This window comes from Drosophila santomea, chromosome X (assembly GCF_016746245.2).
Source record: "Drosophila santomea strain STO CAGO 1482 chromosome X, Prin_Dsan_1.1, whole genome shotgun sequence".
In the NCBI taxonomy this organism is placed as follows: Eukaryota; Metazoa; Arthropoda; class Insecta; order Diptera; family Drosophilidae; genus Drosophila; species Drosophila santomea.
The window spans coordinates 2,896,869-3,139,177 of record NC_053021.2 but is presented as its reverse complement, the minus strand read 5'-3'; the positions used below and the strand labels follow the sequence as shown (position 1 = coordinate 3,139,177).

The 242,309-nt window shown below is 46.2% G+C and overlaps 37 protein-coding genes and 2 long non-coding RNA genes across 76 annotated transcripts; 18 read left to right on the top strand and 21 right to left on the bottom strand.

Moving 5' to 3' along the window:
- Positions 1–9,656: 9,656 nt before the first annotated feature.
- LOC120455867 lies at positions 9,657–10,794 on the bottom strand. Of its 3 annotated transcripts, none has more exons than XR_005616774.1 (2): positions 10,351–10,794; positions 9,657–10,307 (listed from the first exon to the last, which is right to left on the bottom strand). It is a non-coding gene; the product is annotated as an uncharacterized LOC120455867 (long non-coding RNA). The 3 variants fall into 3 exon arrangements; XR_005616773.1 differs by having other exon boundaries at positions 9,657–10,290; XR_006356528.1 differs by having other exon boundaries at positions 9,657–10,282.
- A 9,704-nt stretch (positions 10,795–20,498) lies between these two features.
- Positions 20,499–38,318, top strand: LOC120455782 (AF4/FMR2 family member lilli). The gene is made up of 3 exons (XM_039642239.1): positions 20,499–21,102; positions 32,032–32,807; positions 36,800–38,318. Exons 1-3 carry the CDS (start codon positions 20,568–20,570, stop codon positions 38,033–38,035), a joined length of 2,547 nt encoding a protein of 848 aa, XP_039498173.1. The 5' UTR covers positions 20,499–20,567; the 3' UTR covers positions 38,036–38,318.
- Positions 38,319–39,285: 967 nt separating this feature from the next.
- Positions 39,286–40,512, bottom strand: LOC120456513. The gene is made up of 2 exons (XM_039643380.1): positions 40,226–40,512; positions 39,286–40,164 (listed from the first exon to the last, which is right to left on the bottom strand). Exons 1-2 carry the CDS (start codon positions 40,392–40,394, stop codon positions 39,434–39,436), a joined length of 900 nt encoding a protein of 299 aa, XP_039499314.1. The 5' UTR covers positions 40,395–40,512; the 3' UTR covers positions 39,286–39,433.
- A 53-nt stretch (positions 40,513–40,565) lies between these two features.
- LOC120456514 lies at positions 40,566–41,789 on the bottom strand. The gene is made up of 2 exons (XM_039643381.2): positions 41,288–41,789; positions 40,566–41,114 (listed from the first exon to the last, which is right to left on the bottom strand). Exons 1-2 carry the CDS (start codon positions 41,536–41,538, stop codon positions 40,664–40,666), a joined length of 702 nt encoding a protein of 233 aa, XP_039499315.1. The 5' UTR covers positions 41,539–41,789; the 3' UTR covers positions 40,566–40,663.
- Positions 41,790–42,025: 236 nt separating this feature from the next.
- Positions 42,026–44,195, bottom strand: LOC120456512 (N-chimaerin). The gene is made up of 5 exons (XM_039643379.1): positions 43,950–44,195; positions 43,268–43,884; positions 42,726–43,203; positions 42,561–42,666; positions 42,026–42,501 (listed from the first exon to the last, which is right to left on the bottom strand). The coding sequence occupies exons 1-5, from the start codon at positions 44,068–44,070 to the stop codon at positions 42,336–42,338; spliced, it is 1,488 nt and encodes a 495-aa protein (XP_039499313.1). The 5' UTR covers positions 44,071–44,195; the 3' UTR covers positions 42,026–42,335.
- Positions 44,196–44,529: 334 nt separating this feature from the next.
- LOC120457104 (myosin-2 essential light chain) lies at positions 44,530–47,870 on the bottom strand. 2 transcript variants are annotated; one of them, XM_039644311.2, is made up of 3 exons: positions 47,738–47,870; positions 47,565–47,592; positions 44,530–45,684 (listed from the first exon to the last, which is right to left on the bottom strand). In XM_039644311.2, the coding sequence occupies exons 1-3, from the start codon at positions 47,738–47,740 to the stop codon at positions 45,272–45,274; spliced, it is 444 nt and encodes a 147-aa protein (XP_039500245.1). In that variant the 5' UTR covers positions 47,741–47,870; the 3' UTR covers positions 44,530–45,271. The 2 variants fall into 2 exon arrangements, with proteins under 2 accessions (XP_039500245.1, XP_039500243.1); XM_039644309.2 differs by lacking the exons at positions 47,565–47,592; positions 47,738–47,870 and adding an exon at positions 45,847–46,073.
- Positions 47,871–47,965: 95 nt separating this feature from the next.
- Positions 47,966–50,807, top strand: LOC120457103 (ribonucleases P/MRP protein subunit POP1). Its single transcript, XM_039644308.2, has 2 exons — positions 47,966–49,748; positions 49,810–50,807. The coding sequence occupies exons 1-2, from the start codon at positions 48,071–48,073 to the stop codon at positions 50,697–50,699; spliced, it is 2,568 nt and encodes an 855-aa protein (XP_039500242.1). The 5' UTR covers positions 47,966–48,070; the 3' UTR covers positions 50,700–50,807.
- A 2,191-nt stretch (positions 50,808–52,998) lies between these two features.
- On the bottom strand, positions 52,999–74,228 carry LOC120457102 (proton channel OtopLc). 15 transcript variants are annotated; one of them, XM_039644294.2, is made up of 14 exons: positions 73,404–74,228; positions 68,827–68,882; positions 68,345–68,763; positions 67,369–67,502; positions 67,000–67,038; positions 60,819–60,929; positions 59,642–59,826; positions 59,271–59,428; positions 59,129–59,149; positions 58,738–58,849; positions 58,489–58,649; positions 55,287–56,761; positions 54,705–55,065; positions 52,999–54,361 (listed from the first exon to the last, which is right to left on the bottom strand). In XM_039644294.2, exons 3-14 carry the CDS (start codon positions 68,492–68,494, stop codon positions 54,221–54,223), a joined length of 3,048 nt encoding a protein of 1,015 aa, XP_039500228.1. In that variant the 5' UTR covers positions 68,495–68,763; positions 68,827–68,882; positions 73,404–74,228; the 3' UTR covers positions 52,999–54,220. The 15 variants fall into 15 exon arrangements, with proteins under 15 accessions (XP_039500228.1, XP_039500226.1, XP_039500227.1 ...); XM_039644292.2 differs by having other exon boundaries at positions 73,408–74,228; XM_039644293.2 differs by having other exon boundaries at positions 68,345–68,550; positions 73,408–74,228.
- On the top strand, positions 63,222–66,172 carry LOC120457105. The gene is made up of 2 exons (XR_005616913.1): positions 63,222–65,420; positions 65,479–66,172. It is a non-coding gene; the product is annotated as an uncharacterized LOC120457105 (long non-coding RNA).
- Positions 74,229–79,022: 4,794 nt separating the features above from the next.
- Positions 79,023–88,653, bottom strand: LOC120456092 (proton channel OtopLc). Its single transcript, XM_039642687.2, has 6 exons — positions 86,259–88,653; positions 81,850–82,653; positions 81,673–81,790; positions 81,505–81,601; positions 81,250–81,438; positions 79,023–81,180 (listed from the first exon to the last, which is right to left on the bottom strand). Exons 1-6 carry the CDS (start codon positions 88,106–88,108, stop codon positions 79,877–79,879), a joined length of 4,362 nt encoding a protein of 1,453 aa, XP_039498621.1. The 5' UTR covers positions 88,109–88,653; the 3' UTR covers positions 79,023–79,876.
- Positions 88,654–90,419: 1,766 nt separating this feature from the next.
- LOC120456834 (NAD-dependent protein deacylase Sirt4) lies at positions 90,420–91,718 on the bottom strand. The gene is made up of 2 exons (XM_039643884.2): positions 91,481–91,718; positions 90,420–91,282 (listed from the first exon to the last, which is right to left on the bottom strand). The coding sequence occupies exons 1-2, from the start codon at positions 91,659–91,661 to the stop codon at positions 90,525–90,527; spliced, it is 939 nt and encodes a 312-aa protein (XP_039499818.1). The 5' UTR covers positions 91,662–91,718; the 3' UTR covers positions 90,420–90,524.
- Positions 91,719–91,988: 270 nt separating this feature from the next.
- On the top strand, positions 91,989–96,336 carry LOC120455511 (RNA-binding protein 25). Of its 2 annotated transcripts, none has more exons than XM_039641778.2 (7): positions 91,989–92,239; positions 92,295–92,394; positions 92,482–92,723; positions 92,915–94,100; positions 94,164–94,992; positions 95,061–95,692; positions 95,797–96,336. In XM_039641778.2, exons 2-7 carry the CDS (start codon positions 92,332–92,334, stop codon positions 95,890–95,892), a joined length of 3,048 nt encoding a protein of 1,015 aa, XP_039497712.1. In that variant the 5' UTR covers positions 91,989–92,239; positions 92,295–92,331; the 3' UTR covers positions 95,893–96,336. The 2 variants fall into 2 exon arrangements, with proteins under 2 accessions (XP_039497712.1, XP_039497713.1); XM_039641779.2 differs by having other exon boundaries at positions 92,022–92,040.
- LOC120455512 (ras-related protein Rab-18) lies at positions 96,328–97,717 on the bottom strand. 3 transcript variants are annotated; one of them, XM_039641783.2, is made up of 4 exons: positions 97,518–97,717; positions 97,001–97,433; positions 96,827–96,939; positions 96,328–96,464 (listed from the first exon to the last, which is right to left on the bottom strand). In XM_039641783.2, the coding sequence occupies exons 1-3, from the start codon at positions 97,574–97,576 to the stop codon at positions 96,838–96,840; spliced, it is 594 nt and encodes a 197-aa protein (XP_039497717.1). In that variant the 5' UTR covers positions 97,577–97,717; the 3' UTR covers positions 96,328–96,464; positions 96,827–96,837. The 3 variants fall into 3 exon arrangements, with proteins under 3 accessions (XP_039497717.1, XP_039497715.1, XP_039497714.1); XM_039641781.2 differs by having other exon boundaries at positions 96,328–96,765; positions 97,518–97,716; XM_039641780.2 differs by lacking the exon at positions 96,328–96,464 and having other exon boundaries at positions 96,749–96,939; positions 97,518–97,716.
- A 471-nt stretch (positions 97,718–98,188) lies between these two features.
- LOC120456294 (60S ribosomal protein L35) lies at positions 98,189–99,343 on the top strand. 2 transcript variants are annotated; one of them, XM_039643041.2, is made up of 3 exons: positions 98,189–98,318; positions 98,797–98,933; positions 99,013–99,343. In XM_039643041.2, the coding sequence occupies exons 1-3, from the start codon at positions 98,316–98,318 to the stop codon at positions 99,242–99,244; spliced, it is 372 nt and encodes a 123-aa protein (XP_039498975.1). In that variant the 5' UTR covers positions 98,189–98,315; the 3' UTR covers positions 99,245–99,343. The 2 variants fall into 2 exon arrangements, with proteins under 2 accessions (XP_039498975.1, XP_039498974.1); XM_039643040.2 differs by lacking the exon at positions 98,189–98,318 and adding an exon at positions 98,509–98,665.
- Positions 99,344–99,641: 298 nt separating this feature from the next.
- LOC120456293 (protein trapped in endoderm-1) lies at positions 99,642–105,924 on the bottom strand. Its single transcript, XM_039643039.2, has 7 exons — positions 105,518–105,924; positions 101,185–101,348; positions 100,984–101,129; positions 100,797–100,897; positions 100,629–100,731; positions 100,041–100,537; positions 99,642–99,971 (listed from the first exon to the last, which is right to left on the bottom strand). The coding sequence occupies exons 2-7, from the start codon at positions 101,345–101,347 to the stop codon at positions 99,785–99,787; spliced, it is 1,197 nt and encodes a 398-aa protein (XP_039498973.2). The 5' UTR covers position 101,348; positions 105,518–105,924; the 3' UTR covers positions 99,642–99,784.
- Positions 105,925–106,700: 776 nt separating this feature from the next.
- LOC120455768 (gustatory receptor 5a for trehalose) lies at positions 106,701–108,416 on the top strand. Its single transcript, XM_039642222.1, has 7 exons — positions 106,701–106,809; positions 106,861–107,121; positions 107,187–107,381; positions 107,445–107,713; positions 107,769–107,923; positions 107,987–108,239; positions 108,291–108,416. The coding sequence occupies exons 1-7, from the start codon at positions 106,701–106,703 to the stop codon at positions 108,381–108,383; spliced, it is 1,335 nt and encodes a 444-aa protein (XP_039498156.1). The 3' UTR covers positions 108,384–108,416.
- A 793-nt stretch (positions 108,417–109,209) lies between these two features.
- On the top strand, positions 109,210–110,278 carry LOC120456825 (translation initiation factor IF-2). Its single transcript, XM_039643874.1, has 2 exons — positions 109,210–110,030; positions 110,105–110,278. Exons 1-2 carry the CDS (start codon positions 109,210–109,212, stop codon positions 110,184–110,186), a joined length of 903 nt encoding a protein of 300 aa, XP_039499808.1. The 3' UTR covers positions 110,187–110,278.
- Positions 110,279–111,264: 986 nt separating this feature from the next.
- On the bottom strand, positions 111,265–115,546 carry LOC120455155 (GPI inositol-deacylase). The gene is made up of 10 exons (XM_039641066.2): positions 115,329–115,546; positions 114,526–115,257; positions 114,280–114,462; positions 113,983–114,227; positions 113,506–113,928; positions 113,319–113,444; positions 113,066–113,259; positions 112,359–113,004; positions 112,196–112,291; positions 111,265–112,137 (listed from the first exon to the last, which is right to left on the bottom strand). The coding sequence occupies exons 1-10, from the start codon at positions 115,467–115,469 to the stop codon at positions 111,969–111,971; spliced, it is 2,955 nt and encodes a 984-aa protein (XP_039497000.1). The 5' UTR covers positions 115,470–115,546; the 3' UTR covers positions 111,265–111,968.
- Positions 115,547–116,305: 759 nt separating this feature from the next.
- LOC120455158 (protein twisted gastrulation) lies at positions 116,306–118,811 on the top strand. 2 transcript variants are annotated; one of them, XM_039641069.2, is made up of 4 exons: positions 116,306–117,028; positions 117,885–118,097; positions 118,161–118,305; positions 118,365–118,811. In XM_039641069.2, exons 1-4 carry the CDS (start codon positions 116,809–116,811, stop codon positions 118,558–118,560), a joined length of 774 nt encoding a protein of 257 aa, XP_039497003.1. In that variant the 5' UTR covers positions 116,306–116,808; the 3' UTR covers positions 118,561–118,811. The 2 variants fall into 2 exon arrangements, with proteins under 2 accessions (XP_039497003.1, XP_043862467.1); XM_044006532.1 differs by lacking the exon at positions 116,306–117,028 and adding an exon at positions 117,514–117,541.
- Positions 118,812–118,904: 93 nt separating this feature from the next.
- LOC120455156 (protein RFT1 homolog) lies at positions 118,905–124,671 on the bottom strand. 2 transcript variants are annotated; one of them, XM_039641068.1, is made up of 4 exons: positions 124,543–124,671; positions 122,640–122,831; positions 119,327–120,584; positions 118,905–119,254 (listed from the first exon to the last, which is right to left on the bottom strand). In XM_039641068.1, exons 2-4 carry the CDS (start codon positions 122,762–122,764, stop codon positions 119,117–119,119), a joined length of 1,521 nt encoding a protein of 506 aa, XP_039497002.1. In that variant the 5' UTR covers positions 122,765–122,831; positions 124,543–124,671; the 3' UTR covers positions 118,905–119,116. The 2 variants fall into 2 exon arrangements, with proteins under 2 accessions (XP_039497002.1, XP_039497001.1); XM_039641067.1 differs by lacking the exons at positions 122,640–122,831; positions 124,543–124,671 and adding exons at positions 120,672–120,886; positions 120,987–121,198.
- Positions 124,672–125,433: 762 nt separating this feature from the next.
- On the top strand, positions 125,434–135,689 carry LOC120457020 (A disintegrin and metalloproteinase with thrombospondin motifs 7). 2 transcript variants are annotated; one of them, XM_039644175.1, is made up of 12 exons: positions 125,434–126,048; positions 129,759–130,372; positions 130,426–130,545; positions 130,598–131,187; positions 131,236–131,334; positions 131,401–131,514; positions 133,332–133,478; positions 133,539–134,104; positions 134,169–134,296; positions 134,354–134,728; positions 134,824–135,001; positions 135,083–135,689. In XM_039644175.1, exons 2-12 carry the CDS (start codon positions 129,872–129,874, stop codon positions 135,382–135,384), a joined length of 3,120 nt encoding a protein of 1,039 aa, XP_039500109.1. In that variant the 5' UTR covers positions 125,434–126,048; positions 129,759–129,871; the 3' UTR covers positions 135,385–135,689. The 2 variants fall into 2 exon arrangements, with proteins under 2 accessions (XP_039500109.1, XP_039500110.1); XM_039644176.2 differs by lacking the exons at positions 134,824–135,001; positions 135,083–135,689 and having other exon boundaries at positions 134,358–134,580.
- LOC120457021 (myogenesis-regulating glycosidase) lies at positions 135,437–145,089 on the bottom strand. 3 transcript variants are annotated; one of them, XM_039644177.2, is made up of 6 exons: positions 144,392–145,089; positions 141,646–141,815; positions 138,499–138,667; positions 138,339–138,434; positions 135,981–137,826; positions 135,437–135,916 (listed from the first exon to the last, which is right to left on the bottom strand). In XM_039644177.2, the coding sequence occupies exons 1-6, from the start codon at positions 144,776–144,778 to the stop codon at positions 135,780–135,782; spliced, it is 2,805 nt and encodes a 934-aa protein (XP_039500111.1). In that variant the 5' UTR covers positions 144,779–145,089; the 3' UTR covers positions 135,437–135,779. The 3 variants fall into 3 exon arrangements, with proteins under 3 accessions (XP_039500111.1, XP_039500112.1, XP_039500114.1); XM_039644178.2 differs by lacking the exon at positions 144,392–145,089 and adding an exon at positions 142,141–142,556; XM_039644180.2 differs by lacking the exons at positions 141,646–141,815; positions 144,392–145,089 and adding an exon at positions 140,355–140,492.
- On the top strand, positions 143,266–157,282 carry LOC120457023. 2 transcript variants are annotated; one of them, XM_039644183.2, is made up of 3 exons: positions 143,266–143,407; positions 154,948–156,136; positions 156,458–157,282. In XM_039644183.2, the coding sequence occupies exons 2-3, from the start codon at positions 155,194–155,196 to the stop codon at positions 156,907–156,909; spliced, it is 1,395 nt and encodes a 464-aa protein (XP_039500117.1). In that variant the 5' UTR covers positions 143,266–143,407; positions 154,948–155,193; the 3' UTR covers positions 156,910–157,282. The 2 variants fall into 2 exon arrangements, with proteins under 2 accessions (XP_039500117.1, XP_039500118.1); XM_039644184.2 differs by lacking the exon at positions 143,266–143,407 and having other exon boundaries at positions 154,965–156,142; positions 156,458–156,557.
- LOC120457022 (sorting nexin-27) lies at positions 148,560–160,497 on the bottom strand. Of its 2 annotated transcripts, none has more exons than XM_039644181.2 (6): positions 159,586–160,497; positions 150,350–150,452; positions 150,210–150,292; positions 149,301–150,136; positions 149,056–149,234; positions 148,560–148,760 (listed from the first exon to the last, which is right to left on the bottom strand). In XM_039644181.2, the coding sequence occupies exons 1-6, from the start codon at positions 159,909–159,911 to the stop codon at positions 148,692–148,694; spliced, it is 1,596 nt and encodes a 531-aa protein (XP_039500115.1). In that variant the 5' UTR covers positions 159,912–160,497; the 3' UTR covers positions 148,560–148,691. The 2 variants fall into 2 exon arrangements, with proteins under 2 accessions (XP_039500115.1, XP_039500116.1); XM_039644182.2 differs by lacking the exon at positions 159,586–160,497 and adding an exon at positions 150,535–150,980.
- Positions 160,498–161,211: 714 nt separating this feature from the next.
- Positions 161,212–169,991, bottom strand: LOC120455304 (integrator complex subunit 6). Of its 6 annotated transcripts, none has more exons than XM_039641346.2 (3): positions 169,384–169,991; positions 167,092–167,446; positions 161,212–166,533 (listed from the first exon to the last, which is right to left on the bottom strand). In XM_039641346.2, exon 3 carries the CDS (start codon positions 166,451–166,453, stop codon positions 162,611–162,613), a length of 3,843 nt encoding a protein of 1,280 aa, XP_039497280.1. In that variant the 5' UTR covers positions 166,454–166,533; positions 167,092–167,446; positions 169,384–169,991; the 3' UTR covers positions 161,212–162,610. The 6 variants fall into 6 exon arrangements, with proteins under 6 accessions (XP_039497280.1, XP_039497279.1, XP_039497283.1 ...); XM_039641345.2 differs by having other exon boundaries at positions 169,473–169,991; XM_039641349.2 differs by having other exon boundaries at positions 169,780–169,991.
- A 996-nt stretch (positions 169,992–170,987) lies between these two features.
- LOC120455776 (regulator of telomere elongation helicase 1 homolog) lies at positions 170,988–174,935 on the top strand. The gene is made up of 7 exons (XM_039642231.2): positions 170,988–172,104; positions 172,164–172,711; positions 172,919–173,582; positions 173,644–173,786; positions 174,026–174,155; positions 174,234–174,443; positions 174,502–174,935. The coding sequence occupies exons 1-7, from the start codon at positions 171,055–171,057 to the stop codon at positions 174,712–174,714; spliced, it is 2,958 nt and encodes a 985-aa protein (XP_039498165.1). The 5' UTR covers positions 170,988–171,054; the 3' UTR covers positions 174,715–174,935.
- Positions 174,936–175,252: 317 nt separating this feature from the next.
- Positions 175,253–176,934, top strand: LOC120455777 (general transcriptional corepressor trfA). Of its 2 annotated transcripts, none has more exons than XM_039642234.2 (2): positions 175,253–175,846; positions 175,946–176,934. In XM_039642234.2, the coding sequence occupies exon 2, from the start codon at positions 175,951–175,953 to the stop codon at positions 176,692–176,694; it is 744 nt and encodes a 247-aa protein (XP_039498168.1). In that variant the 5' UTR covers positions 175,253–175,846; positions 175,946–175,950; the 3' UTR covers positions 176,695–176,934. The 2 variants fall into 2 exon arrangements, with proteins under 2 accessions (XP_039498168.1, XP_039498167.1); XM_039642233.2 differs by having other exon boundaries at positions 175,261–175,770.
- Positions 176,935–177,063: 129 nt separating this feature from the next.
- LOC120455778 (protein lin-52 homolog) lies at positions 177,064–178,021 on the bottom strand. Its single transcript, XM_039642235.1, has 4 exons — positions 177,862–178,021; positions 177,633–177,806; positions 177,454–177,558; positions 177,064–177,389 (listed from the first exon to the last, which is right to left on the bottom strand). The coding sequence occupies exons 1-4, from the start codon at positions 177,899–177,901 to the stop codon at positions 177,235–177,237; spliced, it is 474 nt and encodes a 157-aa protein (XP_039498169.1). The 5' UTR covers positions 177,902–178,021; the 3' UTR covers positions 177,064–177,234.
- Positions 178,022–178,991: 970 nt separating this feature from the next.
- Positions 178,992–183,272, top strand: LOC120455291 (N-acylneuraminate-9-phosphatase). Its single transcript, XM_039641331.2, has 3 exons — positions 178,992–179,568; positions 181,319–181,804; positions 181,862–183,272. The coding sequence occupies exons 1-3, from the start codon at positions 179,419–179,421 to the stop codon at positions 182,276–182,278; spliced, it is 1,053 nt and encodes a 350-aa protein (XP_039497265.1). The 5' UTR covers positions 178,992–179,418; the 3' UTR covers positions 182,279–183,272.
- Positions 183,273–183,454: 182 nt separating this feature from the next.
- LOC120455289 (MAP kinase-activated protein kinase 2) lies at positions 183,455–187,693 on the bottom strand. Its single transcript, XM_039641330.2, has 4 exons — positions 187,555–187,693; positions 185,547–186,127; positions 184,674–185,089; positions 183,455–184,331 (listed from the first exon to the last, which is right to left on the bottom strand). Exons 2-4 carry the CDS (start codon positions 186,103–186,105, stop codon positions 184,227–184,229), a joined length of 1,080 nt encoding a protein of 359 aa, XP_039497264.1. The 5' UTR covers positions 186,106–186,127; positions 187,555–187,693; the 3' UTR covers positions 183,455–184,226.
- Positions 187,694–188,026: 333 nt separating this feature from the next.
- Positions 188,027–213,255, top strand: LOC120456886 (centrosomal protein of 162 kDa). Its single transcript, XM_039643982.1, has 7 exons — positions 188,027–189,072; positions 208,172–208,850; positions 208,921–209,134; positions 209,202–209,863; positions 211,416–211,606; positions 211,674–211,826; positions 211,994–213,255. The coding sequence occupies exons 1-7, from the start codon at positions 188,395–188,397 to the stop codon at positions 212,117–212,119; spliced, it is 2,703 nt and encodes a 900-aa protein (XP_039499916.1). The 5' UTR covers positions 188,027–188,394; the 3' UTR covers positions 212,120–213,255.
- LOC120456889 (carboxypeptidase B) lies at positions 189,238–194,064 on the bottom strand. Its single transcript, XM_039643987.1, has 4 exons — positions 193,696–194,064; positions 190,690–191,127; positions 190,465–190,618; positions 189,238–190,258 (listed from the first exon to the last, which is right to left on the bottom strand). The coding sequence occupies exons 2-4, from the start codon at positions 191,096–191,098 to the stop codon at positions 189,481–189,483; spliced, it is 1,341 nt and encodes a 446-aa protein (XP_039499921.1). The 5' UTR covers positions 191,099–191,127; positions 193,696–194,064; the 3' UTR covers positions 189,238–189,480.
- Positions 196,554–200,441, bottom strand: LOC120456888 (carboxypeptidase B). Of its 2 annotated transcripts, XM_039643985.1 has the most exons (4): positions 199,647–200,441; positions 197,921–198,259; positions 197,403–197,766; positions 196,554–197,349 (listed from the first exon to the last, which is right to left on the bottom strand). In XM_039643985.1, the coding sequence occupies exons 1-4, from the start codon at positions 200,044–200,046 to the stop codon at positions 196,557–196,559; spliced, it is 1,896 nt and encodes a 631-aa protein (XP_039499919.1). In that variant the 5' UTR covers positions 200,047–200,441; the 3' UTR covers positions 196,554–196,556. The 2 variants fall into 2 exon arrangements, with proteins under 2 accessions (XP_039499919.1, XP_039499920.1); XM_039643986.2 differs by lacking the exon at positions 197,921–198,259.
- LOC120456885 (probable serine/threonine-protein kinase kinX) lies at positions 200,631–207,916 on the bottom strand. The gene is made up of 5 exons (XM_039643981.2): positions 202,820–207,916; positions 202,568–202,756; positions 201,715–201,856; positions 201,130–201,655; positions 200,631–201,063 (listed from the first exon to the last, which is right to left on the bottom strand). The coding sequence occupies exons 1-5, from the start codon at positions 205,233–205,235 to the stop codon at positions 200,770–200,772; spliced, it is 3,567 nt and encodes a 1,188-aa protein (XP_039499915.1). The 5' UTR covers positions 205,236–207,916; the 3' UTR covers positions 200,631–200,769.
- Positions 213,256–213,295: 40 nt separating the features above from the next.
- On the top strand, positions 213,296–214,414 carry LOC120456890. Its single transcript, XM_039643988.2, has one exon. The coding sequence runs from the start codon at positions 213,317–213,319 to the stop codon at positions 214,400–214,402; it is 1,086 nt and encodes a 361-aa protein (XP_039499922.1). The 5' UTR covers positions 213,296–213,316; the 3' UTR covers positions 214,403–214,414.
- Positions 214,415–215,907: 1,493 nt separating this feature from the next.
- LOC120456887 (trichohyalin) lies at positions 215,908–218,157 on the top strand. Its single transcript, XM_039643984.2, has 2 exons — positions 215,908–217,775; positions 217,839–218,157. The coding sequence occupies exons 1-2, from the start codon at positions 215,908–215,910 to the stop codon at positions 217,888–217,890; spliced, it is 1,920 nt and encodes a 639-aa protein (XP_039499918.1). The 3' UTR covers positions 217,891–218,157.
- A 5,047-nt stretch (positions 218,158–223,204) lies between these two features.
- On the top strand, positions 223,205–229,640 carry LOC120456894 (larval cuticle protein A2B). Of its 2 annotated transcripts, XM_039643993.2 has the most exons (5): positions 223,205–223,289; positions 223,760–224,070; positions 224,904–227,290; positions 227,360–228,501; positions 228,567–229,640. In XM_039643993.2, exons 4-5 carry the CDS (start codon positions 228,490–228,492, stop codon positions 229,008–229,010), a joined length of 456 nt encoding a protein of 151 aa, XP_039499927.1. In that variant the 5' UTR covers positions 223,205–223,289; positions 223,760–224,070; positions 224,904–227,290; positions 227,360–228,489; the 3' UTR covers positions 229,011–229,640. The 2 variants fall into 2 exon arrangements, with proteins under 2 accessions (XP_039499927.1, XP_039499926.1); XM_039643992.2 differs by having other exon boundaries at positions 224,904–228,501.
- A 318-nt stretch (positions 229,641–229,958) lies between these two features.
- LOC120456891 (proteasome subunit beta type-7) lies at positions 229,959–234,782 on the top strand. Of its 2 annotated transcripts, XM_039643989.1 has the most exons (4): positions 229,959–230,088; positions 233,516–233,680; positions 233,739–233,918; positions 233,971–234,782. In XM_039643989.1, the coding sequence occupies exons 2-4, from the start codon at positions 233,592–233,594 to the stop codon at positions 234,647–234,649; spliced, it is 948 nt and encodes a 315-aa protein (XP_039499923.1). In that variant the 5' UTR covers positions 229,959–230,088; positions 233,516–233,591; the 3' UTR covers positions 234,650–234,782. The 2 variants fall into 2 exon arrangements, with proteins under 2 accessions (XP_039499923.1, XP_039499924.1); XM_039643990.1 differs by lacking the exon at positions 229,959–230,088 and having other exon boundaries at positions 233,512–233,680.
- Positions 234,783–238,768: 3,986 nt separating this feature from the next.
- LOC120456892 (arylalkylamine N-acetyltransferase 1) lies at positions 238,769–239,698 on the bottom strand. The gene has a single exon (XM_039643991.1). It carries the CDS (start codon positions 239,628–239,630, stop codon positions 238,980–238,982), a length of 651 nt encoding a protein of 216 aa, XP_039499925.1. The 5' UTR covers positions 239,631–239,698; the 3' UTR covers positions 238,769–238,979.
- Between the last annotated feature and the right edge of the window lie 2,611 nt (positions 239,699–242,309).

The following is a 242,309-nucleotide window of genomic DNA, read 5'->3' as shown; positions in this document are numbered from 1 at the left end:
AAATCATTTCAGTTGATGCCAAATGCTGTATGTAATGTATTCAATCAATTAGTTGGCAATGACTCAATCGCTTCGAAGACCAAGAGATTTCCTACGTAGTAATATTTCCAATTTTTAGAGTATCTCTCCACTTTAACTATCTTCTACTAACTTGCATCCGCTCCACCTGACCCAACCACGCCCACTTCCGCCCCAAGCTTCAGCTAAAAAAAAAAAACGATACAAAGCACACAATTTCTTTGCATATGAAAGGAAAAGAAATTGCTTAACGGCAATTTTCACCCTTCGACGCACAAATGGAAATTTCTTATTTCGTAAATGAATTAATGCCGGATTACGATGGGAAATGGAAAATGTCTTTGATGGTGATTTTTTTCTTTGGTCTCTCTACGCTTTTGCCATGCAAATGAGAAGCATATTTTCAAGCCACGCATATTTTCACATTTTCGCTGATGGAGCAAAGGCACCTGGAGCACCTAGAAGTGCTCTCTACCTGGTGTATAAATAAAAATGAAATTAAACAATTTGCTATTCCACGAATCGAGGCAGATATTATTATGTTATGCGGAAATGTATCGAATGCAACATCTGTCGTGTGAGCAAATAAATTAAGGGGCAAAAGGAAGCGTATCTGATAGATACCGCGCACAATGGGCCTTTTTATCATTGCTGCCATCGCTGCCATCGCGCTGACAAAAGGATGAAGTGCAAACATTTCACGTCACCGTCGGCAGGACGAAGGACAAACATGTCAACCAATTCTGACAAGTCGCCTCTGAAGTGGGAAAACCCGGGGAAAAACTCCGAATTCGGGGGTAGCGCTGATGTTTGCGGTCTGTCATCATCGGTTCATCGTTATTATTATACAAATTCTAGGGGCATCTGCTTAGTTTTCAAACCTAACGGATGCCAATCTTTAGCTGTAAGTAACTGCATCTATAAAAGCATAATCTATGTATTGTATAGCGTAATAATTTACCTAATTGTATGATATTTTATACATTATTTGCCCCCTTTTTAATTGAGCTTTTGAGTATAAAACAAACCTTATATCGAATGTTATATGTTGATAACGATTTTCGAATGCCATAGACTACTGTACTTCCAAAAAGTCGCCAAGACCAAGTAAGCCGAGTGCAATGCCAACAGTTAAAGTGTCAACATGCCAAATGGAAATAGTAATAGAAATATATATATTCGTTTAGTTGCAATTCGTTTAGCACAAGGACTGTCAGCGGCAGTCGAAGGAGTTGGCTGTTAAATCCGATTGCAATTCCCAATCCGAGCCGGAATCGCAATCGGAATCGAGAATTCGCTTTTGTTATGATGATTGCACAATAAATATGACGCCGGCACCTGCGACTTGATTCGATTTAATAACTTGCGTCACACGCACACAAATGCGCCAGTGTGTAAGTACGTTAGTACGGCTCACTTAAATCGTTTCCTGTTAACTGCTTTTGACACGGCACCGCACAACTACACCCAATGCCACCCGCTTTTGGCCAACTTTTCGCCTTTCACCCTTTGCAGCTAGCTGCCAATATTTGGCATGCAACAAGCCATTGTCGCACGATAATGGAAAATGCGAAATGTGATTTTCCAGGCAGAAATATACCTGTTGTCGTTTAAGCATGTTCATTTTAAACATCTGGAAACATCTTCTAAACAGCAAATTCCTTCTAACTGATGCATCGCTAAGTACTTGCATACCAATAATTGGTTCGAAGCAATCCATTAAATGTGGCCTGCAGAAATGGCGAAATCACAAATTCTATATCATTCAATTTTGCGGAAAAAGGAAGAGGATGGAAAGTCGAGGACAACAGCCAACATAATTCCCCATTGCAATTGTGCGCCATAATGACATCCTGTGCGCAATGCACCGCGTTCAGCCCACAAAAAAAAAAAAAAAGTCCTGCCAGGCAGCCATTAGCGAAATATGAGAAAACATAGAACGATGACAAATATAATAAGAGCACCCAGAGCGAATCGCAACGAGTCAAAGGAAAAATTGCAAAGAAAAAATACATCAAATGCATAGGGTGGATTGTCCGATTGCATGAGGGTTAAGTTACCGAACAGCGAACACCGAACACCGAACACCGAATTAAGCTGAATAATTTACACAACCCCTTGAAAGTGCACTTAAGAGCTACAATATAATAATAAATGGAAGCGTAAAAATGCTGAAATATTATTTTCCCTTCGCCCCTAACCGCTTCCTTCTTAGTCCTTCGTCCTTTGGCATCCTGGCTTCCTGTCACTGACTGCCAATAGAAAATTGCGTTCCCCAATTGACTGACTGATTGACAAATCGACTGACTGTCTGACTGCGGAATTGCGATTCGGCTACACCGAAAAAATATGTGCCATTCAACATGTTATACGTATACTTAATTAGTTACTTAGCTGAAGTAGTAACATAACTATACTCTAACTATTATCATAAAATTATCACCAACTTAGGTCATCTTTACCATAATATTTGATCTGCAAACAAAACTAGTTTCTTCCAGTGAGCTTGCGTTGGGCTGTGCAGTTGTCTGAACGGGCATTGAATGGATCCTGAAAGATGGAATGTATCCTAAAAGGAGGTTGGGCGATGTGCTGGATTCAGTCAAGTGTATTATCAATTGAAAACTCAACGAACTTGCCAGGTAGCAGTGAATTGGATTGGATTGAAATGGATTGATTTGACGTGGTCGGTTAAGTTGTCGGCAGCTGTAGAAATCGCTGTCTAGTGGAGGTGCTATAACTATACCCTACATATACGAAAAGGCATAACAACTGATTGGACAACCGATGCAAGTGAAGTTCTTAGCACTGATAGGGAAAACCGAACTGAAAGAATTACAATGACACATCTAATGAAAAATTTGATATCAGCTCTTGTCTTCAGCATACTCTTTCTACTCCTTTTCAATTGATTAATGAATTAGAATTAGAGGGTCGCCATAGGGCATGCGCCAGTCGACTATATATGCGCACAGTTGCTGGCCCGATTTTTCTTTCCTTCCGCTGCTCCTCGCTAATGACGCTGATGAGTTGACGAGGTAGGTTTTCCAGGATATTAACGACAGCGCCAACGAGGACGCCCGTTAATGAGGACGATTATAATGTTGCTGATTTTGCGTTGAAACTAACAGGCAACTGAAGCGCGCAACATAACCCCAAGCCTTACCCCTTTTTTTTCCCATACCCATATATATATGTATATCCATTGCATTTTTTTTCGCGATTCTAAAGTTTGTTCTATTATTCCGAGTGCTGGGGGGATGTCGAGGACGGTTGGCATATTTCTGCTCCAAATGAGGTTTGGTTTTGAGATCCGTTGGCGCAAACAATGCCGCACCACCCACCCAACCACCTACCCACTCACCCACTCACCCACCCAACCACTGAACCACCCAGTGCCCCCTTATTGGGAAAAACCCCATGAGCAGCCCAAGACTGCGCCCATCTATTCAATTCAAAATTCGCTGCGTGGCCCCACGATAATCACGATGATGACGATGATAATAACGACGATTTTGCTGCTGATGCTGATAACTGATGACTACTTCACTTAATGCAAATTTTCATCCGGACAAGCAAAAAAAAAAAAAAAGATTTCATAAATTGATGAGTTCCACCACACAGGGCAAAAGAAAGAAATATAGATGAAATATAAGCAGAATATATATTAATCATTTCATAACTAAGTCAGTTTCGAATTAAATCAACTTACAATCAATAAGATAAAATAGAATTCTAGTTTCTTAACTGTGATTATGATTTGGTTCTTCTTTCTTACCAAAATATTAACTGAAAGACCATTCGTTGTTCTAGGGGGAAAATGACTGAACCTGATGGCAATCCCCCAAGTTTTTCTCCCAGTACAGCCCCGTAAGAAAAACCCCAAGGGTTGGGGCAGCAAACGAGGCCATAATACTGCAAATCGTTGTATAATGAATGAGATGCTGCAACTCGTTAGGCCATAAAACATAAAGAGTGAGTGTGGGGGGCGAAAAAGGACCCTTGGATGGATGTACACTGCTTTGAAAAGCCTTGCTGGCAAGCGTTCTGAAATTTCACATCTGAAATTAATATGCCATTGTGGAGGTGTGTTTGGGGCCAAATAAAAAGTTGCGAAATTCAATTTCCACCTCGATTTTCCCGCATTCGAGATACGCTAACGATTTGCGCAGGAATGGGACTCAACTAACGAGATTTGCATATGGATGCGAGTGGTTTGCCATCATAAACTCAATTCCCACAGCGACATAATCAACTGACGGCGAAGACGAACTCAGGATTCTTGCTCCGAAATTAAGAACGAAAATTGCATTGAAATATGGGAAAAACTTGGAAATCAGCAAAGCAAATGAAGCGGAACATCCAGTATGGGCTATGTGGCACTGATTGGTGGTGAAATATAGTTGGTAGGAGTTGTGTGAAGGGGGTGTTTAGGCCATGTATCATTACCAAGAGCTTTGGGCGCTGATCAATGTATTAATTACTTTATATATATGAACTTTGTGTACTTTAACTAGACACCTTTAAATTGCTGTTACCTAGAAGCGCAATTGAGAAACTGCACTCATTTATAATAAAAACTGTAGTTTTCAATAATATGTAATAAGTTTTAATAAATGAATAATTATAGTATTATTTAAGCTTGTAATACTTAGGAGTCAACCTCTGCCACCAATCTGCGTTTCCTTGTGTTCTGATGAACTCGTGTGGTTAACCAGGTGCAACTTAATCCCTGTGACTAAGCCTGCCATTAAGTGACTGCCCTTAGCCGCAACCAGTCCAATTGCCGCCAGGCCTCATTAAAAAGGAGTCGTCATGATATGCCTCATTAGGAGCGATCCGGATACGGAAGGGCCGGATTCAGAAGGGTCTGCATAATTGTTGATTCGATGCAATCGAAATTCGAGTTCGTCAAGTGTTTACCGCCCAGATCATCAAGTCATCAGCATCACAATCGGTGATTACGTGGATACGAGATTTCCAATCTAATATCCGGCAAACGCTGGCCCCCCTGAAATGCGGACAGCCGACCAACCAGGACCCAAACTGGCGCCAAGGTCCAAGGGTTCCGGACTCTGAGGGCTGGCTATCTCTGTTTAACCCACGACGACCCACTGGTGGTTGTTTCTTACCTGCTGAACGGGCGGGGCGGCGGGGGGTGGTTGGTTTTGCGTTGGGTGGGCTTATGGATGGGTGGCTTATAGAGTGGCCCAGAGCAACCCTCGATTTTTTTTTTTGCGCCTTGTTCTGACTTTCGCAATCATCCTTGACAGGAGTTCCATGTTCCATGCCCCTCCCAGTTAATTTGTTCGGCCCTCTCTTTTGCTCGCCATGGTGCCCTCTCTGTCGCACGCCCATTTTTCTGTGGCCTCATTTATTCATTTTCATTTTATGAATTGCATTTGCGCTCTCTCCCTCGCGCCCTCTCGCTCGCACTCGTGCGACCTGCGCACACACCACTCGCCCTCACTCTCTCACTCGCCATACAGCCATCTCTCTCCGTTGTGGTAGCCCTCTCTCGTTCCCACCCCTACATAGGTGGCCTCAGTAGAGGAAGCCATTATACATTTTCCTTCGTCGAGGGGTTGGGAAAGGCGTTTATTAAAACGCTGATTACGACTTGGATTCGGCAACCCCTTTTGGTAATCGGTGGTTACTTGTGGCCAACAATCGCCTAACTAACCAGGAAACTAATTTTGGAAATCGCAAATCTTACAAAGCCCCATTGCATAATATAGCCATAGCATCAGAATGAAAACAGAAAGCTCATAAGGGAGGCAGACATTTTTTTGTCGATAATTCAAATTTTTCTGACAAAAAACGAACAAAACGCGACTTTTAACATTCGCCAAGAGCTTTTAGATACAATTTATTAATAAAGAAAATTACCATCTCCAATTTCATTAAAATTTAAAAAAATGGCTAACAAAAAAAATTACTACTTTGCATTTTTGGTAAGGGGTACCATCATCCAAATTTTCAAAAAATGGCTAGAAATAGAATTGCCTTTTTAGCACACCGTTCGATTGGGAATTTAAATACGAACTCAACGAGGTATGCCATTCCAAATCAGACAATTATTTTTTAAGTTTTGGTGAAAAAACTGATTGTTTTATGACGGAAAATGGAAAATACAAACATTGTCAAAACTACGTGCTAGCAACATTAACATGTTTGAAAGTTGTAAAACAAATTACATTTGCCACTATGAATACAAATTGGGACTGTAGTCCTAAGCACAACAAGGTTTGCCATTCCACGTTGGGACAATTATTTTACATACTTTTGACAAATAACTAATTATATTTTGCCGAAAAATGAGAAAAACAGTTTTGGGTAAAGTCAGTGCCATTGCCTGAAAAGAAACTGTTTTGCTTATGCAAATAATTGCATTAATTAATTGCCAGTAATGACTGAGATGGACTTGACTAGGATAAAAAGGACACGACCTGAACTTTACCACATAAAATCGGTGGTCTATGGAGCCTCATCATTCGGATACTCTTTGATTCCGCACAAGTGCACAAAAGCCAAAGCACCACGAAGTTATTCATATTGCGATGGCAGGACTTAAGGATGTGCATGGATATGCGGATATGGGATACTTGAAGCATATTAATGCATATGCAAATTACTGAAGGATGGGCACAAAAGGAAAACTGCAGCCTGCAGGTGATGATGTGGTGCGTTGGTGTGGGATCATGTGGCGCGGTGGGTGGCTCAGTGGTGCCGGCGGTTTCGCTTGGTTGGTTCGTTATTCGGTTACATTGCATTACATTTCATTTCAGAGATACACCGGAAGAACTTATTGCTGAAGCTGCAAATTAAAATTGTTAAGAGCATCTTTAGCTTAGATTTGTTTTGTTAGCTTAAATGGAATTTGCAAAGTATTTTTCTATATGGAAATTGGGTAAACAACAGCATTTGAATACTGTCTTATTTGCAGCTATTTTCGCTACGTGTCGCTGGTAAGTCGGAAATTTAATTCCTTCCAGTTTCATGCATATTCACAAGATGACGACAGCGGCAACGCACACTTTTATAAATTAAGGATAACGACGTCGTCCTCGAGAGGTTGTGCGTGTGTGTGTATGTGTGGGTGCCGTGTGTGTATACATACATACATACATATATCAACCTGATGGCTCTGTAATGAGACGCATTTTTCCATATCCCGCGGATATCCTTGGCTGCTTTGCATAATGCTCCTTATGCCTTGGCTCATAATTGTTATATGCTTGCATTTCTCCGAGATTTCTTTTCGTTCGTGCAAATTGTTAAAAGACCATAAACAATTATTTTGCATTTCGCTTTGAGGTGCGATATCCCTTTGACGGACGGCCGTCCTTCGGGGACACGAAACACGTGTGCCACAAAGGATCTTATTGCACTTTTTGCGTCTGCATTTTTTTTTTTTGCATTTTACCAATGCATTTAATCTGCCCATCGGCGATTCAAAAAGGTGAATGAAAATTGCTAAAAGGGTTTCAGCATACATAACATCCTGCAGTTCAGCAATACAAATGCACATCATAAATGCATATAATATATTTTTCCTTGGGAAATAATTTTTATAACAATGCCATTATAATATAAGAAATATATTCATTGAAGATTCAATTAAATGAATAATGAGTTGCAACCTTTAAACGTGCCTATGCCTATAAATCTATAATATACTGATTTTTTTTATCAAAAAATAATAAAAAAAATGTTGACAAAAATGTGATATTTTCAATCGGCGTATTCGCCATAACATGGCCAAAAAAGGTGTCAAAGATAAAATGAAGACTGTTTTGGGTTGCTAATAAACATAACTAACTATCCCTATCACTACTTTTATGGTTTTGGGATAAAAAAATTTTCACAAATTTTCGCATTTTTTGTCAGGGGTAACATCATCAAAATTTGCAAAAAATGCTAAAAAATAGAATTGCCTTTTATGGACACCGCTCAATTGGGAATTTAAATACGAACTCAACGAGGTATGCCATTCCATATTCAGACAACTATTTTAAATGTTATGGCCAAAAAACGGACTATTTTGTGACTGAAGTTCGGAAAAATGGCTTTTGGCATAAATTAAACAAATTTTTAATGGGCATTTTAACCATAACTTGGCTAAAAATTATCACAAACATAAAAGAATAACTGTTTTAAGCAGTAAATTACCAATACTAACGATTTCTGTCACTTTTTGACGGACTTGGGAAAATTTCATTTTTTTTCAATTTTTTGCATTTTTGGTAAGGGGTACCATCATCTAAATTGGCAAAAAATGGCTAGAAAATAGAATTGCCTTTTTAGCACACCGTTCGATTGGGAATTAAAATACGAACTCAACGAGGTATGCCATTCCATATTCAGAGAATTATTTTTAAAGTTGTGGCAAAAAATTTGTTTTTTTTTTGACCGAAATTCGAAAAACGACTTTTGGCAAAAATGAAACAAATTTTAATGGTCTTTTTAATCATAACTTGGCTAAAAATTGTCATACAGATGTAAGAACAACTGTATTGAGCAGCTAATTACCAATGCTAACGAACCCTATGACGGATTTTTGCGTCAATTTTCGCATTTTTTGTAAGGGGTACCATCATCAAAATTTGCAACAACAAAAAAAAAGGCTTACTTTGAAAGTTTTATTTTTTTCAGAATCTGCCCAACTGGCAAAAGTTTCATTTAGCACCGCACTGGAGCGTGAAACCTTTCAGACCTCTTAAAAAGGCCCTTTATTCGCTGTCTTTATGCCCATTTGTTTTCCAGGGGCGCGACTGCAAGCCAAGCTGCACAATCACAAAAGGGGGAGCTTTCGGTAAATTTCCACATTTCCCCATTTCACATGGGAAGCTCCACTTTGATGTCCGCGAATTGGGCGGATACCAAAGATTTTCAAATGAAAAATACGAAAAATACAAGAAAAAGAGAACCATGATGGCCGACATGGAATGATGGCGAATGCTTTGCTCACTCTTGATTTTAATTTGAGTCTCAATTTGAATTTCAAAGGGCGAGCAAATGCACAAAGAGCGAAATCAAACAATAAACTGCACTCGAGCACGAGGCAGGTGGAACTGGGTGGTTGCAGTGGGTGAATTGGGATGTGAATCGTGGGTGGGTTTTTTTTTTTTGGGTGCACCAGCCTCCGGGGGCAAGTGACAAGTACAAGTTGGCCATATTTGGACGCCATGCTGGGCGTCTTAATTCGATCAAAAGGAGCTCCAGCATCCTAGCCTCCTCGATGCACTCGCGTTCGCACTCGCAGCCGTCAGCCCCCATCTTCCATTTTGGGTTAACGCCCCGCGTCGATGACGACGTCAGCCTCGTTGCCGTCGTCTAACCCTTAAGAAGTCCTGCGTGGCTGGGAACTTTTGAGGACATTGTTGAAATTATACTTGGCGCAAAAAAAGTGTTTCCTAAATGATTTTTAATGAGAAAAAGGGTTACCGTCGCCGCGCTCAAGTGGCAACGCCCCCCGGGTGGCAACGCCGCCACTCCACTTCGTCTCAGTTGCACTTCAAGTTGCAAACTCAGGGAAAAACTTGTTAATTTGTTTAACAAAAATGTGCGCGGCTTAGCAATGCTACAGTTCAAAGTCTCCCTATTTCTTTGCAAACGTTTTTTAAACTCTAACAAAATGGTGACCCTAAAATAAACTTTTATTAGGTTAGCCCCGAAGCAACACTTTCATCAGCTGCAATTTGAGTAGGAAACTCTGCTTCGCAACTTAGAAACTTGGCAATGTTGCAATGTTTTCTTAGGAAAGTATTTTGTACTTTCACAAAATGGTGACCCCGACGACAACTTTAGTGGGAAGGCCATTCGGTGCCCTCCTCAGGTTTCCAATCTCTCTAGACCCAATCAAACAATCGACATCAATCATAATTTTCGCAATTTTCCTCTCGCATTGATTACTGTCTGTTCGGGCTTTTCTTTCGTTTTGCCGCGCACAGATTTTTTGCGCCTTTGTGAATTTTGTCATTTTCTTATTTTCCATGGATGTCCTTAATCCTTGTCAACAGCAGCTAACAATGGTTCGAGGTCCTGGGCTGTTGCTCCTTTTGCTGTCGTTGTCGCCTGTCGGATTTTCATGTTCATTTGTGGTGGGAAAATTGTCATAATCTTTTGACATGCACCCCGCACCTCATTTGTTCGCATTTTTCCAGGACGGTTTTTCTTCGCTTCGTTTTTTTTTATCTTCAGCATTCGGCTGCTCGCCACCTTTTTCTGTTTCAGTGCTCTTGAGTTTTCCCCCGCTTTTCGCCTTTGATACTCAATAAGAAATTGTCCTTTACAGGATTAGTGGAAGGTTGACAAAGCCGAGAAACTCACTTAATTTGCATTTCCCACCATTTCACCATTCCGCCCTCGTTCACAATTTTCTTCTTCTCTCCTCCTTACAAGGCGTATCAACTTACGAATCATTAAAATTTCACGGCTGACTTTCCCCGCTTTTCCGCGGGAGAAACTTTCGCTCGACGGCAAAGAGCAGGCAGCAATTAGTCAGGAAAAAGCGATGGGAGCGGCAGGTGTAATCAAGATGATAATGATATTGGACTCATCCCAGCACTCCAATTGTCCCGTCATGTGAACTGCAATTGAGTTTTCCACACCATTCCGCTTTTCTCGACACCGACAAAAACTAAAGTTTAATGGTATTCAAAACTTAACTCCAATCGAAAAATGCTGAAAACATTGCTTGGCGGAATTTAGAAACTATTTTTAACATTTCATTTTGACTAATTTAGATTTCTATGACTATATGGATTTCTTGACTTTCAAAGAGGATTTACTCGATTCGAAATAGGTAACAAGAAATTGACACATTTATTCATGAATAGAATGTTTAGATTTTCCTGAGTACTTCCTGCGTCCTGTCAACTCAATTTGTCCTCATCCTTCTGGCCAACAAGTGTGAAAATGGCAAGCCAAGTGTATGGGAATAAATGGGCAAATTGAGACACAAATCGAGCAACAAAGAAGCGGAAGGACATATGCGAAAAGGTGCCTCAGCTGTTGGAAAAAATAATGGGAAAATGGTGAGGGCAAAATGCTGTTCATGGCTAAGTGAGTGACAACTCGATTTATTCGCTTATTCACCGGACACTTATTGTCGAAATCGAGGAAATTGTGATTGGTTTTATACATTCGATTGGTTGGACCACTTCAAATACTTAATTCCATTCACTCTAAGATGTATTAGATATTATATCGTAAACGGTTCTATTTGTATTCACTATTCATATGAATTAACGAAATCCTCTGCTCTGAAGAAACGGTAGCTCCATTGTTTTCCTGCACCCATTCCGATTGAGTAGTCAATTCATTCACTTAATCTTAAACCATTCAATCGTAATCGTAATCGGAGACCCACACGCCGCACACTCCATTGACCAAATCACCTGCACAATATTTATGCAAATTTCTGTGTACTTATTTATTCGTTAATAGGCAGAAAAATATAATGATTGCATAATGCGGTTGAGGTGGGAAAAAAAGAAAAAAAAAACACGAGTAGGAGGAGAAACTGCGGCTCAATTCGAGTGAAAAACGAGGATTTCCTTTGTGTCCGCTGGTGTGGGGGTGGAATTTAAATTCGAATTCGAATTGGAAACCGAAAGTGCTGGTTCACTGAAAAAATATTCGCAATTCTCTTAAAAATATTTTCAAAATTAAGTATTTCCTATATCGAATGCAATTTCAAATTGGTTTCTGCTGGATAACCAAATGCTGGACGAAAGGCGCCATTTTGCGGTGGTGTTCCTTAAGAGTTCCCCCTTTTTTACCAATGCCCCAAGGGAAGTGGAAATGTCAATGAGTTTTTTTTTAGCCGCAGGTTGGGGGGTTGGATTTTGATTTCAATTCGGATTCTGATTGTCAAAACACGCGATAAATGTCACCAGAGATGCGGATGCAGGGAAACCTGCAAGATGGCGCATTTAATTTCCATTTTGCTTATTGCGAAACGAAATTTGGCGGGGGTAACAATTCATTCTTCAAGCGAGGTCCCCTTTGGTATCCTTTGTGGAGATCCTTGGACGAATGACATTTGCGCCAGGAAGCGGCATTTTGGCATTTTAAGCAAATACATGTGGAGTGGGGGGCCATTTCCTTTTTGTAATCGAAACCCGATCGTCATGACACGGGCAATCCTTTCTGCTATTATCCTGGCGGTTGTCGTTTAGCTCTTCACGCAATTTAATCAACTTGCCGTGTTTCCTCCAATTTATTTATTTGTGTGCCGAGGTTGAGGACGAAGGTCCTGGTATCAATTACCAAATGTTTTGACAGCGATTGTCCAAATAGGCAGCTTTTGCCCAGCATCCTTTTTTTCTCACCGGCTGCTCATCAGGTATCCTGCAGAGGTTCTGGGAATCCACATTCCCAACTACAACATAACTGCTGTAGGTTCGTCAACAATCAATAGAATCACCAAGCTTAGTAGTTCAGCTGTTTCGACGCACTAGGATAACTACACAAAGTACACAGTACTGATTTGTGTTCTTAGCTGATATGCAATGTTAATTGAAGTCAGAGCCCCATTGGGTAATCATTATCAGTAATCAACTTATATCGAAAAGCATCAACTTTAGCCCAATCTAAGCGCACAAGCCCCCCTTATCCAAATAACAAAGAAAGCCCGTAGGCCAGATTGAATGATTTTTCCAATCAATCAAATGACAAAGCTCCAGCTCCCAGGAAATGAAATGTGGCGCTGATGAAGCAATCAATGGGAAGTCTCTGCCCGCTTCGTTGTTATTGTTATTATTATTATTATTATTTTTATTACATTGCTGCTATTATTGCCAAGTGAAAATGAAAACAATTTGAGGCTCGTTAAAGTTGACACTTTCATTAAGTTGGCGAAATTAGAATCATATTTTTTTCGCGTCCGTTAGGCGTTAATGAGGAATGAAATTTGACGAGACGTGGAAAATTAGTGACAAATTAAAAGTCCAACAGTGAGGGCGGCTTCGGGGGTGTTGGCATTTTCGGGAGGAGGTTTGTTGATGCCGCTGCGAGCCATCCAAATTGTGTCAAATGTCAAAATAGAAGCAACTCCCCCTACTTAATCCTACTCACCCCCCTCATTTGTGCCCATCCTTTTTTCACCACCTGCTGCGCCTGCGACTGCCAACGTCCAATTAAATGCCGAAAGACTGAAAGGCGGAAAAGCGGGAAAATCGGGGGGCGGGCGAAGGGCGGCATAGATGTCAATGATGTCGTCATGCCACCAATTAAACTAATGATAAGCAAAACGAGCAACGGATCGGAACGAAACGGAACGCGTCGAAAGTCAAAACATGAAGCCAAATGTAGAGGAGCAAAAAGCATCTGCACGGTAAAAAAAAAAAACTAATGAGTCACCAAAATTACCAAATGTATACAACAATATCTGCTGCTAGGTTTTCTATTTGCTAATATTTCAATATTTCAATTTATAAGAAATATACGAAAACTGTTTTTCGGTTGCTTTTCATTTGTCTAGATACATACGTATTCAATTATTTTTAGCAGTGTATTCCTGCAGATTGTGATGCCTGCATACGTAACTGTTAGTGTGTGCCCTCATCATCGTTCTGAAAATCAGAAATGGCAACAAAAGCATCGCTGGCAACCAAAAATGGCAACGAGAGACGTGAGAAATTGCTTGTTATCAAGTTTATTTCGGTCGGCACGTTGCACATGCCAAAAAGTATGCTACGGATTCGGTTGAGTTCTGCGTGTGTGTGTGTAAGTTTGTGCATGCAAAGCTGAATCCAACACACAGATACACACGCACACACACACACACACACACACGTCGGGTTGTCCTTAAGTGGCATCATTTTGAAATAAAGTTGATTCAATCAGATACTGGCATGGATGTGGATGTGGATGTGAATGTGAATGTGGCACTGGGTATGGCACTGCGTGTGTGTTTGCGGGTGTTTGTAGTGCTCCAACTGTCACGCATCCATCCAATCCATTCACTGTCGGATGTCTTACATCGGATATCAAGTTCGCACTTCCCACCTCCCTTCGAAAGCCCTCTGAAAATTAACCAATTTAAGTTTCCGGCTGAAGGACGCAAATGCAGTAGTTACTGTATCTCGTTTTTGCCTAATTGGGTTGCCAGTTTAAAGGACTTCAGAAGTCCCACCTCCATTGAATATTATTGAATATCAATGCAATTGTGATTGGCAAAAAAAATTTGATAGCACATTCATGTGAGAAAGGACATGCATTCATAGCAAACAAAACTATTTGAAAAACAAGGAAAATTTGAGACCACAGGAGTTTCGCGATTGCAAAAACATCTCTAAATAAGCAGACATTAGAAAAGAGTGCTAGTTATAATTTAACTGCTAAAAAAACGTGATTATTTTATAAATTATCCAAACATCCAATTCCTGATATAAAGCCTCGCCAAATTGGCAGGCAAGCTTTTTTGGGCTTTCAGCTGAGGCACCAACCGCAAAGTTATTTTAAGCTCGAAAGGACTCTCGTCCTTTTGCGTGGCGCCATCTATCGTGGTCCGATTGCATTTGCCATAAACGTGCTATAAATATGTGAAAGAGGGTTTGAGGAATATTTCGCCAGGAACTCAGAACTTTATATGTTCTTCGTCACTTTGTCATTTACGCTTTTGATTACACTTTTTTTGGGCGGGCAGAAAACTGCACAACTGGTTTTTCCGAGTTTGTTTTTAGACAACCTCAGCTGCGCTAATCCCTGAAAAAAAATAAATTAATTTAATACAGCGCAAAACTCTGTACAAAATGTCAGCAAATGTCTACTACTGCAGACTTGTCTTTCAACTCTTTTAATTGAAAAATTCTGAAATCACATAATTGCGAAGCCATTGGCCGTCAGATGGAGCGACAGCATTTTGAGCTGCGTAATTAAGAAAATAAACCTTTAGATACATTTCAAACACAGACAACCCATTTGAAAGAAGCGTTTACTCTCATTGCTGTGCTTTCCGTGTAGGGGGTACTGCCGACTTAAATGGTCAAAAAGAAAAGGCCACGTCGGCAGAAAGTGAAAGAAAATGCCGCTTTTCACCCCCTAACTCGCTTGCTTTTTAAGTCTGCGATTCAGATTCAGATTCGCATTCATTTAAATCGCCTGTGAAGAGTGAGCTGCTGCTCATTTAGGCGCAATGTCCACAAAGAATCCAAAGACAACCTCCCCCCAAACAAAACGCCCCATGTTGGGATTAATTTTGAATTGTGAGCGTTTTTGAATTCCATTTGAATGTTGTTTCTGCTGATATAATTGAAAAAAGCGGAATTCGCTTAATACGCCGGCGGCTTAATGAGCTCGCAGCAAAACAGATTCATGGGTGGGGTTCAATGGGGGTTTTCCAAGGGGTGAAGGTCCATCACTGACGGTTCCCCATTCTCTTCTGGCAGTATGCAGCTGATTAGACCAGGGGCATGGGGGAAAATGCTTATGATCCAAGAATAAAAGCGAATTCAAATTTATACATTTTCTACCTGAACAGAACGACACAAATTATTCTCCAGCTCTAACAATTTTAGAAATAATATATAGAATATTTAACAAATTAATTGGATTTACAAGCATATCGCGCACTAGAAAATAATACATTACTTCTTAACCCCCTGCTCCTTTTTCTTAACCCCTTCCCACTTTTTTTTTTTTTTTTTGATACCAACCCTTCGAGCCAAGGAAATCTAAAAATGCAAGAGGAGGAAGCCAAGTGGACAAGAAGAAGGGGCTTTTTCGAAAGGAATGGAGCAGAAGTTGACCAATTATGTAAACCACTTACACCACTGTTACATATGTGTACCTCACACACACACATACACACACAGACGCACACGCACACACCCTCGCAGTGTAAAAAAATGAAAAAAAAAAAAAAAAACCGAGAGCGAAAACACGTCAATGCGATAATTATTAATAATTATCCACTCGTCCTTCTTTTGCTTCTTCTGTTGCCGCTGCCCCTGTTTCTGCCTCTTTCTACCACTGCTTCCCTCTCTCTCCCACACTTGCAGCACTGAGAGAAATCAGCATTATCGAACTAGGTTTTAAATACTGTGCTGTATAAAAATCTACTTAAATATGAATGTTAGCAGTACCAAGTGGAAACTGTTATGATTACAGCTATTAAGATCAGTAATTATCTCAAAATAAATTCTGGAGATAAAAGTAAAAGTATAATAAGACTTCTTGGGAAAGTTTTTCGTACATTTCGCTGCGTGTAGCTGGCATGTTGTGGCCGCTCCTTCGAGGCCACTTCGTCCACATCGAGGCGCTCCCTGGCCACCAGTCCACCAGTCCACTAGTCCACCAGTCCAGCTCACTCCATGCGAATCCTGGTGCTGATTTCCCGCTGAGTGGCATTGCAACAAAGGCCACGCCCCCCGCTCCGCCGCCCAGTTCGTGTGGCCTGAACTGCTAATGGACGGGCAAAACTAAATTATGGCCAAAATGGTGTTGGCTTTCTGGCTGGCTGCCACTTATGTGCCACTCACACATCCACAAACGTCCGCAACGAAACAGAGACATATGTAAATAAACGCATATACATATATATGAATATACATATACAGCCCGGACTTCCCCATTTTGGAGTTCGGAGTTCGTAGCGTGTGCATGAAACATGTAATTATGAAATTAACGATTTCCAAGTGGCTCAAAGCGACGTCGCCATTTGGGAGCGTGTCAGCCAGTCAACCAGTCAGCCAGTCAACCAGGATAACGAAATGGAAGTGCAGAACAATGGCCAGGATAATGTGGCGTAAGGATACAGAAGTGTAGGTTTTTGGGGTACAGTCTGTCTCTTGAGCGACATCTCAAATGTTGCAAACCCCTTCCGCTGATTAGCTACAGCTAGTTGCTAATAAATAAATGAGTCGTTTCAGGATTACATATTTCAAGGATAATCAGGCTTTTAAAAGTGTAAAGCTAATGCTTTCAAGAGCTCACATAAGATTAATACATTAAAAAGATAAACATATTAGAGTGTAGGTTTCAATTTCCTAGGCTTAGAAAAACAACACTCATACGAACCTATAATCTGAATGTAAGGAAACCACTCAAAAGCACACTTTTCACAGACTCGACGCAAATACCGCAGCAGGATATCGGTGTTCAAGGATGAAATTTTCTAGCTCGCAACCAATGCCCCCAAAACCCTTTCAACACAGGTCCCATGGAGTGATTGTGGTTTTGTCATTAGTCAAATGGCATCCAAGGTTTCCTATCTGGTTAAGCAACAACAAAAGCGAAAATCGGGGGCATTACGGGGGCTAATATGCGGTTGGATGTGGATAATGCCGAGCGATTCCAGTTTCAGTTTCAGTTCCAGTTCCAATCCAATTCAGTCAAACTCAATCGCAATTCCCCGGGGACCCAGTCAAAGTGAGCAAAAACAAAAAGCCAAAAGCGTTGCAATCGATGGCAGATGTTCCTTTCACCTACTCGCTTAATTAGTTGGGCCAGCGAGGCTTTTAGCCTAATGAGTGGCGGTTCGGGGTGCCGAAGTTTGGTTGCTGTCGTTGCTGATGTCGTTGATGTCGTTGATGTCTCAAGATCGTGGGATCAAAGGATCAATCAACCAATAATCGAATCGATGTGAGTTTCCCATTTGCATTCAACAAAAGCCGAAGAGCTCAAGCAACTGCTGCGCCCACACCCGCGCCGAATATAAGAATATATATGAAAACGACTTATTCCAAATGCATCTCGAGTGGCCGTCGAACATCAAACAAAAAAAGGCGGCGCTGAAAAAATGGGAAATAAAGAGCCGCATACAAAGGCTTTTAGCCCATGAAGTGGACGTTCTGCATATGGAATCTGAAATATATATGTATATACATATTTATAAATATATATATACATATGTAGAAATACATATATCCACAGAATAGTCTCCAAGTCCGTCTCCATTTGTATTCGTGATTTATGCTCCGTCTCTTTGAGGCTCAAGTGCAGATTACATTATAAATATGAAATAATGCTCGGGTCCTCGAGGACAATGCGAAACGGAAACTCCTTTTATCGAACTTTTGTGTCCTGACCACTTCTGTTTCACTGCAAAGTCATGTGAGGATGGCTGCGAACCAATTACGGGGGGATTGGGCCCCAAACAAAAACAAAAAACAACGTTGGGCCTTTTATCCCAAAGGAATCAATTGTTTGCGCATCTGGATTACGCGTGTAAACTAATAAAATGGTGTTTAAAGGCTTTACTTACACATTTGTGTGGTGCATTTGAAAGAAAGTCACTTTAAATATATATTTCAAAACATATTCATATTGTCGTTCGCATTCTTGAATTTGGTAATTCCTTTAATTACGCACTTTTCATCGTTCAATTGGATTTGTTTCATGTGTACTTTTACAATGCCACTTGAGACAGCAAATGCGAAGATTAAAGCGAAAAATTCCATTTAGATGGTATCCAAATTGTCAGTTTTAATGGGTTTTATTAATGGCGATGGGAAATGGTTGATGATAAAGTACTCATCTTATATTGGGTTGGGGTTGGCTAACAAAATAGAACCATTTCAAGGGTCAAGTGAACTTAAAAAGGTAAATCAATAGTAAAATAAAAACGTAATTACGTTGTCACCCATTAACTTTAAATCCGATAACTTTTAGCTGTAGATATTGAAATTGTACGAATATCAAGTACTATCAAATGTAATAATAGAGTACGTATATGAAATAACCATTAAATATTAAATTACCAATTAGTTTTCAATCCAACTTCATTTCCCAATAAACCATTACGTTTTGGAGGATATATGGCTTAAAATTTCCAAAATACCCACTCTAAGTCATCTCCCACAGCTTTTTCACTGTGTAGTTTTAGTTACTGAGTGCTAATTACTCAAAATATCCGGCTGACAGGACCAAAAAACCAGCGAAAAGGAAGGGCGGTTTTGTGGGCTGACTAATTGCTAACCAAGCAGTTAATTGAAATGGCATATTGATTATGCAATTGTTATGTAATGCGACTAATTATTGTTTGCAAGTGCAATCTGGCGCGAAAAAGGTGGGCAGAGGTGGGTAGGAGAGAGGCGGCGGCTGTCGCAGCTAATCGATAGGAGAGAGACGGGTATACCCAGCAGAAAAGAGACGGGGCGAGCGAAGCTTAATTAACATGACCAACTTTGGCCTGAACAATGCTCGCAATTTGAGGAAAAACGTGGAAAACGGAAGCGGAAAAGCGCAGGGGACTTAAAACTTCCAGGAAAAACTTTACATTCAGAGAGAGAACCTAGAGAGAGAGAGAGAGAGAGCGAGAGCGGGAAAAGTGTGAAAAGTTTAAGAGAATGAAGGCATTTTTTGGAGAGGTTCCAATTTGATTTGCAGGCCAACCGATTTTATTTCGTGTTACAAAAATATAACAAAAAAAGGTTTAATTATAAGAACTTGTTTAAAGAGCCCCAAGCTGTTCATTTTATAAGTAATGATAAAATTGTAAATAAGTCAAATTAAAATTAAAAAAAGGGAGATCAAGTTAATATGCTATTGTTATAATTTTATTAAAAAGACCTCATACTTAAATTGGTTATTTAGTTTTAGAACCTTACTAACATTTTGTGAGCCCTATAATTTTTGGCGGGAACTATTCGGTAGAAAATCTTTGAAGGTGCTTTTATATAGTGATTTTTATATAAAATTGCTTGTGGTTTACAAAGGGCAACACTTCCAATCTTTGCCTTGATCCGTGTTTATTTATTAACTAAACAAAAAACAAGAAAAAACGTAGAAAAAGATAATTCCAATTACACACGCACTCGCTCACACTCACACAGATGTAGAAATAGATATATATACATGTACAAATATAAACATATAGATAAGGACATATAGCATCATTGGCGTCGCAAAACAAACTGAACTCGAAGAACCAAAAAACTCGGTGTGAAATGAAATCCCGTGTAATTAACACGCACACAAGCAACCCTCACACGCACAGTGTGTACAGTGTACGTGTGAAGGACTTCCAGGCAAGAAAGAGAGCACGCCATTCGATTTGCTAGCGTGAGAGCGAGAAGGGTGGACGATATCCCCTCTGCATTGGAAGTTCGCTGGTGAGTGAGCGAGACGACTGCAGCGCTGCCGCTCGTGCCATCCCGTTTTCGCTCGCAAAGATGGCGCTGCAAGTTGTTTGTGCCCAGTCAGCCTGTGTGTGTGGGAGCGGGCAGCGACGCCGGCAGCACAGTCGACGCCGGCAGCGGCGTTCAAAGCGACGCTTTTGCTGGCGTGCAGTTCGCTTTTTAATTTCAGTTCGTTTTCGAACGCCGCACCGAACGCTCCAGCGCTCAAAAACACACACAATTAGATAAAAACAATAAAAGCAAATCCAATCCACAATTGCAACCCACACAAGTGCGTGAGTGAACCTATTTTTTCCTGTGTACGTGTGCGTGTGCTTTTCCGCAGCTGCCATGAGAGTGTGCAATAAATAGAAACTTGGGAACTCCAAAACGTTTTTCCGAAAACAAACTGAACTGACAACCTAAAGAGGGTATCGCCCACAAGTGTACCACCAATAATCGAAAGTACCGTCGGCAAACATGCAGGCCACCAAGATGCGTACTCCGTTTGCCATTCAGGAGATCCTGGGACTGGGCGCCTATCAGCAGCAGGGCAGTGCCAGTGCCACGCCCTCGGAGGCGCCGCCCTCGCCGGCAGCCACGCCCCCGCCCACAGCGAGTACGCCGGCAAATGGCTCGCTATCCGCCGGACAGCAGCAACAGCAACAGCAGCAGCAGCAACAGCAACAGCTGCAGCAGCAACAACAGCAGGCGATCGACAGCCTCCGCGAATCCAGATCCATATCGCCGGATGTCTCCAGACTCTCGGCCGCTGCAGCAGCGGCAGCAGCGGCTGCCGCCCACTGCCAACTGCCCGTCTTCAATCCGGCCAACTTCTATGCCGCCGCCGGCTATGCCGCTGCAGCGGATCCGGGCAACGCGGCCGCCGCCCACCACCACCACATGACCACCCTGGCGGCGGCCGCCTATCTCCGGGGATTCCTGCCGCCCGGATTCAGCACGCCCCACGAGTTCCGGGGCCACTTCCAGCAGCACTTCGGCGCTCAGTTTGCAGGTGAGTGGCGTTTCCCGATTGACTGATTGACTGGCCAATTACTATTGCTGGCTTATCATTCACTTCAATGGATGTGCTCAGTGCTTGGAAATTAAACTTATTCCTATATATTCAACGAGGATTCGTGGGCCAGAGTGCTTCTGATGAGCATTGCGTTTCGCTAAAATAGATTATATCTATACAATCATATTATTTCATTTGCCGCAAACTTTCTGATAAGGTTGGCGATATATTTTGGCAATACCTTTCTTAAGCAAAGAACTGCCAATGAATACTTTATAAACAATTCAGTGTTTAGTGAATTCCCTTTGCTGCGATCGATAATCTAGCAAAAAACATATTCCACTTGCACTTTGCCAGTCGGTTACTTCAAATTCAAATTCAACGGGGGTACAGCGGTGAAGTTAGGTGGCTAATTAGGGGGAGTGCGGGGCAAGGAGCTGCGTATGTGGCATGGAACACTCTGTTGCATCTGCTGTACGGGTGCAGCCAAGTGGCAACCGCATCTGTCTCCTGCATTCCGCACTTCGCACTCCGTGCCCCGAATCCGTCGTCCTGCATCCTTTTTGCCCACCCGTAGGCGCAACTAATAAGCTCAAAGGGGTTGGCAATCGAGTTGCGTCCTCATCGGAGTTAAAACAATGAAGCGACACGATTAAGCACAGGACAAAGAACGAGTATGCTGGCGTAGGGGAGGTGGCGGGGGTCCGAGCTTATTAATAACACTCGTGCACTTGCAAAAAAACCAATTGACAATGGAATATGGAGCGCAGAAAAGTTTAAAGATTCATTCATTTCTTAAGCACAAAGAATGGAACTCTGAAGTGAAATCTACGCTATTCTTTCAATCGGATCAGAATACAAATTAATTTACCTATGATGTAATCGTAAAGAAATATTTGCATTGGTATTAAAACATAAAGTGTTATTTGCAGAAAGTAAATATAGATCTAACCATTTCGGCGAGAACCTTATGATTTCCATAATAAAATCACAAATGGTTTTTTCCCAGTGTACGCCAAAGAATGAGGGAGGAATAGACAGGGGGGCGTGGCAGGGGCAAGGGGCGGCGGACAGGGGCGTTTTGTGAGCAGCAGCCGTCCTGTCAGCAAAGTGTGAAATCTCACACACACTTCACTCGAGCCACGATTTCGGTGCCTCTGTGTGTGTAAGAGTGTGTGTGTATCGCTAATTAAGCGAATAATTTTCAGTGAAATTAGCAAACTCCAGTTGGCACGAGCATCCATCAAAATGCGATAGCCAGTGGAGCTTCATTGAATGAAATTAAAGCTCCGGTGAATTCGGTAATGGAACATTGAATTATACGTACATCTACATACATCATTTTAGAACGTACAATTTGGAAAGTATATGCATACATAGTTAGTCCAAATTCAATATTTTATAGTGCCATATTCTGATTACTTTTGAAAACTACTTGAGATATAAACATTATAGTAACTTTAACATTCTTACTAGCTTATGCTCAGTTGCCCTTCCAAAAAGCCACGCCCCCGCACAATTTTCACCTGAATTGCCCATCTCCTTTCCGCACATTTTCCACACATTTTCCACGAGCACACACACATCAACAACACCCACACTCACACTCGCACACATCGCAAACGCAATTGTATCCGAGAGTTACACGCACTTAATTTGTTAAATTTTCACACTTTACATCTGTTTATTTGTCATTCCGCTCCCTTTGTGTGGTTCCTCGGTTCGGTTTCTTCGTTTGTCATTCAGACATTCAGTCATTCCGTCATTGTCATTCCGTCATTGTTGACCTTTCCGGGAGCTGGTGGCAGCCACTTTAAAGTGGTCTTTATCTGGCTCTACTTCTAGTTCTACCTTTGCACTGAGCGAAAAGTTCCAATCATTTACTGAATTACATTTTACTTTTACATTTGAATAATTAGTAATATTATAATCGTATTAGTTACATTTCCACCTAGTTCATGACGAAATCCATTCACTGAAAACCTTTTTATTCACCGCAAGTCAAAGTACTCGATGTACTCGAGTACAAGTACATAGTTTTTTTCGCCTGCATCCTGGGCACATCCTGGCATATCCTGGCACATCCTTTGCGACTTGTTCTCGTTAGTCATGCCCATCGTGGTCTATTTGCCGAAGGTCCGTTCGCACTTTGTTTGCACAACAGCAGAAGTTGAGACCCCGAGGCTCCTTGCGAGCGGTAAAAAAGGCAACGAACGCCGTGTCCTTTCCCGGCCATTGGATACTAGCTGCTGGATCCACTGGATCCGCAGGACACGAGGCGTTAGTTTCGGAGGCAAATTGTGTACAAAATAAATCGACTCGAGTGGTTAACCGCAGCTGTAACATTGGAAAAATGGAGGCGTGAGTGTATGGGTGTGCAGCATCCTTTCAATTTTCCACTCCTCTCCAGGTTTTCTTCCCTCTTTTTTTTTGTTGTCTGGCAAAATTGCTACTTGCACGTTGTTAGCCTTAATTTGAGTGGCCATTGAGGAGCTCTCTTTTCACCTTGGCTTTCTGGTTCTAATAAATATTTACCCGAGAGATCCTTGGCGTATGTTGTGTCCTTTTGTTCGCAGAGCTGGCGAACTATTTTTCTTTCCCTTTTCTTTCCTGATATTTGCCTTGTTGGCCGTGTTTGTCTTGTACCATCTTGTATCTTGTATCTTTATTTTTCCTCACACATTTGGCTGAGTCGTCTGGTAAGCCATTTGGTTGTCAGTGCCTCTTTTTCTCGCCTCTCGCCCATTGTTGTCTTGCCGCCTTAGTCATGGGCAATTTTTCCCTGGATTTTGTCTTAATGACAAATAATTGCAGACAAATTGGTTCCCCCTAATTGTGTTTCCCCTAGGAAAGAAAAAAATTGTACAGCGGATGAACAACTTTGGGAAAGTGTTTTGCCACAGTTTTTCCATTGATCGAATGATTAACAAATTAACTTGAATCGTTTAACGATTGCCACAGTTAGAGAAACATATTTGGTTTAGTTTAGAAACTGTTTACACTTTCCTCAAGTATGGTTTAATCCTCTACATGAACTCCAAAATAAAAAAAAATATATATATATAGTACAAAAAAAAGGTCCTTTGTCGCGCGTGTCCTTGCCGACTGAAAATCAATCGCACCAATTTTGAAAGCCAAAAAATAATTACCACAAAAGAACCGGAATAAAGGACCCCAAAACCCGCTGGAAAATAAAACCTCAAAAAATAGCAGCACGATAAGAATCTTCGCTCTTCAGAAACATAATGTTCGAGGGGTACGAGGTGTCTGAGATATTTTTGCGATATTATTGTGCTCCGCAAGGACGCACTTCCGAGACAAATCCTTGCACATTTCCTGCCCCTGTCGCAAAGGAAATACGATAGTTTTTCGCACCGAGAAGCAGAGGAAAACTGCGGGAAAATTTCTATAAAAATTGTACACAAATTGCTATATCAAGTGTTAATTATGTGACAATGAGTAGGTCGAAAGAAAAAACTATAAGGAAAGGAAAACGAGAATGAGAACAAGAACGAAAACGAAAACGAAAAGAGCAGCTATTATTTTCTTAATAATTTTTTAATTAGAAAACTTCAAGTTTGGGTTTCAACGAAATGAAACGAAAACAAATATGGCTGGATGATACGCGTGGTTTTCACATTTAGGGACAGGCACAGGGACAGGGACTGGTGCGGAGGCAGGTTTTTTCCCAAAATGTTATTTCCATCGAAGTGCAACCGAAATGCACCGAAGTGGCCCCGCTGGATAAACAGATAAACAGAGGGCCACAGCCACAGCCAAAGCCAAAGCCGGAGCCAGAAATTGATGACAACAAGTGGCAGGCATTGAAAGGAGCTCGGTCCGTCCAAAAATTTTAACCAGCTGCATGATCAGCCAAATGCAACCTGGACCACAACCACAACCACTCCACTTCAGGCTGCAGTTGCACTCGTAGTCGCAGTCGTCGTCATTTTCCTAGGAAGCACTCGAGAGCGGCGTGTAAACAACTTGCACAGACACCATTGCATATATAGCTACAGCTACAGCTAGAGATACAGATACAGATACAGATGCAGGTACAGATACAGATACAGATATAGATTTTCCAGCCTTTTGGGTCTCAGGGTCCGAGATGGAGCCGAAGATTGGAGTCCGCCAACTACCAACTTCCAGCCACAAACTATATAAACCTACAAGGCTAGTCAGCGCATCAGTTAAGTGGCTTTGTTCGCCAGTTTAAGCCCAATCCATTCCAGTCCCAATCCCAATCTCAGTACCAATACCAATCCCAATCCCCCCGAGCTCGAGCATTTTCTGCATGATTTTGCAGTTAAGCCCCCAGAGGGCAAACAGCGTTCAGCATTCAGCATTTGGGGCCAAGTGGCATTTGGGAAAATTGCATGGACAGCAGGCGAGCATGATGGACAATTTTTAGCCAGTCAGTGCTGGAGATGCATTTTGCCGAATTCAAAAATCCGTTTGGAAGGAGTAGGGCAATAAGTATAGATAGATGATGCGCTAAGAATGGGAAAACTTATTCACTGGAAATCGGAGCCATGGGAAAGAATCTAAGAAATAAGTAACCACACATTGGACCTACTCAAATCATTTACTTTAAAAAGGAAGGCAAAATATAAAGATATATTTTAATAGCATTAAGTAAAAAGATTAGCTGAGTAGCTATGCCAATTGGCCATTGATAACACCTATTTTAGACCGAGAGGATGTTGTACCTCTAGTCGTCTATAAAATGGGATAATAGCCCGAATTTCCATTTTATTTCCCATCATCATTCGCAATTACCTCGACAAATTTTGGCACTTTAATTGCCGTTAATCGTTAATCGAATCAAATGCCCAAAAGTAAAGGACTCGAGTCCCTGCTCGTGTGCCACTTTCGCACACTCATTGCGGCATTTTCATAGCGTTGCGTGTACGCAAATTGAATATTAAACGTGTTAATCCATTTTATGACCTCGCAGAGAACCCAAAAGTTGGCATAGCTGCTAAGGGTCTTATTTTATTTGCCGATCTTAACACACAAGCACCCATTTGATGCGGGGGGTTGGGGGTGTTGCTTCGCCTTTAAAAGGCGTTTGACTTTTTATTAATTTCCCTGTTGACAGCAATTTGCAACGCTACACGAATTTGTTACCACCGAATAACACACACAAATACACACACACACACACACATATACACATATGTAAAGGGGGTGGTATAAAGTTTTCGGTTGTTATATGTGTTTGTAACGAAACGGCCGGAAAAACTTCCGCATGTGTTGATGGGTTAATAAATATTTGAGCACACACAAACAGGCATTTTAACACCCTGCTGTGTAAGTGTGAGTGCATGTGGGTGTGTGTGTGTTTTTATATTTACCGCTATTTCCGCACAGCATTTACAGTGTTGTAAAACGTTGCCATCCGAAATGGACAGACCACAAAAGGGTTGTTGGTCCTTCGGCTGTTTCGTTTGCCGGTTTCCAGTTAGTTGCCCATTTAAATGGAACAACGTTCCGACCGACCATTTGCAAGGTGGCCCAAATTGAGGGCCGAAAAGTGCTCAATTCCAAACTGTGCCCTGCCCGTTTTATGGCCAAATGAATTTTACAAAAGTGAAACATACACATTTCGGCTTGGCTTCTGATTCGAATCATGTTTTTCCTGGTTTGCTTTTTTTTGTTATGCAAGTAAAGCGGTAAGAATGTGTTGAAATGGTTTAGATTGCCCTGGTATATTTAAATGTATTATCTTCAAGGTGGGATATACTAGCATATCCGAATAACCCACTTTAAAACCGTAAACATAAACTTTAACCCCAGCTTTACGACTCAAGTACGAACAACACAATTTTCCCTCTCAATTTCCCCACACTTCCAGCTCGATATGTGCCATTGCTGGCTGAATTTCATTAGCTAATAGCCACCTATTCGAGCCACGCCCACTTTGCGAACTACAGAAGCCAACTGAACGCGAAATAATGTCTAATTATAAGGTGAAAATGGGGAAGGGGGGAGGGGTCTTTTGGGGAAAACTGTTTGTGCGCAGCAGCGGCAGAGGTAAACGTCGGAGAAAAGCTGAGAAAAGCTCCCGACTCACTCAAGTGTCGGGCGTATAAATAAATTAAAAGCGGAAGAATGCAAAGCGAGACGAGAGCAACAGCAGCAGCAGCAGCAGAAGCAGAAGCGAATTTCAAGGGGCCTGCGAAAGGAAAATCGCACTAACTACCCAATTATTTCATTCAGGCTTCACTGCTTCGCTGCCGAATGGATGGAAAAACAGAAACGGAAAGCTTTCAAACAAACAGAGGAAAATACAAAAAAAGAATATAAAAAGCGGTAGGAGAAAAGACCAGGGAAAACACGGCTAAACAACAACAAGGAAAAAAGGCAGAAAATCAGCTTGAAAATCGAAATACAATACACAGCAACAATGCGTCAAGTGGTTGGGTGTTTTGGGGGGGGGGCGTTGGAAAATCCGTTGGCGGGGGTTTTCAAGGCGAGTAAGCAAATTTAAGCACAGCTCGGAAAATCAATGGCTGCAAGTCTGCAAATAAAAAAAAAAAGTGAGCGAAATTGAAAAATAAGCGTAACACAAAACCAAGAGCGGGAAAAGCCCGCGGCCCCACAACACCCCACTTTTCCACACCTTCCCAGCGATTTTTTTCTGCAATTGTCATTGTCTGATTGTTGCTTTTCCCTTGGCGTTTCTTGCTATTGCTTTTTGTTTGAGTTTCAACAGGGAAGGATTCAGAAATACATTCTAATTAATTGATCGTTGTTTAGGCTATATAAATATATTAAATAAAATTGATTAAACTACTTTTGGGAACTACGTTTTACAGCTAATAACACTTGCCCACACATATTTCACTTCACCTTGCAAATAGTTTTCATTCTATTATTTAAACTTGAAGCGGAAAATCCCGCTATCTCTGGCTGTGTGTGTCCCGCTTCCACACACACACGCACACACACACACAAACACTGATCCGCCATCTTGGAAAAACAAAGCCTTTTCGTATTTATTACAACAGCAAGGGCAATAGGAACGGCAACAAAGCGAAATGCGAGCGCAAATCGAGTTAACAAGCTAACTGCGGGACGTCCAGCCACCCACACTGCTAAAGTCCTCCAAAATAAAACCTCGGAAAAGCAGCCCCCCCACTGTAAAAACCCCGAAAATTTCGTTTCCCCCGCGGCGACAAACAACCACCCGAAAATGTGGGAGACATGCCGAAAAGGCAACCCCAAAACAAAAAGCAAGTCTTCTCGTTGTGCAACAACTAACAAGTTGGGTGGAAGGCAGCCAACCCAGACAACCCAGCCACCCAGCCACCCAGACATCCCAACACCCCACCACCCAACCACCCACTTGCCTTGCCATTTTTCTTTTACCACTTTGCTTCTTCAACTTATTTACGTCTCCATTACAAATAATTGCGCGTCATATTGGCTCAGCTATACTTAGCCCTCGTCTTTCGCCCCAGACGAGAAAAGCCAACCCCCAGAAAAACGCCCGGAAAAACGGGCCACCCACCCGGCAACGCCACCGCCACCACCAGCACCACCCAATGGGGCAATGTTGCCTTGGCGCAAATAAATACGTTTTTCTTATTGGGGTCCAAAAAAAATAAACCAACAAGGAAAATGGAAGAGGAAAAATAGGAGAGCAGGGGAAAAAGGAAAAGCCCACATTTTTCGCCTAGACAACCGCCTCCTTGTAAAAAGTGTGTAAGTAGTAAATACGCTTGAGTATTATTAACGTAAATGCAAAATTGCCAATTTCGAGTGTATTTCCTGTCAACAGAAATTTTCTTCTTTTTTCCCGCTTCCTCCCTTCCTTCCTCTCTCTCTCTCTCTCTCTCATTCTACGTCGAAAATAAAATTAAAAGCGGAAAAATAAAATGTTGGAGAGAAGGGGAAAGTATAAATCGTTTGTAAGGGGGGCAGCGTCGGTTTCGCTGGGTTTTCTGCATTTACTTCTTATATCGCCTGGTGGCACCCATGTGGCCCATCCACTAAATTGTTCAGCTACTACGCAATGATGCACTGCGAAAGAAAACCCAGTGTATGCTAATGCAAAAATGGGCAAAAACGCGAATTTCTAAAGTTGAGTTCTAACTGACTGCTTAAATCAGCAGATAAGTCGTTCATATTACAGTTCCGTTCGAGTGTAGACGATTTCTGCGAGTGTAATCGCGTTAGAAAACGACCCAAGACAGGCATAGATCCACTTCACTCCACTCCACTCCACAACACTCCACTCCATTCCACTCCACTCTACTTTACTCCTGATGCCAAACGGTGGTTGGTGGGCTTTTATTAATATGTCTGGCAATTTCAATTTGACTTTATTGGTAATTTTACATTTGGTCGCTGGAGAATGGCGGGGGGTCCTTTTGGAGGATCTGCTACTTGGACGGCTGCCATTTATCAGGAGGAGTTCCCCGGGGTAGTCGAGTCCATAAATCCCATTCGCCCGATGGGATAGGTTGTTCGAAAACTACAGAAAGAGCTCCAGTTTGCGGGCACAAATTAAAGCAATAAATATGCATAGTACTGCCAAGTGGAAAAGCTAAAGGAACGTTTAAGGGTAAACTTGGGTAAACTAAGGTCAAACTAAACACATACAAATTCCATCGTTAAATCACTAGATTTCCAAGTTAATCAGTCACTTTCAACGGAAAGCAGCAGTTGAACTAAGCGCCGAAACCAATTAAATACGCCAATAAATTGGCATATTATCGTGACCGCTTCACTGGGCAGTTGATGAAATTCATGGAATGCCGCACAGAACAAAAGCCATTCGATCAAAATATTGCTTAATTGAACAATTAATCGCGGCACAAAGGATCCCAAAAGGATCCACGTCCCAAGGAGCAGGACACAAAGGAGATGCTCGTATATATTACACCCCCAGCCACAAACCAAAAGAAAAAAAAAACCAGGAAAAGAACTACCGAGTACATATCAAATTAATTTAGGCGGAAAACGAGCCAGGAAAACCCCTCAAAATGGGAATGAACATGAACATAAAAATGAAAACGAAAATGGATAAGGAAAATGGCAAACGGAAAAGTTCGGACGGTGGACGGTGGAGGGGGGACGAGGGACGAGGGGCACAAAATATCGCATGACAGAAAACAGAAAATCAAGCAACTCATGCCCCGATTGACTTACCCGAGTAGCAAATTAAATTAGTTGACGAACCGAATAGAACTGAACTCAACTCAACGGAATATAAGTGAGCTGGACCAGAGACCAGGCTGTACACTGCGCAAAACTAGGGTCAAATGCAAGGGCAATTAGCAGTAACTTGAAATGATGTTCAGATATACAGGCAATTCACAAATTCGGAAGTTACATATTGGTACACAAACAAGTTTTGTTTCTAGTAAACAATTTCGGTTGAATAAGCCAATCTATTTGCTCGCAGTGTAGGCGACATCGATAGCTGGCCAAAGTGGCTGACCACTCATCGCCCCCTCCTGTTTATACATATATACAGATTTATATATGCATGTATATATTTATATATGTATCATTATGATGGATATTTATAAGTGTGCGAGTGCTTTTTGAAGCACTTCTGCGAGGGTCTGACTTTGGCTTTGTATATATATATATATATAGATAGGGGATGTGGTGGAGGGCTGGTCAGCTGTCGTTCGCTGACCAGCTAATTGCTAATTGATGTGTGTCTAATTGTGCCGCCAAAGTAGCCAGGCAATAAAAGCACCGCTCGAGGTCCGGCTCCATATAATTATAGAGCACAGAACAGCGAACGGGATGTTTGGGTTGTTGGGTGGCAGAATTAGGTCCAAATTGGTTCGTTACCAAGTTCCCCAGTAAGCGTTTAATCATTTCAATTGATATTTCAATAATACAGGTAAAATGCATAGTTTAGAACTGCTTACTGTTTGATATTGGATATTAAAATGCGAGTTACCCCAAAACCCATTAGCCTTTATTAAGCCATCTATAACAGAGTATACCTCAGTCAATGGATTGGTCAAATTAAGTGGCCGGAAGCGCAGCAAAGAAAAGATAGACGACCTCATTCTCATCATCAGCATTATAATCATCAGCATTATCATTATTAAGTATTATCCTTTTGAATCGGCTCTCTCTAGTTATCACAATAGAACGCCCTGTGCAACACGCCTAAGCCGATTCGCGTTTAATTTGAGACCGAAAAAAGGGCTAAACCACTTAACACCCTAACACCCTAATTGTCAAAACAAAGACGGCACACGAAACTGAGGACCCAGTACCCAGGACACAGGACCTTCGTTCTTCGTCCTTTCGTCCTTTCGTCCTTTCGTCCTTTGGTCCTTTTCCGCCAATTTTCGGTTTTCCGCCTTACCGTCATCCTTAAGGAGCCAGAGCAGCCAAGCCAAGCCAAAGAAAATATTTACCATCCAAAGGGTGTGTGTTGCTATTTTGTCGATTTTCTAGGAAGGTGCAAACACACAAACACACGAAACACATTTAACCCTTCGCTGACATTTGAATAAAAATCCAGGCAACTTGTCAAAATCTACGCGACACAATCGAGCTGAATGGGCATGGAGCATGGATTTTCCAGCTGCCGCTTTATCGTGTGCGAAAAATCGACTTCTCGAATATCTGCTCGCCATTGTCTGCCATTTAAGGGAAATAGGATTTGCCACAGGGATTGGGTTTTGCTTTCGGTTTTGCTATTTGGCCAGGGTTTTTGACTGAATTCGGAATCGGGAATAGGGGGCCACATACATCTTACATGTGTTCAGCAAGCGCCAGGAATTCGCATTGGCACATGGAAAGGGGTTGAGGTCTTCCCGGAAACATGATTACAGATATATAGGGAAATATGAACGCAACTACTCTTGGAACAGTAGTTCCTTCTTACATATAATATATAAAAATTGATCACTTACCCCTCATATCCCATTTTCTCCGCAGAACAAGCAGCCGCTCGTGGTCAGGAGTACGCCAGCAGCTTGGCCAACGCCAGTGGAGATGAGCAGTCGCCCAGCAAAAATAGCAGTTCATCGGGAAACGGCGGATCCGGCGGATCGGGATCGGGATCTGGTGGCGGCAATCCGACCTCCAATGGCCTAGGACACCTGAGCTCGCCAACGGCCAGTAATGGTGGATCCGGCGGAGGAGCCGGCGTCGGTGGATTGGGCGGAGGATCGGGCACGTCGGGCAGCAGCTCGTCGACATCTGGAAACGGCGGGAACGGAGGCAGCTCCGGCAGTCGCTCCTCGCCCGCTGGTCCGCATCACTCGGCCGCTCTGGCCGCCCATCAGCATGCAGCGGCTGCTGCGGCCGCCGCTCATCATCATGCCGCTGCCGCTGCCGCCGCCCATCATGCACACCACGCCCACGCTCAGGCGCACGCCCATGCTCATGCCCATGTCCACGCCCATGCCGCTCACGCCGCCCATGCCGCCCACGCCCATGCCCATCATGCCGAGGCGTTTCTGGGAGCAGCGGGCGGAGCTGGTGGCAATCCCAACAGCCTGCTGGCCGCCCACGGTGCAGATGTCCTTGTGGGTCCTGGCGGCACCGGTCCCGGCGGCAAGAAGAAGAACAAGCGGCGCCACGGACGCACGATCTTCACCAGCAGCCAGCTGGAGGAGCTGGAGAAGGCCTTCAAGGAGGCACACTACCCGGACGTGAGTGCGCGGGAGCTGCTGTCCATGAAAACTGGCCTTGCCGAGGATCGCATTCAGGTGAGCCCTCGTCCATGCATATGTATCTGTAATGAAAACAAATAGATCAGGTTAGAGGTGAACACGGATTGATATAGCCATGATTTACCTTTGGGATATTGGGATTGGGATTGGGGGATTGGTTTTGGGATTGGGGGCCATGCGGCTGTCACGTAGCACTGCCGACTGAGGATGCGCGGGCCATTTTACGGCCATTTTTATGGGCTTTTTTTTATAGCAGTTCCGCAAAGATTGCAATCAAAGGCGGCTTCGATTCGAGGGGAGTGTTTTGGCCGCGAATGGTGGATGGTAGATGGTGGAGCTCCGTGTGAGGGAAATGCACAAATGGGGAGTGCGAATGGCACTTGGCAAGTGTTGCCACACGTAATGAGGCCTCGCTGATTACGTAATTACGAGTGCACACAATTGCAATTGCAACGTACAAGTAGCGAAACAAAAACGGAAACGGAATGAAGTAAGAAAACGTGGCGACCGGCACTCGCCGACACTCCAAAATAAAAAAAAAAAAAACAAAAAAAACACACACAAAAATTCGATACAAGAGCGCGAAACGCGAGGTGCGAGCTTCAAAATTGCAAATTACACTGATTCGATAATGCAAACCGAAGGCAAGTGAAGCACAAAGAGCAAACAAGTACAAATTAGAGTCGCGAGAGTATCATTACACATAAGAGGGCTTCAAACGAGAGAAATCAACCAAAAAACAGTTAGAAAAGAGATCGCATCTTGGCACGCGTTTTCTCTTTCTCTCTCTTACAGTTGCAACGGTAACAGTTAAGTAGTCCTCGAAATTGTTTGATTAAAGTGCGCATATCGGACTCAAAATATAAAGAGATTTCTTTTAACTTAGACTACAAGCATGCGAGATCGAGAACGCAAATAGCATTTTACTTTTTTTGGGGACTGCTCGCTAATAAATCAACCCCACTTGTCCCGTTACTCCATTAACCACTTGAAAAGCCGCAAGATGGCGCCACATCAAATGCACTGTGAGTGCGAGCGTGGGTGTGAGTGCATTTCGCTTTTTGCATTTGTGTGCGAAAATCAAATTAACAAGCACAATTGGCTGAAAGGCAACAAAAAAAAACAAGCAAAAAGCGAAACAACAACAACAACGACGACACAAGCCGACAGTCGGGGCAGAATGAAGAAGAGGAAGAGCTGCAGTAAATATAAAACCGAAGCACTCACACACATGCAAATACACTTCAATTAAGTGCAAATATGGCGCACAGCTGGAAGAGAAGAGTGAAGGAGGATGAGAATGAGACGAAGAGGTAATGGGGAGGAGGCGAAGAGGAGAGGCAATCATTAGCAGCACTATAAGAATGGGCGGTGAAAGGGGCGGGCGAAAGAGGAAATGGGCCGAGGAAGAGGAAGAGAAACGGCAGCCATGCAAAAATTCGGAAAAAAACATCCGAACTTTTTTCATCCTCTCCCTTTCTCCCTTTGCGCGTTTTTTGCCTGCCGCTTTTAATTGCATTCCATTTTGCGTGCATTTCGCGTATTATGTGTGTGTTTTTTTCTCGCAATTCTTCCCCTTTTTCGATTTTGCATAAATTTGCCCCTCGACGCAAAGCAAAAGAAACATGGCCAAACACGTTTTTCAGTCCATCTCCCTCACTCTATCTTTCTGTTTCACTGGAAGCGCGTGCTCTCTCACTCACACTTATTGGCTGTTATGCAGCGCTTTTTGGCTCTTGCGAGTTGCCAAAAACGTTGCCATTGCCAAAAGTTAACGAACAGGCGACAAAAGTGTCAGGAAACCAACTTGTATGGCCAGTTTTAAGCTGCAATTTTCTGCCTTAAGACAAGTATTTACTTAGTATTGCTCTTAGTCCCAGATATGTCAAGAACATATTATTACCACCAATTTAGTTAATAAGTGATATATCTGAGCAATAAGACGCTTTTGTCACCTGTTGAAGGTGCGACAAGGACGAAGCTAGGAACTGCATTGTCTGCCAATTTTCCAATTTCCTTGCCGCCCTTTTTTGCTTGCTAATTTCCACACACACACACAAACAGAGAAAGGGGAAAACAAAGAGCAGTCCAGTTGAGAAAACAAAAAACAATCTCGATTTAAAACAATGCATATTGCGATAAATGGAAAGAAAAAAAGTGCAATTGCACTTCACCGCATGCTCAAATTTTTCCAAATTGCCATAAAAATGCCACTTTCAATACGCAATTTTCGAAAGACAAAAGAAACTGCACTTGCACTTCAAAGACAAACAAAAAAGAGCAAAAGAGTTTCACTTTTTTTTCAATTCCTCAAGGGTTCTTTGGTTCAAAAATAAAAAAAAAAATCAAAAGAAACTGGAATTTCAAAACTTTTGAATTGCGCAAGGAGGAGAACCATTAAATAAGTTGATTTCAAATGCTTAATAAGATTTCAAAGGGGGAAATTGCATTTCTGAAAACACACTTGCTGCAGCAAAGACACTTTTATTTTGAATGCAAAAAGCATACAAGCGTGTGAGCCAAATGCATTTTTAAGTAATTTTGCAGAAATGCAAATTAATTGCACACATAAAGTCAAAGCTGCATTTAACACCAATTAAAGTGCACATTTTTAACTGCAATAAAACGTAACAGCCAGCTCACTAACAATTGCAAATTGCAAATTGCGAATTACGAGTTGCACCATCTATATTTAGTATGTTTTTTGTTGTTTTGTAATTTTGCATAATTTCGTTGCTCCTTGCATTAATTACACACTTCTGCCTTTCTTTGCTGCCGCGCTTTTAATGAGCTGTTAATATCAGCGCACAAAAAACGAAATTAAAAATGATTATGCATAATTATGTAATTAACATTTAAACAAAAGAGGTTATGGCTGTGCAGCAAAGGCATTCAACAAATTGCTATTCGCGTGTCCCCGTTTATTTTCTAACTTTTTTCGCTTTGTCCAAAAAGTCTGCATAGTTTTACTTCAGTACTGGGGTTTGAAAAAATCGAAATTGAAATGTTTGCATATTTGCAGAGCTACTTTTAATGGCATAAGCAATTGAGCTGTTTTTTAGGCACTTTTTAAAAGGCCATTCATCATGGCATTAGCCACACCGATTGAGTTTTAGCCAGTCCGCCCAGAAGGGACGCATCCCCCAGATACATGCCTACTCAGATACAGATACAGATACAGATACAGATACAGATACAGATACAGATACATACATATTCTGCTTCAGATACAGATACAGATGCGCATACAGATGCGAGGGGGTGGTGTTAAGTGTTGTCAACTCAAGCAGATTTAATTTGCCATGTTCTCGCTTTGCTTTTTTCGTGTTGCCGCTCAAGTGCAACAATAAACAAGGCGTACAAATGTAAATGCAAATGTTGACATCACACCGACTCGAATAAAATAAAAAATAAAATATAAAAAAATAACAAATGTGCAGGACGAGGCCGCGTGGCGAAATGGTGGGGGAGTTTAAAGCGATTCGTTCCTTGGCTCTTCGTACTTCGTCCTTCGTCCTTGGTCCTTGGTCCCTGGTAAGCGGTCCTTCGTCCTTGGTCCTTGGAGAATTGCGGCACATGTCGCTGCTGCTGCAGCAACCCTGGGAAAACTTGAACTTTTCACAACAGCAGATTAAGTTGTCCCCGGGGAAAGCGGGTGAAAACGGCCGCAAACTTGGCGAAAATTGAAAATTGACCGTTTAATGTCGTCGGCTGGCAGCATTTCTTGTTAATGTTTAATGTTGTTACTAATAAGTACTTGAACAAGTGTTGTTGTTATTGTGACAAAGAGGCAGGGGGAGGCGGGCAAAGGGGGAGGGGCCCTGTTAAATTAATTAGTTTTTCCCAACCCGGATTTTCACATTCTTTGTGCTCGACGATAATTTCTTCATTTAATCTGCGGATTATTGCGTTACTTTGAAACCTTTACGAGCTTAGATCTGATCTAATGTATGTATATTAAGTTAGTGTAGTTATGGTCTACAGTTGGCCCCCACTAATTGGCGCATCCTTTTGTCCCGCATCCGCAGGTGTGGTACCAGAATCGACGGGCCAAGTGGCGCAAGACGGAAAAGTGCTGGGGCCACAGCACCAAAATGGCCGAGTATGGATTGTATGGAGCGATGGTGAGGCACTCGCTGCCGCTGCCGGAGACGATCATCAAGTCGGCCAAGGAGGACGAGTCGGTGGCGCCGTGGCTGCTGGGCATGCACAAGAAGTCGCTGGAGGCCGCCGAGCTGCTCAAGAGCGACGAGAGTGACCGGGAGACGCCCACCTCGGATGACACGAACACCAGCTACTCGGCGGGCAGCACCCACAACTCACCGATCTCCAGTTTCTCGATCTCGCGTCTCCTCTTTGACGCACCACCGCCGGCGGCGGGTTCCGCTGGTGGCAAGGGACACCACCATCATCATCATCATCACCACAAGGGCCACCATCATGCCCACGTTCATGCCCAGGCGCAGGCGCACGCCCACATGCTGCTGCACCATCAGCAGCAACAGCAGCAGCAGCAGCAACAACACCACCACCACCACTTGCACGCGGCAGAGAGCTCCTTGCAGCAGCAGCAGCAGCAAGTTGCAGGTTCGGGCTCAGGCTCGGGTTCAGGATCCGGTTCGGGATCGGGAGCGGGTGCGGGTTCGGGATCGGGATCGGGATCGGCTGGACCGCCGGCACACCACCCGTACAACCAGCAGCAGCACCTGCACCACCTGCAGCAACTGCAGCAGCAGCAGCAGCAACAACAGCAGGCGGCGCAGCAGCAGCACCACCACCACCAGCACCACCATTCGGTGCACCACATGCACCATCACAATGCCGCCGCCGGTTACGCAGAGGCAGCGGTGGCTGCTGCAGCGGCCGCAGCAGCTGTTGCTGCAGCAGCAAACGCGCGGAATGCAGCGGCCGCCGCCGCAGTGGCAGTGGCATCCGCGTCCGCCTCCGCAGCCGTGACCATTGCGGAATCGGAGGCGGAGGAGGAGCAGGACGACATCGAGGACATGGAGCTGGACAAGGACTGTGAGGTGGAGGAGGATGTGGAGCCCGTGGAGAACGATACCAACACCAACAACGAGCACGACAACGACAACGACAACGATGTGGACGCGGACGTGGACGCGGATGTGGATGCGGATGCGGATGGGGAGGGGGACGCCGATCCCGAGATAGACATCTGCGATGACCACGACGAGGAGATGCGTCTGCAGGAGCAGCTGCTGCTGAAAGTGAAGCAGGAGCAGGCGCACCTGGGACCCAGATGAAACATGTACATCGATGTGTTGTTCTAAGGACAACGATAAACCCACAGGATTCGAAACTCACATCCGGCTAAATGCAATGAATGTAATGAATGCTAAATGTAAGCGCAAAACGGGCGCAATTCGAATGCCCGCGATAAACAAAAAAATCGTATAAATTAATAGCATTACGTTTATGGCAGAAAAATAAGCAAAACGATAAAAAAATACGAAAATGAAAATGAAACACAAAAACCTAATCTTAAAACCAAGAAAACATTTTTTTTCATACACCTAAGAAGCACTCGTAATTAATCTATATACAATAACAAATATTCTCTCATTTTTTTTTTAGTGTAAATATTAAATTATTAACAATACACGCATGAATGATAAAAAACAAAAAGAACAGAAAAACACAAGACATTAGCGCGTAAAAAAAGAGCTGCAACGATTTGCGAAATTTTTAAAATATGCTAAATGTGATTTAATTTAGTTGTCCATTCGAAACAAGGCTTTTTATACTTTAAGACCCTTTTTTTTGCGAATTAAATTTAGTGACATTTTTTTTTTTTTTTGCATCCTATGTCTTACGTCCTGTAAAAATGTACATACAAAAATCCATATTCAATCAATCCAATATAAAACTCACGATCGAAAAAGAAAACCAGTCCACTGCCTCTGCTATGATTTTTCTCTTATTTTCTTCGTCTTCAGGTTCAAACTTTTTGGCAGAAGAACAAAAAGATACATAGGTAACTGCAAATTGTGTAATTACTTAGAGAAGAAAAACAAAACAAATCCACATACAATACACATACTTATATACGAAAGTTAGATGAAATAAAATGGATGGTATATAAAATATACACACGATTTCGTTTTATTTCTGGGCAAATTCTGGTTTCAAATTATTAACGATCAGATTTATAAAAACTGAGATTTTAGAAATATATTATTTTCTATGTCAAAAATACACTGCGTGTAAATCACTTGTTTTAACATGATGTCAAATAGTTATCCACACGTAAACTAATTTGCTGTTACATCGTGTAATGCAAACGCACGTCGTGTAAAATGTAGTGTAATACGTGCGTAGGATACTCCATGTATACCACGTTGTAATGTAGATGATTTAAAATGTATTCTGTAGGTTAATTACACACATACATTCTACATGCGACTTACATACGAGTAGGAAGCGTGCCGGTAAAGCAGTGCCATCCCGATCTGGCAGCCCTGCAATGGGCTGATCTGAAACATAGAGGGCAATCTAAAAATAGAGCAGCCAGTGCTGCCACACCGTCGCACGAAAAGAACGCGGTTTTATTTAATGCTAATTTTGATTTCAGATTTCCCAGTGGAATTCACGCAGGAGCAGCCACATCCAGGATGCAAAAAAGGATCTCAGCACGGCAGCCACTACTCGTTCATGATGAACTGCAGAAAGCGCTGGTAGTTGATGCCCCGCTCGCACCGTGTGTCCTCCATTCCCTGGGTGAGCAGCTGCAGCTCCTCGCTGGTGAACTGCTCCTCGTTGCGATTGAGCAGCTCGAGCAGGCGCTCCGGCTGGATGAAACCGGTGCCCATGGGATCCGCCCGCCGGATGGCGTCGATGAACTCGTCCCGCTTGCCCATGTCCATGTCGATGGCATTGCGTCCGACCGCCTGCAGATAGAGCTGCGCCTGCTGCAGCCGCTCCTCCGCCAGCGGATCCTTGGCGTACAGCTGGCGCACCAGGTGCTCATAGTGCACATTGCCATCGATGTCCGCGACGCAGTGCAGCACACCGTACGCCTCCGTCTCGTCCAGCCGACTGCCCATGGTGGTCAGCATGCGGCGCAGCTGGCTGTAGGGCAGCATGCCAGTGCCATCGGGATCCCGGCTGCGCAGCACGCGCAGTACATCCTCGACGCCGGAGCCTTTGTCCAGCTCCTCCTCCACCTCCCTCTCGGCCAGGCGGCAGTAGAGCGTGAGCACCAGCTCGAAGGTGGCCCGCTGTGCGCTCCTTACGCCCATCGCCTCGCGCCGACGCACAAGCTCGGCCAGGTGCGTCCGCATCACGTCGTCACTGGGACTCAGGCCCATGGTGCGCAGGCAGTCCGCCACATCCGTCAGCCGTATGCCCACGCCAGGATCCATGCACACGAGCGCTGTGCGGAAGGGGCAAGCATTAGGACATGGACATGGATGCCAGTGCGGGGAATCACTTACCCGCTAGCTCGTCTTCAGCGGCCGCCAGTCCATGCCCATGCCCATTGACCACGAACAGATCGTAGATGTCCAGCAGCTTGGGAATCTCGGGCAGCATGCGCATCAGCTCCGACTGCTTGAAGAAGAATCCTCCCTGAGCTGCCACCTCCCGCGTCGCATTCTGGAGCATTGTGCCAAGGATTTCGAAATCGAATGGTTTGGTTCAAAAGTAAAATTTTGGGCCGAGCGAAAATTGGACTGCCTCAAAGCGTTTGACGTGAGGAGAACATGGAAGTCAAAGGTTGCTATGTCACCATGATTTGCAACTTGGTAAGTTGACATGAAATAATAGAATTATGTATACATGTTCATATATTTGAATGCTTTGCATTTTTATTTGATTCAACTAGTGAAAACAATGATATATTTGGCATATTTGGTTTGGCCCTACTCCTGCACCTACTCCTCAACCGGCGGGTTCTCGCCCTCGATTGTCTCCTGGACCTCCTGCTCCTCGGTCTGGGCACCGACAACGAAGACACGGTTATCCTCGGCCTCGATGGTAACAGAGTCATTGGGACGGTAGACCACCTCACCATTGTCGCCGCTCAAGATGATGAGCTCGCCATCGTCGACGAGTATCTCGCGTGCGGGTGCCACCTGCTCCTCCTCGGTCACCTCTTCGCGTGTGGTGTACACCTTGTGAGTGCCATCCGGCTGCATCACGAATGCCACGGTATCAGCAAACACCGTGTCCCCCTGCTGATCACCAGCAGCACCAGCAGCAGCACCAGCAGCAGCACCAGCAGCAGCAGCAGCACCAGCAGCAGCAGCACCTTCGCCTTCCTTGGCAGCAGCATTGTCGTGGATCTCCATCGGGTCTGCCGGCTTACCGGGATTCTGTGGATTCCTGCATGTTAAGGAACAGAGAAAGGAATGAATACATGTTGCCAATACGAGTATTTGTGTGTGTTTGTGTGTACCTTGGATGTATTTCAATTTGAACTGGCTAAGTTTGTGGCAAGCATTGGAATTAAGATTGCATTATGGCACAGAATAAATTGTTTGGCAACAAGCACTTACATCTCCGTGTTCTTGGACTTCTTGGTGGTCATGTCCTTGGCCGTCACTGGAGTCAATAGATCCTCCAAGGCGACGACCACATTGTTGAAGTGCGGCTTCTGTCCCTTGATCTCCTGCAGCTTCTTCTCAATCTGCTCGGAACACTTGCTCTGCTTCGATGTGCCGGGCATCACGTTGCTCGGCTCGTTCTCCTTATCCTTCTTCTCCTCCTTAGCGTAGTCGCCTTTGCCTTGGTCCATCTCCTTGGGCATTTTCTTGTTGTTCAATATTCAAATCAAATCAAAACCAAATTCAAATTCAACTTGGTGTTTGTAACAATTCAAATTCAACTTGGTGTTTGTAACAATTCAAATTCAACTTGGTGTTCGGAACAATTCAAATTCAACTTGGTGTTCCTAACAATTGGAAAAACACAATGTAACTTTTTGGTGAACAAAAAAAAAATCAGAAAATATTCAGGAGCACAAGCAGTTAAGACGACTTATCTCTGTGAATTCAGATCGAAAGTGATTTTGGCTTGTGCTTTGCTCTTACAGGAAAACTCGGTCTGCCCTGTTTTCAGCTCTTACAGGAAAAATCGGCCTGCTCTGTTCGAAACACAATCGAAATGCCTACTCAGTTTTCAGCTCTTACAGGAAAAATCGGCCTGCCCTGTTCGAAACACAATCGAAATGCCTACTCCATACCAACGTGCAACTGAGTTGGCCAAGTTAATACACATGTAAATACTCATATATATGTATATGTTAATGTATATGTGTAATAAATACCCTTCTTTATTTGTGACGCATAATAGTGCGCTTAAAAATATTTCGAAAAATCGCTAAATTCGTACTCCTACAACATTCAATGTGTTCTACTGGATTTCTTGTGTTTCGTGCTGATAAAAGTTTGTATAAAAATCATTTGATCTTAGGCTAAGTTTTTGGTGGAAAGCGCACGTGCCAAAGTTAAGGATTCGTTTCGAAAGAGACAGGGAGACATGCCGATTCGCATCGCCGTGCTTCTCTAATTGGCGATGAAGTTATCGCTTCCAGGTCCAGGCTGCTCACGATGGGGCGAATATAGTCTTGCAGTGGGTGATGAGCGAGGAGAGCATGAAGATCTCCTCCGTCAGATTCGTCATGTGCTGCGGCGTGGCAATCAGCGTCGGCGCAAACACGGTGGCCAGGTTGTGCTCGTTCATCTTGTTCACGGCGTAGTGGGAGGCCACCCTGCGCGCAAAAAGGGGATTGCTTAAGAACACATTGGGCATGCTGGCAGCCATACTCACCGCTTCAGATGCTCCAGCATGTACTGCAGACACCTGTGATGGGCGGGCGGCAGGCGACGCACTGCCTCCGCCATCAGCTGCCGCTGATCCGTCTGCTTGGCGGTGCCTGCAAGAGAATAAAAGATAGAATGACATGGGATGAAATGCAGCATAGCCATAACTCACGTCCTGCTGCCATGAAGCTGGGATACGCCTGGAATGTGATGAGCGGCACGGGCAGCAGGCGCAGATAGAGCTTCAGCGTGCCGGCAATTACATTCACGTTGCCGTACGCCGTCTCCGACATGTCCGTCTTCTCGCCCTCGCGATCCAGGGCGAGTTTGAGGGCCTCGATCTCGTCGGCGAAGCCGGACACGCGGTAAATCCCCTCCTGCAGCATGCCGCGGGCCTCCACCTCCTCCACGCAGCGGCGCACCACAAAGGGTATCTGATGATGCGGCTCCAGCTGCACCATGGTGGTCAGGTCCGTGCCGAATACGCCGCGTATGCGCTTCAGATCCGGCACACACTTGGGCGGCACCAGCTCGGAGCACTTACTGTGCGCCACAAAGCCGCAGGCCTCACACTTCACGCCCTGCGCCGTGAATCCCCACAAGAAGTTGGCGCAGAACTCGCACCAGTTGAGTCCCTTGAAGGTGTGCACCTGTTGGGATCACAATCTTCGATTAGATGCTTCATTACAGTTGGCTTTTTTAGCCTGAACTCACTTTGAAGTGATGCGGCTTCTCGTAGACCAGCGGCATGGGATCCACGGCAGGCGGTGGCACCTCCTCCTGCTTCTGCTCCGTCTCCTCGACTGGCGGGGATTCCTTCGTGGAGGCCTTGCCCAGCTCATTGGACAGAGCCCTCAGTTTGCGGCCATTTAAGGTCATGTAGGGGCTCTGCTGGTAGCAGTTCTTGGTCTGCTGGTTAATCTGCTGGATGATGGGGCTGGCATGGAGCTGCATGTGAAAGTTGATCAGCCCGTCGGCGACCATGTCGTGCACCGTGTCGAAGCGCTTGTCCTGGCCGCGCAGATAGTGTCCCACGCCGGGCTTATAGAGCAGCTTGTAGTGCTTGGGTCGCTTGTTGAACCGCAGGCTCAGCGTGTAGTAGCCATCGGACTGCGGGCTCCGGCGGACAAAGTAGCTGCCGTCGCGGGCGTTGGCCAGCAGCTGCTCCGCCTCCAGGTGGCCCATCAGGCCATGGTACTCGGAGCCGTACAGCCTGCCCGCCATGTTGTTGGCCTCCACAGCCTCCGCCGTGCTCTTCGCCGGCGGAAGGGGCAGTGTTCGCTGGCAGCGCAATGGACATGGAGCCGGTGCCTCCAGCTGCAGCTTGTACACTGTGCGGGGGAAGGGGGATGATGGTTAATCATAGCATTAGCATAAGAGGTGCTCCTCCACTCACATTCCGGCTTCCAAACCTTCTGAACCGGAGAACTGGGCTCGGGGGCACCGCCTACTCCGCCGGATACGCCAGACCCGCCGGTAACCGCACTGCCGGCGCCCGCCTCCGTGTTCCGGGGCATCCTGCTTGGGATTAGCAGGCCTCTTGGTCAATAGCCACTCAGTAGGCGGCGAATGATTAAGGAATGCGGCTAATTAAATAAAGTATACAAATTAGTTTTGTCCGAGGGAGCAGCGTTGCCAGACTGGCGAGTATTGGCGCGGTATTTAAGTCCGAAGAATACCAAATTTAAATATCAATAACTTTGATGAATAATCGTATATAATAAGTGTATTTTATTTATTAAAAGCTTAATTACATTATATTGTTTCATCAATACTGTAATTTGCATTGCTGTTCCCTTAAAAAATCTGTTTAGAAATGTTGGAAAGCTCTGAGCACAGTAACTCCGAAAAATACCAAAAATAAGCTTAATTTCAGTTAAGTTTCCTAAATATTTAAAAATCTTGAATGACTCATAATTTTGAGCGCCCATTTATTTGTTTACCTTCCACCATCAACAATAAATAAAGACAAGAGCTAAGGTTTCAATTGGTTTAATAGTTTAAGTACGTTTCTTTTGTAAAAAGACCTACACATTCATTGGATCTCATTTTATTATTATTTATTAAATACAAATATTAAATTATTTAAAAAAAATAAACATGTAAAACTTCAAAATGCGCATTTAAATACGGACACGCGCCACCGACGCATATCAAATTTAATTTAGAAATACTTTTTCTTGATACTCTCGCTGTCTTCCATTGAAGTATTGTATAGTAATATATATATATATATGTATCGAGTGTGATTGGTACAAAAGAACGTCTGCACTAGGTGATAACTACTGATTAACCTTCTCTAGTGTTCATTTTAGAATAATACGCACATTCACAGACGCGGTGATTAGTTATGGTTAATCATGAATCTATGTCTACATCGATGGTTAATTTTGGAAGTGGGAATAGCTCCAATCTCGAAGTTTTTAAGTTTTTCAGTTTTTAGCTGCTCGTTAAGCACTTTCCCCTGTATTTGTTATATCTCGATAATTATTGGTCGTTGTCCTTGGTTTTAATGCTTTATCCGGGGGAAGAATGGCTAAGTTGGAATCACGGAGTTGGAACTTTTGGCGGAATGAACGGCTCAGCTAGCTTGGCAGGTGTTTTAGTGTTTGCTGTTGTGTTGGATATAGTGTTGCTTCTATTGTCGTGGTGATACTGCTACTGCTGGTGCTGGACAGTTGGACAGCTTGGAGGTGGACAGCTAGAACCTGGCTGGTCCTAACCGCTCATGACCATGCGCACGAACTCCTCGTAATTGATGTTGCCCTGCTGGTCCTCCATGTTGGCCAGCAGCTGCTCCACCTCCTCGTCGGTGAGCTTCTCACCCAGCGTGGTCAGCAGGTGGCGCAACTCCGCTGAGGAGATGTACCCGCTGGCGTCCTTGTCAAAGTGACGCAGTCCCTCGATGAAGTCATCGGCCGTGTCGCCGGAGCGAGCCTTCGAGATCGCCTGGTAGATGGGCAGGAACACCTCGAACGAGATGCGCTCGTCGGGCTTCAGCTGGTGGGTGCACTTCTTCACGTCCGACTCGGTGGGGTTCTGGCCCAAAGCCCTCAGGCACTCGCCCACCTGGCTCAGCTGGATCTTGCCATCTCCGCGGTTGTCGAACAGGTTGAAGGCCTCCTGGAATTCTGCGAATAGAAAGTGCGTGTTTGTCGACAGATGCTTTTCAAATCGTAGTAATTGTGGTCACAACTTACAAAAACCCATCGACAAGGGCATATATTATAGGGATAATGGGAATGGGGGGACCTATAGCTTTCTACCACCCACTACATGGCTAAATGGATCACCTTCCAGTGTGGTAAAGGTTTGCTTCACATGCGCCGTGTAGTAATACATATTGAACCACTCCGATGACCGTTTTGCCAGCTACTGACTGCCTGAAACTCCGTCTGCCCGGATTTGGCGACCCATCGGATCGGAGCGGATCGAATCGAATCGGCGCCGATGCCCGGCCACTCCGCCTTCCTTGGCCATGGGATACCCTCACTGCGCGGGTAAACCTCACTTCTCTACCGGGAAGTGCCTGTTTACAATCAAAATAAACAACCCAGAAACTCGAAGGCTAAGGGAAATGGTGGTTTCGAAGGGTTTCGTTTCGCGGGGAGAAATCGTAAGTCCATTTCGCGTGCAGTTGGTTTTAAACAATTGAAGGTGTAAGTTCCCCAGCTGCAAAAGGCTGGACTTAATATTTATCGTTGCAGATCCTTTCCAGATCTGAATACTAGAGTGTTCGCCATTCGATGAGTTGCTCGGATGCTCGGTTATCATGCGAATACAACATCCAAAAATGGCAATAAAAACAAACGAATCCAGCACATATTTGTCCATTTTAGGCAATGACAAAACGTCGCCGGCTGGCTAAAGATTGCAACAAGGTAAGTTGGAATGGGTAAATAAATATGGTATATGGCATATCGTATAAATGGCCTGTACATACGCATATGCAGTTGAACGCTGACGTCAGAGTGTCAGCATGACTGAATTGAATTATCAGATGCCATTCATTGACTTTGATTAGGCTAAAACAGGGGATTGCGTAAAGATCCGATTTGATTCGCCATGGAAACGACATCGTGTTGCATTTGACTCACAGGTGATATTCCGTAAAAGGAAGCTGGTTTTTCTGATTTTTGTTATTTTTTGTCAACTGACTGGTTGTCTTATCGCTTGGTTATTCGGTTTTTGCAACTGCAATTGCAGTTTTATTTGAAACGAGCAGCCGGCGGGTCAGAAAACCGGGTGATTATCCCATTAGACCGCTATGTTATCTATATCTTATCGCTCACTTCCTTTCGCTTTAACAGTGTTCTCTTTTTTTTGTTACACTCATACTGAGGTGCTGGTTATGATTATAAGGCTATGTTCAAGCGACCAAGCTTTACACTAACTAACTGAAGCTCACAAGTTTGTTGCTGGCTATGAATATTATCACTTTACTTGGTGTGGGTTTCGGATAACCGAAAGATCTTGGACGTCTTAAGAGCTATTGATGTGGAACTTGGTACACAGCCTTTTATCGCTATTCTGGAACAGCTCAATTCTTAGCTGAACACAATCCGCTGATCATAACCCACAACTGGCATAGTTTCTCTAAGTTCTTAGCTTGATAACATGGGCAACTCGGATGTCTTTCGAAATTATGACGTGAAACTGGGCCTACAGCTATTCCATGACAAACATGTAGCACAGAGTATTGCAATTTCGGCTTTGGGAATTTCTCGCTGTTTTTTTTTTTGTTTTTAGGTTTTTTGGGTGAGTCACGATCGTATTCGTATGGCTGCTTTCCAGCGTATTTGCTTTATCAATGATTCATGCACACAAATATATGTGCCATCGCTTTCCCGCATTCCAATGCCGTGTGCGAGTGGGAGGGAGAGGGCGCTAGGTGCCAGCGCACATATCAATACTCTATATACATATATATATATATATATATATATATGCGATTTGGCCGACTTTTGACTTTTGGTTCTTGACCCCACTTCTTCTTCTTCATTCGACTCACCAGCCAACTGATCCTCGGTGTAAGCGGCCTGCGACAGAGAGAGAGAGAGGGAGAGAAAAGGAAAACAAAGAAGGAAACTTGAGTGTTGGTTTTCCAAGGCGCCGAAAACCGACTTCCAGTGCGAATGCGGTTGTAAACAGTAAACAGCGCCGCAATAAACAGCCTGCACTCACCATATCGATTTGTTTTTAGCTAGCTGGGGGAAAACAACACAAAACACACGGGATATTGAATATTGAATTTGACGACGAAGCAAAACGCAAGCAAATTCCAAAACGTTGTTGGTGTTAGTGGTCGCCGATAGGGGGCACAATCGATAGGCCACTTGGAATTCGATAGGTACGAGCATATCGCTATCGACAGCCGATTGCTGGCCAACATCGATGATAATCGAACAGAGCATCGAACAGAGCTGCCAGATCGTTTCACAAGTAACCGCCACACGTGCCGCCGGTTTGTTTTGATTTTGGATGAATTGGATTTGTGTCCAAATTAGCTAACGCCCGATGAGCACCCAGAAGCTGGAGTACGACGCTGCGGTGGGCGGCCGGGTCACACTGCCGTCGCACGTGACCACGTACCATTATGCGGCGCAGGCTCTGCAGGAGATTCGCAATTTGGTGGCCGACTGCCAGGAGACGACGCAGCGGAGCAGCAAGCTAATCTTCCAGACGCTGCCCAAGCACATGCGACGCCGCGCCATGTCGCACCACCCGAAGCGGCTGCCGCGCAAGTACCGCCAAGCGCACAAGTCGCAGATGAGCAAGGGCGGCAATCAGCCGGTCAACGGGAAGCGCCCATCGAGGAAGTACCGCCGGCGACCAAAGAACCTGATGCGGGAGTACGTGCGCCGGCAGAGGCGACACGTCTGGCTGGAGACGCACATCTGGCACGCGAAGCGTTTCCACATGGTCGACCGCTGGGGCCACCGGTTGCCCTACGCCAGCTGCGACAAGACTTACCGCGCCTGCTATCGCGCCAGCGCCGAGCACTGTCTGCTGCAGGACATCTCCTTCTACGGTTGCGTAGAGCTGCGCGGTCCCTTAAACGTGCTACGCGAAGGTTTCGCCCGGCTGACCAGTCCGCAGTGTGGTTTGGGGATCACGGCCCGAACTTTTCTGAGTGGACGACGCGAGGGCAGCGTGGAGATATTTGAGGATGGCCGGTATCCGCATGGAGCTTTGCAGCGGGCCAGCTTCATGTGGCGGCCGCGGCGGGAGGAGGAGGATGAGGAACAGGCGGATCACACGCTCTGGCTGTGGCTGCATCCCAGTGGCGCTCAAGCCGTGCTAAATCAGTTGCTTAGCGTGTTCCAGCTAAAGTCCACGAGGCAACAAAAGCTACCTTTGAACGAGGCTGTGGATGAGGAAACTATGGATGTGGATAAGATTGAGCCTGTGGAGTTGTCCAAGGAAACATCGCCCGCCAAGAAAACGAAGAAGAAGCCTGAACAGAAACCCCTTCGCTTCTGGACAAGAACGAAAGCATTCGAACTACAGCCTAGCTACTCCAATTCCGATGGCACCCTCCACTTGGTGCTGCTGCAGCGGGAGTTCAATCGTTTCCGCTTGACAGGACCTCGAGCCCAAAAAGTTATACTTGCCAGCTTACGTCCGCAACAACTAGAGGAAGTCCAGGATCAATCCAACTACTGTCAGGCAGCCTTGCAGCTCAGCTCGCCCGCCGAACTGCTGTCCAATCTAGTGATGGGACACCTTGTGGTCGATCCGCGTCTGCAGCGGCCAAAGAAGCGCACGAAAGCAGATGGCAAAGTGGAACAGCCACCCTCCGCCGGTGATCTTCTCGTAAATCAGCCAAAGAGTCTGCCGGAGAGTCCACTGTGGAGCAAGGAGGCGCGAGAGCGACTGGCCAAGGGCATCATGTCAACGCACAAGTACAACCAGCTGCGGCAACAACATGCCGTGGTGCCAGGAGCTCCATGTGCCTTCGAGCAGCAAATGCAGGCGCTTCCCGTAATTCTTATTCAACGACCAGGATCTCAGGACTCCAGATACAAGAGATTGGCCTACGGCTGCGGCTGGGATGTGATTGCTCCGGCCGGATACGGCATGGCCCTCTGGCTCACACTCACCATGTGGGGCGCCAGGCCAGGCGGACTGCGAGAACTGGATTCGGTGGCTAGGGAGTCGGGCGCCGAGATACATTTGCCAGATACATTAGCTGGTAAGTGGGTCACACTCTATATTCCATCTCCCCCGAATCATCTCAATGTTCCTCCGTTTAGGAGTCCAAAAAGCTGCTGCTTCGGCGGATGAGCTCCGCGCCCGCTACTTCCGCATGCCGCCCAACAAGCGCACCAACTACCGAAAGCTGGCCGTAGTCAGTCCGTTCAGTGCTCCCTGGAAGCATCTAGTGCGCGACTGGCGTGCCTCGTTCAGTCCAGCGAGCGAGGGATCGTCGTTCTATGTGCTGCGGCATCGCCAGCAGCTGGAGGAGATTGCCGAGTGTATTCGACATCGTAGCCCACTGCCGCAGACTCTTCCCGAGGACGCCATCATCCAGATTCAACTTCAATTGCTATCCCGCGGCAATGTGAAGGACAACGCCCTGATTTGCCTGCCCACGGCGGCGGATCACAAGCAGCGCTGGAGGCAGCTAAAGCACAACGACCAGGCCCCCGTTCACGTGGAGCCACCGCAGCCAGACCTGAATGAACAGCCGCGCAAGGATCTACGCCAGAGTCACAAGCTAAAGCTGAAGCGATTGCGGTCGCGGAGGGTGCGCGAGAAGCGGCGCCTTCAGGAGACTGCCACCAAACGTGTCCACATACGGCCGGCGAACACGGCTCATCTCGTACGCGCCCAGCTGCAGGAGATGTGCCGCCTGTGGCTGCCCACCGATCCGGCGGAGATGCGGGACAGTGTGCGTCGCCAGTGCAGTCGCCAGGTCTTCGGTTACGTGAGCACGGCCGGCTTCAGCTTCACGGAGGCACTCGTCTGTGCAGTTGGCTATGTGACACCCGCCGGCCTGCAGCAGCTCATCGGGGAGCTCCCAAAATGCAAGGGTAACCGCAGGCAGCCGCCGCTGATGTGCCTGTTGCGCGATCCGGATAGCCGCGACTACCGCTGGGCCAGCTTCCAGATCAATCTGAATGTGGCCAGTCCAGCCTTTTGATCCGTTTTAGCCCGTAGGTCGCGTGATTGTAGTTACTAGTTGTAAGTGTGATTTAATCTGCTTTTGACTGTTGCCCGTAAATAAAACAGCCTTGAAGTTTGTTGTACATATTTAATACTAATTTTTATTCAATTTAAAATTACTTGTATGTCATCTTTACTTCGTTTACCATCAAATTTTTACTCAATGTTTGTATTTCAATTTGTATTCGTTATGCAATGAACTCAGTATTGAGTGAATGTCAGTGTGAATGTGGTGGATGTGTGTTCGGGTGTCTGTATGAGTATTTGTTGAGTGTTGTTGAACAAAATGAATCGCGCTTGAATTTTGTGTTCGTTTTTGTTTTTGTTATCGTTTCTTAAATGCGACAATGATTAAAAAATGGCTTACAATTTTTGTTTGAATTTGTTCTTGTTTCTTGTTGCTGAGCATTTGCGTTCGCACATCCATTATTTATAATTTATAATATTCATTCGCATTCGTCGAATCGTTTTATCCACTTTAACTTTCGTTTGTAATTGTTGCTTTACTTGATTTCATTGTTTAGTTGATGCGGTTATGGGAAATGTATTTGAAATGCATGTAAATTTTGCTGATTTGCCTTTTACTTTTGGTTTTTGGTTTTGGTTTTCACTTTGTATATATATATATATATTTATCAGTTATTGAAATTGTCTATATACTTACGAGTATATAAGTTGTTCATGTTTTTGTTTCCGTTCATTAAGTTTTGTATATTTCATGGGATCTAGCAGCTGCTTTGGTGTTGATCTTGTTTGTTCATGTTTCTTCTTGTTTGTTCTTGTGCGTTAAGTTTCTGTCTGAATTTTCATTTTCTGTCAATGTCAATTGAGTTTCAATTTGAACGTTACTCGAATTCCCAACTCGTTTTTCATCGACGCTGTTGTTGCCCCAAAATGTTGTCAGTGTTTTGCTCTTGCTTAGATACAGATACATAATTCCATTATGTAAACTCTCACTTATAATTATACAACTTAGTTGAAACATTTAATAAACATTTCTTTCTGCTCACACTTTTCTGTTCGGTTGTACGGCATAAAATATGATTCAATCTTACGTTTAACTAAATGTTAAGGAAAAAACAATTAAATTTATTTATATATATATATATATAAATATTTATATATATATATGCATAGTTAAATATATATATATGTATGTGATTTATGTAGCGTATGCATTCAAGTACAATTTCTAAGAGCCTACGCAAGTACAAGTTTCAAACTGAATTTGATTCGCAAACTTTGGATATATGATTCCCCGGATACGGATCCTGCGATCCTGATCCAGATCCAGATGCAGATCCGCATGGGTGACTGAGCGAGTGCTGAACTACTTATGGTTTGTTCGATTTTTGGCTTGGTTTACCTAGCTTGCTACCACATTACATTTGATTGGATTACGAGTATTGAATACGTATTCTTGTTGAACTCCCCGCGCCTACAGTTAACATGCATTATATAGACTTGTAGACTGGATTATGATTACAGATTATAATCGGATTCTCAATTAATCGTTTATCTTCTTTGGTCTTTAGCGAACTGATGCCTTCTGACTCGAGTTGCAGCTGTATTTCGAATGGGAATTGGGTATGGAAATGGTTATGGTTATGGGTATGGGTATGGATATGGGTATGAATATGGGAATGGAAATGTGAATGAGTGATTTGGTTTTATGGAGAGGAATTCTCTGGGCATTTGGATTCCAGAAGGGGTCAGATCTCTTGTCTTGCGCATCGTCTCCTTGTATAAAACGTTGAAATACTTTGAATTTGGTGGGTTAGTATACATATATTTTTAGATATACGTGGCATATATATCTTTCAAAATGTTCGTTTCCTTTTTAACATTGTAAATTGTAAACAATTTGATGCTTGTCAATGGTTTTTCCGTTCCTATACGCTTGTTTTTCCGGTCATCTCATCGGCAGAATGACTCCTCTTCATTTTCCATATCGCTTTAGCTAAAATTTTCATTCATAAATGCGGGGATTCACTTGGAAAGATTTTCGTTTGCTTCGCAATTTCTCTTTTTTTTCGAGTGTTGCTTAAGAAGTTGTGTTTTTTTTTTTTTTGGTTTGGTTTGGTTTATCCGATTCTCTGCTATAACATACATACATATTATTATTTTTTACCGTTAATTATGTTTTTCTTTTAACATCACTACTAATAATCAAAAAATGGACATTTATAAACTTTTATATAATGTATATTAAAAATGTTTTTTTTTTTGGTTTTTCTTGTTTTGGTTTTTTGTATTTCTGGCCATTAAAAGCCACAATTTTCTTTGTTTTCTCTGGTTTTTGTGTTTTTTTATTATGCATTATTTTGTTTTTAGTTATGGTGTTTCGGGCAATTTGTTTTTACAATTGGCCATGAAGTTGTCTTAGCGCCATTGTTTCTAAATTCTTACAAAAGTTGTGTCAACTCAGTTAGTGACTTGTGGCTGAGAATAAAAACGAAAATGCTTAATTGTTAAATAAAATCGGGAAATTGGAAAATTGGGAAATGTAATGGAGTAGCAAATTATACCAGTAAATCATATGAATTCATCACAGTTTGTTGTTGTTCGGCTGTTACTGTTGTTGTTGTTGTTCTCGATTGGTGGAAAAGTCAGATCAGATCGAATTTCGTTTCCGTTTCCGGGCTTTGTTACATTTACCGTTTCGTCTCCGTTTCCTGTGGCCGCGTTCTTCATGGCATTGCATTGAGTGTCCCTGTTTTGTGTTTCAGTGTATAGTCGCGGGAAGTTCCCTCATTCGCAGTCGCGAAAAACACGCGAAAAGTAAACAACCATTTTTTTTATGTGTTTTCAGAATATTTTCCATCTTATTTGTAATGTGAATTTTTAATCGATTTCGTTTTTTTTTTTAGTTTTTGGTTTCGGTTGCCGAAGCTGATAATGGTTAAACAATCATGAAATTAATATTAACTTGTAGTTTCGATTTAGTAACAAGATATTGCAGCGTGTTAGAGACCAAAACTAAACTAAACTAAATTAAATACGTAACTCAGATTAAAAACATGTGCCGTGGTTATCGGTTCTCTAGGTTTTCGGTTCAATTGTAAACGCTATGACTTAGTTCTTAGGTTCTTAAGTTCTCCACGAGTTAACAAAGTAAACAAACATAAAAAAAAAGAAGAAAAGTGGGGTGGGGGGAAATGAAGAAGCGACCTGCAATCGTTGTCGGTTGGCAATCGTTAATTGTTAATCGCGCAGTTTGGTCCGATTGGTTCGTTCGTTTCGTCACTCATTTCGTTACGCTTTGGTTTCCTCAAACAAAAAACTCATAATATGCTCTCGTACATATTCTGCACTAATGTATATATTATGTGTAGTATGCATATATGTTTAGTACGTAATTAGAACCTAACTGCTTCACTTTTGCGTTCTGGGCTCGCTACATTTCGGTTTTTGGTGCATTTTCATAACTCCCACCCATCATCGGCCTATATAGACATCGGGTACCATCGGGAACCAGCCATCGCTATCGCCAACGCCTTACTCCAGGCGTGCCTTGTAGGTGGTCTTCCAGATCTCGGCGAGTGTCACGGCGCTGTGGAATCGATGGAAGATGCACAGCGGCAGTGTGATGCGCTGGATGATCGACCAGGGCACAAAGCCGTAGAACTCCAGCTGAACCTGTGGGCATAGTATGTGCGGTAAAGGCGTTAATAGTTGGCTCCAAAATCGGGCCACCTGGCTTAAACAACAACGACATGCAGGTGGACAACACACAACACGGCAAGGCAAAAAGCTGTTTAAGATCTATGAAAGAATTGTCTGTGTGTTAGTGAACGCAATGCAGGCGTCAAAAAGTATGCTATAGTTTTTGGTATGCTATAGTTTCAATAAACTAGAATGAATACTAGAAAGAAATGCCCATGCAAAGCACGCAAATTGAATAACAATCGAATAACAATCGAATAACGAGTAGAGAACGAGAACGTTAATCGTCTTACTTAACTCAGTCTCGCTTACGTACATATCTACTTACAGGATTGGCGAATACTTTTTGAGCTTCGAATGTGTAGATGGCGAACATGGCCACGTTGCAGATGAGAAGGAACGTGACAATCTGGCGGCCCGGCTTGCTCCGATCGTGCTCCGGCAGGTGGACGCGGCGGCGGGACACGTCCGCGATGAACAGCAGCTGCAGGATCACCTGGAAGACGGCCACGCCGCCGGTGGTCGTCACCAGCAGGCTGGGCTCGCTCTCCAGCACCTTCAAGCTGCCGGCAATGATGCTGAACACGGAGTAGGTGAACAGGCCGAAGGCCGAGATGCGCAGCAAGATGTCGTTCAGGTTCGACTGCTCCTCGCAGCGGAACTTCAGGTTCTTGACCCTTTATTTTGTTGTTGGGATGGGAAAAATGAGAAGAAGATTAGTTTTTGAACTATATGGAAATGCGGGAACTGCACAGAGAAATGGTTCAGAGTCATTCAAAGGCTTAAGATGCTATCCTTCAGTATCAATGTGGCATTAGGTAAAGTTAAAAGGATAGGTGTGAGATACATTTGCTCTGTGCAGTCTGCTCCCGACACTCCCCGCACTCCTCGTCCAGACCTGATGAATCCCACAATAATGGCCAGTATGGCGAACGCCATCAGGATGCAGTGGCTGGCGTCGGCGAGGTAAATGGCCAACAGCGAGAACTGCTGATGGCGCACCAAGACGAAGAAGAGTATCAGGCAGATGAGGGCCCCGACCAGCAGCAGTAGCCCAAAGAATAGGCCCTTCGACGAGCCGACGCAGTCGACGCGTCCGGATCGCGCCTGCTGCGCCATGGCCACCGCTCGCCGCGATAGCATCACCTCCAGCCGATGCTCCAGATCCTCGTCGTTCATGCGGCCCGGATAGCGGCCGATGTGCTTCCACATGACATACAACACCACCGCCCCGATCAGCGAATACTCGATGATGAACGGATAGAGGTAGGGCGCCGAATCGTAGACAATGGTGCCCATTATGTCGATGCGGCCGCAGGCGGTGGAGTTGAGTGTGCCGATATTGGAGGACAGCGCCGCCGGGTATATGTTGTCTAGGCTCTCCAGATTCTCGAAGCTCACCAGACCGGTGGCCTCCTCGTGGCCGAGATCGCTGTATGTCTGGAAGCTGTTCTCCATGGGTCCCTGGCCGAAGAGGTTGTTCATGATGCTGGCCGAGCCCTCGGTGCTGCTGGCCGGGCTCAGTGTGCTGGCCAGGAAGTTGTCTACGAAGGAACCGGCACTGGCCACTGGCGTGGCAGCGGAAGCGGAACCGAACCCGTCGACTGGCGCCAGGCTCGGCGGCGCAGCGCTGGAGAGGATGCGCTGCAGGCCGCCGAAGGGCGATTCACTGCCGCTGGTCTCGAGATTCAGGGCGGCAGCGGTGGTGGTGGTGGTGGTGGTGGTGGTGGTGGATGGGCTAAATGGACTGAAGGTGGGGCTCGATGTGATGGTGGTGCTACTGATGGTGGTCGACGGAATGTTGGTGCTACTGATGGTCGGTGATATGGTGGTGCTGCTGGCGGTGCTGCTGCTGCCCGCCGCCGTTGTGGCCGCGGTGGTGGCGCTGGTGATAAACTTCTTCAGCTTGCGGGCCATAGTAGTGCTGTGCCATTGGTAGTTCGGTGTGGTGAACGGTGCCCTTGTCGTAGTCGTCGTCGTGGTGCTGATGCCGCCAGTGGTGCTGGCGATCGCCTGGTCGCCGCCCATGCCCAGGCTCTTCGAAATACCATCGACGGTATTGCGCACCAGCTTGGACAGCACATTGTCGCTCTTGTACACATCCTTGGGCAGTATGTCCTCGCCATCGAGCACCTCGAACTCGCTGTTGGGTCCCGCATGGGTGCGCAGCACGGTGCCCGCGTGCCGCAGGGCATGCTGCCGGATGGAGTGGGCTATGGAGGAGGCGCCGGCCTCCGGCTCGTTCTTCTGATGATAGATCGTGATCTCCAGCAGCGACTCCTTAACCAGCGTGCGGATCCACACGCAAATGTTGGTGGCCACCACGTGCATCAGGCCAAAGCGGGCGATCACCTTGAAGCGGTGGATGTTCAGCTGGAGATCCAGTATCCCACAGAAAGAGATAGAGATAGATAGAGAGAGAGAGAGAGAGAGAGAGAGAGAGAGGTGTGCGCGGTGCGCTTGAGTACGGCGGAGAGTCTCACGGCGATCAAGTTGGTTACATTGATTACTTATATAGAGATTAGAGATTAGAGATTAGATTACGGGCAAAACTCAGCTCCTTTGCAAGGAGCTGCAAGCCACTGGCTCTGCAGGGGGTTCCACTTTAATTTACATATGTACATAGTTACTATAAATATATATGAGAAATGAAAATACAGTGAAAACAATAAAATGAACGTTCGTTGCTAAGGTCTGCCTTCTTTGCTCATTAGCCGCGCCAATAATGCAAGAAGCTATACATATTAAAATCTTTGAGTCCCAAATAATATATTTTATTAATATATGGGTACTCTACTATATAGAGTATATAGGCATATCCCCTCTGCAGCGACAGTGGGCGCAACAAAAACCAAACTGCCGCACAGGACGTATCTTAAAGATACAGTAGCTTGACTAGACTTGTGGGGTTATCTGATAGCATATGGTTATCAGATATGATATGATATATCATGTGTATAAATCGTAGACATAGGCATACATGTTGGAGAGGTAGCAGTTAGGTGGGCGAAATGAGTATTTGATGGGGGGCAGATGTACAGGTACAGGTACAGGTACGGGTTTAGTTTTTAGGTGGTGAGTACAGTGGAGTGGAGTGGAGTAGAGTAGAGTAGTAGAGAGTAGAGTAGAAAATGAGTTGCATATCGTACCTGAAATGGCGGCCTAGTCTGCGATCGCGCGAATGGGGCGGAGTTGTGGGATTATGTACACAAAAATGGTTCATTAAATAACTACGTAGCAAAATTTCGAAATTTGTTTAAAAGAATGAATATGCACGTGGTTTGGATGAGTATGCATGTATGCATGTATGAATGAATATGAATATGAATATGAATTATAAATATGAATGATTGTATGAATGAGCTGTTTGGCTGGCTGATTTATTTCATTTTGATTGCTTGAAATGCGTGTGTGGTGCTGGGTATTTGAATATATAAGGGTATTGATTACTTTGTGTGAATGCCCAATGGCATTTGATTTCGGATTGTCTGTTGTCTGTGGCTCTTCCAATGTTCGTTTTTAGCGATTGAGAGAAGCAAGCGAGTGGATATGGCAGATGATGTGATCGGCGATGGATGCAGTTGCAAATGCTGAATGCAGAATGCAGAATGCAGTTACCAGATGCGGATGGATGAAAACTGAACTGAAAACTGCCAATTAGCACGCCAATTACAAGTTCGTGGTGAGATTTGGATTGAGATCGATCAAGGCAAACTTTAACTTAAACTGAATCCGAAACGAAAACCGAAAACCGAAAACGGAACCGGAACCGGAAACGCGACCTAACTGAAAATGCCGCGACCTAATCATTGAGTGAGTTCTACGGAAACGGAAACGGAAACTGGAGCAACTAACCTCGCTGGGGTTCTGAGTAGGAGCTGGATTGGTTGGATTCGTGTTCTTAATGATGGCTTTACATTTAACATACGAGTATAGAATAGCCGTGGATAATAACAGTAGGTAGCAGTAGTTTAAGTAGTATAGGTAGTAGTAGTAGTAGGTAGTAGTCATACGCTTACAGTGTTCTTTAGTTTTAGTTTCTTTTTTTTTTAATTTAGAGTTGGACACAGAGCATGGCCATGCTGAGCCTTTGCACTTACCCGGGCATTCATGAATATGAAGTACATCTGCATGAAGGTGAAGATCATCTGGAGCAGCGGATTCACGCCGATCAGGATGTGATGGCACGGCGAATCGAAGGGTATCTCAAAGAACGAGCCAAACTCCAGGCCAATGTAGATCATGGCGCCCAAACCGAAAGCTGCAAATAGACGGATTCAATGTGTGGTTAGATATGCTAGATATATGTAGTTCTCCCTATGCAGGGATTACTCCAATTCCACACTCACCAATGGCACCCACTCGCAGGAAGAAGCTGCCGTGCGTCAGATCACTATGGGTTGTCTTGCGCTTGCGCACATTCTTTGGGGTGACGGCCACCTCGGCGTCCACAGGTGCCTCCTACATGCGAATGGACCAAGAGATAATATGTATACACATGTGTGGGGCACAACTGACGGCCCTCGGTGCTAAACTAATTGCTGCGACCTCAGCACTTGGCCCCCATCATTAGCATTGCTACTACAATTGCTGAACGGGTCATGGAAAATATTAACTAGCAACAAAAATAAGCTTTTAAATCTATTAGTCTATACTTCGTTTCTATGGCAAGGGAGTTGTAAGCGTATTGTAAAAGCAGCTAACAGCGTATGAGTAGTAGAGAAAAGGCTGATAGCAAACCAGAAACTTGGCCAGTGTGTGCTTTGATAATCATAATAGAGGAGGAAAGAAACCCATAATTAGGTTACACATGTTTCAAGAGACCGTTTTTTGTTTTTAATCCTTAATCGTTAGTTCCTAAAGGGATCTGTGAAATACACACCTGATATGCGGCGCCCTTGGCTGCCTTGCCAGAGTCCTTGGAGCCCTTCGCGTCCTTCGAATCGGCCGGATCGGCATTTTTGGCTTTCTTCGACTTCTTCTCCTTGGGCTGGGGTTTCGGTTTGCTGCCACCATTGCCGCCGTTGCAGCAAGAGCTCTCTGTTGGACAAGATAGGAGGCAAAGTAAACAAGGTAACACATGTACGAATAACACATAATAAGATTCACATGAATGGCGCCTAGAAGTAGGCAACAGTTTATGTTCGATGCGGAATTCCTATAAAGTGCAACCGCAAGACGAATACTTTTACTGCTTACTTGTAGACACATTCAGGTGACCAGAAATTCAGCTGGCAAATCGAATTTACTCACCCTGCAGCAGGAAACAGAAGACGTAGAGAAGGAAGAGTATGCTGACGCCGTACAGATATGTGAAGAATGTCTCGTAGTACAAAACCGGCAGTCGGTGGGTGGTTACATCGCTGATTACGTAGGCAATGCACACGACGATCAGTAGGATCGCGTACACCAGACTGGTCACGATGAACAGCGATGTCCTGCGAAAGGATACCGCGAGGTGGTCAGTACGCTGAAGTTCTCACTTTGCTCTTCACAACTCAGTTTCGTATGTACAGAAGAGTAAAATCGGGGTGCGCGTATATACGGATGGTGTGTGTGTGTGTGTGATTGTGTGTGTGTGATTGTGTGTGTGTGAGTGTGCGGAAACTGTGTCAAGATCTGGCCAGAAATCGGTGCCAAAACTCCCCCGAGTTGACCCACTGTGCCGCTTCCAGCGCTGGCTGCTAATTTTCCACTTTTCCCCTCTTCGCTTGAGTTCTCCTGCAGAGACAGTAGCTCATTGTGTGTGTGTGTGTGTTCGTGTCTGTTTGGGTGTGAGAAAGTATCCGACATGCAACTAAAACTCAAGTGCATTTTCACTCGACATCTCAGGCACATAAACGCCCTGCATTAGCCCCTATTTGATGTTTGATTAGCCACCGACCTGCACAGTGGGCATTTTACCAGTTTGTGAACCAACCAACCTTTGAAAAACAAAACAAAAACTAGTGCTTGTAAATATAAGCTATATGTGCGATTTTGATTAGAAATACCAATGAAGTTCTATAAATTGCAATCGAGACTACGCTACGCTTGCGTCCCACGGTGCCTCCCACAGCAGTTTGCGTATTCGGTGACCCAGTTAGTGGCTGCTGCTTAAATACACCACCCCCATTTTCCCACCCCACTTAAGCATCCATTTGCATGTGATGCACATCCCCCCCCATTGTAGCAGCGAGTATTCGAAAGGTACGCCAATCTGATGGATGAATTTATATCTTTAATCGACCCCGTCCGTATCTTGTGATTTATAAAAGTATCTAAAATAAAGTATCTGCTATGAAGTATCTGATATGAAGCTATCATCCCAAGCAGTGTGAGGAATATGAAACAGAGGAAGTTCGGCGGGGTCTGGAGCACTTTGGTCATTTGGGATAGGTCATGGTTTTCATACATATGTATGTATGTCATATGTCACATGTCACATTACCATAGTTCGATGGGTCCCGTTATCGGATTGGTTTCATATGTGCCCTGTACCGTTATTTTCGCTGGCATAAAACTGTACTTATTTGGATTTGGCTTGAACGTGTAGCAAACCCTATAAGATTCGATGTCAATTAAGTATTGTTTATCCAATTCGTTACACTACAAACATATGTACATATATGCTAACTTAAGTGGATGGATTTACACAGCCTGGGGGGCGGTGGGCGTGGGCGGTGTTCGGTTAGAAGGGCGGGGCGGGAAGCGCATACAACAAAAAAAAAACCTAAATCTTTGCAAGGACCTCGATGAGAGAATGAGACGGCGCTCTACGACTGGAACTGCACATTTGGTTATATACATATATATACATATATCCTATATACTATGCATACTACGACCGTGTATACTACTTGTCTATGTACAAGGTGTGCGTTTCTATCTCTATGTGTGTGTGTGGGTGTGTGAGTGTGCTCAAGTGTTATACACAGGAATTAGCCCAATAGCTAAATACTAATTGCAGAATGGCCTCGAAGCTAATACCCAAAATTCTTTCATACAAAGTTCGGTGGGCATGTAAATGCGTAAGTGAAATGAAATCAATTCCGCTTTACCCCTTTTACCACTTTGGTTGATAATCAAGTGCTGGTTAAAAGGACTTTCTACGCATTTATAAGGGAAATAAATGCTATCCAGCAAGCCTTTAAGTTTGACGAACTTCTTTCGCGACATAAGTAAACCAGGGTGATAGGACTTATCAGTTTGTCTCTTGTCAGTAGATGGTCTCCCCCCAAACTATCCAGAGCATATTCCCAAAACAACTTTTCCATGCTTTTCCACCCGCTTTTCGCACCTCTGCAGCGGCTGCGGCATGACGTTCTTCAGCTCCATCTCCTTGTTGGCGGCGTTGTTCTTCTCGGCGCTGTCGGTGCTGCCGGCGGTATGCGAGCGGGACACCGGCAAGGTGGCCATGTTGTCCCCGCCCTCGACGTCGACGGTAGCGACCTTCACTTCACCGCCGCCCATTGTCTCCGTTTCCGTTTCGGTCTCCGTTGTGCTGGCTTTTTGTCGACGATCTGCTTGCCGATTTATTTTCTATCGATGGGCGATAGGATTTGGTTGGTCCTTCGCGCCGGATACCTCGATGCCTCAACTACTTATCAGTTTTTCTGTTTTTCCGTCAATTTCACTTCACAGTTCGTAATTATGTATTGCGGCAACTCTAAATGAAGCAATTTGCAGGCTTTATTTTCTATTTTCGAATGCAACAGAACGACTATTGTTTGACTTGGAGAGCATCCTAATATATAAATGTATCTGACACTCTTCCTCTCTCCCTCTCTCTCTCTAACTCCCTCTCTCTCTCTCTGTCCCTCTCTCTTCCTTGTGGAACGCATTTGAAATGCATTTGACAATGGGCAAATGAGGCGTGGCCATACTTTTCGCTACGGACACTGCATCCCGGATGGGAGCGCCAGCGACCCAGTGACCTCTCTCTCATCTCTCATCTCTCCTCGCGAGATTCGGGGTTGAAAGTTGAGTTGAAAGCCGTATTTGGCATTTCGCACATCGCATTCCGGCGGGGAAAGTGTATCCTGTGGACAGGAGCCCACAGATTCCGGGTGTGCTGGTGTGTATGCTTTGGATACGGACATGGACACAAACACGGACACGGACAGGGATCTATGTATGTGGAATATAGTATCGCTCTGCATTGGGAGTTCGCGGGGCTCAGGTTCCTAAGAGCTGAGCTATCGTGCTGTTCCTTTCGCCCAGCATCTCTCCGTCCCCCTCACTCTCACTCGGCTGTGTGTATAATAAGCTGCTTAATGTGTGTGTATATTGCCCGGTGCCATTAAAAGCCTGCTTTCTTTTCTTTTCTGTGTTTTTTTTTTTTTGGAGGCATGGCCAAAAGTATTAACTGTAGTTAATGCGGAAAATCATTGGTATTATGACATAAACCCCGCTGCAAATTGCTTCATTTGGCCCAAAATTGTGCATTGATTAAGCACTGAATGCTACGCTCTAGATAGATTTCACAGTAATTTTCACAGATTTAGATGTCAGTTTGATTGGAGCACTGCGATTATCACTTTTCAAGTTGAAACTTCAAAAAATAATGGTACGACAGCCTCGGTTTCAGTTGGGAGTTCAACTATTTGTTAATTCATTGAAAAATTCCAACTGATTGGAGGACTCTTGGCTTTTTGGAGGACTCTGGAGGCTACCTGGCGAACGATTCGCACGATACGTCCAAGACCCTTTACTATCCAACTACAACTGAAACGGGCCCTGGCAGGATAAGTCCAGCATCCTTTGTCGGCCAGCAGCCGCCCTCAATCTGCGCCGAATCTCTCGCACTCTCTCTTTCTGCTCGCGTAGCCCCGTCTCTTTCCTTGCCTTTGCTCCCTCCCTAATCGCCTCGCGCTTTCTCTCTCGCTCTCGTTCTCTCGTTCTGCAGCTCGCAGGATGCTCTCGATAGGATGCAGGGGAAAAGGTCCTTTGAGTATGCCAGAAAGTAGGACACAATTCGCTGCGCGACTTGACTTGATGTGCCATGTTTGCTCTTGTTGCTCTTGTTGCTCGTGTTGCTCTGCAGTCCTCCAGTTCTGCTGGGTTATATTCGCATTGTGGGTCCTGTCGGGGATCCTGCGCCCAAAAGAGGCCTGTCATTCATGCGATTTGCATGCAGCATTCACCGGGCTTTGTTCCGCCTTGATTGGAATGTAAGCTGCTGGTATCTCAACTCATTTTTCGATTTCCTACATTTGGCTTTTCCGTGTTCTTTAGAAAGTACATTTAGGTTTTCTAGTTGGCCTATGCCCCTTTTACATTTTGACTTGAATTTTTATTTGACTTAAATATTTTTTGTTTATCAGACATAATCCCTAAACCCCATTCTCTACTTTTTTAAATTGAACCACTTGTTTTTTGTTGTCATCATTTTGCCCTCCTGCGCAACTCGGTCTTGAGACCTGGCCCAAAAACGTATCTTTTAATTGAGTTTTGCATCAGGAAGCGGACGCCCATTGTTGTTTTTTTTTTTTTTTTTTGGCCGCACACACGATGTAAATGGGTCACTTAGGGAAAAGCGAGGAGTTTCCACGGGGGGTGGGAAGGGGTGGGGTGGCATACCAAATGCCAATCAGCGGGCATGCCAATGTGCAGAGTGCATCAGTGGCGCTGACGGGGAACTGAGGAACGGAACGGAACGGAACGGAACGGAACGGAGAGGAACAGAATCCAACACAGAAATCCATCAGTCATCGAAAAGCAACAGCCCAAAACTCAATTACCCACGATGCCCGGCCTGTCTCTACTGATTTTACTACCGTCATCTGGTGTCATCTGGTGTTTTTGTTTTTGTTGTTCGCATTGTGACGCGACATGTTACAACCACCCACTCAACCACCCAACGTCCCCACCACCCCGCGAACCATCAGTCGCTTTGGCACAGTGGGCGCCTATCAAAATCTATATTAACTTATATGCTGTCATTGCATTCTACTTCATTTAACTGATTCTCAACGTAATAATAGCCGAAAACACAAACTTTTGTCCAACTAATGTTCTCGATGTCGTTTTAAGTAGTCCCACTGTTCGATTGCACATTCGTTTTTACCCACTGTGCGCTGCGGCAGAGCTTTACGATAAAAGGCGACGACGTCGTCATGCTGTCTGGTTCGTTGCGTTTCGGAGTTTGGCTTCGTTTTCGTTTTCGGCTTCGGCTTCGTCCTTTGCCGTTTATCGTAACTTCAGCGCTGCGTCCTTGTGTGCCGCACATTCGCAAAAACATTGCGGCATTCTGTTTTGGTTGCCCATTCGCCGACACGAACGCCCCATCCCTTCGAATTCCCAACTAACAACGTCGTCGAGTGCAGAGTGCGCGACAAGGGGTTGCAGTCATTCAGCAGAGGAGTGGCGGCAATAAAAAGTGTGTGGCTACACTGGGAGAAATTACCCACTGCTGCCCCTTCACTATATTATTTCCCTTTTCTTATATAAGTTTGGAAACATGGTTACAAGTACGAGACGGTAAGTAATAAGCAGTGTTTAGTTTTAAGCAACTTAGTTGCCTTTTTTGTACACTTCTAAGTTATATTTCACGTTCAGTGTAAGGACACGGCATTTAAGGATTTGCGTCGCAAATCGCCAACTGCGACGTAGTTGCATCAAGGGGCATAAAAGCAGCAAAGTCGAGGGTTACAGGCGGTAGGTTAGATTCTATCGAATCGCTGGCAGCCGCACCCTGAACCCAGATCCCGGATTCCGGATTCCGGATTCCGGATTCCAAATGACAAATCCCCGCCAGGCGGAGACGTGTGACCCAGATGCCACTCACTAATCCCCGCAGTGGAAAAATGCGCCGCAAAAGCCTGGCAATTGATGAGAGACTCCCTAATCAACCGGCTGTCTGTCTGTCTGTCTGTCTGTCTCTTTGATGATAATGCGCAATTGAAGATATAATATTTTGAATAATGCGCTGTTATCCTTAAGCTAAAACAAAAGCACGTATGAATCTCCGACTTGTTGTTCTTCTCAATTGGCAGCAATAACCCGGGTGGGTTCTATAATTATTGCGTCCTTTCATCTGCAGCCCCTTTTGGTAAAATCGTGGAAGGGTTGCTGTGGCCTTGCCTAATTATACCCTATACTATATACAGGCAACCCTCGTAGCAGTTGAGGTCTTTATCGGTGGCTTAAATTAGCACTTCTAAAACAAAGTATGGAGCATTGGGAGTCCAGCCACCGAGATCCTTGGGCCTACCACAAAAAAACCTTGTGCCTAATCGGGTGACAATGTTTTGCCGCGAATAGATGATGGGCATTTGTTCTTTTTTTGGTTTTTTAAACGAACTGAGTGGAGCCAAATCAATAACGAGAAACTACACCGCAAGAAATGTAGCCAAATGGGAAACGCTGTGTGTTGCAGTGTTAAGTTCGCCATGTACAACAAGTGGAACACAAGTCGAGGATGGTGCTTCTCAAGTGAGGCTGACAACTCTGGCCAAATGCCAAGCATCGATAGTTTGCGACGCTCTCCTTTTGCCACCCATTGTGTTGGCAAATTGCAGAAACTCACGAATGTAAGTCATTCGTACAATGACTCTTTGGTGGCGGAGACAAAGCCATAGTTCCACGGATTCCACTGCCACCCAGCGGCTGGGCATGGAGCTGCTGGGGATGCAATACACTGCGCAAAATGAACATCGACGCGAGGAACTGCGTACTTCAAATCGAGAAGTTGCCACTGCGAGCAAAGAAATCAATATATTGTATTACTGATTATTACTTTCGAAATCATTACTAATATTTCTGAATAAATATGCTGCTTATTTTTTAGCAGTGTATGTAGTATATGGTAGACGCCAACTGATCTGGTTGGCATGCATCGCTGACGGTTCATGCCGCAGCCAGCCGAGTGGAATGCTTTGTCGGTTTGTCAAGTTGCGTAATTTGCTTGCAACTTCAAACCAGCCAGCGCCACACAGCACCACCCTGCACCACCCATGCACCACCCAGTGGCAACAGCATTGTATAAGCGATTTTGGATGACTCGCCGCCTACTTATTTGTTTTATGTCCCGACCAGAGAGGAGCAATGAAATGAAGAACACGCTCGTGGAAAAAAAACGATGCCACACCATCGGAAATGTAAGGCAACGTGCCTTGCGTCCAGTTCATTGACATTATAATCCCCTGGATGCCAAAAAAAAAAAATAAGTAAGTAGTGGAGAGAAAAAGGCACACAATGCCATAAAGATACAAAGAAAAAGCTGAATGAAATTTGGGCTGAGTTTGGTTTTTGGCTCCGGTGTCTTTGCGACTTCCTAAGCGGATGAATGTAGTACTTAGTTTTGGATGTATGCAGGCACTCAGTACAAAACCCGTAGAATTACCCGAAATGAAGAATTCTTAAGGAGATTTGGGGGTTAGTGGACCTAAAGTAAGTAAAGGTGTAACTACTGCTATACGAAAAGCCAAGTCAAAATGCAGGTGATAGAAAAAGATCAACTACGTTCCAGAGCCAACTAGCTAATATATCATTCGCGGGTTAGTGGAAAAGTAGATTTTTGGTTACTTCTAGGGGCTACTTGTTCTATATGTATAGAGATATATGTGTGCTTGGACTTTGGCGACTAAGTTGGGGTTTTATTTGGAGAAATGATTAATAGCAAATCTGACCTTTGCTGTGGGCGCGTGAGAACCGCTGGATGTTTGTCGCTGTAAAACGGTTTGCCAACTGATTAAATTGAGCACGAATGGCGATTGTAGGGTATTTACGGGTCTACTAGGAAGTCACGAGGTCACAAGGTCACAGATCATAAAAGTTAAAACGAATTGCAGGTCACGAGATCCCTGGCACACTTTATTTATTATTTACTTTTTTTGGTTTTTTAATTGCGGAACGTTGGAATGTGAAACGGAAGCTTAGTGACGCAGGAAATGGAATGCAAGAATGCAACGGAACACAAAAACACATATATGTAGAGCAGAGTGAACATAAAGGACATGGGGGGACATTGAAAAAAAGGAGTAATGGAACACACTTACTTGGCATTTTTCGGTCGGCGCGCATCGATCGGAAAATCATCGTCGAAATCCAAATTGAAGTCCTCGCCGAGATCGTGCGGCACTAGTGGAGTACGCTGGTGGGCAGGACTCGTGTGGTAGCCATCGCCCTGCAGCTGTTGGTGGATCAAAAACACACATTTTGCGGTTAGTTTGCGTTGAGTGGACTCGTTCTCGATGGACGACAATAAATTGGAATTTCATATAGTACAACATGTAGTAGGTGGTATATACACAAAGTTAATTCCAGAGTTTGCCACGCAAACTTCAAAATTGTAAGTTCATTTGATTGCAACTGGTGCAAGTTGGTAACAAGTTTTAGATTTCTTAAATGAAATGCAATTTCTGTGGCAATCAACCTCTTATATTGATTCATTCACATGCGTTTCGAAAATAATATTTATATGTGATTAAAACAATTCCAATTTATTGCAAATTATATTACTCATAATGGTTTTGGCTCGTTTCAGTTCGATTTCGAATTCGAGAAACATAAAGAAAAGGGCGAATCGGTAACTCGTGCAAGGATTTTGATGGTTAAAGTTTTTGGATCCGTTTCAAATTCTTTGGCTAGGGCGAAAAAATCTTCAGAAAAAGAAGTCATTAATCTGTCACACACACACCGACACACACACTGCTATAGAGAAGGATACTTATATTCTTGCTTTTAACTTTCATTACAATATATATACAGTTATTTGCATGGGCAATGTTTGAAATGTATGAAATTGTGTTTATTACTCAAATCAAATCATGTTTGTTTTTTAGGTTCCAGTTACTTGACAGATGTAAATTCGATAATTTGGGCGTGTGAAACAATGGGTTTTATGTGTATGTGTGTGTGTTTCGATTTGGTTAGATAATCAGATGGATGATGATATATATATATGTATATGAATGTATATTGAGAGTGAATGAGTGGGGCAATCCTTGTAGCGAGTATATCGATGGCCCCTACCTTGACCACAGTGCCGACCTGGTTGGATTCGGATGCCGATTGGCGGTTGTCGAGCAGATTGGCCCGCTCCATGTTCTCCAGTTGTAGTGTCTCCCGCGGCTGGTCCAGTAATCTTTCGCGCATCTCATGAATGTAGGGACACCGCTGCATTCCTTTCGCTCCTCCGCCGATCCTCCTCCTGTTCCTGTTCCTGTTCCTGTTCCTATCTATCGGATCAGATCGGATATATGTACGTATGTATATATGTAGATACTTTCAGGCTAAATCGGCTAGATCGGTTTGAGTACAAAAAACTATCTACGGGACCGTTTGCTAGCGCTCTACTATATGTGATCCTAGATAATCGGCGCTATTGCCGTGCCATTCAAATACGCAAATGGATATCCGGGTGTATACGAGTATGGGTTCGTAGTTGTAAGCTGGTATAAAGTTCTTAGGTAGGTAATCGCTATGCTTTGCTCAAATTGAAAAATCAGTCATACGGTTTGCAGCAGCAGTTGAATATTCTCAAGACTTTTGGTTTCGCAAATTGGTCGTTCTGAAAGCGGAGAAAAAAGATCAGAAAAATTTATTAGGTATTCACACGAAAAGATGCTGATGAATGGAGTAGTCTAGACTATAAAGTTTTCCACTGACTTAGTGTGTTTATGTGCTATGTGTTTATTTTGAATTTGTTTTTACTGATTTTGTTTTTCCGCACGCACGAAAGGCGAGAGGAAAAAAATAAACAATTTGCAACTACAAATGTGCAGCATGCATTTGCAACCAACCATTTTGCCCGATTTCGTGTTTGGATATATAGTAATACAAATAAAGATCGGCAATTTTTTATTAGCTTTCTGGCTGGCAGCCAAACGAAAAGTGTGGCGAAAAATCGGGCCAGAAATTATGGCTGCCACTGCTCGTGACTTTGAATCAAGATTTCCATTTGCATACAGCTCTTTAGTTTCAATATTAAATCTGAAGAAAACAAAAAAAACAGAAGCAGCAGCTCCCTCAATCTGTCAAAATGTGTGTTTGGCACCCATCCATCGGCATCATATCATCTTGATTGGATTGGATTGGATTAGATTTGCCGGCGATGGAGGGTCATAAAGATTGTGCCAGTTTTTCCCTCTGGAAATTCCACTTGTTCAAGGGCAGAATTATTTTTCTTTTTTCTTAGTCGCTATATAGCCAGCCGATCGAGCGCATTATATTCAGTTGGTTGCGATTGAAAATATTTGTTTGGAATTTGGCAAGAAATCATAAAAGCTATAATATTTTTATGTGCCTTGCTCCATTTGGCCAAGTGTGTAGATTCTGTATGGACTTTCCAAACATTGAAAAAAGCCGAAAAAAAATCTTTTTTGAGCAGTTTTCTGGCAGTTACTTGGTCAAAATTAGTCGCACTGTCAAAAACTATACCTTTTTGAGCAGCGTACAACCAATGCCAACAGTCCAGATAAGTTTTTGTCGAGAATTTGAAAAATAAAATTTTTTTAATTTCAAAATTTGAAAAAAAATTGGTCAAATTTTACATGTCAAAGATGGAATGCAATTCGATTGGAAATTTAATTACGAGATCAACGAGGTATAACAATCCATATTTGGACCATTATTTCGAATGTTGTGATGAAAATACTGATAATAATATTCGCAAAAAATAACAGAAAAACGATTTTCGGCAAATTTCAATATTTTTAATTGATATTTTCTGTATAACTTGGTCAGAAAGTTACAAGAATTACATTTTTGTACTCCTAATTACCAAAACTAATCAACCAAATCACTTTTTGACCGGCTCTGTTAAAATATTTTTTGGCCAAATTTTCGCATTTTTTGTAAGGGGTACCATCATCAAAATTTACAAAAAATGGCTAAAAAATAGAATCGCCTTTTGAGGACACCGTTCGATTGGAAATTTAATTACGAACTCGACGAGGTATGACATTCCATGTTCAGACAATTATTTTTAAAGAAATGTTAAAAAAACGTATTATTTTATGCCGGAAATTCGGAAAAACGACTTTTGGCAAATCGATGGGTATTTTCATCATAACTTCGCTTAAAATGGTGATAAAGATGAAAGAAAAACAGTTTTGAGCAGCTAATCACCAATGCTACCAAAAATGCCAAAAAATGTATTTGTTCAAATTTGAATGCCAATCGATTGGGAACTAAAGAACGAAGTATACGTGTTAAAGTATTGTATTTTGTAAAATGCTGGGTAAATTGCCATCAAACTGCGAGGTGATCTTCAAGTGGATAGGCAAGTGAGATAACGAGGCCCTTTGGGAAACGCCATTACCTTTTTTCTGTTGAAAGAAAAAACAACAAATAAACTAGTAAAAGCCAACTTAGAGCGTATTAAGGCAACGTCGGCGGTCATAAAAAGCATTCTGGCCACATTGTTGCCTTTATCTTTTTACCAGTTTTCTGTACGCTGTAATTCTGTAGTTTTTCCATGTTTTTTTTTGGCTTGTTGGTCAGCAGCTTCGTAGTTTTTCCACGCTTTTCCATGGCCATTTGCAAGCCAGAATTGTCGCATGTTCTCGTTCGGCAGGCAGCGAAAACATCAAGCGGCAACCAACACAGTCTCGCAAATTGAAAGCTTGGCTAATACCATTAACATTCGATGGCTAACACTCGCGCAAAAACTGAGAAACTGGCGCAAAAACTAGACCAATGCTGTTAATTGAGAGCTCTCTTATTTTGGCTCTGTGCAACATTATTGTTGCCCACCATCGCAAATCGAATCGAAACGAAACGAAACGCTAACTTGACCCGATTTCAATCTAAGGCTGAAACACACTGTCAATTTCGCTGTTTGAATGTTTAAATGCAATTAATTGCAGCAAACTACGCACCGAATGACGCGAAAATGCATATCACTTTTCGAGTGTTTTCTTTTCTTTTTCTCGCGTGCCAATCAAGCGGCTAACAAGGTTTTCCCTTTTTAAGACACAAGATGGCAGATTGCAGCCGTCGATGAAAAAGGGGAAACACGAGTGGGACCAACTGTCTGGCTTTCTGGCTCTTTAGCTTTCTGGTTTACCATTGTAAACAAACTGTGCCACTTGAATTGGATCGGGAGATCATTGCAGCTACTTTATGACAGTGTCCGATGACAGATTGCACACGAATGACAGCCGACTGCACCACCAACTGAACCACCCAAACCCAACCAGCCCCACCCACCCACACAGAAGCTCGGTGGATCGGTGGATCAGTGGATCGGTGGATCGGCGCCAGGGGAAAAAGACAACGCACCACAATAAAAGATAGTGAAATGTATGGCGAGTAGAGGAGAGGAGAAGTTGATCTATGCAGATCCGTGGATGTTCCAGAGACGGCGCCCACATGGAGAACCGGATATGCAATTGTATACCGAAAAGAAAGAAAATAACGAATCGGAATCGGAATCCAAATGGAAATGGAAATGCAAAGGGAAATGGGAATGGGAATGGGAATGAAGATGAAAATGGGCATAAAAATGGGCATGAAAATGGGCATGAAAATGGATATGGAAATGATCATGAGAACTGTCAGCAGATGGATGCAATACGTGAAAATAGGGTGGTGACCTTATAAACAAACCCCCGTCTGCAGTCGCCAGTTGGCCAAAGCACTCAGCGAAATAGTGGCTAATTAATTTGGAAATTCTCAGGAAATTGGAGCATGTCGTAAGCAAATGTTTTTCTAAATAACTTGTAATTTATTCGAAACATATAGCCATAATTGGGCGATTGGATTTAGAGCACTTAATGTTTTTGGAAAAAACCTTCTAATTGTGTTTGTACTATGCAAATTTCAGTGTGTGCGTGATGCACAGTGGGTTTCGGCTGGGTGGTGCGTTCCGTTCGTTCAGAACCACCGACCCACCCACATCCCCAGTCACCCAGTTGTCCATCCCCTCGAGGTCGTCGGCTCATTAGTTAATATATGTACATATGTATGCTGGCACACGAAACGCGACCGTATGCAGAATATGCACTCCGTTTTCGCTTTGCTTTATGTTTTTTGTTTTTGGGTTTTGGTTTTTGGTTTTGTTTTGTTCCTGCCTTTCAGATTTCGAGCTGTCCACTGGATGGCTATCCACCACCACCGACTCGGCCACCACCTCATCATCAACGTCATCGTCAAGGAAGCACCACCTCACCACCTCACCCACTCACCCACTCACCCACCCACCAGCAACAGCAACAAACCACCATTAGAAATCGCGTGTCGCGGTTTCAACCCTCGCAAATGATTTTCCATGCTGCCAAACCCAAACCCAAACCCAAACCCAAAAACATAGGCGTCGATTTCGAATCGATGCGAATCGATGCCACATTCTGATCGTATTCTATGTGGCAGTGATGAACCGCTGACAATGAATCTGACTCACCTCTGAACTTGGCACTTTCCGTTTCGCTCAGTGATTCACGCGATCAATTCGATGCTGTGACATTACAGAATCAAGTGACTTACTTGCAAGTGACTCAAATCTGCTTCAATTAGCTACATATTATTTAGGTATTGTAACGGGGAACAAGTGAAAGGATCTTGTAAGCCAAGTTAATAGCAGCAATGGATCACCAGCTGCTGATCTATGAAAGCTGGCCTTTTTGTTGGTGCGCGGAATTGGCGTTGTGCAATTAAGATTTTCCATTTGGCCCAGCACTTTTATGGGTTTACTTGGACCGAAGGTGGCGATGCCAATGTCTTTCTAATGGAAGACCAAGAAATGTGTGTGTAACCCGAGAAGGGCAGCCGTTTGATTGCTTTCGCGGGGAAGGGGGGAAAGGGGAACGGGGGATCAGGGAGCTTAGTGTTACGGTCGGACCTCAATAGCTCAGATTACAAACTGGCACTTTTTGTTCTTCATTTTTTGGCAGGCTAAAGATCTACGAAATGTAAGATTGAAATGTATCGCAACCATAACTTGTTGCACCTTTGTTACTGAATGATAATATCATCAATCCATTGCCTGCGGGCTTTCTTCTTGACCAAGTTAACACTGTGCTGCTCAGTTTGGTTTGGAATGATGTCATATGGAAGATATGGAAGGGGTTATCTTGATCCATCACTTGACTTACTTTTTTTTGGGGTTTATATCCTGCCGTTCAGCTCATATGCGTTTCCTTTGCGGCTGCTTGCTTTGTTCTCCTTTCGCTTGCTTTCGCTTCCTTTGCTCCTTGTCTGCTGTCCTGTTTTCCCTTTGTTTTGCTTCCGCTCGTGAGGAGGAAGAGGGTGCCGTTGGGGGCGGGGGGCGTGGCGTGGCTTCTGTTGCGCGCGTTTTTCCTATTTATTTCGTTTTCTTTCGCTTCGCTACAATTCGGCAGATTTAGGGCTATTGTGGTCCTGCGTTTTGGCCAAATGCGAATGCAAAATACAAGCAAGTCTGTTGCTGTTGATTGACTGGACCGGAAACGGACTCAGTCACACACACAGGCACACACGCACACACACTGGCACACGCACAACAGACAAAATGGACGACGCACTGCCCAAAAAAAAGTGCAGCTTCCTGTTTTTATTCGCCAGTTATGCGGATGCCTAATTGTTTAGCACTTTTCTCACTGCACTTTTACAAAAACAAAGCAAATTAATTTGGACGCAGAACAACAACAATAACACGGATTAATAGCAATCACCGATTACTGGAATGCAACAATCGGCAGTAGCGCTGAGAAACGCAAAAATAAAATACCAATTACGGGAGCAACCAGTGAAAATCTAATGAAAATCTTGTGAAAATCACCGTGTGTGGCTGCTCTTAATTGTTACTATTATTGCTGTTCCTGCTCTCAGTTCTGAGTTCTTAGTTCTGAGTTCTTAGTTACTTATTTATTTTATTTTTGGGCACCGGTCTGAAGAGGCAGTGTCTTCCATCACTCGCAAAAGTTCGCTTCTGACTGAAATTTCCAACTTCCAACGCAACTAACAACACCGAAAGGCAAACGCAAAAGCAGCGCGACGCAAAGCCAATGGCAAAGGCAAAGCCAAACGCAAACGCAAAAGCAAAACGTAGACAAAATCAATATCGTAAACGCTTTACGATATTCGGATTCTTTTGTAAAAACGTAAAGAGAACATTTTGAAGCACTTTTTTTTCTCTTGCGCATTGGAAATTGTTGCTCTTCTCTTAAAGATTTGTTTTGATTGCATGGCTATATTTTAATTCAATATTATGCCAAATGTAAAAATTAAATAAAAATAAATTAAATCTATTAAAAAGAGGTATTGTAATTGTAATTGTGTTGTATTGTTACAAGTTAAGCTACCTTGCAATAGCATAATTCAATATTATCCAAAATGTATAAAGATAAAATTAATACAATTAATTCAGATTGTCCTTTACCAATACCTCATTTTCAGTGTTTTTTCAGTGTACTTCTGCCACTTCTCCATTTCTTAGCTGCCACTCCCCCTTAACACCCTTCGCTGCAACGCAAAAGTGGCAGTGGCGAGTGGCGAGTGGCGAATCCCTAGGCACAGTAATAAATGATTATAGCCCAAATGTCTGGGAAATGTGGCCAAAGCACGTGAGTTAGTGGTAATGCCTATGCGACAGATTGAATAATTAAGCCAGACACGAGAGCAATGGCGATACCTCATCCAAATGCACTGCAAAGTGTGGAAAACTGAACAAATGTGGCACACATATGTATATGCATATTACTGAAAGAAACTGTTTGATCATCATATCAAACCCTTTTCTAATATTTTATTAGAAGTCGGCAAATCGTTGTGAATTGGAATTAATTATCGGCCGAGTAAATAGTAGTAGCCTTCATGTTTGCCCAAGCAATTAGGGAATTGGGCAAACCTGCATTTCTCGTGGCCACTGGTGTCCCGTGGTGTCCAGCGGCGTAATCAGATTACCGCCATCCGAACTCGACTGCCCAGGAAAGCGGGAACTCCCCTGGGCGACCCACAGTACATATATACATATGTATGCATGTATGTACATATGTGCAGCAAAAGACGCTAATGGGCCAAAAAGGTGTGACACGGGGCGAGTGCAAAGTGGAGCCAACAATCGTGCCACCAAAGATGCATAAAAAAGCTGCTGGGTTGGGCGGCTCTCCGAATTTCCTCTTGTTCTTGGGCGGCAAAGTGCGAGAAGTGCTGCTCCACGCTCCATGCTCCATGCTCCATGTTCCATGCTCCTGCCCAGGCGCAGCGCATGCGTCGAATCCTGCCAAAGGACGTTCACCTTTTGGTGCTCAACTTTTGCCGCCAAACAGGGTGCATTTATGTACGTAGGCCGCTCGCATTTGTATCTAATTGCAGGCGTGCCCACAACCAAACAAAAAAAACAACAACAACAAAAGCACCCCCACACAAAAGGGCATAAACAATAAGTTCAGATGGGCGGCAAGTTAATTGAATTAGGACTAAATCCGGCATGGAAATTCAAACGAAATGTTTTCGTGGTGGAAAAATATACCCACAAACGTGTATAATATTCAAACATTTTTTTGAAACATCGCAGCTTTACCCTTTCTCGAACATCGAAACTGAAACTCTCCTGCTTTTCAGCCTTTCGTGTGTAATCATGTAGTCTCGAGCGGTGGTAACCTAGTTTTCGGCCAGCTCGGTTGGCCAGGGCGTGGTTCCAATCCCGGGTAACCAGTTGGTGCGTGTATATACCCAAGGATAACTGGCACATGGCATCCACAGACTGCAGTGCACTGCGAGTCAGGGGAAACAGCATCCACAAAAAGGATTCCCAGCCGCCGAACAAGCGAGAGAGAGACAGAGAGACAGAGAGACAGAGAGACAGAGAGAGAGAGAGAGAGGGTTAGCTTGTGGGGAATTGGGGAATGCCATAGTCCATCTTGCTCTAAGGGATGCAAGCATAAAGGGGGGGAGGGGGGTAGAAAGTAGGAGAAACGGGGGAAACTCGCAGATACATGCACGCGCTTCAAGATATAATTGCGAGTGTGTATCTCTATCTCTATCTCCAGCTGTATCTCTATCTGTATCTGTATCTGCTACTGCGCCCATTCCCCAAGCTAAAAAACAGCGTCCTCCCGCCCCCCTAAGACCCCACCACCTGAGAACGCCACCCTGAGGCACCGAAATGCGCACTCCTTAACGCTTTCCACACTGAGTATTTAACAGTCGTGTGCTGACCCACATTCGGTATGAAAAACAACGCCATTTTCCATAGTAATCGAATTACGTTTCAATTTATTATTCATATTTATTGCATATTTACTGCTCTTTTATAGTCAATATAGTTTTCTTTCGGGTGTACAGGGGCTGCTGGTGGTGGTGGTGGTAATTTATGTATGTTTTTTTTGGGGAACACAGAACATTCACGACTAGTTTTACTTTGTGTGTTTTAACTTCATATCTTCATAGCCATTATTGTAAATACGTATAAATACTTGTAACACTTAATACAAATTGCTTTTCCTAGTTTCCTTAGTCAAGTTGTATTGGTTGAGTATTTTCTTTTTGGAAAAAGGCTTTGAAATGAAATAGGAAGTGGATTCTAGAACGGGGAGCGTAGGTTTTTGGAAAAAGGCTAGAATAGAACAGTGAATGATGGGGAGAAATGTGGAAATTGCAATTACTTACTATGCGAATAAAGCAAATACTCCTAGGGAATATTTGAACAATCCAATGCGTAACCATAAATATTGTATGAATTATTATATTATATGAATTCAAAGATGCAGTTGAAATGTTATTGTTTGAGAAACAATCACAGAAATTGGAAATAGAAAAGCAAAAAGTGTGGTGGGTATGTTTTGGAAAATATACAAGAATTTAAATCATTAAATAGTTAAATATGAAATTTAAAAGTTCAGAAATAGAAAGCAGTTTTCTTAGTCGCATTTAAAAGTGAGTCCCACAATTACGATTATTACGTTTATTTTGATTTTTCTTCTTGAATAATAAGAACAAATAGTGGTTGTCGGGTATAACTTGAATATTTCAGTTTGTTTTTGTTTTTGATTTTTTTTGTGTCCGATTTTCTTTGAGTTTTATTAATTTCGCATAAAATGTCCTTCGATTCTACGTGGATTAGGAGTTCCTCTAATGAGTTCGATCGCTCATCATAACTACTTAGTTTCAATAAATTCTAATACAATCGGCTGTAAATACAATACAATTTTCGATCTTCAATTTTCATTTTCGCTGAACGTGCGATTTTTCGAGCAGTGTTTTTCGAGTCGGCGTACAATAAATACATGTAAGAAAATGCATACAAAGTTACAGTTAATTCTAGTTAAAAATTTAGTACGAGTATAAAAATTGAAATAACTAATTTAATATATATGTATATAGATATATATATATATATCGTTTGTTTTTGTTTTCCCTTAAGTTTTTGTTTTTGTTTTTGGTTTTGATTTCGATTTCGATTTTGGCATTCATATAACTTTGAATATACAATGGATGAGTCAGTAGATTCAAAAAACTCGAACTCAACAGGAAACAAGAATTACAACATAGGCTACATAATGGAACTCTTTGGCATTGAAAACATAGATCGCATCGCATCGCATCGTCGTATGTGTGAGTGGAGTCTATGAGTCTATATCTATACGTATCTTATACCATTATGGTAGACAAAAAAAACACAGACATATTTACCATATACGTTCTTAAATAGATTTGTGCGTCTTACAGTAAGTGATTTTATTCGAATTATTCGCAATCTCTTGATTTGTCCTTCTACAATTTCGTTTTCTTTGAGCTTTCATAATACTGAACTGGGTTGGTTTTTCCGGGTAAATTGGGGGAAATTTGGGAATCGGAACAAGCACAAACGTATCACATTAAAAAACCTATTCGGATTCAAGTCAAGTTAACAAATTTTGGTTAAATGCTATGCTACAAATCAGGCGTCTCAACAAGGGGCTCAAACCATCCATGGGTGGGGTTGGGGTCTTTGAAAAGGGGGCGGTTTGGGGGTTTAGCAATGCGGATTGAACTTCTACATGCATGTATGTGAGTATTATATCCTTAGGTGCTAGGCTGTGTGAACCGTCTACTATGTAGTACGGTGTTGTCTAATAACTTTTGCGACTCCTCGATTTCTGGTGGGGTTAATGACTTCTCCAATCCCTCTTACTCCTCTCCTTTCTCCACTTTTCTCCTCTTTTCCTCTTTCTATCTTCTTTCCTTTTCTAACGTGTAGTTGCTGAAATATATGCAGTTTGCTTTGGAACGCCGATTAATAATCATTGTAAATATCTGTGATAGAACTCGCTGTTTTCGGTTATACTCGTACATATTTGGTATACTGCTCTCTATATATTTTTGGTTGATCGCTAGTTTGGCGGCATACCTCGTAGTGCGGTTGGTTCACAACCCGTTTTCGCTGATCCTCAGTCAGTTGCTATATATAAATATATAAAATGTTGTCCAGTTTCTTGCAACATTTATCAAACTTGATATTTTCGTAGAACTTGCGGCTGTATGTGTGTGGGATAAACATGAATTCATCTACGGTTACGTTGTTTTTTTCTTTTTCTTTTTTGCCTACAATACTACTCATTGCGCTCACTTGCTACCAGAGATCCCAAAATACGGCCCTTCAAATCGCATACAACATTTTGGTTAATGCTAAAATCTGCATATGTATCCCTCAAACTTCCTTTCCCTTCTTTTTTCTTTTAGAGCCAATGGGGTTTTAGGTGAACATTACGAGACTAAAACCATTTAAGATATTGCGTATACGCACTAGTGACAATTGCTTGGGAATTTATTGCGTATACGCCCTAGTGGCATTGCTTGTGATTTCAACATTGATTTATCCTTGCTGCATATCCTAAGATTAACCCATTGTTTTTATCATAGCTTGTGCCTAACTTTTTGATTTTCCATTGCTTGAGACCCTGCGTACTCCCATGTCCTCCTAATGTTTTCCTCTTCTCCTCTTTCCTTTTAGGATATGTTTTTGGCTCTCAACGCTTGCATCCGCTTGGTCAAATGTTGTTGCTCTTGGTGGTTCTCGAAGATGGGTGCCTAGTTGTATGGTTTTTGGTTGTTCGTTGGTGGGTGGATTGGTAATGGTGGTGTGAAGTGGTGTGGTGTGGTGTGGTGTGGTTTGGTTTCGTTTGGTTTGGTTTGGTTTGATTTCGTGTCCAGCAGATGCAAGTCCTAGACAAAGCTGAGCTCATGCCCGCTGATCGCGTCGATGAACTCAAAGTGCGCGTAAACTCATTCGCCGTTGATCACGTATACCGGACAGAAGGCCTTCTCCGTATTGAGGGATTGCGGCGACAGTGCCCGGTTGGGTACCTTCAGTCCACAGCTGCTGTCGCCGCCCTGTTGCCCCTCTCCACCGGCCTCTCCCGCTTCGGCGGCACCTCCAGCACCTCCTCGGGATCCGCCCGATCCACCCGATCCACCCGATCCTCCCGATCCGGCCGCGGCATCCTCTGCCGAATTACACTCGCCGCTATCCACCTCCTCGACGGTCTCCAGCTCGCCGCCAGCCAGCGTAGTGGAGCAGTAGCAGTAGGACAGGTTCGTCTTGAGATCCTCGCAGAATTGCTGCTGCTGCGCAATGCTCTGGATGCGCGAGCGGGCGAATTCTCACATGTACGTGGGCTTTAGCTTGTAGGCCCTCTTCCAGATCTCGCACAGGCAGACGGTCGAATGGAATCGATAGAATATGGCCAGCGGCATCGACACATGCGTGATAATGGTCCATGCCCACAAGCCGTAGAAGTTCAGTTGTATGGGATGCGATTCCGCGCGTGACTTCTCCAGCGTGCTGATGGCCCACATGGCCAGATTGACGACCAGCATGAAGGTGACAATCTCGCGGCCTGGCTTCTTGCGCAAGTGCTCCGGACTGACGGCCTGCCGACGGCTGGCATCCAAAATGAACATGGTCTGGCAGGCCGTTTGCACAATGGAGGCCAGGGCGTTGATGGGCACCAACATGTCATCACTGCGCAGGGTGAAATGCCCGGCGATGACCGTGAAGATGTTGTACAGAAACGAGCCGGTCTGCGCACCCACCAGCAGGATGTCATCCAGCGAGAAACTCCTGTAGGCATCGTACTGCAGATGACGGATCTGTATCATGCCCACCAAAGTGGCTATCGTGGCCGTGCCATAGATGAGCAGCTCGCAAATGGTCACCTCCGTTACGGCCATGGCCACGAACTCCGGCCGTGAGATCAGCACAAAGAAGATGATCAGCGATATGATGGTTAGCACCAGGATGAGTATGCCCACAAACAATCCCTTGTGGGCACGGGCACAGTCCACGGAATAGTGGTGCGGTGATCGCTTCATCGGCGAGCTGATCATATCCGGACGCTGGGGCGTCGGTGTTTGCGGCCTGGAGATGCTCCTCCACATCACGTACAATATGGCCGCGCAGATCAGCGAGTACTCGATGGTGCAGGGAAACAGAAAGGGCGAGGCGTCCTGCACCAATGTACCGATGATGTTCGTTCGCCGGCACTCAAAGATCTGGTACGGTCCCTTCAAGCCGCGCGGCACTCGCAGATGGGCCGTCGGATCGTGCTGGATTATGGCATGACCTCTGGAGTGTCCTGGTATTCGGTGCGAAATCCTCAGCGTGCGATTCTCCGGATTGTAGAACGTCAATATCTCGTGCTTCGTCTCCTGGATCAGGACATTCAGCCAAACGGCCAGGTTCGTGCCAATCATGTGCATTAAACCGAAGCGTGCAATGATCTTGTAGCGATACACCTTGATCTGCTCGTTGTTCAGGAAGATGAAGTACATCTGAATGAAGATGAAGGCCATCCGGGTGGCCGGAGTCAGGGCCAGCAGCACGTTGTGGCACTTGGTGTCCGGGTTGAGCTCGAAGTACTGCCCAAACTCCAGGCCCGAGTAGATCATGCTGCCAATTCCAAAGGCTACAATTGACGGCATTAGCATTTAGAATCGTGTACACAAATTACTGGAGCACAGTGAAGCACACTTACCCACGGCGCCCATGCGCAGATAGAAGCTGCCGTAGTGGGCATCCCGGCGTCCAAGCGGCGAGAGAAGCGATGGCCGTCGCACGGGAATCGGCGGCGGAAGTCGGTGGTGCAATGAGTTGCTGTCCGTATCCGACTCGTCCATGCTGTCCGTACCGCTCGCCTTCGTTGCCGATTTATTTGGCGATGTTGCTGTGCGAAGTGCGAGATTTCGATTTAATAATCCACATACTGCTCCAGTACTGTTTCAAAACTTACCAATCGGAACTGGCAACTTGGGACGTCCCCATATCAAAGTGGCGTACATGAAGAGCAGGAATATCATGCTGCCAATGTACAAGTACAAATAGTACACCTAAGGATGGAAATAGTACGGAGGATGGAAAGTGTTATAGTCACAGCTATTAGTGGGTTTATAGTGCTTACCTCATAGAAAGAGGGTGGGATGTAGGTGGAAATAACCTCGGCCATGGGAAATGCTATGCCCATGACGACCAATAGTTTTCCGTAGAGTGCGGAGAACAGAGTGGCCAGTGCATCGCCGCTGCAATATATATACAATATTATATAGTTGCCAGTTATCTAACAAACGATTCTACTCACGCTTTAACCCTTGGCATCGGCGGATAGACGAAGGATGGCCGGTGCGTGCGCTTGATGGCGGGCAGCACTGGGTAGTTGGTCAGCTGGTGCGAGTGGTACATCAGCGCCAGCTGTCCGTCCGCCTGGCTGCCGCTGAGCGCCGGCTGGGAGCTGCTGCCGCCGGGCGAGGAGGGCGGATCCGAGCTGTCTGGTCCACCGCCCCCGCCCCCGCCGCCTCCAATGTCCCGATCGCCGTCGCCATCGCCGCCGCCAATGATCAGGCCACTGGGTCCCGGCGTCTCCTGGATGTTGCCCTTGTGGCTGGGCAGACTGGACTCGTCGATGGTCACGTGGTGCTGCGAACCCGACCGAGCTGAGACCCTACCCGGCGATATGGCCACCACTGGCTCGGCTGGCATGGCCATCATGGAGCCAGCGCCGGCGGCGATCGGCGGAGCCACTCCTGCCATGAAAAGTCGCCGGCGGTCCGCGGGCGAACTGCTGCTCCCGCTGTCGGGCGGCGGCGGCGGTGGGGCATAGCTGCTGGGCACCGTCGGCGTGGGCACCCTGACACTGTGGGTGTGGTGGTTCTGGTGGTGCGGATGCTGGAACTGGTGCGGCAAGTGGTAGTGATGGTGGCTGCTCGTGAAGTGCGACCTCGGCTGGCTGGTGACCGCCGTGGTTGCCGCTGGAGCAGCAGCAGCAGCAACAGCAGCAGCTGGTGGTGGTGGCTTCTGTTCATCCTGGTAGCTCACGGTGGCTATTGGTGGCTTCAGCGGCTCTGGCTTCGATGGCTCCAGCGGTTCGGCGGTGGAGCTACTAGAGCTGCATATGGAAGAGGAAGATGAACCGGATGTGGCCGACATTAGTGGGATCAGCGATCAGCGGATCAGCGATTGGCGACTATATATATGGTAATGCGTGGCTGGATTGGCGGACCGACGTGGACTCACTGAATCGGTGGACTGGGCTCTGGGCTCTGGGCCCCGCACCCGATTTTGCAGATACAAATACATGCGAGCGGCTTAATTAAATAATGGTCCCCCCTCCAAATCATATATATGCATCTATATACATGTCTATATATCTGTGTGTGTGTGTGCTGGGATTTATTGTATCGGATGCCAGACATTTCCGCCGCGAATACATTGAACTTGGTGTTCAGCCGGCAGCCTTCGACTGAACTTTAAACCCTGTCAGAAGATGGGCCTCTATTTATAGACGCTGGCATTCCGGGGGAATCTCTGGCCTTCCGGAACACCCATCGTCCACTTCCACCCACCGGCGGACACAGCATGCGCTCTCCAATTGCGCTTAATATCAGATAGCAGATCCAGATTCAGAAACAGATACAGATACAGATTCAGATCGAGATAAGCACACAGAGCTGGCGAATAATAATAATAGCAGCACACAAAAAGAACAATAGCCACTCGAAACAGAAACTTAATGAAAAGTCCCCAACCATTCGCCACGGCCAATTGAAACTAATCGCCGTCTAGTGGACACAGCACAAATCGGGATACAAGTGCGACTAGTACAGTGCGTTTCATGAATACCATGCTCGCTCGAACTTTGGCTTTGAATTATACTAGCTTAGCTTGTATGGTGAGCTATAGCAAATGAAAGGCGAAAGCAATGTGTGCCATACACAATGGCGCGCACTGTACCGCTGATAAAAGATTATAGAGATTTGTGCAGGTTTTTTAGCTGGCGGCGGCACTCACACTCACTCACACACACACTCACACACACTCCGCGAATGTTTGCTGGCCAAATGGAAATATGAAATATGCTCGCTTCGTGATTGGGATGTTTAATTAAGGCGGCGCGGCATGCATCTGACACATGACACATGTTGGATGACAGGTGAATCGGCAATGGGAAAGAGGAGCAAGTCGAGGGGCCACATCCTGCTTCACACGCTTCCCATGCCAACAAGGCCATCAAAGCCAACAAAGCCCACGGATCCGTCCAATCCGATGCGATCCGATCCGAGCACGCATCATTTATTCGCATTCAAATGCACCTTTCAAATCGCAAAGCCACTCGAAAATAATGCCGGGCATCATTATAACATCTGGCTGTAGAGCCACGCAAAATCGGAGGCACGGAAAAAAAATTTGGCAAGTTTGGGACCATTTCTATTAAATATGGAAATGTGCATATAATCATTATGCAAACTGCATTCATACGATTCCCTACAAGAATTGCTATATTTTAGCTTTGGCAAAGCAAATAAAATGTAGATGGCTGAAATATGTTTGCACTTGTTTCCCAGCGTGCACTCAAACAGGGATTTAGCTAAGGTTCGGGCTTGTGAATAACCTTGACATCAGGTCACAGCCATCAACACGAGTGCGAAACAGAGACAGTGGTGCATGCAACATGAGGAGCGGCTGCAATTGTGTGGATTGCACACTCGAGCGCACTTGTAATCTGATTTCAAAAAGCGTGCTGCGTGCTGTGTGCTGTGTGCTGTGTGCTGTGTGTGCTTCATGGCGTCCTGTTGTGTCCTCGTATTTTTTTGGGGTTGTTAACCCGACACGACGGCAACCTTTTGCCCCGGCTGTTGCATAAATGGATGACGCTGGCGCAGCCTGCTTTTCATTCAGCTTTTCCAGCTACCACCTGGGTTTGCATCTCGCCTGCCAGCGCCACAAAGTCAAGGGAGTAAACACTTTGGCAAGTGCCACTTCATGAGTTACTCTTAATCGCAACAAGGAGCCACAAGGAAGTAACGTGATTTCGCTGGATTATCCACCTTGCAATTGAATGCGAAGTTTAGCTTGGGCAAACTGAAACACTGACAGTTCCACTGATAGCCAGAGATCGATCGAAAAAGTGGCGACTCCATCAGCAATCATCATTCCGTTTTCCTCTCAGTCAGACGGGGCAGTTGCTTTTCGACTCGAAAGGCGGAAGACATCAAGTATTCATGGGTGCGAATGCATTCACCCCGGCTAAGTCGGCATGGAAATTATGTCCATTAGTGCTCCATGGTGCTCCTTGCACTCCATGGACAAAACCGCAATGCCAACACAAAAGTCGCCACTGAGCACATGCCACAGCAAACTTGCAAACTTTCAATTGACCCATTTTGCGGTGGTCTCTCGGTGGTTTTGCGCTGGCTTGGGGCAATTTGCTGGCGAGCCGCTCGCATTTAGCGCCATAATAATGGGTGCGGCAATGGCCGAGGACAACAACCTGCCCGGGCATCCTTTTCACCTTTCACCTCCGCGTTGCTCCACGTTTTTTTTTCCGCCTTTCTTTGCCTTGCATGCAACCGTTTTTATTGGAGCTGCAACAATTTGTGCATGTCAAGCCAATCGAGCAGGTCGTGTGCACCTGTAAAATCCTCCTTTCGTAACCTACAGTCAGACCCACCTACCACCACCCACCTCCCACATCCATGTGCACACACGGCCTGTCGGCATACCGGGCGTATACGCACTGAAAATGCCGCATACGCCGTGTGGTCCTTGCACGTGAAGTACGAAATTCTACAACTAAATTGAATGTAAACTTTTTGCCTTGTTAGCCCTTTCAATGAACTTGGTATTAGAGTAATTGAGCTATTATGCTAATAGTTTTGGATAGCACAAATTGCTAACATAAATATTGAACCTTTAAGCAACTGAAGAGCTGGCCTTTTGCCAGTGCAACGTCCTCGTTTCTCTCAGCTTACGGCTCTGTTTACGGCGTGAAACTTGTGAGGGTGTTGCTCTGGAAACGGTTGTTTAATTAATGTGGAGAGCATACGATTCGGAGGAGGATGCAGGCAGACAAACGCCGCAGCGAGGCAGCGATCCAGCGAAGCGTATGCAGATGGCAGATGGCGCATTACGTGGCAGGAGGAGCGCCTAGAGCACCAAGTGCAGCAATGAAGCAGTGGCGGAGTGGAGGAGTGGCACAGGTGGAGCACTGACACGATGGCAGGACGAGCACACAAGTTAAACAGTTTTGTTGAGCTATTACCAGCGACTAATGGAGGCTGACGACGAAGTAGTTAGATGAAATTGGGGATAGGATAGGGCGCAACGTTTCGAGGACGTTTATGCAATTAATGGAGTGCCCCAGGGAACTTTGAAACCAGAACCAGAACCAGAACCAGAACCAGACGTGATGGTTCAGTTTGATACGTGCGGCGGGAGCAGCAACTCAAGGAGAAGTTTTTCTCTAGCCCCGAAGCCCAATGAGATTTACATCTCAAGTTGGGGGAAAACTTGTGCGAATCCTAAGCGAAATTCTAAGCTCTTCATGATAAGATAATAAAGCACTGTGCTAATGCGATAATCAAACTAAAGCTTTTAACATAATAGCGCTGGAAAACAATGGATTACCCTATCTATAAACAATATCAATGAGTTATCCAAAAGCATGTCAACAGGTGGAACGAATAGACCCACTGGAATAGACCCACAACTCACCCGATCTGCTCCTTGACGGCGGCAGCGACTCCCACGGCAGCGGCGGCGGACTCGGCCAGCTTGGGTGGGCTGCTGACCAGCGGCGGACTGCAGACCCTTGGCGGCGTCGTTATCCTTGGCGGACTGTGCATCTGGCGGGCCAGTTCTGGCGGCGGACTCCTCATCAGCGGCGGCGACGGCATCGCCGGGGCACCCTCTCCGGCCTGTGGACTCTGCACGCGCTGCGATCCGGACTTGATGGACCCGGCTGGACTGCGGACGCATGCCTGTCCCTGCGAGCGAATGGATGTCTGCGACTTGAGCGAGGCCTGCGGGGAGAGAGCGCCTGCCGCCTGGGCGGAGGCCACGGATCCTGTGCGCGATCCGATGCGAGAGCCACCGCGGGATCCTGCAATCGATCCCTGCTGCGATCCAGATCTCAGCTGCGATCGCTGGCTGCCACTGCGACTTGGTCCGCGACTCTCGAGCTTCGGTGAGCCACCTGCTCCGCCGCCGCCAACCGATGTGGAAATGGATCCAGTCAAGATGCTGGCGGGCCGCGGCGAACTGATGCTGTCGCCGCCCTGATCCTGCAGCGATTCCCTGTCCACGGAAATCTCGTCCGTTCCCTTGGTCAGCTCTTCCTCCTCTTCCTCCTCCTCCTCCTCGGGCTCCTGCTCCAAGGGTGGTGGTGGAATGAAGCCCCTGTCCTCGTCTAGTTCCGCAAAATGCTCGGGAGGCGGAGCAATGATGGAGGAGGCTGAATAACCGTTGCTGGGCGGTGTGGTTATGGTGGTGGACTCATCCTCGTTGTCCAGCGAACGGCTATAGTCCTCCCGAGCTCCGCTCACGGGTTCGGGTTCCGGTTCTGGTTCGGGTTCGTTTTCCGGCTCAGGTAGCTCAGGATCCTCGCGCTCCTGTTGATCCATGTCGGGTGGTGGCTGCTCCGCCTCCAGTCTGGGTGGCGGTGAGTTCGGCTGGGACTCCGCCTCGCCCTCGCTCTCGTCGGAGGGCGTGAGCGGTGGTATCTGACTGATGTGCTGGGCAGGCGGCGATACCATCCGACTGATGTTGAGTTCCGGGCAGGGTGGCGGTGTCACGGGCGGTGAGGGGGAGGTGGATGGCGACTTGGTCAGGGGCGGGGTCACCTGGCCGAGATTGTGGCCCTGCACGTAGGAGAAATTTGAGGGAAGCGGTGGCAGTGGTGGCGGTGGCGTGGACTTGTCGTCGTCCTCCTCTTCGTCTTCTTCCTTGGGAGTGTCCTCCTGGGAAGCCTGCTCCTGCTCCTCCTCCACCTCCTCCTCATCGGGATTGCTTTCTATGTCCAGTATTTCGTGTGGCGGCGGAATGGCCGCCACCTCCTCGGCATCATCGGTTTCCTCGCCTTCGCCATCGTCATCGGTGCGAAGGCCGGCATCCTCCATGGGCGATAATGGTGGTGGTGGTATCAGCTCCAGTTCAAGGACCGAATTAATGGGTGAACCCGGTGGCGATGGCACTGCTCGGCCTCCCTGATCCTGCTCCGGATCGGGCTCCTCCCGCTCCTCCTCATCGTCCCCGTCATCGTCTTTTTGCTGTGGTGGCGGTGTGGGTGTGGGCGGTATATCATCCGTTTCCGTTAGCGTGGGCAGCGGCTGACCCAGTAAAGAGGGCGGCGGCGGCGGTGGCGCCACCAGGAGCAGTACCTCCTCGGCCAGCGAAATTGTGGGCAGCGGCGGCGGAGGAACCTCGCCGGCCTCCTGATTGTTGGCCGTGTTGTCCACCTCCTCGATGTCGGAGTCGATGCCCTGGGCAAAATCCATGTAGAAGTTATCACGCGAATCGCTGGAACCGCGTCGCAATTTGAGCGACAGATCCGGCGAGCTGTCCATCTTGCTCGCACACGGGACTTCCCCTTTTGTTTGTGCTCGCTCTCTCTCTCCTCCGCGACTCCTCTCTTCCTATTGTCCTTTCAGGAAATTCCTTCACACACACACACGCCTGCTGCGGCGCCCTCTAGCGTTGGCTTCCGTTCAGCTTCGTGCCTATCTTGTTTAACTCGCTTTTTTCGCTCAATTCTTAAAGTTTTTCAATATTTTAATTCAGTTAGGTGATGGTTTTGGCCTTTCACTTGATTTCACAGCACACGCACATTGTGTGTATCCCTAAAATGCACAAGGAAGTGTCAAAAACACGCATACGCACAGCATCCCGCTCTCTCTGTCTGCTCCTTCCACTCACTCTCTCCCTCTCACTCTCTCTCTCTGTTTTTTGGCAGAGCAGTGGGCGTTTTTGGAAGGGGCGTGGCAGTGCAGTTTGCTGCGCATTTGGCTTTTTACGCAATTGGAGTGCGTGAGTGTGTGAAAGTGCGTAGTAGAAAGTGGCAAGCTGGGAAGTAAGGCAAGGGGTGGGTAAAAAAGGATAAGAAAAGGGAATAGGGATTTCCATCTTCCGTTTTCTTTGAATAGCAAAATGAGCCATTGGTTTCACAAACATAATAAACCAAAAACGCACTTTAAACTTAGAATGAAAAACAATAACATATATTATTTGGCACTGCAAATCTTTTAGCACACAGAAAAAAAAATCAACGTTTATGGTTCGTGTTCCGGTTTCGGACTCCGTCCGTGTATTGTTCCGTTCCGGCTGCTCGCTGAACGCACGGACTTGAGCTCGATTTACATTTACTTAGCCGACTGACTGTGCGACTCCTGCTGCGGCGGCACTTAATTCTAGAATGAAGAAGACTGAGTTTCAACTCGCAACGGAACCCACATCGCAATGAGTTTTCATCTCAAACGAGAGCGTGAGAGTAAGATAGAGAGGGAAAAAATGAGAGAGCGCCGCATAACGGTGCCGGTTAACGGTGGTTGTCGAACGGCATTTCGCCTGCAACTACAACTACAACGCACTTGACCGGATTCCAATTGCCTTCGCTTGCAAAAGTTTCCAGTTTCGAGTGCACATCCAATTCCGGAATAACGGAATAACAGCATAACGGAATAACGGCATAGCGGAATCCCGCAATCCCGCGACGCAGATTAAAGTAGGGTAGGAAGTCAAGTGGCGGTCGAAAGGAGTGCAAGTACAGCAACTACTTACAGGTGGGCACCAGCACCAATTTCCACGGGTAATGCATGGGAAAATCCGCTTTTTACTGCAACTGGGCTGCAAAGCTACTTTGAAAAAATCATATGTGCTTACTGTTTTCCAAAACCCCTTCCTTCAGATTTTTTTTAATTTTTCGGTTGCGAAGATTACGAATTCTATAGCATACTTTTTGACGCTTTTCAAAGGGGTTTTTTTAATAACTTCGCTAAAAATGGACATATTGCTAAAAGAATGACTGTTTTGTACAGCTAATTTTCAATACTAACGAGCCCTATCACTTTTTGAAGGCATTCAAAGAATTTTAATTTTTTAATTTTTTCGCATTTTCGGTAAGGGGTAACATCATCAAAATTTTCAAAAAATGGGTCGAAATTAATATTTCAAACCTTGAATGCAATTCGATTGGAAATTTAGTTGCGAGCTCAACGAGGTATGCCATTCCATTTTTGGATCATTATTTCCAAAGATATGCATAAAAATCCAAGCATTTTGGACAGAAAATGAGTATACAAGGTATAGAAGGTCTTTTAGCCCATACAATTTGAATATTTCTAAAATAACTAATGATGCTTACCAGTCCTGCGATTTTGCCCACTGTGCGGGGCCTACGCATTTGTTTTCCTAGCAGGAATGGACGGCAGGAGGCGGGGATTCGTGGAGGGGGTAATGAACAGCGTGTGAAAAGTGTCACTGCCTGTGCAAATGTGTGCGTGATGTGTGTGTGCGATGTGTGATTGTGTGTGCGAGCGGGAGATGCCTCAATTGCGGTTCATTTATGTGGAGCACAGAGAGCAGCGGCCTAAAGCAAAAACAAAAACATTCAACGGGAGCGAGCGAAAGTGCGCAGCTCTCCCCGGCGCTCCTGCTTCCGCTTCCTGTTGCGATGTGCTGGAATTTCAGCTCACATTCACGCTGAGTGAGAGCGCCCTGAGAGAGGATGCGGAGGACATGGACGTGGGTGTACTTGGGGGATGAGAGAACCCTTTTCCCGGAAAGCGTGTCATTGTGTTTTGGCTCCGGAGGATCCTGCGCGAAATTGAGCCAAAGGCAAAGGAATAAACGACACTCATTATGCTAGGTGCATACTTCCCATTTGCAAATATTCATCTTTAACATTTATTTTTTAGCTAAAATAGAAAGTCTTGCTTTCCATAACTACAACTTTAGTGGGAGGTAAACATATAACAACGGTGAGTATTAGCTGGCGTTTTTCGCGTTGCGAAAGTCAAACAGTTTGGGTATCACATCGCCGCACTTGGCGGAGATCTTGATATCCGCCAGGTGATCGGCGCGCGTTTCGCCAATATTCACAATGGCCACCGGTAGTTTGAGGTCCTTTGTTTGCAGGACTACGCGGTAGCCGGAGAAAACCAGGAGACTGGATCCGAGCACCAGCAGGCCATCGCTATTGTACACCATGCCTGCAATCTGATCCACTCGTGGCCGTGGCACAGAATCACCGAAGAAGACAATTTCCGGCTTCAAGTCGCCGCCGCACTGCGTGCACTCGGGTATCCGGAAGTTCTCGATGTACTCCAGTGGGATCTCCACATCGCCGTCGGGCCGAATCATGTCGGGGGCATCTTTGAAGGCCGGATTGAGGGACGCCAGTATGCTCTGGAACTCGTGACGATCGATACGGTATTCGCAGGACAGGCACTTGACCACATACCCACTGCCATGAACCTCCACAACGTTCCGGCTGCCCGCCTTCGTGTGCAGCCGGTCCACATTCTGGGTGACCACCGCCTGGACCCGCTCCTCCCGCTCGAATCTGGCCAGTGCGTGGTGCGTGGCATTCGGCTGTGTGGCGGAAAACTTGGGCCATCCCACAAAGTTTCTGGCCCAGTACCGCTTTCGCACCGCCGACGACTTGACGAACTCCATGTGCTGAACAGGCTTGTGATTGGACCGGGCGTAGAGTCCCACGCCCTCGGACCGGTAGTCGGGAATGCCTGAAAATTATTTCAAGATTTTAGAGAACTAGAAATGTTGATCAAATTCAAATGATGTGTTCTCAAATTGCCAAATTATAATACTTTAAAGCAAGTTACTGCAATTAGCATTATATAAATAAATGAATAATGTGAAAACTTTTAAAACTTTTGGAATGCTTTCTGAACATAGTAAAGTTGGTAAATCCAGGAACTCACCCGATTCCGTCGAGATGCCAGCGCCCGTGAGAACCAAAACATTTGGTTTGGACAGGAGAAAGTCCTCCAGCCGCTTGATGTCGTCACCCACGGCGGGCTTGTGATGCGGCACGTACTCCTGCCTGGCGGTGGAGCTGCGCAAGGTGGTGCTCCGGAAGCGGAGCAACTGGCCCACACGCATTGTTTTGTTATGTATTATCACAAGTATTATTTAGTTGTTTTTCGGTTACGTTACTAGAGGTGAGCCAACATCGATAGCAACGATAGGCTTAACAAATACAAAGGACAACAACAACAATTTTGTGAATTATTCGAAAAATGGGTATCTTGCATACAATTAAAAGATAAAGTGTTTTTAAATACCCAATAACTAAAATATTTGTTTACCGCTGTCGCAAAAAATAATGAAATCGAATAGCGAATGTAAATAGCGTTGGCAGCCCCGCCGGCAATCGATAACTGAACGACCCCATCGATTTTTACACGCCATCAGTCGATAGCAGCTTGCTAGCAGCTACCATCCCTAGAGCAACGGCCGCAGAAAAAGGAGATTCTATTCGGTAATTTACGCGTGGATATAGCACGCGCCGTGAAACCAGAACTTGCAGGCCAGCCGTCCCGAGATCTGCTCAGTGAACCTCGCGGGCGTACAGCTCAGGAAGCAGGAAACAGGACATCCACACTCACATTTACCACTCCGTGTGGCGTTTGCGCCCATCCGTGTGTACCTGTGTGTGTGTGCGTTGCCCGTCTGTGTGTGTGTGTGAATTGTCGGCTTTAATTTTGCAAGCTCGCTAAAGTTGGGTTTTTAAAGGACATCAGGACATCATAAAGCAGTCGCGGCGCACAAGATGTCGTACCCGCCGCGGGCGCCCATGCCGCCCTACATGAATGCATCCATACCGCCGCCGCACGTAAGTCTCCCTTTCTGGGTCACAATCACCATGGAACTGTCTGAATCTGAGGCCAAATCCTCGTTCACCAACTTCTTTCGCCTCCAGATGATGCAGAACATGGCCAAGCCGCCGAGGAGCTTCCGCAACTCGGCCACCATCAGCTCACAGCCGACAGTATACCATCGACCGCCGGAGCCGCAGCCACAGTTCCGCGGACCGATCATCACCGTCTTCGTGGGCAACATCAGCGAACGCGTCCCGGAGGCACTGCTCAAACGCATCCTGACCGCCTGCGGCATGGTCATCAACTGGAAACGGGTCTCCACATTTGGCTTCTGCGAATTTGAGTACGTTTATCTGTCTTTAGGTCATGCCAAAATCACCTTGTTAGGCTTAGGTTCCAAATTATGGTTAAATGCTAGAGAAGCAATTGATTACTCTTGAAGGCTGTTGCAACCGTAGATAGCCGCTGAACGCATCCCTTTCCTAAATGCTCCTATTCGTATTCTGCTAACCGATATCCTTGACCTCCTTTTAGCGGACCTATTGCAGCGATGCGAGCTGTACGCCTGCTCAGCGAGTTGGAGATCGATGGCAAGAAGCTGGTGGCCAAGGTGGATGCCAAGAACAAGGTACTCATCGAGGATTACAAGGAGCAGGAGTGCAAGAACGGCGACCGCTCCAACCCAGTGGACGAAAAGACCGAGGACGAGTTCGCCATTGCCCAGATGCACGAGTTTCTGGAGGAGCACAAGCACGAGTTCGACGGATTCGATAGCAGCAGTCGCGCCGATTTGTACGGCAGCACTAGTCGCAACAAGAAGACGCGCCGCGAGGACGACATCAAGATCAAGGTGCTGAGTGAAAATGCACTGGAGGAGGAGAAGCGCAACTTGATTAGCAGCGAGATAGGCAAGTTCCGTATGCGTGCGGAGGCCGACGAACATCGCAAGGAGCTGGAGAAGGAGAAGGAAAAGGAGAAGCTTGCGGCCAGCAAGGAGAAGGAACGCGACAAGGAGCGCAAAAAGCAGCGCGAGAAGGAGCGCAAATCGTCGACCAGCAAGTCCAGTAGTTCAACGACAGCGGCCACCAGTTCCTCCGGCGCCACAGCCACCTCTTCAACAACCGACGCCGATGGCGCTGACGCATCGGAAAAGGTGGACAAAGAAGCAGCCCCCGTTGTGGTCAAGGAAGCAGCTGCCGCTAAGGAGCCGAAAGAATCGTCCTCCTCCACGGGACGCAGTGCCAGCAGTCGCAAGGAGCCGGCTGAGGTAACACAAAAGGAGCGCCGCTCCGACTCCAAGGAGTCGCGTCGCCGCCGCTCGAAATCCCGCTCCAAAGATCGGGAACGGGAACGTGAACGTGAGCTGCGCGAGCTTCGCGACAAGGAGCGTGAGCGCGAACGTGAAAGGGAGCGGGAACGGGAGCGTGAGCGCGAGCGGGAACGCAACGAAATGCGCGAACGGGAGCGCAACGAGATGCGTGAGCGCGAACGGGAACGCGAAAGGGAGCGGGAACGTGAGCGCGACCGAGAACGCGAGCGGGAGCGCGAGGAGAAGCTGCTGAAGCCAGCCCGGGACTCGCGGCGTGAAAAGGAAATGGAGGACGAACTGCGCGACCGCAAGAAAGCCGAGAAGAAGGCGCGCGAAAAGGAGGCCGCCTACCAGACGCGCCTATCCAACTGGGAGATACGCGAGAAGCGCAAGGCCAAGGAGAACGAGAAGGTAAGTCACCAACGTCTGCTGCATATGTTCTCACTCATCCAATATTAACTTTATGGCCACCAGTACCGCCTGAAGGAGCTGCTGCGCCAGGAGGAGCGCGAGACCGATGCCAAGCGACTGAAGGAGTTCGTCGAAGATTATGACGATGAGCGCGACGATTCGCTCTATTATCGGGGTCGCGAACTGCAGCAGCGACTGGCGGAACGAGTGCGCGAGGCGGATGCCGATTCCAAGGATCGCGAGAAGGAGGCCGACGAGTTGGCCGAGCTTAAGTCTAAGTTCTTTAGCGGGGAATACGAGAATCCATCGCTGGAGTTCGAAAAGGCGCGTCGCGAGATCGAGAAGCTCTACGAGCCACGCATCCTGATCAGTGTGAACCAAGACCCGCCGGCAGCGGCGACAGCTTCGGCCCATCAGCGCAAGCAGGCCGCCTCGGCAGCGGGTGAAGGCGGTGAGGGACAGAAGCAGCGACAGAAGAACCAGCAGCTGGACAGCTATGATCCGGACACAGCCGGCATGAATGATGACGACTCCATATCGAATGACGACCGCGCCTCCATGGCCGACACAGCCTCCAATGCCAGTGGTGGCTATGCCAAGAACAACAACAACGACCAGTCGCGGTCGAACAGTTTGAGCAGACAGAACAGTGAGTCGCGCGATTCACTGGCCCAGATCCACACTCCCACGCAGAGCGCCCTGCTGAATGACCAAGGATCGGGCCACGATGGCATGCTGCCCTCGGCCACGCCGCCCATGACCATGCCCCTCATCTCGCTGACGCTGGGCAACAACCTCAAGAAGAAGAAGATCGAGGCCACTGGCGTATTCGTCAACGACGACGACAACGATGAGAACATCAATCCCAAGAAGCGTAAACTGGTGCCGCTAGGTGAGTTTTCGATTCGACGCATTATCATAGACATCCTCTAATGCCTTTCTGTTGCCTTGCTTTCGCAGACTACGATGACAACATGAGCAACACGACGCCATCCAATCATGCAGCCAGCAGCGTCAGCGGTGCTGCGAATAGCAGCAGCAGCAGCAGCAACAATAACAGCAGCTCGGCGGATCGCCAAAGCTCCGCCGTGTCGGCGGCCACCGCCGCAGCAGCTGCCGTTAGCCAGAAGATCGCACAGGCGGGCGGCTCATCGGGGTCGGGTTCTGGTTCGGGCTCCGGCTCCGGTTCGAACGGTGGCTCCGGTGGCAAGAACAACGGCAGCAGCAACAAACAGAACAGCAGCAGCAGCAAACATGGTAAGAATGAGGCAGCTGCATCTGCCGGCGGTAGCGGAGATGCTGCCGCTGCAAACACCAAAAAGGATGAGAATGGTGCAAAGGTGTATGATGAAAAACGGCGGCATATAAAAAGCATTATTGACAGGATACCCACGCAAAAGGAGGAGCTGTTTAATTATATGCTTGAACGCAACGAGATTGACAGCGGTCTAATGGAACGCAAAATACGTCCATGGATCAATAAGAAAATCATCGAGTATATCGGTGAGCCGGAGCCGACGCTGGTGGACTTTATATGTTCCAAAGTGTTGGCCGGCAGCCCGCCTCAAAGCATCTTGGATGATGTGCAAATGGTGAGTGTGGAGCGATCGCCACTAGATTGCCACTACAATAATAATATGAGCCATAACTAATTCAATACTCTACCCTTCTCCCTCTGCTTCGATGGCATCATCAGGTACTGGACGAGGAAGCCGAGGTCTTCGTGGTGAAGATGTGGCGACTGCTTATCTACGAACTTGACGCCAAGAGGTTCGGCCTTGCGGGGAAATAGTAGGATGCCCGCCGTGCGCATCCCTGGGGAACTGGGCGGGAGCAGGTGCGGAGGTGCGATCAAGGGATCGATGGAGGAGCAACTGCGTGAATAGACTCTAAGTTACTCTTACGGAACCTATGCGATTACAATTTTGTACATAGGGGGCGTGCTCCGGAAATTGTTGCGGCCAAATGTCCAGCTTTGTTTTCTAAGCCTCTACCGCGTGCAAAAAGGAATCTACAAGAAATTGATGAAAAGGGAGCCGATCGTGAAAAGCGGAAGTAGAAGCAGAAGCGCAGCCTCAATGATTTCTAAATCCACCTTGTTAGCGTTAATTGCTAAAGTAATTCATCGATTATTGTAAATACACACTAAACTCACTTAAAAATTTACACCACCAGAAGCAGCAAAGAAGGGAAAATCGTACGGAAATAAAAATAGCATTAGCCCATGTACATTTCAGTTGGTCTCTGGATCCAATTCTCCTCTTTATTTGTTGTGTTCTTGAACGCAAACGGAAAACTTTCTTCATTTCAATAAAACAATGAAAAGAAAATGCTCAACTTGACTTTTGACTGGTCGCAGACGAACTGCAAGTAAACGAAAGTTGTGCAGGAATCAAAAGCCGGATAAAATGCCACATGTATTGTATCAGATGTGCGCAAAGTGGAATATTATTATTTTTTTTTTAGAATAAATTTAGAATTGAGAAGATACACCATAAGTTGTGAGCCCCTTAGAATAAGAATTTACCAATTATCTTTAGTTCGTACAGGGATAATAGAAAGATACTGCTCAGACTGATTTGGCAGACTGTTCCTTGCAAATTAAGTGAATCTTTATCCCTGCTTCGATAGGAGTACACGATTGAACGTTAAGGTTGAGTTTATGCTAGTGATATTGAAACGATTAAATAAATACACGAAATAAATTTGACAAAAAAACCACGTACAACATCTGTAATCAACAGTAACACGTGGATGCGCTTGCCTCCAAATCCCGATTGCTGGCGATGTCCAGACCGCCGGAGCTACTGCCATTGTTGAAGTATTCGGAGGAAACAATCTGCAGAGTGGATGGGCATGGTTAGAAGCATTGATGGTAAGCATTTGGGAAAGTAACTCACCTTCTCCACTACGTCTTTGAACACATCGCTGACGAACTGATCGCATTTGGCCGAGGTCTCGATGAAGAGCGCCCTGTGCTTCCTGGCAAACTTGCGTCCCTCCTCGCGATCGACCACTCGCTCCTGGTCGATCTTGTTGCCCACCACAATGATGGCAATGTTGGGATTGTCGCTGTAGCTGGCCAGCTCGGCCAGCCAGGCCTCCAGTTTGACCAGGCTGTCCCTGTTGCTGATGTCATACACCACAATGGCGCCCAGAGCCTTTCGGTAGAAACTGGGTGTCAGACTGCGGAATCTCTCGGCGCCAGCCGTGTCCCACAGGGCCACCTTGTAGTCTATGCCGTCGACGTTCATCACCTTGCTCTTGAAGTCCATGCCAATCGTGACGTCATGGTTCTCGGTGAACTTGTTCTCCACGAAGCGACGTATCAAACTATGGCGAAATAGAAATGGTTGAGTGATGCAAGCTTTTTGGTAATATACGCAGTGGAATTGCTCCCTGGACTTGGAACTGCACCTGGACTTGCCCACGCCGCTCTCCCCGATCACCAGGAGCTTGATAGCCCGATCAGCCATTCTATGGTTTGAGCTTCGCTTGCTGCTTATCACTACTATTATTTACTTAAACCGATAAGAATATTGCCAATTGTATTATTTATGCAGATTATCTGGAGTGAGTGATTGCGGCGTTGCCACTTGCCTGCTTTGTTTACGTTCTCACGCTAGAGATGGACCTATGTGATTGCAGCTCTGCCAGACCGGGAGTTTGAATTAGTGGTGGGATTCTGGCTTTAATCTGGCTATTTTTTATCACACCTATCTAGCTCATTACAATTATTAAATATTATTATTTTAGAATTTCTTTCTCAGCTACGAATTGCTTTTACCATTATTACTATTTAACTGATGCATATGAGAACAAATATTCGTTGGAAAAGAAACATTTAAAAAAAAACAATTTTAGAGATATTACAGAAATGTCTTAACGTCGCTGTATCTATAAATATCCATAGTATCCATAAGAGTAAATACTTTAAAGCATTATATAGGAAATTTGTATTAATTGTATAGCTCTCCAACATTGTGTTATTTTAAAAAAAGAAATACTTTCCTAAAAGCCTTTGCCTTACCATAGTTTCATTCAAGTATTTTAGCAATCGTAGTAATTTGATTTATTTATTATTCCGACGGACTCGGAACCGGTTCGATATCAGCGTTGCCACTGGATCGCCGCGCGGAGTTACAATAGTGCCACCACCAACTAGTTCTTTCCTCCCAGTCCCATCTTTCTTTTTTGACGTGACCAGCGAGAAAAATGGTTGGTATTTTGTGAGCGAAGAGATTTTGAACTAATTTTACGATGAAACGAACAATTTAAAGGCAAAACTATGCCTAAACCGCGTTGTAAATCACTGATGTGCATGGTGTTAATACGAAATACATTTAATAATGCAGCAGCACGCTAGTTAAGACGCCCAAAGCTAGCACACTATTTTATGCTCACCCCTAGCACCTCTTCTTCTTTCCTTTTCTTTTCGCCGCGTTTCCGGAGAGGTTGCGTTAAGCCACGTGCTGAATTTCTTGATTTGCTAGTTCAGTGAATACGGATAATTCGTTTATTTTTTTTTCCTGTGCTGAGTGTAAAATAGCAGAGCTAGAAAAATGGTTGGTTCCACGCCGATGGTAGCTCGAACCGCAGCGCCAGTTGACTGGCCAATGGCCATGCTATTTCTAGTGCACCGATATACATATACTAATGATCTGTTCTCTGCCCGTTTGTTTGTGCTCCCGACCAGGTGAAGGTTAAGTGCTCCGAGCTGAGGACCAAGGACAAGAAGGAACTCACCAAGCAGCTGGATGAGCTCAAGAATGAGCTGCTCAGTCTGCGCGTCGCCAAGGTGACTGGTGGAGCTCCCTCCAAGCTCTCCAAGATGTGAGTATACAGCGGCACAGTGGCTAAGCGTCCCAAAACTAATTCTTGTCTTTTCTGCACTTTCGACCAATCCATGCAGCCGCGTTGTCCGCAAGGCCATCGCCCGCGTCTACATCGTGATGCACCAGAAGCAGAAGGAGAACCTGCGCAAGGTCTTCAAGAACAAGAAGTACAAGCCCCTGGATCTGCGCAAGAAGAAGACCCGCGCCATCCGCAAGGCCCTGTCTCCGCGTGACGCCAACCGCAAGACCCTCAAGGAGATCCGCAAGCGCTCCGTCTTCCCCCAGAGGAAGTTCGCCGTCAAGGCCTAGAATGCATCCAGATACTCCATCTGTCTATAGTGCGTGTTAAGGGTTCTTCGGTTCAATGAAGAAGAAAAACGAAATAAAATCTTTTTTTTAAAGTGAAAATACCGATGCGTGTTTGATTTGTGACCGAGAAACGCGAGTTGCACATGGCTTGGCCATGGGTTCATCGAAATTAGTTGCAACACAAGTGCCGCATTCACTGATTCACATACAATGTTGGTTTTATCCAAAGGCTATCTCAGATGCAGTGATCACTGTTTGGGATGTGCTGGTGAATGCGTCCTTAAGATCATTGTCGAGCAAAAACAATGAGATAGCACCTTGTTGTAAGGTCGAATCTTAAGTTCAGCCTTTGACTTTAAATACCATCTGCTTTCTTGAAAAACACCAGAATTCTCAATTGGTCTACGTATATGTATTTAATTCGATTGTCTTTGATGTAAGCACGGCCATACATCGTAAATAATTATGAACTAACAAGTAATAAGTAGGTAATTGATATGAACTACAAGCTCTAATACAAAGACTCGACTGCGATCTCGATCACACTGAATATGTTTGGCACTTTTGGTTAATACTATTCTTCTGCACAGCGTGAAAGAGAGGCGTGCTGCGGATGACGCCCGACAGCTCCTTGGAGTTCTTGCTTTGGTGATAGTTTCTACTTGGCATCGGCGACAGCGGTTCGCCCCAGAACTTGAGCAGCGCAAAGATCTTGTAGTAGGCCACTCTAAAAAAACAAAAGATACGCAATTGTATCTAGATCCCTGTTAAAAGCCAAAGCTGCCAGCAAACTCACCTGTAGTTGCGATTGCTGGCCGCATAGATGATCGGGTTGATGACACTGGAAGCCCAGGCCATCACGGAGGCGATGATGTGCAGCCAGGGGTAAGAGGTCTTGCGCTCGTCGTCCACCACATTGGCCAGCATGAGCGGCAAGAAGCAGACGAGGAAGCACAGAAAGATGGTGACCATCATGACAGTCAGTCGATTGTCCTCTCGCGCCTTTCGCGTGCATGTGGTGGTCATGTACGATCCGCCGGCGGATGACGACGAGCCCTTGGCCGCCGCACTGGCCGCGATCTGGAAGTTATCGTGGTTGCGGATCTTCTTTTTCTGGTGCAGCACCGTAATGTAGATGCACGAGTACGAGACGATGATCACCAGGCAGGGCAGCAGGAAGCCGATCACGAAGAGCGTCTTCTTGATCGATCGCCCCTCCTTCTTGAGTATTGTGCACGAGAAGGTGGCCTCGTCCAGGCCCATCTCGCCCCAGATGCCCAGAATGGGCGGCAGCTGGAAAAGGAAATGGATTAGTTGAATGCATATACACACACACAACACATGTGGGCGCTTAAGAATTGCGCATTCTAGAGGCTTCACTTACCAGCAGCAGAAAGGACACGGCCCAAACGAACAACAGCTGCAGGGTTATGAACTTGGGCTTGTATATCTGCGAGTAGCGGCTATGGCAAGCGATGAGTATATATCTGCCGGGGGATTAGAGTGGCGGTTGCGGATTAGCTTGCGACAAAACGAACCAGACTGCGCCTACCTGTTCAGGGTGATGCCCACCATGCTGAGGAGTGAAACAGCCACATTGCCGTAGAAGATCACCGGAAAGATCTTGCACAACGTGGTCCCAAAAGTCCAGCTCTGCCAATGAAATCAAGCAATTGGAAATATGAATTAGAATATGAATTATCAGTTGCCATAGGGTGGGTATGATGATGATGACTCACCTCCTGGAAGAATCGCACTGCGGTCAGTGGCAGGCTAAAGGAGCAGAAGAGCAGGTCGGAGATGCTCAGCGAGATGACGAATGCGGTTGTGGCATGCTCCCGTATCGTAGGACTCTTAAGCAGCGCCAGCAGGGTAATCAGGTTGCCTGTGGAGGACAGGTTAGCAATCGGGGAGATGGTTGCAGGATGCCAATTACTCACCAAGAACGCCGATCGTCACAAACACACAGGCACTAATGGCCGCGAATAATGTCGCCGAATGCGGGTAGATCGACTGCGTGGCCGCCGGTTCATCCATCAGCATGTCTGCGTCCGGAACAATGCCCGTTGCCATGCCCAATCCAATACCCATGTCCTGGTCCATTCTGCGGCGATAATGAGAAAACGATGTCAGTAGCCATTCCAATTACTAATATTTGATCAGGTTGTCAGGGAAAGGAGCTATATTGGTAGTCTAATTTGAATAGCCTATGCTAAAATTATTGTTTATTTAAATTTGTTAGCCCGTATGATGGGCATTTAAGAACAAAGTTAAAAGCCGGATGTATACAACTCGATATGTTATGCAAACTTCCGTTGCGTTCTTTCAAATGATTGGGAGAAATTAATTGAATCACCATTCATAATTGCCCAGCAGCGTGATGCACGTTAGGGAATGTAAAGAATTGAATTATCTAATCGAACTTATGGCCATTTCTGTGCTCGTTAAAGGAAAGGCAAGTCGCAAAATCCAGTTTCAGGCGCGTGAAAATCCGTGAATGAATGAACGTCATACAAAAAGATAACTAATCGCCGCTTTGCGGATGCAATAGCCCAGTTTCCTCGGCATGACACCGAGGAAAACCCGATCCGATCGGCGGGATTAGCGAGGAAGTCTGCTGCGTACTCCCACCAGCTTATCGCATCCGAGACATTTGATTTATGTTAACGGATTTTATTATAAGATTTCTGCCGGCCAACTGTGGTCAACCGTAATGACCAAGCCGGTTTGCACGCCATTTGAATTCACATACATACATATGTACGAATTTTTCATCAAATGTTCGACTTTTTCCACCAATTTCCTCATCACTCGAGCAAGGCAAACGGCTTTGAATGTATGTATATTATATGGTGTTATATATACATCAAATCGAATTGCTGCTGACTGCGTGATTGATGGCTTCAAGATTGCATATTATCGAATCAGGATTCAGAAGGAGATCAATGTCACACGCAGACAGGAACATGAAAGGCGCCTGTTATGTGCAATTACAAATTCGGTGGTTAATTGCTGTGGCAACTAAAGTCGGAGGCATCTTAAGTTCCTGTTCAACAACTTCAACTATAGTACTTGCAGGCGTTAAGGCCATTTGCAAACAGATGAGAAGAACTGGCTTTTGTGCTAATCAGCCAAGATGACTCTGATGACTCATTACCTGACCACCAGTTTACGCTGCTTTTTTTGCAACAACTATACGTATACGTATAGCCATTATAGGATTTCATTGGTCTAGTCACGTATTATCTTTTAATTGAGGGAAAATACGACGCAAAGTCGTGTTATTGTCGAGGTATCGAGTTCAGCTCAAACATTTCTTATTCCCATGAATAAGTCAGCAAAAATATAGAATATATCGCAGTGAATATAAACAAACCTGGCGTTGAGGCGAAACCCATTCACTTTGCGGCGATAGCTTCACGCAATTCAAGCGATTATTCCGATAACCCAAGCGATTGACTCTGACTGACTGTCCCCGTTTCGTTTCCAATTGAAATTTGGAAATATACAATAGTTTCGCTATGCCGTCAAGTAGACTCTTATCTTCTCTAGTTTTTCTCTAGACTTTCGAAACGTTTCTTCTATTTTTTTGGAATCTTTGTTGTTGAAGAGGGGGCCCCTCTGGAATTCGTTACACTGTTATCATTGCGAACAGCTATCACCGACTTTACCATTACCATTAATGCACTTTTTTACGACCAATTAAATGTACATTCTCCTTTCTTCTGCCGTTGATAAGCGGAAGCGATGGAAGCGATGGAAGCAATGTGGTCCTCGTTCTTGCGAGACAAATGCAATGCACAAATCAAATGGATTGAGTTTCGCTTTTTTCCAGTGCACAGAACCCACCACCAATATCATGATATGCTGCGCTGTGTTGCGTATTGAATCAATGACAATTTCAATTAAGCCGTGGTTTATCATGCGTTTTTCGTGGGCTTCAGGCTTTAGACTTCAGGCTTCACCCTGCTGATAACGCTGGTGTCCAACTGCTTTGCATGTGCGCACAATTCCATTTATTTAATTCTTTTATTTGGATCGGTTAAATTAAAAAGCGCCTTGTTACGCATTTAACGTTGTTTCCGGTGCGTGGTGGGTGCTATGCTTCTGGGAACGGGATAGGGAACCTCATCCACCCATCCGTACATTTATCCAACTATCCAAATATGGGGATTCATGGCATGGGGGTGATATTTTCAGGGGGCGGGGGAGCGAGCGGTTCGCTTTCATGCATGATCAACATGTGTGTTTGTTTTCCCAACTTCCAGCTATGTGTGTTGTTTCAGTTCTTTCGGTCTCCTCAGTTCTGTTCAGTTCAGTTCGGTGCGTTCTTACTTTTGTTTTCGAATAGGGGGACCATTGAGTCGCAACTGGAAATGGAAATCTGAATATGCAACCCAGAGCATTCCCGTTCCGTTCGAAATGAGGCACCATCCCATGTCGTTTCATTTAATTCCCTTTCCATAAATGCGTGTCCAAACAGCAGCGGCTGTTTCAAGAGATCCAAGTGCTCTCAATGTAATAATCCACAGTATCTATAGTGCTGCACCGCAGTCAGAACTAAAGAGCTGGCCGCGAGTGTGCTGCCCAAGCTGCCCCTCAACAGTTGGCAATGATGATGGCACAGATATCAGAGATAACACTACCCCCACTTCGCAATACGCAGATCGAGCCCCTCACAAGTACATACATATGTATATGTACATATGTATGTGTTCATTATGTACCCACAGCTAAGCACATAGCGGATATGCAATGCGCTATGTATATATTTACATTCAAGTCTTATCAGCCTTGGTTTCCCAACGCTCAAAATTCTCAGGGTGCCGGCCAAAAAAGAAGAAAAAAAAATCCAACGAAGCTTTAAAAATAATCAATCAACAAATATTTACAATCAAGTATTTGTATAGCGGGCGGGAAGTCGAATGCAAATAAGGCTAATCGCAGCATTTATGTTATATTAATATTATCTTAAAGGGTTCTTGATCAATCGCTGTCGTTTTTATCTAACCCAGTTCATAAGGTTGTGAATGCCCCGATTGTTTTATTCATGATTATTCATCAATTAAAGCAGCATAATCTCATGTCATTTTCTTCAACATAATGATGGGTAAAACTGATACTATATAAACCCTTTCGACTTTTTAGTCATGGGGATTAATTGGGTTTTTGAAAAATATACAATATTGATAGTGCATCAAACCACATGCAATTCATTGAAACGGTGTTCTGTAAGATTTTCCCGAGTTGCTTAGAGTAATTCCCATCTGTAGAATTACTTAATATTCTCTTCCATATCTTTTCTTGTTCTTTCTTCTGTGATAGCATTCCCCGCTTCTGTTGCATTTCGCTGACTAATCGAAAGCTAAATACCAGTGTAATGCCCAAATGAGTTTCCGATATGGTGGGCATATAGCATATAGTACACTATATATACTGTAAAAGATCGAGCTTTTGTAGATAGTGTTTTCGAGCTGGGTTTTTCGTAACTTTTTCGTCGTTTTTTAAAAAGACTTCAGCTGAATGAGTCGCTACCAACTGTTGCGTTGGTGAAGGGAGGGGGCGTGGGGAGATGATGATTCATGCAGCTGATGTTTGGACAGGGGAAGAGCGAAAGAGAAAGCAAATCGGAAGCGGCGGAATTAAACAATCTGTTTTAATAATAACAAAAGACTTTGGAACTCCATTTGGTTTTTTAAGCCTGGCTTTCATTTCGATATTTTCATCAAAACAATCATTTTATGCCAATAAACAAATGACTCATTTGTTTTAGAATTTCGGCATGATTTAAAAAACAATTCATGAGACTACATTTTGCAATTTGAAATAACACATTAGGCATTTAGAAGTAATTCAACAGCATGAGCAATCTTGAATTATCCTTGATTAGCTGCCTAATGGTGATCAGTTTTTCTCGGTGTATCGGTTGCATTTTGACGCATCCTCCCTCTTCCCCCATCCACTTCTTTCTCCCCTCTTTGCTGATTTTTTTTGTTTTCTGTGAGAGGGTGGAATTCGGGATTTGGGATGTGAGCGAGGAAGATGGCGATATATTGAATTGTGGAAACAGCCGTTCCATTATCGTTCCATTACAAATACACATGCGCATGCAGTTTGCGTTTCTCTGTGTGCGTGCGTGTGGACCAAATGCAACAACAATAAAACGCGCAACTCAAATTGTTAACAAAGGTAAGGCCGTTTTTGGCCGGATTTGGATTCTGGTCTTGAAAGAGAAACACACACAAAAAAAAAAAAACACAAGCAACAACTCACCCGAACACGAACTCGTTTCAGTGTTTTCCGCTTATTATAAATTTATACTTCGTTTGGCGTTTCTTAAATGCTTTCGAATTGCATTTTGGTGTTGACATTAAATTGCACGGCGCAGCACAGCAAACAAAAAAAAACGCAACAAAAATATGTAAATAATACAGCCAAACGATTCTGGCCTTCTCTCACATTGACTTCTTCTGACTTATCGAAACCGAAGCGCTGCTTGGCCGGCCAACTAAACCAATCAAACTAACGGAGAGACATCTGCGATCGCGTCGCACAGCGCAAAGTGTCGTATTTTCTTTGGCAATTAACAGCAGCAGCGGCAACAAGAACAACAAACGCGCAGGGCCGCTCAGCGAACGACTTCACCGAACGAGCTGGAATGAAAGACTATTGTGAGCGGCTTGAGCCCCGTTTGTGGGCATATGAATTTACAGTAAGCGTACTGTTCTATCGCCCGCGATCGATTGCAGCGGCAATCGTCGTTGGCGTTCTATCGATTGCCGCGCTGCGCAGGCGCCTATCGGTTTTCGAAATTCTAAGCCGGGCCTAACGGATCGTTGTAAATAGACACGTAACTCGTCGATCAGCGAAAACTAATAACGTTCCTTAAGTTTGGAAAAGTAATTTCCTTGACTATTGTCTATTCTCTTGTTCACTCCTCACTTCCATTTACTGGTGGCTTGAAATCAGTAGCTGTAATTTACTTTCATTGGTGATTTTTGCCATTAGGATCTATGCGCAATCAATTTTCGCCTTGTGACAGCTGCACATATTTTCCTTTTGACTAACCAATCATTTATAACTTTGCACTAGTAGTGCCAAGTTCATGGCTAATGGAGTGTGTTGCCAATTTGCATGTTGTGGCGCCATTGAGTTTCAGCCGACTTTTCGCCAAAGGTCGTGCTAATTAAATACTCGTTACAAGTGATGGCAAAGGTACAATTATTCTACACAATTTGTCAAATTAATATAACACAATAAAACCTATTCTCGAAACTAAAGAAAAAGATGCATGTCAAAGTTCAGTTTATCAAAAGTATATAATTTAAATATTTTAAGTACAGACCTGTTATATTCCTCATCACTGGCCATTAGTTGATAACAGGTGGACTTCTATACTATCCTCCTGCATTTTCGCATTAGCCAGGATTTAGTCAGGATTTAGAGCTTGCTCAAAATGCGACAGCTAAAGGAGCGAAATCGGTATAGTCGAGCTGTTCGACAACTGGGAATTCAGGGCAAGATCTGGTTAAGAAACCTTAAAAGCGGCTTGGATCAGTTTCGAGGTGAGGTTCTTATTCGATAGACTCCCACGCTAATTACCTTTTACAAGCCAGAATGCCAGGTGCGCGGAACGCGAAAGACCTTCCTGCACAATGGCTCCTTCCACGAGGCAGTGGCTCCGGTTCTGGCAGTGGCCCAGTGCTTCTGCTTGATGCCCGTGAGTGGAATCAGTGCCCCCTCCTACAGAGGATTGCGCTTCAGTCGGCGTAGCTGGCGTTTTTGGTACAGCTCCTTGTACCTCTGCTCCACGTCGGTGGATCTGGGCTTCAGCATCCGCAAGGTGGCCCACAGTGTGCTGGATGTGCGCAGTGTGGGTGAGATTAAATGATGCACACTCGCTCTGTTACTTTGTTAACTGCATACTTACATTTCCATTTAGAGCCCATAGTTTTTCACGTGAGCATCCTGATCGCCTCCTGGCAGTTCCTGAAACTGGCCCAACTCTGGCCGGGATTGATGCGCCACTGGGCGTCGGTGGAACGGCGGCTACCCGGCTACAGCTGCTGCCTGCAACGGGCTCGTCCTGCCCGTCGCCTCAAGTTGGTGGCCTTCGTGCTGCTGACGGTTTCACTGAGTTGTGTTACCCCACCAATACGTGTTGGATCGCTGACTATAACTGCATGCTTTTTGTTTCCAGTGGAGCACCTGCTGAGCATCATTTCGGTGGTGTACTACGACATTTGCCCGCGAAGAAGGGATCCCGTGGAGTCCTATTTGCATGGCACCAGTGCCCAGTTGTTCGATGTGTTTCCCTACTCCAACTGGCTGGCGTGGCTGGGCAAGATTCAGAACGTGCTGCTCACCTTCGGCTGGAGCTACATGGACATATTCCTGATGATGCTGGGCATCGGTCTCAGTGAGATGCTGGCCAGGCTGAATCGCAGCTTGGAGCAGCAGGTGCGACAGGTGGGTTACCAATGCACATATCATTATCAAGGATGATGCACATGCACATACATAGCCCATGCCGGAAGCCTATTGGACTTGGTCACGCACTCTCTACCGCTCCATAGTGGAGCTCATACGCGAGGTGGATGACGCCGTGTCCGGCATAATGCTGATATCCTTCGGCAGCAATCTGTACTTCATCTGCCTGCAGCTCCTCAAGAGCATCAAGTGAGTTATGCATGGGAGAGAGACAAGAGCACTGCTCGAATTGATTCGTACCCTGTAATCCAGCACCATGCCCTCCTCCGCCCACGCCGTCTACTTCTACTTCTCGCTGCTGTTCCTGCTCAGCCGCGCCACGGCCGTGCTGCTCTTCGTGTCGGCGATCAACGACGAGGCCAGGGAGCCACTGCGTCTGCTGCGCCTTGTCCCGCTCAACGGCTATCATCCGGAGGTCTTCCGCTTTGCCGCGGAGCTGGCCAGCGATCAGGTGGCGCTAACGGGCCTCAAGTTCTTCAATGTCACCAGGAAGCTGTTTCTGGCGGTGAGATAATCCAGGCTTAATCTCCATGTGTATAATACATATGTCTTTCAGATGGCGGGTACGGTGGCCACCTATGAACTGGTGCTTATCCAGTTTCACGAGGACAAAAAGTCCTGGGACTGCTCGTCCACCAATTTGAATTAGACGCTTTAACTTCAATACAATATCACTCATACGCACCGTTGGCCAGTTAACATTTTATTTGAAATTAGAATTTGGGAGCATTTTCGCATAAAGATTGTGCAAATTAACAGGCTGCAGAATGCACTAACTTATGCGCAATCCGTTGACCATTCTTCCTGGTGGATTATCGCACATCACTCATACGCAGCGTTGCCTTGCATATTAATGAGCAACAGTAGCAGAGTCCTTTGAATATTTAATCATGCGATTTGCGGTTACCCATAATTTGTTATTTACCCGCTGTTTACATGTTGGCACAGATAATGGCAATTAAAACACTGTGCTACTCAGTTGCGAGCAGTCGATGATGGAACCAGTTTCCCAGCCATCCATCCATCTGCTCGCTTTTTGCACGCGCTTTCCACTTTTCACAGCGTCTGGCGTTTTTCGTATACGTTTTCATTTTCATTTGCGGACCATTTACTTTGGTAATCCAGTATAAGTATGTGATGCAATTGCTGGCCATAAATGGTGCACGCTTCCTAGGCACACCGAAATGCGTGAACAGCGTTTGGATTCGATGTGAACCAGTTGGCCAAATGCCAATGCCGATTGCTCCTCGACGCCTCTTGCTCCTCAGCTCTTCAGCTCTTCATGTCCATGACGCTTCCGGTCAGCGGGTCCAGGTCCAGGTCCAGGTAGAGCCGATCTAGTCCGGTTGCAGCCAATTGTTAACCCAATTCACGAGCGGAGTTCGGGGATCACATCTGCGATGGGAGTATATAAGCGCCGCTATCGCTTAACTTTGCAGACACAAATCGCACACAGCAGCAGCAGTTAAGTCGTAATGGCCAGATATCAGAGTAGCATTAGCATCGGGATCCTTGTGGTCCTACTGATCGATCAGCTGGCCAGCGCCCAGTTCGTGCCGGGCCCGATCTCTGGCCCCATTCCCCGCCAGCAGAGATCGCTCTTTGGGCCCGGTCCGCCGCCCGGCTGGAGTAGCGGTGGCCTCAGTCACGGCTGGAACAGTCCCAGCTTCGAGTTCAGCCCGCTGCCGCCATCCCACAGTCCGCATGTGACCAAGGACGAGCTGCTGGCCCTGCTGGCCGCCTGGAAGGATGTGGCCAAGCCGACGACTCCAGCGCCAGAACCAGAGCCCGAGGAGCCCGAACCCGAGCCGGAGACCACCACCCCTGCGCCGCCCGAGGATGAGGACGAACCAGAGCCAGAGGCGCCAGCACCAGAAGCACCAGCCGGTCCACCACCGGGCGTGCCCATTACCGTCTCCCTGCCCGCCCTGGTGCCCATTCAACTGGCGGCCATGTGGCAACAGCCGGCGCCTGGAGCAGCGCCCGGCGGACTGGGTCCTCTGAATCTGGGCGGCTTGGGTCTGGGCGGTGGCATTGCCCTGAACAATCTCGGCGGCGGTGCGGCCGCAGCCGGAGGAGCTGCAGCGGTCGGTGGCGGAGGAGCGGCGGCCGCCGGCGCTGCGGCAGCGGCACGATCCGGACTGGCACGCCCCAGAGCTCGGGCCAGGATCGGAGGACGTGCGTCCAATGCCCAGCAGCCAGCCATACGGTTCCCGGTGGCCAATCCGCGCAGCTTCACCTCGAACAACTATGTGGCGCCCAGGCCGCGCTACTATCGCGATACGGAGCCCATGCGGTAATCCTTCTCATACGCTGCTCTGTGCAGAACCATTAGCATCTCATACTGTCCTCCTCCTCCTCCTCTTGCAGCATCAACGTAATGGCACCGACGCCCTACCAAATGGCCAATGTCCAGGGTCCCGTGCAACTGGTGCCCGCCTACTGGCAATAGTCCAATATCCAACTACCAAGTCTTACAGGCGTACTGCCACTTCTCTCTAAGCAAAACTGTACAAAGTTGTATGTTCTAGTATGATATGCTGTTAACAAGTCGTATGTTTTTTTTTTTTGTGACTATACCAATAAAATATTTTAACAAACTATATTTCATATTTTTCAATTGATTTGTTGGGAATTTATGTGGTACATGTTGAATATGATTGGTTTATTTGTAGATAAACAATCAAATGAAAACTACTGCCAAAAAAAAAACTGAGATTTACTTTAATATTTAATGTTTATTTAATAATTCATTAATTAGTTGCAACTGGTAGCGTTGCAATATCAACAGATACTTGGCTAATTAAGGACCACGCACAAAATATGATACAATCCATTAAATCCATAAAGTTGCACAACCAACGAAAAGTAGTTAATTGACTTTGGCAACTGTTTTGCTCCACGTTTCACGTTTAAGCCGCTTAATTGGCTAAGCTGAGTGAGCTACTTAGATCGATATTGAAATGGACACTTTATGCCGATATTAACATAGCTTGCCCGGCGAAATGCCATTTGGTTATATCACACGAATATTGGGCACTTTGGTCACAAGTCGGCTGACAGATGTCGGCGCCATAAGCATTATAAGCGCCATCGGTATGAATACTATATATGCCTCTGCTGGTGGCCACATCCTTATCGGGACATCGTGTTTGTCCACTGAACCGAGCCAAGCCAAGCCAAGCCAAGCCAAGCCAAGCCAAGCCAATCCAAGTTAAGCCAGCGAAGCCCACCCAAAGCAGCCCGCTCCAAACGACTCCCGTGGGCACTGTTGGCGCTGGAATGGCTCACCCAGTTTGCGTGTATGACGCGATGCACTGACCACCGACTGATCCAGATTTCCACGTCGCACAAATAAGACATTAAGTTGATGGCGGTGATGGCGTTGATGGACCACAACAACCAGATTCCATCGGTATTTAGTTGGGCGCTAGAGATCTCCTTGTGGGCGAGGATGAAATCGATCGATGAATCCGTAATTGAACGCCCATCTAAACTGGCCAGCAAAGCGCGCAAAATACTTGGACTCGTTTTTGGACTTTACAAATGTATAAAATTGTATTTTAATGGTAAAACAAGGGACTAACTAAATAAAAACATTTACAACATTCCTACAAGAGGTTGTTTTGGGTGAAAGTCGGTTTGTGACATATGGCAGCTACATTAGGTCGATAATCCATTTGTAAGACGGAAGAAATGGAGTGACTAATACAAATTTATATTGTCTTCGCTTACAGAGGTCGAAGCAAGTAAAGGGTAAATTCTTAAACAAGCAAATGTAACTAACAAAATATTAAGTAAATAATTTCGGATGGACTAAAATACTAAGAACTAAGTCTTTGGCTAAAAGAAAACCGCGATATGGCTGGCGAGTGTGCTCAACTGGCACGACTGCTAATGGGCATTAAAATTTTCACACATTTCCCTCAAATGGCGAGTGACGTGCTTGCCACCCGAGATGGCGAGGTATCGCCAACCGAAAGCGCCGGCAAACAGGCGTAAAAACAATTAATACATATAATGTGCGATCGAGGCAAATCGAGATCAACGCCCAGCCGTGCCCAGTTTGGACTTCCCGCTGGTGGAGATCCAGATCTGGGCTTATTTGCCTCGTTTTTTGCTGGTTTACATAAGCGACTTCAAGCCAGCGAACACGACTCGCGCTCTCGAATCGAAGTGAATTAACTAACGCAGTAATTAATAACGAATTAACACATGGAGAACAAAACTGAAACTAGACTTGGGACACACGACGCCAGAGGATCCAGAGACTTTGGTGGGCAGACAGCAGGGCGAAGGCCCCGGCAATCACATATGTCAGCCTGTAGATGGCTGCCTGACAGTACAGTAAAACCACGCCTGCCAGAACGTAGAACACCATGGAGAGCATCCAGTATCCCTGGCTGCAAATGTTAGCATTTAACGATAATACAATATAATAATAGGGCATTTTCATATTACCATTTTTGTGGAGCGCGCAGCTGCAGCAGAAGACTCAGTGATGCCAATACCACGATGCTGGGATACAAGCTCGGATCCGGCAGCTGAATGCCATGCCTGGAGTGCGAAAACAGAGTGCCTATTCAGCTTAAGAGAATCTTGAAAAAGTCAGTCCACAAATTACCGGCGACTGCGCAACCAAGCCAAACTGCTGGGAGCATTGAGCAGCAGCTGCATGAGTAGCATCAGCAGCAGTGTGACGTGAAACGAGAAGTTCTGCAGGCCCACACAAGGCTCCGGTTCTTCATCCTCCTCCTGCCGCTGTTGTTCGTCCTTCTGCTCCAGCGCCGTGCGTTCTGCATTTTGCTCCTCCGTTGAATGTTCTCCGTTGGAAGGTTCCTGTCCAGCCACTGCAGAAGGCTTGCCACGCACCAAATTAGCCGCCTTCTGCCATAGAAAGTCCTCCAGATAATCCTTGTAGGCATTCGAGAGCATCAGGAAGTAGAAGACAAAGGCCAGAAGAAGACCCACTCCGCAGCAGGTGCCCATGGCCGTGGCAATAGTGAGAATACCGTACGTAATGGGCAAGTGGGTCATGATCGAGATCATCACGTTGGAAGTCGCCTGGGATAGGCGTGTTATTCGCAGGGCTAGGCGATAGAATGCGTTGCCATAGAGCGTGAGGGCCAACCAAGTGCCCAGCGTGGCCAGCAGCGATAGGGCAATGGCCGCACAGTGGATTACAATGGACACATTGATGCTGTAGTCCAATGGCTCTGGCTCCGGAAACACGCGGCTGCTGATGATGAGCTTCTTTAGAAGGCGACAGGCTGAAATTCGATTGAATAGATGATTAATATGAGTCGGGTAAATACGATGGTTAAAACGAACCTGTGACAATATAGAGCGATGTGTACTGCAGATAGCCTACATAAGGACGCAGGCTGCGAAAGGTTCCCACGTCGTGAAAGGTCTCCACCTGCTTTCTCAGCACAATCAGTAGCACGCAGACCAGGTGCGCCGGCAACCAGCCGTAGAATTCCAGAACCAGCCGAGATAGCGCTGAGGAATATGAGTACTCGTAGCTGGAAAAGCACATAAATCAGAGTGAGATGGGCATATAACAGAGCGAGATAGAAAGTACCTGATTCGATAGCGGCAGGTGGGATCCAGATATAGATCCAGTGTCACAGGATTGAGCGTGGTGTTATAGTGTCTGGGCACTAATGTAGGCACATTTACATACAATTGGGGCTTCTGATCAAACGATCTGCAAATATAAAATACACCTATTATACACCGAAAAGCGTTTACCTTTGTAGCAAACTGACTTTAGTGTTTGGTAGCGTTCGTAGCCCGCTGCCCACGGAACGCATATCCTCGCAGTTACCCTATACTCGGGACTGATGCACTGCAGCGGCTCCACAATCACCCGAATGCTCTGGTATGGATCCACCATCTCGGAGATGCGCAGCCGATGGTGCAGCGTGCCCTGGAGAGTCTCGTTTATTAATGGCAGTTTGGACATGGTGTACCAGCGGGGCATCTTGATGTCCGTCACACGCTCTTTGGGATCGTAGATGTCCAGGTTGTAGCCGATTCGCTTGGCGCTCGGTGGCAGGCGAACGAGCAAATGGGTCCAGTGAACATAGGTCTTGCGCAGGTTGTGCAGATCGAGAAGAGCAACGCTGCGTGGATCGCGGTCTTCGTTGGGCAGCCACTGGACGAGATGCATCAGAGAGGTAGCCTTTTCGCTGTACAAAACGGGATTATACAAATTATTTTAACAGACTATTCTGTACACTCACCAATAAAGCTGTCCCGTCTTATTGTGGTCCTCTGCGGAGCATCCGAACAACCAGTCCTCGTCATCCACATTCAAGGCCTCGATGGCCGCCTTTCTATACCGCTCCTGTCGCTGCAAGCCAATCAAATCGAAGAAGGTGCCCTTGAGGCCGTTCGTGAAGAACTTGTTTATCACCAGGCGCCGCTCCTCGTGCCAATTTCCAGCAGCTCCGAATCGCACAGTACTCTGCTGACGCCTTCGAGGCTTCTGTAATTATATATTTAGCATTTGATGGTGTTTTAAATACAATGCAACCTACCACAAAGGTGGACAATGCCGACTGCAGGTTGCGCTGCTTGTTGGTTCCAAACGCGATCGACGAGCGATCATCGCGGACATAGGCTACGCTGAACAGAAACCGATTGATGGCCTGCATGAACTGCAAGCACCACACGGCCGACAGGTGGTCACAGCTCAGACTGACTTTGGGTATCGCTGATGTCTGAAAATAAGAAAAGAAAGAATAAATGCGGATTCAGTCAGTGAATCAGAATTATACAAGTACCATGGCATGCAGATCGTTGAACCGGGAGCTGGTGAGTCCTGGTCGCACCAGCAGATCCCTATTGCCGCCGCCTGTGGAAATAAGCAGCACGTTGTCCAGCCGCGCCGAGCTGTCCTTGCTGGCCATTCGCTGCACACTCGGTGGTCGCTGGTGCAGGCTATCACAGACATTTGTGGTCATCGTGGGCACTGTGGCAGTGCGCAGCTTGCTCAGCACGGCGTCTGTTTGGTCGTAGAACTCCTCCAGTTGGGCATCCAGATTAAGCACCGGCTGATCCAGTGGCGTAGAGATGCTAATAATTGTATTGATGTGCTGGCCAATGGCGGGATCCACTAGCACCGACTGCGCCAGCTTGCCACCCATTGAGTGACCAATCAACACGATGGAGGGCTGCTCCGTGCGACCCTCGTAAATCGACAGGATGGTGCGAATGCAAAGCTTCAGATAGTTCCTTTGGCGAGGCAGATAGCCACCGTACAGAGCGGACAACTCCTCGTCGTAGTCAATTGTGTAGTAGTCCAGGTGTATGCCCGCATCGTTGGACATTGCCTTGCGGAGCGCAACGGAGGCTAAAGAACGCACTTGTTTGTAGGAGCCGGCGTTGCCGGGCACGAAGATAACCGGAGCACCCGTCATCCGGCGCCTGAGCGGATCCAGCGGCTGACGCAGTCCCTCGTAGTAATAGTACAGCCCGTAGTTTGGATACTGATCGCCATCCTTGACTCCCACTTTCTGCAAACCAAGTATTATCAGCAGTTGGACTCATCTCGTAAAATAAACCGAATAAACCGACTCGTACTCACCGCAAACATGGGCTCGCCGAACATGTATGTCATCCGGCAGGCATTGGGCTCCACCTCCACGTGCAGGCGGAAGAGGCCATAGATGAAGCAGCAGATGGAGCCGATCACCAGGAGAACAGCGCAGTTCCGGAACATAAACATCTTGGGCTCTCAGTTTTTCATATCTGTTTATTGTCTTGTTTTGTTATCATACTTTCGATATCAGGCGATGCAAATAGTACGCGAGTTATCGATAGCTTATCGGGTATGTACTTGCTAGTGGTGTGCAAGCGGTCCATGAATACAAGTATCGTTTAAGTATCGCATATCCATAAAAGGAAATTAAAATATGAACATATTAGGAGTAAAATTATCACGGCGACGCATAATAACATTTAATGAAATTCAAGTAACTAATTAAAACTATGTTGGCTACACTTGCTTTGAAACAATAGCTTAAGAAAACCCAGTTGCAAAATGAATAAAACTGCTCATGGTCCTAGGCTCTGCATATGTATAATGTGCTAACGTATTGCTATCGAATTTTGTAAATTTATTTATTTAATCATAGAAAAAGCTTTTAATGAATTGATTTAGTTCTTTGTTCAATGTAATGAGGTCTTTTGCAAAAACGTGTAATCTAGCGTGATCAGTATTTCGTGACTTCTAGCCGTGACTTTTTGGGACCCGATCACTGCTGTCGCAGATGTGCTCATCTCCATTCTCTCGATCACCACACACTTGCACATAAACACCTATGTAACGAGCCGAACCGTGTTGTTGCTTTGGCTAGTTGATCATTCAGTTCGCGTACGCGTGCGCTTAGATACGCCGATCTGATCCGCACCGATCCTCCAGATTCAGACACAGCTATTTGATTCAGATACCGGAATTGTCAACAAAAGGCAGCGGCGCCGGCGTCAGCATCATTCATTCGAATTTCTAAGCTGGCCTGTAAGTGTGTGCGTGTGAGCCAGCCTGCTTGGTGAGCGTGTGTGCGCGCTTAATTCGCGTATGCGTGTGTGTGTGCTTGTATGTTTGTGTCTAGCCTGGCTCTATTGTTGTTGTTTTAGGTGTGGGGAAGAAGCAGAAAAGACAGTTTGTGCCCTAGCAATAACAAAAACAACGCGAGAGAGAGACATTGTCGCCGCGCAGTCGCTCCTCTGCCGCCGTCAACGTCGCTGCCGCAGCGCACAGTTCGATCCGCTCGCTAGTTGTTGCTGTTTAGTGTTCGTTGTGGTGTCGCTTGTTGTTGTTTTGATCCGTCCGGAATCGAATTGCGATATTATATATGCATATTGTATATATAAATAGTGGTGCACAAAGGCGAGCAATCAAGTCAAATAAAATCAAATCAAATGCCCAATCTGCGTGTGCTTGTGTGCCTGTAATTGTTGTTTTGTTGTAATTGCACCCGCACACACACACACACACACACACAATTTGACTGCGGTAAAGAGCGCATTCCAATCCCTACACACACACATAGCCACCGCCGATCATGGAAATTTGGCGCTCGCTCACAGTGGGCACCATCGTGCTATTGGCCATCGTCTGCTTCTACGGCACAGTGGAGTCCTGCAACGAGGTCGTCTGCGCCTCGATCGTCTCCAAGTGCATGCTCACCCAGAGCTGCAAGTGCGAGCTGAAGAACTGCTCCTGCTGCAAGGAGTGCCTCAAGTGCCTGGGCAAGAACTACGAGGAGTGCTGCAGCTGTGTGGGTAAGGAAGGTCGTCCGATCCTCGGTCAATGGGTGGTGGGTGGTAGGTGGTAGGTGATGGGCGGTGGGCTGTGGGCTGTGGGGGTGTTTATAAAAATACATACATACATATAGATTTGATCACCACTGATGATGGACCATCACATCATCGCTTTGTTTTTGTTGTTGTGCGTATGCGCATGTGTGTGAGTGTGCGGGGGGAGCTTGCGATGTGCTAACTAGTTATCGATAACGGGCTTGAGCTGACGATCGGGCCTAGCCTTAACCCTTACATGGGCCAAGGGGTCGCAGCTCTAAGCCGCTGAATGGAACAAGTTTAAGTCCTTAGGATAGCAAAACATTACATAAAATATTAATGCCATTCAAAACATTTCTTAAAAAGTTACAATTAAATATCCCAAAATCTTATACAAATCATTTTAATCATCAAGCACGCTTTCAATTGTGCAAATTGTCTGTCATTATTATCCATTTTAGTAGTGCGCCAAGAACAGTTTATTGATGGTGTATATAAGTAAATAAATAATAGCCTGTAATCATTCCGATGGGGATTTCGGGAAATGCAATTTACGTTTGGCCCACATGATGTTGTTTATAAACAAATTGAGCATGACGATGAAAACAAATATGCACACGAGATCGGAATAGGAAAAGCATGTCTTTTTTCGACGAATACAAATAGATCATTTTAATTATCAGATGCAAAATAAATGCAATTACAAAAAAGCATCGTAAATATTAGAAAGGAATGTGCATCGTGATGACTGCAATTTCCTTTCGGAAATATTTTACGTTCAAATATGATTTTCAAAAATAGCTAGCACTTGACTTTATAACTCATTACCTCATTTTTCCAGAACTCTGCCCGAAGCCCAACGACACCCGCAACTCGCTGTCCAAAAAGTCCCACGTGGAGGACTTCGATGGAGTGCCGGAGCTGTTCAACGCCGTGGCCACTCCGGATGAGGGCGACAGCTTCGGTTACAACTGGAACGTGTTCACGTTTCAAGTGGATTTCGACAAGTACTTGAAGGGACCCAAGCTGGAGAAGGACGGTCATTACTTCTTGAGTGAGTGCCAGCCAAGCGATTTGTGTAGTTAATTAACCCTCTAACCAATGCCTTGTCGTTCAGGAACCAATGATAAGAACCTGGACGAAGCGATCCAGGAGCGGGACAACATAGTGACCGTAAACTGCACGGTTATATATCTGGATCAGTGCGTGTCGTGGAACAAGTGCCGCACCAGCTGCCAAACAACAGGCGCCAGCAGTACGAGGTTGGTAACAGGAAGATCATATATCAATGATGTGTATTAACATATATACTTTTTGTTAGATGGTTCCACGACGGCTGCTGTGAGTGCGTGGGATCCACCTGCATTAACTACGGCGTGAACGAGAGCCGCTGTAGAAAGTGCCCGGAATCGAAGGGCGAGCTGGGCGACGAACTGGAGGATCCCATGGAGGAGGAGATGCAGGACTTCGGCGAGAGCATGGGCCCCTTCGATGGACCCGTGAACAACAACTACTGATCGCGGTGCGATTAGGATGCCATTCAACAGAACAAAACAGAACAGCAGTCCACATCTAACAAATTTAGCTACTCAATTCAGTGACATTATTATTATGTAGTACGAAGTAATATTTGTATAGCACTATTATTATTATTTTTATTTACAAAAATTGAATAGGCGCTTTGAATTGTTTTACTTATGAACCGGCCAAGATATATATATTATATTACACATTTTTTTTTAATATAAAAAAATGTACTTTTTTCCAAGTTTCTGAGAGTTTTTTGGTATTCTGGGGAGTAAAGTGCAATTACTAAGTTGACTACACTTTACCAACTTCTTGTAAATAAAAATTTCATATGTAAACAGTAATCGTTGTCTTTTAATGCATGTCTTAAGGTTAAATAAGCAATCAAGGCTCTACAAACACTCAATAAGTACATAACTTAATTTTGGAATTAATTTACAAATGTCAACTTTGTATAAATATGCCATTATTTCTCAAACTGTGCGTTTCATTGCGGTTCTCCGGTGCGAGGGGAAGCGAGGAAATCAATCCCAATCGAATTGGCACCTATTCAATCTTGATGCGGCGACCATAGCGCCAGGCCAGTCGCACCAGATCACGATGAGCCAGCGCCCAGGACAGAAGGCAGGCGAGCCCAGCCAGGACACCCACGCCCAGATGTGTGGCAAGGTCAGAACTTTGGTACTGCAAAAAAATAGAAACATAAAGACATTTTACACCTCACTTCCAACGCGAGGCACTAGCAAAAGAACTCACCCAATAACAAACGATGCCGGCCAGGAAGAGCGTGCACCCAAAGAGTTTTCCCGGCCAGAGGCCCAGCAGCGGATCCAGCGAAAGGGGCCGATACTGATGCCTGATGTAGTAGGTGCTGTACAGAATCCTGCTCAGCATATTAATGCAGTTGGCGAAGATGAAGCCCACGGGACCAAAGATCCCCGTCAAAATGTAGGAGAGCACCAGGAAGCTGATCGAAAAGATGGCCATCAGATAGTTGTACTTGTCGATATCCCGACTTGTGTTCGTGGCGAACATATAGCCCTCGCTGATCCCGTTCACGGCCAGCAGATAGATCGCCAGGCAGTGCCACTGCAAGAGGCTCTGCGGCAATCCGCCGGCCACGAAATCAGGACCGCCGTAGAGCAGCAGCACTGGATACGAGTAGCTCTGTCCAAAGGTGAAGGCAATCAGGCCAATGGAGCTCACGCCCAGAAGCAGATTGTTCAGGACACTGCTCGCCTGGCGGACGCGCTCCTGCGGCTGCTTGGCCAGCTTGATGTCCCGCGTTAGCGTCTGCGTGAAGTAAAAGTACGAGCTGTCCTCGATGGGCCGGAAAATGAAGCGGGCCGCCATGCTGCCCAGATTGTTGACCACATCGTAGGTGGCCTGCTCCCCAAAGCTCAGCACCGGCGACACGGACATCACGTACTTCTCGCCCTCCGTGAGGATCTGTTTCAGCACGCCCTGCTTCACGAAACTCAGGGTGAGCGTTTGCAGTTCCCGGTTGAAATGCTTTTCGTTCGGATTGAACATTACGCCGGGCAGGAAGTCGTTCAGCTGCTTGAAGGGAAAGTCGTCCATGTGCTCGTATAGCGAGACTTGCCAGGCTTTCGGCGTCGCCGGCTTCTTTTTCGCCTGCTGGGCTACGAAATCCTTGAAGCCCTTCAGATAAAAGTAGAAGAAGCCATACTGGCCCAGGACAATGGTCACTGCGCTGGAGAGTTGGGCAATGGCAAAGGCATTGATTGCCGCACTGCGATCACCGGTGACAATCCACAGGAAGATGGCCGAACGCACCAGGATGTGCAGCGTATTCAGCAGGATCTTTAGCTTCACAAAGCAAAAGACCTGGGCGACAAACACCGCCGACTCGGCCATCAACTCCAGGACGCAGGAAAATGCCACGGCATAGCAGGCGAACTCGTATTGCGAGGCGTAGATGGTGTCCACCGTCGACAGCCAGTTTAGCCAAATGTATAGGCAAGGAGCACACAACACAGCGCAAATGGGAACTCTGCAATAAAACGAAAGAACGTATTAGGAAGGTAGTAGGAAGTGGGAAAGTTCAAGTTATCGCAGGATGTCAGGCAGGATTGCATACGTGAGCCACATCTGGTTGATCAGCTGCGCCCAGGAGCAGCGATCGCCCTGCTGGGCATTGGCGCTCAGGGCCGCCCGGTTGATGGCCTCGCGGGAGAGGAAGAGCAGGGTGCTCTCCAGGAGCAGCAGGCGCACGTTCATGATGCCCAACACCTCGCGGCCCACATGTCGCACGATGTACGCGTTGATGCCGAAGGTGAGGATGCGGCACAGTATCTGCGGGGCGATAAGATCACGGCAGCGGTGGCGTATGAGTAATACAATTCCGAGGCACTGGGCAATGACACAAAATAGATTCCGAGCGCGCTGGGCTCACCTGAAAGATGATGCTGAAGCCGGCGCCCAGCAGGCTGCTCTCGAGCACATTGCGCGCCATCTGACCACGTTGGTCAGGCTCCGCCAAGCAGGATCAAGGTGCCAGCGGCCGCGTCCGAATGGCAAAAAAACGGTTAGAAACAGGGCCCAATTTGTTGGCCAAAACAACACAAAATGTTCTCTCACATCTGGATTTTGTTGACTATCGATATTGGCCAGGCGCTGATAGCCAGCTGATTTGCTATCGCATTTCGATCGCCCTTCGCGCCAACTGCTATCGATAAGTGATGATTTGAATTCTGAAGTGGCATGGCACCTAATTTCTTATTGAGAAATAAGCCCAATAACCAGAAAATATGTAAATATTGAATTGTATGCAATGAATTGGTGCCTGTTATTATCATTATTCCGACATTGTAATTGATTTTGTATTGAAAACAAGACATTGTAATTGATTTTGTATTGAAAGCAGATAATAAAACTCCTAATAAGTCATATCATATTTATATTACAAGCCATTTTACCCACTTAACCACCACAAATTAGTTTAAAAGTTGAGTTATTTAATGTTATTACACCCAGTGAAACTCTTTCCTGAGACTCTGTTGCTATTTAGGACTTTTTCCAACCGGGGTCGAGTTTTTACAATTTATTTGCGTAATTCCCACAGTAATGAAGCTTTTAAGCCGGGACACGGACGGCGTCGCCTTGATGAGACTTGGAGACCTGGAGACTTGGAGACTGACGCCAGCAGACCAGTGAGATTTGCTACAGATCAAATCTTGACATGGGAGTCACGCGAAAAATTACATAGACCACAAGCAACAAAAACATCAACATCAACAACCACAACCACCAGCACAAGCAGGGGAAACAATGCCAACAGCACGGATGACGGACAGACGAGCAATGATGTTGTCCCAGTCGCTTGGAGTCGCCTAGCCGCAGATACAAAGATACGAAGATACAGTATCTGAGTGCCGCGTTGTGTGTGTGTGTGTGTTTGTGTGTCGAGACGGACGACTAACGCACGATTTCGTTGGATCGGTGGGATCTCTGGACCTGGCTCCCATTTGGTCCCTGGCGACCGGCGCCACTGTCTGCCATTCAGGCTCCTGGAGGGGAACGCGTGACACGGCCTGTGGATCACTCGATGCGATAGTTGTGCGTTTGGGAATCATAAGCTGGGCTTCTTAACTTTGAAAACGAATTTGGTGTGAGTTGTGTAATGCAAACAGGTGTCTTGCTTTTAAAGGATTTTGTAATTGCATCGATTCATTGCTCATTCACATTATAATAAATTATATTATGCTCAACAGATTACTTTTTTGGTCCACCTCTAGTGCACACCGCAGCCAGGTAATCAGATAAAAATATATTATGACGTACCAGACCGACTTTTCTTTGTTAATTGAGCGGCAGCGGCAGAAACGTAAACGTAAACCTTTCCCGGAGCCCGGCCCTGAATGATTGAGATTGAGACGTGCTTGATATCTGTTGGCATCGCAGCGGCAGCGCCGATTATACACTCCAAAAAAAACTGCACTCTTTCTACGCTACAATAGTCAATAATCTTCAGATATCTGCCATTGACAAAAATATCTCACAGATACGCCTTTCATATACTACAAGTTTGTGTTTACATATGGCTTACGTGCGGGTGTTTTTCCCAGTGTAGATGCGATGCTGCGTCTTCGCCGGCGTCGTTGTTGTTGCAGTTGTTTTTTTGTTGTCTGGCGTCTGTTGGCTGTCTCTCTTATCTTGTATCTCTATCTTCATCTCACTCGCTCTCGCTCGGCGCTTTTTTCGTTGCCTTATCTGCGGCTCGTGTGTGTGAGTGTGTGCACTGAAAGAAACGGTGTAGTTGTTTAATAAGATAGGTGGATATTCTGAAGTCGTAAGATGCACTATATAAAAGACTAAATCCTTTAAACAACAGACCAATACTATTATCAAGAGCAATTATAGTCTTATTGATAAAGAATTACAACAATTAAAGTCTTATTTATAAAGAATTACAATAATTATAGTCTTATTGGTTAACGAGTATGTATAATCTTAGTGTCGCAACTTATTGCCATTTCATATAGACTGAGTATCATTTTATGAAGACATACACAGCCCGCCTTTCGCGCAGTGTACTGCTGAATGTTGCTGCCACGCTCCAGACGTGTCGCCGCAATTTGCAGCCAAACGCCGGCGACATCGGCTTGGCGCCTAAAATCAAACGGGGGCCGAACGAAACGAAAAATTTTAAAAATAACGTGCAACAACGACGGCGGCTAATAATGTGATTTGTTTCGTGCTCGGCGGGGTGAAGGGCAATGTTGGTAAAGCGGGGGGAGGATGTAGGAGGGGGAGCGGCACCAGGAGCAGATGCAGCAGGAGCTGCATCGCTGTCTGCGTCGCATCCTCGCGGCGTCTTTAGTATGTGATAATTTTCAACAATTTACTCCCCTCTTTTTATCCTGCTCTTTTTTGTGCAGCTGGGCCGCCGGCAATTTTCCACATTTAACGGTGTGTCCTTGGCGGCATACACCGCCCCCTGATCGGCCGCCTCCATGGATGCGGACATGGACATGGACATGGGACTCCTTTACGTGGACTTCGACTTCGACTTGGAGGCTGACGCAGTTTCTGGAAGCAGCGCGATAAGGCAGCAATTTCTGCGGATCGACGCCATAAAGCAGATATGCATGATACGATTATAATTATACGGCAAACACGCATGGCAACAGTCTGCGATGGCACAGTGAAAACCGGCTACAAAGAACACAGGAGCTATTTTGCTAACAAATAGGATTGCTAACAAAGAGGATATTATATTCTATATTATATTTTGAAAGTCTCATCAATTCATAAATTGCACTGCCTACTTTTAGGGGCCGCGCGTATAACTTATTAAATTAGCAAATAATAACTTTAAAATCCAAAATATATATGAAATTATGTTAATAATAGTGTTCATGATATTTAGCCGAAGTAGCATTTTTATAAGGATTCTGATTGGACGAAGTACTTTTATACCTTTTTCAACTTGTTGCAATTCAAATTCAGAGTGCCATGGCAGAAATTCAAATTGGAATTGATAGATATTCCTTTTGGAAAAAGCCTTTACTTTGAAGGGTCCAGTTTTGATTTCGAAAATGATGTTACCGGAAACGGTTACTGTACACAAATGCTGTTATTCAAAATAGCTAACTGAATACATTTCGTGTATAAAAGAGAAAGAAATGCTCATACAACAAAATGAATGAGCATATTGCATGTCTTGGGCTTTCCTAACAATTTTTGGCCAGCTGATTGGCCAAGGACACATGCGCTTTATTTTCACTGTTAACGCGAAGAGCACTCTCTCTCTCTCTCTCTCTTGGCCAAGCCAAGTTCGACATCGAACCAGGCTCGAACCGGTTGCAAGAGATCAAGCCAGTGCTGCGCAAGTGCGTCCATTAAAACGGCTAAGCTGGCAAGATTAAGTAGCACTCATCACAGAACTGCAAGAGTGGCATTTTTTGCCATTCTAATCACACTCAACAAATTTATCCACAGGTACTCACCTCTTCCTCAAGCTCTTTCCATCTCTGAGCTGACAGCTGGTTGTATCTCCTGGAAAATAGCCTTCTCAGGAAGTGCCTCCAGTAGGTCGAAATCACATTATTGGTATCCTCTGCTGCCACTTAAAACCACTGCACCACTCACTCACAATTAGTATTTAAAAAAATAAGTCGAAAAAGTTGTTTGCTTATGTAGGACTTTTGAGAAGCGCAGAGGAGGGCACCTATATTTTGGTATTATTTAGTATTAAGTATTTAGTATTATTTAGTATTTAGTATTATTTAGTATTTAGTACTAGTATTATTTAGTATTTAATACTTAGTATTTTTTAGTATCTAGTATTATTCAGTAATTCCTTTTAATGTAACGTAATACATTCAGCTATCTTACTTATAATTTTATTATTTCAATTTGAAAGCCAGCTGGAACCATATAAATAGAATAGTGTCAATTAAGTATAAATATTATCTAATAATAAAGACCCGGGTGTTTGTTATTGCCCCAATTAGAGTGTCCACAAATACCCGGGTGCTGAGACACCTCTGGCAGTAATAGGAGTAAAGGAGTAATGCCTTAATAATGAATAAAATGTAGCATACTTTTTGCAGTGCAGTGCGCTTGAAATGGCAGTAAGTCCAAGTAGCACTGCCCACAGGTAACTCTGTAATGAAATGGAATAAGAAGGAATTTTATTTAAAACTCTTTTTTAATAAATATGCAATATTTGATAGGTCTGTTTTTGAAGTTTTTTTTTCTGTAATAGCTATGCGCACCAGCTACTTTGGCAGCACTGGGCCAGGTTCGACGTCGAGCCGGGCGGTTCGAACAGATCGAGAGGAAAATCTATTTAAGCAACACACAGCTCTCGACACTTTGTATTTGCACGATATCTTTTCACCCGCGCTGCTTGTGCCTCGCTTCCCACGGAGATCCACGGAGATCCACGACGATCCATTTGGGAAAATATATATCAGGGAAAACGCTGCCAAGCCGGGAAGAACGGAAACTCCAGTTGAAAAAGTGGACAATACGACAGTTTGCCAAAGATCCAAAACGGCGTCCATTCCAAACAGACTCCACACCAATACAGATAGAGAAAAAGACTCGCGGACTAGTGTGTGTGTGTGTGTGTGCGTTTGTGATTGATTCGAATTTCGAATCGTAATATCGGAGTTTTCAAAAAACGCGCTTTATTTTTTCTGTTTTTTTTGCCCGGTTTTGGGTATTTATTTATTGTTTTTTTTACCTGTGCCTGTGAACCGAGGTTCGCGACTTGTGAAATCATCGGCCATTGTTGTGAAAGAGCGGCTGTCTGGGGCCTGCGTTCTCCTACCTGGCGTTATAATCGCCGCCCCTAAGTAAAATAAAAAAATAAAATACAAAAAAAAAGAATAATAATAAAGCTAAACTGCTGCCGACGGGCTTTTGCTGTTGTTTGCGGTTAAAATATTTGCGGGCTTCATCAGCGGCGCCTCTCGGAATTGGATTCCACATTGAATTCGGAATCGGTGAGTCGGGGCATCCGAAGAATGCGAAGTATCTGCGATCCAGCGATGGTATCTGCCAGATACATTTATTAAATATATTCCTGATTAGTGGGCCAGCTTCATTTCTTCTACATTACTTTGGTTGTTAAGCCATTAAGTTAAGCAAATAGATGTCATATCTTAGGTGCAACTAGTAATTTGTGTTTTGGCATCACATCACCAGCAGCGATCTCTGAGTTTTCCACTGCCAATTTCCTGTGTGTGATCTCACGAAAAAGCAGAAGACAAAACATTAAAATACACACACTCTTTATCGCGCAGAAAACAAACCAAAAAAACAAAAAATAAATCAAATACAAAAAGCGCGACTCCCAAAAACGGTGAAAATAAAAAAAGCGCCAGTCATGTATGGTCACAAGCGGCGAGATGCCCACAATGTCATGACAAACAAACCGAATTCAAACGATCTGTTTTTTGTTTTTTTTCGTATTTTTTATTTTGTATTTTGGACGCGACCAGTCCATTAAAAAAGGCAAAGGAACATCCCCGAGAAATGAGAAATGGCTGTGCGAAAAAAAAGATCGGAAGCAGAAAATGAGTAAAGTTTAAGACGCTTTCCAGGCAGACAGACAGACAGACAGACAGACAGACATGTGTGTAGTACACGCCAAATAACACACAAGCACAACACAAAACACAAAACACAAAACAAATGAAATAATAAATCGAACGACGCTGCCATAAAAATACATTTTCGGCCCACATGCGAGCGAAGCCATAGAGATTCAAATGTGCCCCCAGATAGGAGCGAAATCATCGGAGTAACGTGCGATCCGGCGATCCGGCGAGGGCGGGGCCCCCAGATAATCAGGGGCAGGAACAGGGGCAGGGGATGATCAGAGATCGGGGAATGGGGGGCTATGGGGAACCCAACCAACCAACCAGCCAACCAACCAGCCAACCAAGCAACCCAACCGAAGCCGAGCGAGCAATATGGAATCGTCGTTTTTACGTGAAAAGCTTCATTTCATTCATAAAAAAACGCCATAAATGAAAAAGAAACGAGCAAGGCAGCAAACTTGGTTACGTTACGAAGCTTTGATACCCTCGCTGACTGCAAGAGTCTGCACTTTGGTTTGATTCAAATTGCAAATCCCAAAAATAACTATTGAAATGATATTACTATATCGAAAACACCATTTAGAGCATGCAACAATAAGCAATCTTATAACATTTGTGTAGCATGCGGAGTCAGAACCACCCCTCTTTACAGGGTATGTGCCAGCTCCATGTGCGTCTGTCTGAGTTTCTCAATGAAACTACAATGCATGAATGGCAAGACATATCAATGGAGCTTCCAGCCAAAGATGCCCGATCACCCAATCCCCAACCCAAAACTTACCCCCCGAAACATCCATATCCACATCCACGGACTAGTCTGGATCCAAAGTCTGGAACTCTGGGAACTGGGTACTGGGTACTGGGTACTGGGTGCTGGGTGCTGGGCTCTTTCTTGGATCCGATCTGGCCAACTGGATAGATGGTGGGCGTACAAATTGCTTCGCCTCTCGACTGGAGGCCTCCACAAAGTGAAATCGGAAATTCGCCAGCCAGAGGGTCTGTTTTTTGGATTTTTTTAGTTTTTGTCTCGAATGCAGTCGTGGCCGCCAGGAAAGAGGAGGAGTACGTGTATTCGATCTTGATTTGGTCTTTCGTTAGCTTAAATATTCGACGGCGATGATCGATGAGCAAAAAAGTAAAGGAAAAAAACAGAGGCGACAAATCTAGTGATAAATGGTCAACAAATCGCCTAAAGACCGAACTAAGCGAAATAATGAAACGCCAACGTGTGAATGAGTTATATATAGAAAATAGTAAGAGTTGCTGTTTTATACGTCTGTATTATTATGCGGAGGAGGTTCGATCTTCGAGAATTCAAGTGAAATTCCCCACCAAATAAAAAAGTCAAACCGCATCGCGTATGGAGAAGTCCAAGTCACATGAGATCATGCGGACATTTCCACGAAATTCGCCCTTCTCAATGAATTCTTGCATTAAATATATGTTAAGTTATTCCAACCGATGCTATCCGGTTTGCTGGAATAAGGGGAAGTACCTCGAATGCACAAAAAATCGTTATCAAATCGGGCTGCCCATCTATTTGTATTCAAAGTTGCGACTCTGATCTGGAAAACTGAGCCATAAATTATAGCTCCAAGGATCTGATCTGCCAGCGAGTCCTGAGCAAGAAACGCAATTGGGGCTTCTATATATATATACATACATCTATATATAGGCGGGGGAAGTGCGGGGCGTGGCAGACAGTCTGCAATCAATTGGCTGACATTTAGTGGAGGGAGTCGTCCGTCGGGCGGCAGTGATTGATTGATTGATAATTAAGAGTGGCGCCTACTGCCAGCCACGCCATTCCACACTCCATTGAGCCGGCGGAACGGGAGGCACTGCAGCATAATGGGACAAGCGGATGGCTGGCTGGACAATGGCCACATTTTAATATGTGTACGATCATGTGGCGCTTGCTAATTTAGCTGGTCAGTCTTTCAAGTTTCGCCGCAACTCGAGTGCGACGATACACAGAATCAAAATCGAAACAGGAATGGGCGGGAGTGGGAATTTTGGGGTATATCCCATATTTAAGCGCATACTTTATGGCCATCATTATGGACGCGATGAGTTCGCTTTCGCATTCGCATTCGCATTGGGTTCGGGTTTGGGTATTAAGAACGGCACCTGCGCCCCAGGCGCCATCGTCAAGGTCATTGGCGTTGGCTACGTGCTGCCCATCACGCTGGTGGGGTAGCTGCGACTACCTGCCAGCCATCTCCATGAAGTTGGATACATATCTATGTATACAGTATCATCCATAGATCTATATGTACAGTAGCATCCATCCTTTCGCTGCAAATGAATCATGATTTAAAGAAACTAAGTAATAGATTTACAGGGTATGCGAGTTCACTGGGTGCCTGCAAATCTCCAAATCGCCAAATCGCCAAATCGGCTGCTGTGGAGCTAATGAGCTTTTGTTAAATTGTATTAATGGAATTGCCAACATTTATCATAAATTACAAATCGTGATCGTGATAAGAGCGCCGTTGACTGCGTCAATCTTTTGAATAATTAAGTTGTCGTGTTGCTTTGATAATGTGTGGTTGCTGTTATTGTTGTTATGGTTGTTGCTGTCTTTGAAGCGCCGCACTCCACAAAAAATTTGCTTAATTTTATGGCCCGTGTCTGCTTTTTTCGTCTATCATATATTTTGTTGGCCCATCCATTGTCTGCGTTTCATCTCGAAAGCGTTTGCTAAAAGCCAAAAAGCCAAAAAGCCAAATCACCGATTATTTATTGTATCTGGAAGTGGACTCTTTCTTTTTATGGCCTCCGTATGCCACAATTCGCCACAACAATAATCCCAAGTCGGATTGTCTCTCTCGATGGGATTAGATGGGATTCGATTCCAAGATTGCTTCAACAACAACTTGTGGGCTGGATGGCGCCAGGTCCGAATGGTCCACATGGAAACCACAATGATCGGCGATAACCGCAGCAGTAAGCTCAGTACTTCAACGATTGATTGCCTCATTAACAAGCGTCATAAATAATATCTAGTTTGCTACTGAAAACAGTGGGCCTAATGGCGTTGAAAATCTCTGAGATCTTTTTACACTCCATGTAGAGCAAAGATACATCTCCTACCTCCTCCATTTCAGCGAGCGCTGATCCTGACCAGCCCAAGATCCTTGTCCGTATTATGAGACCGCGGCCATGCTGCTGAGACAGCTGAGACTGGATAACGGCTAGTGGGCTGTGGACTAGGATCGGGATGAGGAACATGGCGTGCAGCAGGATGTGGATCAGGCGTCGCTGGCTGGGCCTGCTGCTCCACTGGTCGTGGCTGATTGTGGTCACACAGGGCAGTGGGGTACGTCCGCTTTACGGCCTCCATTCCGACGCACTGATGGCGGGTGAGGGGCAGCTGGTGGTGCCGCGACGCGTTCATCCCGATGGGGCGTTTATGACCCACCAGCTGGACTACGCACACGAGCTGGATCATCGGCGGCATCGCCAGCGGCGCAGCCTGAACTCGGAGCAGGATCCACTGGCGGCGGAGCTACATGTGCTGGTGCCGCTGGCGAACGAGACACTGCATCTGGAGCTGATGGCGCACAGCTACTTCCTGGCCCCCCATCTGGTGGTGGAGCGGCATCGGCGGGATTTGCGCACGCGCTCGTCGCTGACGGCGCGCCACCTCAACTGCCACTTCCATGGCAAGGTGCGCGGCCAGCCGGCCACCAATGTGGCCATCTCCACTTGCTCCGGACTGGTGAGTTCTCCAGCTGCCCGTGCTTCGCCCAAAAACTGATCACTCTCTGCCAGGTGGGTCACATCCGGACGGCCAGCAATGAGTACTTCATCGAGCCCTCCAAGGAGCACGAAGCGCATCCGGTCAACGGGCATCCGCACGTGGTCTTTCAGCGCTCCTCCGTCAAACCGAAGGTGCGTTGGCTTATACCCCTGATGATGATCCTTTTGATAATCCATCCATTAGCATTCGTCGCGCAAGCGGAACAAACGCAAGCGGATTGGCCAATCGGGAGGTGCTGGCGCGGAGGTCAGCAACTGTGGCACGCGGGAGCCACGCCGGCGGATGGAGACGAGACTGGAGTGGCAGGCCAGGGGCAAGGTGAAGGTGCAGGGAGGGCGTCAAATCAGGCGCCATCACCACCACCACCAGCACCAGCACCAGCACCAGCAGCAGGATCACCATCACAAGCACAAGTACCACCATCACCAGCAGAAAAATCACCGAGTGCCGCACACCAAGTTCAAGTACGAGACACAGTTCCAAACGGAGCCGGAGATTCATCCGGAGATGCCCAGGCGACGGCGTTCCATCAGCAGTCCACGGCATGTGGAGACGCTCATCGTGGCCGATGCCACCATGTCGGCATTTCACAGGGACCTCAACGGCTACCTGCTGACCATCATGAACATGGTGTCCGCCCTGTACAAGGATCCCAGCATTGGCAACTCCATCGAGATCGTTGTGGTGCGCATCATTCAGCTGGACGAGGAGGAGTCCCAGCTCCAGCTGAATCTCACCCAGAATGCCCAGAAGAACTTGGATCGTTTCTGCAGGTGGGCTTGAATATATCTATCAACTCTTCTTTATATATCTTTGATTAGTTGGCAGCACAAACTGAACAAGGGCAGTGAGAAGGATCCGCATCACCACGACGTGGCCATCCTGATCACACGGAAGAACATCTGCGCCAACAACTGCATGTGAGTCCATTTGATATCCGATGCAGATACCGATATACTATATCCATGTCCGTGTGTCATCCGCAGGACACTCGGCCTGGCCAACGTGGGTGGCATGTGCAAGCCGAAGCAATCCTGCAGCGTCAACGAGGACAATGGCATCATGCTCTCGCACACCATCACCCATGAACTGGGCCACAAGTAAGTGAATGAAATGGGTAACTTGGGGGAAATGGGATGGGGGAAATTGATGTTGTAACTCCGTATGATCTGTAAATTGAATTTAAGGAGGCAGGAGTGCGTGTGCAACAACAGGTAGCCGGCAGCGATTTGCATTGCCACCTGCGGCGCCAGACGTTGCCCCACTCGCATGCCCCACGCGCTGCTGTCCAGTGAAGTGGCCCGTGTGACTTCCGCTCCCCATCCCCCGGCCAAGATTTATGGCCAGCCCAATTCCGTTTAATGAATGAATCGCCAGCGCACTCAAGCAGCTAAAAAATAAAAAAAAAAAAAGTAGAAAAAAAACTGCAAAAGCAGGCAAGAGCACAAGTTGCTTGATTGCAAACGAGGCGGCTAAGTGGACGCGACGGATGCCTTGACACCTGCGTGTGTGCCTTATTTTCAGCGACAATGATCGCCTGCGTTGCATACCCAGATTCAGATACAAATTCTGTTGCTGTTTCAGATGCAGATTTAGTTCCAGATCAAGATTTATATGTAGCCCGCTTCCTGCTCGATTCAAACTCAATTAGTCGAGGCACCGAGATCTCGCCAGAGATGATCGCCAAGTCACTGGCCAGTCACTGGCAGTCACTTGCAGTCACTCAATGTCACGGTTTTAGATATGTCTATGACCCACGAGAAAACTGAAAAAATCTACGATGCTGTATGATACGACTAAAGTTTGTTTTTTGTAAACCTAATATGTAAAATATGGCTAAGAACTCGTTGGCCAAAAATCATAGCATAGTTTTTGGCGCTAAGTTGGGCTTTGTGCCTAAGAATAGTATAATATCATATTAAATTAGTAATAATAATAATAATATAATATTATGTTAGCATATTCTCTCCTCCATCATCACCCGAAAACAATGATCCATTGCCGGCAATCATCAATGGTTCCATGTGATTCACCGTGATCACAGCATCGATCTCGAGCGGTCGGCACACCCAGACACTCCGCCTCATTCCCACTCACACCCAGCGACAGCCGGGTCCGGTTTTCGCTGTCGTATCGGGCGGAGAGAGGGGGCTGGGGGGGTAGAGCGGCGGACTTGGATCGTAATGGATCCGATCGGATCGTATGGGTTTGGATTGGGTCGATCGTTCGATGTTCGTGCCATGTTGCCAAGTTTTCCAGTTTCCAAGTGGCTGCTCCGTGGCTGTGGCTGTGGGTCGCCTACTGTGTCAGCGTACACTGAAAACAATCACTTCTTGCTAAATCGCACTAAAATGCCTTAAACTAACCATGTGTCTTGAAGAACTCAGTTGATTAGTTGGCTTATAACACTCGTAGTTCTTCGAGTTTAGTTACAATTTTAGGCATTACTACTCACGCGGCTTTTCTGCCAGTGCAGCCCAGGGGCCGTCAGTCAGTCTAGCGTGCTCAGTTCGCTCCTCCCTTCCGATCCCCCCGATCTCCCCGATCTCCCCGATCTCTCCGATCGGCCAAGATATAGTGGCGATGGGTTGTGTAAGCCGACCGGAATCGGAATCTCTCTGGGCGGGAAATCAAAACGAAAAAAAAGAAAAAAACAGGTGGTTTGTTTTGGTTTCGCTTATGTGCTTTTAATCGGGTATATCTGCTTGTGCTGCACTGGCGATTTGCTCCCAATTGGCTATTATTCTATTAAAATAATCAGGTTTTGGAGCGATGTGCTGAGGGGGTGGGGGCGGGAGGGGAAGGCCCCACGATTGGGTCATTTTCTCAACGTCAACTTTGCAACTTTGTTTCCACGATTTGTTATGTTTCGTGTTGCTTTCGTAACCCAATGGATTGTTCTTCGTGTGCCCCACAGCTTTGGGATGTTCCATGATACCGCGAAAATCGGCTGCCATCCGCGCGTGGGTCCCATTGTGCACATCATGACGCCCACTTTTGGGGCGGACACGCTGCAGGTTTGCTGGTCGAACTGCAGCCGCAAGTACATCACGCACTTCCTCGAGTGAGTATCCTGTGGCCACACCACAAGCAACCCAGGTGACTGACTCCCCAACGATTGCAGCCAGGGATTGGGCGAGTGCCTGGACGATCCGCCAACGCCACTGGACGAGTACAACTACACGGGCGAGCTGCCGGGCATGCGGTACAATGCGAGGGGCCAGTGCCGCCTGCAGTTCAACCTGACCACGGACAGCGAGGTGGGCGCCTGCTCGGCGCCCCACGAGTTCTGCTCGACGCTGTGGTGCAAGGTGAACGGCGAGTGCGTCACCCACATGCGGCCCACCGCACCGGGAACGCTGTGCGGCCGGAACAAGTGGTGCCAGAACGGCAAGTGTGTGCGCCGCGAGGAGCTGGCGGCGGTGAATGGGGGATGGGGCGATTGGAGCGAGTGGAGCGAGTGCTCGCGCAGCTGCGGCGGTGGGGTGTCCACGCAGCAGCGGGAATGCGACAATCCGGTGCCCGCCAATGGCGGTGTCTTCTGCATTGGCGAGCGCAAGCGGTACAAGATCTGCCGGAAGCGACCGTGTCCGGCGGAGGAGCCCAGCTTCCGGGCGCAGCAGTGTGCGCGGTTCGACAACGTCAGCTACCAGGGTGCCACGTACAAGTGGCTGCCCTTCTTCGACAAGAGTGAGTCCATCAGCTGGTTGGTATTCCATATGATGCTTAGTTTGGAACTCAATCTATCCGGCAGATAATCCCTGCAAGCTGTTCTGCAGCGATGTGGACGACACGATAATCGCCAACTGGGGCGCCACCGTGCTGGATGGCACGCCCTGCACGCTGGGCACGAACAACATGTGCATCGATGGCATCTGCAAGGTAGGGTATTCCGAATCCAATGTCCCGATAACTGATCGCGAACCGCATCTCGTTCAGAAAGTTGGTTGCGATTGGATCGTCGACTCGGAGGTGCAGGACGATCGGTGCGGTATCTGCGGCGGTACTGGCGATCACTGCCAGCCGGTGAGGGACACCTACGCGGATCCGTTCGCCGCCAAGGATGGCGCCTACGTGGAGATCGTCACCATACCGGCACGCGCCCGCCACATCCTCATCCGTGAGTTGGCCAACTCGCCGCACTTCCTGGCCATCGCGACGGGCGGCGGGGAGCGATTCTATCTGAACGGGGACAGCCTCATCTCCATGCCCGGCGAGTTCGAGATTGCCGGCGCCGAGAGCCTCTACGATCGCGTGGACGAGCAGGAGACCATCACAATACCTCAGCCCATTCAGCATTCCATATCGCTATATGTGAGTGCTGTTTGCTGTTTGCTGTTTGCTGTTTCATACTCATTGAGTTTTCACTGACTTTCCGACTTTCCCACTTTCCATTTGGTTTTCCTCAGGCGATTGTGCGCGGCAATGAGAGCAACGCTGGCATTTTCTACGAGTTCACGCTGCCCGCGCTGAATGTGACCGCTGGCAGGCAGTTCCTGTGGCGCCTCAGCAACTGGACCGCGTGCTCCGCCAGCTGCGGCGGCGGCGTGCAGCACCGGGAGCCCAGCTGCCAGGAGAACGGCAAGGGTGAGTCGTGAGTCCAGCAATCCAGCATGAAATCCCCTGAAATTGCCACTTAAACTCACTTAATCCTTGATCCTTTTAAAGCTCTGGCTGATACGCTGCCCTGCTGGACGCACGCGAAGAACAAGCGACCCGCGCGTCAGTCGCGCGGATGTGGCGACCAGCCGTGTCCTGCCCACTGGTGGCCAGGTCCTTGGCAATTCTGTCCGGTCACCTGTCGTCCAGCCGTTGGCGGTGGTTCGGTGGCGCCACCGCAACGCCGGCGATCCGTCGTCTGTCTGGACGAACACGACGTGGTCGTGGCCGATGCGGAGTGCGGACTGCTGCAGAAGCCGCCGGAAATGGAGCCCTGCGAGGCCGCGCTGCCGATTTGCAGGACCAAGTAGCACCACAGGACACACTCCTCCCTATTTATTGACGCCGCCACTGAAGGAGCAGTGCGTTGCAATGGAACATATTTATTCAGCGAGTAAGCGATCATCCCAGATGTACTTAACTATAACTATACGACGCACAAACAAACAAAAAAAGAATTATATGGAAAATTAAAAGTGGAAATTACATAGGCTTAGGATAACGCTTAGGCACTAGCGATAAGGCATTTTATGTATTACGATCGCGGGCTTATCGATATCTATATATATATATATATAGTATTTAGGTTACTCAATACAGATAGATGTATGCGGAATTGCCGGCTCTCTCTCTCTCTCTCTCTCTCTGTCACTATGTAGTTCATATCACAAGGATGCAGTGCATCGGGATGGCTTAGGGAGTGCACCTAGAACCGCGTATTGTCCGGCATCTTGCGGAAGTAGGCGATCTTGTCCTTGGGCACCCGGTAGCCGTGCATCCAGCGACTGCCCTTCCTCAGCGAGCCATCGATGCCGTCCTTCCACACGCCCTGCGGCAAGTAAACTGCAAACAGGACACACAGGACATCAGTAAAGGACGATACCATGCCATGATAGCTTTCACTCACCCTCGCGCTCCTCGCGGTTCGCATGGAGAATGGGGGCCACGATGAGCTCCTCGCCCACGGAGAACTCATCGCTGACAATGAGACAGGCGGGATCGTGGGGATCCATCATCCACAGGGGCCTCACCAGCGGCAGTCCCTCGTTCATCGACGGATTGAGGTACTTCTTGAGCAGTGGAATCACGATCAGCTGGCGCACCTCCTTCAGCTCCTGGGCCACCCGGGTGACCAGATCACTGCGATACTCCGAGGGCAGGTGGCTGAACTGCATGGCCGGCATGAAGGTGGCCAGCTGGAGCCAGCGGATGAAGAGTTCCGGTTCGGGCAACGGTGGCTGCGCCATCGAATAGAAGCTGACCATCTTGGTGAGCGGTCGCTGCAGCAGGTAGTCGCCGCCAATCACGCCCGGCAACACAAACGGATAGCCGATGACGCCGTAGTTGAGCACAGCACCCAGCGTCTCGCGCAATCCCTCCCAGGTGGCGTTCGCCGGCGGAGTGCTGAGGAATGTGGGCGGCTTGGGCACCACACTCGCCGTGGAGACGGCCATCAACCCAGCGCCCTCCAAGCTGGCGGTGAACAGCCTGGCATAGGTGTCCGGATTGTCGAGGGTCTGGCGGCACTGGTAGTAGTGCGGCAGGTTGTAGCCCGTGCCCAGGTCCAGGTAGAAGCTCTGGACGCCGTACTCCTCCTTCAGGCGCTGCAGCTTCTCCAGCAGCCAGGGAACGGACGCATTGTTGGTTATGTCCAGCACCCCGGCGCTGGAGCTACTCTTGTACCGGGTGAGGGCGGGAATACTGCGCTCCGAGTGGCGTTCGTAGATCAGCAGCTTGCGCTTCACTGCATCCTTGAAGTTCGCGCTGTCCGTGCTGATGAACGGCTGGATGGTGAGGACCACCTTGAATCCCCTGCGGTGCAGCACATCGATGGTGTCCTTGAGCGTGGGAAAGCGGGCCTTGTCCACCGTGAAGTCGCCAATGTTCTCCTGCCAGAACTCATTGATCACGATGTGGCCGAGGCCCATGGCAATGGCACTTTCCGAGTAGTCACAGATGGCGGACTCGTTGAGGGACTCGGGCAGCTCGGTGTGCGGTATCCTCCACACCGGCTCCTCCAGCAGCGAGTGCAGCACCTTGAACTCCTGCTCCTTGAGGCCATCCCACAGGCTCTGCTGCGTCATCAGCATGTGCAGGCTGCGCATGTCCTCCGTGGTGCAGATGCGGTAGTCCAACTGCGGCAGCGGCGTCAGGTGATTCACGAAGGTGAACTCATCGTTGGCCGCCCGCAGACAGAAGCGGTTCTCCGTCCGGTTGACGCCCAGTTGCAGTGGCGTCTTCTCGCTCACCTGCATGGCCACGCCGATCGAGTTGATGAAGTACCTCTTCACCCCATTGCCAAACTGATGGATCTTCGCGTCGCCGGACGCATAGGGGGCAAAATCGAAGTTGGCATAACTGAGGGACCACTCCTGACCCTTGGTCACGCCGCCGCCGAACCACAGCCCGTTGTCCCGCTTCAGTTCGTAGCAATCGGTGGGCAGGAGACCCGGCGTCAGTGCCTGCCACTGCAGCGTGTAGCACCGGAAGACGCCCTTGTCCTCGAAGTTCATATGCAGTCGCGCTATGCCATTCCACTCGATGCACACGCTGCCATCAGTGCGCCGCTGCTCCTCGAGGCAGTGGAATGGCGCCGTGTCGAAGCCCAGGGTCACGCCCAGCTGACCCGATATCACCTCCTTGTCCTCGTGGCTCAGGATGCGAAGGATGCGGTCGTGCGAGTTGAACTTGATCTTCTGGAAGTAGCTCCTCGTGAGCACCTGCTGGTGGTAGGCCACATAGGCATAGCCAATCTGTGGGGGTAAACGGATGCAAATTGAAAAGCTATCGATGAATGAGTTTCTACACATATGTTTGCCATATCTTGTGGCCTCTTGGCTTTCTTTAAGTAACCTTGTCAAAGTGCCACACTTTAAGGCGCTCAAAATAAAAGGCAAGGCGATAAAAGGCTTAACAACTCAACACACTCTTTTCGGGAGCTCATAAAACCCATTTGGACATCGGGCAAAATTATTCAATCACCCTTTATCTGCAACGCACACAGTACTTTTATCGTGTGCAGCTGGTTGACAAGCTAAGTCAACCAAAAATGTTTAAAAGCATAGATGCAAAGTCATTGTCTTATTGATATTAAGAATTTCCTCTGCGAAATAATCTACAAATTCTCATTGAGAAATTTCTATTGAAAGCTCTGCATCATCATGTTTATGATCACTCACTATGCCAGTGATTTCCACTTCGACTCAATAAATGAATAAATGAATGAATGATTGAACGCTGATGTTCGCTGATGATTGCTGCTTACCAGAAATATGATGATGAAAAACATGATGATGACGAATATCTTGATTTTGTAGTCCTTCGTCTCGCGCTTCTTTTTCCTTATCAGCTGCGGAAATGCCTGTGGATATGTGTGTTTTTTATCAACTTGACCTTTGAACTCTGTGCGCGTGGGACCAACTCACCTGCATCTTCTCGCGCAGCAAACTGGCCAGGGAGTTCACGCTGGTGATGGAGGCCTGGTTGGAGGCCAGGCTGTGGCTATCGAAGTCGCTGGCCAGCATCTCCTTGCTGTTCAGCCGCAGGGCGGGCAGTGGAGCAATCGAGGCGCGTCTCCTGCTCCGAAAACGATCGCTGCAAGAAATCAGTGGTACCTTTTAGTTCTATATCGGGTTATATCCTTTGGACCTACGTATGATCCCTATTATCCCTATCATAGTTTTGCTCATAACAATCGACATAATTACTCAAATGTGGAATGTTACACCTCGTTGAGTTTGTAATTGAGTCTCCAATCGATTGGCATTTAAAAATGGGAAATAATTTTTTTTCCCCATTTTTTGCAAATTTTGATGATGTTACCCCTTACAAAAAATGAAAAAAAATATAAAAAAAAAAATGTCCTTAATCGGTCAGAAATGGTTAGCTTTGCTAATTTGCTGCTCAAAACAGTTTTTCTTTCATCTTTACGATCATTTTTAGTGAAGTTATGATGAAAATACCCATAGAAAATAGTGAAAAGTCGATTTTCTGAATTTCCGGCATAAAATAATCAGTTTTTTTGCCACAACTTTAAAAATAATTGTCCGAACATGGAATGTCATACCTCGTCGAGTTCGTAATTAAATTTCCAATCGAACGGTGTCCTTAAAAGGCGATTCTATTTTTTAGCCATTTTTTGTAAATTTTGATGATGGTACCCCTTACAAAAAATGCGAAAATTTGGCCGAAAATTATTTTAACAATGTCGGTCAAAAAGTGATTTGGTTGATTAGTTTTGGTAATTAGGAGTACAAAAATGTAATTCTTTTAACTTTCTGACAATTTTTAGTCAAGTTATGCAGAAAATACCAATCGTAAATATTGCATTTTTGCCGAAAATCGTTTTTCTGTTTTTTTGCGGAAATAAATATCAGTATTTTGAACACAACATTCGAAATATTGGTCCAAATATGGATTGTTATACCTCGTTGAGCTCGTAATTAAATTCCCAATCGAATTGCATTCCAGCTTTGACATGTAAATTTTGACCCATTTTTTTCAAATTTTGACGATGTTACCCCTTACAAAAAATGCAAAAAATTGAAAAAAATTAGATTTCTTGTATGCCTCCAAAAAGTGATAGGGATCGTTAGCATTGGTAATTAGCTGCACAAAACAGTCATTTTGTTGGCACTATGACCATTTTTAGCGGAGTAATGAAGAAAACGCCTTCGAAAACATTGCAGTTTTTTAAATAATCAATTAAAAAACCCATAAAACTCTATGAGTTTACCAAATAGTTTCTCATTTATGGAGCATTTCAATCAGAACAAATGAGGAAGACCTATGTTGATTGTCCCTTTGATAGGCGTGGTATATGGAACCTAAATTCTTTTATGAGTCTGATAAGTAAAACAGACGTAACATTTACAGATGCAATTTGCTAGACTTACATATGTGTATATTTTATTTTAAATACCCCGAAAACACTTAATTTTTGTTTGTTTCTGGCAGATAGCGAATGAGATAAGGTGAGTGAGGCCTTGTGGAATGGCTCATTCAAATGCGTGGATGCAACCGAATGGACCCTGAACTTGCAACACCATCGGGGTCGCCTTATCGCCCTTATCGGGGGGCGGAAGACAGTCGTTGAGCCCACTTTCCACTTTTCACTTTCCGGGTAGCCAGAGCAATTTTTGTTTGCATAACGCACACTTTTCGCTCCGTTCGCGTATGCAAATCTCGCGCAAACAAACAGAGCCAAAAAGTGACGAAAAAGCCGAGACACGAAAATCTTTGGAGCTGATATTGTGCTCTATAATTATATATATGTACATACGTGTATATATACTTGCTTGGCCTGATTTATTTACAGTTGATAAGCGGCCTGGCAGCTCTCGAAAAAGTCGTAAACACTCCCCCGTTGCCTATAGCCGATATATAAACTATATACCACAACGACTATATAACATCTATATAGATATATCACTTGGTGGAGGCGCCTTGAGTTGGAGTTGGATATGCGGATGCTATCACGCCCAATCGCGATCATCAACTGAGCCGAGGTCCGTTTATGTCGCTCATGCCGCACAGCTCCAGATCTGTACAGTGGAGCTTCCTCCACCCCAAATTAACTTATCAGACGCTGGAGAAGATTGGAGACCGAGACTGTGTATAGTAATGTGCTTAAGCACTTAAATTGCCTCATCGCGTGTGTGTGCCGGCAAAAGCTGAACGCTGATGACACGGGTCTCTGTCTCTGTGGAGAAATCTCGGCGAACTCGAGATGTACATACATATTTACGTATATTCAGACCCTTTCCTTTGGAGAAATCTCAGCGAGACATTGGAACCGTTTCTTATGGTATCTTACAACATATATCCCTTGCAATAAGCTTTCTAGTAGAAGATGCAACTATGGAGTTGCTGGGCTGATTTGTAATCACTCGCAGTGCACACTGCAATTACTGATAAGAGAGCTCTTGAAATCAGAATGCAAAGCATTCGATTCGAGTCGGCTGGTTTGAACTGCTTTGAATTGATATAAAGCCGGATAATTAATCTGGGACTCAATCTCGAATGAATGTATTTATGAATTTCCTTTTACAGATACTTTCCCCAAATCATGTCTACTACAATAATAGATAGTAAATATGGCTCAGGTGTGCAATTTTACACCTGGTACGGGGCAGCCTATCACTTTGATAATAACTGTTATTGGTCCAACACCTTGGCGATTCCATGTGGGTAATCATAGGAATTCACGCTGTCGCGGCGAGTGAAAATCGCTGTGGAATTGGCATGGAAGTGGGCAGTAGCTGCAACCGATACTCGTTAACCGATGGGGCGTTAATGTGGAGGGGAATGTTTGGGTAAGGCACGTTCCACTGGCAGTCAGTCGACGCCACAATTGAATTACTGTCGTTCGCTGGAGACAAAAGGCAGCGACTTTCGATTAATTAATCTAATTGCCCGATGATTCAAGTGGGAAAAAAGTGCCCAACGACAGCGTGGGCCAAGTTTAAAGCAGCTGCACACTGTATTCTTTGAAATTATGTAAATATACAACATGGAACTAAGCCACTATCTACTACTGGGTTATCAGTGCAGTATCTGAACAAATCACTCACCGGTGAACTGGTCTCCTGGCGTTCCCGAACTCGTCATCGCTGTCATCGTTGGCAAAATTGATGGCCTTATCCGGCGTATTGGCCGATGTCGTCGTCGTCGTCGTACCCGTAATGCCCGGTGTATCCGGAGTGGCCGGAGTGCCCAGGCTGGAGGTCGCATCGTCGGCTATCTGGAAAATGGGAATAGGAATTTATATTGCCACACAGACACCTTTCCTTTATATAGATAGCTGGCTAGATAGAGCAAACAGCTGGCGATTGTAACTGAAAGTGCGCGATTTTGGTACAATACAATATACTCGCATATTGTGATATTGTGTGTGGCTTCCCTGGGCTTTTGACACCTGCACTTGGGCAAGGTGAGTGCAATTAGCACAGAGGCGTTACCGCAGAGAAGGTGGCTCAAAGTAACCGCAAGTCCGGAAAACTGGCATCGCATCGAAATGAGATTGGGAATGAGAAACTCATGAGCCACGGGCCACACTTAGTACCTGCCTTATCCTTATCCGCAGACGCACTAATATCGAGTATGACGGCGGTGTCTGTATCTTTAGCGGGTGGCTGATCCTCGATGGGAACACTCGAGAGGATGAAGCGGCTGTTGGGCGAGCTCATTTCGGGCACTCAGGAATTATATCATGCAATTATTGTGTTATCACAGGCACAATATTATATTATATTACAAGTACACAAGGCTACTTGAAGTTGCTTAACACGAACACCGCACTGATTCGCAAAAAAAAAGTAATACAATTATTTGCTAAATTAGCAAAGTAGTTGTTTTATTGGTTTGCTGTTAACTATGTTTGAGCTAGTTCAAATCGCCGATACTGTCGAGTTGCCAAATTAATTACATAGGACACCGATCCGAACGCCGTTAGTGCCGCGATCGCACTGTTAACCGTTGATAATTGCTGGATCGCTATTGCCTGAATATTGTTTTTGAAGCCCCAATTTATGCGTTTTAATCGCTTCGCTCTCGCAGCCTCTGCCGCGGTCGCAGTCGGCGTCGGCGTTGGCGTTGGCAGCGCAGTCGCTGCGCGGCGTTGAGTGGAAGTATCGACACCCACACTCAGAACAATCATGAGTGGGAATTTGATTTTGATAGAATTATCCGGCACAGTCGTAAATTAATTGCGGCTACCCTGATTGTCGACCGTACTGCGGTTTTAGAATTTTAGCGCCGATTCAGCCTTACTTCGTGACGTATGGCCATAAATATGAATGCACTGCAAATAATTTCATTTCATACCAAAGTAAAGTACATATATATTTTACACGGCTTTTATGAAATCGAATACTATTGCAATATCTTGGAATACAACAGAGAAAATCGGTCCAATTAAATCTGCGTGGTGTGACATTCATGTCTCCCTTTCAATATTTATTTATTCCACATTTTCTCAACTCTCTTCGAAGCGAAAAGTTGCGAAGCTAAAAAACATTGCATACTTTTGGGCATGCCGCGCACAGACCACACTGCGTATGTGTTATATTCTCGCTGTGTGACAGTTGATCGCTTGGGCACATCACACATACGCCGCGTTGGCCTGGCCACGCCCCCTCCGCCCGCCCGACGGCGTATTTGCAGCTCTATAATTAGCGCACGGCATTCGTCGCTACCTTCCGACACCAGTAATGAGTTTGAGTGTTAACACATCGAAAATAATAGACAAAATCTCCCACGGGAAAAAATATCGGATGCGCTAATAATTCAGATATTCTAGTTTGGAATTCAGAGAGTTCGTTCGGTCGGAATAATGTAAATATTTGTGCGAAATATCGGCAATCAATCATAATTGCTTTGCGCTTACATACGTCTCTGTTAAGTGGGAAAAAAATAAAAACATATACTTATGTAATACGTTTAAAGAATAATGAACACGTTGTTGCCTTCAACGGCAACTTGTTTTAATTTGTACCAAATTCAAGTGATTTCCAATGATAATAGCTTGTTAGCATAAATGTTTATGCAAATGTCGGAAGCTATGAATTCGTATTTGGAGCACTATGCATATATTAATGGACATTTAATGTGATATACTAATCTATTGAATGGATGCCTAAGCGACTGCTTAAAAGGTATTCTTTGAAATACACTAAATGTGCTAAAATAATGGTGCCCATTTGTACCGTTGGACCATCATGTGACTATTAACTAAAATTCGGGTTTTCGTCACATGTGTATTGTTTGCCAACTTCATATAATTAAGGCACAATTAACGTTTGGATATTTTTTGGATAACTTTTCTGTAATTTGGCGAGATTCGCCGAGCGCGAGGAATCACACTAGAGGCGATGACGCTGCGCTTAATTACGCATTGTATTTTAATTTCGAATGAGGCTTAACTGCTCAACTGGTTTGCTGCAATTATATATTTAAAAAAAAAATGGAAAAAGAGACAAAAAATAGCAGAAGATACGCTGTACCGCATTCTAGATACCCTCTAAAGGCAGCTCCCTGCAAAAGTGTGTTAACTTCATAAATGGATACTCGTTTGAAAAAACCTACAATTAGCTTATCGTTTTATGTAAATTTTCTACTTAAGCTTTTGAGAATACCAAGCGACTTGTCTTTCGAGGAATTTATATAAGTATTTTAGTGGGTCATAAACTCATCTTTTTATACCCCTCCTACGCCAGATTCTTCGTTTTACATCGGCACAAGATTTACAAGATGAATTCAATGTTAAATTAAAGATGATTATTTGATTGCCGGGCGAAGTGAATGGCGAGCAATACTCACGATCTCCTCGTGCAGCGCATCCTGTGGCTGCATCTGGTGTCGCAGACGCAGTGCCTCCAGATCCAGGGCATTGATGCCCGACGGCATGGATATGGAATTGCGCCGCAGTCCCGGTGCAAAGGCCTCCGGCGAGGGCGTCGCCGAGTTGGACATGATCGCCTCCGGTTCCTTTTCGTTGACCATCTTCAAAAGCGGCAGCTCCACATTGCGTCGCTCGCTCAGTGATTGCTTCCTGGGCATGGCGCCCAGCAGCTGACGCTGCTCCTGCTCCGCCACCGGCTCGTCCCGCTCATCTCCATCTCCATCCGCGTCCGCGTCCGCGAAGGCCAACTCCGGATGCTGGCCGTTGAGCGCCTGCGCGGCTCCCGTTTGCGATGAGTGAGCCATTTCTCCGCTTCTGGCGATTCTGCCGCTTCTCAGTTCCAGCGGCTGCGTTCCAAACGCGATCGCGTTCCACTGGCGAATGAAAAGGGTTGAGCGGCAACCGGAACCCGAAATCGCCGGCGGAGCGAAAGAGAGCGCTGGCGGGCGGACAGCGGGAGGCGGGAGGCGGAAGGGGGGGCAGTGAGCGGGCGGCTTCGATTGCCATCGCTATTTGCCTTTAATCAGCGCTTATCATCGCTCGGCGATAATCGCGCACAGCGATCAAAAAAATAAAGTGTTCAATCCCAGTGCCACACATACATATGTATGTCTATATATATTATGGCTAAATTAATCAGTTAAAAAGGTAATCGAATAATATATGAATCAAGGCTTCGTATTTGCTGAGCCCCAAAAATAATTGTACCAGTTATATATTTTTTGGAAATTTTCAATTTGCATCACTGCTTTTTCAGTGTATGTGTACTTTTAATCCGTGTGCACTCGTTACGCACACATTGCTCATACGCCCCGTGTTTCCCCCGTATAAAAAAAAACTTCTTGTTTGAACTCTGCGACTGTTGTCCGTTGTCCCACTGAATCGGTTAATTAAATTCGCTTTCTAGCCATAAGCCCACTTCGTGGATCGCATTTGTTTGCCTGGCTAATTAGGCGTAATCTAGCACCGACTACTCTCTACCATTCGCGCTCCCCGTAAAAATGCTCTACCTCGTTTCCCCACCAAAGTGTACTCGAATAAAAGGCCAAACAAAAAAATTAATCAACTGGCAAAGTCAAGAGCCAAACTCGTTCGTCCGCCGATCCGATCATTTCAATCGCGCAGCGCCTTTCAATAATTACATGTGTTACCTGATAAGGTGAAAACCAAACCAACCCAGCCACCCACATCCACCCCCCTCTCCCTCTCCCTCTCCCCTCTCCACCCATGGGCAAACTTCTCGCCCACAACTAATTCGCAATATTGTTTAGCAAATGGCACTCATAAATTGTCTAGAAGTGCGCAAATATTTGACGATTGAACTATATTTACGATCATTGCCACAGGGAAGCGAAGAGCAGGAAATGGAATCAAATAAAAAACACCGCTTTAAAGGAAATATAGAAATATATGCCGAGTAATGTAATTATGGTATTTTAATTGAAATAGTTTACATTTTGTTTGCATGGCCAGCATAGCCTGTGGGCACTGTACCGCAGACGAAACGCATAGAGGCAATCGCACTGAATCACATATTAGAGACGGTAATAAACCGATTTAGTGATACACTAAACACAAAACAAAAACGGGCATAACCATTCCACGTTTACAGCTTCTGATAAAACCACTACGGTGGGACTAAAACCACGCTGCTAATCGCTCGAATTTGTTATAAACTATTAAGTTATAATGCTGTGAGGTGAGGCGATGCCCGATTCGAGAATCAATAAGCCGAGATCGCAGGCAAATAATTGTCATGCAATTCGCGATTCAAAGTCACCGCCAAAGTTGGTCAACTCTCGCATTGTGTATGTGCGTGTATTTTCAATAAGCCAACAGTACGACTATTTGCAACTCGTACAACCTTTACCATGGACTGCTGATGACCTCATGTGGCTCAGCACTCAATCTTCAGTTGGTTTAAGTCTGCAAAAAAGATACAAGTAATACAAACCAGAGATTCAGTCGAACGGCAACCACTATATAAGCGAAAATCTAGAAATCCTCTACATAATGCAATTAAATTCGATTCGAAGGCCGCACAAGTCGCAGAAGAAATGATTTGAGTAATTTTGAAAAGGGGAAAAATGCAATTTGCTTTTATTATGCTTGTTTTCGATAAATTTGTTAAATTTGTTCATTTAGTTTTAGTTGTACACTTAATCGTTTGATGGATGTTCCAGTTCACATACGCATTTATTTATTTATTATTTAATTTATCATTTTATCATTTAGCTTATTTTCGCCGAGCTGTGTTGTCGTATTAAATGTGTTCGAAAACATTGATCATTACTATCGTATTTATTAAGGAATGTATCTTCTTGTTAGCGTATATACTTTTCTCGATATTGTAGTATGTGGCTTCTATTTGCTTTCGCGGTCCCCGAGACGCCCAACACATTTGTTTGCTCAACAGTCACGAGACACAGAAAGAATATTAAATAAACAACACGACAGAGCGTAGTTAGTTGCATAGTATTATTAATTATTATATGGAATACACACAAATCTAAACTAAGCGCTTGCTACATGTAAATGGCCAAAAAGAGAGAAATACAAAAAAAATACAAAAAAAAAAATGAAAAAACGAGCGAGTAATAATAATAAACATAATTTTAAATTCACATTATCGTAGGACTACAACTAAACATAATAAATACATTACGTGATCTACGCACATCGAGAGATTAACAAATCCAATACAAATACGAACGAGATATGGAATCAATTAAATAATATATAAAATTAATCGTAATAATCGTGTAAATTGTAAATATCACAAGCAGTCGTCACTTGCATCGTTGATAAATGTATGCCTATATGCCATTCTATAAGTTTGCGGATGTGTAATTGTGTTCTGCCTTAAAATGGTGTGAAATTGTTTAGGTTGTTTAGGTTTTGGATTCGGATTTTCCTAATGTGATTTCTTGTGAAAGAAAGCTTGGCCTTAGCGCGCGATTTTCGCTATTTGTGTTGTGCCTCTCTTTCTACTGCCCGCCTGCCGTCTCTTTCTACGTTACGTTTTTGAGTTCGCCTTTGAGTTGACATTAGTTGAGTTTTGAGTTTTGAGTTCTGAGTCTCGCTTTTGCATTTGTTCAATAACTATTAACGTTACCTTATATTAACTAACAATTTCTATAGAAAGTTTCGAATGAGTACAATATTTTCAACATTTCATCGCTTTTATCTGATAGATGTATATTGTTTCGCTTAGCATTTCTTTTGCTGATTTCTGAATTCTGATTTCGGTTTCATGCGTTGAGAGTTTGTTCTAGGCCTTTCTACGTACATACAAATAAATAAATGATCAATGTCTGTTGATTTGTTTGCTAAACATTTATGTATATGTATATATATATGATGTATATTTGTGTATAATTAAAATTGACTTTTTACAATTCATTTTTCAAAGATCTCCTATAGCCGCTGCTTTCCTATGAGCAAAATATACAAACACAAACGGAACAAAGGGTATTTGGAAAAGTACGAATTAAATATTACGCTGAGGTTGGCTTAAATATACTCTTTTATATATTTTTGTTTGTTTTGTATTGTTTTTTAATGTACGCATGTCTGTGAGTGGTGTGTATATATGTATATATATATATTTATATTGTATAATGAGAATCGTCGGTTCTGCTTGATCTAAATTGGTGCCTGTGTTTGCTCTATGTGCTAAGTGCCGAAAACATTTGAAACATTTTTGTTGCTGCTGTTAACATTTTCCAACCTCGTCCAACCACCGGACCAGACGACCAACCCATCCGCATCCCAAATCGGAGCCACGAGAGCCAAGGCGATTGCAATTGCTTGTCAATGTACAAATTATATAAATGTATATATATCAGTGCCAAATATACTTTACAATATATGTGGGTGAGGCATTAGATGCAGCAGTGGACCAGCACGAATCTGAGTCCTCAGATTCCGCAGCCCCAACAACTGACCAGCCGGAATATGGCAAGCTAACCGAAGGAGATGTGGTGTGGTGTGGTGTGGTGTGGGCTCAGAGGCGGAGAGTTCGGCAGTTGGGCTCCTCCCAGCAACGAACCACTAACGAACAATGTGCAATGCCTCGGACCGCCTGGTGATGCTTGGTATGGTACTGGGTTGCTTAATCTGCCCCTCCTGCCGTCGACGCAGTCGCTGCTCCTCTTTCTGCTCCACTGGCTCCTCTGGCTCCTGCTCCTGCTCCTCGTCCAGCACCTTACGCCTTCCCTAGTCGCCGCTGTCTTCCCACTTGCGCTCCTCCATGATGCGATCAAAGCAGTCCGCAAGGAATGCATGCTGCAGGATGGAAAACAATATTAATTAAATGCAATTCACATGGGAGTGGATGTAGGGATTTGTGGCTTATATAGTGTGCAGCTGACCTCTCTAAATTACTTTCCCAATCAACAGGACAATTGCATGCAAATTAATTATGTCATTTAAATCACACAAAAGGTAATTAACCAAGTTCAATTTACCATTGCGTGTTTTGTCATTCAAAATATGTTACTATATTAAAGGGAATCATTTCTGTGTACACCAGAGCTATACTATATGCCATTATATTGCACTGTTCCACATCCAAACTTACATATGGCGTGTAGACTTTGACCCAACGTGCTGGCTTATCTGGACGATTGTACTGAAAGCAGAATGACATGGACTCCTCGTCGCTCTCGGAGCGCGTGATGCTGTCCCAGGTCAGCTCGACCATTTGCGCCTCCAGTGAACCATCCTCACGGCAGGCGTGCAGGCGAAAGCTCTTCATGCCTGTGGAGAAACGAGAGTTGTTGCTAGATACGTGGAATAGAGGAGTTTTCAAACACGATTACTAACCCACAGCGGGCACAACGTGTCCCTCCTTGCGACTATCACAGGAGCAGTGGGGAAAGACGACGTCTCCATATCCTGGCAGTGTGCGGGCCAAGGCCAGATAGTCGCCCGCCTTCTTGGCGTCCTGCAGCGCCTTCAGCTCGTACAGGCGTCCATCGGCACGGATATTGCCGCGATTCACCTCGTCGACCGCCTGGTAAAAGATGAAGCGGCCAGCCTGCTCGCCATCCGGCAGCGTCAGCTCCTTGGCCACCGAGAAGAGCCAGCGACGGACGCAGAGGCAGGTGGATGAGGCGGTGCTGTAGTTCTGCACGTACAACTGATGTGGAATCTCGTGCGGCTGCAGCTTCCGCTCAAAGTTGTACTCGACGATCTCGAACAGGTAGAAATACTGCTGCGTGTAGGCGGTGAGATTGGCGCGCTGCACCAGGATCTCCCATACCACCTGGGCATTGGAAGACTTCTTCACCGACACGGTGCTCACTTCATGATCGGGCAGCATCACCTTAATGTCCACCGGCGAGGCGGATATATCATCCTCGGTGTCGGTGAGGAAGTCCTGAACGGCATCACTCTCCGCAATCACCCGCACAGCGCACACCTTCTCCAGATACTGCTCCAGTCCACGGCGCCTCGTGTCCAGCTGCTGTTCGCTCAGCTGGAAGGGCCACTTGCCGGGCAGCTTGGGAAAGTTGAAGCCGGAGAACTCCTTGCGCAGCAGCGAGTGCAGGTTGGCGAACTCCCGATAGCGACGCGAACAGAGCTGCCGTCCAGCCATGTGTATGTTGAAGACGATGTACCGCTCGCCATTTCGATTCACGATCCCATAGTCCGGTATGCTAAACAGGGAATGGTATATATAACAATTAGTTTTCTTATCCAATTAATCTGTTTCGTTTGACGGGAACTTACCTAATGGGCAGCGAACGCTTGTCCGAGTAATCGATGTAGGAGTAGCCGCTCTGATCCTCCTGTGGCTCCAGTCGATCAGCCTCCTATCGAAGTAGTAGTGTGTCATATTTGTGGCTAAATTAATTATATTTTGAACTCACCTGCTGTGTCACCGATATCACCGTCAGTGTTAGGCAGTCGCCGCCGGATTTGATCAGATCTACGACCTGCTTATGTGTGGCTCCCTCGACGCTGACGCCATTTCTGCAATTAAGCGGAGAGAAGCATTAAAACATCAGTTGGTTTTCAATGGTAATATGGTATAGAAGCTATAGCGAAACCCAACCGAAGACAACGTTTCTCTAAGGCCGTCAACTGCGCATACTGAACAGAATGAAAGGGCAGCATCTCGAAGGAAGTTGCTAAAGTTGCAAAAGTTGCGAAGAAGTTGCGAATGGAATCGGTGCTGAACGATCGTCACTGGCGAATTAAAGGCGTTGCCATCGACCGCAGATCCATTTAAGCGAAAATAACAACAGTGGGAGCCCGGAGATAGCGTCGATAATGGATGCACTGACATCGCAGTGGCGTTGATAAGGCGGCTACTCTGGATGGCCGGTCGATTGGCGTCCATTCGACGATGCGGGTCAAGTTGGAATCACTTATCGTATCTATCTAGGAGCGATGCTCTCGAACTTGAAGGTTGATCGACATAGAAACAAATGATAACCTTATTGTAGTGATAAGCACTTAACTGAAATGAGGTACAAGTCACAAGAATAAATCTGACAATCAAATAGTGTACATCATAGTGGGCTTTCAATTCGATTAAGTGGGGAAGCAAACAATTATTGAATTGGAACGACAACAAGTAGCACAGATATTAGTAACGCCACCACGAATCCGGATTAAGTGAATCAAGTTGATAGCAATAAAATGGGAACAACGAAAGGCCTTGGATAAGGGCAGCCTTAGCTTTCTTCCTCGATTTCCTTCACTTCTCCGGAGGAAAAGGCGTCTTCCGGTTTGCCATTCGCCATTCGCCATCCCATTTCATCCCATCCCATCCGTACCGTACTGAAGTAAGTAAGTAAGTAAAGTAAGTGAATAAATAAATCGCTGCAGATATCGCCGCACATTGTGACGCACTGTGCAATGGTTGAAAAGCTCCCGAGACTCGCAGCATGACTCACATAGCGACATATCAGAAATCCAGAAATGCAGAAAATGGGGGGGTCCAATAAGCGGCGTGGAGCGTTGGGGAAGAGAGGTGAAGATGTGGAGATGTGGGGATGTGGGTATGCGGAGGAGAATGCAGTGCAGGAGACAGGCCTAAACAGTTGAGCGCCTGAAACTGAATCTGAAACTGAAACCTAAACCAAGACGCGTCTCTGCTCTGCTCAGCTCCGGAAACCTGTTTGCCAGCCAGCCACTTGGTAAAAATAGTTAAGAAATACAGCAACGATACAAAAACAAGACGGAAACACAATAAAGCAGAAAAGATCACAACGAAAGAGCAGCAGCACAGAGCACAAAGCTATCTATGCATTTATTTATAGGCGAATGCAAATGCCTTTCCCTCTTAATTGTGTCCGACAAGATGAGGCGAATGTTTTTTTTCCGTTTACGACGCGACTGTATCATTTTCCATTAATTGTCGTAGCTTCAATTTAAGGCATCTTAGCTAGCCGTGCAGCTTGGCCAGCAGCTTCTCTGGGTGCGAAAAAGGGTATGTACAAAACCAAGGCACAGTGGGACAGGTGTACAAAGCCACACACACAAAGTGTGGCATGTGAAGCAACATCTGGCGGCTATATGTCTATTGGCTTATTCCCAAGAGCATTTCATATCGATTGACATCTACGTGGCCACTTTCGTTTGCCACTTTCGATTGCAACATTCAATAACTTGAAGTTACTTGTACTTCCGGCATACCTTCACATCCAGGGTATCTGCAAGGCTGATGGGCCGAAGCCACTAATGGGATTTCTATATCCATTTCGGTCAATGTTTACTCGCGATTTGTGTGCATTTCCCTCCGGCACTAATTGGACATGGTAATGCGACTGGACTGTGGGCTGGATTCGCTACTACGGGGTATGCAATTTTTTAAGTCCGGCAAATCGAATAAATATTTGCCGGGCACCGAACAAATAATAAAATCCAAAATGTTTACACACCGAATTTGAATAGTTGAGGGCGAAATGAAAAGATAATTCGCACATATAGGCTATGCAGAGGGGATTTCAAATATCTAAAAATAGCCTAAGAAATGTGAAGAGCAAATAATAATGGCCAATATATCTTATTTATATATAATATATATATATATGCACTGGATAGCACAAAGTTGGCGCCTGCATTCCATGTTTATATCTAATTCACCTTGGACACGTAGCATGTGAAATGTAATTCCATTAACGGGCATGGAAATCGAAAATTAATTAAGCCCAACAGGAATCCGCTGGAGGACCTGACATGAGTGCTTAACAAGTGTCCTGCCATTGCTTAATTCTCGTTTTCAGTTTCAGTTTCAGTTTCTGTTTCTGTTTCTGTTTGATCCCAATCCAAATCGCTTCCTATCCTATTGATACTCCCAGTCCCAATGCCAGTCCCAGTCCCAGTCCCAGTCCCATTCCCACTACCCACTGTCCACTTCCATTTCCCGTCGGGTTTATTTTGGGCTTAGATTGGTCCGCACGAAGCCGAAAAGTGAAACCTGAAAACATGAAAACCTGAAACCGCCACCAAAACTCCTCGGTCTCTGCTCTCGGCCGCTCTAGGAAATGCGGAAATGTGGGCCAGCCAGTCCGACAGACAGCCACTCTGCCACTCTGCCACTCCGCCAGTCAGCCAGTCAGGCAACCAAGCCGCAACCACATCGACATCCCATTGCCCATCGCCCATCGCCCATTGCCCCATGCCCCATGCCCCATGCCCTCCACCATCCCCATCCCCATCCCATTCAATCCGAGTCGATCCAGTGACGTAAATCTATTGATTATTGTCGGGGCATATGCCACAGACCAGCAGCAACAACATTGACACAGAACCCAACCGCAAACACAAATTCGTGGCAGCATAAAAAAAAGGTCTCGATTGAATTGGTCAACGTGTTTTATGTTGAGATCTTTGCACTTTGTCTCGAAAACATTTGGTATTTAATATGTATTCCAGTTGGGAACTCGTGTTGCTCCTGTTCCTTCGGCAAAAGTAGTCTCCTTGCCATTAATAAACACCCAAGTCCACAAAGCACACACATGGCTACAAATCAGCTAATGACCCTTCAATAACTCAAGCCATATGCCACAGTAACATTAGAGTGGTAGAGTGTGGCAAGTTTGAAATTTCCCAAGCTGGGAAATTGTCTGCCACTTGCGTGCTGTGCTCAAAGGCTTCTTAACACTCAATTTAGTTTCCGGCCCGAGAAGATGAACTTTGAATTGTTTGCTTAAACTTGTACATACGAAACGCTTTGGAAGATGCATGTATTATAGTATGTCGCATATAGTAAATGGGATAAAGGTCCAGGAGTTGCAAACAGAAAAGAGTGGAAAAAATGGGGGGAGCGAAAAAAATTGTGAAAGAAATTTCCGGCTCAAGGTGCAATTGTTCCTCTGCGTTTCAATCAAGTTCCTTTTTTATTGTCTGCGTTCTATTCTACGGATACATTTGTTTCGTGTATCTTGATATGCACTGAAAGAAATTGTTGGGCATGGGATTTCATACCGCTCAGATAAGCTTTTTAAAGCCAATGAATGTCACGTTCAACAACTATTTATTGCTATATTTACTCAAATGCTTCCCCATTTGTGCACTTTTGCGTTGACATGACTGTGGCGCGTTATTTGTTTTTAACGACAATTGCTTGGAAAGGAAAACGAGCGGCAAACTGAAAATAGTTCATAATCCCCATTGATTGAATCCAACAACCTTAGAACAGCCAACCACCCAACCAACAACCTCATTGTACCCCCACAAGTACAATGTTAAGTGGACTGAGAGATGGCCAAGTGCAAGCCGAGCACAAAAGCTGCAGATGGAATATGGCCAAAAGGAATGTCTTGTCTGGGTTTCTCAATCAAGTGATGTATCCAGAAGTATCCTTTCAGTGTCCTGTTTGTCTCAAAGGAGCAGTCGCAAAAGGGCAATTCCGTATTAATCCTCCCATTCAGGGATCAACGAACCCATCCCTCCAGTCGACCTCCAGAGTCTACAGTCTAACGAATCCAAGTTCACTTCAAAGTGCATTGCTTAGTTGGTCCATTGAATCATCGGCCAAGAAGTTGAACAACTTCCAATTATTATCCATACGACAAACGTAATTGATGGCCCATTTTCCTGTTGAAATGAATTAGGTTTCATGTATGAGTTTATGAGTTAATTCAGTCAACAAAGTTGAGACGTAGCAAACGTAGCAAATTGTCCAAGGAATTTATTTATTCAATTTGAATGGACAACAACAAGTGGGGGTGCGAAACTTTCTCCGCTGCAAATGTGGGTTAAATTCGCAGGCAAATTGTGTTTTCTCTCGGCAAAAGTTTATTGTTTTTAATTGCCCAATGTTACTGAACGCACACAGAGCACTGGATTCATTCTCTGTTTATTCCAACTTAAAGATAATAACGTCTTTTGTGTGTGTTTAAGTGGATTTCAAAACAAGCAGAAGGGCAATTAGAAATGGAAACCCTTCAATGAATGATGTGCACAAGGGGATTCCACTAACTTAATATCGTTTTTAAAACTCCTTGCATTCTAGATCTAGTTCGCTATTGGGGTTCCGTGTTTCTAGAACCAGTCAGCACTTGGAAAGTGGAATCTTTAGCACTTTTGGGACCAACAAAGAAACATGGGACCATTTCAGCAACTTATCCGGACCAATCAGTGCGAACTTGGAACCACTTGAGATTCAATGGCTAATCTAATCGCAGTGTAGCCTGCATTATACGTGCCCTCCAGTTCTTTGTCGCCGCAGTTAGTCCAGCGATTCGAGACCGATTAAACGATGGCCAGAAGACCTGGAACACTGGATTTCCAACTGCGGCTCCTTGCGTTGGGCGGACTACTCATCCTGGGATTGGCCATCGTTGAGTCCCTGGAGTGCTATGCCTGCGACTCCGCGGAGGATTCGGAATGTGCCACCCGACCGGGTCAGCAGCTGGAAGTGGAGGAGTGTCAGCAGACGGGCGACGAGTGTGTCACCTCCATATCGGCGGGTTTAACGCGACGGGGCTGCCTGGCGCGTTTGTATCCTAATGGCTACTGTGCCGCTCCATGTGACCGGTGCAATACGAGCCTGTGCAATCGGCACGTTTATCCCACGGATCGATTGCGTTGCTATCAGTGCAGCGGCTCGGATTGCATCGATGTGGCCAGTCGGCCGCAGTACCTGCTGCCGTGTCCGGTTTATCAGGAGGATGACAGGTGCTACACGAACGTAGTCCACTTATCCAACACCCAGCGCGGCTGTGAGCACACCAATCTGCCGACAACCTGTCCGCATGTCTGTCTGAAGTGCAATTACAATGGTTGCAATGCGGAGAAGACCGTCACGGAATCGCGCTGCCTTCAGTGCACCCACAATCGATTGGCACCCAATCCGGACTGTCTGCGGGACCAGGATCCCCAGGCGGAGCAGCCCAAGTGCTCGTTGAGCAACTCAACGGTGACGCATTGCGTCAACAAGGTGATGTACGGACACAGGGAGAACTGCTTTAGCTACCTCAACAGCCAGACGGAAGTACTCCAGAGGGGCTGCTCCACCAGCATGGGATTCTATCCCACTGGCGACCTAACCGAGTGCCACGGCGAATTCTGCAATGCCAATTGCCAGGATATTGTCTGCGCCGCCTGCAACTCCACCGCAAATCCTGCCTGCCGTTCTGGCCGCAATTTGCCAACGGAAAAGTGCGCAGCGGGCACCACGGCCTGCTATTCCTGCGAGCAAGGTTAGGGTGAGTGGGGCATCTCATCTCGACCAGGAACTGCTTTTAAGGGACCCACTCAAGCTGTCAGTAGTTCATTTTGAAATAAAACTTGTCAGGCAATGCATCTCTTCGGAAATTTTCATTTGAATGGCATTCATTGATTTAATTTTTGTTCCCTTGGCCATCTTTTCAAATTTGAATTAAATTACTATTTTGCTATAAAATGAGATCTTAATTGTTCTCAATTAATCAGTTTCCCTTATGAGCCACTGCTACCATCGATACATCAGTGCTTAACCTGGTGAATGCAATATTTGTAACCCATTTCCCTTGTCATCGCAGATACCTTCCTGCGACGTGGCTGTGCGGATGCGGATTTCGCACCTTCAGCCCTGGGCGAAAGTTGCCAGTTGTGCCGCGATGCGGACTCCTGCAATCGGTACTCCGTCCGGAGCTGCTACCGCTGCAATGCCCAGGACCAGGATGCGGACTGTGCGGCCATGAACCTGCCCACGGCGATGACCACCAGCAATTGCTCCAGCCCCACGGAACTATGCGTGAGCACGGTGGTCAGCCGGCTGGACGGGATCTATACGGTGCGCGGATGCGAGGGTCAGGTGCCGGAGTGCTCCGCCAATGATCCGTACTGTGTGCGCTGCAACGGAAGTCTGTGCAACCATGCACCCACTCTCTGGCGGCAGACGCAACTCGGATCAGCAGTTTCTACGGATCAGCAGTTGCCGCATAGCTGGTGGTCACTGCTGCAGTACTGGTGGTCCAGGAAACTTCGATAAGCACCCATTACATGGCTGGCTGGACGAACTATGCGCCTATATCTGATTAATGGGCGTGGCCAAGGGGCGGATGTGTTCGGCGGGAGGTAATGAAGCGAGCGGAACGCCCCCGAAAAATCGGGCAAAGAAAAGCATTTGGATAAACAAGCTGTGGATTACTAAACGGGCTCACTGGACACTGCTGCTCATTGGAAGTACGGATGCCATAAATAAGGATTACATATTGTGTTCCATAGATCATGTATGGCAAATAGTTCCTATCTAGGAGAATTGTATAATTGTATGTACATGTTTTAAAAATGTAGGATATCATTAGTAAAAACGAGGCTAGTTTTTTGGAGCTTGAAGCCAGTTTCGTTATGAATATATTCATATTTTTGATAAACTCTCAGCAAATTTGCGTATTTAATAATCATTAAAGTGGAGCACAAATATATTAGCGGGATTTAAGCGCTTGGTTCCAGATGAAAACTGGTTCGCAAAGGCGGAAACCAAATGCAAATTTGTTTGCTTTTACTTTCTGCTTTTTGCATTTTGCTTGCTCTGCAGTTTGCGCTTTCTTGTTGCTCTTGCTTTGCTTTTGCTTTTTCCTTTGCTTTGCTTTTGCTTTTGTTAGCTCACGCGCAGCCGAATTATAACGGCTGTCCGCCGTCGTCGTCGTGTTTGTCGTTGTTGTTGTTATTTCCACTGATAATGAAATGATGGGCACTGCAAATAGCAACAACAACAAGCCGCATAATAGTCAAACCCCCTCCCAGTCCCCCTCTTTCCGCTAACATCCACGTCACTCATTCTATTTGCTTTGGAAAAGTGTGGAAAATTTGCGAATTTTTCGTTGCCGACAAGGGAAGGTGACAATGATAATAAAGTTGCTGCATGCTTTCCAGTGCGACGAAACTTTGGTAAAATTTATTAATTGAATTTCGTACCGAAACCAGACTGTATGCTGTACTGTGCGCTAGAAAGGGACAGCGAAACCGCACCCACTATGAAAACAAAATGAAACTACAAGAGTAGCAAAGTACAGTGAACACTTCATCACTTTAGATTCGTAATATTTGGAAATTACCTAATTGAAGGCAAAAAAGTTTGGGAAAGATAGAAGATAGAAATGCACTTTTCAGGATTTAATATTATACATTTTTAATTGAAACACCATTCATGCACTCTATCGAAAGGCCACTGTACGTGAGTAATGAAATAAAATAAAATGATTGATGGACCAGCCTCAAAGAGAAGGAAGGGGAAGAGCGAAAGGAAGGATAGGGAAGAGAGGGACACGAGATATTCACTGATAACGGGTATCGAAACTAAAATGTCAAAAGATGCTAAACAAAAGCTTCGCCAGACAGGGACGCAAGATACGGGAAACGGGTGAGGAGCAGCAGTGTGAAAGAAACAATACAATGCGAGAAAAAAGAAATATAAGTGAGCATTTTAATTAGCCTGCATGCAATTGTGTTGGACTGAGTGTGTGTCCACGTGTGTGTGTTGGTGTGGTGCGTCATAATATTATGCCACTCGAGAAAACATAGAAACACAGAAAAGCGAAGTTTAAATTAATTCCATTAAACGAAAATATTTGTATTCATCAAGCAAGAAAGTAATTGATAAATGTGGTTCCTTATCAACATTTAACATTGTTCCACTGACTCATATTTCTCCATCGTCATACTTCCTTGTTTCAGTGTTATTTAAACAGGAATTCCGAGAAACTGATAAGCCCCAATATCATTTCATGACCAAAATGAAATACTAGCTCTGCAGAAAACTCGCTAATATTATCTAATCGTACACACTTATTTTGTTTTAATAATATACATGCATTATACATCAGATATAGGATATATGACTTGTATGGGGGCTTTGGGGCTTTCTCCCTTTTTAACCCCAATTTTCGGTAACAACCCTCTGGAATCCAGCAACAACCACCAACGCCATGCAGGTAGAAGTGTTTATTGATATTCCCGGGCTTTTTTGACCCACTACGAATTCACCTCCACTTCCAACTTCAACTTCAGTTCCCCCCGCACGCCCCCCACTCCATAAGAAACAACGAAAAAAGTGGGCGGGGTCAGAGGTCGCACATGCAAGCCCTTCGTGGGGTTAACTTCGCTTACTTAACCCCTGGCCACCCCGAAAATACCAACACCAGCCGTAAGCTTAAAGAGCTTACTCTTCAGATTGCCCTTTAAATTTATACAAACTGTATGTAAGTTTTTTTCTCCCCCACTCGTTTGTAAAATTAACTTAGTCGTGCAAAAACTAAAATTCAAACTATAATTTGATAAGAGAAAGGCATTAGTTTGGGCCCAGTTAAAAGTGTTTAAAATCAAGTAACTTGTGCGCACATTTTCCCAATTAGTGTTGCACATGCCTTAAGTTACAAGTAGACAAGTGGTCAAAAGCAGGTATTATACTCGCCTAAACTCAATAATGATTCTAAGGACTTTATGAAGTCGAAAGCAGATAAATGCAAAAACGCAGCACTTTTCGGATGAAATCTAGTTTTAGGATACAACTCATTGGGAGAGAGATTAATGAATCAGGAATATATTGAATATTTTCAATCACAGTTAATGATAGTGTCAGATAGCTATTAGCTCTTTAAGCTCACATTGATATCACATCCCCCAAAAGATGGAAACTAGCCTACGTAATGTGGATGGTACTTACACTTCCAGGATGCGATCGCCCTTCTTGATGCCCGCCTTCTCGGCCGCCCCGTTCTCAAGGACGGCGCTCACGTGCTGAAGGGGGGCGTACAGCTCGCCGTTGATCGAGCGCAGTTGACCCCCCTCGGAAACTTGGCCACGCACGTTGAAGCCGAAGCCTGTTTCCGTTTTGTAAATGGTGACGACACGGGGTCCATTCGCTGTGGTCACGCCTACGCCGACGCCCATGACGACCGCGCCGCCCCCACCGCCTCCCGATGATGCGGACACCACGGCGCTGGCGGGGGTTGGGTTTGGGAGGGGATGGTTTTCGCCAACGATGCTCATTGCGCCGGTCGTTCGCTCTCGCTCGCACCACCTCCGTCCGCCAGACCCCTCTCCCTCACCCTCTGCTGCTGCCCCTCTCCGACGTTCCTGCTTTCCACCTTTCCGCTTCTCAGCGCTGTGTTGTTTGCACAATATCTTTTGTTGTGTTGTGGTTATTTCGCTCTTTTATTTTGCGTAATGTTTTCTGCAACTTCTTTTCGGCACACACATACACAACAAACCACACTCGCACACACACACACACGTATAGAGACAGGCACCGCCACTTTTACTTTTTACGCTCCTCCTTCACTCCGCTTCGCCTTCTGCACTGTGCTCCACCGAAACTTCTTCTCTTCCTGCTCTTTCGCGCGCACACACACACACGCGCACACACCGCAAAAAAATAGATTATTTATGGGACTTATTTTAGTTAACACACACGCCAGTGTTTTCGCTACTTATTTTATTTTCGCGCTGCGCATTTTTGTTCCGTTAGTTGGTCTGTTCTGTGTGTTGATGTTCGTAGCGTAGTCTTCCGATTGCTTTGCGTGTATCGCAGTGACTGCCAGTCGATGTATCGGTGGCGTCCTATCGCAATGGGATCCGATTGCCGACTGCGCCTATCGTGAGAGAACGCAGCTATCAGCTGGTCGGTTATCGATAACAATCGTTACTATGCAACACTGCTATCGCCGGCTGAGAGCGTGAGTAACGCAATTGTGAGTAAGAGCACAGTGGGACAGTAAATGGTATATATGGCATATTTTTAGTAAATACTATATTTATGCTTTTGTATAATTCAGTATTATGCGTATTCAGTATTATAATTCAGCACTAATAATACTGTAATCAAGAATATACTATGCTCTCTCTTATAAATGCATTTTTTTTTCAAACCCACTGTGCAGAATGCCGAACGCAAGCACGAGAATGAATAACGGTACGATTTAATTCAAAATGTTCGCACTATTCATATTTTGTTAAACTCATATGCCTCAATCTAAGAAAGAAACATTTTAAAGTAAAGCAACTAAGTTTCATAAAATTATATTACAAATAATAGTACTAAGGAAAAATGGATTTAAAACTTTGCAGAACCAAAGCAGGCAACTTTTATCCCCCAAAATAGATGGTCTTAAATAATAAAATGGGTAAATGGTTTTGGAGCAGCGACTGCGACCGCGAGAAGGGATCATTCATACATGGGGCATGGTCGCCGACGCTTTTGGAGGGGGAGGGGGGGTGGGTGACGCCTTATGAGAAAAGATGCCTATTGGTGCCTAAGTACCAAAGTTATTTCCCCCCCAACACATGAAACTTTAATGCAATGCTCCTCTTTTTATTTTCGTTTGATTTCGTATTGATTTCAGTTTGCTTTACTGCTGCTCTGTTGATTCTGTGTTGTGGATGTCTTATGAAATTTGTTAGATACGCACACTCTAAATTGTACATCATTATTTAATCCTGAAGCAGTTCTAAAACACTGCCCTCCTCCTAACTACTAGTAAACGTTTTCTCTTCTCATTTTTGTTTTTTTGTTTTTTGTTATATCTCAATTACTCACAGGCCATGCATACAAACATACACGTAAAAAAATAGTGCAAAAATGTATTACTCTTTCTTGTTCTTCTATTTCTATGTATAACAAACGGTACGTTTTCGCTTATCGTTTTGCCTGCCTTTGAAATGATAATTGTGTTTTTTTGTGTTGTTTCTACAGGCAATGCTCACATTACAATTCGCATAAATATTTTATGAAATAAACATAACATAATAGCAAATAAGTTATTGGAGGATTCAAGAAAATACATAGTAATACAATTCTTTTCGATAATAAAACGCTGACCCGATCTAGGCAATATCCTCCATATATATATATATATATATATAAACATATACATTTGTATTTGCAGGGTCCTCAGTATTTTACGTTCTCTACTCGTTTTGGCTAAAATCAAAGCAAAGTGTTCTTGAAACAGGTCCAACAAATAATTGGCTAAAACGTGTGAGGCTCATTAAGCTCAAGCTTTTCCTAAACTTTTTCGTTTTGTTTTTTTATACACATACACTTTACACTTAAATTCATCAAAGTCTAATTAAAAATATTCCTAAATTCTTAGACGTACAAGAGAAAATATATGCTTATCTAGTTATACTAAGTAAAAAAAAAAAAACTGAAACAGCTGCTACAAAATCCTTTCGCTTTATCCTTACTTTAAGTTGTATCGTTAACTATCGGCTAGCTTAAGTATTTATATATGGTATAATTACATGTATCTTGCCTCATGACGAACGGATTTAAATCCGTGCGCCATACAAAATTTCGAAGCTCCCTAAACTAAGTAGAAATCGACCCTAAAAGTGTGGTGTTTTCTCTGTTTTAGAATTGTGGCTGCTTGTTGGTTGTTGTTAATGTTATTGTTGCTTGATTGGTATGCGATATAGTGGCTATATCCCCCGGCGTTGATCCTCATCCAGATCCTTTGGGTTACCTGTCCTGGCAATTATTTACAGTATATGGAAATTGACGAGAATTCTTGGCTTTCGCGGCTGCTCCCCCTTCCACTTTTACTTATACTTCAGTTTTTTTTACTGTTTCAGTTTCTGTTTCACTTCCACTTTCAGTTTCAGTTAAGATTTCGATTTCGATTTTGTTGACATCACAGACAGATGGATTGGATGACCCCGCGGGCTCAGTGGTGCCACATGAGCCATCGTTAACTCTTGGCGACAACCTGCTCTGCGCCGGCAGTCACTCCTCCAGTGGTTCCCACTCCAGTTAACTGCTGCTTGCGATCCCACCACTCCTGAATGCTGGACGCCATGCGATGGCGGCGGAAGCGCAGTGATTCGCCGATGCACATGTCCACGAAATCCGACTGCATATCCTGGTCGCCCTTGACCAGATTCATGTGCTCCAGCAACAGGCTGTAGTCGCGGCCGGGTCGCCGAATATCCCGGAAGATCTGGAGTCGCAGTTCAATGTTGTGCAGCCGCGCAGCTTCACGTTGCTCCTCGGTGAAGATGTGCGGCAGGTTCTGTCCCGGTGAGCTCATGCCCCCGTTGTTGTGCGTCGGCGAGGAGCCACAGCTAGAGTTGCTCTTCACCTCCAGTTTGCAGGGGCTGCTGTTGTTGTGGCCCCGGTGGTTGTGATTGTTGCTCATCGCCGAACCGCCAGCTGTTCCAGCGGCGCTGCTGTTGTTATTGTTGTGATGGTTGAGACCACTGGCCCAGTAGTAGTGGGGATTCCCCGCTGCAGTGCTGCCGGCAATTCCCGCTGTCCGTTTCAGGGCATCGAAACTGTTGCCACCCAGCGAGGCATGCTCATCGGACGAGACGCTTCCACTCTCTGTGCTGCCATTGCCATTCAAATTGCTGTTGCTTGCGCCCGCTCCGCCCGAGGAGCCACTGCTGGTTCCATTGTGACAGGTCTGCAGTATCCGCGAGATCTCCGAGGCATCGTTGATGTCATTGTGGCTGAAGTAGGCGGAACTGGACGATAATCCCGAGGTGCTGGCAGCGGGCGTACTTGTTCCCAGTGGTGATGGAGGCACCAAGGACAATGGAGAAGGTGGTGAGATGGCTGAACTGTGACCGTGGCCATAGCCATTGGCCAAGGGCAGCGATCCCGGCTTGCTGACACCCAGTAGCCCCGCTCCACCACCTCCGGCCGCTCCACCCAAGGAGCTCAGGTTGTCCAACGGCGAGCTCAGGCCACCCAGATTACTGCTGTAGGCCGCATGGGTAGTCAGTCCGTTGAGTGGTACATAGAGAACGCCAGAAGAACTGGCGCTGGAGCTGATGGAACTGCTGCTGCCGGGTGCGACGGCGGAGCAAACTTCGCTGCCATTGCTGGCCGGAATCACAGATGTTGCTGGTGTCGCTGAAACTGCTGGTGATGCTCCAGTTGGCGGTTCGTTGGCTGGAGCCGTACCCGGCAGGGAAGCCCCACCTGGAACTGCTTCCGTTTCCCCCGTTGTCGCATCGTCGCTGATGCCATTGATAAAGTTGTGCACATAGCCATTGAGCGGTGTATCCTGATCGCTGGTCTCCTCCTCGTTGAAATCGAAACTGATGCCCAAGCGATCCGAATGCGACATTGACATCCCAGAATCACTAGACGAGGCCTCCGATGTGGAGCTCACAAAGCTGCTGTTGCTATTGCTGTCGTCGTCGAAACAGCTGGCACTGGGACTGCCATCAGCTCCCATGGAGGAATCGCAGCCGACTATAGATGATGTGGCACCTGGTATTGGTGTTCCTGGTGCACTACCCGTCGTGGAGGAGACTGAACTGGAGCAGGAAGATCGCGAATCCGTAGATATTCGACGGAATTCAAAGCCACGTGGCAGCGGGCCTGCTTTCCTCTTGCGTCCTCGAGACGTGCCGTCAAGTTTCTTGGAGGATCCGCCACTGCCACCCGCGCCCAGCATTAGTCCTGACATTCCACCGCCCATTCCAGGCATCCCGGGACCGGAGCCAACGCCTGGCGACGAGCCAGGGGACGAGGGGCCCGGTCCAGTGGGCGAACCCGATCCGGAAGGTGAGCCGGGCGGCGCTCCACCCGGTCCATTGCCATTTGGCGACTTCATTGGCGCCACATCGCTCAGATCCGCCTCGTCCACCATCACCATGTGCTTGTCCTTCTTGTACGGATTACCAAACATGTGCTGCCGGACATTCGTCGGCTCGATTTCACGCAGCGGATTGTCCTTGTTCTTGAGGTACTCCTGATAGTTGCCCATCTCGGCGATAGGCAGACAGTGGCCCGAGTCCTTGGCCACCAGCGAGGCGGGTCGCAGGAAGGTCTCACGCATCCTGGCTATTTCCTCCACCAAATCCCGTCGCGGTATATCGAATGGATTCCGATACGACTTGGCCGACGACTGATGCGTCAGCTGCGGCACCACAATCGTATAATTCTCCACGGGCTCTATTTCCGCATGCAACTTGGCAAATATATCCCGCAGCAGTGGATGCCGCACCAAATCCCTTCGCAACGCCGCACCTGTGCAAAGTTTGGCCGTCTCCACTTGGCGATAAGGTGGCTTTGGCTGCTTTAGCTGCTTGTACACTTTCATGCAAAGATTCTCCTGATCCTGCTTGGCCGTGTTCTTAATGTGCTTCAGCTGATTGGCGATCGTGGGCGACAGGTAGTTGTCCACATTCTCCGGCAGCAGGAACTGCAGCAGCTGATACGGAACATTGATGTTGACCAGCGCCTTGCGCAGGAAGGGGCAGTAATACGGCGGTATTGAACGCACATAGGCGTTGAATTTGTACATCAGATCGCTTGGCGGACTCATATTGTACTTGTGGATGAGGTCATGCAGGATGGGCAGCAACGCTGGATAATTGTAAGCCAGTACATAGAGGTGCACCTGCGAAAAGTTGGGCGCCGCTTTCAAGTAGCCAAAGGGCAACTCAAATCCATGCATTCCATTGGTCACAATCACCTGCCAGCACTTGTTCATTTCGCGCTTATTGAGGATCTGCAGCGTCAACGGACAGCCTTCAATCTCGTACTTGTCGACGGGGAAACTGCGCACCAACTGTGGCTCGTCCACCGCCGGCGTCAGGATTTTCAATTTGGGATGTGCGTCGCGAGGCGGCAATGTGATCGCCTTGGAGTCCGGCCAGTAGGGCTCCGGCAGTGGCCAATAGCCGATGGGGAAGGTTTTCTGCGTGATGTGCTTCTGCACGTAGATCATCTTCTTCACCGGCTGGAAGACGATATCGGGCGGCGGACCAGCTCCGGGCGTTAAGGATATTCCCATACCGGATAGCGTGCTCGCCGGCGTCGGCTCTCCAGCGGTAGTGGAAGCAGCCTCCTTGGGCAGCATCGGCTCGAACTGCAGCACCACACCGGGCTGCACCTTTTGGACAAGACTTTCAATGCACTGGTTGAGTACGTAGTGGCTTCGCACTCGATATGACCGTCCGCCCGTGACCTCGCACATCCGCTCGATGGGAGAATCGTCATGCGGCACCTTGCCATCCACACGCTCGTCAATCTTGTTGCCCGGCATGCGGAGGACCAACGAAAACAAACGCTGATCCCAGCGAAATGGCTCCTTGGTGAACTTTGTGCCCGGTATTTGGTTGCTTAGCGGCAGTATGATCTCCTGGTGGACACCGTTGCGGTACGAATAGCGACCGCCGTCCGTAATCACAATGATGACCGATGGCTCCAGGTAAAATGGACACCTGCCCTGTCCGTACGTATCGATGCCCGACTGCATCCGATTCAGGTTCAACAGATCGAACGCGTTGCGCAGCGATTCACCCATCGAGGTGAGGCCGTGACTCTGCAGGTTCTTCAGTTCGTTCATGAAGGTGGCATGGTTCTCCTTCCACCCAGCTTTTACGTTCGCCGGTGGCTCCTCGAACGTGAGCAGCATGTAGCGATCCCCCAGGCAATCCTGCGTCCGCTGGCGATACTTAAGGAACGTCTCCACGGCGCCCTTGGCAATGTCCAGATACGTCTTCTGTACCCCATTCACATACGCCTTCTGGCACATGGACGACGAGGTGTCCACCAGGAAGAGTATGATTGTCATGGCGGTGATTAATCCTGTGCTCTAGTGACCTCCTCTCCCAACCTGCTCTATTCAATATGCGTGGTTGTCGCTTTGTAATCCTAGAAAGAATGGAAAAATGTTTTTAGAATAAGATGCAAATGTTTACATTTATCTTGTGCAAGGGTTGCAAGACGATATTTATCAGCTGGAATGCTTCAAGTCAAATTTGTCGATACATAATGGCATGCAATTTTTTGTCACAGGTAATAAAAAAAAAAAGGTAATTATGTTAAATTTGTTATATATCATAGAGTAAATAGATGTCGGCTTGGCGTTACGCTTTCTTGGCTCTTCTATAACACAAATATTCATACAAAATCAAATTAAACCATGACGTAATTTAATTCTAATTCAAAACAATGTGAAATCTCACAGAGTGATGCATAAATGTATAATAAGCTGAGTTCCAAGCCCAATAATTTCGTTATACCAAAACCGAGTAGAAAGTAGCAGCTAATTGCTTTCGGCAAGAAATTACACTGGACCTTGGTTAATTCCAAAATATGTCTATTATTAAAGTTCAAATGAATTATTTAATATTTTGATCCCTAATTTACCGTTATCGGTAAAGGTTCAAGTTCGATTGACCAACCAACCGAAAATCGAGCTTTACTTACTTTATCTCTTATCTGTTATCGTTTATCTTATATTTTTCCTCTCTTTCTACTGAGCCCGGGTGCACTTTCTCCCTCTCTCTTTCTCTCCCTCTTCTTGCTGTCTTCTTATTATTTGTGGTTGTTGTTTTTGTAGCTATCTCCCTTTGTGTGTATGAGTGTTTAGGTTTTGTTTACGTTGTTAGCAGCTCTCTTCATCTGCTTGCTGTTTTTGCTGCCGATTCTCTCGCATTTGTTGTTCTTGTCCTGGACTTGATCGATTTGCTCTTTTTCTGCGTTTCGCTGTTCCGCTTTTATGGTACATGTTGCGTGAAACAGCTGACATTTGGACTGGTGAAACAACAACAACAACAGCGAACTGCGAATGGAAACGAAAAAGAACGAAATGGTAATGAAACAGGCATGCAACTGGTTGTAAAATATCAATAGGTTGCGCATACGCACTGTGCGCAATCGATTTAGAAGCCGCAATATAAATGCATACCGATAATGGAACAACTGCGTAATCACCGCTATCAAACACAAATGCTACACACCACACACTCTGTCGCATAACGCAAGTGCTAATTAAACAACAAAATGGAATCTAATTCCCAGGGGTCAGCCGTTGGTCCTAGAGGGGGAAATATTTATGTTGGGGAAAATCGCTTTGACACAAATCCAAATCCATTCCACTCACTGGCCATTATTCCTCCTCTTCATTCCGCTCCTTCTAACTCGTTCCTCCTTCTCTTTCTATTGATGCCCCACTACGGAGTCATTCACTCGACGCCACTGCCACCACTACTACGCTCTGCTGGCGTCGCCTAGAGATGACTGCGTGATCCAGGTGGGCGAGACTCGTGAGCAAAGCTTTAACTTTGCCAAAAACTATTCTTAGCCCTTTTACAACAGAGAAAATTTATCAATGGGAATAATATTCATTTGTACAAGTTGCAGATAAGATAGAAATAATTTAGCATTAATTACAATATAACACAAGGTCATTATTGTGCAGGTGCTATAAGATTTTGATCTTAAAATGGTTCTCTATACTCCTACATACAATATAATTATATCTTTCTGAAATCATCTGAAGCGTACCATACATATTCCGAATTTTTAGTCTACCGATACTCGCTGCTCCTATTACCAAAATAGGTTACTCTCCTTACCATCTCCAGTTGGGGTAAAAGGTAACCGTAAATCGATTACACAATGCCAAAGCTCACGATCGTGAGTGTGTGTGCGAGAGAGCACGACCTACGCATCTCTGATGGAGAGCGAAGGAGACGGATGGCCGCAGAAGAAGCGGAGGAGGAGAAAAATGAGAAAGGGGGTTGGGATGTGGATGCCAGGGGGAGGAAAAGGAGGAATGCGATTAACCAAAGCCGGGATAACGATAACGATCACTTGGCGATCGCAAGCTTAACCCACATCCTTACACTTTTAATTAGGACAAGTAAGCCAGTCAGAATGTATGTTTCACCGGGGGAGCCGTAATTGTCTTGAGTTCGAGTGCAAAACATTCAATTTCTATTTGAATAAGAGCGCAAACACACACGACACTCGCGCACATGGACTTGCACACACACACTCGCGGTTTGGTGCATGGTTGCCAGATACCCCCACTTTAAATACGTAAGAAATTGATCGAAAATTACAAAAAATCTTATAAATTGTACTAATTTATCTTGAGCAAAAACACCACAAAATTCGGATTAAACGAGCGGTGTGTGATTTATCGATGATCTGGCAACCCTGTACCGACGTGTGGGTGGGGTGAGGGTGGCTGCGGGGGACGAGTCGGCCTATTGTGTTCGATGGCAATCCACAAAGTTCACACACGTTTAAACAAAAATTATAGAGGGCCGAGCACTTCAAGTAATCGAGTTTTTCCGTCTAATTAATCTCAGCGCAGCGATGTTTTGGCCAACAAAATGACACGGCTCTTCGTCGGAATTCACTTATTCAGCCGCGGCAGGGTTGCCAAAGCACGAAAATCAGCGAAAAAATAAACACACTATTTTTTGTTGTTTCGAATAAATAGGGGGCGGCAAAGGGGTGCAGGGCCTTTGATTGGTGGTCATTTTTCATTTGGATGACCTTAATTTGCATGTGATAATGCTGATTAGTGCAGCCCCGTTATCGTCACGGTAATCGTTATCGTCAGAGTTGCAAACACCCGCGCATCGACAGCCCGCCAAAGCTTTCAAATTTAAAAATGTGTGGTCGTGTCTTAAAATTTCGATTCTAAGGATCGCATAGTTAATACTTTAATTTTCTCTAAAAAAAAAAAAATGGGACAACACTCACACATAACTACACCGGCAGCATCATCGAGTGAGAGTTTCCGGGCCAAAAAAAAAATAAAAGAAAAACAAAAACAAAAAAAACGCACTCACAACAAAAGGAATGTTCACCTCCTCCCAATACTTGCAATAATTTTCGATTAGCTTCTATATGCCGCGCCACGATTTTTTATTCTGTTATATTTTTACTTTGTGCCAACAGAAATTTATCACCACCGCACGAGAGAGCGAGAACACACACGCACACACACAGCCAGAGTGCGCTCTCTTTCGCTCTGCCGCCGTGGTGCATAAGCGAGAACGACCGACAGACGCGACTAACGGTCGGACCGACCGAACGACCGTCGCTATCGCCGTCCCCCTCTCGCTCGTGGGTTTGTATCGGGGAGTTGTTGCTTACACGCACTCGCACACATACTCTAGCACACTGGCGCCTCGTCACTGTTGTTGCATCGCTGTCGTCCACTCCTGCTCTTCTTCTTCTTTTCTTGTTCGCCTCGCTTCTCTTCGGATTTAACTTTGCTGCCGAGCAAAAACAACACAACACTACCGTTCTCAAAGTTCGAATGATTTGATTCCGTTCCGTCAAATGACGGTGTGGCCAAGTAGCGCCAAATCAGTGGGCCCGTATCGCGGCGATTCGGAAAAGCCAAGAGAAGGGGTCGGGAATTATGGATTTGTAAACGTATTAGGAGTTTATAATATTTGCAGCCATATATTTCCTACAATTTTAAAGTAATTTAGAAGTATGCTGCACAGACGACCTTTCATGACAATAAATTAGCGTTATCCATAACATTTACTTGAAATGTAATGGTTAATCCTTGATCAAAATATACAGCATCACAACTATAGTAGTCCCTCGAATGCTTATACTGCATATGTTTTCATTACTATTGAAACCAAAAGATTTTATATTCATAACATTTACATAAAATGTGATGGTTAATCAATGATCAAAATATACAGCATCACAACTACATTAGTCCCTCGAATGCTTATACTGCACTTTAGTTTTCTTTACTATTGAAACCAAAAGATTTTATTTACATAACATTTACTTAAAATGTGTTGGTTAATTCGTGATCAAAATATACAGCATCACAACTATAGTAGTGCCTCGAATGTTAATACTGCACATGTTTTCGTTACTATTGAAACCAAAAGATTTTACTTAAAATGTGATAGTTAATCTTTAATCAAAATATACAGCATCACAACTATAGTAGTCCCTCGAATGCTAATACTGCATATGTTTTCATTGCTATAAAAAACAATAGATTTTACTTAAAATGTTATGGTTAATTTTTGATCAAAATATACAGCATCACAACTATAGTAGTCCCTCGAATGCTAATACTGTATATATGTTTTCATTACTGTAGATGTAGATAATACTGATATACTATATCCTATTTTTGCAACACTCTGAGTTTTAGTTGCTAATTAATTGAATTAGTGAGCTAAGAACAAACACATGTGTTATTTGTTACTGCAAAACATTGGACTCGGAGTTCAAGATGACCTAATAAAATATTATTTAATCAGAGTCCACCGTACTCTATCGATAGCGATAACTGTTCACCACACATACAGGTATCGTTATCGAGCAACAAACACATGTTCCCTACGTTTTGGCGCGTAAACAAGTAAATAAATAGTATTATTAAAAATAATGCCGGAAAGCGTGATCGCTGGCATTCCGGTGCACTTCCCGTTTGAGCCTTATCCGGTTCAGCGGGCGTACATGGAGAAGGTCATCCAGTGTCTCCGCGATGGCACGAATGGAGTCCTGGAATCGCCAACCGGTACGGGAAAGACCCTAAGTTTGCTGTGCTCATCGTTGGCCTGGATCCGCACAAGGCAATCGGAGCACCAACAACAGATGGTCAAAATGGAGAAGGCCGATTTTACTGGTCTTGGAGGAGGAGCAGCTGGGGGAGACCTGTCCGAGCTGGCCAAGACCATGGGTCGTGCGAATAACTGGGGCGTGCCCAAGGTCATTTACGCGTCGCGTACCCACTCCCAGTTGACCCAGGCGATGCGGGAACTCAAGAGGACGGCGTACGCCAACATGCGATCCGTGGTACTGGGCTCCCGCGATCAGCTATGCATTCATCCGGAGGTCATGAGGGAGCAGGGGAACTCCAACAAGACCAACATGTGCAAGCTACGGGTGCACTCCAAGACCTGTTCATTTCAAATGCGCGTGGAGTCGCGAAAGGATCATCCAGATCTGCGCGGACCCTCCATCATGGACATTGAGGACCTGGTCAAGGTGGGCCAGCGCCTAAAGATATGTCCCTACTTTGCATCTCGGGAGTTGGTTCCACAAGCGGATATCACCTTCATGCCCTATAACTATCTACTCGATCCCAAGGCTCGCAAGGCCAACAAAATTGAACTGGGCAACACCATTGTGATTCTGGACGAGGCACACAACATCGAGAAGATCTGCGAGGAGTCCGCTTCGGTGCAGATTAAGTCCTCTGATGTGGCCATGGCCATCGAGGACGTCACGCATATCATGCAAGTCTTTGCGAGCGGCGAGTCGCAAGACATGGGCGGGGATGAGCCAAAAGACTTCACCTTGGATGACCTTACGTTGCTTAAGGAGATGCTGCTCGAGTTTGAGAAGGCCATCGATGCCGTCGTTGTGGAAAACGCCGTCGAAGGAACAACCTTTCCCGCCTCCATGATGTACGAACTGCTTGGCAAGGCGAATGTAAGATGCACCGAATCTTTAAGTATTGTTGAGGCTTACTGAAACTTCCTTTATTTTAGTTCACCTACGGCAACGTTGCCACAATAGTATCCCTGCTGGACAAACTGGTGCAGTACCTCCTTGTGGCCTCCCAGCAGATGACCATCCGCAAGGGCGGCACCTTTACGATGCTCAGCGATCTGCTGACAATTGTGTTTGCCAACAAGGAGGATGTGATGAGCAAGGTGTACGCAAGCTTTAAGGTGCATGTGCAGTTGGAGGAGGTTAAGCAGGGACACGGAAAGCAGCAGGGTGGTAAACAGCACGGTGGTTGGCTGGGCAAGGGAACGATTGCAGCAGCGACTGGCTCAAGTAAGGTCGCCAAAATCATCAACTTCTGGTGTTTTAATCCTGGCTTCGGAATGGAACAACTGCTAAACACCCAAGTGCGCAGCGTAATCCTGACGAGCGGCACGCTGGCTCCTCTCAAGCCGCTGATCGCCGAACTTGCTATTCCGGTGGCGCAGCATCTGGAGAATCCGCACATCGTCGACCAGTCGCAGGTTTATGTCAAGATCATCGGCACCGGACCCGATCGTCAGCAGCTGATATCGAACTACGCGAACCGGTAAGCATTATTCACACCAAAAGCTTATTTGTTTATGGGCAATGCCATGAGTAAATAAATAATTTGGGCCAAACATAAATCACTTTTGTTGCAGGTGAATCATATCATAACTTTACGGAATGCCAACGTATAAATTTCCTAATGTTAAGCAAATGAATTTTAGTAATAAACAAAATTTTGGTATCTACCTTCTTTCTTCTTCTGCAGTGATAATCCCAAGTACATCAGCTCCCTGGGACAGACAATTCTGAATGTATCGCGGATAGTACCCGACGGCCTCCTTGTCTTTTTCCCATCGTATCCCATGTTGAACAAGTGCGTGGATGCGTGGCAGGCCAGTGGATTGTGGGCAGACATATCGGTCAAGAAACCGATATTTCTGGAGCCGCGGAGCAAGGATCAGTTCACCAGCACGATGGAGGAGTTCTACCAGGCGATACGCGACTCCAAGGGTGCCGTATTCATGGCTGTTTGTCGCGGCAAAGTCTCCGAAGGTCTGGACTTTGCTGATCGCAATGGCCGGGCGGTGATTATAACGGGTCTGCCATTCCCGCCGCTAAAAGATCCCAAGGTGATACTGAAACGTCGCTATCTGGAGGCGAATAGGACGCGCGAGAATCAGCTGTTAAGTGGTCAGGAATGGTACAATCTGGATGCCACGAGGGCAGTCAATCAAGCCATCGGTCGTGTAATCCGGCATCGCAACGATTATGGTGCCATTCTGCTCTGTGATTCGCGGTTCAAGGACGCCTCCCAGGTCCAGCAGCTGTCCAAATGGATTCGGGGTCACCTGGGCGACCGGCCACAGTGCTCACCCTTTGGTCCCATCGTCCGGGAACTGCGTCAGTTCTTCAAGAATGCCGAGGCCAATGTGAGTCTATGATGTTCTTGAATTTTTCACAATTTGTGATACAATTCTTTCCAATCTTCAGATGAAGCTACCGGATGAGAGGGAAACGGATTCGCCTTTGGAGACCGTCTGCAAGAAAGAGAATGAACCCCTAGCCGCCATTCCAAAAGTGAAACGGGAGCCTGGTTCCAATGCCACCTTCAAATCAGCCAATGAATCCGCCATGTACGTAACCTGCGATCTAAGATCACGCTTATCAGCTTAATAGATTGCATTGTAATTACTAAATCGGATTTTAGTACGAAAAATTTTAGTCTTTAAAATTTTGAGATTTATCATGGCGAAAGTAAAAAGTTTTAAGCCATTTTCAGTGGTCATTTGGCATCACTGCAAGGGTAAATAAACTTTTGTTTGTCTTTCCTCCGGTATTGACTCTTTGAAATATTTATTATTTTTCTTTGTAGCAAAGTGGAGATGGCCAATTCCATAAAGACATGGACACCCGCCGATTATGCCAGTGCCGCTGGACGAAAACTGGGTGGTGCGGCGCCGAATGCCATGGACTTTATGAGTCGACTCGACTCAAATGTCTCGGTAAACACGAGATTCCCACGAATCTCCTTTTACTTTGTGTTTATTTAGTTCTTACGGAACTGTTTTTCCCCTTTCTAGAGTATCGATTTTAACTGCTGCATGGATAGTAAAAGTGGCTCCTCTGGCATGGTGAAGATTCACAAGCGGGAGCGAAGCTCGCCGACGCAGCCGGAATCCTCCAGCCAGGTGTCAAAGAAGCGATATAAGCTGGTGGAGAACATCAAGGTGGAGCCAAGCAGTTCGCAAGTTAAGGAGGCACCCGCGGAAAGGGCAGATTTTCTCCGAGAGGTGGAATACATTGGAGATTACTTTCATACTGCTGCTAATTATATACCTTACATTGCAGCTACGCAGTCTGGTCACCCAGGATCAATTCCGCCGCTTTGGCAAGGCTCTGCTGGAGTATAAAGATGGCACCTATGAGAGCTTTCAGGCCCTGATGGTCATACTCCTGGATGTCCTATCTGCGCCCAAAGTGCGCTACATGCTCGTCGGGATGCGGAAGTACCTAAAGAATGAGCACAAGGACGAGTTCGATCAGAAGGTGGGCAAGCTTTAACAAAAGTTTTAGGCATTTATATAAAAGAGTTTTTAAGCTAAGTCATCCCAAGGATATATTTTTTTCAAATATTTTGACCCTGGCTGTACATTTTTGTTACTATTTAGTGGGGCGTGTATAATTCTACTAAGACTAGTTATAATACCCGATGCTATGCATTAGTGTACATTAATAATATTCGTATTTCTGTATATTAGTATTAAAAATTATACATTAATCATGATATTGTTTATTAATTTGTGGGAAAATTTGAGGCCTTATTAAATGCAAATGTAGTTGCTCCAAATCGTTTACAAACGAATTTCGCTTTCCGTTTCCCCAATCTGTTTACTTATTTACCGCTCAAGGTGGATTTAAGTCAAAAGTTTACCTTTATTGGAAATTTAAAACCACTTTGATGCCCATCAAAACTTCGATTTCGTTTGCTGATAAGCTGATGAGCTTTAATAAGCTTTCAATCAAATCAAAGGTGAATGGAACAGGGTGCTTAAAAACTCTTGAAATCTTACAACTCTTATTTAAATGCATCCTCAATTTGCCTAATTATATGTAGGTACGTATAAATATTTTGTTTATGTTTAAGCGTGTTCTTGTCTTGATTTTTTAACTTAAACATGAAATTCTTTATTTTTTATAAGCTATATATGTATGTATATATGTGTATATGTTTTTCGCATTTATTTTTGAGTTGGCAGCTTGCTTGGTAACAAATCTGCGAAACGCAGCCAGCGCAGAACGCATCCAATAAGTTCATTGCCAAACGGGCCGAGTCCCTATAATGCACATCCACATGGCCATCGGCTGGCGCTACCGAGTCCGAAAACTGAGACCGAGTGCAACGAGAATGCGGGTCCGAGTGGCTCCGACTTCGGACTTGGGGAGGCACTCGCGTGGCAACAATCGTCCAGGGCGCACGGCACACACGCAGAGCTGCCGGAGGAGATAGGCCATTGCTGTTGGGGCCAGAGTCGTACCTCCGATCCAAGTGCAGGCCCGCAAAAGACCCGCTCATCCATCCGCCTCATTAAATTTCCGCCGCTTTGATTGGGGCACGCAGTAAGTCGATTGCAATTGCCGTAGCCTTTGACTTGCTGCTCGTTTGCTGCTGTTTACTGCTCGTTATTTGCAACAAGTAATAAGGGTGGGTTGGGGGTGGCTGGGTGCTCGGCCCACGCAGCGACCTTGGCCTGGTTTAGGCACTTGCCTTAATTGCATTTTGTCGTCATCGCAGCGCACATGGTGGAGGAGATTGGCTGCCAGAGACAGACGGGCATTGTGGTCGCCATGCCCAGCCAGGTTGCATCGAGTACCGGAACTCCAGCCCCATCCGCCGGCGGCATTCACCACCAGCAACAGCAGCAGCAGCAGCAGCAACACCACCAGCAGCAGCAGCAGCAACACCAACAGCAACACCTTCAGCAGCAACAGCAGCACCAGCAGCAGCATCAGCAGCAACACCACCAGCAGCAACAGCAGCAGCAGCATCAACAACTCGCCAGCAACATGAGCCTGCTGACCGTCAAAGGTGGTCGTTACCTTTGGACCGATCGGGAGCTATTGATGCACCTCCAGAACTACACGCCCCTGATTCTTCTCATCGATTTCGTGGAGAAGACCCGAACCAAGCGCTTTTATGAGAGCTCCGAGCGCTATGAGATACTCATGCTGGTCTTCATCATGCGCAAGGGAGCGCCGTTCTGCGAGAACAAGCGCTTTCCAGCGGAGTACTGGGTTAATTTGTCGGTGGGACCAATTGCCGAGGCTTTTGACCGACTGCAGGCAGCCATCGATATACCGGATCCCCAGCTGCCGATCCACATGAGCGTCACGGATTTGACCAGCTGGAAGCAAATGTTCGACCTGGCCATGCTGGATATACGGCGTTTTGCGTACTACACCGATCCCTTGCAGCTGGCCGATGCGGGCGTCTTTAACCGGATCACCTTTGAGCAGCGATTCGGAATGCAATGGCAGGAGTAATCGGAATTGATGCAAGTTAGGCAGAATATATTCACGGGAAACAGCATGTAATCACACCATCAGCACCAACACACTTTCCCACATTGGGATGGATCATGGGAAAGGCTACTATATAAATCTGAATGAAAGCATTTAGTTAAGTATAAATAGAAGGCACTAGAGTAACCGATCCATCCAATCCCACATAGACAGAGTTATTTGTTGCGTTAATGTCCCTGCATAGCGAAATCTACTGTGCCTTCTCCAAAACTCCTGATCCTTCTGCATTCCTTGGCAATCCTTCAACTTCATCTCTCCTTCGACTCCTCAAATGTATCTGTAATACAAGCGACGTAGGACCCAAAATGCTTTAATGGAAATAAACGTTAGTTACTGTTCAAACGCCTATTTATCTTTGTAAAATTGCGATACATTCACAACTCGCATAACGCACTATAAAAATAGAACTATGTACACTATGAAACTACGCCTATGTTCCTAATTCGACTTCAAAGAGATCCTTGGCAGTCCCATTTCCAGGAATCACCCAGTCATTCTGCCTCATGGCTGCCGCTTAGGAACGCGATCCCGGTCAAAGATGCCCAGCAGCTTACCACGAGTCATCTCCTTTGCCTCACGCAGTCCCAGCTGGTAAATTTCATCATGCATTGACTTTATATTCTCGATCAGCTGCTCGGGAGTGAGCTGGGCTAGCTCTGAAAAAACAAAAGTATGTAATGAATATGCCGCAATACATATATACACAATATATATACATACGATTGATTTTGGCCATGTCCTCGACTGTCAGATTGTTGGCGTAGTCCGTGCTGCGCGTGTAGATCGGCGTGTCGCTCATGGTGAGGAACTCGTCCATTCCGGGAACTGGAGCAAACGAAACGAAAAGTAGGCGTTAAAAATGGCGCCAACCTCTGGGTGCTCACGTTGTCTACACTCACATCGCTCCGGCCATTGGACAGGCGAGGGGCGCAGCGTTTCCATGGAGATAAGCTCGTCCTCCGGCGTTACCGGCTGCTCCTTGCCATCCGGGTTCTCCTCTTCGGCCGATAACCTGCTCCTACTGGCCGCTGAAGCCTTCTCCACTTCCTCGTCCGCTGCTTTCAGAATGGTTTCTACAAGAAAATCTCGTTGTATTACACCTTTCGGGTTGTTTTAATATTCACTCACCTGTGGAATATAAATCCGTAGTTGCCTCTGCGTTGCTCATCGCTGAAAATTTTTAAAAACTCCCAAAACGAATAAAAAAAACACAGAAAGATGCACAAAAAATCCGTGGGCTAATCACTTGCCACCTCGTTAAAAGAAAGCAAAGCGTTGCCATTTTTAACAATGACTATCGAAAATTATCGATTAACCGCCAGGCCAGTGCTATAAAGCACCAGGAAGTATAAAACAACTTATATTTTTGGTAAACAAAGAACCGTTGTTGTTGCTTTTCCTGGTTTTATTTATAGAATTTAAAAATAAATTGCAAAACAATCAGGAAATTAGCGAGCCTTGGATTCATTTTAAATTGAGAGTGAAGAGCAGGCGTCGTAGCAAAGCAACGGGACCCTCCCGCGACCTCTATCGTGTTCTCTTTTCCGCTCACGGTCGCTTAACGGCGCATAGAGACAACTCTGCGCGAGGTCGCCTGCTCTCATTCGCTCTCGCGCGCAAACGGCACTTGGCACACTTTGCACAGTGGTGCCAAAAAGTATGTGCCCGCAAAAAGCACATGTGCTGTGCTGCATTTGTGCGAAACAAGAAGAGACAGATGTCTTGGAGCGCCACAGAAATCGGCTGGCCAGCGCTCTAAACAGATCCCGCCCACTAAGGAGGCTGAATAGAAGACAACCGAGGGATCTCATATCCCGATCTCCTGTGACAAGGGTCAGCAGAAGCTGACGCTTATCTTAATTCCTATATGTTATCTGTGATTGTTATGTAATTGTAGTAAAATCATTGTAAAATAGAAAAAGCCAACTGTAGTTAGCCGGCGCGCCCAAATGGGCTGAATTAATAGAAAAGAAGGACACAATGGGGCTCCAAGTTTCCCCGTATGCCTTAATAAATAAAAATTATTATTATTAAAAAAAAACAGATGTCTAGCCAGTTATTAAATTCAACACTTTTAAAAGTAGGTTGATTTCAAAATCTGAATCTTAGTTTCTTGTTAATACCCAATTGACGCAATGGCTGGTTAAGCTTTAGATACTTATTGGGGGCGATTGGTCACACTGTTCGCCTGCGCACACTTTTGGTCGCCACTGTGTTACCATGCGCGCTCGCACTTTCTTTCAGTTTTTCAGTCGCTGCTCCGCTCTCACTCGGTCCACAAGCACTCACACGCACACACACATACACCCGCGCTCACCTGTTCCGCCGGCCCGCCACCCCCTCTCTCGACCTTACTGCGACCGCTCCCGTTCCGTTTCGTTATTTTTTTTTTCGTTTCGATTCAGTTGCCGTTTTAACTTCGCCGCGCGAGAAGCGGAATCTTTTGTTAGTCCGCTCGTGGAAAATCGGAAAAATACTGCAGTGCCGCTGCACTGCTGCAACTCGTACCTTTCGCTTCGTTTGGCGCCAAATTTCGAATCGCATATCCGCTGGCGGATTGAATTGCACCAAAGTTGATCTTGCTCCACGTTTGCATCCCACCCACCTACCATCACCCCTCCCCCTGACAGTGCCCCCACGTACGCACAGCCCCCCAAACCCCCATCCCCCCGCTCGACGACTCCCATGGCAGCTAGCAAACTCCATTGCGGCAAGCAATTGACAGCCACACATTCACATTTCGATGCGACATGTGCGAAAATCAGGGCCTTTTACTTTGACCTGGACAACACGTTGATTCCCACCCGAGCCGGCGATTCCAAGGCGATCAGAAAGGTGAGCTATGTTAACCAAGCCAAACGGAAACAGCCTCCCTGTCTCTCTGTCTCCCCACCTGCCCCAATCCGTTGGCGTTTCTTCCGTTTCTTTTCCAGAGGGGTGAAAGTGCGCAGCAGGCGGGCGGAGCAGCTAGAAAATTTTCCACTGCAGCCCGCCCGTTGTTACGTAGTCGAAAAACCCGGACGCTCGGCTGATAGCACGCGCCCGAAATTCGATTGTTTATTTGCGTTCCGTACCGATTTCCTTTCCCTTCCCTTCCCTTCCCTTCCCTTCCTTTTACATCCCCCAACCCCAACGCCTCCCCACCCAAAAGAAAAACTCTGAGTGCACTCGACAAGGTCTTAACTTAAATATAACCACGGGTACATGCACTCTAGAAGGCTGTCAGCGCGATAAAACCAACAAAAAAACCAGCATTACGTTGGAAATTGGGAATCTTGGGTTTTTCGAAATGCCCAAAGGCACTTTACAGGATCTTATCATGGGCGCATTATCATTATACGTGCACTCCAGGCGGTGAACGATTGCAAAAAAGTCGTAAATCGGGGAACTTGGGTTCAACAAAAGTTAAAAGGAGCGTCTGTAAAGGATCACCATGCCATCATCTTATCCGGCCAACTGTTAGTTTATGAAATCAATGGTTTCTTTTGAAATATAAACTGCCGACTACAATTGAATGGCACACCGAGAAGCTAAAGGTTAAGTGATGATAATAGGTAGCATTTCACAATAGGTACATATACATATAAACATTCAGAGGTCTTTGACATCATTTACTGCAGAGATCCTTTCTGTAGTTGAGTCTATTTGCGTCTGTCTTGAAAGGTTAAACTTTATTTTAGCAATCTTATCTTATTTCCACTTTCCCTTCAAGAGAGAAAGGTATTCTTGAAAATGTGTTCTATGTCACGTACATTTACTTATTTTTTGCATTCCAGATTATATCGTTATCTCTTAAACTGCGCCAATTTAGATAGTTAACTTCATCATCACGTTCACGTTTCAATATGCCATGTTTGAAGGCCTTAAACAAGACAGTTCAGTTTCTTTATTCAGTTGCTTTCAATTGTTAGCGGGCGGAGCCACACCCATTTATATTTCGGAACTCATGTTCATATGTAGTATTTATGTATATGTGGCAATTCGCAGGGACTCCAACTTGATTTCTTACTATTGAAATGACTTTTATTATATTAGATCGGGTCGTTAAGCCGGAAAATAGATAACCAATGGAAATTTCCAAGCTATCATTGCAACCATAACATATAGTATATATACATATAATATTACTCATGCGACATGTGTGCCGGCGGCAATTGCAGTTTGATGATCGATTCCCAGATAGTACGACGATGCTATAACGATTACGGCATTACGTTCGATTAATCAATTGGCTTAGATTCGATCGAATGATTGGGTTTGACAATCTGACGCTTAATTGAGAACTTTATGGACGTAATAGTTTTGATTGCAGATTGTAGACATAGGTTTTTAATTGCTTTTATTAATCTCAACTTCACGTTAGCCAAAGTTTTGACTTTGTTTTAACAGTTCTTACAGCGTGAGAGTTCTTAACTTATCACGTCGTTAATTCGTCATGGCGTATTTATAGTTTTATCGCTACTAAGGTTTTTATGACATTATCATATCAACCAAACGCACGGGTTAAGCTTATTTATATATATATTTTTTGAAATTTATGTAACGTAATCACACAAATTGCCACAATTACCCATTTCGTTCTCAGCTCGCGGATGTTCTAGAGAGTCAGTACCAGTTCAGCAAAGATGATGCCACTCAGGCCACCCAAAACTTTCTAAAGGCCTTCCGCCGTTGTCCGGACAACTCGCAAACATCGCTGGACTCGTGGCGCACTCACCTGTGGCGCGAATCCCTTCCAGCTCGCCACAAGCACCTGGCGGAGCAGATCTATCCCAAGTGGCTGAAGCTGCGGTATCGCTACCTAGCCGTGCCCGCTGATTATGTCCAGCTGCTGCTGCGAATGCGCCAGGCGGGCTACGCCCTGGCCCTCATCACCAACGGACCGTCGAACGCCCAGTGGGAGAAGGTGGCCGAGCTGAATGTGCGCGGCTACTTCGACTGCGTGCTGGTCTCATCGGATCTGCCATGGGAGAAACCGCATCCGGAGATCTTCTATGCCGCCTGCAACTTTCTCAATGTCAAGCCGCAGGAGTGCGTCATGATCGGCGACAAACTGGAGACCGACATCAAGGTGGGTCTGGGCTATTCACAAATGTACTCGCAACCAACTGACCAATCTCTCTTTTAGGGCGGTCACTTGGCCCAGCTGGGTCTCACCTTCTGGACGCCACTGAGCAATAGCAGCTCGGCAGCACAATCCCTGCTAGATGTGGAGTACAAGCCGCACGTTAAGTTGGGCAGCCTGCTGGAGATGTACAAGTACTTTCCGCGCCTCAACGCCGTCGCCCTGCCGGAGACGCCGTCGACCTCCAGAAGACGTGGCAGCCACATGAGTCCCACTGGCCAGGGCTCCGGCAGCGGTAGCAGCTCCAGCGCCAGTTGCGTGCCGGGTGCTGGCCATGCATACCATCACCACCACCAGCACCAGCAGCTGCAGCAGCATCATCATCATCAGAGGCAGTGGCTCTATCGACGAGGCGTTTCACTGCCAGCCATGGATTGCTCCAATAGCGAGGCGGAGAACAGCTGCGACAGTTTTCTGTAGGCAGAGCAGAGGATTTAGGGGATCTAGGTGATCGAAAGGATCTATACGGATCGATACGGATCGAGAGATTGTTGAAAAATGTACCTTCAGTTTACAAAACTATAGCTAAAGAGGATTGAGGATCGTAGAACGGGTGTAATATTCACGGATGGACGATGGACGATGGAGAGCCAGGAGAATTGGAAACGAATGCAGGAATTTAAAGTTCAACTATTAGCGGGAGGAGCCCGGAAGCACGGTGAATCTCGATATCTGCCATTAGACTAAAATTAAGGCTAGCAAACAGCATCGGAGCACACAAACAAACTACAGCAAACAAGTACATGGAACAAACAAAACAAATAGGAAAACAAATGAGGAGGACAGGAAGCAAAGCATTGCTTTGAAAGCAACCAAATGTATTTTTCTAAGCGAATTTTCTGTCACATATTTTGTAAATTGATATAACACGCAACTGAAAGTACGTCAAGGTAAACGTAAAACGCGAAAAAGAAAAAAAAAAAAATAAGAAAAAAGTGAAAACGATACAGTAAAGCAGACAAAAACCACAACACGAACCTCTTTCAGACTCTGATGAATGATGATGAAAAACAAAAAATACAAAATGCAAAATACAAAATACAAAAGAAACGACACGAATAACCGAATCACCCACAAATCTGTAGTTATGGTGTTATGGCGATGATGGATGTACGTGAATGTTAACTATTGTCTTAGTCGTAGCCTTTAGTCGGGTATTGTAATCGCGGCCTCTCGAAGCTGTGGCCCCACACTGTTGGCAAATTGTTATTTGCAACCACCACCACCTCCTCCCCATTTACCCACCACATCACACTCCACCCCGCCCTATGCCACGCCCCAGACCCGGCCACAAGCCCCAGGTTGTTCAGCACCCACGCGAAAAGCATCGTTGATGATATATGTAGATGGCTCATATGCCGGAGCACTGTTGATCATTGGAAATGGAAAATAAATGACACCGCAAAACCCAAAACTCCTAGTTTCTTTAATCCGTGGGATTACCATACCTTGTGCCCTCTGAACTGGGATAAATGGGATTATAGTGGATCAAGCTGAGAGTTTTGCCCTCCAGCCCACAGAAGATGCAACTTGTTGGCATCTCTTTCTAAAGCGTGTAGTTATCCAGTTGGAGTTGAAATGAAAGCAATGTTTGGATTTAATCATAGTAAAATAAGCTTGATTTGTTTTTATTTATTTGTGGGGATCTTGTTGTTTATGGACTACAAATACGCTATACGGTAAAATGGTATATCGCTTGCAGAATCAGCAAATAAAAGTTATAACCAACATTGAATCTTTCGCAGATTAATGCTAACGTCAACTGGCTGTATAATTGTTTCTCCACACATATACCATACATACATATACACACGGTTATACATATACATATATAATTATAATCAAAGTCACGTACACGTAAAAAAAATAGTTCGGTTACAAATGACACGTTTTGAAAAAAAGTTTTATCGAAAAACGAAACACTTTCACGCGATACCGAGGCATTTTGAATATTCGGCTGGCTAGCTAGGCTTGCACTTGGCTTTACTTAAGTTTGTTATTTACGCATTACGCTTTTAGTTTCTTTTACAAAAGAGCACTTTTCAGACTACAAAATACCCTAAGAACCCGTTTACTGAAAATGGATTATACATAGATAATGGGCATAAAATGAATAAGAAAACGTAACGTAATATAACATGGAGTAGTTGTAGTTGTAGTTGTAGTTCTTTTGCAGAGGTTGTTATTATCGTAGTAGTTAATAGCAGGTGCTGCCGTCGTCGTAGTATAGAAGTATTTATCGTTCTTGTAAAGCATTGTACAACATTGTTATCCGCTTAAGTGTTAGTCCGATGGTTCACCCATCCTACGTCCTACGCCCATCTCACTCCCGGATTGGCCGTGTTAGTCGCTCTGGCTGCCTCGTCGTTTAGTTGCGCGTCGCATTGGCCGCATATATCTCCATCTCCTCGATCTTTTTCCTGCGCTTCGTCAGCAGCGGATTGTTCGACTTGTCCAGCGCCTTGATTTGCATCTGAGGAATAAAAAAGGCCAATTAACAATTTATTTTTCCGAGTATCAAATTAATCAAAGCATTCCCGTTAGTTCTTATAATTAGTGACTTGGGAGTTCACGACTGGAACAAAAGAGGGCTAAGAGGCAGTCTACTTGCTAATTGCTTAAGCATATTAAAATTGAAATTTATTTTCCCATTGTATAAACAAAACACTGCACACTATATATGGTGAAAAGCAAATGCGTATTGTTATATAATTGAATGGAAAAATTCAGACTCGCATCGAGATTTATCCTGTAGACAAAACAATGGCAAGATACATTGGCCTACATTGTCATGTTAGCCATGCGGATGACCCACCTGATCGTAGTCCACGCGCATAGTGGCCAGCGAGCGCATCATCTCCTCCTGCACCTCCGGCCAGGTTTCCTCGCTCTCCTTCAGCATGCGACCCGTGCAGAGCGGTGTCTGTGGTACGGCATTGTACTGGGCAATCCAGTTGTTGCGAATGACGTCCTGGATGCGCAGACGCTTGCTGGGATCCACGTTCAGCATGCCCTTGATCAGGTCCTTTGCCGCCGGGCTCACATTCGTCCACTCCGGATCGGGAAAGTCATACTGGCCGGTGCGAATGCGCTTCTTCATGCCGGGCGAAATGGCCAGGCCATGGTTGCTGTAGAACGGCGGGAATCCGCACATTATGATGTACATCACCACGCCCAGCGACCAGATGTCGCAGCTCTTGTCGTACTTCTCCGGGCCCAGGACCTCGGGAGCTGCAAAATGAACATTATCATTACAATGGGAAGGGAACTACTGAGAAGTAACAAATACTTATTTAGCAGTGGAATGAGAACTAAATCCCCCGATATATTCGCAACCTTACTTTCCGTTTTATTGCAAATTAAGTCGGTCGCACTTTTGCAACGAGATTGAGAACAAGGCTGAATTGATTTATAGAAGTTATAGAGAAAGTTCACTCAATAAGTTATGTGAGACGGGTGCAAGTAAAAAACCTCTGGAAAGCTACCTAAAAACTCATTTTACTATCAGCTGTGTGGTGTATAATTAAGTCAATAATTCAAATGCCTGTCATGCAGTTTCCGGCCCCAAAAACGCCATGCCATAGTTCAGCGTAGGTAAACAGCGGATTTTAACAATTATAGAGCTATTTTTTGTTAACTAGCAACTAGCTGAATATGACAATTCCTTCGAAAGGCACTCGGCACTCACCCACGTAATAAGGAGTGTAGCAGGGCGTCTGCAGCTTGTCATTGCTGAATGTCTCCTTGGCGAAGCCAAAGTCCGTCAGTTTTAGGATCGCATTCGGCTGAGAGGTGGTGTACAGCAAGTTCTCCGGCTTGAGATCGCGATGTGCAATGTCGCGACTGTGCAGATAGTCTACCGCCGAGCAGATCTCGTGCATTATCTGGGCCGCCTCCCGTTCCGTGAAGGCGCCATCGGCCTTGTCCTGGATCCTCTGGAAGAGTTCGCCGCCCTCCATGCACTCCATGACCACCAGAAGGCACTTCCTGCCGCTATAGGTGTTCTCGTACACATCGATGATGTTCACAATGTGCCGGCATCCGCTGAGTCGCCAATGCAGATCCACCTCGCGACGCGCCTTCTCATTGTCCAGCAGCACCTTGAGGGCATAGTTCTGTTTGGAGCGGCGGTGGGTGCACTGCACCACCTTTCCATTGATCCCCAGGCCCAGTACCGTGTCCGAGATCTCGTACTCGTCCACCAGAGGTGTGGTTTTCGGTTGCCGTTGGTTCTGCAGCGAAAGCATTCTGGAATCGGCTGATCTCGAACTGAAAAAATAGGTTTATATTGTCAGTTAGGTTTGATGATGAGGCGTCTGAATTGTATGCCTTTGAATCATTTTAAAGCCTTGTTTTAATACTAAATAATACAATTATGGTTCCATGCTTAACTAACTTTGTACTTGTGCAATTAAACAAAGCCTTAAAGTGATTTAATTATTTCGAGGTGCTTCTTTTCATTTTAATGGCGAATGGCAAGCCAATTTTGGTTAACAATTTATGGGCAACTTATTTGCTTAACGATTTACGCGTTCATTGAGGGTCGGGCCTAAAAAAGTAGCCGCTTGGGGAACAATAAATTATATTTAATTATTATCTTTCGTAAAACCCATTGTTGTTATAAATGTAAAGTTCAGTTAAGATGGGTGTATATCAATTGGGCCTTTTAATTACGGGCTATATAGTCTGCCGTGGGAATTGTAAGGGGATTCCCGCACTACTTTTCCACTGCTTCTTTAGAAAGTAAATCCCTGGATAACAATAATAAAACTAATTAGGCGGAAGTACATCGAGAAAAATGTGTTTATTTTTTGATTTAATTAACTGGTTGGATCGAGAAGTATAGCAAAGATCTAAATGGAGTGTATATTGCTCTTCGGCGTGTACGAAACGAGAATAAGAAGTGCGCTATTCAGTTCTCCAGCCTTAAATACAGAATATGGAGATCCGAGAACCTCGAAGAGCTTCGAACTCGACTCGATTCAAATTGCATGCAAATGAACTTACAGAAAAGCAGAAAAAACAAATATAAAAAAAAAAAATCTGGGGGCGGAGGAAGTGGGGTGGGTTGGCTAGTTAAGCCCACAGTCGCTGCATATTTTCGTGGTTTCTTTTTCTTTCTGTTTTTCCGGGGAAAAAACGTTATACAATGTTTTTTTTTTTTTTTATAACGGGGAAAACAGGAAAACGATGGTAATTGCATATGTTGGACGGGTTATCGGTAATCGCTGATATCGATACACGGCTGTGGGCTAAGTGCATTTGTGTGCGTGCCGCACTGCTGATGAAATAATTGGTACATTCGGTTTTTGTTTATTTCGAGCACATTACGCATTGGCGGAGAATAAAACTACTGTTTTTTTAGATTCCCGTAAAATTGGTTAATTAACGCGTTGGTTTATTTTACTGTCCACATGCACACACACCGCACTCACACCGAGAAGCCCGCGCACGCACACACTATCGAACGTCCATACAAATGCAAACAATGCGTCATGTTTTCCCACTGTTTAACTAGTATTTCCTAGCTTTCTGGTTTTCACTGTACACGCCAGTACGTTTTTTTTTATCTTGTTATCGCTTTTCGATCGTTTTCAGGTGGCCCAGATTTTTCCTGGCCACGCGCAGCGATTTTATCTTATCCGCCCGGATATATATCCCGCATTATCACCTGCTGTTCAGCTGATCGTATTTACCTTTCGGATATTTATTTTAGCGTGCTATGTAACGGAACGAAAAAAAAAGAACAACTACACACAACCAGGGAATTTATTTGTAAATGCTTCGCGGTGTGACCAGGCGGCACTGAATGGAAAATACTATACTATAATTCCACTGCAATGCACAAATCTTAGTATGCCAGTCAATAGGCTTGTTCGATATTTCAAAATCGATTAAATTGATCGAGTGCACAATAACGGTATGTTTCTTTATTCGATTTTACTCAAATCGAGTTTTCCAATTGGAACATTGGAACTTTTCAGTAATTGGAAGACTGAGAACATCGTATTTTGTGTACAAAGTGGTATTTGCAGAACAGTTATGCCAGAAATACGCAACTTATTGTAACGTAAAACATAAGATATAAAAACGTATTTTATTACTCCCATGACTATCGAATACTTTTCACGAGCTATCAAGCCAGGCGCCTATCGCCGTTCGCCCATCTCTACTACCCACTGTCTACAAAGTGGTGTGGGGTGTGGGTACTGCAAAAAGTGGTTTAAATGTTGTTGCCACGGCCAAACTGACGATGCGCCGCGTCCGCTGAGCCTCGTGTCCGCACCCGTGAGATCCGTGATCCCCAGGTCCGAGCTCTGGGCACCCGGAAAACACACAACGAGCACAGATTCCGACTGTTTTCGGTTTCGTTTTCAGTTGGTTTGCATAGCCAGACCAGGCAAACAAACAAACAAACACATAGAAGCATCGAGCTTATACTATACCAACGCAAAAATAGGATAAACGGAAGGCGGAGAAGTAGATAGACATCCTCTCGTTCCCTCTGATTGCGGATCAGTTCAGTTCAGCGCGCCATGTCGCAGGTGCTCAGCCCCCACAAACAAGGCGTGGCAGAGGCGGACGGGCTGGACTACACCAACAGCAGCTCAATCATCGAGTTCCTGGCCAAGGAGCAGGACTGCGGCGGAATACTGACCGATCCGGACCCGGAGTCCATATTCCAGGAGGTTAGCCGCCTGTCCGACAGCACGGACATGCGATCCGTGGATGAACTGCTGCAGGAAGCGGAGCGTCTGATCCAACAGCAGTTGCGTCTCGGCGGCATGGCCCCGGAAATGGATGGTTCCGGGCCTCTTGTTCCGCCCAAATCCCTCGTCGGAGAAGCTGCCACCGGTGGTGATGGCTCCTCCTCATCCCCGCAATCCTCGCCGCACAGCAGCATACGGCTGAATACACGCTATACCCATCGCATCGAGCATTTGCCCGCTCCCTTGCCGCCAAAAACCGTCGCAGTCAATGGCAGGAACAGGCCCAGATCCGGTTCCAAGTCGTCGGCCTCGCCCACATCCGTGCAGACGCCGCTTGAGAGCAGCAATGGTTGTGGATTTGCCGCCTTCGTGGATAACCTGCCATCGGAGTCGGTCATTTCCGAGGAGTCCACGCCCAAGGACATGGACATGGAGAACCATACGGCGGCCTTGGCGCAGCTGCAACTCCAGCTCCAGGATAATACCGATGACGACGAGGATACGGTGAGTTCCAAAGTTAGCTTTTGCAGTTTTATTTCCCAACCATTCTTATTGGTTTGCTTTTGGTCAAGTGCTCTATCTCAGGGAAGTGTAGTGCTTTACATAGTTTAATAAGCTGCTACTGTCTGATGATTTGTTTACTCCGCTCAAATAAATTCTCAATCGTTGTGTAGTAATAAATAGCGTAGATTCGTTTATTGTCCGCCGTACAGGATTCAAAGGATACAGCAGCCCACCCAAAACACACACACTCGCACTCAGTCACCAAATCAGGCATTCAAACCAACATAAATAATCCTTCACGCACACATAGAGATTACACATTACACTAGGTGGGGGTGGTGGGGTGTAAAAAAAAGCGATATAGTTTACCAATTACACCGAGATTCGGCGGCGAAGATTGGGCGGCATTTAAGCAGCTGAACTGGGGCCAATAGCCTGCGCCACCGTCTCCACCACTGTCCAGCCCTCGAGAGCTGTGTCCTTGATGAAGCGCGGCGGCAGGACAAATCCGTAGGCTCCACGGTCCCTCAGCTCGATGGTGTACACATATTTGACACCCAGCGCGGCACGGCTCCAGTCATCGGATCCACCGCCTGCGATACCCAAAACTTCATGGGTTACTGCTGCCCTGTACGACGTGCCCGTCTTCTGGAGGATTCGCTCCGCAGCCAAACTGCTCACACGCTGCAGAACACTGGCATCCTTGACCTTGACGGCCTTGTAGGCCCACGGATAAACAATCATCTGTCCGTAGCTGTGGAAGGTCAAATACGATTCCAGATTGTACTTTCTCTTGGCCAAAAACTCGGCCACCGCACGCGTTTCCCGCTCCGAAGCTGGCGAGGATCCGCGGTACGTGTCACTGCAGGGATTCGTCGACGAACCATAGCCATTCCAGCCGATGTCGAAGTTCCGATTGAGATCCACACCGCTGCACTGGGCGCGACGCGACGGTGAGCGATTCTTGCGCCACAAACGATTCGTGGTCCGACTGTATTCATAGCCATCGGGATTCATCACCGGCATTATGTACCAGGTGAGGCCGCGAATGTGCGCCGGCTGGTTCTCCCAGTCGGACATCAGCTGGTACAGGATGAAGGTCACCGTCGCGGGGCTGATCCATTCGCGGGCGTGGATGCCGCCGTCGATCCACACCTTCTTGTTCTCGCGGGGATTCTCCGAGATTCTGCGGCGATATATCAAGATTTGCTTTGGATTATTAGGAAGGAGATTAAGCTACGCTAGACGATGGACAATGGTGCCTAAAAGTAGTCAACCTATATTGGTAGCCGCTGAGAAGTATATGAAATGATTGCATACTTCTTGGCCTTTCGGCACCGCAGCTTAAAATCTATAAGATCTATAATCATATAAGCTTATACTGGCACCCACCTGAGCACTTTCAGATCGCGACCCTCGGCCGTTTGGCCAATGGTGTATAGTCGCACGATGTTGGGGAACTTGCTGCGGATCTCGCGCATGAAGCTATAGATGGTCTCCAGATCGTGGTAGTCCTTCCAGTGCATGCTGCTCCTGGCGGCCTTCTCTGTGGGTTGAATACCGTCAACATTCAATAAGATTCCGTTCGATAAGATGCTCTTGTAGCGCTCCACTTACTTGTTCTGCTTCCGAGAGTGAACGAACTTGACTGAATGCCTTCGAGCAGCTCCTCATCGATCATGGATTGAATGTTGTGGGACAGAATCTGGGGATCCAGGCGATGGGCGGATAGGAAGCTGCGAGCGGCCTTCAGTTGATCCCTGGCAATGGAGATGTCCAGGAACTTGGAGTTCTCCTTCCAGATATTGCCGCCGAACTTCTGCTCCAGCATTTGGCCCACGGGCACACGTTGTTGCATCGCCTCCGAGATGTTGTAGATCCTCCAGAGCTGCGCCTCATCGTATCTTTGGGGTATCTCATTGGCATCCAGCTGGGTGAGATTGGAGGGCAGCTCGTTGGCCGAGCTGGCTGCTGCAGCTGCAGCTGCCACAAGGAGCAGCATCAGCAGTTGAGTTTTTTGCGTCATTTTCGCTTTGATGCTATCAGCAGGTTGACCTGGAAAAGTGATTCGATCGGTGGTAATCAGTAAACAGCGAAAAGCCATCAGCACAATGTTATCACGCGTAAAAAGCAGTTTCATTAATTAACTTCTGATCAGTGCTAAAGGAGAAACTGGCCTTGGTAACCAACCCACAGTTATTGGTCAAATATTAGTTAGCATCTAAGGTGGCTTTAATAGGATGAATACAATGTGTGTCACGATTTTCATATTGTTATTTATGGCATCTATTAAGCCGCTAGTTGCAACCAACAAATGGTAATGTCCATTGCCAGTTGATTGCTAAACTCTAAAGGTTAAAATAGTACACGCTTGTTTGGTTTGCAATAAAATCACGCTATTTATGACCAAAGTGCTTGCCTTTTTCGAGTCACCCGCAGTTGGGGAATAAACAAACCAGTGCCAGTGTTAACTTAGTTTCACTATTATGAATAGCATTTCAATATAACCTTGTCGCCCATCGATGCGCTGGGCGAATGAAATTAAAATAATCATATGTACCTTCAACCAAATCGTTCATGTACCGAGAACTAAATGAAAAACGAAACTATGTGCACACTGGGTGCAAACTCCAACTGGTATCGGTGAAAATAATTGTTACAGCAAAAGTTCCTCTAATTACCGGCACACAAAAATAGAACAAAAAAATGTTTCCGTTTTCATTGTTGGTGGTTTTGGGTTATCTAGATGTGTGAGTTACACGTAACACTGTTTTTTGTGTGTGCGCTTGTCATTGCCAATGAAGTAATTAAAATTAGTAGATAGCGTTAATGGTTTTGCAATCTTTTCCATGGAAACACACGTGAGTTTCAGGATCTTTTTGTGCCAAACAGAAATGAATATACATGATTTTAAAGGCAAAATGGTAAAAATAATAGTTAATAGTTAATGCTAACGAGATACTTATCAAGGCAACCCAAGTGTTCGAAAACATTTGTATTTCTGTACGTGCATTTGATTTCTAGTATACAACTCAATCACTCAACCAATTTGCATTGTTTTACGGATTCTGATGGCATCGAGCGATTGATCGTTTTGATCGTTTGAATCATTTGAATCGTATGAATCGTTCGATCCGTGAATTCCCTCAGTTCTGAGAAGTTCCGGGGTTTATTGCCTTATTGACTCAATCAGAGTTTCGTGTTTACGTTTCCACTGTTTTGTATGCACAATGATGGATGAGATGGATGGATGTTTCAACTGCGTCTTGGTCACTGGACCCTAAGAACTAGATTATGGGCTTGGGCCTAGAAACTTTTCCTGGTCGTCTTACCGATTTCGAAACGCCGTGTTTAACGCTTCTGTGCTAATTTCCCTGGCCCGTTTTTATTTCTTTTTTTTTTTTGAGTTTTTGTAGTTTTTGTTTTCATTTCGGTTTTTTTTATGGATGCGTATTTGTATTTTCGTGTTTATTTTCTTTTTATTGCCAGGCAGAAAGTGGCACTTGAACGTTGGGAGGGAGGTGGTCGTCTCCGTTTCTCCGTTTCTCTGTGTCTCCAAGTCTCTTAGTCTCCGAACCCCGAGAACTGGTTCTCAGATCTCAGATCTCAGATCTCAGATGTCCGATCTCGGGAGTCGAATGTGGAGTACACAGTACAAACACAGTTTCGGATTGGGTTTCGCTTTGTTTCGGTTTCATTTCGCTGCTGTTCACCTCGACCTTCGTGCCCCCCGGTTCTCCTTCCATTAAGTTGTGCGTTTATGCCTGCATTTCATTCCGAAAAGTAAACAGTTTAAGAATCAGATCTTAGATTCAGAGTCTGAATCTGAATACTCCCAGTTGAAGTTACTGTTCAATTGAATCCGACAATAAAGCCCTATAAGCATCATATAATCGCATCTCTGGTAATATAAACTTCTGTCTGAAATTGAATATATCATTTACATTCAATCATCAAGAGATCGGAAATTATGGAAATTGTGAACTATAAAAAATGCATTAGATTGTTACTAATTGCCTCTTAATTCGTTAACAAAGAGGCGTATAATAAAGTATATTTCGCGTGAAATTTCTCGCATTTTAGCACTTTCGACGAATGCGAAAGACGGCAACATTTTAAGTTCCTCCGCTGAGTGGCCAAATAATTAAAATTCAAAACCTGTTTTGAAACGACGCCGGTGCATTTTGCACTTCCTTGTTCGTTGTAATTTAATTAATTTTTTTCTTTTTTTTTAAGCCTTTTTTTATTCATAAATATTTTCTGAAGTCCTGCATTCTTTGTCAATCTTCAACCCCATTCATTTGCAATTCTCCCCCAAATTTTACACAGTCATCCTGCAGTCTGCAGTCTTTTTACAGTCTGCATCCCTGATGTTTTGCAATTCTTTCGGCCGTTTGTAAGAATCACCCCTTTTCTTCGCAAGTCCTCCCTTTTACCTCCACTCCCTTCTCCTCTGAAGCTTTGCACTTCACTTTCTTCCGAATTCTCCTCCACTTCATTTCGTTTGCGTTCTTGCCTTCTTTTTTCCACTTTTGACAAATTAGTTTAGTTTATAGCATTTTCGTTGCGTTCTTTCACTTTTTTTTTATATTTTTTTACTTTGTTTTTGCCTATTCCACTTACGGTTTTTTGTTGATTGCGATTGCTGCGCCTGTTCTTCTTCTTCCTCCAGTTGCCGGCTCTTCGGAAGAGAGTGCACTTTGCGAATATGTGTGTTTGTGTGTGTGCGTGTGTGGGAGAGAGTGTGTCGCTGGGCGAGCTACAAACTTCGACTAAATGCTGATTGTATGCGCTTCAATTTTATATTGCCGCTCTGTCGGCGCAAGGGAGCCGTTATTCAAAAAAAAAAAACCAAAATTATTTTAAATTAAAAAAATAATAAAAAAAAAACGAACACAACAAACGAAACCGAGAATTACAAAACAACAACAACAACACCAAAGCTCAAGAGTGTTGTAAATGTTTGCGCTGACCGACGACCGATCTTTAAAGCGATCGTCGCGTAAATGGAAATTGGAAATGGAAACGACAGCGACGCCGGCAGCAAGGCGGCAGCGCAGCTGCAGAGGCGGCGGCAGAGAGCGATGAGGAAGAGTGCGAGAGGGAGCGGGAGCGGGAGAGGTGGAGGAGATCCCCCAGTGCACCACGCACACGCGCTGTCTCTTTCTCTGGCATCTGCATCCCACCATCTTATGACGTTGGTTTGGGGAGGGGGAAGGGGGCGCGAGAGGGAGAGGGAGAGGGAGAGAGAATGCATGGCCCACGCCCACGCCAGCAGCTGTCTCCCTTGCACCCGCGACATTGACACTTTGACTCAGTCACACACATTGAGTTGCACTCGCATGCATTTAACGGTGCATTTCGCACCGGGGACCGTCCACTTGCTAACATGTGTACATATGTATGTCAACTGAACAATGAAAAGGGACTCAAATGCATCATTAGTCACGGCTTCAGTTTGAAAAAACCTTTTTTGTTATCCGTAGTTTTCTGGAAAATAATGGCCAAGTTGTATTGTTTTTTTTTTGGAACATCCTACTATAACATTTCCGGTGTTTAAAGATATTCTTACTGTTCAGTGGTGCTGGTTATGAATCACTGGGGATCAAAGTCGAACAAATTGTTTCGCTGTTACCTGGTATTTCCAAAGATGATATAAATCCCAGTCTTAATCAACTATTTAATTATTAATTAAAATGTTTTACTTTAGCCATAAATTTTTACAAGCGTCTTAAACGTTTTTAATTCATTGCAAGTGGTGGAAATGCAGTGGAAATACCCCGTGCATAAAGTGGTAGCGAAGGTGCAAAGTTGTACATCTCGACATTTGAGGCAATATAATATTCAATCAATCTATCATCATAACCAATAATGATGATTGCTCGTTATGAAACGTCGATCGCATGTAACGGAAATGATAATAAAATTAATGAATTCACACTCGACAAGCAAGTTCAAGATATATTGTATATATGTACATGTATGTATGCACATATGTATATACACATATTCCCATCTCTTTTCGACTGCAGCTGATTTTTGAACACAAGTGCGATTGTAAATTGCATTTTCAATTGTATCACTAACTCAAAATCACCGCGTGTGTGTGTGTAAGTGTGTGTTTGTTTAATGGATTGTGTGATTGTGTGATTGTGTGACGGGGCGATTTTGACCCACTTGGCGAGTTTTACTTTCTTTTGCCTTTGATCAGCTGCCCCGCCCACCGCCGCCCCGCCGCCCACAAATGTTTTTTTTTCGCCGCCAGGCATTATTTATTTTTGATTTGTTTCTGGCTTTTTTCCGGTGTTTCGCTTCATTTTTTTTTTATTTCACCTTTTTGTGGTGCACAGATTTTCACTTTTAACCCTTTTTTCGAGAGTGCGGCCACAATGGTTGGTTTTTTTTTTTTGGGGCACCTTTCTTGTTTGCTGTCGGTTGATTGTACAGTAAATGCTGGATACACGAAAAGAAATTCGTATATTATCAAAATACCCATCTTATATCCTATTCTTTTGGTGTGAAAACTGCTTGCCGTTCTCTTGTTAGTTTTAGGGCAGGGTCTTTTGTTAATTTTTTCCATACATATGTACATACATATGACATGTTAATAACAATATAATTTCGGTTTATTTTCCTTATCGCTCAAATCACTTTCTTCGATAGCTGCGGGCCTTTCGCTTAATTTCTATATGCATGCGCAAAATAAATCCAATCAAATATGCAACAACAAACAACAAGAAGCAACGAGCAGCAAAACACAAAAACAAAAAAAATAATAATAAATAAAAAATAAATAAGGCGGCCACGGCTGAAAAACAAAACGTCGTAAGCGTTGTGGTTCGAGCTTACTGGTTTTTGAAACGCGATTGAAAGTGAAAGTTGGCGCCCTCTCTCTCTCGCGCTCGCGCTCTCTATTGCCGCCCCTCTCGCTCCCAGCTTTCTTTTCCTTTCTTCACTTCACTTCACTTCACTTTATTCTTGTTGACCAAATTCGCCGCTTGTTTTTTTGATAACTTTACATAAGATCGTTAATGAATAATGGCTTTTACGATATGCGCGATTGCGAAATCTATAATCGAAATTGGCAGCGAATCCAAAACGTGGCCTAAAAGTTTACTGCTTTTTCTCTCTCTGTTGCCACCTTCCAATCCCCCCAAAACAAGGCCCAAAGAGACTCCGCAATGAAAAGGCCCACTCTCTCCGGAGAATTCGATTTTTAGACCGCTTTCTACGCGCGAGCTTTTCCCGACCACTTCAGCCTGAAAGTATGCAGCTGACACAAAATAAATTCAAATTTTTATGGTAAAGAAAATTAGCTAAGAAACTACTATTTATATCCAATAATTTTCCAAATAACTACTATTTATATCCAATAATTTTCCAAATAAATATGTACGAGTTCAATTAAGATCCTGATGCTTGATCCAGCTTGATCCAACCTGTAGATTAGATTAGATAGTTTAATGTCGCTCCACCCGTTTCCTTTACTCCAATTGCTGAGCAATGGTGCGCAGGAACTCGAAGACCTCCTCGCCGGACTCCACGATGTAGTGCGGCGGCAGCAGGTAGCCATAGCGTCCCTGGTCCTTGAGGAACATGTTGAACACCAGCTGCGGTCCAATGCGATCCTGCACCCAATCGGCCGAGTTGCCCGGGCGCGCCAACTTCTGGCGGTAGCTGGTGCCCGACGTGTACTCCGCCTGGTTGAGTCGTCGCAGTGCGAGCACTGCCCTCCTTGCTGTCTGCTTGAGATCCCGCTGATTCTCCGTCACGTAGTCCGCATCGCCCCAGGGATACGTGATGGCCTGCCCGTAGCCGCCCAGGGACACATAGGCACCCAAATACTCGCGCATTCCGGAGAGGAAACTGCGCACAGCACGACTCTCCGGCTCGGAGAAGCTCTGCGCTCCGCGATAGAGATTCTTGCAGGGATTGCTCGTCGATCCGGTGCCATCCCAACCGTAGTCAAAGTTTCGGTCCAAATTAACACCATAGCAACCACTGGCAGTGTCGTAGCCACGGTTCTTCGTCCACAGGCGATCCGTGTGGCGGGAGTACTGGTAGCCATCGGGATTTGCCAGCGGCAGGAAGTACCAATCGATGCGGCGCATCGCCCTCTCCGCCCTGCTCTGCCTCTGACCCCCACCCTTCGGCCTGCCCCAGAGATAGGTCAGCTTGGCTATGGCGTAGGTGAGGGCGGCAGGACTCAACCAATCCCTGGCCTGCAGGCCAGCATCCACGAACACCGCCCAGTTATCGGGATTCCCATTGGAGACCCTGAAAAAGTCATACTCTTCATACTTTTCCAAGTGATCTGATGGCAAACTCACCTGATGACCTCCAGTGGCCGCTTGTTGCGCGTGACCCCAATCTGGATGAGTTCCACATTTTCCTCGTAGGTCTCGAGCAGCGTCTGCAGGAACTGCTTGATGTCCGCCTGATCGTGGTAACGCCGCCAGTTCATCGTTGAACCCGGTACTTCCATCCATGGCAGCGAATTGTTGCGCACGGAATCCAATGGATGTTCCACGGCCGGCACTTCCACGTAGGTCTCATCGATGGCCGTTTCAATGTCGTCGATCATTATGTTGTAGCTGTAGCCCACCTGGTCCATGAACTTGCGGGCATCGGCCACGTTGCGTTGCTCGATGAGGATGTCGATGCCATCCTGGTTGATATTCCACACCTCGCTGCCTGAAAGAAGTCGAAAAGCGTTAGGAAGGTCGTAATTCCTTTTTGAATTCGGAATTGGGTTAATGGCATATTCACATTAGTTGGTAGCTTAGATATTTGGATATTTTTGCATATTTAAGACCTAAAGACTGGCACGTTATGCATATGTTTATACCGAAGTGCCTCCAAAAGGCTCTGAGTTCCGGCTGTTCCAGCCGCGTTTCGTGGACCTTCCACAGCTGGAAGCCGTAGTATCGCTGCACCTGGCTGCCATTCCGGTAGCGCCTGTTTATCTGGAACGAGGAGCCCGGCGACAGGAAGTCGAAGCGACGCAGATCCAGCGGCGATAGCCACTGCAAGCCCTCCAGCGTGGACTCGTACAGCTCGCTGCTATTGAGGGTCAGCAGGGCGAGGGGCAGACCGGAGATTCCGGAGATCTCCGGCACGGAGACGCTGCGCCACAGCAGCAGCTTCTGGCCAAGAACCGATCCGATGAGGGCCACAAACGTGAGCGCTTCCAGTGGCGGCATCTTCGAACTGAATATCAAACTGGGTTCTCGTCTTTTTTGGGTTCTGGGTTAGCGGTTCTCTGAATTATGCGAAAACCACAAATTTATGCGTGCGAATGCGTGCTCAGGTGGCCGAGCTGACCTGACCTGACCCGACCCGCCCTGACCCCTCCCAGACCGCGCCTCTCATCGGGACAGACGCGGTCAAGACACTAGCAGCTGGCGATCGATTACAAATGGGTTGTTCGTCATAACTCTACTAAAAATGGCCATACTGCTAAAAGAAATGCTGTTGTGTGCAGCTAATTACCAAAACTAACCATCCCATTCACTTTTTGAAAAATTTTGACAAATTAATTTTTTTTGTTTTCAATTTTTTGCATTTTTGGTAAGGGTAACATCGTCAAAATTGGCGAAAAATGGGTCAAATTTTACATGTCAAAGTTGGAATGCAATTCGATTGGGAATTTAATAACGAGCTCAACGAGGTATAACAATCCATATTTGGACCATTATTAAGAATGTTCTGATCAAAATACTGATAATAATATTCGCAAAAAACCAGAAAATCGATTTTCGCCAAAATTTCAATATTTACGATTGGTATTTTCGGTATAACTTGACTAAAAATGGTCCGAAAGTGAAAAGAATTACATATTTGTACTCCTAATTACCAATACTAACCTACCAAATCACTTTTTGACCGACATTGTTAAAATAATTTTCGGCCAAATTTTCGCATTTTTTGTAAGGGGTAACATCATCAAAATTTGCAAAAAATGGCTAAAAAATAGAATCACCTTTTAAGGATACCGTTCGATTGGAAATTTAATTACGAATTCAACGAGATGTGGCATTCCATAATCAGACAAATATTATCTAAGAAATATTCAAAAAACTGATTATTTTATGGCCAAAAGTCTGAAAAACGGATTTCGGTAAAATTAAAACAATTTTCAATGGCCATTTTAATCGTAACTTGGCTAAAAATGATCGTAAAGATGAAAGAATAACTGTTTTGAGCAGCTAATAACCAATGCAAACCATTCCTGTCACTTTTGGAGAAATTATTTTTTTTGCGAATTTTTGCATTTTTTGTAAGGGGTGACATCATCAAAATATGCAAAAAATGGCAAAAATAATTTTTTTTAAGATTTGAATGCCAATCGGTTGGAGGTCAAATTGCGAGCTCAAAAAGGTATGGCAATTGATTTTATAACCATTTTTCGCATTGATATGGCCAAAACACTGCATACGCAAGTGTAAGCGCTAGTAGCTCTAGTTTCGCGGCCGCGAGTGTGTGGGGCAAGGCTTGACAATTTCTCTTCTATTCTATTGTTGTGGCATGACAGACTTCTTGAAAGCGCCTGCGGGCATTAGTTTTAAACTCACCGAATAAAGCGACCACCTCGTTGAATTGGGCATCCGGCGAAGCCAGCACCTGTCGCTCCTCAGCCACCTCGTCGTCCTCCTCCTCCCGCTCCGCCATGGATGAGCCCCGGGTGGCGTTGAAGTTCAGCTTCCACAGCTGCGCACCGCGGTAGCTCACATAGTTGGCATCCAGTTCGCTGCGCAGCTCCGAGATTCTGCCGCGTTCGGATGGCGAACTCAACGACAAGGGGTGCAGATATCGCAGCAGGTGACCCACACCGCCGCCAAAGAATGGTAGCCTCGTTAGCTGACTATCGGTGCGTGCTAAGTCCGTATAGCTGCGGCCGCCCACCTGCTCCCATTTCGCAGTGATTAGTAGCATTAGCGGCAGCCACGCCCACTTCCAGGGTAGGCGTTGCATATTATTGGAATATTCTGGGAATAGTATCGCGAATCTTGAGGTGCGATCGATTGGGCAGTTGGTGCGGATTTAATGCGTTCGCAAATCGATCGGTGAGCCGCAGCCTCCGGCTAACGGTTTTTCGCGTTCTCAATTCTTCGTTCTCCATTCTTCGTTCACCATTCATCGTTCTCCGTTCTCCGTTCTCCATTCTCCGAGCCGCGTTCTTCTCGTCTTCCGATTGCCCAATTAAGGCCAACGCATTTGCATATTGACGAAATGCCGCTGATTTTGATGCTTTTCATTTCGGACTTTTACTTTGGTTGGTTGCCTGTTATACTGTGATACTGTCATACTGTTATACTGCTGGGAAGAAGGCAGCTACCGATTCTTCACACGCAAACTATTAGCATCAATTTGGCTGCTCTCTTTGAGCATATAACATTTACATTTTGTTTGTTTGTTAATTAAAGAATTAACACTTTATTGCCGCCAGTTAAAACACTTGTACGTTTTTCTCAATTATTTTTAATTTTTTTTTTCAATTTTAATAAACATTTTTCAGTCTATTTAGATGAGCTTTCTCGTTTTTCTTTTTTGTTGTGTGTGTGTGCTTTTGTGTGTGTTCAATTTGTCTAGTTACAAGTAGAATAAATAAATAAATAAATAGTATTCATATAAATAGCAAAAAAAAAAATCATTAGGCTGATTTACAAACAAATCGCATTGAGCTAAGTATCCAGACTAGTGGCCACGCCTCCGGCTGCCACTGCTGTTCCTGGCCACCGACTTTCCGCGTCCCTGGGCAATGGCCCTGGCCACGGTATCGGCGAAGGTCACGCCATCCTTGCCATTGTACTGGATGAAGCGGGCGGGCAGGACGAAGCCGTAACGTCCGGTGTCGCCCATTTCAATGGTGTAGGCGTACTTGATGCCCGCTATGCCCTTGGCCCAGTCATCGGAGCCGCCGGCGGCCGGGTACAAAGTTGTGGCGGAGGAACCCACCGTATACTTCACGCCCGTCGACTTGGTGATGCTCTGTAACAAAGGGATATAATTAATTAAGAGGCTGAACACTAACATTCGATTTAAGGGACAACTCACCGTTCCCGCCTGTCGCGCCACACGATCCAGATCGGCACGATCCTGGGTCAGCTGGTAGTCGTAGCCCCAAGGATACAGGATGTACTGGCCATAGCTGTGGAACGAGAGGTACGCCTGGAAGGTTTCGCGCGGGAATCCGCTGATGAACTTGGAGATGTAGAAGGTCTCCGGCTCGGAGAAGGCCTTGCTGCCGCGATACGTCTGCGAGCAGGGACTGGCGGAGGTGCCCTTGCCGCCCCACTTGTAGCCAAAGTTACGGTTCAGATCCACTCCGGGACACTGGCGGCCATGGGCGCGCATGTTCTTGCGCCAGAGGCGATCGGTGGTGTGCGAGTATTCGTAGCCATCGGGATTGGCCACCGGATGGATGTACCAGTTGATGCTGCGCATGTGCTCGGGCAGATCCTCCCATCCCTCGACCAGCTGGTTGGCAATGTAGGTGACCGTGGCCGGGCTGATCCACTCGCGTGCATGCATGCCACCATCGATCCAGATGCCAGGGTTACGGGCATTGCCATTGGAAATCCTGAGGAAAGAAAACATATATATTATATATATTACATTGCATTAGAGGTGCACACTCACTTGAGAATCTTCAGTGGTCGCTTCTCCACCGAGTAGCCAATGATCTCCGTGGAGCAAATATCCGGATAGGTTTTGGCCATGTAGTCAATGAAGCCATGGATGTCCTCCAGGCGATGGTAGGCCTGCCAGGTGAGGCGATGTCCTGCGGCGAATACAAAATGCAAAGCAGATAAATATGATGTACTAACCCCTTTTGGTTCATTCAACTTGCTGCTGTCAATTCACAGCGAGCAAAGGGAACTTGGCACTCGGCCCCTCAACTTGAACCCCGAACCCAGAACCCCGAACCCAGAACACAGAACCCTTGGCAATGAACCCTCAAAGGAGACACCTCCTTGTCTTGGCGTCGTCTGGCGTTCCCCGTTTCGCCGGCTATCGATTAAACAACAGCGTCTTGCAAGGACCTGGCCCCTTTTCTCCGGGTGCGTTCTGGAGTTCAGGAGTTCAGGAGTTGGGAGTTGGGGCAACGTGGCACGTGGCACGTGGCACGTTCCTATGGCAAAGCCACTTTGCGCTTGATGACTTTTCACACGCCCCTCGCCAAGTGCATTAAATGCTCGTTTGCGGCGACACCTCGCTTCGGTAAAAAGGGGTGGCACCGACCTACCGCCTGTCAATCAAAAGCGCTTACTCCACACACAAAAAAAAAAACAAAAAAATAATAGAAAGGATATATCCTTTGGCACCACGAATAGCGGGTGTTTGAGTCAAGACAAACTTCTTAGGGACCATAACTTGTACGTTTTCAGGCTTTATAAACACAGTTTTGAGATCTTCGCAAGATTAGTTACACTTACACTTCATTCTGCACTTGATTTGAATTCACTATTGGATTGCTCTTGTTTTGACTTACCCTTGCGGTTCTGGAGTTCGGCAATCTTCTCCGCTGGGGGATTCTCCTTCTCGATGACTCGCTGCAGATTGTCGATGAGTACGATCCGGGAAAGATTAGCGGCGCGAATGTGGCGCTCGGCGGCGGCCAAGACTTGTGGCTTCAGCAGATAGTCCACCTCCTGCTTGACCTCCTTCCACAGTTGGCCATCTAAACAAGAGTTAAGATAGGATTAGCTATTGAAGGTACTAGGGCTTCAGATGGGGCACTCACCATATTTGGACTGCAGTTCGTCGGCCATTCGCTTATCCTTGTCGGTCTGGACCACGATGCGCCACACTTGGGCGCCATCATAGCGCCGCAGATGGGCATTGAATGGTGACTCCTCCTCCGTCTTGGGCAGATTCGTTTCCGATGGCTGCTGCTGCTGCTGCTGCTGCTGATGCAGGAACGAGGCGTTGACGTAGTTCAGCACACTATCCTGCACCTGAATGGGTTGCGATGGCACCTGGGGCTGGGGCACCACCATGGGAATGATGGTGGTCAGCAGGGACGATTCGATGGGCTTGGTTTCCTTCTCTGGCTGCTGGGCTTCCTGCTCCACTTGGACTTCGTTTTGGGTCGAGTCGGATTGGATTTCATCTTGTTGCTTAGATGGGATTTCAGCTGGCACTTCTGGAGTGTTTTCAACTGGGGTTTCCGCTGGAACTTCAGCGAGAACCTGAACTGGAAGAGGATCAGCAGGGAGTTCAGCTGGGATTTCCATTGGAGTTTCAGCAGGGGTTTCAACAGGAGTTTCAGCTGGGGTTTCGGCTGGGATTTCAGCAGGGATCTCGGCAGGGATTTCAGCAGGGGTTTCAGCTGGGATTTCAGCAGCGATCTCGGCAGGAATCTCGGCAGGGATCTCATCAGCAGTTTCTTCTGGTTTCACTTCGGGAATAGCTGGCTGGGTCTCGGCATCATTCTGGACCTCCTCCTCTGGCTTGGCATCTTCCTGTTGCTTGATTTCCTCCTCGGGCTTGGATTCTTCAAGTGGCTTAGCCTCCTCCTCAATTTGAACTTCCTCCTCTGGCTTGGCTTCCTCTGGAATTTCAGCAGGCGCAATCTCCGCTTGAACTTGTTGCTCTGGGGCAATCTCGACTGGCTCGTCATTCGAAGGCTGGGCAATAAAATCCGGATCCGTTGCATCGGCCAAGGCTGGCTGCTCGGGTTCCTTTTCCTGTTCCTGTTCCTTCACCTTTTCCTGCTCAATTTCTATGGCTTCTGTAACTGGGGACTGTTGGTCCTCGCTTTCCGGCTCCGGTACCTGGTGGTCACTGGCCTCGGCCAATTCTTCGGGCACCAGGTTGTCCATAGCGGCAGTTAGGCCATCTTCAATGCCCTCGACCAGGGTTTCCATCAGGGATGCCTCCGTGGTGTCCACCTCGTTATCACTGACCTTCTCGGCCTCGGCCTCGACTTCGGGTTCCTTTTCTGGCTGGGACTCTGCTTCTGGCTGGGATTCAGCCTCTGGTTGGGCTTCTACTTCAGGCTGGGCTTCCACTTCTGGCTGGGATTCAGGTTCTGATTGAGACTCAGCTTCTGGCTGGGCTTCTACTTCTGGCTGAGGTTCAACCTCTGGCTGAGATTCCACTTCAGGTTGGGTTTCAACCTCTGGCTGGGATTCCGTTTCTTGCTGGGACTCTACTTCTGGTAGGGGCTCCATTTCTGGCTGGGATTCCACTTCTGGTTGGGACTCCACTTCTGGCTGGGATTCCACTTCTGGCTGGGATTCCACTTCTGGTTGAGCTTCCACTTCTGGCTGAGCTTCAATCTCTGGCTTCCTCTCCGCCTGTTCACCATCAGATTCTGACTGAGATTCCTCTGGTTGCACCTGTTCCGGCTGAGTTTCCGATGCCTCGGGCACTTGATCATCCATGGCAGCTGCGGATTCCTCTTCCAATTCCTCCACGGCACTTTCGGTGGCAGCAGGAGATTTCTCATCCTCTGGCTGTTCATCGTTTAAGGGAACTGGTGCCGATTCGGTGGCCAAGTCCACGGTTTGCTCCAGCTGAGCCTCCTGGCTAGCTGGTTTCATCAGGACCACATGTTCCTCGATGGACTCGGGCTGCTGTTGTTCGTTCTCCGCGTCGTCGTGCTCCGTTTCTGGCTGGGATTCGGCCACCGTGATGTCGCTGGGCAGCTCCACAAGCTGCATGGCCGGGCTGGAATCGCTCTCCAGCGCCAGCATGTCGGAGGATGATGAGCCTGAGGGTTCCGATTCGGGATCGGCTTCAATGGAGTTGCGATTGACGTGCTCGGTGTCTTCCAGTTGGCTGGCCACCGTATCGGGCACCAGCATATACATGTCCGATGAGTCGGCTGATGGAATGGAGGTGAGCTTCATGTCGTCCACGAGAACATCCTGCTGCTGCGGCTGCGGCTGCTGTTGATCCGCTGGCAGCTCGTTCCTCTCGAGTGCGAGGCGATCCAGCGACATGGACGCCACCTGGTTAAAACCAAGGTTAAGGACTAGGAGCAGAGAGCCGATGGTGACTATTCTTTTGGGGGAAATCCCCTCGTTGGCAGCGCTGCCACGCGATCTCGCGTTGTACATCTTAGCGGGATCTGACTGTGAACCGTAATGAGACATGTCCCATTGGTGGAGTGGCGCTTTTATACCAACGCTGGGAAAGTATTGCCATTTCATTTTCGATATTTCTCTCCACGCTGCCACCGCCGCAGTCGGCGTCGCTCTGCCGCCGTCGACGTCGCTGCCCGCTTACACTGGCCATCAAAAAGAGTGGAACTTGTTATGTATGTTAATGTGTGTCTTCCAAGTGTCCGAAGCCCCGTGGCTCTCTTCCTTGTGAGAGACTCTTATGTTAATCCCCCCAGCAAGTGTCATCGGCATAACCATATCTGCCGCCCAGCATTTCAACCATCTTCGAATGCGACAACGATCCCACATTTCCATACCCATACCCATACCCATACCCATACCATAGACCAGGTCGCCTGGTCGCTCTCGCTTTCTTTCGGGATCGATGCGGCGCATAACACGAAATTGATAATCGAAATATATGTATATATGCACTGCTATAACAGATCAAATGCCACGATAAGCCCCCAAAATTTCTTGAGAAACTCACATAAAGCGGTTAGGATCTATAGACTTATAGCTGCCTTAAGAAGGTTATTATAATATATGCCAAATAAATATATATTTTGACTAATTCCTACTTATAACATACACATATAATAAGAGAAGTTGTAATGAGAAAATAAAGTGAAAATAAGGCAAATATCACTGCACACATTTCAGCTCTGCAGTTAAGCACTGTTGAGCTTCCGATGCCATAAATAACTTTTTCCCAATTAAATATTAAATGTAGCACTCCGCAAGTGCGCAAGTGCGCAAGTGCGCAAGTGCCATCAGCTGTCACAATTATCGAGTGATCGACTTTCTATATGCACAGCAAATCATTCTGAAGCTCCATTTCCATATCGATCTCGATCTCAATCTCAATCTCGATCTCGATCTCGATCTGAATCGCTGAATCAGCGGGGGCCCCAATTGTGATAAACGATGTCAATTGGCAATGGCGTGTTAACTGCAATGCGCATTGTCATAGCAATCGTTTTTGAAATCGTGCTATATATATATATATATATATATATATGTGTGTAAATATTTATTGAGCAAATGCAGCAGGACGCACCCGTGATTCCTCGGATTTGGCACACGAACTCACACGCTGATCATCATGTATCTTGCGTGTTGTGCTGGCGCGCTTTTTTAAAAGTTTCCAATTTGCTCATTGACATGATTTCTGAATAAGTTGTTTTGTCGCTTTTTTATTTGCACTCGAATATTATATATTTGTATTGGTATTACCCACGCTCTGCTCTCTAATCAACCGCACCTCGTTGGCGGGCAAACAATTGCCGGTTCCATCGGTTTGGTTCCATTGCTGTTTTTACCGCGCGCTCCTTTCACTTTATAAGTGGAGTTTATCAAATGACAATTGAGGAAGAGCGAGAGTTCAAGTAATTGCAATCGCCACCGCCATCGCCATCGCCATTGCCTGGGTCAAGTAGTGAAATTGTCCCAATAGTCAGCTATACATATATGTATGTAGTTGCTTGGGGCAAGTGCCTCTCGATTTGCTTTACCATTTGGCAACCGACTGATAATGAATCTAATAGATGCGTTAATGTTGTGGCGTGAAATGCACAAACTATTGCTAATTGCCAATTTGGTTAACATCCTTATCGATGCCCATACATGTAATAAATCCTATTAAATAAATACGAATTAACCTTTAACTATTAAAGTGGCTCAATAGGTAAATAAACCAGCGATCTCTAAACTAAGTAGAACCATTACAAATCAAGTACCCCACCACATCATATAGGTTCACACATTTCAAGCTGATTTCCAAGTGGAAAGTGGCAGCTCCATAAAATTCACAAAAGTATGAATGAAGTGAATGGTGCAAACGAGTTGGAGGTGTACGATGCTTTCCAGGTAGATTCTACTACCAGCCTGGCGGAGTCGATGAAAGCGAGAGTGGGCATCGAATGTCAGTCAATCGCTGGCGGCTAAATGCCGAAAAAGGCCACTTCAAAACCAATGCACACACACACACACCAACACACACCAACACACACCAACACACACATACAATCACGCACACACACATGCCGACGAGCACAGTGGGACAATGGGCAATGTTGGGCGGAGTGGGAGGTTCGGTGCCACGAACTTTCTTTCTTCATCGATATTTCGCTGCTTTTTGTCGAGTGCATTGTTGTTGTTGTTATTGTTGTTGTTGTTGTTGTTGCCGCTGCTGCTGCTGCACGCCCACATCATCCCAATTATCTCCTTACGCTCACGGGCACCCATAAGACCATGGCACCATGTGCCACTTGACAGTCGATAGCGTTTGACGAGGGTGTTGCTGCCGCGCACAGTGGGCCAAAAGCTAGTTCGTTGCCTAAGTCTTTCGTTTTGGCAACTCACTTCAAACCTAAAGTTTGAATGAATTTGTTAAATATAACTAATTGTGGGAATACTTTGATTTGCTGTTTGAAACAGCATCTAGCCAACATTTTACTAATGCCATTTTAAGCACTTGGATCCACTGTCCACTTGGACATAAAGTTGTCATTGTGGCGTGTATTTCTAGTGTACTGTCTTTGTACTTCCACTGGCCTGCTCTGTTTGCCATCTCGCCAGAGGATGGTTGTTGGTGGGGGCACCGAAAGAAACCGCCCAGCGGCGACAAGTATTAAGTATTATTGTTATTCTCGCAACGCGCACCTTCACGGCTCGTTTTGTGGCCCATTAGCGTTGAGCTGCCACACCCCAGGAGCACCTCCCCTGCACTTTCACATGTCCGTACGTCCCCGTGGCCGCGACTCATCGAACCTCTTCATCTTTCACGTAGTCTGTAAATGAGACATTAAGTATGGGTCGGGCCTTCAAATTTGCGAGGAAAAACCGAACTGTAAAATGCTGTAAAATGCTTTTCTCAATAATAGTTAAGTGGAGCATGAGTTAACTGCAGAAAATGTTGAGGAAATATTTCCTACTTTCCCCAGTATTTATGTTCTACATGCTCGCTTTCATATTATTTGCAGATGGAGGAGATCACCGAGGCGGAGGTGGACGCCCCCACTTTTTCGCGGCCTGAGGACACTGGCAACTCGGTGAGGAGTCCTCCTGGCAGGCTGTCCAATGGTCAAGGGCAGTCTTACAGCAAGCCCAGTCAGTCCAGTCAGTCCAGTCAGCCCATTCGACCAATGGCCAGCTACAGCGAGAAGGCGGTGGGCAGCTCACCCAAGCGCATGGTCAGCACCTTGACCTCACCCATCGAGCAGATCGCTTGCAGTGTTTCCCGGGAGCATGCGCTCAAGCTGGAGATCGAGCAGCTGCAGGAGCGCCTCAAGGACACCGAGGAGCGACTGGCCTCCGTTCGCCTGCAGAGCGACTCGCTGTCGCAGACGCAGCGTGCGCTCCGGGAGCACAACAGCCGGCTGCAGGAGGAGTCCGAGATGCTCAAGCTGGATGTGCAGCATCTCAATGAGTGCGCCAATGCCTTGAGGGCGGAACTGCAAGCGGCTCGCCGCGATCGTGGTGAGGCGCTCCAAATGCAGCGCTCCCTGCGCGAGGAACTCGAGGAGGCGCACCAGGAGCGGCGGCGAACCGGGGAGGGCAAGGAGAAGGACAGCCGCGCCATCCAGGACCTGCAGCGCCAGTGTCGCGAGATGGAGCGGATACTCATGCGCAAGCATCCGGACTCCGTGTCCGCGCTGATAGGTGCGTTTACACTAGCCTAACACTAATGTTATGTTTTGAACTTTCTGATTCTGGTTTTCCTCTCCTCTAGTGGCGTCCAAGAGTCCGGGCATGTGTCCGCTAAACGACCAGGAGAACTTAACCAGTCGCAAGCTGCTGGAGCAGCGCATTGCCCAGCTGGAATCTGATGCCAAGGAGCAGGATCGTAAGGCGCAACAGATTCTGGCCAATGTCCAGGCGCGCTTCAACTCGGTGCAAGCCAAATATGAGACGCACATCGCGGACCTGGAGACGCAGGTTCTTAGGTGGGTCCCAGCAAAGAGGTTGCTCACAAGCACATTGAATTATCAAGGTTTCTTTTGATATCCACAGCCTCCAGGAGATCAACACAAAGCTGAACGAGCAGATAGAATCGCAGGTGCGCACCTTGGATCGCTATATGCAAAAGCGGGCGGATAGGTACTACAACAATTGCACCCAAACGGAGCCATTGGAGGATGACGGATCAGTCGGCGGTGGTCTGAACCACGGAAGAGCTACCCCAGTCAGCTCGACCACAATGGGCACCCAAACACAGGCGGCAATTGGAACGCGGGATCACAGTACCAACACCATTGGCTGCCCCTCGCCGGCGCTCGTGTGCCAGCAGCAACACCTCCATCCAGCGCATGGCCACCTCCATCCACATGCACCGTCCGCAAGCAGCAGCACCAGCAGCACGGCCAATTCCACGCCGAACACGTCGCGTCCGAATTCGAAGCAAAGTGGCGGTCAAAGGCGTTCGCCACTGGTCACCGCCGGCCCCTCCAAGCTGCCCATCTCGCAGTCGGACTCGACGCTCTCACTGCTCAGCCATGGCGGCGGAGGATCCAAGGAGGAGGCACAATTGCTCAGCTCCGTGCGGAGCATGCGCGTCGATCTGGCCATCAAAAACAAGGCAATGCAGCGTCTTACGCGGGAGCTGGATGAATGCAAGAAGACCATACGGAAGCTGCAGCGGGACAGGGAGGCTAGTGGCTCTGGCAGCCAGCCAGGTGAGCATTGATACCCTCCACATTCGAAGTTCACATCCCCATAGCCATCGCCATCGCCATCCCCATCCTCATACCCATTGAAATCCAAAATCGAATCCAAAAACCCATCCCATAGCCCCTCTCTAATTTCGGTTGTGTTTGTGTCACTCGGTCGCCGATGGATGGCTGGTAATTTATGGACTTTCTCTGCCCGGTCAGCACGTACACTTGGTAGTTCCCCGCTCCTCTGCCCACTGCCCACTGCCTAGTGCCCACTCCACCTCCTCCTCCTCCTCCTCCTCCCAGGCCCCGCAAGCTGGGGACCCCTCACCGGCACTCCGCTTCTAGAGACCGCAAATAAATTGCTGGAATAAATCATTGTACGGCTGTCGACGCTGTCGGCCTTTTGACCACTTTTTGCACTCGTTTCAAACGGCAATTGCAGCGCAACTAAGCGGCTAAGCGGCCATCGGCCAATGGCCAAGACAAACACGTTTCAGCCAGGCCAAGACGCCTTAACCCACTGATCGTTATAGGTTAAATTCGGAGCTCTGTAATGGTTTTAAAAATATTTTATTTTATTTTGAGCTGAAACAATCTTTCTGTTGAAACTATTTTGGAAATTTTCGTTTGCTTGCTTATATTTACGAAATATTATTTGCTTGATTTTGGTGCTGTGCTAGGGTTAAAACAAACGGCCAAAACGAAACTGAAGCCACAGCGCCGCAGTTGGAGACACCGAGCGACCGAGAGACATGTGGATACACGGAGTGGAGGGCGGAGTGGGAGGCCCCATCTCGGGCACTTGGTTATGTCACCTGTGCGGCCTGACGCTTGTTTATTTACCTTTTGTCGATTTGGATTTAAATTTCTTGTTGCTATTGCTGTTGCTGTTGCTATTGCTGTTGCTGTTGCCATCGAAAAAGAAAATTCGAAAGCGAAAGTCAAAGTCAAAGACGCGGGTTTGTTTTGGCGGCGGGTCGGTGGACGCTGCTGGGGATTCGACTTGGATTGGATCAGGTCTTCTTCGGCCCCATCCTCCTCCTCTTTCTTTCACCCCGCTGCCATCGACGGCGAAATGGACGTTTTATAATGCCATGACTTGTTAGCCCAGCCGCCTCTGTCGTTGGCCAAAACGCTTAGCGTGCTTTTTATTACTTCTTTTTCTGCGTTTTGTGATTATTTTGTATTTTTTATTGTCTCGTTGTATGTGTGTGTGTGTAGTTTGATGCGATGTGCTGTGCTGTGCGCTTTTTTGTGGCTAATTAATGAGCCGTCGCTCCGTCAAATTTGTTTTGTTAATAATTGTAAATGCCAAAAGCGGACGACGGTAACCGTATAAATAGCATCATCAGCGAGTGTTTTAATTTCGTACGCGCGTGTAAAAAATGTAAATCGCTCTTCATAACTGCCGGATTATGCAATACGATTTTTGTGAAAATGTTGTATACAACATTTTGGCCACACGCAGCTCAATGAACCCCACATCTCAGCTCACATAATTGAATTATGCGTATGCGTTATATTAGATTATTACTGATATTCGCCATCTTGTGCTCTTCTAACACATCAGGCAGCAAACTGGATCTGCGGTCCCAGGCCAGCGGCGGATCCCTGCAGAGGCGCTCCAGTGGCTACGATCACCATCACCACAGTGACCACATTCCGGCGGCCACCGAAAGTCAGGCTCTGAAGGAGGCCCAAAACAAGTACCGCCTGCTGGAGGCCGACTATAAAACCCTTCACGACAAGCGGCTGCAGGACGTAAGTGATCTCACTACTTAAGTAAACTTATGTAAAGTAATGTTTAATACTTGTGTTGGGCACACAGCTGAAGACCCTGCAGAGTGCCCACGAAAGGGAACTGGCCTCCTGCAACGAGACTGTGAGGATCCTGCAGCAGCGCCTCAACGAGCGGGAGGAGGCACTGACCACCCAGAAGCGGCGCAAGGTGCCCGTGGATTACTATGCCCTGAAAGCCAAGGTACAGAAGCCAAAGCATAAGGCATAAGGCATAAAGCATAAAGCTCCCTGAAACAATCAAGATCTATTGCAAGTTCAAGAACATCCAGAACAAGTCAAGTAGAGCCGTTGATTGTTCAATGTAAATGCAAAATAAACTAATCTCTTGGACATGAATATTATTTCAAGGTATCGCTGTTGGAGAGGAGACACTCGGAGCGGGAGGAGAGACTGCATATGCTGGTGGAGGCGCTCAGCAAAGGACGGCTCAATGGTGCACTCGAGGATCTGATGCAGGAGAACAACAACAAGTAGTGGAGTTCAGAGTGTTTAGGATATTACCTAAGCCACATTGCCACATTTAATGCCAGCCAATTCGATTAGAGTCCGTCTAAGCAGAAAACATCCAATGATAAAAACAATTTTAGCCAGAACAAAAAACAGGGCTTGGTGGTAGCAAAGGGTCCGAGCACTTGCTGCCAGGTTGGATTGCGTCCGCTCAAAAATGGAACTCTAACTGGACGCACCTGCGATTTTCTCAAACCAAATTCGAATGTGTTCAAAGGGGAAACAATAAGTGTATCGACAAGTGATCGATCAGTTAGCCAACCACTTATTTATAGGCTTAAGATCTTTCCCAACAACAGCTGCAATCCAATCTGGCAACCGAATCCATTTCATCACCCTTTGCTCACCAAGGATATTGAAAGAAACAGAAAAGGATTAAAGTTATTGTAGTTCTTAGAGCAGAATGTATTTTAAATATCAGTGTTTTGATGTAGAAATTGAATGGTTTAGACCGCGTTCACACAACTTAGAAAGGGATAGCGATGGAGGTGTGAAAGAGAGCGAGCTAGCCGAAAGTTCCATGGAAGTGAAAGAGAGAGGCAGCTTGTGAAATGGCAGTTGTACTAGAAATAAGTATTTTATGTATATAGAATATCGAAGTACCGAAATTCGAAGCGATCTCAACATGAATATTATATATTTGATTTAGACGAAAGGTGCTGTACGAGCGCAATTAATTTTACCAACTTAGCAGTCGAATTTTTTTTACCTAACCCAATTATTGTGCGTTTATGAATAGAGAACTTTGAAAAAGTTAAAAACACACTAAGAACCAGGGACCGTAAATACGGGTTATTTATACCCTTTCCCAAAACTGACAGAAAATAAATGTATTCCAAAACTTGATGACATACTGAAACTGGGAATGAAAGAAGATTCTATATATTTCTCAAACAGTAGACGATAAATGTAAAGTTCACCCAGTATTTATTATGTATAACTTTTGTTAAGACTGGCATTATTTTTGGATTCTACATTTTCGAGAGATTGCGGTCCCTGTTAAGAATTGAATGGAATAGTATAGATCTCCCATAAGTAAAAACTCAAGCAGGCGGACAATTAAGACAAAAACCAAATAAAAATTCCCAGTATTCCAATTCACACCCCTTGTGATATTTATTGTCAAAACAGTCAACTTCTTCGCCTTATCGACAATTGTTGAATATGTTTGACCGGAGTCCGTTTCGCACCGGTGGGTCACTGGGTTCCCGAGTATCCAGCTTCACGGAGCGCCACCACCGACGAGTACAGATGAGTCGCAACAAGTTGTACCTTTACCGCCTCAGTCGAGCCACCAGTTTGGTGCACCAACGACCGCCCCTGATGAACGCCAAGGCGCAGTCGGGATTCGATGTCCTGCACGAGGATGCCCGCATCTTTCTGGAGCGTACCAACGCGAATGTGCGCCTGCTACTGAATCTGTCGAAGATCAAGCGAACCAGAGGCACCATTGACATTGACGAGGGTCCACCGCTCGTTCCCAAATCGGCTCTACCACAAATGCGGCATAGACTGGATCTGGTGGAGCGTCACAACCTTTTGTTGGGTCGCCGCCTGTTGAGGATCCATGAGCGTGCAGCCGCCCAGCGGAAGCGGTCCAGCCGGCAATCGCCAACGAGCAGCATAAGGTGTCCCAGTGTGATGACCAATCGGTCCACTCTGGGTGAGAGTGAGGTGTTCGACAAGTACATTGGCTGGGATCTGGACATGCCCGTGGGAAACTTCGAACTGATGAGACTGCTCCGGCCCAGGATTGTGTTGCACTTCGGCCTGATGGACGGCCGGCCGTTGGGCCAAGTGGTGGTGCAGCTATATACGGAGGCGGCGCCGCTGGTGGTGCTGCAGTTCGTCCGCACTTGCCTGGCCCAGCGGTCGCATGAGTTCGCCGTGCGCCGGATCTTTCCACGTCTGTGGGTGGAGGGCTATCTCCTGAGCAGCTGCAAAAACAGCGGAGGCGAAGCGTCCTCACTAAGCTATCGCGATCCCATGGAGTTCGATACGCGCGTGGTGAGTCACGCTCGCTACGGTTGCGTCTTGTCCTGCGCCAAGGAGTTCTGTGTCCACGGCTTCCCCGGCGGAGCCATCAACTTTAGCATCAGCTTCAAGCCCCTGCCGGTGGCCATGGGTCAGCGCGTGGGCTTCGGTCGGGTGATTCGCGGCGACAAGGTCATCGTGGCCATGGAAGCTCATGGCACCAAGAATGGCAAAATCAGCCGGCCACTGCTCATCACCCACTGCGAAATGCTATAGGACATGATGGAGCTTCTGGAGGTACTTCTGGTGTTATAACGCAGAGAATCGTAATCGTGAAGGAATGATTCTATGCGTACTGAAATCGGAAGTCCTGCAGATTCATTTGAAACTCCCTCCCATTGAAATTCAACTTGATCTCTGTCCAACTGTTGGTTAAAGTACGAGTACAATTTATTTGGTTTCTGGATGGATAACTACCGACGATTCGGGCAATCCCCATAAACGAACATTGTAATAATATGTGCTTCTTGTATCGTGCATTCAAGCATATGGATAGTTATACATTATAGTCCTCCGTACGAGACTGGCTAGACTAGCGTTGAAGTTGCATACAAATATATATACGAGTAAGTGGTTTACGGATAGGCGAGTAAGAGAAGAAGCTGCTCAAATCCTTCAGCTCCATGACAATACGATCCCAAACAACAGCAACATTTAACTGGCTAAGTTTAACAGTGATTACATTTGGATAGTATAGATAGTAACCGAACTACGAATTGATTAAATGCTGGTTAATGCGGATAAGATGCAGATATATAAACCGTATAACTAGACTGTTTTGATACTTGGTTAAGTGATATTCTTAGTCGGCGTTTACTGCAACTCCAATTGCTTGGCCTTCCCAGTGATACTCCAGAAGTCCAGAAAGGGTCCATCCTCGAGCCTCCGGTTCCGAGGCAAACCGGAATTCGAAGAACCAAACAACCAACTCGCTCTCTGCTCGATTATCCTTGGAACTGTGAAGCTCTGCGAGCTGGCCGTGCCTGCTTTTATACCCGGAGTGGTTTCATGGCCATGACACCAGAGTCCGGGACACAGTTGCCAAGTCGATGGGCAATTTTATGCCCTGATGGCCATCTAAAGCGCCACAGGAGTATCCTCAATTATTGGGTTGGCTCCTTTGCTCGATGCACTCTAATTTGATTTTGATTGAATTGCGCTTATCGCAATTGTGCACTCGCTCCGGCAAAAACGGAGTTTCAGCATCCTCCTTCCAAGCATATGTACATATATTGACGTCACTGGTGCTTAACGAGCTCCGCAAATCGATTCCCTATTTTATTTATTGTTTATACGATTATGTACATATAACCACCATATACCCATATACCCATACACCCATATATACCCCCCACGTGACGTCACGGGCTTGGCAGTTTTCATTCATGGAAAATTGGAACAGGCGGCCGCGCATTAGGCTCACTCGAGTGGACAGTGGCGTCTGCGCCACTTGGAATTGCGTCTTGTGTCGTCTTGGTGGTGCAGTGGTGCACATGTGCGATAAGCGGAATTCAATCAATCAGCCCAGCAAATTGGGAGCAGGAAGTGCCAGCGTGGGTGTTGCCCAACTAAGTTTCTAGGCCGGATTCCGCTATAAAAGTGGCGACAATCCTCTAGCGAAGTCATTCCAGTTGCGTATCCTGCTGGTGACACAGCAGCGGACTGAATCTTCCAACTTCTTCTTTCGTACCTGACCACCAAGCACCACCGATCCACCGAGGATGAGACTACGGCTTTGCGTTCTGCTCCTTCTGCTCCACCTTGGCTGTTTAACTGTGACATGGGCGAGCAGCAGGCACTCCTGTGGCACTGACATCTGCAAAGAAGGCCGCTGGGATGGCCATCAACGCCAGGACGACTACGATGAGCACATGGTTTACAGACAAGGCGCCGCGGAGAGTCAGAGGAGAGTCCGCGTTGAGTCAGTGGCACGCGATGATCGTGGCAACGAAAGGCGCGAGGAAACTAGGGTTCGTTTGGACTCATCCCTGCGACTGGAGGCTCGCGAAGATCGTGATGAGCGACGTGAAGCTCGGGAAGAGCGGGAGCAGCCTCGTGAAACCCGTGAAGTTCGAGTGGACAGGCGTGCAGCTCGAGAAGACAAACTACTGGAGGTTCGCGAAGCTCGTGATGAGCGACGTGAAGCCCGGGAAGAGCGGGTGCAGCCTCGTGAAACACGTGAAGTTCGAGTGGACCGACGTGAAACTCGTGAAGATCGAGTAGACCGACGTGAATCCCGTGAAGATCGAGAGGACCGACGTGAATCCCGTGAAGATCGAGTGGAGGGTCGTGAAGCTCGCGTCGGACCCGTTGAGCAACGCGATGCTCGTGACAATCAAGTTGAGCACCGTCAAATTCGTGAGAACCGAGAGCAGCGACGTGAAACTCGAGAACAACGAGTTGAGCGACGCGACGTCCGCGAGGAACGTGTGGAGCGACGTGATGCCGACGAAGAGCAACGAGACACTCGTGAGGTTCGCAATCAGCCTCGTGAGGCACGTGAGAAACTGGTGGAGCGACGTGAGGAGCGCGAATCGGACAGGCGTGACTACGAAACTCGACGAGTAGCAGGGAACGACAGACGACTCGAACGCCGAGTAGAACGTGAAGTGTCCAGACGCGAGGAACGCGTTAATCGCCGTGACGAAGGAGCTAGGCTAGACAGGCAATTGTCCCGACGCATGGAGCGTGAACAACAAGAGCGAGACCCTGAGCAACGAAACGAACGGGAGAATCTTCGACGAGCAGAAGACCGGCGTGTTGAACGACGCGAAGAGCGAGAGAACCGAGTACGATTTGTTTTGGATGACAACTCTCGACGAAGCGAAGACCGCAAGGAAGAGCGTGACAATGAACGCAGGGTACAGCGACGGGAAGAGCGAGACTCAGCTAGGCGTGTAGAGCAAGAGGAAGACCTCGACAGGATCAACCAGCGCCGGGAAGAGAATGAAGTCGTGCGCCGTGCAGAACAAGAATCCTTCCGTCGATTCGACTTGCGAAGAGTGCAGGAAGACGTTATTCGCGATGAGGAGCGAAGGGTGGAGAGCAATATTAATCGTAGAGAAGACCGTGAAGATGAACGCAGGGAGGAACGAGCCGAGCGCAGGATGGAGCGCGTCGAAGAAGAAGTGCGGGCGGAAGAACGAGAACGAAAGGAATCCCGACGAGTTGAGCGAAGAGAAGTTCAACGGCGAGTAACTGGAGACGATTTCCGAACTAGCGAGCGGCGTGAGGAGCGAGAGGACACACGTCGAGTGGAGCGCGATGGTCTGGGAAGAGAGGAACAAGAAGTTGAGCAAGACGAGGAGCGCCGAGTGGAGAGCGTCGATATCCAAAGAGATGATCTTCAAAGGGAAGATCTTCGCCGAGAAGTACAGCGCCGCGAGGAACGGGTAGACCGTGAACGTGTTGAACGCCAGCTTTCCAGACGAGAGATTCGTGAGCCATTGGAAGAGCGTGTACTGCTTACCACCCAAGTGAAATCCAAAGGCTGGTTGAGCTATGGCAAACGGGAACTGCTGATGACCGGGCAGATCCTCCTCCTCGCCGCTCTCTACAAGAAGTCTACGGCCGGCGGCAAGGGCTTTGGGTGAGCATATTGTGCATGGTACTGGTACTGGAGAAAAGAAAAACTAAACAACTCTTTTTATAGCCATGCGCTGAGTGAGCAGATCCAGGGCTACTTGCAGGCCATTGGATGCTAGGATGCACAAAGGAAATCGACGGCCCTCCCCAAATGAGCAAACGGATATGGATCAAGGAAAACAGCATTACTACCCACAGAAAATGCAAACGGACCCGACAGCGAGCTACGAGCAGAGGGATGGGATGGGATACTCCGCCGGAGCATTGTACAATTTAATCCAACTGTTACTGTAACCAACAAACCCTTCCCCTTTCCTGTTGTAGCCAACAAAAGCATAACGAAAATATATGATGGGATGCTCGAGTAGCCGAGCATCTGCAAACTGCATTGCAATTCGTGAGTTTCGATTCCCAGCCACTTCCACCTCCACCTCCACCTCCAACCCCACCTCCTGGATAATTGGAGCAGTCGCATTCGCATTCGCATCCGAGGGACCGCAACTGTCCACTCACATGGCTGGGCATCCTTGGATGGCAGGATCCTTGAGGCAGCTTTTAAAACCGCCCACTTGGCCCGCCTCCTCTCGGATGCCACAGAAACCGAAACCGAAGCTGAAAGGCAAAATTATTATTGCGATTTTCCATGCCGTTTGCCTTCGTCCTTGCAGCCGCATTGCTCCTGAATATATCCTTTCTCCACCCACGTGTGTGTGTGTGTGTGTGTGTATCGAGGCTGATAAATTTCGCACATATTAGATGTTGGTCTGGTCTATTCATCTTTTTGGCTTTCAAGAGATTTCCCCTGATGGGGCCAGCCGTAGAAGCAGCAGTTTTTGGGGGCCGACAAGCAGCCAGTAAGCCATCCTTAATCAGTGAAACCAACACACAAATTTTACACAATTTTCATCTTTTGGGGATTATTTTGGGGGTGTGGACTGTGGAGTGTGTGTGAGTGTGATTGTGAGTGTGTGTCTGCTGCATAGCTGGATAGCTGGAGTGTGCACTTGTATCCGTATTTGTGTGGAAGTATCCTTGCCTTTGCCATGTTTGCCATGTTTGCCATGAGCTGGTTCCGAGTTGCTTTACTTACACTTATCCAGGGATACGAATTTCGTTCGGTAGGAACTCAGAATGTGAAGAGTGCACGCAGAGATAAAATCAAGTACTTCCTACTTTGGATTGCAATTTCAAAAAGTTGCCTGTTAAGTTGCTTACTTCATTAATGCACTTGATCCTAATAGGATCTACGATCGACAATCGACAATGAGTTTAAGGCAAGTGAAATATCACACAGAAGTATAAAATACACAACCGTTGTAAGGCTAACTCAAAACATACCCTTTCAGTTTGATGTATGCATATTCACAGAACCAAAGGATTTGCTTTTTTCCATCTATTTTTGTTTGCCATCTCTCGCTGGGTTTATTCATGGGGATTTTCATGAAGGGTTTAAATTCAATGCGAACTCTTCTTATACACACATATATATATATACATATATATGTTAAATCCGTGGGCCATGGAAGTGTGAAATATCAATACGCAATGTCTCTGGCAAATACTGGGGCTCCAGGATGGGGGATCCTGTGGCCAGGACACTGGGCAGGCTATGCGATATGAGAGCGCCACAAAAGAGCAATAAACCAACGGGAAAACATCATAAAAAATGCAGTTTTCAATATTTATACGAATTAAATAATTCACTGGCATTGGCCGGGCCAAAGAGGAGCTTCCAAAAACCAAAGTGAAACCCAGATTCCTACATATATATGTATGTATATATATTTAGACAAGGCGAAAAGGATCCGGTTGCGAAAGGAAAAAGCAAGCAGTAGGTTCTGCCTCCCTCTCTCAAAAACTTGTGACTCTGGTGGCCGGGCTGCTTTTACTGGGCATTTTACGAGTATTTGAGGTTTATTTTATGCCCCCAAACACAGACAAGCACACAGAAACACACACACACACTCGCCGGAATGCAAAACAACATAAATTCGGTGTCAGAAATCATAAATTTCAATAAAATAAAAGCAGCGAAGCGCCAAATAAATACGTGGGGTGGCAGCTGGGGGCTTTTGGGGCGCCACCACCTAATGGGGTTAGATTGTGGGGCAAATTACAGCTACGCTAAAAGTAATAAGCAGACGCGCAGTTTTTTAAGCTCATATTGCAATATTTTGTAAATTAATGGACTCTATATGGCATACATTTTTGACTAAATTATTTACAGCTCAGTAATCCGGATTCAGTTAAAAATGCACTTCAGAATGGTAGGAAAAAATGGAAAAAATAAGAGTATAAAAATATCTGCATTATTTTGACCTTAGCTGTTGATGTGTGTGTGTGTGTGTGTGTGTGTGTTGCCACGCTTCACTTGGCTAAGTAAAAGCAACAGCCAAGTGCAAAATATATTTTCTTTAAAGCGGGCGTGAGAAAAGGCAAAATAGAAACGAGGAGGACACAAAAGGAAAGTCCTTGGGAAAGTGTGTGTGTGAGTGTGTGTTTTGCATAATTTAATGGACGACTGGGGAGGTGGTGGGGGTCGTGGAAGGGGAGGTGGTGGTAGGGGAGGCTGTTGGCAAGGATGCAGGATACCCGCCATAAAGTGGCCACCAGGCTGCCGCAGGATGCTTTCTATCAAGTCAAGGTAACGGCCGAAACTTGAGAAATATTTCATGAGGCGAACGCGGCAAATGTGTTGCAACACACACACACACACACACCACCAAATTGATGGAGAAATGGGGGAAAACACTGCGTTTTTTTTTTTACATTTTTCCAGCTTTTTCCACCTTTTCTCTTTGCCATTTGCCAGGAATTTTATAAATTATCAATTTCACTCGCCCCACTGAAAGGCTAAAAAGCAAAGCAAATAAAAAGGCAAAAAGCGAACAGAGCGCGCACACAAAATAAATAAATGCAATAAGCGAAGGCAAATGGAAAATGGGTAAAATTGGGGAAAATTGGAAAACCGCAGAAATTGCAATCGAAAATCCGCCACAAGTTGCCATTAAATGTCAGTCCCCGAAAGGGGGAAATGTGCAGTTAAATAAAAATCAAAGCGGTTTACGTTATCAGCAGCCAGCGATGCTGCTGCCAGTCGAAGAAGAAGTTGCGTTGACAGAATTTCCCAACTTGCTCGCCCACTTTTCCACTTGCCCGCCCACTTTTCCCCTTGCCCGCCCACTTTTTGCCTGCGCCCTCGGCGGCATTCTGCATTCGGTGGCGTAGCAAATGCGAAATTGGTTTATGCAACAGACTTTTATGGTGCCGATCGGGCGTCGAGCATTTGGCAAATGCCAAACTCCGAGTGACGTACAGCCGGATTCACCGAATGTCAGGCTACTGCATTCACTGCATTCACTGCATTCACTGCATTCAGAAAAATGCACTTTCCAAATCTCTGCCAATTTGAATTTATTGCATATATCCCTAAGACAGCTATAAACTTGCATTTAGCCTAATGGCATTTTCTAATGCGCAAAGCAAGTGAAAGAGTCCTACGTTGCTTTCAATAGATACACTAATTTTTTTGCAGTGCACAAGGTCTGCAGGTTGCCGACTGGGGGCGGTTCGATGCCAGCATCAATCGCAGTTGTGCAAATAAATTTGCCGTTCACGTACATGAAAGCCGCTTGCACAGGCATGCAATCATCCTCAAATATTGTCCCAATCCAAATCCAAATCCAAATGCGAATCCCAATTGCAGCCGTCTCCTGGATTTTGAAAGGCGACCGATTCGGATCGGATTTGGTTTTTGGATTTGAACCTGGGGGATTTGGGTTTGACTAGGCGCCGTCATCTAGGTTAGCCATCATCTCATTCGATTTCATCGCATCTCATCTCGCACCTGTTCGATGGCCACACAATACCAATGATGACACTTGCTTGGGCTTGAGCTGAGTTTTATGGCTTCTTAGATATTTATAGATTGCCACTGCTCAAGGGTAACGGATGACTTCCCACCTCCACCGCACTCCCCCAAAAGTGGCATCGAAATGGATCCTGGCAAGCTGGGATTCTGGGATTCTGGGATTCTGGGCTGTCGTTGCCCAACGGAGCAGAAAAAATTGCTGCACTCAGACTCGGCACTCCGGCAATTTTTGGGGCGTGGATGAATGTGAATGTGGGCGGAGTGGGGCGGACTGGGTGGCATTTTCAGGGGGCGTCGGTGCACCCTAAACGATAGCAGGCAAAGTCAATTTAGTGAAAATGCGAGGCAGCAAGTGAAATGTCATAGCCAAGTGGTTGGGCTGTGGGGCGACCTTCGTGATACCAAGCCACCCCTTTTACCACACCTTTTACCACCCCTTTTACCACCCCCTTTACCACCCACCAACAGCTGTCATTGTCAGTGGGCCACATGCTGTCTTCCCCTTTTTCTTTTTCTTTTCCTTTCTTTTTCAGCAGCTGCAAGCTGCACTTTTCCTTAAAGACGAACTCCCCATCGATTGTTAAACTTACTGCCATAAACACAAGGCGCTTGCACTGTGTTTGCCACATATCTTCAAATATTTCAACTAATAATACCGACGTACAACGTACAACGTGAGTGCTGCTAAAACTCAGTTTATAAAATATTCCACAAGTTGGAGATGATAGTAAAGTAAAGATTTTTATTGGCGACAAGCCGCCAGGGATCTTTGCAACACCTCAAAATGTACTTTTTGGCAAGCATTCGTTTGCTGAACTTCGTTTCTATGAAAGCCGGGTTTTTCACACAGTCCATTTCTCCATTTCCCCCCCACATTTTCACCCCATTTTCCAGTTCCTCCCACTTGGCAGTTCGACTTTGACAGTTTGCCGAAGGAGAGCAGCTTTAAGCCACATTTGGCAAAAACTTCGCAGCAGTAATCCCAGTGGCTCATGTGTCCTGGCAGCTGCAAGCAATCAGTGGGAAAAATGGAGCGCGCGGAAAATGCCTTTGCATGCTGGGTGTTAACTGCATTCCGCATTCCGCATCCCTTATAATTGCCATATCACTCGCCATGCACTCCATTTTCCGGCCCTCACCTTTTTCGGCGATGGGCGATGGGCGATGGCACCACTGTGATGAAAATTCAATTTGAAATGCGCGAACAGCAAGCAAACTGGCCACGCCCACCAAGCCCACTAGGTGACCTGCAAGGTGGGCGTGGGGCGATGGGCGTGGGGCGATGGGCACAAAACGAACTGAAAATGAAATTGTCTAAACAAGTTACGAAGCCCTGGAAAACTGGGCCAACAATGGACCAGTCCATTCGCCAAACAACAAACAAACAGATATCAATGACTTTTTATGGGTCCAACGATAGCTGGATATTCTGTTTCGAAATATGCGATTCTGTGAAGTTCTGGTTAATTCTTTGTCTAGTTTATTGCCTGCCAACTTGCAAAGTTCCTTTAGTTGCTGTCAATGAATTGATAATCATTTAATACTCGAAGCGCATTTGGAGTTTCATAACGTGTTGCCACAATGCGCTTGATTAACTTCGATTTAGTAGCTCCCTTTGGGAAAAACAAGGGAAACAGGCAGCAAATTGTACACAGTTCACCTGTCAATTGCAATTTATGCAAGGGGGTTAAGGGTCGATGGGGGGTTAAGGGGCCCAGATACCAGAATGCAGAATTAAGGATCCACTGGCAGTGGCAAATAAAAAGGTGTTGATGGACTGCGACATGACTGCACAAATTGCATGGACACGGGTTTGGCATATGGCCAGAATCGTATAAAACAGCACAGGGCCTTCAGTTCAATAGAGGCGAATGGGCGAATGGGCGGCTGGGCGGCAGGGGGCGTGGTCACATTGCAGTTGCAACTGCAGTCACAGCTAATTAAACGCGAAAAGTGCAGCGGGGGAGTTGCAACTGTTGCCAATTTTACAGCCACCGAAACGGATGTTGAAAACAGTGATGCTCGCCTTTTAACTTTCAAATCTTTTACGTTACTTACTAAAAATAATAGTATTGCTAGGCAAAGTAAGTAATATATGTCTATTTGTTGCTTTCCAGCTGAGCTTCTTCATGAGCCACATTCACCACATTTCTCACCACTGACTGGATGCACATAGAGATGAAGGCGGCAGTCCAATGAGGGCGTGGCACGGGGGGCCGGAATCGATGCCGCTTTCAATTGGAATTCAATTCGAGCTGGTCCGCGAGAGCAAATTAAATGAGGTAGCCACGGATCTGCGCATCCTGTCCAGCTCCCATGGCCATCCAAATCTGGTATCGCCATGCGAAACCCATGTGGTTTTGGCCCTCGCCGCAGAGGAACTGGAATTAGAATGGAAAATAATTGCAGCTGGCGCCGTTTCAATTAGGTACGTTGCATGAATTTGCCAATGCAGCTGAATCCCCTGACCACCCAATCCGACTGCCAATCCCACTACCAATACCAATACCAATACCAGTTCCAAAACCCAGCCCAGTCCAAAGCCCCAAACCCAACTCCAAAAGTCTAGACCCTGGATACTGGTCCCAGTCCCAGTTGCACTAGCAGTCGCACTTATATTCCAGCACATCCCCCTCAATTTGCTGCTAATTGCACGGCAGTATGCACTGTGAAAAAAAAGAAAAGAGAACTGCAAAATGTTTACTTTTATTTGCATAATTTCCCCAGCTGATTTCTCTTAGTTTTGTATGCAGCTTATGGCGCTTCCAATGCAGCAATCATATAAAACTCTCTACTTTTTGCAACATGCCACATTTTCACGCAGTGCACGCCGCTGGGCAGCTCCGAAATTGAGTGGCCACAGCGGAGCTGCAACCGCCTTAACCCCTGTTTGCCAGCTGTTGGCCGTTTCCCCTGCAATTTGCCAACTGCACTCGAGGGATGCATTCTGCTGACCGACTCTCTCTGCGACTCCACCGTCTGGTGTCTCGCCCTCTGTGGGCCAAAGAGGATTGCACATGCGGATGCGGATGCGGATGTGGATGTGGATGGTTGGTATCCAGTTAACCACAAAGTGGAAGCCTAAAAATTCACCAGGATCCGGTCTGGAGATGCATGCGCTTTCATCGACTTGGCGAATTATGCTTGGCCATAAATCAAGCAGTGTCCTCGCCATATTGCCATTTCTATTCCCAGTTATATTTCCATTTCTATTTCTATTTCTATTTCCATTTTTATTTCCATTTCCATTTCGATTTCCAGTTCATTTCGTCGCCATTAGTTGCCATCGAATCGCAAATAACTCAACTCACATGAATTCTCGGCTCGGAATTGATAATTGATTTGGCCATTATGATGTGCCGCCGTGCCAGAATGCCACATCATCATCGAACGCCAGCCAGAGTCCACCCATCAGTCATCAGTCACTCATCACCCACTCATCAGTCACTCATCACCCACTCATCACCCACACTCTCGCAGCTCATCAGCTGTCCATTGCGGGGAATTAAAGCCAATCGCCGATGAATGGGGCTGTGCCACGTGACTAGGAATCACAAAAATGGGTAACTGCACTTAGAAATAGCTTTATTTACTGATTTATGATCGATCAAGCAAAGGATGTACTAAGAATACTTATCTTTTACTTACGAAAAACATATTATAGTTACGCCGCAGCACGAAGATCGTTGTGGCTTTATCGTTTTGGATGAATTTGCAACTCAAAATTGTTAGTGCAAACTTGCAACATCAAAGGGAGCAGTAGAAATGTTGTAGAAACTAGTTGCCTCACTTTTCGCCCCAAACAGGTCCTGCGGCGAATTCGGCAGAGCTTTGAAACGGATATATACACCCACCCCCCCACATTTTGGATTTAAGTTGAGGCAGATCCCGGCGATGTCAGAAGTTGGCAGCATTTACTTCATTGTGCTTAACACTTTCCGCTTTGCCAGGCGCCGCTTGACAGCCTCCTCCTTTGGCCACGCCTCCTTTGGCCCCCAATCCCCTAGGTCCTCCCATCCCCCACCAACCCAACTCCAGCCCGCACTCTGCCCCTCCAACGCTCGCCGAGCTTAGGACTTCCTGCGGGTGTTGCAAAGTTGTGCGGCATGGCTGATGTATGCTCATATAACTTTGCCACTAACGATGAGCTCATGAGCTGCATAGTAATGAGCCAACGTCGGCGAGGGCCCAGTACCAGGCCCACTATTCCGTTGCTTGTAATCCTCGAGGATGGAGGTGCGCGGTGAGGGCTTGAGCCAGGCACAGCCCACAACCCAGCCCCCATCCAAAGTGCATCCATTTCGCATTTATCGACTCAATATGCCCAACCCTCGGCCGGCCATCAGTCGCCGTGTTATGGCCATGAATGCCGCACGATTAATCTGCCAACCGATTTCCCGTTGACGCAACAACAATGCCCAGCTAATGCGGGCCAATTATTCATATTTCCAAATCAAGAACTTTCCTTTCGATTGCCTTCACCTGCGGGATCTGCCTCGTTGGTGAGCTGGTGAAGAAGTGGGGGATTTGGGGGCAAACTTATGAGGGGCAAACTTATGAGGGGCAAACTTATGAACTTGTCCTGCCTGCCGACTGATTCGCTTTGATTAACATTTGCATACGCATGTCTGGCCATTCCTGTTTGCTACTGCGACATGCATACCAAGTATCCTTCTCGTCCTGCGGCGAATTTGGAATTTATTTTGATTTAATCTATACACTTCTTTCGTACAGAAACTACTGATGCATTTAACTAGGAGAACCACCTGCCACCTTTTAATTATAACGCAGCTAGTTTTCAAGTGTTTAATTGCAGTTTGCGAGTGCTAAATACTTGATTTATTTTTTCTGCGTATATATGCACATCTGCAGCCGATCTGCAGCTACTTGGGGCTACTATTTAGCTGCTCAGCTTCAAGTGGGCCAAGTGGATGGCTATGAAGGCTGTGGAGGTTATGGAGGTTATGGGTGCATGGGGTTTCGCCTCCGGGCATCGTCTTTTCAATTAGCCCAATGCAAAGCATTCTGCTAGTGGGGAGCAATGGAAAAACCCCCCCCAAAAAACCGCCGCCCTTGAAGGCCTCCACTAAAACTCAGACCATTGCGTTACAAGTGCAAATTAGTCGAGAGTGCCAACAAATTTAACGAGCAAATTTACACTCAGCGAGCAGCGGCAGCAACAGAAGGGCATTTTCTGGAGGCGATTTTCACCCGGAGGTGGGTTTTCGGCTGTTTCCGGGCATTTCGGTGGGCATTTCCGGGGGGGGAGGGGGAGGGGCATCCGGGGGCTTCTGCGGGTTCCGGAGGCCATGAACCGAGTGCATGTCCCTGGCCCGATCTCACAGCAAATGCCCCGTACTTTCTGTTCCATTCAAAGGCAGTTGCAAATTCGCCTGCCATTTTTTCGGGCCGGGGATTCCCCCAGCTGCCTGTGTTTTAATTTAAGCAACACGGGGTTGGCACAAAAAGGAGGAAAAGCAAGGAGGAGCAGAAGGAGGAGGAGCTGGTGGCGGAGGAGCAGGAGGAGGAGGAGGAAAAGTGAAAAGCCTTGTGGCAGGGCGAACCTTTTCCCCGATTCTCGACCCGCTTTTCCGTTTGTCTTATTACGCCTGGGCGTTGGCCACTTTTTTCTTTTTTGGCTCGGCGCCGTAAGTATTTCCTTTGATTCCGTAGGCCGTGTGTGTTTGTCGTTGGAAATTGACTCAAAAATACAGCAGGACAGCAGGATACAGCGGAGGAGAGCTGGATTCTGGATGCTGGATACTGGAACCTTTGGTACTTTGGACTCGGTATCTGAGCCAATCTGACAGAGTGCAGAGCCCAGAGCCAGCTGTGAACCCATGTCAACTTTAATTGAATTTGATAGAACGGATATTTAGCCAAGGTCCTGCACCATTTACACCATTAGGCGGACGAAGGACCTCCTGCTGGCCAAGGACCTTCGTCGCAGTCCACGACTCATATTAGTAATTAAATTTGGTAGTGGGCGTACGTTTGTTTTTCCGTCACATCAGCCTGTCTGCATTTTTCCCACAGGCACATTATTTTCACATTTGTGAAAGTTCAAGCAAATTTTTACGCCAGCCAAGAAAGGCATGGAATATTTTGTGGTTCAAATCTTGTGAGTTATCTTAAAGCGGCATTCATTTCTTTCTGCCTGCGTGGCTTTTTGGGGGCCTTAATAATTTAGTGACTGGAGCAATCGCTCAAATTCTGCAGCCATGACTGGTCGTTTATGGATTTCCCAGCTGAAGATGACAGCCCACGACGATGATGATGATTAAAATATTACTTTCGCCGGCTGCTCGGTTACTTGGTTACTCTGTTGCTCTGAGCAGCTTATACTTTGGATCTATGGATCTATGGATCTATGTAGAGCTATGTAGCTAAGTATTTCGATTTATGTCATTGGGAGCATTAGGAGCATTGCTGTTGTAATTAACGTGGCTCGCTTGTTGGCCCAGACCGGTTTGCCAAAAGAAATATCCACCATGTCTCGTTTCTTCTGTATGAATGTCACATTAACTGGCATGGCACACACAAGTGTGTGTATGCTGTGTGTACTGTATGTATGTTGCATTATTTCAATTATGTTGTTGCTGCCAATTGCTCCATTTGCCCCACAAAAGGTCCACAAAGTCGGCCTTGGGCATTATTGTGTTCGAATTGGGTTTTGGTTTTAGGTTTCTTTTTCCAGATTTGAGTAATGAGTGGCAAGTGCGGCGTTACATTTGCTAAATTATTTGGACTATAAAGGCCGCCAACAGCGCCGCACTTGTTATCAAACAGCAGCCAACGCTCCACGCACCAACAGCCCTCGCCTTGCAGTCCAAATCCAGCTCATAAAATGGCATTCAAGGTGGGTTGTAGAAGCCTAACGGATAGCTACCTATTCACTTACTAAACATTCGAATATCCCTGCAGTTTGTGGCCCTCCTCGCTCTGATCGCCGCCGCCAGTGCCGGTGTCCTGCCCGCCGCCCAGGTGTACCACCATGCTGCTCCGGTGGTGGCCACCTATGCGGCACCAGTTCCCGTCGCCGCCACCGGCGCCATCCTGAAGACCGTGGCCCAGCCGGTGCTGGCCAAGGCCGATGAGGAGTACGACCCGCATCCGCAGTACAAGTACGCCTACGATGTGCAGGACGCCCTCTCCGGCGACTCCAAGAGCCAGGTGGAGGAGCGAGACGGCGACGTGGTCCGCGGCGAGTACTCCCTGGTGGATGCCGATGGCTTCAAGCGCACGGTGCAGTACACCGCCGATCCCATCAACGGGTTCAATGCCGTGGTCAACCGGGAACCGCTGGTGAGGACCGTGGTCAAGACCGTGGCTCCAGTGGCTCCCGTCTACGCCGCCTATCACCACTAAGCCAGGACATAACCACTTCAATGCCATTTTTGTTGACTTAGTTGTAGGGTTCTTAACTGCAAATATATATGTGACTTTTTGTTTGAAAACTTAACGATATGATCGGATTTCACCTACTTCTGTAGCTGTTTAAATAGAAGTTCTATGTTTTATATGTTATATATGTTATATGTATCCAGTTCCAGCATTTGCAGCACTCGTGGAGTGCGGAGTAAATCAAAGGCACACCCATATCCTTATGTACATGTGGCATCCTCTGGGCTCCGCATTACTTTTTACTTTCCATGCCGTTGCGATGCCGTTTGCCTTTGTTATTAAATTGCCAGCCACATTGCGCACACTGGGGAGTATTTATTAAGTCATAATCTCCCATATGTGGGCTATATATATTCTGCGATGGGTGGCAGTGGGTGTGGCAGTGGGCGTGGCAGTGGGTGTAATTGTGGCAACAACACACACGCGCATAGATGTAAACGCCGTGCAGTTTGCACCAGAGAACTGCAGCCAGCCACCTGAACTCTAAGTGCACCCACTAAACACCGGGTGTCTCAGCACTCTATTTGGGGCAAAAACAAACACCCGGGTGTTTACTATTAAATAATATTTATGTTTAATTAACACTATTCCATTTCTATTGTTCTAGCTGGCACTCAAAATGGAATTATAAAATTATAAGTAAGATAGCTGAAATTATTACGTTACATTAAAAGGAAATAATGAATAATACTAAATACTAAAAAATACTAAGTATTAAATACTAAAAAATACTAAGTACTAAATACTAAATAATACTAAATACTAAATAATACTAAATACTAAATAATACTAAATACTTAATACTAAATAATACCAAAATATAGGTGCCCTCCTCTGCGCTTCTCAAAAGTCCTACATAAGCAAACAACTTTTTCGACTTATTTTTTTAAATACTAATTGTGAGTGAGTGGTGCAGTGATTTCAAGTGGCAGCAGAGGATACCAATAATGATCGACCTACTGGAGGAAGTGCCTGAGCTGGCTATTTCCCAGGAGCTACAACCAGGTGTCAGCTCAGAGATGGAAAGAGCTTGAGGAAAGGGGTGAGTAACTGGCAGTGTTTATTTTTATCATTTTAAAAAGAAAAATTAACATTTATAACGTTAAATATGGCATGCAAATATTAAAATTTTTTTAATATAATACATAAACAAGAAATGTTTTTTTGTGTTGTTTAAATGTTTGTAAAATGAAGGCAATAAAGGAGGCCATCTACAGATTTTGGGCATAATCTATTTCGTTTTTCAATAATTATGTTACCACAGACACTCGAGTGTCTACCAGGAACCGGGTGTTTACGAGACATAAATGAGTGTTTTTGCCACCATACCCATACCCATACACACTCACCCACACGTGCAATTGGTAAACAAAGAAAGTGCAGTGAAAGTATAAGAAAATATCGGCCATAATTCTATGCACATAATATTCATAGCTGTGTATAAAGATTTAGTTCCCTGCAAAATGGAATATTTAATAGAAGCAAGCGATTTAATTTTTCCTTCACATGCCAGTGCTTGTTTCGATCACTAGTGTTTCTTTTTTTTTTCCAGTGTGATTGCCGGCGATTGTAGTGCGAAAAGCTGGCGAATCTTAACGATTTGCTTATTGTTCCTTGCCGCCCGTTATGCATATACTCGTATACTCGCTATATATTTGAGTTCCCTGCTCGAGGACTTCCTGCTGGGTATTCACAACGCGAATGCCTCAGAACAGCGGGCAATTCGAGTCGATGTTTGAGTCGAGAAAGCCATGTGAAATTTGGAGTAAAATCGAAGATTAGTTTGAATAACTAGGTGCGATGACGAGTTGATTTCATTCGAGTCCAAGGTGAATGGTGGGTAAATTCCAGTCGAACGAAGTATCCTTTTTTCAGCAATTTCATGTTGCACATGGCGTCGCCAACAGATGTTGCTGCTGTTGCTGTTGCGGCAACTTGGCGTCGCCGAAATGAAATTCCCGTTTAATTGCTGCAATAGAAGGAGCAGACGGTTGCCAGTGCCACACATGTTGCACATTCCACGGATAATGGGGCAGGGGGCGGAGAATGGAAAATGGAGAGTGGAGAAGAAAGCCGTAGCGGGCAGAATGGCACGACTACAACTAATTGAATTATGCGGTTGCAGCGCCAGCCGCTTCATCTTCATTCCTGGGATTCCCTGCATTTTTCTATTTTTCCTTTTTTTTTTTGTTTTTTGTTTTTTGTTTTTTGTGTTGGCCAACATCAGCTACCAGGCCAATGAATCGCCGAACTCGACTGCACTCCCTGACAGGGCTTAAACTAAATAGAGATGCATACAATTCGCAAAACGCAAATCGCAGGACATCATGCAAGCAGACATACAATATGGAAAGGCGCTGGTGGCTTGTTAGTAAATATCCAAGCAGAACTTCACCCACGACCTCATGTGTCCATTATCCTGGTCGCGCTGAATTCAGCGACATGGCTTAAAAGGCCGTTTGTCCTTTGGCAGGATGTTGGATATTATCCATGGACGTCGGGCGTTGGACATTGGATGTGGGATGTGGGATGTTGCACGAATATGGATGGGTGTGTGCTAATAGCGAGTGCAATGGTCCATCCAAGGATGCATTGGCCATTGGACTGGGACTGGGAGTGGCGAGGAAATGGGAAATGGACAGCAGGGCAACATCAAAGGACTCATCATGGCGCCGTTTTTGAAATTGGCATGGCTCTCTTTGTGTGTGTGTGTGTGTGTGTGTGGCGCTGTTGCAAGTGTGTGTGAGTTCTCAGGCAGCTGAAAGTCATAAGCATGCGAAATATTGGCACGAAACGCACTTTGACTTTGAACAGAGAAATGGAACAAAGACTTTCTAGTTTTAACCACTCTAATTAAAAATCGTAGCAAAAGAGAGAATTTCAGCAGCAGATAGTCGTCAATCAATAACCAGATGACATCGTGTCACTGACTATCTCATTTATTTATGGCGTTATTTACGGCAAGCAGCAAGCAGCAAGCAGCAAGCAGCAAACCCAAATAAACAACCAACAACGAGCAGGCCCGAAATGACTTTATAATCTTATTAAATTTTAATCTCCCAATCAGCCAGGGACGCAACCTTTTGTCAGTGGCGGCATTGCCCCATAATTATCCTGGGCAAAGTTACAGCCACAAAAATCCAAAAAAAAAGGATGGGAAACCCGAAAAAAGGAAAAAGGAAAAAGGATTCCGATGGCGGGTAGAACAACCTGTTCGATTTGGGTTTTTTTTTCTCATTTTTTCGGGGGTAAGTGAGGGCGTCAAACTTTTGGGATTGCTGTTTGCAAAACAGAAATCAAAATTGAATGCCAACTCTTGATTAGTTTTCCACTTTAAGGCCTGCCATCATCGGCTGTCGATTGTCAGGTGTGTTGTGCGCTGTCGCCTAATTGAAAAGCCAACTGCTGTCCAAAAAAACGGAAAATTTCGCATGGAAATATTTTGGAGAGGCGACGGCAAAAAATGAAAATTGTTCCAGCTGCATTTGCATTTGTCGCAAAAGTTTTGCGGCTCTAAATTGCCAAGGGAAAGTTTTTCGAGGCTGCAAAATGCGATGAAAGAAAACTCTTCTAATTGTAGGCACTTTACGACGAATCCCTTTTGATTTACCACATGTATAAAAAGCAGTTTAATGTATTAAAATATTTCAATTTTGTTATATTATATATATAACATGTTATGTCAGTTATTTCTCCGTCTGTTGAGGTCCTTTTGGTGGTTGTGGCAACCAAGTGAAGTGCAGCGAAATCACAGCTTGAAGTGAGCATTGCAATCGTCGCAGTTTGCTGACCAAATGTTGATTAAAATATAATTGGATACTAATTAATGCTAATTGATTTGTGCCACATGCGTCCGTGTCGGACATCTGAAACCGACCAAGTTACAAGGACCCACTACCACTTCCACTCCCCCTTTCCCTTTCCCTTTATCTCGGCTTGAGTATCCAAGTCCTTGGATTATGCAGCACCCACACGAATGCAAATGCAAATACAAACAAGAACACAGATGCAGTGCTGTCAGTTCATAGTTGTGTGAGTGTGTGTGCGAAAGGACACACGGTCTCATGTCAGATGGACAAACTTTCGACCACACACGCACACGCACACACACGCACACACACGCACACATGCAGATCCGTGGACTGGGCAACCAATTAAGCTCTGTCAAATTGTTTGGCATTTGAAGTGCAGTTGGAAAATGGGTGGAAATGGCTCCGCCGCACCGATGACTTTACACCGCTCACATTTTTATGAAGCTTTTCCAGCCCATTGCACGTTTTCAATTTTTCAATCGATTCCAAGGTATTTCGTTTTTAAAATCCATCTCTTCATTACGCGAAAAAACAATATGCAATTTTTGGAATTTATTTACTAATTGGTTCTCCTTGTATGAAGCAGGAAAAACCAAAAATATTTCCAGATATCATTTTGTAACAGCAAGTACTAAACTATTGATAAGTGCCTTCTAGTTTTCCTAGATTTTCCTGTCTAACTAACGCACTACACCAAGAAGCTTGCCGCTTATAGACTTACATATTCCACACGATGCTTTTTCCATTTTCCGCTCGCAAGGCGAATCAAACCGCTGATTTTCTTGGCTCGCGGTGCGGATTCAACTTCGTAAATTGCAGGCGGTAAGCAGCAATGTTTGTCTATAAGCACTTTCAAAACGAATATCTTTTTTTCGCACAGAAATGCGGAGCTTTTGTCGCAGGGATATGAGCCACCGAAGGCGATCCGCACGGGCACCTCCATTGTGGGCATCATCTACCAGGATGGCGTTATCCTGGGCGCCGACACTCGCGCCACCGAAGGACCCATTGTCTCGGACAAGAACTGCTCCAAAATCCACCACCTTCAGGATCACATCTAGTGAGTATCCAATATCTTGGCGTACCTTTCTTGAACTGAATCCCTGACGCAGCTGCTGTGGAGCTGGCACCGCCGCCGACACCGAGATGATGACCCTGATGACCAGCGCCGAGCTGGATCTGCACCAGCTGAACACGGGGAGGCAGGTGCCGGTGGTCTGCGCCAGCATGCTGCTCCGCAGGACCCTCTTCCGCTACCAGGGTCACATTGGTGCCGCCCTGGTGATGGGCGGCGTGGACAGCAGCGGTCCGCAGATCTACTGCATCTATCCGTGCGGCTCCAACGACAAGATACCCTACGCGGCCATGGGCTCCGGCACCTTGGCGGCCATGTCGGTGCTGGAGCACGGCTGGCAACCCCACCTGGACCAGGAGCAGGGCAAGCAGCTGGTGCGCGAGGCCATCTCGGCGGGCGTGTTCAATGACCTGGGCTCCGGATCCAACATCGATCTCTGTGTGATCACCAAAAAGGGTGCCGTGTACCTGCGCACGGATACGATAGCCAGCGAGAAGGGCGAGCGGCTGGGCAAGTACGGCATCAAGCCCAACTCCACCATGGTCACCTCGATCTCCGTGCTGAGTCTCCAGGTCACCGATGAGCGAACCTACGCCGTGGATGATCCGCAGCCGGGTACCAGTGGCGTCCAGGGGGATTCACCGCCAACGGGAGTGGAGGCGGAGCAGGAGGATAAGGAGGAGCTGGCCGAAGGATCACAGAGTAAATCACCATAGGCATTCCACCCACACATTCATACATTCATTTCAATTCGAGCAAATTAACCGTTAACCAGCCACTTGACTTCACATAAATGCAAATGCAAATGCATTTGCCAGGAATTCTGGCATCGTGTAGTTGTTGCAAGGAGCATCAAACGCGTTTCCCTTGGGGCACAGAATGTGCGGCAAAGTTGAAAAGTTGGCCATGCCCACTGCAGCAGCACTGGCCAAAAGTGCCAAACGAACGAGCAAATACGAAAGTATTTTAGAACAAGAGATATGCCATCTCTTTTTGCAGTGTAGGAATCCGGAAGCCGTTCTGCTTGAAAATTGTTTGAGTCTCTGGCAATTCCCAATGGTTGGACTGCCATCAATGCGGCAGCATCTGGGGTATCTGGGCGAGTCCTTCTGGCGGCGAATGCGGTGAACGGATTCGGAGGCCAGGTGTTTGTCCGTCCGTAAAGGGGATACAGCTGCCAGCTGGATGGGATGCCGATCCCATCAGGCGATGAACTGCGAGGACGTGTAAATAAGGCCTGGAATGCGAGACGAGGAGGCACATGATAGAGGGACTATGGAATAGGGAATAGGGAATAGGGACTTGGGGAACTGGAGCTCCGCCGGAGAGCAGCATCATTATAAGATTAAATCTCAAGTCCACCACTCCTTTGGGGGGTGGCTAAGGTGACTCTGATTTTGTTTTGTCGACTGTTTGCCTCCTCGGCCACCTTTGGCCACTGTGCACAGGTGCCTCGGTACACCCATCTGTTGTCTGTCCTCTGACCTCCCATAAGCCAGCGTCCAAGTGCTCCACCACCCACCATCAACCAGTATCCATCTTCCTCCAACCCGCGCCAAGCTCCACATGTGTGCAGATTTTAAATTAGATTTCTGTGTGCACTCCGAGCATCCTCGCATCCTTGCATCCTCGCATCCTCGCATTGCCTTCACTTTGGCCACGCCCACTTTCTTTGGAGCTAGCTGCAAAGCCCGGTTATTGCGGATGCCATGTGGTCCTGATTCTGATTCCGACTCTCGTGGAGAATCCTCCCGCTTGCGGAGCACTCGAGGATAATCTCGTTTACTTGATGGAACTATTTTATCATGGAATTGGCTGAACCCAAATTGAGTTAGACGATGACTGGGATATTTAAGAGATATGTATGTATGTATCTTCCCTGTGGCCTTATTTATTATTGCCATATCAAAATGTATTTGCGAACGTCTCCCATTTATAGTTTAATTTTGTTCTTCTCCATTTTATGTTCAGTAGATCAAATTTGGTCTTTAGACTTTCTACTCTTTGCTTACAAATTCACTTCTTCTGCCTTCTGTTCACCCATTTGGCCCATTAATCCCTCCAGCCACCGGCTGGATTCACCATGCAATCTGCCATCCATCAATCCGGCCATTCATCCATTTCGACCTCTGATCTCTGCTGGTTCAACGAACCCTTTTTGCTTCCTTTTTGCCTTTTGGCTCCAGTGTCCAGTGTCCAGCACCGGCGAAGAGGGTCCGAGCTTGGGATTACATTTATTATTTATTTACGGCCACTTGGCCACCAGATGGCCAGGAAGCGTTGTTCCGGAGTGCACCGGAGTGGCCATCTGGCCATCTGGCCATCTGACCATCCGACCATCCGACCTAGGCGCACTAATTGAATCACAGTAGGAGGTGTGTTGGATGAGGACTCGCCAGATTCACAGGACTCACAGCACTCACAGTACTGGCAGAACTGGGTGAAGTCCCATGTCAGAGGGTCGTGACTCCTCCTGCTGCCGGAAAATGCGTCAAGTGCAATTTAATTTAAATCGTGCGTAGCCAAGGGCATCGGCTTCGGCAGCAGGAGCACAAGCCAGGAGCAGCAAGGATATCGTTGTTGGGGTCACGGCTGAGTATGCCTGTCCCCGGGGCCACTCGAGGCAGTCGTTTCATATCCTGTTGTTTATGGCCTCACACACACACACACACACACACACACACACGGAGGCAAACATATCCTTAAGGTCGCATCATGCAGCACAGGAGCAGGAGGAGCAGAAGGAGCAGAAGGAGCAGCAGGACGACCTGGCTGATGATGGGCCACGTGGGAGTGAAAGGTCAGTGTGCAAAGTGCCTGCGAATCGGAGACCCAAACGGCGACGCAGGTCCTGCGGACGGCGAAATGTGCCAACGGATGCGGACACGGATATTGACAGGCGGGCAATAAAAACAATAAGGACAACGGCGACAACAGCCACACCAGCAGCTCAAACAGGAGCAACAATCAACGCAACGCCAAGGATGCGTGGACATTTCTTATTTATACAACACCCAACACCCTACAAATTCATACTACACCCATTGCAGATGGGCATACATCAGTATGTGTTATGTCCTCGCTGCTCCTTCGTGCATATCGCATACGCTAAAATACAGTGCAATGAAACACGCATGTTACACTCTTACTATACAATTATTAGTGCCCTTGGAAGTCCAGATAACTTATGCTTTCTTTGCTGTTTGAATACTCTTATTCCGTATTTCAATTACAGGATCGATTTCATTTGCTCATAACATATCTCAACATTTTTGGAAAACACATCCCTCATGAGGTCCTTGTTGGCCCTCATTTGTGCAAGTGCCACTGCTTGGAGCCCGAAAACTTTGAAAACAGACAGTGTGCTCCAGTTTTTGAGCTGATGTCATCCAGAATCCCATTACGGAGCTGTTCCTTTGATCTGCTGCCGCAATCAGGCTGCTGATTCCTTGCCAGAGAAACTTCTTCGTGTCCTTTTTTGCTCGCATTTTGTTAGCATTTCTTTTTTTGTGTTCCTCCTCAGTATTTTCTTTTCGGGGTGGAGAAAGGAGAAACTTGTGCTGCCGCACTTTTGTTACTTGTTACTGGTTCCTTGGCCAGTTTGCTTTTGGCCGGCAGCAAAGTTTGCACGCGGCCATTTAGCATCGGCAGCATGGGGCATTGGCAAGTGGCAAGTGGCAAGTGGGGAATGAAGAATGGAGAATGGAGAATGGTGAATGGAATGCATGCCACGTCAGATGGCCCCGGCTCAAAAAAGGACGTGCTTCACAGCTTAAACAGGCGGCCAACAGACCCGCCTCACTTCCGGTGGGCGTCGGCGGACGTGTCGGCGGCGGCTGGTGGGCGTGGCAGGTGCAGGAGCAGGAGCAGGAGCAGGGGCATAATCATATAACTTGCAACACCAAGCAAGCAGAAGCGGCTTCATTATCGACAGCTGCAGCAGCTGCATTGTCTAATTAGCGCGTCCAACGCGTCGTATGCGCAATGAATAATTGTCGGTTACCTAGCTGCTAAGCCAGCAGCCACCCAGCCACGCCCACTTACCACCACCCGCCCCCCTTGCGGTTGCAACTGGTCGGCCAAATAGGCCCAGGGGAGGGGGGCTTGGGGGTCAGGTGGGGTTGTTGTAGGTTCACAGGGCGTGCATACAAGTGCAGATAGAGATTTGGGACCTGCACGTGCCCCATCCGGCATCCCATGGATCGAATCCGAACGAGCTGGAGCTCCAACTGGCCAGTCAGTCACGCGCCAAGGACCGACACTTATTACGTAATATCCATGAGCAAATTGTCCCAGCTTCAGATGGAAACCAAACCCTTTCGAGCAACGCCATATAAATCTGGCTCAATTCGCAACTTGACCAAATGTTTGAAAGTATGCAAATATTCATATGTAACTTTGTGAGTACACATAATTGGGTGTAATTAATCAATGTGCTTGAATACTTTCAAACAGCATTTGCACCCACTCGAAAGCTTTGTTACTGAGAATACTTCAGAGCTGCGTCGGCAAACAAATCACAAAGCAATTGCTCAACTGTGCTGCTTAATTAGCACAGGTACACGAGGACTACGTCTCCCCATTAGGGATTATTAATTTGAGATTTATTCGCCCTGATCCACAGCCAAGAAGTGAGCGTCCTTGGAGCCCTTGGAGTTGCCATGGCATCCATCCACAAGCTCAGCCACCCAACTCCTCCAGCGTAAGCATCGCACAAGTGCCACATAATAACAATTGAATTTTCAGTTAACATCACTAATTAGTCGCCAGACACTTGGGGCGCCACTCAATATGTGGATCTATGCACTGGCGAAAATTTGCCAAAGTAATCGCAATTACAATTAATACACTAATACCTTTATTAAATATAAAATATTGCTATTTTAATCCGAAATATTAGTACATTTCGGCGTTGCTATACTAAAGTGATAAGCTTTTGCAGGGCTCACTTATCAGGTTCATAAACTTGCGATAAGATATTTTTGGGGTGTGTTATGGGGTTTTGTGAAGATAACATGGCAGGTGGACATGGACAGGTTACATGGCCTACAAATGCAGCACAAAGGTCTGGACACTCTCGTGTGGCGGCGGCGGCCGGATGAGCTGCTGCCCACTGGCGTCCAGGTGATCCACGTACCGCAACGTGTTGATCCGCTGGTAGCCCAGGCGCTGGACCAATCTGGCGGAGTACACACTGGTGCAGTCGACGGAGATCAGCTGGTGTCCCAGTTCCCGGCCCCGCTGGGCCACTGCCTCCATGAGGCGACCGCCCAGGTTGCGACCCCTCAGCTCCGGATCCACGCCCAGTGCATGGACATGCAGGCAGCTGGGCACGTTGAAGCGACGGCACACATCGGTGGCCGTCTCCACCGCGGAGAGCAGATGCAGTATGGTGCCCCACTTACCGCCGGCATATTTGACGGCCTCCTCGGCCATGTGCTCCGGCTCGTGGATGTCCTTGGGTCCCGCCACCACGGCGGCCACAATCCTGCCGCCGTGCAGTGCCACAAAGCATGTGCCATGGGGAACGTTGGACAGCAGGAACTCCTTGTCCGCCGCCTCCGGCTCCGGCGGATGTGTGCCCGCGGTCAGCGGCTCCTCGGGGTAATAGTGGGCCAGCAGGAAGGTCATCAGCTCCTCCGTTCCACCGGCGGCTACCTGGCGCACCTCAATATCATCGGCATTCCGGCTCTCCATTTTGCACTTTGTGTTTGCCAATCGTTTGGCCACGATTCCATACACGTGGAGACTTCACAAACAACTGATCGTCAGCTGTCAGCTGGGCAAGATTGGGGCTTTTTTCCAAAACAGATGGTGCTTGGGTGGCATGTTGGATGCCAAGCTTTCGCAAGTGGATCGCTTGATGGTTGGGGCAGGTCGCAATTGTGTGGATGGTAAAGCGCTTTTTGCTTTTTGCTTTTCGCTTTTACCTGTTGTATGGCTTATCGTGTTATCTATTTTCAAAAATGAACTGAAGTTAGCTTAATGCTTTAAGCTATTCATTTTATATATATATGTATATATATATTAATTTTCCTGCATTTTCCACAATCGCGATTAGCAACATGCCGTGTTCCCACACACATAATGGGCACTTTGTGTTAGGCACACGGGGTCCAATTGTGTTGATGGTGTCCGGAGAATGCGATGTTTTGCATTGATTAACCAATCAGGACCACACGAGGAGAACGCCACACAGCAGGAGCTCCTCCGCAGAGCGACCAAACGGGGACTGCCCCACTCCGTAATCCCGTGGAGCAGGTCGCATTTCCATGCGGACTACGTGTGGCATTAAGTGGCGCACAGTAGCGCTAATGGAGAGCATCGGAGCCATTAGGAAAGGTATTAGGTCGGCTTAAGAACCTTGGAGCCGCATCCAACAGCACAACATCTACGGCGGCACCACAACAGCAGGGACACGGCACACACAACAAGGACAACAAGGACGAACAAGGAGCAAGTGGGGACTCCTGGCTGAGCAAATAAATGTGTAGTGTCCACGTGGGTATCGCCACGACTGCCCGTTGCCCTGTCCTGTCCATCATTTGCATGGACAATGGGCATCGATGAGCGGTTCGATGGGGTTCACGGGCGAAACGGATACGGATACGGATATGCTTTCCCGGAAAGGGTGCTGCTCGGGCGACATTCGTAATCCGTAAACTACGGAAACTACACAAACGACATCGACAGCGACACCACATGGAGTGGATGTGGATGTGGATTTGGATGTGTGAGTGAATGTGTGAGTGGGCAAGTGGACAAGTGGGGAAGTGGAACGGAAATGGTCTTGGCCAGGGATTATGCCACTGAAACTTATGGAAGTGAAATCGAGCGCGCGAAGTTCAAGTGGCAGCCATTGTCCACCTCGGAAAACACACACAATTCTAATTGGAGTGCTGCTGGGCGTTGGGTGGACGTGGGCGTGTTGGACAAGGTTGGACACAGACGGAGACGGGGACGGAGACGGAGAGGCAACCGAGGATGTCCAAGCAAATGTAGCATATCACTGTTATTATTATTCGGACCAGCTGATGGACATACGAGGTAATACCGCACGCGTTGCTTCCGGCCTTGCTCAGATTCGGGACGATGGGTGGGTTTTTCTAAGTGTATTACTCGCAGTGCTGGCGTCGTATGCAGAAAGAATTATTAAATTTCGCGTGCTTCGGGAATTATAGGAAAAGGGCACTCAGATCCGAAAAGAACAAAAAAAAAGTAAAAAAAAAGGAAACATTGGGGCGATAGACAGAAAAGAATTTAGGAAACAAGGCGACTTGAAAAATTGTTGCTATGGCTGTTTTTATAGCAACTGGTATTAGCCCACCCAACCTTGACCATTTTATTCCGTACAAGAAAAAATAAATAATTTCAAATGGTCCCTATTTTCAAGTTCACGTTTTAACACCCTATCATTTTTAGGTTCAGCATGACCCCCACGGCAGAAAAATTAGCAAATCATTTCAACTTCAAAACATTTTATTCATAAGACTAAGTTTTTTTCCATTTAATTTCTCCATCTAAAATTGGCCTAAATCATAACTTCTAACATGAGCTTATTTATTATTTTTTTTTTTATTTATGTGAGAGACATGAGAATGGTGCTGTGGGTAGATAATATGTATATGTATGTATAGGGATGGATATGTATATATTTAAAATAGGTATAATAAAAAAATATAAAATAGTATATAATATGTATTAAAAATAAAATAAATGCGTATAATAAAGATGGGGAAGGCAAAAGTAAAGTTTTCCTTGCATGTTTTAATAAAAAAAAGAATTCGATGGTGAATGTATGGCAGCTCAGACGGTGTTAAATTACAAGCATTGAAAAATAATTAGTTGATTGAGAATCGACATGATATTTACTTTACTGAGAGACATCGAGTTGACTTTGCGTCGATTTCTACATGCTTTTACATTTTCTTTGTTTGGCTTTTGGATTTTAGAACAATTGTTGTGCAGACTTACCTCTCCATATCCAGACGGCGAAAGCGCTTTCGGCGAATCTATGGGGAGGGGTAAAGGGGCTTTTAGATCACTTTTCTTTTTTCTCTTTATTATGGATCACTTGATGGCACCTGGCAACGACATAATTTTCCCCTCATTTTTCTCGAAATTTTTATTTTAATTATTTTTCATTTTCTTTTGTTAGCACGCAATCATCATCGCTTTTATATATTTATCACTGGACCGATTCACTTCATTACTTTACTTATATTTTACTTATATTTCCACTATTTTATTATTAACGCACAATTTATATTTTTTCTATTTTTTTTTTATAGCATATTTTTTTTTCTGTTTTTTTTTTCTTTTTCTCTTTTTGTTTCGATTAACTTCACATATTTACACAAAACACCATTCTCTCAC

What these genes read in the sequence shown, in the direction of transcription:
- LOC120455782 (XM_039642239.1), top strand. Translation starts at nt 20,568, where the DNA reads ATGCAGGCCACCAAGATGCGTACTCCGTTTGCCATTCAGGAGATCCTG. An exon ending in CTTCGGCGCTCAGTTTGCAG is followed by an intron (nt 21,103 to 32,031) that starts GTGAGTGGCGTT and finishes TTTTCTCCGCAG; the next exon opens with AACAAGCAGCCGCTCGTGGT. An exon ending in TTGCCGAGGATCGCATTCAG is followed by an intron (nt 32,808 to 36,799) that starts GTGAGCCCTCGT and finishes CCGCATCCGCAG; the next exon opens with GTGTGGTACCAGAATCGACG.
- LOC120456513 (XM_039643380.1), bottom strand. Translation starts at nt 40,394, where the DNA reads ATGCTCCAGAATGCGACGCGGGAGGTGGCAGCTCAGGGAGGATTCTTC. An exon ending in CGCTGAAGACGAGCTAGCGG is followed by an intron (nt 40,165 to 40,225) that starts GTAAGTGATTCC and finishes CCTTCCGCACAG; the next exon opens with CGCTCGTGTGCATGGATCCT.
- LOC120456514 (XM_039643381.2), bottom strand. Translation starts at nt 41,538, where the DNA reads ATGCCCAAGGAGATGGACCAAGGCAAAGGCGACTACGCTAAGGAGGAG. An exon ending in AAGTCCAAGAACACGGAGAT is followed by an intron (nt 41,115 to 41,287) that starts GTAAGTGCTTGT and finishes CTTAACATGCAG; the next exon opens with GAATCCACAGAATCCCGGTA.
- LOC120456512 (XM_039643379.1), bottom strand. Translation starts at nt 44,070, where the DNA reads ATGCCCCGGAACACGGAGGCGGGCGCCGGCAGTGCGGTTACCGGCGGG. An exon ending in AGAAGCCGCATCACTTCAAA is followed by an intron (nt 43,204 to 43,267) that starts GTGAGTTCAGGC and finishes TGATCCCAACAG; the next exon opens with GTGCACACCTTCAAGGGACT. An exon ending in CAGCTTCATGGCAGCAGGAC is followed by an intron (nt 42,667 to 42,725) that starts GTGAGTTATGGC and finishes ATTCTCTTGCAG; the next exon opens with GCACCGCCAAGCAGACGGAT.
- LOC120457104 (XM_039644309.2), bottom strand. Translation starts at nt 45,895, where the DNA reads ATGTATTACTACACGGCGCATGTGAAGCAAACCTTTACCACACTGGAA. An exon ending in AACCTTTACCACACTGGAAG is followed by an intron (nt 45,685 to 45,846) that starts GTGATCCATTTA and finishes TTCTATTCGCAG; the next exon opens with AATTCCAGGAGGCCTTCAAC.
- LOC120457103 (XM_039644308.2), top strand. Translation starts at nt 48,071, where the DNA reads ATGAGCACCCAGAAGCTGGAGTACGACGCTGCGGTGGGCGGCCGGGTC. An exon ending in TTTGCCAGATACATTAGCTG is followed by an intron (nt 49,749 to 49,809) that starts GTAAGTGGGTCA and finishes TCCTCCGTTTAG; the next exon opens with GAGTCCAAAAAGCTGCTGCT.
- LOC120457102 (XM_039644294.2), bottom strand. Translation starts at nt 68,494, where the DNA reads ATGCAGCGGTGTCCCTACATTCATGAGATGCGCGAAAGATTACTGGAC. An exon ending in ACGGGACCCATCGAACTATG is followed by an intron (nt 59,827 to 60,818) that starts GTAATGTGACAT and finishes ATCCTTTCGCAG; the next exon opens with GACATCGCTGTTCATCGTGA. An exon ending in ACACACTGGCCAAGTTTCTG is followed by an intron (nt 58,850 to 59,128) that starts GTTTGCTATCAG and finishes ATTCGCATGTAG; the next exon opens with GAGGCACCTGTGGACGCCGA.
- LOC120456092 (XM_039642687.2), bottom strand. Translation starts at nt 88,108, where the DNA reads ATGGACAGCTCGCCGGATCTGTCGCTCAAATTGCGACGCGGTTCCAGC. An exon ending in TCCCACCCTCTTTCTATGAG is followed by an intron (nt 81,602 to 81,672) that starts GTAAGCACTATA and finishes TTCCATCCTTAG; the next exon opens with GTGTACTATTTGTACTTGTA. An exon ending in TCTGCGCATGGGCGCCGTGG is followed by an intron (nt 81,181 to 81,249) that starts GTAAGTGTGCTT and finishes CGTCAATTGTAG; the next exon opens with CCTTTGGAATTGGCAGCATG.
- LOC120456834 (XM_039643884.2), bottom strand. Translation starts at nt 91,661, where the DNA reads ATGCGTGTGGGCCAGTTGCTCCGCTTCCGGAGCACCACCTTGCGCAGC. An exon ending in TGGCATCTCGACGGAATCGG is followed by an intron (nt 91,283 to 91,480) that starts GTGAGTTCCTGG and finishes AATAATTTTCAG; the next exon opens with GCATTCCCGACTACCGGTCC.
- LOC120455511 (XM_039641778.2), top strand. Translation starts at nt 92,332, where the DNA reads ATGTCGTACCCGCCGCGGGCGCCCATGCCGCCCTACATGAATGCATCC. An exon ending in TTTGGCTTCTGCGAATTTGA is followed by an intron (nt 92,724 to 92,914) that starts GTACGTTTATCT and finishes ACCTCCTTTTAG; the next exon opens with CGGACCTATTGCAGCGATGC. An exon ending in GCGTAAACTGGTGCCGCTAG is followed by an intron (nt 94,993 to 95,060) that starts GTGAGTTTTCGA and finishes TTGCTTTCGCAG; the next exon opens with ACTACGATGACAACATGAGC.
- LOC120455512 (XM_039641783.2), bottom strand. Translation starts at nt 97,576, where the DNA reads ATGGCTGATCGGGCTATCAAGCTCCTGGTGATCGGGGAGAGCGGCGTG. An exon ending in AGCGGCGTGGGCAAGTCCAG is followed by an intron (nt 97,434 to 97,517) that starts GTGCAGTTCCAA and finishes ATTTCGCCATAG; the next exon opens with TTTGATACGTCGCTTCGTGG. An exon ending in TCAAAGACGTAGTGGAGAAG is followed by an intron (nt 96,940 to 97,000) that starts GTGAGTTACTTT and finishes TCCACTCTGCAG; the next exon opens with ATTGTTTCCTCCGAATACTT.
- LOC120456294 (XM_039643041.2), top strand. An exon ending in CCCTCCAAGCTCTCCAAGAT is followed by an intron (nt 98,934 to 99,012) that starts GTGAGTATACAG and finishes CAATCCATGCAG; the next exon opens with CCGCGTTGTCCGCAAGGCCA.
- LOC120456293 (XM_039643039.2), bottom strand. Translation starts at nt 101,347, where the DNA reads ATGGACCAGGACATGGGTATTGGATTGGGCATGGCAACGGGCATTGTT. An exon ending in TGTGACGATCGGCGTTCTTG is followed by an intron (nt 101,130 to 101,184) that starts GTGAGTAATTGG and finishes TGTCCTCCACAG; the next exon opens with GCAACCTGATTACCCTGCTG. An exon ending in GTGGGCATCACCCTGAACAG is followed by an intron (nt 100,732 to 100,796) that starts GTAGGCGCAGTC and finishes ATCCCCCGGCAG; the next exon opens with ATATATACTCATCGCTTGCC.
- LOC120455768 (XM_039642222.1), top strand. Translation starts at nt 106,701, where the DNA reads ATGCGACAGCTAAAGGAGCGAAATCGGTATAGTCGAGCTGTTCGACAA. An exon ending in GCTGGATGTGCGCAGTGTGG is followed by an intron (nt 107,122 to 107,186) that starts GTGAGATTAAAT and finishes ATTTCCATTTAG; the next exon opens with AGCCCATAGTTTTTCACGTG. An exon ending in TGGAGCAGCAGGTGCGACAG is followed by an intron (nt 107,714 to 107,768) that starts GTGGGTTACCAA and finishes GCACATACATAG; the next exon opens with CCCATGCCGGAAGCCTATTG.
- LOC120456825 (XM_039643874.1), top strand. Translation starts at nt 109,210, where the DNA reads ATGGCCAGATATCAGAGTAGCATTAGCATCGGGATCCTTGTGGTCCTA. An exon ending in CGCGATACGGAGCCCATGCG is followed by an intron (nt 110,031 to 110,104) that starts GTAATCCTTCTC and finishes CTCCTCTTGCAG; the next exon opens with CATCAACGTAATGGCACCGA.
- LOC120455155 (XM_039641066.2), bottom strand. Translation starts at nt 115,469, where the DNA reads ATGTTTATGTTCCGGAACTGCGCTGTTCTCCTGGTGATCGGCTCCATC. An exon ending in CGGCATTGTCCACCTTTGTG is followed by an intron (nt 114,228 to 114,279) that starts GTAGGTTGCATT and finishes ATATAATTACAG; the next exon opens with AAGCCTCGAAGGCGTCAGCA. An exon ending in GCTTGGTTGCGCAGTCGCCG is followed by an intron (nt 112,292 to 112,358) that starts GTAATTTGTGGA and finishes TTCGCACTCCAG; the next exon opens with GCATGGCATTCAGCTGCCGG.
- LOC120455158 (XM_039641069.2), top strand. Translation starts at nt 116,809, where the DNA reads ATGGAAATTTGGCGCTCGCTCACAGTGGGCACCATCGTGCTATTGGCC. An exon ending in GGAGTGCTGCAGCTGTGTGG is followed by an intron (nt 117,029 to 117,884) that starts GTAAGGAAGGTC and finishes TCATTTTTCCAG; the next exon opens with AACTCTGCCCGAAGCCCAAC. An exon ending in GGACGGTCATTACTTCTTGA is followed by an intron (nt 118,098 to 118,160) that starts GTGAGTGCCAGC and finishes CTTGTCGTTCAG; the next exon opens with GAACCAATGATAAGAACCTG.
- LOC120455156 (XM_039641067.1), bottom strand. Translation starts at nt 121,046, where the DNA reads ATGGCGCGCAATGTGCTCGAGAGCAGCCTGCTGGGCGCCGGCTTCAGC. An exon ending in GCTTCAGCATCATCTTTCAG is followed by an intron (nt 120,887 to 120,986) that starts GTGAGCCCAGCG and finishes ATCGCCCCGCAG; the next exon opens with ATACTGTGCCGCATCCTCAC. An exon ending in ATCAACCAGATGTGGCTCAC is followed by an intron (nt 120,585 to 120,671) that starts GTATGCAATCCT and finishes GTTTTATTGCAG; the next exon opens with AGTTCCCATTTGCGCTGTGT.
- LOC120457020 (XM_039644175.1), top strand. Translation starts at nt 129,872, where the DNA reads ATGAGGAACATGGCGTGCAGCAGGATGTGGATCAGGCGTCGCTGGCTG. An exon ending in TCTCCACTTGCTCCGGACTG is followed by an intron (nt 130,373 to 130,425) that starts GTGAGTTCTCCA and finishes ACTCTCTGCCAG; the next exon opens with GTGGGTCACATCCGGACGGC. An exon ending in CTGCCAGGAGAACGGCAAGG is followed by an intron (nt 135,002 to 135,082) that starts GTGAGTCGTGAG and finishes ATCCTTTTAAAG; the next exon opens with CTCTGGCTGATACGCTGCCC.
- LOC120457021 (XM_039644177.2), bottom strand. Translation starts at nt 144,778, where the DNA reads ATGGCTCACTCATCGCAAACGGGAGCCGCGCAGGCGCTCAACGGCCAG. An exon ending in ATGCGCTGCACGAGGAGATC is followed by an intron (nt 141,816 to 144,391) that starts GTGAGTATTGCT and finishes CCCATTTTCCAG; the next exon opens with ATAGCCGACGATGCGACCTC. An exon ending in GAACCGCGAGGAGCGCGAGG is followed by an intron (nt 135,917 to 135,980) that starts GTGAGTGAAAGC and finishes TCCTGTTTGCAG; the next exon opens with TTTACTTGCCGCAGGGCGTG.
- LOC120457023 (XM_039644183.2), top strand. Translation starts at nt 155,194, where the DNA reads ATGGCCAGAAGACCTGGAACACTGGATTTCCAACTGCGGCTCCTTGCG. An exon ending in CTGCTATTCCTGCGAGCAAG is followed by an intron (nt 156,137 to 156,457) that starts GTTAGGGTGAGT and finishes TTGTCATCGCAG; the next exon opens with ATACCTTCCTGCGACGTGGC.
- LOC120457022 (XM_039644181.2), bottom strand. Translation starts at nt 159,911, where the DNA reads ATGAGCATCGTTGGCGAAAACCATCCCCTCCCAAACCCAACCCCCGCC. An exon ending in AAGCGTTCGCTGCCCATTAG is followed by an intron (nt 150,137 to 150,209) that starts GTAAGTTCCCGT and finishes TTCCCTGTTTAG; the next exon opens with CATACCGGACTATGGGATCG. An exon ending in TCAAAGTCTACACGCCATAT is followed by an intron (nt 148,761 to 149,055) that starts GTAAGTTTGGAT and finishes TCCATCCTGCAG; the next exon opens with CATGCATTCCTTGCGGACTG.
- LOC120455304 (XM_039641346.2), bottom strand. Translation starts at nt 166,453, where the DNA reads ATGACAATCATACTCTTCCTGGTGGACACCTCGTCGTCCATGTGCCAG.
- LOC120455776 (XM_039642231.2), top strand. Translation starts at nt 171,055, where the DNA reads ATGCCGGAAAGCGTGATCGCTGGCATTCCGGTGCACTTCCCGTTTGAG. An exon ending in AACTGCTTGGCAAGGCGAAT is followed by an intron (nt 172,105 to 172,163) that starts GTAAGATGCACC and finishes CCTTTATTTTAG; the next exon opens with TTCACCTACGGCAACGTTGC. An exon ending in GGGCAGATTTTCTCCGAGAG is followed by an intron (nt 174,444 to 174,501) that starts GTGGAATACATT and finishes CTTACATTGCAG; the next exon opens with CTACGCAGTCTGGTCACCCA.
- LOC120455777 (XM_039642234.2), top strand. Translation starts at nt 175,951, where the DNA reads ATGGTGGAGGAGATTGGCTGCCAGAGACAGACGGGCATTGTGGTCGCC.
- LOC120455778 (XM_039642235.1), bottom strand. Translation starts at nt 177,901, where the DNA reads ATGAGCAACGCAGAGGCAACTACGGATTTATATTCCACAG. An exon ending in TACGGATTTATATTCCACAG is followed by an intron (nt 177,807 to 177,861) that starts GTGAGTGAATAT and finishes ATTTTCTTGTAG; the next exon opens with AAACCATTCTGAAAGCAGCG. An exon ending in GGACATGGCCAAAATCAATC is followed by an intron (nt 177,390 to 177,453) that starts GTATGTATATAT and finishes TTGTTTTTTCAG; the next exon opens with AGCTAGCCCAGCTCACTCCC.
- LOC120455291 (XM_039641331.2), top strand. Translation starts at nt 179,419, where the DNA reads ATGGCAGCTAGCAAACTCCATTGCGGCAAGCAATTGACAGCCACACAT. An exon ending in ATTCCAAGGCGATCAGAAAG is followed by an intron (nt 179,569 to 181,318) that starts GTGAGCTATGTT and finishes TTTCGTTCTCAG; the next exon opens with CTCGCGGATGTTCTAGAGAG. An exon ending in AACTGGAGACCGACATCAAG is followed by an intron (nt 181,805 to 181,861) that starts GTGGGTCTGGGC and finishes TCTCTCTTTTAG; the next exon opens with GGCGGTCACTTGGCCCAGCT.
- LOC120455289 (XM_039641330.2), bottom strand. Translation starts at nt 186,105, where the DNA reads ATGCTTTCGCTGCAGAACCAACGGCAACCGAAAACCACACCTCTGGTG. An exon ending in CTACACTCCTTATTACGTGG is followed by an intron (nt 185,090 to 185,546) that starts GTGAGTGCCGAG and finishes TTCATTTTGCAG; the next exon opens with CTCCCGAGGTCCTGGGCCCG. An exon ending in TGCGCGTGGACTACGATCAG is followed by an intron (nt 184,332 to 184,673) that starts GTGGGTCATCCG and finishes TTTATTCCTCAG; the next exon opens with ATGCAAATCAAGGCGCTGGA.
- LOC120456886 (XM_039643982.1), top strand. Translation starts at nt 188,395, where the DNA reads ATGTCGCAGGTGCTCAGCCCCCACAAACAAGGCGTGGCAGAGGCGGAC. An exon ending in CTCCGTGTCCGCGCTGATAG is followed by an intron (nt 208,851 to 208,920) that starts GTGCGTTTACAC and finishes CCTCTCCTCTAG; the next exon opens with TGGCGTCCAAGAGTCCGGGC. An exon ending in ACTATGCCCTGAAAGCCAAG is followed by an intron (nt 211,827 to 211,993) that starts GTACAGAAGCCA and finishes TATTATTTCAAG; the next exon opens with GTATCGCTGTTGGAGAGGAG.
- LOC120456889 (XM_039643987.1), bottom strand. Translation starts at nt 191,098, where the DNA reads ATGACGCAAAAAACTCAACTGCTGATGCTGCTCCTTGTGGCAGCTGCA. An exon ending in CACTCTCGGAAGCAGAACAA is followed by an intron (nt 190,619 to 190,689) that starts GTAAGTGGAGCG and finishes TTCAACCCACAG; the next exon opens with AGAAGGCCGCCAGGAGCAGC. An exon ending in CGCGATCTGAAAGTGCTCAG is followed by an intron (nt 190,259 to 190,464) that starts GTGGGTGCCAGT and finishes ATATCGCCGCAG; the next exon opens with AATCTCGGAGAATCCCCGCG.
- LOC120456888 (XM_039643985.1), bottom strand. Translation starts at nt 200,046, where the DNA reads ATGCAACGCCTACCCTGGAAGTGGGCGTGGCTGCCGCTAATGCTACTA. An exon ending in CGAGGTGGTCGCTTTATTCG is followed by an intron (nt 198,260 to 199,646) that starts GTGAGTTTAAAA and finishes CGCCACTGGAAG; the next exon opens with CGCTCACGTTTGTGGCCCTC. An exon ending in AGCCTTTTGGAGGCACTTCG is followed by an intron (nt 197,767 to 197,920) that starts GTATAAACATAT and finishes GACTTCTTTCAG; the next exon opens with GCAGCGAGGTGTGGAATATC.
- LOC120456885 (XM_039643981.2), bottom strand. Translation starts at nt 205,235, where the DNA reads ATGAAATGGCAATACTTTCCCAGCGTTGGTATAAAAGCGCCACTCCAC. An exon ending in CGAACTGCAGTCCAAATATG is followed by an intron (nt 202,757 to 202,819) that starts GTGAGTGCCCCA and finishes ACTCTTGTTTAG; the next exon opens with ATGGCCAACTGTGGAAGGAG. An exon ending in TGGCGCGACAGGCGGGAACG is followed by an intron (nt 201,064 to 201,129) that starts GTGAGTTGTCCC and finishes CCTTTGTTACAG; the next exon opens with AGCATCACCAAGTCGACGGG.
- LOC120456890 (XM_039643988.2), top strand. Translation starts at nt 213,317, where the DNA reads ATGTTTGACCGGAGTCCGTTTCGCACCGGTGGGTCACTGGGTTCCCGA.
- LOC120456887 (XM_039643984.2), top strand. Translation starts at nt 215,908, where the DNA reads ATGAGACTACGGCTTTGCGTTCTGCTCCTTCTGCTCCACCTTGGCTGT. An exon ending in GCCGGCGGCAAGGGCTTTGG is followed by an intron (nt 217,776 to 217,838) that starts GTGAGCATATTG and finishes CTCTTTTTATAG; the next exon opens with CCATGCGCTGAGTGAGCAGA.
- LOC120456891 (XM_039643989.1), top strand. Translation starts at nt 233,592, where the DNA reads ATGCTTTTTCCATTTTCCGCTCGCAAGGCGAATCAAACCGCTGATTTT. An exon ending in AACTTCGTAAATTGCAGGCG is followed by an intron (nt 233,681 to 233,738) that starts GTAAGCAGCAAT and finishes TTTTTCGCACAG; the next exon opens with AAATGCGGAGCTTTTGTCGC. An exon ending in CACCTTCAGGATCACATCTA is followed by an intron (nt 233,919 to 233,970) that starts GTGAGTATCCAA and finishes TCCCTGACGCAG; the next exon opens with CTGCTGTGGAGCTGGCACCG.
- LOC120456892 (XM_039643991.1), bottom strand. Translation starts at nt 239,630, where the DNA reads ATGGAGAGCCGGAATGCCGATGATATTGAGGTGCGCCAGGTAGCCGCC.